The sequence below is a fragment of the Tetrao urogallus genome (assembly GCF_951394365.1).
Source record: "Tetrao urogallus genome assembly, chromosome: 7".
Classification (NCBI taxonomy): domain Eukaryota; kingdom Metazoa; phylum Chordata; class Aves; order Galliformes; family Phasianidae; genus Tetrao; species Tetrao urogallus.
This window is the reverse complement of record NC_136820.1, coordinates 45302656-45591013: the sequence shown is the minus strand read 5'-3', so window position 1 is coordinate 45591013 and position 288358 is coordinate 45302656. Positions and strand designations below refer to the sequence as shown.

Genomic DNA, 288358 nt, shown 5'->3' with positions numbered 1-288358 from the left:
GCAAACACTCATTAATTAATCTTTGCTTTGGGGATGCTGTACACCAGCCTCTTACACAGTGCACCAAAAGCCGCTCCCCAGGCATGGAGCCACTCTTAGTGGGATGGGCTGAGGGCTGCCCATGGAGATGGAAACTGCTCCCCCAGGAAAAGTTCAGCTCTGTACATCCAGAAGGTACTCAAAGCTGTTCCTAGGGGAGACATAATAGCAAAACCTTGCAGGAATAGACGATACAGACTGGAGAAGGAGAAATGATAGGGATGCCCTTGGTCCCCAACACTTGTGCTGGTCCAGCTTGGCAGCCATCTAATGATGGTTGGTGCCACCTAATAATGGTTGGTGCCTTTCTTGGGTCAGCCCAAATCCCATGTGCTCATGACCTGCATTCCTCACAGCTTGCCTGAGGATGGGAGTGAGGAAGGATGGAAAGGTGGTGGTGGAGACAACTGGTGGACCTGGTGACATCCATAGGACCCACTTCAGGGGTGCAGCACAGCACTGCCCCACAGCTTCCCTACGTTCAAACTTGCGCCCTGGTGGGAGTTTCTCTCTGGTTTGTATTTTGGAGGTGAATGGAGGTAGGATTTTGAGTCTCATTCAGCAGTGTGTGTATCTCTGCCTGGAAGAAATGCATCTTTTCTCAGCTTTTCACTGTCTTGCTCTGAAATCTCCACTCCCATCCCTCTGCAGAGCTCAGTAACAGCTTGCTTCATCTTCCTACTGTCAGCACTCTGCTTTGACCCTTTAATCAGGGGACTTGGCTTTTATCTGGAAGACATATGCCTTAGGTGTCTTGTATAAGGTGCCACACAAAGCAAATTCAGCCAGGCCTGCCAATAACACATCATCTAACCAGATGGGGATAAACAGACTTGAATTCATTTACTCCGTTTTCTCCGCTCAGTATTAGCAAGCACCAGAGAAAAGGCTGTTACAGGCTCTGTGTAACATCTCTGGGTACTGGGATTTTGTTCTTTGCATTTGAGGAGAGCTCAGGTCAGACTTATAGCTTCTTTCTAACAGACATGGTTGGCATTAATAAAGCGAGATGCTTTTTGCTACTTCATCCCTATGACATTGTAGGTACCAAAAATGAATGGTGTCAAGGAGGGTTTTTTTTTTTTTTTTATTTCAGAGAAATCTCAGATGTGCTTTTTTTTTTTTTTTTTTTTTTTTTTTTTTTTTTGTGCAATTCAGATAAAACAAGACCCCCTAGGTGAAGATAAATGGCTCATGTTGAATCTTCAATGGAGAAGTGACCAAGCTCATTTTTTTTTTTTCCTTTGGTGACCTCAGCAAGATTGATATCTAGATCTCATCAGCTGAAGTGAAAGAGTTATTATTACAGAGCCTGGAGCAGAGCTGACATATCTGCAATGAATGAAGCAGTTTCTGGCTTAGGGAATTCAAATAACCAGGCCAGGGACACACTGTATATGGAAAGAGCAGAGATACCAGCATTCAGACCCACGACACAGGTCTCAGTCAAAAGATCAGAGAAACACATCTGAGGAGAACAGATTTTTTTCCAAAAGTGTTAATTGGAATTTTTGGTATTGTCATCATTCTCTCTCTTTTCTTTCAGTACTTTTTAAAGCCACTAATATTCTCTAGGTTTCCTCCAGCAAAGTTAACCATTTTTCTCCATGGGAAATTTAAAGAGAATATTCTTAAAACATTCTTGCAAAGATTGATGACGCTCAGAAAAGACAAAGATGGAGATAGTTGCTTGAGTGCTAGAGGAGGTATGTCCCACTGAACAAGGCCAACTTATTCCCTGGGTTATGCTCTCTGCCTTGGGCACACTAGGTATACAACTGTAAGACACGGCCATGGAGGCAGGCTACTACAATTATAAGACATGGGCATGCTCTGAAACCCCCCAATAGGAGCATCTCTAAGGGGTGGGTGGCAAGGCTTTGTCTTCATTATTGGGAACAGGTGATCCAGAAAGTGGCATCCACCCCCACATTGTCCTGGAATTTGCACAAAGGACAATCATGAGAAGCTTGTATTTTAAATAAAGCGAAGAGTGTGCCCATTTGCTGATTGGGATTACAGGCACACACAGATTAAGACCCTGATCAGATACCCACTGAAGTGAACGAGGGGAAAAAAATTGCTACCAGCGTCAGCAAGCATATGGCACTCCCAGATTCAAGGTCAGATGGATAACATGCGACATGGCTGATATCTCACACCCCAGGTGAATGCATTAACCCTGCTTGGAAATAGTCACATTTGCTCACGTACATTAGCCTGAATTTAGGAAGAAGCAGGTCTGTGATCACGCTGCCTGTCAGCTTCAACACAAATTGACAGAGTGAAAGAGATCTCAAAGACCGTGAAACTTGAGGAGCTTAATTAAAATCAACATCTGGGCAAATTAAAGGCGAGAGACTGAAATGAGTGCCTCTGCAAAGACGCAGGCAGCACCTTGCTGCTGAACATCTGCCTCTGCCCCCTGGGGCTCTGCAAGGACCAGGATATCCAGCAGGGACAGCACCATCCACATCCTTCATCCCTGCTCACAAAGCTGCTGTTCCCCAGATGAGCAAATAAATGCATTTGTGTATGAAGAACTGGGATCCTGTTTAAGGACATACATACGTGTGTTGGGAAAATGATGTGTAAAAATGAAATTGAATCCCCCCCCCCCCCCCCAAGAAAAAAAAAAGCCAACTAGGGCACTCTTCTCCTTTACAGACTTCTTGTTTTTCATTTTGTTATTGTGCACGCAGGGCTCTCAGTTCAATCAGACTGTCCACAATGGTCTTTTTTGAGATGTACCACCGCATAGCTCAGCCCTGGGCCTCCTTAATCTGATACAGCAGGGTGGTGAAAATAGGCAAGGACAGATGTTCAAATGCTTCTGCTTTGGCAACAAGAGGAGCAAATGTAGTGAAGAGGTCAAGGGCCAGGAGAAGAGAAACGGAAGAAAGGCCACAGCTTTCAGTAAAGAAAAGTACCACAGCTCAGAAACTGCATGGAAGCAAAATAATGAAGTCAAGGACCTCACATGCTTCTGCTGCAGCTGGAAAACACTTAAGCCTGAAAGTCGGATTTAGATCTGTCACAATAACACTATGCATTTCAGATTGATTGAATTATAACTCACAGGTGCTCCCCGCTCTGTGCATTTCATCTTTCTTCCCTCCACAACAGGCTTTAAACTCCTGCTCACAGACAGATGAAAAAGATTGCTTCCTTGCATTCTCCTTAACACCGCTAGGTCTCCATCGCGTTCATAAACAACTATTTTAGCGTGTAGCGCTCTGCAGAGGAAATCCAACCACCGTCAGTGCTGGCTGTTTTGATGGACTGAGTAAACATGATATTTTGGTGACAGGTAATTTTCATACTCAACTGATTAATTCCAGAACACAGGAACAATGGGCTTTTTCAGCTGCTGAATAATGCATGTATGGCATTGCAACTGGTAAGCAGCAGGGTTCCCGGTTAGCGATAGAAATTCACACACCCATGCTATTTTAATAAGCTATCACTGGTAAAGAAGTCTATTTACGTTATTCATCTCCAACATTTGCACAAACATGTCAACTGGGGAAGTGTGTGGGGGGAGGTAGGAGGGAAAAATGAGGTCATATTCATATACACTTTCTTAGATGTTTGATTTATGTAAGATTTAAATTAAGCAAAAAGCTTGCTTCCACAGGAAAGAAATCATCATCACCAACACCTGGAACCTGGAATATATGAACACAATGAAAATGGACAGTAGCAGAGAAAAACAACAGGACAAGAGCACTCATAGGAAGCTAGGCTCCTATAGAGTTTGAGGAGCCAAAGCCATTCCGGGTTTCAGTCACTTAGCTTGTTGCTGGCTCTGGTCCCTATTAACCCTTATTTAGGCTCAGTGGAGATCTTATCATTCTCTACAACTTCCAGAAAGGAGCTTGTGGTGAGGTGGGGTTCAACCTCTGCTCCCTGGTAATAGTAACAGTATGAGAGGTAATGGCTCCAGGTTGCATCAGGGGAGGTTCAGGCTGGATATTAGGAAAAAGTTATGCTCAGAAAGAGTGTTAATGCAGTGGCACAGGCTGCCCAGGGATGTGGTGGAATCACCATCCCTAGAGGAGTTCCAGAACTGTGGAGATGTGGCCAGTGGGTATGGTGGGAATGGGCTAATGGTTGGACTAGATGGTCTTAGTGGTCTTTTCAAACCTTAATGATTCTATGAACTCATTCTCAACCCTTTGGAACCATTTGAACAGTGTCTTTCCTCATCACTGTTTCCCATGAACAAACCATGAGCTCCCAGAGGAACCAGAATTCACAGGTTTCCCAGCTCCACTTTTGCACTGTATTTGAATTTGGGTTGAGGGTCACCAGGATGGAGCTCAGGGCCACTCCTTGGGTTGTGAATGCATAGACATCGAAAGGAAGGAATAGACTCTTGACTGTGGGATCGAGCAACAGACTCGCTCTTAAGCTTTGCTGTGCTTTGAGATAGATGATTCTTTAACTGTCACTAGAGACCTACTCAATGCTGAACATCTGTAGAAGTCTACTTTCCCAGACTCTAATTAATATTGATCAAAGGAGCGATTCATTTGCAAAGGTAGAAGCGCCTAGTATTGTTAGAGGCTCTGGGGTATCCTGCAAGGTTTCCAGCTGACACTCCAGAGGGGTGCAGGTTTCCCATAGGGTAGCGTTTGCCAGTCCCAAGGGGTATCTTGGATACTCAAGGGTATTAAAGACGACACCAGATGCCTATGTTTAGACAGCTACACCACACCCTTGACCTCATTGACTATAATGGGAGCTTGGACAGCTGGACATCTAAATTTGTGTGCCTTAGTCTGCAAGCTGAATACTTCCCCCAAAAAGGTCAGTCTCCACATTTTTGCTGTAACGGGTCACTATAAGCCAGATTTTCAAGAAAGCAGCTCCTATTTTGGCATCCGCACAACTGCCAAACTTTCTAGTGTGATCAAAGGTGAGGCTGAGTCCCTCTGAAGAGAAGGAGGCTTGAGTAGGTCAGGTTGATCTACTGCACTATAGAACCATAGAATTATTAAGGCAGGAAAAGACCACTAAGATCACCTATCTGGCACCACTCCCACTAAGCCATGACCCTCAGTGCCACCATCTCCTCATGTTCCAGCTTCATGTTCCAGCTTCTCAGTTCAAAAAATGAAAGTAAAAGGGAGTCAGAAGACATATTTACAAACCTGAAAATCCTAAACACGGGAATTCAATGTGTGCGCAAAGGACCTCTGCACGTGCAGCAGAGGAGACACAACCACAAACGGTTCCACGTTCCTCCAGGCAATAGCACTGATAGAGATGTGCTAACTGCTCCTTTTCCGTGTCTCTGTGTCTTTTACTCATATCTTTATGACATAAAATTATTTTGAAGTGAAAAACAGACTGGTCTGCCCTAACCAGTTAATCTCATACACAGCTTCTGCTTTCCTTTACTTTTCCAGTTGGGATCTAGTTGATGGTGCAGTTTTATCCCTTATGATCTCACGCTCAACTTTTCATCCATGTGGTAAGTTTTGCAGTCAGAATACTCCCTATCCCAAATTTCCTCCTCCTTAGCTGCCTGGGAGGTTTCCCTCACCCTTTTCAGAGCACTTCTAAGAAATGATGGGAATAGATTTTCCTCTCTTTCAGAGAGCAGTATTGTTTCCCAAAAGAGCATAAAAATGGTATATACATATTTTTCAGGACACGACTATTACACATCCATCCAATGACTTATATCATTATGCTAGAAGCTTTGAGCTTTATTTTCTTCTTTCTCTCTCTCTTTTTTTTTTTTTTTTTTTTTTTGGCTTTGTAAATAGAAAAATATCCCCAAATCTTTGCTGTGGGACACCCTGGTGCGTATTAAGGTATGTGGGGGTGCCCAGCTATGGGAGGAAGGAGGTGGAGCCCCAACATCACATTGTGCAATGTATTATTTCAGCCTCTCTGGAGGCTAGTAATTGCATGTGTCTAAAGAACTTTAAGGTAACCCGCGTCCAGGGTAATGGCTGCATAAGGAGACCAACTGGCAGAACACATTGAACCAATTTTCTTCCAACCTCCCCTAAGTTTTTCTTTAAAAGCCTTTCCCCTCAGTCTGGAGAGAAGCACGAGGAATTTGCCTGAGCTTTTCTGGGAAACCAGGGGAGGAGGAGGAGAAGCTGTGATGGTTACAAACCTCTTTTCCCCGTTGTGGTTGTCTTTTCTCCCTCAGCCCAATTGTAATTAAACTTACTGTTGCACCCACTGTGCTAGACACTAATGGGAAACTGCAAATAGACATTCTTACACTTCAGGGACTATATGCCAAAAAGATAAGAGCAGAGAGTATTATTCTCCTGTTTGTGCAACTGTGGTAGGCAATGGGGATTTATAAAAAGTTATTTGCCAACACTTTCAGCCAGCTTTTTAGTGTCTGTGGGAAGCAGGGCGTTTACCCCTCTCAAACAAAGTCGTAAAGGAGCTGATTTTGTCAGGACTCATTCTGGTTGTTTGCTGTGAGACACCACAGATGTGTGGTTTTCTGCACTTTGGTTTCTAATACTCAAACCTAAGTCAACCTGGCTCAACTTTTCTGACTGTTGAGTACCCACACAGTCTATAATGTAATTCCCCCCCATAGTGCCTCACAGAACACTGCTCTGCAGTGCTGTGAAGGAGCAAAGGGAGGTGAAGGAGAACAGAAAAGAAAGTTATTTTGAGCACAAAGCCTCTAGGCAGATGTAGCTTGTGGAACTATCACATTCGGCCCGAGTTACTGGAGCAAATCAATACTAATTATTTTAAGGCTGTGGCCTTATGCTGGGGCTGCTCGGAGTACTCACAGTGATTTTTTTTTTTCTTTGCTTCTTTTGTAAATTGGCAGAATGAGCCACTACCGCAGCGTGCAGAGCAGGGATGCTGCAAGGCAAGGAGATGTCCAACCCACTGCCCTCAAGCAAGCATAGCCAGCTTGCTGGTGCTGATGGAAGATGGATTTTCTGTTCTGAGAGAATCCCCCAAATTCCCCTTCCTCATAGGCAGGACTATGTTTAGGCTCCTTACTTTGGAAGAAAAGGAGAAAACAAACAGCTGTTTGTGGTATTTCCATTTACACTTAAGATTGAATTTAAAACAATGAGTTTCCTTAAGCTCTCACCCCAGAGGTTGCCCATAACAAATCTGATAGCTCTCTTGTGATGAAGGCTGATGCTTCAGACCCCAGTACTGTCCAACACAGCATCCACGAGGTTTGCTACTCACCCATACTTGGCCAGAGAACACCACAAAACTAGTCCACAATGTCCATCCCCCTGTATTTTTCCTAACTTCCAAGAGCTTCTGTATCCCTTCTGCTGTCTGAGATCTTCAAGCAAGAGAAGCTCAGAAAAAGCAAGTGCTTTGCAAGTCAGTTCCTGTAAGGGTTCTTCCTTATGCAATATGAGGGAATGCAGGCTACAATCCCGGCACCCCACTTAGGAAATCACAAGTATAGTGTAGCTGGCTTTGATGCATGACATAGGTCTGGGAAGGGCAAGGGTAACCAGTAGGTCAACCATAAAAATCAGTGCAATGATATCCAGCTACCATTTAGTTTCTCCATTTTGCAGGAGGAGTTATAATGCTTTTCTCTTACAAAGACTCTTCCCAGCATTGATTTTATTTTTCTTGATTTAGTGGACGGAACAGGAAACATAAAATATTATTTCATTTCATTCAAAATGAAATATTTCTTTCATTGTCTGTTCTGGTTGTTTTTATTCTATTTTATTCTTACGGGCTTTTTTTTTTTTTTTAAAAAAAAAAAATTACTTTCCCATACAAAATTCTGATTCAAAATGTAAAGTCTTAGTTTTTCAAAGAGCAAGATGCAAGACTGCAGTCTTTCCAAATGCATTTTTCTTTCATACTTCAGGGTTGGAAAACCTTGAAAATATGGCATGATTTCACCAAGTCTCAGGTTAACCAAAAACGACTTGTTTATGGCAAGTGAACTACTGTCTGAGAGCTTGCTTCACTGAGCTCCGTTCTCTACCAACCCTTTTTGTCTTTTTAGATTTGAAATTTTTCAGGGAAGGGACTGACTTCCCGTTTGCACAGGGGAGAGCACTTTGAAGATAAAAAATTGTTAGAGCAGTGCTAAGTATTGTGTAGCCTCGGAAGAATGTGTTATCAGCTTACAAAGCCACTTTGAAAAGTAGCGTACACTCAAAGGCACTGACATCTATCTGTAAAAAGAGGAAAAAAAAAAAGTGTAGGTGGGATTTACTGTCTTCTGTATAACTTTCTCCTAGACCTTGACTGCACGAAACATACTGCAAGTCAGACAGTTTTTTGCAGTAATAACTGCTCTTGCTGGAACTTGTTTTGAGAATTTAGTGGAAGCAAAGGGATGACAAAGCTTCCTACACTCAGATCCAAAAGGCCTCCTCAGGTCACAGCAGATTAGCCCAGACTCTACAGAAGCATTCTCTGCCCAGAGTTTGTGAATGCCTGATCTCCAAAGGTGCTCAAGGCCAGGTTGGGGCCCTAAGTAGCCTAAACTGGGGCTTGATCCAGCAGCCGGCAATCCTGCCCATGGCAGTAGGTTGGAACCAGGTATCTTTGAGGTCTCTTCCAACTTAAGCCATTGTATAATCAATGAATGCACAGATGTTATAGCCAGGAAATAAACCACAGAGTTCGGCAATTATTATACCAAAAACAGAATAGAGAGAATGCTTACCCATATCCTGGGCTCAGTGTGAAACTTGAGAGGAGATCTCCAAAAGAGATCTTTCCCTACTGGCAGTCAGCCCTTAAATGGGTCTAGGAGAGCCTTGCCTTCACCTGTGCTCCCAGGGCTGACTCATTGCTCTTCTCAGGTGATCAATCAGAGGTTCAGGCTGTGATTCAGCAGTTCTCATACAGCCATTCTATCATGGAGCTCATCAAGTTGTATCAGCTACTGCTGATTTTTGGGAAAGTCCAACTCTTCTCAGAACTGATATTCCTGAGAGCATTTTGGGGGGCTTTTCCAGTGGATATCAGTACAGCAAACTGAATTATCAGCACAAACAGCTTCAGAGCTGGACACAAACCGAACTGAATCAGCTCCAACTGTGCTGTATTGTTTTTCTAAGAAAAGATCTTCCTACTTCTCCCTTTCTGGCTGGACCACCTTTTTAAAAACTCCACGAATGACTGGTATTTCAAAATCAGCAAAATATAAAGCTTATTGCTGACATTCCCAGTCTTCTCCATGCCCCTATACCATGTCCTGGAGCTTGAGTGGTTGAGCGAGGTCCTACTGCTCCTCTTCAGGGCTCATCGGCCCAACTAAAATAGAGGTCCCTTATACAGCCATTGCAAAACACCTCCACTCTTCATTGTTCTTGCCCTACTCCTTAGAAAGCCTGCCATCCTAAGAAGTCAAGTGAATACCTTCCCTATGCACACACATTTTTTGCTTCTCCTCATTTCTATGTGAGGATCACAAACACCCTTTCTCTTCACCACATCACTAGTTTGATAGGAGCCCAATACATTGGAGACCCTGTAAAGATGACTTTCTTAACAGAACTAAAAATAAGCCTGCAAATCTATGCTGAAGCTCTAGCACAGGCGAGAGCATGGAACATCACCTTTGAAACAGCAGATACACCTCAGTATCTCCACTGCATGGAGCCCTGTGACCCTTGGTGAACCTGGTAGCCTCCCATCTCCAAAAAGGATCCATGCACCTAGAGGAACATGGGGGAATTAGCTGTAAAACAATAACAACCCTCCTGAATCATAAATTCTTGACAAAGCACCATGCCGAGCACCTATTATTGTAATTATTAGCAGTATTTTAGCTCCATAGCTTCACATTCTGGAGCAAGAAAAGAGCTGAATGTGAGTCTGTGGAATAGCTCATCAAATGGAGTTTCTGAAGACTACTTCATCTGTACTTTTTTGGTCTCAGCAAAAAAGGCTGATGTGGCGCTGAGGGACAGGGTTAGAGGGCATGGTGGTGACGGGTTGATGGTTGGACTAGAAAAATTTACTAGTCTTTTCCAACCTTAATGACTCTCAGATGACACACCTTCCACCAAAGACCTGCTGTCTGTTTCCTGTGCCTGGAGCAGTAACTTTGACTAATCCTTGTTCAGATTTAACTCCTGACTTGTACAGACAGGAGAGGCCTTTGCAGTCTCCCAGGATCACTCCCTTCTCCTTATTGCTCAGTGGGAGCTTTCAGAGCCATCAGTATGCACCTAATGACATGAGGTTTTCAGAATATTGCTGCCCACAGATGCCAGCTGAACTCCCAGCTGCTCTTTGAATCACCTTTTGCACTTAAAGCTTTCTGTTATTCTTCCCAGCAACATGCAATGTACATGGAATGCTTCCCAGTTGAAAACCCCAAACACCTTACAGAAGGTCAGCAGCAGAACATCATTCTACCATGGGGAAAATGCAGCACAGAGAGCATGGAAGCCTCAACTAGTGTCACCAGACTCCCAGTTCAATGTAAGCAGCTGTCAGCCATAACATTTCCCTTTCTTTCAAGCCACACATACTGCTGCCTCAGAAGGTGACTGTAAGATTCAAGGATACCACGGGATGTCCCTATGCTACAGAAGATGTTTTCAGGATGTCTGAAATATTCTCTGGGGTATATGGCACAGATAAGTTTTTATTTCTGTTTGCTCAAATCCTATTGCTGCACCACACTGACTCCATGTGGTACTGGGGAAGGGAAGGGAATCCAGGTGAAGGAGGGATGGCTGTGATGGACAGAGCTCAGAGGGAAAAGTCCATGAACAGCAATGTTCACATCAGACATTCCTTTACTCAGAGCACATGCTCATGGCATTCGCCGAACATGTCCAACTACAAGTATTTGGATATTGAGCTACTGGAAGACAAAAGCTGTTCTGTAGAATTCACTCCAGCTCATACTGGGAGGGAGTTATGACCCTTGAAAGTGATTTGGAAAGTTAATTCCAGCTTGGATTTTCTTTAATTGTTTGGTTTATTTTCCCTTACTTATTTGTGTATGTGTGTGTAGTTACTGTTTATGCAATCACAGCTTGTGTGTTTTCATCCCAAATAACTTTTGCAACCAATGGGCACTACCCACCAACTACAAAAGAGATGAAGGGTTCCCAAACCAAAGTGGTTTCTCTGTATTTCTTAAAAATAGGCAGCCAGGTAGCTGGGAGAGCACCAAGCAGAAGGAAGAGCAGAGACCCCCAGCCAGTGTTAGACATGAGAGAGGCCAAACAGAGACACACACAGATATACATACAAACAGATGCCTCTTTCAATGCCCTAAGTGTTGAAAAACCCTGACTTTGTCCCTGTGCCAGAGAATCCAAAGAGCAGGCACAAACCCTGGAAATGAGGCTGCTTTGATCCCACTGGAACTGAATCACTGATCTCCTGAGGAATTTGCCCTCCTGAGGCTGCAACAAAGAAGTCAGATGAATGCGAGGAGCAGGACAGCAGCAGCTACCTCCATCTTCCTGCCCACATTCCCCTCTGCAACTCCCCATTCCATTTGCCTGCTGTGCCCACACTGTAAGCACTGCTTTACTTAACCCATGACTGCACTCTGAGGACTAAATCAGACAGCCTGGGGGGAACCCCTGCAATCATAGAATCATGGAATCATCTGAGTTGGAAGGGGCCCTTAGCGGTCATCTGGTCCAACTCCCCTGCAATGAGCAGGGACGCCCACAGCTCCATCAGGTGCTCAGAGCCCCATCCAGTCTAATCTTGAATTTCTTCAGGAATATCCACCACCTCTATGGGTAACCTGTGCCAGTGCCTCACCACACTCACTGTAAAAACTTTTTCCTTATATCCATTCAAATGACAGAGCCTTCCCACAGGGACACCTCAAGTTAAGCTAATAACATCCCTCGGAGATGCTAACAAAGCATATCCTGCTAGAGGATAATCCCAAGGGCTGCTAGGGATCACAAATCCATGACTTTGTATGGCCAGGTGGAGTTCAAAGCCCTTGCCTGAAGCCCTGTGCTTGTCCCTAATACATCCTGTACCCCAAAGCATCCTGAGTTGGAGGTAAGCCAGAATAAGACCAGCCACCACACACTTCTACCACAGATCTACTGAGATGAGAGAGTGTGTTAAGGAGGCTTAAGCCCTCATTTTTTCCCTTATTTTCACCGTTGCATGCTCCTATGCTTTAGCAACAGACCCACAGACACAGTACATCCCCATTTCACACTGGGGTTGCACCCACCCCTGCCTGAGCTGCAGGAATGCACAGAGACCAAAGACCTGGAAGTTTACTGTAGCTCCTTCCAGCCTCTGAGCTGGAAGCTCAAAACAGGGCTGTGTTCCCAACATTTTATCTGTAAAACACCAGCAACTTGCAAAGCACCAAGCAGAGTGATAAGTGAGACCTGCTTTTCGCACAATTATTTTGTGGCAGCCCTAGAAAGCCAGCCAGGTTCTGGTCCATTATTCTGGGTGCTGTGGAAATCTGCAGTTTCTTACATGGAAACCTGAAGCTGGTGGTTTATGCAACTCCATCCTCACCACTCTGCAGGCCAACATCTATCCAGCCAGTGGCTGCTACTGCTCCAAGATTATAACTTGCATTTTGGAAAGGCATTTCTGACATTTTGGCTACTACAGAATAATGCTCACTTGCTCCTGGGAGCATTCTGTGCTCAAGGAGGATGAAATTCATCTCCTCCCATCACACCCAGTTTCTCTTGCATGCTTTTTTTTCCTTCCCTTCCTGATTCATTTATAATCAACTAAGAAAAATGTCAGAGGTTTGCAAGAAAAGCAACGGCCTGGCCAATGCAAAAGTCAACCCTTTAATTTAAAGCATTTGAGGGGGGACAATTCAGAGAAGCTGTTCAGCTAATGCACAAACAGTTTGTAATTACAGGAGCGGGCTGGGAAAACAGGACCTACCTAGGGAATATTCTTATTAAATAAAGCAGAATTCTGTCACCTTCTTAATCATGAAATATTGATGAAACTGTAAGCAGCCCCTCTGAGGTTTTAGCCTTTGCCCTCTCCTTGTGTGTGTGTGTGTCCACAGAAAGTCAAAAGGAGGGAGAGAAACCCTCAAAGCCGCACCATGGAGGTGCAGAATACAAACCATGCTGCTCTGTGCCAGTGGATTTTGCTGAGGTTGCATGGGCATATGGATTGGAGAAATAAAAATTCTACACTAGCCAGAACCAGAAACCTGTTTCAGCTTGACTGTGAATAATGGAGGGGTGATTAAATAGGAACAAATTGAAAAGGACACATTAAAGGGAGGACAGCCACATAAGTCAGCAGAGAAAATGTCAAGCCCTGATCTTCTTCCACACCTCGAGCCACTCCAAGGCTCAAGTGTTGGAAGTGGTAGGGGTTACTGGACTTCAAATATCCTGGGGTGTTGAACCTTCCTCTGGCCCTATAATGCTGTGTTGGTGGCTCTAGTGCCTGTTCTGGGGTCAAAGAACATAGAATCACTTGAGTTGGAAGAGACCTTTAAAAGTCATTTGGTCCAACTCTCCTGCGATGAATGGGGACACCTACAGTGTACAGCTACAGGTTGCTCAGAGCCCCATCAAGCCCAACCCTGGATGTCTCTAAGGACAGGGCATCCACCGTACCTGTGGAAATATCTGGCAACAGGGAAACAAGCACTGAGACCCATCACCATAAAGCAAAGGCTAACCAAGGCAGACAGAAGTTTGAATACCTGGAGCGCAGAGTGCCCATGACGTCCTCTGGGAAGTTTAGGAGTCCCTGAGAAAACAACACCCAAGACACTCCAGCTGGATGCACTCAATATTTGCAACTGTGTTTGGATATTGCAGCCAAGGTGTCTGGCCACACTCATAGACAGCTGGAGACGGGGCAAGAGCCCTGATACACAGCAGACAGAAATGTGCTGAGCAGCAAGATCCAGGGACTAAGAATAATGTAATCAAGAAGCTCAGGGAAGAAAAATCATAAATTTTCATCCCTTCACGCTTCTCCCTGCAGTGGGAAGGGACAGAAACACTTTTCAAACAAATGCTCCTCCCTGCTTCTGTGACTCAGCAACGCGGTCCTACCCATGATAAATAAATAAAGAACAAATGGGAGATGCCCAGAAGAAGGACATTGGAAACTTGAAGAAACAAGAGAGCAGTGCATCACCAGTAGTCACCTGGGTAGAGAAAGACTAGCGAATGAGCTAGAAAAAGAGACCCGGGCCAGGCTGGCTAGAAAGCAGCAGAACAACTAAAGCATGGAAGGAGAATGAAGGACAAAAATGGGGAGGCTGCAATAGCTTAGAGAGATAGATACACGTCAAGCAGCAGGGGAGCCTTCCCTCTGCCCACTGTGGTAATGGGGTCTTTGTTCTGCTCCTTTCATCTTCTCACATCCCAGTGCATAAGGGCAGCAGCATCAATCATGCATTGGTCCCAGTGGATGGCAGGACCCAGTTGATTTGCTTCCCCTGATGGCTGGCTCTGAAAGGACACGCTCTCATTACCGTTCCTTTCCAGGTCCCAGTAATTTACTCCAGATTTGGCTGCTGCAAACCCTCCAACATGCACTGGTACCATTACTTTGTTTCAACTGCTAGAGAAAGCTGTGGGGGAAATAAACAGATTTCTAATAAAAAAAAAAAGAAAACACACTCAACATCCCCAAACTTGAAAACTTGCTGCTGAAACATAAATCTGGAGACATGGCCACGGACGATTTTAGTGCTGCTCCAAATTCCAGTCATGCCTGACACAGTCCCACAGCTGTCCAATTGTCAGGCATGGTACTTTGTGTTCCTGATCAGTCCTAAAAGGGCCTCCCATCCAGATATGGCTAAGCACCCTCGGATGGCTGCCTTTGGGGCCTAGGAGAAGGCAGCCCTATCTCTGGCCAAGGTGTGGGTTGGCCTCTTCTGCCAGGCAAGAGTGGTAGAATGAGAGGTAACGGTCCCAGGTTGCACCCGGTTCAGGTTGGATAGTAGGAACAATTTATTCTCAGAAAGAGTGGTGATGCAGTGGCACAGGCTGCCCAGGGAGGTGGTGGAATCACCATCCCTGGAGGCGATCAACAATTGTGGAGTTGTGGCACTGAGGGAGACACACAGGCGTGTACCTGTGGGATGGGGCTCTGGTGTTCAGGAGAGAGCATGTCCCAATTTCAGTGCAGGGTGCATTAGATAAGAGCCTGCCAGCCCATGCTTCCAAAGACAGCTATCAGCCGAACTGCTAATTTGGGAATGTCTGATCTTCGCCTCCAAGCTTTGGTGTTTTACTTTTCATTAGCTCTCTTCTCCTGGAAACTACTACATATCTGTACCACTGCATCTTCAGAGCAAGAAACACAAAGGATTTCATACACCCCAGTCAGTGTTTCTAGAAATTCCCAGTTCTCTTTTCTAGGAAAATCTTCTGGCTGTGTTCATTGCTAATGTATGTAATACATTTTCCAGATCCTTTCCATCTTCCACCCCTCTTTACTGGAGATGTGCTCCAACACGAGAACAAACTAAGATGAAGCAGAGGAAACACTGGTACTCATCAGGTTGACAGCAGATATTTGTTTTGAAATCAGAGTGAAGACCTCTGCACAGACATCAGTATATTCCTCTGCTCTGAAAAACTTCAGCTTTACTTTTAATAAACATAGCATCCTATAGATGCCACCATTCTCTAGAAGTAAAATCCCTACTTTCATTTAAAAAAAAAAAAAGATGATATAGTAGCATGATATTAATCAAAATATGGTTCTGGTTTCATCTCCAATTCTATGACAAGGTGCAGGGCAGCTATGACAAGGACTGGTGCTGCCTAAGGGATGGGGAGTCCTAGGACAAGGGCTGCATGATACGGCATCGCACAGGGAGCAACAGCACCTTAAACACAGTTCTGAAGTCATCACTTCCAGATACAGTTTTTCAGTTGTCACTACTGAGCCTTTTTCCTCTTTATCTCTGTCTGCTTATTCCTGGCTCCAGTACAGCTCACCTGAATAGTTCCAGTTTGGAACAAGGCTCTCCAACCTCTGCTAGGATTTAAACTAGCCCAGTAATCAGAAAAAGCAACAAGGAGCAGGTCTTATAGCACGAAGCTCTGCAAAAGCATGAGATAAGAGACAGTGTCTGCCCCAAGGAGCTCACTAGCTTTGTACATGAAACAGCAGATGAGATAGCAGGGAAAGGAAGACACTGATTGAACATGGCATAGTGCTGCAGGTTGAGTGTCTGAATGCCACATCATGAGTATGTTTCTACAGCACTGCACAGACTTGTATTTCTACCTTAATGCTCTAAACCCTTCTGAGGTTAAGCTCACCCAATTTAAGAATACAAATAACCCCAAAAAAGAAAACCATTCTGGAAGCCTCCTCTCCTTGGGAAGCCAATGACAGCATGATGACGTTGCTCTAAATTCACCTCCAGGCAAAGTAGGCTTAGTCACTGCTGTGAAATTGTTGCCTTCCTTCCTGCCTTTCCTGCCTGATCCCCATTTGACACTTTTCACCGTGACAGTCATCAGCCTGTGTATAACATAATCAAAAGGCTGCCTCTGGCTTCAAGCCGGTCCAGAAATAAATGTTCAGAGCAACCTACATTAAAATGCAGCCCCTGTCCTGTACTTCTTCCTATGTAACTTTCTGTTCCTTTCCTCCTCTACATGCCTTTGAGTTTAGAGTGGGTTTTTTTGTTTATGTTTGCTTTTTTTTTTTCTTACTATCACATTATCCAATGTTGCAATTGTAAAACCACATTATAAAAGCAGCCAATATTGAACTAATTTTATCACTGGGCTAGTAATAAAGTTTAACACCAACTATAATATTGTTGTACAACAGAAATATTGCAACAGAACAGTAATATCCTGTTAAATTCATTTTCCATCCAACACCATAAGATCTGTTGAAAGATGCTAAGGGTGAAGTATTTGTAGATATTTTGTTTTGCTTTAGTTTTGTAAAGCACCATAAATGTTTAAATTTCATATAGAAAAAACCACCACACATTTGGCAGCAATTGTTCTGGTGAAACACCTAATGCCTTCATTGTCTGAAAAGCAATGGATGACCAGTACATACTCTGTAAAGCAATACCATAGAATCATAGAATCATTTGAGTTGGAAGGGACCCTTAAAGGCCATCTGATCCAACTCCCTGATATGACACCTACAGCTCCATCGGGTGTTCAGACCCCCATCCAGCCTGACCTTGTATATCTCCAAGGATGGAGCATCCACCACATCTCTGTGCAACCTGTGCCAGTGCTTCACCACTGTTACTGTAAAAAAAAAAAAAAAAATCCTGATATCCAGTCTTATCTTGGAGAGAGATAAAATGGGAAAGGTTTTTTAAAGAAGCTGCAGAAAATAAGAGAACCAAAGGAAAAAGTTCCAGGTGCTATGAAAAAAAAAAAAAAAGAGATTTCAAGAAGATTTTCAGAGATTGGTGGAAGGATTTCACACAGCCATTTTCCAACAGCAGCTGGAGATCATGACGGTCTGTGAGCCACCCAAAAAAATATGAACCAACTTGAAGTTTAATAGCAAGTGGAAAGCAGGAAGGCGCTGGGATAGCTGAACTGGTGAAAGTTTGCAGGTGAACTTTGGGAAGGAGGTGCAGGATTAATCAATCGCCTTGAGCAAAATGTGAAAAGAGTCAAGATCGATGGGCGATGATCAGCCAGAGTTTCTGGAGATCTGCTTTGATTTCTGCTGGGAACAACAGCAAGGTGATTTCCTGCCATCTTGCATCTTGAAGCCCTCTGGAATGCAATGACAAGAGGACATGAAAGGCACCTTCCTGAACTGCCATAGGTTTATGCATATTCTGCAAATGTGGAAATGACTTACAAAGGAGACAAAATTAGAAATAAGCAAGTCCACTTAAAATACCATCAAACTACTGTCTACTAGAAATAAATAGCTTCATTTTCATTCCTCTTTCCCCAAATTTACTTTTCTATAAAGGTAATTCTTTACTTACACTACTCCATATTTGCAACAATTTAAGAAAGACCTTTTACATTACCCCCTTAGAATGCAATGTATCCTTTCTGAGAATTTTGATCATATCTATAAAAGATAAAATCAATCCAGCTTGAAGAATGGCTGTGTGTTATCCCATAGTGCAGCTCAAGGGAGGTTTGAGAAAGGAGAATGAGGATGTGAAGCCAAGGCACAGATTTTAGGGCCAGAAGAAACTGATGAAATAAGCTCAGTTGATTTACTAAGGACACAGATTTCCAGAAAGGTTCCAAATTAAACCCCTTGAGATGACACAGGACATCTGTGGTAGAGCTGGAAAGCGAACCCAAACATGTATGTCCTACTGAAGGTGATCTGCAAGACCACAGTTCAGCTCTTTTAGGCAGAAGCAAGCTAGCATTTCCTTTACATCTCACATACATCGAGGTACCATTTGCTTCTCCTGGATCTCACATCACTGTGACCTGGGACTGTGCCCTCAAGCAGGCAGAGGAGCAAATCAGAGAGTGCAAATTGCTTTAAAACTTGTGAAGGTGGATAATGAAAAATGGAGACAAAAGCAGTTCTCTGTGAGAAGATACTGAGAGTAACATTTCCTGAAAACATAATTATCCCTCCTGTTGGCATAACCTATTCTTTCATGTCTTTCATGTCTTTACTGAACTCTGATATTCAGTGCAAGAAAAGACTCAAAGACATTATCTAGATTATTAAATCCAGGCTGTGTTCCTCTGAACTATTTATTTGTATGGTTCCATACTGTCCTACCACCGAACAAGCAAATGCTTTAAAAAAAGTTAAAAAATAAATAAATGTATTTCTCTTGTCTTTACTTACTGGAAGGAAGTTTCAAAGTTAGACAACTGACAGTAGTTCCTCGACCTCCCCCAGCTGTAAACCCACGTGCTTCTGCTTCACATTTTGCAAACCTTCTTTTCTGTTTGCTGTCTTGCTTTCCTCCGACTGTAGCTTTGAATAGATGGTACCTTCACCTGAGCGTCTCACCAGTTCTGTTCTAAACAGCCTAAGAGTCCTTGAAAAGTCAAACCAACCTTGCTTTTAACAGATTGTGTACTCAAGAAGGGCCTTAAGAAATGCAAAGGACTGAACTGTTAGCCCTTATTCTGCAGAAGGTCTTGGCTTTCTCACTGTCTCTGTGTACATTCACAGAGCAGAGCTATCCAGAGCCCATATGGATGCTGCACTGAGTTTTTCTGCAGGGAGAATCTAGAACTTAATTTATCGTACATGTTTACCAAGCTGTCTTTGGGGACATTCATAATGATTCTGTTTTTATCTGGCAACAAAAGAGGACAAAGGTGCAGTGATGTGAAGAAAGATACATTAGCTTTCAGGAGACAGGTAACATATCTTGCTAACATGCTCTATTCCATTTCCCCCCAATAGCTCGGAGCAGTGTTTTCCATTTAAAAATATCCTATCACCTCTGACAGATGGATTAAAGCTAAAAAACATCAATATTTTGGGAAAGTGGTACCTGCTAGCAAGGTAGATATAGGTTTGTCATTCAAGAGGTTTTATATTTCCTATGAAGTCCTTTTCCTGGAAAGCAACAACTATTTATTTTAAACTTTATCTACCGCTAAAGGCTTTTCTTTTTCTTTTTTCTTTTTTATCTTTTGTTTTTGTTTGCCTTGTTTTGATTTTTTCAGCAGACACCTCATCTGTCAGTGACGAGGAAGAGTGGAAGTGGTTTTTCCTTGTCTGTCCTGAAAGGTGATGGTTAACAAACTGCTGTTGCACCTCCTCAGAATGGGTTACCAGAAGGTTGCTGCAAAGGATTAGGTGGCAAAAAGGACCAGCGCCCTCCCAGAAGCAGATTTAAAGGGTTTTGATAACTGAACTTTTCTTTCTGTCACAAGAAAGACTGAATCAGTCATGTTCATATTCCTCATCATACTTCTGATGGGCTGTTCTGCTTATCTGGCATTTCAACTCAGATGCATCCCACCTAATAGTAGGCAGAGACGCCGAAGTTAGGGCTGTCATTATCTGGGTGCCAGCTACAGTCACTGAGAAGAGACAGACACCTCAGGAGAGGGATTCACATCTGAAGAGGGTGAATCATGCTCTCAAGATGCCAGCAATTCTCCATTCCTCAAGATGCTGCTGGCACAAACAGCAGTAAGTCAGTACAATGAGGCTTCTAATTCAGGAGCCTTGGTAAAATGCCTGAAGTTTGATGGGTGAATCTAGACTGGTGAATCTCCCTCTCACCATATTTGCAGCTTAATGGAAAGAAAGATATCAAAGATATTCACCCCTTCACCACACAAGACTCTTGTGAAGGGAGACGAGCAGCCAAATAAAGGAAAAGAGGAATAAATTAAAAAGAAACTTGAAGCTTTCTAAGGCGAAGTGTTGAATTCTATCCTGCTATTGCTTTCTGGCTTTGTGAGCTGAGTTGCACGGCTTCTTGTCTATGCCACCTCCACAGCCAGAAGGCTCCTCAAATACAGCATTTGGTTCTGGCCCAAAGCTCAGGAGGGAGAGTAGCTGAGGATTTGCACATGGTTTCCATCTGCTTCCCAACTAGTCTTCCCCAATATCTGGTGTAGCTAAATGGCCGCTGTCCTGGGCCAGTGACTTTGGCCCAAAGACTTGAGGTGGTTGGATGAAAAAATATCAGCTCTCTCAGTGCAGTTCCAGATGAGAATTTCCCTCCTGGAGACTTTGATGTACAATATTTCCTCTTCAGAAGGATAAAGTGAGAAGAGTTAAAGGACCTGAAACATTTTAGGAGTCCAAACAGTGATAGGAGATAAAAAAGCAGGCTCAAATTGGGAAACCCAGCACTGAACAGCTTAGCAACATGATCTTATTTGAAGACTCCATTTCCAGGATGTTCTTGTAGCTGTATGCACTGTTATTCCTACAGTCTATATAAGTTAACAGTGCAATGTGATCCCTCAGCTCCTTCCATCCTATTCCCAACTTCAGCCCCATTCTATGACAGTGTGTCTTGAAGAGAGTCACACTAGCTGCTATCTGTACTCAAGGAAGGTGCATTTACAGAAGGCATTCGTACCTCTGAAGATTTAAATCACACAGTGGGGAGTCCTGCTATTTTTCATAAAGAAACCCCAAAGCAACTGCATTGTAGTGGGACAAGAAAGGCCGTAAGGTTGATGCTCTGATGACATACTCCATGTTTTGGGTCATAGACATGGCACAAGGTTAGTACTGAGGGCAAAATCTTTGTTTCCCATCTCCTCTTACCCATCACTTGAGAATCTCAAAGTGATGGATTGGAAAACAAAATCCCAGCTGAATATGGAAGTACAGATAGGAGCCAAAAGACTCAGTACTCAGTGCTCAGAATAGTATGAGGTGGTACTCCATGGCCCTCATTACTACAGAATGGGCTTCAAAATGGCCCAAACCTGTGGGTGACTATAATTACCAGTTTTGCTTGACAGCAAGAAACCTGGGGAAACATGAATTCGCAGGGAGGTTGTGCACCACCTACTCCCATTTATGAGTGCTCCTATGAGTAATTCCAGTGAAGTCAAGGAGGCTACATGTGCTAATAGTGCTGTATCTCCTGGAAAGCAAAGTTCATAGACTGTCCCTGAGAATTATTTCAAGCCTCTGAAAGGTCTTCTGCAAATCACTCAATCATTTCTCTGCTCTCAGACACGCACACTGGAAGTTTTGCCCTGTACCTAATGGCTTCCCACTAATGTTTCCATGAATTAAAAATAATGTGCTCATTGCACTGTGTCTTGTCTCTGCACACATGTGTAATAGCAAGACACTACAGTCACCATAATGCACAGTTTGCTAGACACACTCTAATAAGATCTGATAGTTTCAGTACCTTTTTGGTTGCCATTTTTCACCTGAGTGACACGCTTATCCGTTTTGGTATATAAACTTCTACAAGGTCATGTAGAATGTTGTGTTTTACCATGATTGATAGCACAGTGCAAAGAAGTGTGACTGATCCATGCAATCCTGCCTCAAACCATTTTTCTCCAGATCTCCAAGGGTTAGAATCTCTCGTAAAAAAAAAAGGAAAGAAAAACAAACATCAACCAGCCAACCAAAAAAAAAAAAAAAAACAACCACCAGCCCAATCCAAAAGTCTAGAGCAGTCAAAACTGAAGTACCCATCATGCCTGTTAATAACTTGCAAAAGTTTTTACTGCAAGATTTGGAATGTGACAGTAAAATTCTGCAACACGCAGAGGTGTGGGAGGAATAGAAATTACACTTAGAGTTTGAGTCTGGAAATTTGTGCCTGAACAGGGAAAAGCAAGGGATGTGTTTAATCAACAGGCTCAAGCACTCTCTTCTTATAAGAGAGAACAAGACGGCACTTAAACTTAATAACTCCTTACAAAAAAACAAGTGAAGAACACAGATTGGACGTCAGCACTGCTCAGAAGGCAGAAGAAAGACAAAATGGAGTTAGAATTAGCATGTCCTTTGCGCACACACATGCACCATGCACTGCAGAGTGATTTGTTTAGTGATTTTCCTATCTGCACTCCCAGCTGGATGCCTGGTATCTTATCTCTGCATCCTGCAGTGCATCCTTTTATAAATCACATGTTTGATTCACCACGGGGGTTAGCAACTTCATCTGACAGTAGGGTCCTCTGGTGGGAGCGGTTGGATGGTCCTCAAACTCTTAGCAACACAGCAACAGTGAAATGGGTAAGAGGAAAGAGGCTGAACATCTAAAAAGAGGAAATCTTTGCTAAAAAGACTTTAGAGAACAAGGAACAGCAATTGAGCAATCGTGCTGTCTGATCAGCAGCCTTTTGCCCTCAGTAGAAGAGATCAAGCGAGAAATGTTGGTCTTGTGTCCTACCATGCCAGGGCAAGACCCACAGCGAAACACCCAATTGGATTTTATTTTAAAGATGAGCAAAAGGGAAAGGATAATGAGGAATTAGAAAGTTCTCCCCCTCCATCTGGACATCAGGATGGGATTGGACTCTTCCAAGAGACAAGCCACCAGCCCCCTTTCTGGGGCTCTCCCCAACCTTGGCGACCGGGACTCAGACTTTTTGCCCAATTCCCAGACATCGGTGTTGTTTTCTATTAAAAGTTTATCTGCTTGTCCTGTCGTGGCTCCCAGGCAGTGCCAAATTCTTTCCTAAGCTGATACTTGCTGATATCAGTGGCTGTCCTCTGTGGGTGTGGAGGAAGGAAGTCACTGACGGACTAAGATTTCAGGGCAGAGGTGTCAGCCCACCTCCATGAAATGGAGATCAGTTCCAGGTTAATCAGAAGACAGAGATCAACTCTTTGGTCATTGTAAAACTTCTGCAGCTTCAAGGAGTTTCCAGAAATGTTCATACCCTACTCACACAGACAAAGATCTTGTATGTCCCCTGCTAGCACTAGTTCCCTGTACTGGCCTAGCAAAGCTTGGAGGATTGGTTAAAGTTGAGCTTCCAGTAGCTGAAGCAGAAATAGCGTTGAAAATAAAGATTTTAGAAGGTGATCTGTAGATAGCATCTCTCTTATTTTGCCATCAGAAATATTGGCATTCAAATGATGCTATCCATAGCATGTACGTTCTGGAAGTGCTCCCAACACAGGTAGAACTGGAGCTTAAAGAACACAAGAACAAGACTGATCATCATGCACAACCCAGTGGCATTAGGCCAAAAAGAGCATTCCAACCTTCCTGTGACAAAAATTCACATCTTGTGATTCAACTAGAACTCTTCTTCTCAAAGGCATCCAAATCTTGATTAATGTGGTTAATTAGCTTCACTGCAAATGCGACTGCTTTCCTCTTTGACTGATTTTGTCCTAACTGTTAATTTCAGGCTTCTTGCACAAAGAGGGACTTTCCAGGAAACATGCCTTTCAATGAGGATACAGCATTTTAACAAAGGAAAGATGAATTTCCCCTCTGCCTCTCAACAGGGAGAAATGAGGTTCTGACTACTGTAGTGTCACTCAGTGAAATGACAGGTTAAGGATAAGTGTGCATGATTGCAGGCTGCAAGATGGTAAAGTATATGCAAACCCCTTTCAAATGCCAGAGCGCGTATTACTGTCTTTTCATCCAGGGAAAAAAAAAAAAAAAAGAGTAATCTTTTTTTGCTATGTGGAAGATAGAAATACTCACTTTGGGCACTATATTCTAATCTCACACTGCTTTAAACTTACTTCCCTAGGTATCTTACCAAACTGGAAGACCCCAGGACCCAGATCTGTGTTTGTTAAACCGAGCTCAATTTTACTGCTTGGAATCCCTGAAGTTTTGTGAAGTGGTAGCATGAGCAACTTGTGTCTTCAGATTGACGTGCCTGTGCTCACCCTCCTAATCCTGTGCAAAGACGGAAGGTTAATTAAGCCTGTGTTTGATTTATAAATGTTATCCCTTCTGCAGAGCAGAGTGCAACTCCAGCTAAAAGGCAATACTGTGCTGATTTGACTTCTACTGGCAGTTCCCTACATGCAGTCGTTTGTGGATATAAATAATGTTTTAGAGCAGGGAGTGGTTCTGGTGAAAACTAAGCCCAACTTTCGAGCAAATCGTGAAAAAGAGTAAATTGACTCATGCCGTGATTTCTAGGAAGCTGAAGCAATTAATTCTTTCCCAGGAAAAAAATATGGGCCAAAATATAAAATTTCAGTGTCCCACAGTGACAGCAAAATTTATGAGTATGGCATAAAAGACGGCAGAATTCTCCACTTGTATATGAGAACAACGGTTTCTTTTAGGCCAGTGGAAATCTGGACTAGCTCCACTTGGACCACTGAATTTTCTATGGATTTACCCCAGGGCAAATGAGAACAGAACACAGTCCTTCATCCTTCCAGGTTTCCTTTTTCAGTCCTTTCCATTCCTTTCCAAAGAAGCATCAGTGTCAGACTTCAAAAAGGTAAAATCAGTGCAGCTCCAAGGTACGACCTATTCATCATCTCCAGTATCTGTGGAAGTAAATATTTGTGCTCCTGATGGTATTCCTCTTTTGGGGTAGGCTCCTTTGAAGAGCAAGCACCTTCCAACTCTGCTCTTATAATGTTACCTTCTCCTTGGCAAAAATCATACCTAATCCTGAACAATCACACATATTTGCAATAGGATAATAAAGAATGTGAAGCCATATAAAGCTAAGTCGTTGTAGGAGAATTCCGTTCAGACAGAGAAACATCCTTGAGAAAATGTACCCCATTTCTGAGTGAAGATGGGTATCACTGAAAAGACACCTCATCCATAACAACGAACAAATGAACAAACAAACTAAAACAGGCCTGGTTTCACAGCGCAACACTCAAAAAAGCAACACCACTATTTCCTCTTCTGCTAGCATCACTACTACTGTCAGCTAGTCATGAATCTATAAGAGAAAAAGCTGTTTGTAGTTCCATATATGATAAAGGTAATCAAAGCAGCCTGGAAGGTTTGCGGGGCCAGGACCATGTCTCTGTTCTGCAGCTCTCCTGCAGTAGGATGGGCCCAACATGAGGCTGTAGGATGACCACATTGTTTTGCCACAGTGCTGATGGTATTTCTGGATGCTTCCAGGAAATAACAGCAATATCACAGAGACCAGGGAATCTCCCAGAGATGACTATAATTTGTTACCTGGGTTAATAATAGGAAGGTTATAAAGTCATGAAGAGCTTAATTTTCTTCCTGCTTGAACTGTTGTCACTGCATGTATGCCTGATAGAACAAGAGACAATGGTCTTAAGTTGCTCCAAGGAAGGTTCAGGCTGGATATTAGGAAAATTTCTTAAAAGGAGTATTAATGCACTGGCACAAACTGCCCAGGGAGTCATTGTCCCTGGAGATGTTCAAGACCCACAGAGATGTGGCACTGGGGGACGTTGTCAGCGGGCATGGTGAGATGGGTTGAAGGTTGGACTAGATGTTCTTAGTGGTCTTTTCCAGCCTTCATAATTCTATGATTCTATGATTCTATTCAGCGGAGCACTTACAAGCTTAATTTAAACATGAGCAGAAGTGCCACCAACGTATCGCCTCTTCCGCAAAGAGAAGCCCTGAGGCTGCCTGAGAAGCCAGACAGGGCTCACAGAGAGCCTGCAGGTGCCTGCACGACATTTGCCAAAGGGTGTTGGGCTGAAGGAGGTGTTTCAGAGCTGGATCCCAAGCAGAGCCAAGTGTGAGGGAGGAAGCCAGGGAAGTAAACCCAGACCTGGCTGACACACTTTGCACCCATAAAGGGAACCTTAGTTAGATTCATGTTACCAAGCTAGCTCAGCTGCAGCTCAAAATTAGGTCTAATGTTTGCTCTACTTCCCTGCAGGTAATATCCCCGCAGCAGTGGTTTATGCTACTGTAGGAAAAGTATTTTAAACACTTTAATGGCCTGCATTATACCCATCCTTTCCTTCAGTGGGTGCAAATAATTGCTGGTGCAATTTTGTACCCCTAGTTATTTGCAGTTATGGTGCGTGTCACTGACGTGTCTAACTAGCTGATAAGATACGTGGGTGCGATCAGATGCTGTAATTAGAAGTTTAAATGACACGAACTGCACCCACACATAACTGCAAGTGCAAAATTGCATCTGTAACATCTTAGAAGCAACAAAGAGAGGAAGGACTTGGAAATTTGTCCTTGCAAATGTTAATTTGCATGGCAATAAGCTTGAGCCTATTTGGCAAATACACTTTCATTACACAGGATTTAAACCAATTGATTCTAAACAACCTGAGAGTGTTCAGACACTTAGCATTAGACACAGCATCTTGAAAAATTATGCTAGTCTGTTCAAGTAGGGCAAAGAAGTTTTCCCTTCAGTTAGGTAGCATGTAATTCATGTCCCTGTTATTGCCTTTGCTGTGGCAAAAGTAAGCAAAAGTCTTCGCTTGCGATGACAGGTTTTTATAACAATTTCTCAAGGCTGTAGCACAGCGTAAGTGCATTTCGTATTTCATGATAAGCAAATGGCATGCAACAAATAAGAAGGCTTTTGCTCTGGAGTTTCTCTTGGCACCATAATCATATAATATACGGTCATATATTCCAGCCTAATGCAAGGCAGAAATTATAATCCGACACCTTTTTGTAGACATTATCCAAAACTTTGGGAAACTTAAAAGAGTGTTCCACCATTTTACTGGGAAGAACTGATGTATTTTGAGGTTAAATAAGAATCACTAGTGTTTCTCTTATTTTTCTTCTCTCACTTGAGGCCCCATGGCCCCACGTTTAAACACCCTGTGCACTGTGGTCCGTGTAGCATAACTGGAAATGTTTCCTCAAACTGCTAATTCTCCCTCTTTTCTGTCCAGGCAAGGCTGAGGGAGGAATAGAACTAAATCAAACAGAACAAGCTAAAGAAACGTGTAACAGAAGAAAGGGTAGAAGAATAAAATAAAAATGTTGAAAGAGGGGGAGATCACATCCTTTCATCCTTGTGGCTGTGTTTGGGTTCGACAGCTAGGCATTTCCCTTTGTGAGAAAATCATGGCAGTGCAATGCACTGCAAGCCCTGGTGCAATCCACTGCTGCAGATTTGCAACACTCAGCCTGCTGAAGGCAGGAAAGCAGCTTTCTAGCAAGGAACATTTTAGCCCTTGAGAGCAACCAAGAAAAATTGCGGATGTTCCATCCCTGGAGGTGCTCAAGGTTGGGTTGGATGGGGCTCTGGACAGACTGATCTGGTAGGAGGCAGCCGGCCCATGGAAGGGGGTTGGAATTGGATGGGTTTTAAGGTCCCTTCCAACCTAAGCCTTTCTATGATTCTATGATTCCGGGAAGATGCAGTGATGACTAGCCTTGGTACTCCCCAGTCTCTCCAGAGCCACATAGCCCGTCAGTCAACCTGTGCCTGTTTCTGCAGATGGGATATTTCTGCACCCAAGTCTCTAAGGAGTTTCACAGCCACTGGAGGTGCCCATCCTGGGTTCACATTTTCTCTTCTCCAGACTCCATGAAGTGCCAGCTCTGGAACTGGCACCTCCTGTGCATTTTGAAGCAGCTCAGAGGCAGTGGCTTCCCACTGCATCCAGCCCCACTCCTCATCTCCTGCCTCTACTTCAAACACATCACAGCTGACCCTAGAAGAAACCAGCCAAAATCCCAGCTACCCCAGAAGCAGTCCCAGGAGAGCATGACTCGCTAATGGCAAACAGCTGCAGTCATTAGTGTTATCTCGGGGGATCTGGGCTTTAACAGTGAAGGTCCCAGGTTCAGATACTGTTGACAGTCCATAAGATTAATGCTAACAATCTTGCCTAGCAAAATACTGCAGGGATCACCTTCTCTGAGGCCTCAGGTGCTTGGGAGAACAGGCAGCCGATGATGTATGAGACGCTGTGTTGTCCTTTTGGCTGGATAAACAGAATTATGCCCTAGTGGCTTTAAAACTTTTTTTCCCCTACTTTTTCATCCTTTTTTGGATGTCTTGTACTATGGCTGTTCATAGACTGATGGTTTCATATCATCCAAACTGAATGTCCATTCTCAACTGGGAGCATGGGGTTTTGCTATGACCCGGGTCTTGTTATTGAACCTGTGGAGGTGTTGGCCATATCATCCAAACCATCCCACTCAGGTCCCCATGCCCACTGGGGGGATGCAAATAGGGATTACAAAAGAGCAGGTTCCTGGATCAACCTGGGATTAGTGTGTGAAGAGCACATGGCTGCAGCCTTTGACTTCTAAAATTCAGATCAAGGGAGAATATGTGCTACTGACGGTTATTTAAAAGGGGAGCAAGATGATCTCCCTAAAGGAAAGGGACTGAGTTGAAAACAGCTAGATAACATCAGCTGAGTTTTTCACATCATCTGCAGGGAACTCTTAGCCCAGCTTTTAATGGACATCTGGATGCACTGTGCTGCTTTGAGAGCACCGACTTTCACCTCCATCCTCGGGGACATGGAAGAGGGCAGTGGAACCACCTACGATAGGTAAGATTCAGATGTGATAATAAGGAGGCCACTGCAGCCATAAATAATCTGCTTTCCACTGTCTCCACAGCCCACATGGTGTGAAAAGCTGGACAAGGATTTGCAAATGAATTGAGCCCAAGAGTAATTACACGTTCCTGCAGATTACTTGGTGCCGTAATTGCACTTAGTATTTACCATGTGACCTAAGCCAGAAATAATCATGTATTTACTTTATATTTATATTGTAACGTGCCATGTACTGTAATTATACTGCCACTCCATGGTACTTAACACATCATCGAATGTTCCACAATTATCGTGTTAGTAAATAGCACTTACTGAGATTTGTGGCCTATAATTTCAGGCATTACCTGCTAAAGATTTAGTGCAGTGATTTAAAAAAAAAAAAAAAAAAATCTGTTTCATGACAATGTCATCTCATATTAAAAAAAAACAAAAACATAAATTCCTACCACTTAGAAATTAGTTTTCAAAAATTCCTAATTTGAAAATACAAAGGAAAAGCTAGATTTGGAATTAGGATTTTGCAGTAAAGCAATAGGCGATTCCATAATGAATTTTTTGAATTCTGCTACTCAAGGTTGTAGAAGGTGAAAAGTTCCAAGCTTTTTCAAGTGATTAAATGAAGATACTAAATCTAACTTGAGGCTCTTACAGAAAAAAAAAATGCTTTGGAAGAAATTAATATTCGCTCAACTTCTCATTTAATTCTGATTAAATATTCAAGCGGCTAAAATCAGAATTTTTACCTTAGATTTTCTGAATGGACTTATGCTTAAACATACACTGGCTTCAAAAGTACTCCACTTGATTTCAGTAGAGTCACTCATGTGACTAAAGCGAAGTGTGTGCTTAAGTGCTTAGCTGGTCCAAAGCCAAGGTTTAAGTATGGAAGTCTTAAACTGTTGGTCAAAGTAAACTCATTTAAGCAGGAAAGATTTAGAATATTCTCAAATTTTCATGATGATCCCCTCAACAGGACTTTACGTACTATAACACAGGTGGATGCCTTAATTCTCCCAAAATTCATTCAGCAGCCCAGATTTGCAGCTCAGGACAATAATCACACTAGGAATGTTACAAAACCAGAAGGAAACCATCCCCAGGCTTCCCTTCCTTGCTGATATTTTATTTCTTGGTTTGATCCAGAGCTCCACTGAAAGGGATGTAATGTGGTGACCCAAGCCTAGAATTAGGAATACCTTTTTAACCTCCTCTGATTTAAGAGCACAGACAAGCTAGAACACTTAAATCAATGGACAAAATCCAGGTTGCACACATAGGCAGCAGTTCTGCTGTTGAAGTCTACATAGCCCAGTTTTCTCCCTCAAAACCCAATCGCTTACTTTGGCCTTGATCTGCCCAATACATACAAATGAGCTTAACTTTAAACACCGATAGTATCATTTACCTCATTAACTAGAGCTGGATGAATAATTCATACAGCATAATTTATCCAACGATTCTCACTTCTTTTTGTGTTTGTGAATTGTCTGCAAATAGATTCTTGATTGGACTCTTCATCTAAAATTATTTGCAGGTTTCTTTGGTGAATCACAATCAGTCTGCAGATCATTTGAGCAGCACACAGCGAGCAGTCACAGTTTGGAGCTCACGCTGTGTGGGTTCGCTGTAGGAGCGTCAAGGTAACGCTCCCATTCTCTCACTGGAAAATCTTATGTAACAAACCAACAGCAGTATGAATTTTGAAGCGCACACATGAGCGTAAAACGTGGAAATTCACACCCTTGCTGAGTGTTGTTGTCAAATTCAGAACCTTCCTTCAGTGAACGGTCAAACAGTATTACAGAGAAGCAAATACCAAAGCGGCGTGTAGCAGATCTGAGGGCTTGGAAACATGAGCAAAGTTACTGGAGGGCACCAAATTTCAACCTGATAGCTGATCTGCGATAGCTGTTCCTGAGAATGCTCTCAGGCTGAGGCAACCTGAATTAACTGAGCATCTCCTCAGCAGGGGCCAGATCAGCAGATCAATCCATGCTTGCTGCAGGTGAGGAATTCCCAAATTAATGTAGAATGGCAATCCCAGATTGACTTGGTCATTTACCCAAGGCTGGAATTTTTCTTCCACCTACCTACCCTATTTACTCTGGAGAGGGCATCTCACCCTGGTAAAGTATCTTCTGCAAAAACAGTGCAGTTGCTTGCAAAGCGTTCAGATCCAGTGCATGCATGGAAGCTGGTGGGGCAGTAGCTGGTGGGGCTAGAAGTTTCAGCAAGCTTTCCCCCTGAATACTGTACTTGTCCCTATAAGCAGAGACAAGAAGCCAATCTGCTTTCAGCTACCGTAGCTCCCGCTCCTACTTTGCATGTGAGCAACCTGAATTTGGTGAGAGAATCAGCAGAAAATTCCTCTTGGACCCCCACCTTGTTCTGCAGAGCTCCCTATGCAATTTCTTCAAAGCCATTGACCCTATCACAATTTAGGGGCTTGCTTGCTATAAACCATGCACTCACGTGCTTTGCCGAGTGGGTTCAGCTTACTAGATTAGGACTTTTGTTCTACACTGGGAAATTTTGTCTGATTAAATCATTACTGTAAAATAACATAATAACCCTTCAAAAACAGAAGCATGCAAGCCTGAAACCAACGCGATGCAGCCCAGGGCCACATTCAATATGTAAAGATTAATACAATTTGGGAGAAAAAAATCTCTTATAAAACAGTCCCCAAGGTGGTCAGAGGCAGAGTAGACTTTCAAGTACATCATTTTGCAGAGAATGAGGCAGCGATGAATATGCAGAAGAGGATTGGAGCTGTCGGGTGCATTTAGATGAAGCCATGTGACCAGTTGCCCCTCTGACCCCTCGTATAAGACTTAGAAGGGAAAAGGCTAGTTTTAAGCACTGACACAGAATACAAAGCAATCATGTCTATCGCTGCTTCATGTTCTGCTGAGCAAAAAGGTGGGTTTTGCAGGAGGAAGATCACAAAAGCAGGGAGGATCTCCCAGGCTCAGCATTTGTTCAAACACGAAGAAAATGTAAAAGAAATTTTTAATGAGTACTGGGCTATTTATTGCTCCAAAGAGACGATGGGAGAGCAGAATATTTTTTTAGCTTTTCAGAAGAATAGATGCTGTGATTATCATCAGCCAAGATAACGGATTCAGTGTTCCATCTTTGCCATGCCTGTCAATTTTGGCACAATGGTTTGCTATGAAAAGCGCAAATAGGAAAAGATGGCAGTGAGTAACTTCTATAACGTTAGGGCTGGTGAGCTCCAGCGGAGATGTGATATGTTTTTTTCATACCTGAGGAAATATTTGCTCTTGGCAGGCACATCATTAGCTTTATTCCATAAAGCTGTAGGAATTGAGAATTACAGGAGTAGCACAGGAACTTATTCTGCATTGATCTGCACAAGAAGGATGCAGAGCTGTTGGAGCGGGTCCAGAGGAGGCCACAAGGATGATCAAAGGGCTGGAGCACCTCTTCCGTGAAGAAAGGTTGAGGGAGTTGGGCTTGTTTAGCTTAGAGAAGAGAAGGCTCTGGAGAGACCTCGCTGCTGCCTAACAATACTTGAAGGGAACTTATAAACAGGAGGGAGATCAACCTTTTACATAATAGTGAAAGGACAAGGCAGAACAGCTTTAAACTAAAAGAGGAGAAATTTAGGTTAGATGCTAGAAAGAAATTATTTACTCAGAGGGAGGTGAGGCACTGGCACAGGCTGCCCAGAGAGCTGTGGGTGCCCCATCCCTGGAGGATGCATGGGGCTCTGGGCAGCCTGAGCTGGTGGGAGGCAGCCAGCACATGGCAGGGGGTTGGAGGTGGGTGATTTTTAAGGTCCCTTCCAACATTAGCCATTCTGTGATCCTATATTGAACCACCCTCAGTTTTTAAGAAAAGTGTCTTGGAACTAGACATAGAACCAGCACTGAGCTTTTCCAGGGAACAAATTATCTTCTGTGCTCTGGTCTGAGCTGGCAGACATATTTAAAAGACAAGGGATGTACAAGTACTGTGCTGTGGAGTCCTGTACAAGCAAGATACCTTGGATATAGGCTCCAACTCATGAAGGAATATCTGAAAACTTAGACACAGTGATCCAGATTGTGATCACCAGTTAGACCCACATGCTCTCTGGTACCAAGTTCTACTCACCCTCAAGACATGGATTTGAATTTGACCCCTCCACTTGCAGAGGGATTTATTCACATGGAACTAGAGAAACCCACATCCTAACGAGATTTTTGATATAATTTCATTCACATTACAATACCAGCAAAATTCCCCGTTTTCTAAGCCTGCATGCAAACATAACCATGAATTAAAACCTGAATACAGGACCAAGAGTGCCACAGCAACCCCCATTCAGTATAAGAAAGAGAGGGACAAACTCTTTAGCAGGCTCTGTTATAAAAGGACAAGGGAAAATGATTTCAAACTGAAAGAGGGAAGACTTAGACTGGATATAAGAAAAGAAGTTTTTACTGAGGCACTAGAACATGTTGCCCAGAGATGTGGTGGGTGCCCTGTCCCTGCAGACATTCAGGGTCAGGCTGGATGGGGCTCTAAGCACTTGATGGAGTTGTGGGCATTCCCATTCATTACAGGAGGGTTGGACTAGATGGTTTTTAAGGGTCCTTTCCAACTCAAACATTTCTATGATTCTATGATAATCCTTGGCACTTACAGCAACTCCTTCAGTCTCACCCTTGCTGGAGAAGCCACCAGAGGGGATGAGCATCACACAGCACTCAGTGGGGCATATTTCTTGCCAATGAGCTTGGGGCATTCTGAGACACTTGTTCTCTCCCTTAAATTATTTTCCTGCAGCAAAACAGTCTGATGTAATGAACTTTTTACACGAGCCATGAGCTTAGAGCTTTTGCTGCTATGCATGTGCCATTGATTAGAGTGGCTGCAGATGGTTTTATTTTAGATAATCAAGCTTGCTGGGGTTTGCCAGCATCAGAACAAAAGCATAGTTTCCCCACTTACTAACCAAATTTGCAGCCAAGACACTTGAATTGATCTCAATTCTGATGGATGGTGAGAAAGTGGGAAGGGGGGGAACAGCAGTTTTCCCATATACCTCAAGCCAGGTGGGTCATACCTCTGCACACCACACTTCACCTCCATATTAGACAAATTATACTCCATTTTGCTCCTAAACAGGCAAAAACAACCACAAAAAAATGTTTTCCTTTAACAATTCCCATGCTGCCCATCTACATTGTATCAATATACCAAGCGGCAGAAAACAAAGCAGAAAACAACAGCTACACACAAACACAAAAGCCTCCAGAGCTGGAATTCTTCCTGTGAGATGTCCCCTCTGAAGTCTCCAATTTATTTGACTTTTGGAGGAGTCTCTGACACAAGCAGGATAATGATGGTGTTTAAGAGCAGATGGAAACACCCCACTCTTTGCTCCTTGCACGTGCAAAGGGATGGATGGGAGCAGTGGGAGAAAAAATACCCAGCTGGGACTGGATAACCACTACCTTTTGCTCAGCCCTGTGCTGAATATCCCATCAGAGCCTCAGAAATGCATTTGCTTCCCAAAGTGGTGCTGGCATAGACAACAAGAAGGCTTGCTGTTGCAAGTGGTCATTATGTGGCCTTTAAAACTACACACTGTACCTATAGAACAAGAGTGAGAAGAAAAAAAAAACAAACAACAACAACAACAAACCAAAACACACACACAAAAACCCAGAAAAATGGAAAGAAAAAAGAAAAGAATGCAAGAGATAAATCAATAAAAGGCATTTTGCAGCTGGGGTGACATAGACAAAGTGCATTCAGAACCACAGACACTTGACTTCGGGTCTGAGGGGAGAGGGTTGTTTTATTCTGTGCTTTGCCTCTTAATATTTTTCAGATTAGCAGTTTGCAATTCTCTGCTGGGCTGTAAGGTTTGGGAGGCACTGCCTGCTGGAACGTTTTGATCAGTGTAAGCTGGGGCATTTCCAACAGACAGGTTTATTAACTGATTTACTGACCACATGAATTTTGCGTAGTTGAAACAATTTAGCTGGTCTCTTTCTCTCCACTTTCCCCACACCTCCTGATTATTAATCATTAGGGAACTTTTTTACTTTTGCATGAAAACATTCCCCAGACAGTGCTGCATTGCCTCTAGTCACACACAACATGACAGATCCACTGCTTTGCCAGAATTTTCCTTCTGCAGCAAAACATGGTACAAAGCAAGAGGGGATTCTCCTCTACATGGGAGACGCTTTGAAAAGATGTAATGTTTTCAAATGCACTTTCTGGACATACTGAAGATAATTGCTTATAGAATCATAGAATCATAGAAACACCAAGGTTGGAAAAGACCTAAGAGATCATCCAGTCCAACCGTTCACCTATTCCCAATAGCTCCCACTAAACCATGTCCCTCAACACAACATCCAGCCTTATAGGCACTGCTATCTCAGAGAATTTTGGAGCTCTCCTTGGAGCTCTCCTTGAAGGCTCCTTGGAGAACTTCTCCTTGGAGAACTTGAGGGACTGTCTGGACATGATCCTGGGCACCCTACTCCAGGAGTCCCTGCTGGAGCAGGAGTTGGATTAGATGGACCCACACATCCTTCCAACCTCAACCAGATTCTGTGAATTGCTGCTTTGGCTCAAGAGACAGAGCCACTGACGGTCCTACTGTGGACTCCTTTAGAGGAACTGGAGCTGGAGAAGGAGGTGTCAAATACAGTCAAGAGAGAATTCACCCTTCAGTTCAACAGAAAATTATGCAAGGTGTTTGACCACCACTTTTCTTTCTTTTTTTTTCTTGGTTTTTGAATAACGTGTAACATGAAGCATGAAAACAGCACAATGTGAAAAGATTACCCAATCCAAACTTCTCCCTATTATATGGACTTAATTTGCCAGCTCAAGAGAAAAATAGCTTCTATAAAGAACATTATCCATGTTCAATGATAAATTTACTTATTTGAAGATCTTGCTTTATGTTCTTTGCACTGGAGCTAGTTAAAAAAAGAAGATGAAGAAGAAAGCAAGGCTCTGAAAGAAATATTTTGAAAGGAAACCTTTCAACATTTGAGCAAGAAGGCTTCAAAAACTTGCATCTGTTCTCCAGCAAGTCAAACCACGGATATTTTTTTCCTCAGTATTTTGATTTTTTGATGGAGCAGTAACATTTTCAAGTTTGGAATATTTCTTTTTCTATTACTTGTTCTTGTGCAAAGAACATAAAGCACTGCTTGTTGGAGGACAAAATTTTCTTGGTAGAAAACGTGTACCCATGGACTTGAAGGAATTTCACCCAAGCTCACAAACATAAATATCCTCATGAGGCCCTGGTAATGATGGAATATACTACAAATTATATGCAGAAACCAAGGCAAAGTAAAGAAAAACCAGTCCCTTAATGTCCCACAGTGAGATTTTGTTGGCAGAACATCATTCATGTTGTCCAGATCATGTTGTCCAGAGGAGTCTTTGTGCTTCAGCTCTAGACTCACCTCTTCCCAGAGTCAGGAGGATACACAGAGGAGGTCCTACAAGCACAGCACACTCTGCACCTTTACTTTTCCCTATAATTCACCAAATAACTCCAGAGTTGAGATAACAGAGGTAGTGAAGTCAGTTTTCCCACAAGCTTAACACATATAGAGGGATTCTCTCGTCTCCCCAGAGCCTTTCTCCATGGAAGGCATTAAAAGGATGTCCCTCTGTACTGTCTATTTTAATGAAACTGGTAGGACTGAGATATCTGTGAGACCTATGTCAAATTAGATTGAAATAGGCCAGCAGTCTTAGAAGGTAGCAAGGAAATACTTACAGAGACACAGAGATCATGTAATTCTTATCTCCTGAGGAAAATAGGCTGCAAATACATACCCTGCCTTTTCTGAACACACATATACATGTTGACAGATCAATGATGAGTTATTTTATGGCTATATTTTTGTTTCTGTATGCAGAAACAAGCATCCTAAAATACATCAACATCCAGTGTCCTGATGGTCTACCAGAAGAAAACTGTTCTCAAGGTATTTTTGGCCTCACTAGAGGCAGAAATATGAAGGCTGCATATTGAAGGTCTGCTTTTGCAGTATTGGCAGCCTAAGTTTGCAAACAGAGACAGGATCTCCAGGCCAAACATTAAGGCAACTCTTGGTTTTCATGGCATAGCCAATCACCTTGCTGTGGAATTATTTTTCCCAAATCAGTTTCTACACGTTTAACTCTTGGCACAGATCTTTCAGGAAGAAAAAAAAAAATAAAAATGGACCTCACTAAATCACAAGACAAAGACCTCTTTCAGAGGCTTGTTAGAAGAATAGGACCTGTATGTAAAGTGATATCCTCATTGTGAGTATGTAAGGGGATCTCCTCTGCAGTCAAACAGGGACGGCTTTCCTCTTAAAGGGGCTTTCTTAGAAGTGGTAAAAGACTTTTGCCAATCATTGAGCCATTCAAATCCAACTCAGGAGATCAACACTTGTCAGAGCCTGACAGCGATCCAGTTACCTTCTTTGCAAATCGACCGAGAGGTTTTCAGCCGTGCTCCTGCTGAACAGACAATCCCATTAACCAAGGCTCCCATCCCCGATTTAATGGCAGAGTCCTCCATCTGAGCAGCGAGGAGCAGCTTATTCCCTCTTCCCTTCACGTTGCTAAGCCCAGGACAGAGCTAAGACACATCAGCAGCCTGCGTTTGTGTTGCTTCTGTACATGCTGTACCTGTTCTGTAGATAAAAAAGGAACTTCAATTTCCAGCGCTGTCAATGCAGTGACTTTTAATCAGTAAATTCCCTTTCTAAGACAGGCAGAAATAAAAAAAAAAAAAAAAAAAAAAAAAAAAAAAGCCCTCATCTGAAAAAAATATCAAATGCATTTTCAGCCAGAAGACATAAATATAACCAGAAAGCCATTTGGAAATGCTTTCATCTGACAACTGACATGCTTAGATCATCTGCAGCCCACCCTGCGCTTTTCTCACTAGAGAAATTAAACACTAGGAGAGCTGCTCCTGCTTTGAATACTTCACTTAAATATTTTCTGGCACAGACTCTCCCAAAGGCAGCAGCAGCAGTCTTGTTGCTTGGGACAGGCAAATCTTCCTCTTCTTTTCATGAGAAACAACACACTAAGTACCGTGAGACAGGTAGAAACGGGGTTTTGGAGAAATTCTTTTCTCATGCAAAACTTCTTGCTGGAGAGGTGTTGGCTCTCATTTCCAGAGTGGTGATCTTGGCTCCTTCCTCACTGGTGCATTTGCACTGATTCATTTTGGATCAGTGGCTGAATTTTGGGGTGCCTGATTCTCTTTGGATCTCCAGTACTCTCCAAACCCCAGTTTATGCGTGCATTCAGGAAGCATTTCCTTCCAGTGAGACAAAACAGCTCAGAGACCTGCCGTGCTCTGTAGAGGTCCTGCACCTCATGCTGTGAAGATCATCGTGCAGCCAGTGCTCAGTGATACCCACATCTCCCCTCTCAGCAGAGGTTAATTTATGATGGCATCTGATCCTGAACAAAGCCCCACTCTCCAAGGGGACGGCAGTGACCACGCAGTAATATTCACAGCAGTGGCTCTAGGGACCGTTCTGGCTTTGCATTCAAGGTGTAAACAAACACACTCAAGCAGAACTGCAGCTCTGTGGTAAGAGGGTTCACCCATCCACTTCTTACCTCACGCCCTTGTGCAGGGCATAAGAAGTTGGTGGAGTCACTGTTCTTGGAGGTTTCCAAGAAGAGGGTAGATGTGGCACTGAGTGACATGGGTCGGTGGTACGGTGATGATGACTAGATGACCTTACTGCTCTTTCCAACCTTAGTGATTCTATGATTCCAAGCTGGTGAGTTGCCATTCTCAGTGACTTCTAGAAAAACTGAATGGTAGCAGGTGGCTCCAGCTGAGTGGGCCTAAATCCCCAAATTCTCATTTTCTAGGTTTTTCAGAGGACAATTTCACAGCCATGGATGGCATGATACAATGCTGAGTCATATTTACATCACAGCCGATGGAGGCATGTATGGAGCTTTACTCCATATCTGTGCAAATCCACGTGATGTCCAAATGCGTGCAAAGGTCTTTCTTTAGAGAGTTTTCTGAAGTGTGGATGAGCTTATAGAATCAAAGAGTAATAGAATAGTTAAGGTTGGAAAAGACCTCGAAGATCACCAAGTCTAACCATCAACCCATTGCCATCATCCTCACCACATCCTTCAATGCCACAGTTCTTGAACACCTCCAGGGACAGTGACTCCACTACCTCCCTGAGCAGCCTTTTCCTGTACATTACTGCTCTTTCTGAGAAGAACTTTTCCTAATTTCCAACCTGATATTGCCTTCTTATGCAGACTGCAGGGCTCTTTAGAGCCCTGGATTTTGCAGAGCAGAGAAAGAATGGGTACTCTGCTGGCAGTTGCTGCCCCTGGGTTCTTTCCACAGCCCCTCCAGAGAGCAGAACAACTTTCCTGCAGCAGAAGAACCTGCTGGAGAAACAGTCCTAACTAACAGGGCTGCAAATTAGCAGTCCTCCATGCATATATCTCCCAGGATTGAAACATTTGTTGAAAGTTGGACCCCAGCCAGAAACAAGCATTTGGTGAGTGCCTAAATTAAGTTAACATTTGCAGCCATGATAGACTTGGTCTAAAACACTAGGACACAATCAGTCGATTGAGTTATAGCATCTTAAACTGGCAAGGTAACTAATTGCTTCTTGTTGTGAGTTAAGCACAGTAGCTTATGTCTCAGTGAAAAAGGGGCAAGCTAAACTGCATCTCTTGTAACAGAAGCAGGCAAAGTATATACACAAGAATAGCTGCAACGTCTGAGTAGGAATTAGATAAGCTCACTGCCACTTCCTATGTTCCTGTGTGCTGTATTCCTATGTTTACTATGCAGATCCACATCATCCTTTCATTTAGAAGTGGTTATATTTCACTGGCATGTGCCTTGGTGCAGATGGAGCACCATTTTGAAAATAAATATATATCCTTAACAACAGCATAGCTTGGGTCACATCTCTACCACTCAATAAACCCAGATCTAGAGTGGCTAGTCCTGCTTCAGAAGCACTCTGGCCACAGAACACAAGTACAACCCTAATAAGAAAAACACCACCATCCACCAAAAAACACCCCACAGCCAAACCCAGATCCAAAGCAACCTCAAGTATTCAAGGAAATTATCTAGTCCTGGAAGACTTTGCACCAGATGAGAGTTGTTTGTCCATACTCTTCTATCCAGGTTAGGGTCTCTGTCCTCTTCTGGTCAGCAGATGGGCACTGTGAACACCAGATTGCAAACGCTGGCTAATTTATTGAAATGCAATTGTGTGCCCAAGTCACATCCAGCTACTTCAGAGCAACATAACTGCCTCGGTACTGCAAAAGCCACACCATTTTTTCTATGCAATGAAAATAGACATTTTCTACTAATAGACATTAGTAGACATATCAGGTGCAATTTAAATTTCTAAGTATTCATGGCCATCTAAAATGTCTTAGTTTATCTTTTATGGACTATGCTGCCTCTGTGGAGGCACAGGGATGTGGGTCTCATCTGGCTGGCCGAAGAGGACATCTCTATTACCCAAAGGCACTTCAAGCAGCACAAAAAATTACTTAAATCTTGTACTTAGAGTCAAACACACAGCAAAGAGGGCAATATCACTGGGGAAGCCATAAACACAGCAGTCAGACATTCACATCAGCAGAGTAGAATAGTAGCGTTCCTGCTATTACCTATACACTGAATATATCGTACTGTATTACATGCACCAAGATCCCTTCATTTAGTTTACTGTCACTACCCTATTCTACTTTGTTTGGTGGAGTTTTCCCCCTCCTCCCAGACTATTCCTTCAATGACACCATGTCACTTGCCAGACACAAAGAAGAAAGGAAACATATGGTATGGTCAAAAGCCTTAAGTCTGAAATTCACCTACCAGCTCCATCATAAGCAACTAAGTTATCTCATAATGCCAAGTTCTGTGGCTTTCTATGAGGACAGCAAGCCAACCTCTGGCAAATTGAGGATAACTGCGAGCCACACCAGAAGATGGAGTTACACCAAAGATGTGTTGCTTGCTGTATGGGTACACAGGGGTTAGAAAAATGGCAGTGAAGTGAAGGCTGTAGTTCACACAAGAAGGTTTCACAGCTCATGATGCCAATTCAACTGCAAAACCTCCCGGTGCTTAAATGGTGAAGTTCACACTTCCTCCCTGGAGGGGACAGAAGGTAATAGTACTCAGCTGTGCCTATGACTATGCCAAATACCATTTGCTCATCTGAGATGAGCACAGATGGTCATATTTCTCTCTGTTTATTTTTGCTGAATGGCCTTTTCAGCCTGCCTAGTCTATGACCTTCTCCTGAAAATGAGTAGACTCATTTTTGCAGGAAGCCTGGGTTTCAGCTTTCTTCAGGAGGCTCTACTGGTATCAGCTGTGAGGACACAGGTGGATGATGTAGTCTTTGTGATTTCAGCTCATCCCTTGCAGAAATGGAATAGCAGGAGCAGAGAAGACATCCAGATACACACGTGAAGAGTATCTGACTTGCTGCTTCTCAAGTATAGGTTATTTAGACTGTAACTAACAGGAGCCATAAATTATTGCAGTATACCTTAATACCTGTCACTTTCAATCTTCAGAGTAAAACTGCAGTTTAATACAAAAAGATCTTCTAATCACTACATTTAAATACAAAGGGGAGTAAATCACTAAACAATATTTTAACATGTCAAAGGTGATAAAAAAGGGAATGAGTAATAATGAAACAGCACCTGCCATCCTGGCCACTGATGAGAAGGGAGATCTGTGGGTGTGGTGCTCTCTGAGGAGCTTTGAAAGTGAAGGGCAGGGAGTTGGTGGAGTCTAAGCATGATGAAAACTCAGTTCTGCCAGGCCCAGCAATATCACAGAATCATAGGGGTTGGAAGGGACCTCTGGAGATCACTGAGTCTGCATCTCACACTGCTTGGTGACTCGATATTTAAAGCCTCATCTCTTGCAATCACAGAAACAGGTACAAAGTTTAGAGGGCAGCCCATCTGCTCCAAATAGCTCTGTAAGCAGAAACTGCCTATGGAGCAGGGATATGCCTGTGAAGGCCATAGCCCTTGGGCAGAGATCTGAGTTCACAGGACAGAGGTGCTTTAACCCAGGGCACGGGAGGAGCTTTAATGCAGGGAGAAGACAAGATCTGGTCTCCTTTTAATTTCTGGTTTATCTAATAAGCTGCTGACTTTGGTGTGTCAAGGGCAGTAATGAAAAGCATGCCTGCTGCATCTATTATGGAAGAGTTTGAGACACTTTACCCTTTGTGCTGGGTCATTCATAAATCCATAACAAGAGGAACAGTGGATCAGTATTCACATACTGCACAAAGTAGGGAAAATAAGGAGTAAGAACCATCCCTTTCCTCAAAAAAATAGAATGGTTTAAAAAGAAACAAGAAAAGCAGTATCGCTTCCCTTTTTGAAGAAAGCAGAAAGAGGAACAGAAGGTAGATATCTGTGATCTCTGTGAGGCAAGAATTCCTGCATTGATTGTTGTGCTTGTCCATGGAGACAGCAAACCTGAAAGGATTGCCTATGCAACCACAGAAGTTGTTCCCTAGAGCCTGCGTCAGTCCTACAGGACATGGCTGGATGAACTGTCCATGCACACAGCATACAAATGCAAGGTGGCAATCATTAAAAGCATAGACAAACCCAATCAACTGCTCAAAGTGATTATCAGAGGTCTGTGTAAGAGCCACAGCGTGAAATTATTCTCCCTGAGCTCCAACAGCCTCCAAAACCACTCCAGTTCAGCAGGACTTCAGAAAGCATAGCACTGTATGGGATCTGACCCACCACCTACCAGCACAAGCAGTTATATTTTGCACCACTTTAAAGACTCCTTCTTGATCCCTAACTCCCTGCTTGGAGAAATGAGATGCTGTTTGGAGGCAAAACCTACCTGCTGTATAAACAACGACTCTCTGAGGAGCTAGCAATGGAGTAATCAACTGCAAGACACAAGAGTGATAACAAAGTCATTGTGCTGACCTGTATCTAGCTTTCCTTCTGTGCTGCTTGTCAAACTTCTGCCTCTCTTGCTCAGGTCTGGAAGACATACCAGAGCAAACCAATACTTGATAGGATTTGCTGAAGCCAACTGCAACCAAAACAATTTTTTTTCCTCATGTGCTTGTCCCAGCAATACTACAGTGCTCCTGCTGGGACAACCAAGAGGATGGTCCCTAGCCATGCTGTCTCACTCTTTGTGGCTGGTTTAAACTGACAGGCAATCTCAGATCTCCTCTTGGAGTGTGTTAGTAAAGCAAAGTCCTATCAGCTCCAAGACAGTCTGAACTTCAGAAACACAACCTTTAGCACTTTGTTCTGTAGGACAAAGATGCTCAGGTAACACCCTGGTGGGACCTGTAGCATGATAACAGAGGACCAGAATAGTCCTGTTTCCCTCTCTGAGTGTACACTAGTACATTGCAAGGGCATCTTGAGGCCAAGTTCATGCCAGATGATTTTGTTTGGACAGTATGGGCCCTATTACCCATCTGTTCCAGCCTGCCAACAGTTTCAGCTCTAGCGAGTCATCAGTTGCTCAGATGTCTGCTTCCAGAGGTGCCTGAAGCTCTGGTTTTTCAACTAACCCCTTAGGGTCAGATGGCAGTAAAGCAAACACTTTCTACTTAACTGAGCCATGGGAATTTCCTAACCTCAAAAACCGTTACTCCTAGAAAAGCACAGAAAGAAACCAATTATGAAAAATGAATAGCTTTTGAGAACCATTTTCCTTCCTTGCAGCCCCACTTGTTCTAGGAGAACCTGTCCCTTTACAGGAGCTCAGGAGGGGTTTAATGCAGCGCTGCATTAAACTCTGGTTCCCCAGCAGGAGAAAGACATGGAGCCTGCTGAAGCAGGTCCAGAGAAGGACACAAGAACGGTCAGAGGGCTAGACCACCTCTGCTATGGAAATAGTCTGAAAGTTAGTGTTGTTCAGCCTGGAGAAGCTTGAGAGAGATTTCACTGTGGACTTCAAGTACCTAAAAAGGGGTAATGTATTTTATTTTCAAGAAGGTAGATTTAGATTAGATATAAGGAACAAATTCTTCGTTATGAGGTTGAGACCTCCCTCAAGGTGCTCAAAGCCAAGTTGGATGTGGCCCTGAGCAGCCTGATCAGGTGGGAGGTGTCCCTGCCCATGGCAAAGAGTTGAAACTGGATGGGCTTTTAGGTCCCTTCCAACCCAAACCATTCTTTGACTCTGTGATTCTAAACCCTTTGCAAAGATTTAATGGAATGACATCTAGTCATTTCTTCAGCTGTTTCAGATCACCACTATGATTAGTGGTTTTGCAGACAGGACTCTTTTCCTGATTTGTGATTAACAGGATAGAGTTAACCAACCAGTAGCACTTTTCCTTCAGCACTACCTCAACCTCAATTACTTCAGTCTCTGCTGATGTACCTCAACCTCAATTTATAGTCAAGTATTACATTTTTTCATTAATATGAAAACTGGTACTGCTGATGAATATTTAAGCCAATTCCCTGCAAGGTTAAATTACAGAATTGTAGGAATCACAGAATTGTAGGGGTTGGAAGGGACCTCCAGAGATCATCGAGTGCAACCCCCATTCCACACCAAATGCACTTAGAATCATGGTTTGCACTGTTCATGGCCAGTATTCTATACCTAACTTTTAAAAAAATTCATTTTAATCCAATGCACTGAGTATCATGCAACATCTCTTCGCCATGTGACACACACCTGCGGAGAGGTTTTCTCTAAAACACAGATTTGCTCTATTGGGAGCACTCTGAACTCACTGTGGCCAACTGTGGGATCTCCACATTTTCACATGGAGAGGAGACTGCCTGGAGCTCCTGTGTTGCTCAGTGACCACAATGTCATTTTGGTAGCTAACATAGCTTACACTCTTGCTCACCGATAATTAACAAGCATTCCACTGTTACACCATGGCAGTCAAGGTTGTGCATCGTTACAAAGCGTTCTTACTTGGTGCACAAGCCGAGGTGTAGAGCAGAGGAAACTGGGATGGTTTAACTATTTGAGGTGCCTTCCATAGTCCTCAAAGTAAAGGTAAAAGCACTGTATGGTGCTGGTGAGTGATACAGGTGGCTTTCTCACAAGCAGATGAACAGTTTTAGATTAACAAAGCAGAAATTGCCACTCTTTTTAATGGGCCGCTCAAGGAAAACAAAACCACTGCTCTCTTCTGCCACTAGCCTTCTCTCAAATCCCATCTCAGCTGGATGGCAGAACTGGACAGAAAGCTATCGCCCACTATCTGGTAAGCCTCACAAATATTAACCCTATATAAATAAGTAAGGGCTTGGCTTCACAGAGACTGATTATTGGAAATAGAGATAAAACTGCTCATTCTACAAGTCCTCGCTTAAGAAAAAATAGATGGGTAAGAGAATTTAAACAAGATTAATGGATGTTGTCACAACCTTCTCTAATGACAAACAAGTCTGTCAGGGCAGGTCTCTAGCCCAGATCATTCACAGTGTAGCTTAGGTTTGAGCTAGGAAAACAAATGCTCAGCTATCACAGTACTGTGGTACTTGCATTCGAGTCCCTGTAAACGTCAATGATTTAGGCACAAGGAGACATTCCAAGTGGTTTTATCATCAGCAGCCAAGCTAACTGTGCTTCTGCAGGATGCTGCACAATCACCATAACCTGCTCCATGCTCCTTCCCTGCCAAAGAAGGAAATACATGGAAGGAAGAGTTCTCCTCTTACCCAGCCATTTCCAAACACAAGCAGCAGATCCTGTATCAATAGGCTGGAAGCAGGCTTAGCAAGCATTCCCTTGTGCTCGCTCCATTGGCTCAGCAGGCAAGGAGATAGCAGGCATCTACTTTCACAGCTTGTTTCTACTTTGGGGGAAAAAAAACCCATCCATACATGCCAAGTAATTTCATCAAACAAGATGGCTTCTGCCATCTTGTTGAGCTCTTTGCTGATTCCCACAAAGAGGAAGGAAGTTAAAGAAGGATAAGAAGTGGCTGTAGTGGAGGAAAAAAAAAAAAAAAAAAAAAAAAAGGTCCATGACTTCCCAGATGAAAAAAATAAATGGTGACACTTTCCCAAGCTCTCCATGTTGTTGCTGACTATTCCAGCATATTGTGCACCTGTTCCTGGGTAAACCAGAGAAGATAGGCCTGGAAGGGATGCTGGCTTACCCCTGCCTGAAGACAGGATTGGTTGCACTCATTTTTGTAAGCATCTAGATAAATTACATTCTTTAGTAACAGTATCAACACAAATAGCATGAAGCTACAACACTACTACCGGGTTGAGGAGTGACCCATTTTCCCTATTTCCCCAAAGCTATCTGTAGGTTGCCTTCAGACTCAGCTAAGTATCACTATACAATTCCTGTCTGGAAAAGTACAACAGTGACTTTTTTGCTGTTTATTTCAAGTGTAAAATCAGATTCTGTTGTTTTCAACAGCCACCAAAAAGAAGGTCCAGACTCATGAAACTACATCTGTGCAGAGGTCATGAACAGTTGGGCACCTTTCTGCTTGTAACACAGCTGAAATGCCTTCACTCAAGTGCTCCTCCCAGAAGACCTGTAAATGTTTTGAGACAATTACCTGGAAGTCATCAGCCCATCTTTTTCCACCTACAATGTCCAGCAGAGTTATTTGGGCACAGAGAGGAGCAGAGATGAAAGCCGTGAAGAGAACATAACATACTCTTGTCTGAGAGATAGCAAGGGTATTGGCAAATCTACCTTAGGTGTAAATCTACAGTAATTTTTAAGAGAGGCTCTGGTTTTGCACTATTAGATACAAGACAACACATGGTTTACGAACCTACTATTGTGTCTACTCCCAGGAAATACCAGGTTAAAAATCCCCTAAATACTCCAAACCCACAGGAAAATTTGTGTATGATTTGTTTGGTGGTTGCTGCCAAATTCCCCTACTGAAGGACAGAGATTTCACTAGATCCAGAACAGCCTTCCTAATACTACATTTACAACAGGTACATTTACATTTACAGGGTGCATTCTTTAACTGTTTGTTTCTGTGCCACTGTTGAATGTGAATGGACTATATTAAGGGTTATATGTACGAGTGCAAATGGGCTGGCTTAAACAGAGCGATACTAATTAAATAATTGTACATCAAATTGAGTCTCGTTTCGTGACATGTCTAGCTGTGTTAAGTATCCTTCTGTATAAATAATTATCATCTTTCATTCCAAAAACATTAATAATTGACCTTTATTGCTCAGTCTTAAAATATTTACCAGGACATGTTACACACTGCCTCCAGTCTTACTTTTGAATTTGTCACACTAAGGTACAAGACTTTGGCTGCACAAACCCACAAAGCTTGAGATCCCAAAGGGTTTTACCTCCCAGGTGGGACTGATCACCTTCCCAGAAGTGTTCACAATCAAGTGGCCAGCAGCGGGTAGGTAGAAAGAACCATCTCACACAACCCTTTTCAGCAAAAGACCATTTACAGACTGGCTAAAACCAAAAGATTGTAATATTCAGCCTGCCGTCCAGGTGCAAGTTTCATATTAGGGTACTCTGCAGTGACACTAAGCAAAAGCAGCATCTTCTGACTCTGTTGTTATCTGGAATATAAGGCAAGATACACTAAATACATGCACAACTTGGTATGGAAATGTCTGGGCTCTTTCCAAGTCAGTCTAAGCTAATCATAGCCAGACTTCATATGCAGATAAGTTCATCAGGTATTTTTTAAACAACAAAAAAATACAACACAGCTCATTTTACATTGCCTGATTGTGTTTGTACTCTGAGAGAGAAACGATCGTGTCATATACATAAACATGATTTCATAAATGCTTCTTAATCTTGGACTATTTTTCTCTGTCTGGAGAGGTAATCAGTTACTTAGATCAGTTCTGTTACAGGTCAGAACCCTGGACACCATCATGATACTAGGTCATATTTAGGTAGCCTTTAAGAGCTGATACATATTATTGATCATCTAATCCAATCAGGACAGAACTTCTTTCTCCTATCTTCAGGCAGCTAAAAATTGCATATCTGATATCAGCCTGCAGCCCAGCTTTCTCTCCTGTATGCCTATGCAGCTCCAGCGGATTGACAGCCAAAACTTAGCATCTAAGCTGTAGGTGTTGTCCCCATAGCCACCTTCAATTTTAACTGCAGAGAAGTCTGGTTAGATGTTTAGGCTAGGTTAACCCTAACTTTCATAAAACTACATGATGGCTGAAGCTTACACATGGACATGAAGCACGGACGTGGGCATGATGACTAGGTTGTTTCACTGGGGCTGGCTGCCCAACTGATGTACCTGCAGGACAGCAATGCACTCAACCGCAAGGGAAAAGTTTGGAGCCAGCAGCTGCAAACAGTGGAGGTAATGAGGACACCAAGTTTGAGAATCCTATCTTAAAGCTGCCTCAGATTACTGTATCTGCATTTTGGGTGTCCTCCACTGCTGCTAAAAATTATGCAAGAGATTTGCCTTTCAAGACACTGAAGATGAGATTAACCTCCCCTACAGCTCCTGCTGCAACCCATGAAACAGTGAGCCATTCCCAAAGGTGAAAAACAGCACAGGAAAAGCACTGTATTTTTTCACTCCAAAACCCACAGGCCAGGCTGGGAAGCTCTTACCTTCAGTCACAGCCATGGTCAGCAGGATTCACCTTCAGAAGGCTGATTTTTCTCAGTGCTGGGCTCCCATTGGGAATGTGGCTGCTCAGCACCTCCAGAACACAGGCTCTCAAATGCTAACACATAAAGCACAACCTAAAAAAAACTGTCAGAGCACCAAGCAGCTCTCCCCTGGGCCTGCCCTGATGTCTGTTACCATTATAACTCAAGGCTTTGCTTCAGCATTTATCTGACAGAAAGAGACCATTACCCCGACAAAATAGTTTCCTACTCCATTGACATTATCACTTTATTGAGCTTTATATTAAGTATTTTGAAATATTTACCAGGAGGGATAGATATTATTGTATTTTTTAACTAAACAGTGTGGAAGGTACAGGGGAAAAGGATATGTCTGCTGGTGTAAAAAAACAGGTCTGGGGTATAGCCTGCTCTGCTGTACCCCTCCCAGGTGTCCCCTGGGCACACTGGTTAACTTCTCTTGACCTGCTTTACCACTTTCATGCTGGGATGGTGTATTTTCCCCTGGGTCTTGGTGTCCAGTGGTGAACTGTTCCATCTCCCCATCACTTCTGCTACCATAGAGGTTAAGACAGAGGAGCAAGTACTAGAGACATTTCAGCTTAGTTGATAATATTTATACAATAACGTAGTAACAGCCACTCATAAAACAGCCCTTGCCCCATAAAATTTACAATGTAAAGCAGACATACAAATGGGATGAAACAGCAGTAATGTTGGAAACACATGGTTTAGGGAAGCAGTTGACCAAGGCCATCAAGCCACACATGGGCAGAGTTGAGAACTGGACCCAAACAGGAATTTGCCACCTCTGTCTGGCACCCTGCAGAAAACTAGCCTCTCCAGCTGTTTTCCAGGAACAGTTATCTGTCCTTTGACTGTGATGCTTCTGGATCCAATATGAGCTTCATCTCACAGACAGCCACTATCAAGCAGAAGGGACTGGCTTTCTCCAGGATATCCAAGGGCAACATCCATGGCGATTCCAGTCAGCTGAGTGCAGACAATAGCCACACTTATCTGAAATGCTGCAACACTGGCAGCTATAATGCACACGAAGTTAATCACTGGCATATTTGTAGACTGCCAAGTATATAATAGCGCCATAATGAATGTGTATGGCTGGGCCTATAAAAACTTTCCTTTTTATACTCAGGCATTTTAATTGACACAGAAATACATTTTAAAAGAGAAAGCAGGCTTGATGAGGTCAGCTTAAATTCCTTGGTATAATTACCAAGTCCATTGAACGCAAATCTGAAATCATTTATGTTAAGTTAATAACTTATGCCTTTAGTTTATAAGCACCACATTACATTTCAGGCAGCTCAGATCTTGGCTTTGCTAAAGTGGCTTGGCCTTTAATAAATTCCTCCCCACGTTTTTCATGTTATCATTCCTTTACAGTCATGGTTTTCAAATGGCAGTGCAGGTACAGTGTGTTTAAATCACCATAAATTAGAATATTTCTTTTTTTTTTTTTTTTTCTTTCTGGCTGTAGCACCTTTATTGTAAGTCATCTACTTCTCCTTCAGCCACAAAAGTTATTACAGGCACAGGTCGGAAATGAAAAATACACCACGTGCCGTCTGCGAATGTCCCACACCAGACCCCTCTTGGAGCAGGATCACTTTCAGAGTTTTTCAAAGCATTTCAATCCAAAGTATTTTTATCAGCTCGGTTAAAATGACCTTCACATTTACCACCTCCATAGCTGGACAGACTTGTGTTTTATATAGCCCTGCATCATGGTGGCATTCAATCCACTCACGGGTACTCAAGGTGGCTCAGACTTCCCTGCATCAGACAGGAGGGTTATTAACCTGATGGAGCTGTTAGGTGCCCTTGTTCATTGTGGGGGATTTGGACTAGATGGCCTTTAAGAGTCTCTTCCAACTCAAACGATTCTATGATTAAAGCTTGTAAGAGGAAAAAAAATATCCATCACCCTAGCCCAGGATGGCATTAATGACTAGGCCACATTTGCTAAAAGCTTGGTTACCCCTCCTATGATGGGTAAAGCCTCCCACTGCCTTCTGCAGTTAAACTGGAGTGGAGATAACAAACAGCAAGGAGTTTGTTGGAAACTCTGTATAAAAAGCTTCATTTCTGCTAAGCAACATGGGGTGAGGCTGTTAGAGGTGATGGCACTTACATTCAGAAAAATTGCTTAACAAAAGCACCTTGTGCGCAGGTGGCTTTGAGTTTGCCACTGGATAAAGCAGGAGTTTGTGTATTCACAGAATGGGACACTGAGGAGAAGCATCACCAAGGACCATACTGGGATGCAGTATAGTGAGAAGTGCTTTGGGCAGCTTCCCCCTGTCCCCTCCTGCCCAGCTTCCATCATCCTGTGTGAGCTCATCTCTCCCATGGATGTCAAAGAACTCCCATACACGGCAGTAAGATAAGCAGCAAATAATGCTGGGAGGAATGTGCTGAGCCAGCTGGTCCTTTGCACCCCGTAGGATGCACAGACCAAAGAGGCGTCTGCCACACATGTCACGCAGATGAAGCCAACTTTGCATTCAACAACTGCACCAAACAAAAGATAAAAGCAGTTTCAGCATAATAGATCATTCAAAAGAGCTCCAAATCCATGCTTCCACCCCTCCCTTTGTACCCTCTCTCCAGGTTGCTTAGCAAAAGCTGATTTTTATTTCCAATTAAAGGATTTCAGAGAAGCTTTTATTTATTATTTATTATTATTATTGTGTGACCACTTTGAATCACACTGCTTCATTCTGGTTCTTTAATCTAATTAAAAAAAAAAAAACTGCAGCACACACATTTCCTTCCTGAGAAACACTCTTGGTTTGTTGTTTAATGTTTTGCATAGTTACACTCAGGGCTTTGGTGCATTTTTAACTGGCTTCAGATTCAAGACTGCACTCCATCTCCACCAGCTAACAGGAGAGAGGCAGAAGCACAAAATCTCCTCTCACCAAGTCCCTGGGATCTGCTTTTGTCAGAGAGATAGTGATATCACAAAGGAGCCTACAGAGCCCTGTCATGTTTAATGTGCACAGGCTGACACTAAGACAGCAGCTTGAAATGCAGAGAAACACAAGTACAGTAATTGCAGCATCTCGCAGTGGCACTCACAACGCCTGACTGCCAGCCAAGAGGAATTTCCCAGGAGGATGTACAGTGAAACCTCCTTCTAGTGGGGCCAGAAACAGTGATGCTTTGTTACCAAGCAGTAACGAAGAAAATGCTTTTAATTCCATGCAATGTGAATCCTCAGATCCTAGCTCAGGTTTTGTGCTGTTTACAGAAAGGATGAAATGAGCAGCACTTGTGGTGTGCAATGGAGATTCTGTATCCAGAAAGGGTATTTTTTTTTTTTCAGAAGACACCAACACTCGAGTCGTACCAAGTGACTACTGAGGGCTTGGTTCTTCCATCTAATCATTGCATTTGAAATTCCAGTGGTGCTCTCATGTGGTCTATAGAGGCACACACAGGGCTTGCTGTGCTTATATAGTGTATTTTTTAAGCAAAGAGTCTACAAAAAATTTGTTAACTCAGTTCCACAGCTATGCAGGTGGATGAAGTAACCTGAAAAGCACTATTTTCAAAAGTTTGGGGACCAAAGGCATCTATGTCTGGTAAGAGCAGTGCACAAACAGAAAGGCAATATGCTCTCTGTTCCTAGAGCAGCCCTTAGGGTGCCCAACAAGAGAAAGGAGCAAAGAAGAATACTAAGAAATAACAAAGAAAGGACAGTGAGTAATCCTTTGCACAGGGCAAACCTACCACTTAGGTGCATTGAATCATAGAATCATTAAGGTTGGAAAATATCACTAAGATCATTTAGTCCAACAGTCAACCCGTTACCACCATGCCCACTAAACCATGGAGGACTTTGTCCTCAATGCTTAAGAGACGTTCAGTGAGGAAGAGTGCTGCCGTGATAAAGATGTGTGGGGTGAAGTCCCATGGATGAGATTTTTGGGCACAGGGCTCAGAGTCTATGACCACCTCCATCCCATTTTCGAAGAGATATTAAGGTAGCGGGCTTGGGCTTCAATGGCATAAAAAAAATAAAAATATTTTCAGAAATGTTTTGGGTATCAAACTGCACCTAGGAGTGCTAAATACCTCAAAAAATGTCACCCCCTGTAGTATAAGCCAGAGTGCCAAGAACGAGGATAAGTCATGGAATAAACCAGGATACAGGGATCAGATACAGGAAAAAGCAGCCACATCATGAGTTGCCACATCGGGTTGCACAGAGAAGCTTGGATGCCCCATTCCTGGAATTGCTCAAGGTCAGGTTGGACAGGGCCCTGAGCAGCCTGACCAGGTGGGTGACAACCAGCCCATGGCAGGGGGTTAGAACTAGATGATCTTTAAGGTCCCTTCCAGCATAAGCCATTCTATGGTTCTGTGATCCTATGAGGTGTGAGCTCATGCCTATGCTTTCATCCCACAGCAAATACAGAGCACTTTGGACTGGCTCAGTTCTCAGCAAAAGAGAGCCTGACACCACCTCTGCCTCAGGAGAAATTGGCCACAATTGTCAGGAGAGAATGGAAACCCTCTGAAACTGAGAAGTGAAAACACAGAATTTGCCACAGCTGGAGACATTCTTTAAGGAAAAAAAAAAAAAAAAAAAAAAAAAAAAAAGAAGAAATAAATCAACTTTTCCTATTTCTGCATTTTTCTTCTGTGATCAGAAGGGAGTGGGATGAATACATTGCAGCAGATTACACTGCCATTATTTCAGGACCCATCAGAAATATTGCGATTTTCCAGAAGAATTGTTATCTCAAAATTGGAGCCTAATTTGGCATACTCAGAGGTTTCTGCAGATCAGATAAGATTCAAGTAAACATTTGAATCTTGTCAAGTACAATTTAAATACAAAGAAGAGTCTTCCTCAGCATTTTGAAACTCTATTTCATAATCTGGAGAGTCCTACCAAGCCCAGGCTTCATTTCTTTAGAAATTCAATTCCAGAGGTACACTTACAGACAGCAAGAATTCTGACAAGATATAATTCATACCAAGAATTTTCACTTTCAATTCCTTTAAAGTTCAAATTTAAGTTTTATTACAGCTCACTGTGTGAAATCTTCCAAGATCCCAAAAATGCACGTGTTAACAGTTATTCTTAAATGCCAGAAGGCATCATTACAATGGTCCTTTCCTTTGACCTTTTCTATAACCCATGCCAGATGAACACCTTTGACTCCAACACCTCAAAGCAACATCCACTTACAAAGTCATTCATTTGCTCTCAAACATATGGAGTTATTTCTCCACCAGCTGCCTAAAAACATGCAAAGACAGAAGGTATGGAAGAAGCAAGGTGTTGGGGATGCCAGCTTCTGAGCAAGCTATCCAGGATCAGGCCAATGATTTAAAGCTATCATCACAGTGTCCATGAAATTGCAGTGGTTTAAGTTCTTAAAGACAGTATCCCAGGCTTGGCTTTTTACTGTTCATTTTACAATTCTGTTTATAACTTATATGACACAATCAAATAGAAAACTCATGAGATGGTAGCTGACAATGACCTCAACGTTGGTGTTCAAGGTGAAGCTGTCACAAAAAAGAACATGCAGATATGTTTTTTCCCCCTCTATTCAGTTCTCTTCTGCAGATGGGCTTCAGGTTTTTTTATTTGTTTGGTTTTTTTTTAAACCAACATTAACTTGCAAAGGACAATAGGAAATAGTCCTTGTTGAATTTTGTTGTGCGTCTCTAAGAACTGCTGCCCCAAGTGTCCACCCTGCTGCTGCCCAGTGAAGATGCCCCCTCCACATCTGCCTTCTGGTTCACACACCAGCATTTTAACCCAAATCCACTTTCACAGAGCAGGAGAGACATGGTGACATCTGAAATTGCAGCTACAAGGTTTGTCAGAGACCAAGCGTCAGCAATTCACATTTCACAGTGCCACTTTCATGTAGTTGAATGGGGTTGTCTCCATTTCACAGGTTTAGATTGGATATCAGGAAAAACTTTACAGAAAGGGTGGTTAAGTACTGGGATAGGCTCCCCAGGGACGTGGTTGAGTCACCATCCCTGGATGTGTTTGAAAACCATTTGGATGTGGTGCTCAGGGACATGATTCAGCAGAGGGTTGTTAGAGTTACAGTCATGTGGGTGGGTTGCGGTTGGACTCGATGATCTTTAGGGTCTTTTCCAACATGAGAAATTCTATGGTTCTGTGACCACACTGAAACTCGTACAGTGACCATCCCCGTGCTCCATTCATGATCTCATGACAACACAAGTAGAAAACCCAATCTCCACTAAAGCTGCTGCTGTAGATAAGAGTCCTAAGCATTCATACATATTCACTGATCTGTTGTAAGCCATACAGCCAGCAAAAGATATATCAAATTCCTATCTTATAGGATATAAGTTATAGGAATTATCTTTGCTTGCTTTTTATAACAAATAGAGCTATATAGAAGTTCTACAAGGAATGCAGGAAAATCCTGCTCTGTGTTCTTAATGCTTGAAATAATATCCATTTTATTTTCATAAAATAAAATCATAGAATCACAGGATCATTAATGTTGGCAAAGACCATTAAAATCCGCATGTCCAAGTGTCAGCCCACCCCCACCATGCTCACTGACCACATCCCTCAGTGCCACATCTGCACAGCTCTGGAACACTTCCAGGAATGGTGACCACCACCTCCCCAGGCAGCCCATGCCACTGCATCACCGCTCTTTCTGAGAAGACACTTTCCCTAATCAGAAGTGAACCCAAAGTCCACGCTGGCTCACCACCATTCAGACGCTGCTCAGTAAGGTGGACTCGTGGCTGCTCCTTTCCCATCGCACTCATTTCCTATATGCCATTTCCAGGATTAGCAGCCTGTGAACCATGCCAGTCAGAAGCAGGGTAACAACAAAGAGGGTAAAGCATGCTGACATTTTCTCAGCTGCTTAGTGTAAGCAAACAAACAAAATACAAAGGGAAGAAAACAGTCTTGGCACAGATGGGCTATTTTGCATGTTGCTTTCCACACATAGAGCAATTTAATCTTGAGTCAGCACAAGTTAGCAAAGGAATGACAGGTTGTTACAATTACAAGCTGCTTTGGAAGTATTACTATCAGTGCTGCTGCTATTTATGTTTAGTATTGTTATTGATGCTATTAACACTGCTTGTACAAGCGTTTAATGTTACTGTACTGATGCAAATAACATCTGGATTAACAGTTGAGAGAACGACATGATGCGAAACAGATTGATGGCTGAAGGAGCATTTACTGGGTCACACTTCTGGGTTACATTCCTGCAGATGTTGTGCATTCATACTCCAGAAGTCAACAGGAGGCTTTTCTAAATAAGCACCCCAGGATCTGGCTTGTGAAAGAGGACTTGATGCTGTGACTTATTTCTTCCTGTCTCAGCAAGGACGCGTATGTTACAGGATCACAGTGGCAGAACTGACCACAGAAACTCTACATTGCAGTCCTTCTAAATTAGCCACAAGGAAACATTATCTGAGAATTCAAACCAGACCTCACTTGGCATCTTGTTTGTATTATTTGTGGTCTCTGGCTTAACACCACAAGCCACCCTTTGCCCCAAACAGCTTTAATCACAGCCATACATAACGGCTCAGCCAAGACATGAACCTCAGAGTACTGAACATTGCCTGTACTTAGAGGAAAAGCTGACACATGCTCCAGGGTCAGCAAAAGTCTAAAGAGATGACAGAAAAAGAAAAAAAACAAAAACCTGCAATCTAGATTCTCCACATAACAAAACCCTGTGGGACTTGGACAAATGATTGTTTAAACAGTGTTTGCACTGCAATAAACTTTTTGCATGTCATTGCCTCAGATGTGTGAAGGCTTCAAGCTACGGCAGGGGAGATTCAGGCTGGACATGAGGAAGTATTACTTTTCAGAAAGGGTGGTCAGGCACTGGAACAGACTGCCAAGGGAGGTGGTGGAGTCACCGAGCCTGGGGGTGTTCAAGGAAAGGCTGGATGTTGTGCTGAGGGACATGGTTTAGTGGGAGCTATTGGGAATAGGTGAACGGTTGGACTGGATGATCTCTTAGGTCTTTTCCAACCTTGGTGATTCTATGATTCTAAGGAACATCCAATCTGGATTAGAAACATAGAATCATAAAATTGTTTGAGTTTGAAGGGACCCTTGAATATCATAGTAGTCCAACCCCCTTGCAACCAACAGGGATACCCACATCTCCATCTGAGCTCCATCAGGTGCTCAGAATCCCATCCAGCCTGACCTTGAGTGTCTCCAAGTATGAGGCACCCATCACATCTCCGAGCCTTCCGCTCCTGCCCCAGGAGGATGCAGATCTCCATAAAGTCCTGCACTGCAAATACAGATCATAAAACCATGATAGTAGCTGTACTCGGGCAACTGATTTCAAGGACTCAATGCTCCACATTTAAGGATCATTGTATTCTCCATTGAGGTGCCTGAGGCACATCAACACATTCATTTTAGTCCAGAGCAGCAAAGCCCCTCAACAGATCTTGCTCACACTACTTTGGTACAGGCTCAAAGCAGTTGAAGGGGGATTCCTTCTCAAGTGAAGAAGAACTACAGAAGAAATTCTTTGGGAGCACATCTGGTAAAGTCTGACTGCAAATAAATCTTTAGAAGTGATTCTGGGGTAAAAATCCACGAACATAGTGGAGGTTAGTGGAAGAAATCATCTTTCACAGCTCTGCTCCTCTGCCACTGGGCTGCTCAGTACACAGGGAGTGTTTATGGTGCTTGTAAAGACAACTAGAGCCATTGATAGCAGAAAGTAAAGAAAACAGCACTGAACTGTACTGTTGCCAGGTGAGTACAACTCTGGTTTAGAGCCAAATTTTGTTTCTGCCCTGCAGTACGACCTGCTGACAGGACATAAACATTTTCCTAATGCACACCCCCTGGCCCAGGTTACATGCACAAACAGGCATGCTACTACCTTCATTTAGAGACTGACCAAACTTAGATGTCCCATGAAGATCACGCACAAGGCTGCCTTGCCCCATCCCAAGTCACCCAAGCACCCTTCATCCAAGCATAGCACACAGGAGCTCATCCTACTCATTAAAAATTAAAAGTGAAGCCCTCCTTCCTGTCTAGGAACTGAGACTTCAGAGAAAACCTCTTCCACATGCTGTGCTTTACATTAATATCCCTTACATTAACACGTAGATGAGGTTCATCCCAACTGGGCATGACAACAGTCCACTATTTTGTTTCCCATGGGTTCTCATAGTGTCTGTGAGGGACAAGAAGAGATAGAAATGGCCTCACTTAGCCAATATTTAAATTAGATTTTTAAAAGAAAAGTGAAAAATTGAGACTACTACAATGTAATGCAAAAAAAACAAAACAAAACAAAAAACAACACACAGAACACATCTGCTGAATCCAACTCGCTCTTCAAGCAGGTTTGCTCTGATTGCAACAGATAAAAAAGGCTCTTGAAAAATGGCATTATAATAAATTGGGGTTTGTAATAATGGATTTAAATTTCTTTGTTCCTTTGGTTTATAAATGGGAGCTGCAGTCCCAGGTAAATCCTCTGTGGTCATAGAAAGCCTACGGGAGATTGTAAAGAACCCAGCTATTTGAAGTTTAGGTGCATAACCTGATACCCAGGGCCAAGTTTTGTGACACTTCTGATCACTTTAAGTGCCCCCTCCTTTACTTATGGAGCATTTATCCTAGTTATGTTTCTAAGGAATGGAAAACTCCACCAGAGAAACTTTCTCAAGCAATCAACATTAAAAGTTAAGCATCATAACTTCATGCAGAACTGTCCCCATGATCCAAAAGCACATGCTTAACCCTTTGGTACTCTATTGAACATTGATTATATTCACCTCAGCAGCAAAAGGTAAAAAACAATTTCCAGCTAAGGTTGCCCAACCTTTATGATATTTTACATCTGTCATTGAAATACATGGATTGACCCATTTAATTTTACGTTATGGGTTTTCAATAGCTATCATCACCAGATTGGGTGACCACCTCATCAGAATTAGCCATTAGAGAGAGAAAGTTGCTTCCTACAATATGAAACCCACAGGCAACAAAAAAGCCACTTTACACATTTGGGGAAAAAAAAAAAAGCAAGGCCATTTTTAACTTCTCAGGTTTTTAAACCTGTAGCATCATTAGGCAGATTTTACTGGTATCACAGAACAGTATATTCTTGGCCTGGAAAGCAATGAGAGATGAACTATATGGTTTTAAATAGTCACAAAGCAGGTTTTAAAGCAGCCTAGTGAAACACCTAGCCCAGCTTATTGCCCCCCACAGCAGCTTTGCAGAAAAGCAATCAGCCTGAAGTGGTTCATGTATACAAAAACTAATTCAGCACGTACCACCTTGTCCATTGCTGGTGTCCCAGCATGCAAACCACCCCGCATGGACACCTCATCCAGAAGCAGCATAACTAAGTTTCTTTAAGATTTGGTATCTCACTTGTATTTTAAGTGACTCTTTGTTGATGTTGTTGTTTTTCTGCTTTCAAGTAATTTCCTCTTGTTCTTGTAGCTGCTTATTCTGTTGAAGGACACTGAGCCTTGTGGGAAGTGAGAGCATGCCAACAGATTACCCTATGGAGTATCTGGCAATGGCAGATACTTGAGGAATGGGCTGATACCAGAGCACACCTGGCATCACTTCAGGAGTATCTTAACATGAAGCAGTTGCTACGCAAGGGATAAAGTCCATATATGTGAAATATGTACACATGCTCAAGGGTCAGAAGCACCCTAGAGAACAAAAAGAACAAACATTTCCCTTGATAGCGTGGTCAAGGAAGCCTTGGTGAGAACTTTGGAAGGGCTGTGCACTCAGCATGCTGACTTACAAGGACAATCTTTGTCACTGAATTGCATAGGGAAGGACTAAGAGAAGAGAATCGTATAAGAATTTACCTTGGATGATGGCCCTCCTGCAAAACAGAGGCTTCAAAAGAAAAATCTGATAATTCTTCTACCTCAGTCCAGTTCTCTGCAGTGGCTTTATTTTGTGGCACACAAAGAAAGAGCTCCCAATTTCAGCAATGCCATTATGTGCCACACTTACAATGACATAACTCATGAGACTACGCTGGTTTACTCAGTCCTATGGAAAAAACAGTAAAAATCCTCCAATATGTTAGCATTTGTCCCATTTATAGAACGCATTCAATGAGTAGATTTTACTCTTTAACGCAACTCAGCTCACATTATTCCCTGAGCAAACAAGTTCATCCTACACCCATGTCAGCAAATACTCTGAAATCTGAGTGAAGTGGGTCACAGCTTACATATGAGTAGTTCATATTCCAGGTGATGCACATATGGAAACTCAAATAACTGCATTAATAGATATCGCTTCCACTTCTTAATCTTTTTTTCTTTAAACACCCATGGGCAAGGACAAAGAAGGAAGTGGAAAGGCTATTTTATATCCTTTATTCCACTGATGTCTAGAAACAAAGATCTTCTGACATAGCATATTTCAATGTCCTTTGTTTAACCTTCCCCCTTGAAAGATCAGAACACAGAGTCTTTGTTTTCTGGTGCTTTGTAGGCTAACCTACAGGTTATGCTTTGATAAATATCCAATGAACTAAGGAAACATCAATGCTTTTCCTTAAGATGCATAGTTGCTATTTTGTCTGACATCTAATATTCTTGTTAGACATTATCTTAAGCATTTAGGAGGCCTTTCTGCCTCTGAAGCCCTGTTTGCTGTAAGAACAGCTTGCTGAAGTAACCAGTGTTGGTATTTTATCAGTTTTCCCCAGTTAAGACCTCATCAGGTCCTTTGGAATTCACACTCTTGACTCCGGTCTCAGGAGCAGAGGCAGCGAGTTTCATCTTTACAAAACAATCACGTCCCTGGGGCTTGACACACACTTTAAAGCAAAAACAGAAACCCAGTAGGAGTGATGTTGCAGTGCTCTGGAAGCAAGAGGCTGATAGTAAATGACTATCTTGGCATAACACAAATAAGCTCATGGCAAAGTTCCTGTCACAGCCATGTCCATGTGTATTATTCCTGATACACCACAGAATATATGCATTCCTCCAGCCTATTTCAGAAATTCCACCTTGTTGAGTTCGTTGACAGTTATGGACCCCATACTCCCAGGTCAGGACAGATCCCACCAGGGCTCCCTCCCAGGGAGGACATGCTGTAATATAGACTGGAAAAGCAGAACCATTACCATCATCAGTGATGACATATGAAAGACTGGAATAGAAAGTGGCAGAAAAAAAACTCACGCGGTAACATAGGAGCAGAGGAAGTTGCTGCTGTTAGGGCAGCTTGCTCTGCACTGTGCCCTGCTTCAGAGCTTCACTGCTTTGAGATGTTAGGTCTAATTCTCTCCCAGATTACGAAGTGCCCTAAGTGCTTTCCCTCTCAAGAGCTGTCCCTTGAGTGACCTCTCCTTTCTGAGGTTGCTTCACTACCTCACAAGGTCAGTTGAATTTGGATTCTTTCAATGCAGCTTCACACAAAACTCAGGAAAGCCCCCATCAGCCCCTGAGTGGCTGGGATGAAAACTTTGGGAAACAGCCACATCTTCCTCTTCTCTCTATCAGTACAAACTTGCCTTGAACTGACCTGCCTCTCATGAGAGAGGACAGAACCTTGTACTAGCAGCAACAGAGAAGCAAATGACCTGTAAACCTCCAAGATGGCATACGGTCCATTTCTAGAAGGAATTAACATTCCTTGTTACATATTAGTTATTGGATTGGTTATCACATATTGGTATTAGATAAACCCTTAAGAATCTGTTTGCTTGGTTTTGCCATCGGGTTACCATTAAAGTTTGTCAGTTTAATCAACCCAGGCTGCTTGTATCACTGCCCCACATTGCCCAGGTCTGACTTTGGTCATTATTTGATCAGAGTAAGGACTACCTGCTGGAGAACACAGCAGGTCCAGGGGGCTGGTTTTATACTCTGTTTTGTTACCAAGAAATAATGCACTCATCTCTCCTCTCTGCCCAGCCATCAGCTTCCTCTCCTTTATCAACAACAACTACAGGGCTCACCTGAACATTTCCATCTAGATCAGAAAGAGAGGTTGCCCCTTCACATGGTGGCACACTTAGCAACACCAGCACAAGGGAGGAAAATAGAAGATACAGGCCCAGGATGGTTAAAGACAGAAGATGGCTCTTTCAAGCATTCAATTTCGACTGCTCAGCAAACAGTACCTTCAAAGATGCTGCACTCTGACAGGGCTTTTCTTTCACACAAGATGTAAAAACAGAAGCCCTGACCTCTTGTGGTCATTAAAGCCTACAGAAACAGCAAATTGCAATTTCCCTATTTCTTTAATCTTCTGCCCAATCATTTTCTGCTATAAATGGTAACACTAATAGTGGGGTATGCTGGATGCCCATCAGTCATATCCTGTTGGGATCACAAAAATCTCAATTATTAGCATTTTGCCAAGCAATCTGAAAACCTTACCCAGAAGACAGGATGGAAAAGTAAAGTATTGCTCAGTATAATGTATGACCCACATGAACTTCTCTCCACAGATGTTAGTGAGCATACTTCTGCTAGGGCCACATCATCATTTTCAATTTCAGGATTGTTTTATAGACACCTAACAAACCATGTAAGTAATTCATAGCACGTTTGGGACAAGTTAAAGAAGAAATTACGTTTAAAAGATTCATACCTGCTTTGAGATGCCTGGGGCTGGAACTGAATGAAGTACACTCTCTTGGTTTATTGTAAAGGGTGAATGATGAATTTCTGCTTTAATGCTAAGGGACTCGTTGGGACAAAGTACAAAACTGCAATGCTGGAGTGTTAGGCTAATACACAATGAGGAGCCACTGTAATTTTGGGGATTAGGGATTAAGAAAATGCTTGAACTGGAGCGCTGTTGTAGAGTGTGATGCCAGAAGGTGTAAGCATCTGCACCACTGCAAGTGAGTGAGTCCAAGGATTTTGTGATGGCTAAATGCACCAGAGTCTGCCTTCACACTACACACAAGAAATGCACAGCTAAAATAGCACAGAGTATCATCTGGAGCATCTTCCTGAGCCTCCTGCAGCCAGAGCAGTCTCCTTAGGGCAAGCTCCCATCACAGGCTATTGCTGAGATAATTATTACTTGTGACAAAGTGGAAAACTGTACTTTGTCCCTTCAGGGAGGTGGAATGTGCTATAATGGGCAAAGCAAACATGCTGCACGTACAGGAGCACTTTGCATCAGTGCAGTGCACACACACTGCCTCTTCTCATCACCCCATGGCACTGGAAGGGCTGAAACCCCCAAAGAGCAACTCCAAACAGAATCAAGCAGGTTTCACCTCTGCAAATGTGTTTCCTGCAATGAGACTTGTCTCATGGGCATTGAGTCTGCAGGTCGCTTAAGACTCAGACTCTTAAGAAAATTGAACTGGCCAAACTGGGAATCTACCACAGGATTTGTTAGCATTTCCCCTCCTGGTTTCAGCTGCACTTTGTCTTTCGAGTGGGTGTTTGTACAGCACCAACCACAAAGGGCCCTGAGCCAGGATGAGCCTCCCTTACACTCCAGGAGCAGAATAATATTAAAAAACACAAAACACAGTGACGCATACTGAAACTCTGCAAGAGCTGGAAACATCCCCAGTAGCACATTTCATCACAAAGCTACTAGATAACATATACACATTTTGGAATCATCTAATTTTTGTGTTCCTTGTTAAGTGCATTTCCTTTTGAGCACTTTTTCCTTCATAAGAACACAGAGCACATTTATAACCAAATCTCATTTCAGCTGTTCTTCTCTGAGAACAGCTGAATGTGCTATTAGTCAGCATTCTGTCACCAACCACATAGTGAGGGACCAGGACATGGGCAGAGGTGGAGGAAACAGGGGCCCACAGCCACCCACTTGCACTTCCACATAGTGAAAGTCTTCTCCACCCCGAGCTGCTTGTTTTTCTGCACATTTGGACCATCCAGGTTCCCCATGCTACTTGCAGGCCATGCTGGATCCAGGTGATATCATTTAATGTTTGCCCCTTGCAAATATGCCAGCATTATTAGCAGATAATACAAGGTCATTCCTTGAAGGTGGGCCCTGACACTGGATAAACAGGTCCCTTCCTAGGGAAACTACAACAGATCTTCTCAAAGCTCTGCACACAAAAAGTACACTCCTGTGGGGTTTGTTTTTCCTGATCTCTGATAGTATTTGACCAACGCAAGCCCCCTTCCCCCCTCCCCCCCATCATTTCCCAAAGAAGTTCACCATGGTGAATCACTGCAGATAAATATTAAAAGCAAAGTGACCCCTCAGAGCTCTTCAACAAGCTTTATGCATTTGTGAAGGCCACATGGCAGCCCATGAAGTTACCACAACAATCCAAAGGAGCCTTCATTAACACAAGTCACATCTCTGCATTAGTTACTCCAACAAGGCAGGTCATGCAATGAGCTTCCACTTGCAAGTTTATCACAGCATGGCACAAGACTGGGCCATGGGCAACCATGGAATACATTTCATGCCCCACCAGCTGCTCCTGCAGAAGAAGAGACCTCATGGTGGCCTACAGGTCCTCACAGTGGAGCAGAAGGTCAAGTGTGAGGTCCCATCTGGAGTACTGCTCCCAGCTCAAGAAAGGTGTGAAGCTGCTGGAGCAGGTCCAGGGGAGGCAACAAAGATTCTCAGAGGACTCTCTCACAGGGAAGGGCTGGGGGAGCTGACCTCAATCAGTCTGGAGAAGGCTCTGGGGAGACATCATTGCAGTCTTCCAGTATTTGAGGGGACCAACTTCTTACACAATCTGATAATGACAGGACAAAGGGCAATAGCCTAAAACTAAAGAGGTAAACATCCCATCTGTGAGGCAGAACAGAAGAGCCATCCCGCACGTGCCTTGCCTGCTCAGCTGATAGCTGCAACATTCTGACAGTGACAGAAGGGCAGAGCAAAAGCATCTCAGCTACTGCTCTGCAACGCAGGGCTCTTGCTGGGCACTCTCTTTCTGAAACATATGATGCTCTAATGACACCACCTCGGGTTGACAAGCAGCTTAAGAGCTGGCTCTACCCTCTGGACACCTGGCACATTATGCCATACTACAAGCAGCATGTGTTGGCATGGGAAAAAGCCATTATCGCTCTGGACAGCCACCAGTTCCAATTGTTAATCCATCCAGCTTCTTCACCTGCCCTATTGCTATTAATATCAGAAGAGAAAGGAAAAAATCCAGGGGGAGGAATTGACTTAGCCATTGAAGCATGTTATTAGATTACTGATTCAAACCTCAGATGATGAGCCACAATAGGATAGTGTAAAATAACATTGAATTAAACCAACGAAAGCTCAGCACTGCCTAATCATTATAGAATTACGATACCAAACCCTCAATCAGCCCATTCTTTCTTTTTTAAGACTTAAAGATCAAAATCTATCATAACACATAGGAGAAGCCCTACATCCTACATGCAAGTTTGGACATTGCAACTGAGGAGCTGAGTAAGTCAGGAGTGGGTCTGGTGTGCCACATGCTACCAGAAGGACCTGGCTACAACAGAGTTTGTCCCCAGGGAAGCTCTCCTCATGTGTAGCTATAGAAGATCTTGTCCCTTACAGAGCTCTCCTCACAGCTCCCACAGCTGAAACAGTATTTCTTTTTCATTTATGAAGGCTTGTCTTATCACCATTGTCCTTATTCTCACAGGCTTAGTTTAGCGTTCAATTAGATGGCATAAAAAAGCTTTCTAGAAGGGTTTGAAATCTAGACCAGAGTCAGAGGAGCTGCTAAAAACTTCCTCCATTAATATGTAGAAGGACCACAAGCTTCAGTTATCTTATACATCAACACCTAGTGTTCCTCAAGGAAGGCAGATAAGTCTTCTATTTCCAAAAGCAACCAATGCTCCAACACCACACTGCTTTATCTGCAGAGAATTGGCTCCTGCAGGATTTCAGAGCCACTAAAAAGACAGTGAGGAAAAGCCACCAGACCCAACTAGACAAAGGAAGAAGAGCAGAAGGAAGGAGGACTTACACTATCATCCTGATGAGCCAGAGCTGCAGGGCCCTAGGACAGCTTCGCATCTTAACAACACAGTTTTCCCTCGTCTTCTTCAGCAAACCACCAAGGTCTGCTGTCAAGTCACCAAGAGACATCACACACCAAAGTGATAAAGAACAAAAGCTACACAATCATGAACAGCTTTTAAACTAAGAATTCAATAGCCCAGACCCCCAGCTTTTATACTTAATCCCACCTGTGCACTGAGAAAACTGCCCTGAGCATCCATTCACAGCAGCCATAAAGCAAACCTTCTTATGCCATCAAAGCCACCTGTGCTTGTGCAGCCATCCACAGAATTGAGAACACCTGGTATCAAACCCTACCCAGGACCAAAGCACAGGAGGAATGAGTGCTGCAATCACCAGCACGCAGGCAAACCACAAGCTATTAGGAGTCTAAAATAAAATTCTACCACATACTGTGTAAAAATAAATAAAACAAAGCCCTTCTCTAATTAAATAGATGATGAAGAGGAAAGCTAACAAGCAGTGCAGCTGGGAACCCTTTGAAATAATTAGATCTACCTACTTGGCTCTAAAGTTTTGGGTTTTTTTTTTTGTTTTTTTGTTTTTTTTTTTGTTTTTGTTTTTTTTTACTATCAGGAACATCAAGAAGGGTGTCAGCAAGAGACCTTCTCATTTCTTAGGGGAACAGCACTGAAGGATTTAAAATCTATTGAGAGTAGCCCGGGATTCTTTAAGTTCACTGGAGCCAAAGTAATTCACCCTGAATGCAGGCCCTGAAGGTGACTGTGGAGCTTAGAATAAGGATGTCAACATGGTGCTTTCATCATTTGCTAGTGGAGCTGCTACTGCACATGGAGCTTCCCTTGACCATTTAATTAATAAAGGGACCCACGCAGCTGGAATTAATGTGAATTTTCAAAGCATCAAAAAGTCCAGCAAAGGATCAAGCTGATATTTTCATTTATATATATTAGCTTATTCTTGGGCATTGTTGTTCTCCTCATTCACATGATACGGCAGCCTCTTACTCACACATACACCCTTACATATTTCCTTTCATTTTACCTCCACGGTGCTTCTGTGGGATGGGGACTATCACCAATTAACACTAACAATGGGAGCTGGAAGGGAATTTTAGCAAGCACAGCAGGGTTTTTTTTCTCCCCAAAATCTTTGAGGAAAGGGATTACTTCCCTGCCCCCCTGACAAAAAAAAGTGCTGAGCTCCGTGCCAATGTGTTTCTCTGATCTTTTCTTCTTGGCTTTTCTCTGTCTCTTCCATTTTTTTTAATTTTTTTTTTTTTAATTTCATTTAAAACCAAGCAGTACCAAGGAGGAACGTTCAAAAACATATTCACTGTAGTGCATTGGGCAGAGCTAGTTTCAGCGGTGTCTGGTCAATACATTCTCTCCACTCCTCAGCATTCCATGGTGTCCTGTAAATTGTCCCATGAGAATCCAGCTTTCATTACTACTTGCAGTCTATGTAAACACTGCCTTTCCTCTTCTCCCTCTGCCAAGGGACAAAGGTCTCAATTAATATAATAACAAGATAATATTTGATAATACCTTGTTCTATTTATACACTCAAAGTTGCTGTTTCACTCCTGTAATTCTCAAGCAAGATGAGACTTCTGGTTAGAACTGTCTGCAAACAGGAGTGATAAGGATTTTGAATTGACACAGATGGTCTAATCAAACATTAGACCTTGGGCTCAGTGCACACACCAGTGGATGACATTTTCTACTTTCTGTGTTCAAGAGAACAAAATAGATAATCAAATTGTCTCTTCTAGCCTTGAATCCTACTGATCCTTGTTACTAAAGGTTCATCTACTATCCTGGTTTTCATGTTTAAGCTCTGTAGATAAACATCATTGAAGCCACAGCGGATCACTATTCCAGATGCTGAGGAAGTATGTGCTTTAATGATCCATGCATCTTTTACTTAGGTGGCAAAATAAATAGAAAATTCTTCATGTGAAGTCCCTTAAACTAGGGAATGCAAAGTCTTTTAAATTCATCTCTTCTCTTATTCTCAATTAAGCACTCACTGAAGCCATCGCAAAGATTCCTTGTGATGGCCTCAGTGGGTATTTAATACAGCTTTAAAGTGCAAGAAGCTGGTTCCCAACCAATGCCTTATCAAGCAACTGCCCTTTGGATGAGAAGTAAAACAGACTGTAAGCAATTATGAGCGCAGCAAAACAGATATTTTCTCAAGATGAGGAAAGCTATCTTTAGTGTGCTCACCAGTCTGTTTGCGTTTAATTTCTCTTGGCTTCTCAGGTTCAGTTTCATTTCTCCTCCTCTAAAGCCATGAGCCAAATCCCTACTTTGAGGATATGCCATGTAAGTGCCGCAATCTGTGTGTTCACCAGTGTTGCTATGTTCCACCATGGAGGAGTAAAATCATAGCTCATCACCCTTGTTCAATAGGCTCACCTGGGGTGTTATCCTAAACATCAGAATAGTGGGAGTGTTAAAAGAAGGAAATGTTTCTTGGGCAAGTTGTTGACACAAAGAGCTCTAACATGAATTCTGGGAGACTTAGGAAAAAATCTGATATCTGAGGCGAGCGTGATAGCTTCTATCTCTGAGTGGCAAAGGGAGGAATTAACCATCAATAAAATGTCAGGAATCAAGAAGATCACAGATCAACGCTGAATTGTTGTGAACTCTCAGCTGTATCTAAAAATGCATATGAGCCCTGAAGTATTGATCCCAAGTCCTGCTTCCACCAGAGCAGTCCCAGTACAAATGAGGTGCCCAAGGCTCCTGAGACCTAGAAGACAGGAGATGAGCAATTCGATACAGGATCCAGAGCAAACAGCCTGTGGAACATCCAGAAAACAGTGGGCATCTGACCTCTTATCTTTCAGTGTACTGCATATCTTACATTATCTTACACTGTACTGCATAAAGGTGCCTATCTTGAAACCATACCCATAAATTCCTCTACAAAAACCAAGGAGGAGTCACTCCTTTTCCCAAATTCTTCATTGACAGAAAGGAGAAAGGGGTTCCAAGTTACTAGAGTGAGTAGTAGTGTTGTGAGAGATCTGCTGCTGCGTATAGAGATATGAACACATTTTCTTGTCTTGCTAGGGGCTGTCCTAAGAACCAAACCATGGGCTCTTTGGGAAGTCTCCATCTCATCTTCTCATCCTCTTCTACCTTACAGAAAGGAGTGACTTGCTGGTTACCACATTTTCCTGTGGAGGAAGAGGAGGGAATCTCTGTTTCTAGGGCTGTCTCTACTTGGTATTAAAAATGACCAGAAGAAATTGCATGATTAATTCCTGGAGTGATGTCTGCACATCCACAGGAAGCGTGGTGCTGGACGTGCCCTACTTCTAAGGGATTACTGGTGATGAGAAGCTTGGGAAAGGAAGAGGGGGGTCTAGGTTTAATGACTTTCTCTGCCTTGAGGTATTCAGATCTAAGTCTCCCACCTCCCAGGAGAGACTGTGCGTGCCACCATTTATTAGAGACTTAGGGGTGAACATATCTGATCAGCTGGGGTAGCTCATTGAAATACAAACACAAATTCTTTGAAGCAGATCAGAAAAGTCAAAGAGCAAAAATTGCACAAGAGTAGACTTAAGATGTTTAATCTACCAACTTCAGTAGATAAAGATGCACTGGGTGTTCTCAAAATATGGCTTTTTGATGAAGCAATTCCTCTCCTTCAGAGACAGCACTCAACAAGTGAAGACTGAAGTACTTCATGGTACAGGAGGGAGCAGATTTCTCCTCTTAGATCAGGCATTAAACTGTCCCCAGCTTCTCATTCCTGCTACTTCTCCTATCTCTTTGAAGATCTTCTTACATAGGCCATTTTCAGGCCAGAGCCACCACTGAACTGAAGCCCAATTTAAATCTTCAGTCATTAATTCTTTCCCTGGCAACCAGTGGAGAGCATGGAGGTCCCTCTATTGGGGCTTATTAACCCCAGGGAATATTTTCAGGGCAGAAACTGAGGTGGGAATGAAGTTCAGCACTACAGGACCAGGCTGGGATGCAAATCCCTGAACTTCCCAAATGGAGGCATCCAAATCTCTGACTTGCATAATGCAGCTCCCCTGTGCCCTGACCAGTAAATACCTTGCAGCTCTTTGGTTGCCTCCCCAAGAAGTCTTACTGAAGTGGAAACTCAAGGAAGTTTTTGGTAAAGCAGTACTCAGTTGATTGCCCCTGCACTGTCTTTTAATAGAATCCCAGTGTCTCTCTGAGTCTCTGTTAAATATTTTGACAGTAGCTGTTCCTCTGTATAGCCTGACAAATATTTCACACTTTTTGCATACCTTTTGGTTGGAAGAAATCCCAGCTTTGTTGACACTGACTTCAGTCAACTTCAGAAGGCCTCTTAACTCTGCTTTTGGGCTTGTCAACACACAGTGGACTGAGATGCACTGTCAGCAGGCAGCTCCTTCTAGAAAACATTATTCAAATCCAAATAGTCTCCTAGGCATTTTTTTAACTTCACATTGTGCAAGTTGCATGCTTGTCAGAAATAGAAAATCTGGTTTAGTACTTCATTGTTAACATTTAAAGAAGATAAACCCTCCATTTCTTCCCTCTTCAGACCCAGAAATATCACATCCTGATCATTCAAATGCTTTCCACACAGCAGTTGTAGATCCCAGCCTAACTTGATGCTACTGAATAACAACCATATTCAAAGACAGATGACCACACCAGCACTCTGAGATTATTTATAATTAGAAAAAATAATTTCATAAGAACTAATTTTTAACTTCTTTTACTTAAAAGATCAGGTGCTATTATTGTTCTTTTCCACATGGAAATCTTACGCTTCTCTTTATGCCTGAGGTCTCCAGTAACAAAACAACACCTCTAGTTTAACATGGATATCAATATACTCGGTTCTGTTTAATCAATTCACTCCCAGGGTTCTCAACCTAGATCTCTTTAAAAATACTCTACCACTTTCAAAACAACAAAACGCCACAGGAAGCAGCCCTAGTGCATCCTTCAACTATCTTCCACTATCAGACTTTTCTAAAATTTCCTCTCAGAAAGACTGGTAATGCACTGGAACAGGCTGTCCAGGGACATGGTGGAATCACCATCGCTGGAGGTGTTCAAGAACCATGGAGATGTGGCATGGAGGGACATCGTCAGTGGGCATCACAGGGATAGGTTGATGGTTATACTAGCTGGTCTTCAAGGTCTTTTCCAACCTTAATGATTCTGTGATTGTATGATTTATAATGACCAGTGATTTATAATGACTGTAGTTCTATAGAAATTATAATTATTTACCTGTATTAAAAAGAGCCTAGAAAGCTGAAGAAAATTTAGAGCTCCATGATACGAGGCTTTGTACTGACAGAAAATTTTTGGGTTTTGAAGAGGTTGTGCTCCAAACAGCTCAGGCATAGAGCTTAAAGAAATCAAGAATAAAACCTTGCTTGTCCCACCATGGCACTTGTTGCATTGCCAGAGCTCAGGATGGATATAGGGAATGAAGGTCATTACTGAAAGGCACATACTTACCTATTGATTCATCTAACTCTACTTTGAATTAACAGAATCCAAGTGCAACTGGGCTGGTGAATGGCATGTTGGTAGAGAAAACGTACCAAACTCCAGTCTATGAAAAATCCAATTCATCACTAAATGTAGAGGTGAAAAAAAGAGAAAAAAGCTCATACAAACATGCCATAACTTTGTCTATCTGTCCAATTTCTGTCATCCAGCAGCTTAGGCTTCTCTAAGCTAAAGTTAGAGCATGAAATGTCATGTCAAATAGCCACCAGTGATGTTTTACTTCATAAGTCCGTTCAGTCCTATTTAAATATACTCACAATAATTTGGTCTCTGCAGCGTCCAATGACAATGAGTTCACAGTTTCATGTATGTCACCTGGTAAATTCATTGGGTCAATGTAAGTTTGGATTTAATTTTTCCCTCTTCTTTTCCATTCCCGATTTTGATGCCTTCTAACTAATTCCTTCACTGTCACCTGTTTTCCAAACTGAAAAGGCATGACCCACCAGCCTGACTGATCCCACCAACTCTTCACTGTGATGGGGAACAGGGCACAAATGAAGTTTCTCCCTCAAAATGAGTCAATGCCACTTCACCAGTAGCTTCAGTTGATGGCTTTAGCTCTGTGTTCACAAAGGGAAGATGGAGGTCATGGGAAGAAATGCCAACCAGACTGAGAGAACAGGCAAAAAAAGAGTTAAACAAAATACAGAGCTCTGAATACTATGTCTGCTTTAGATGCAAAAGCCTTCCAAGTTATTCAGTGAAAGAAAAAAAGAAAGGGGGGAAAAAAAAGTATTTTTAAAAAATAAATATTGCTTGCCTTTAATGTAGGAAACCAAAGCTTTGACTTTTTGTTGATCATGAATAAACAGAAAATGGGACATCAACTTGCAGAGTGTTTTGAAATTTCCTAATTATTTTTCATTAAGCAAAGTCTGGAATAAGCTGCTATGGTTTTCCCCCATTCTTCAACATTCTTTATGCCAGTTTCACTTTTGAACTCCTATTTCCCAGCCATTTCAAAAGATATCTGAAGATCAAGTGGCTGAAATTGAAAATGAAAGGGAAACAATAAAGGAAAGAAGGGGCAAATGGAGAAAAAAGAAGGGGCAAAAAGCTTGAAAAGGATTTCTCCAAAATGCAGAAGACAACTGGTCTTTTCAGTGCTCACTGGAAATGTCCCTGCCAGGCTGTGACTGCAGCTCCCATAGCCATGCTTGGGCAGCTCTCCCCTTTTTCCCTTTGTCTGCAACCCATCAGACTCAAAGTACCATAGGAAAATGACTCACATTGCTCTGTCTGTAGATTTGGGCCATAACCACTCCTAAGTCTCTTCAGAGGCCAGAAAAAAAGCTTCTTTCCGTAATGGTAGAATCCTCCAAAGTAAATGCCAGATGCTAGAACAATAGGCAAAAGTCCAAATAGAAAAGATTACACTAACTAAAAGAAGTTTTCTCATGAAGAGATGGAGACTATTAAATAGAAAAATTATTAGCTGGGCAAATCAAACCACACTGCTATGCTGAGTGTACTGCAGTATGCCACTAAGAGATGCAGAAGTATGGTTAAGTTTCCCGATAATACGACAGCAAGGGCACAGTATAAACTGTGATTAATTTGCTGCACAATGTCAGAAAAGATCAGTCACTTCAGAAAATTCTGATTTCTGCTTCTTGCCCTGGGTTGGGAAAAGCATCTCGTGTGTAAGCTGTCCCTGTCCTAACAGCTCCCAGATTTCCAGTTCATTTCAGCAAGACTGTGGGACTCCGGATCCAGGCTCAAAGTCTCTTCATGGTTCTTCACACTCCATAGACCTCTCTGCCTGCAAGGAAAGAATGCTATTGGAAATGTGCAATTTGTTATCTTCTCACAAGAATGCAGCTCCCCTAGCTCTTAGAGACCTGTACTGAAATAGATTTTTTGCTCCAGTAGGCTACATTATCCTTTTTTTTTCCCCGTGATTTTGTTTGCCTTGCCAACAACATGGCTTTTCATCTTCATTGGACATGTTTTAGTGGGTAATGGTGGTGGTAGGTGGACTGTTGGTCTAGATGATCTTACAGGTCTTTTCCAACCTTAATGATTCTATGACTCTATGAATTACTTAATATTCAGAGTGCACTGATGAGAACTCTTCATTTCAGGGCATTTCCTCTCTGATTTGGAGCCAGGGATGTCCTGACGTAGTCAATAAAGGTTTGGGTACTGAAAACAAACTGTTAGAAAATGGAGTGCAAGGGAAAACTTCGGGATTGCTGGGAACTTGAGAGTGATGTGAAAATTCTCCAGCAGCATCTTCAGAGCCCAGGCACATAGCAACAATGTGCTGCCTACGTGTACCCAAGTCAGACACCATTCAGAACAGCCCAGTTGGAATGTTAGAGCTGTGCAAATACTGGGAGCATTTGTAAAATATGAATGTTTTTCCCAGGATGGGAAACAAAGCCATTGAAATACTAAGGAAATTTTTTACAAGCTTCAGTCCTGGATAACGGAGACAAGGATGATGATTAAGAGACAAGTTACTCTGCTATGATTCACTGATCAGAGGAGAGGGCTGGGAACCAAGGTTTTCCATTAATTCTTTTATTTACCTTTAAACAAATCCCTGATGGGATTCCTGTTCTTCACAGACATCACATACCCACATCTCCTCCTGACATCAATTCAAGCTGCAGATGTTCAGCATCTCCACCATATGGACCTTTGGTCTCTCTGGACATCAAATTAGCCAGTGCCAAAATAGGGTTAATGTTACTGACCTTCTTCAGTAGATTTTGCACTTCTGTTTGCAGAGCAATTTGAGGTCCTCACAAGGGCTGCTCCACATGTGCCAAATCTTGCAGCGATCCTCCTAAACTAACCCTGTGACAGTAATAGTGCAGAGAGCACTGCCAGGCCCGGAGCCGAAAGAGGAAATGTGTGCATCAGACAGCCTGGAGGGTGGGTTTGTAATACAGTCAGATTTTTTTTCCTGGCGTTATTTTATCACCAAATCAATAGAGGACCCCTTTCAAAATTACACTGACAGAAGCACAGTCCTTTGCTCTGCCTGTGTGCACTCACTGTACGGGAGGAGCCTGTATTCTCCAAAGAGGGTGACAGAATCCAGCTGAACACAGATTTGATATGGGCCACAAAATGGCACCTCTAATGTATTCTAAAACCAACAGCAAAAAATTTCTGTGGGGCACAATAAGTGTGTGTGGAGAAATATCAGCAGCCAAATGCAAGCACACAATGCCCAGAAATGATGCAGGGGACAGAGCTAGGAATTGTATGAGCCCTCTGGGAGAAAGGATGCAGATGGGGGAGGGCAGGGGGACAGACAAGAAGAAGTTTTAGACGATTGCTTTCTGTTGGCCTAAGTAGTAATAAAAACAAATTGGGCAAGCTCCTGAGAATTGCTCTCGGATAATCAATCACGGATAACAGAATTAGGCAGAGGTACTAAGCAAATGGCATGATGTTAATTCAAGCTGCATTTTTAACAGGCTTGGGTGAATAACTCCCAGCAAAGTAATTCCTAGATGAAGTGTAAACAGTCGTTGCTTTTTCAGTTGTTTTTTTATTTTGTTTGTTTGTTTTTGGACCTTTCTTTGCCCTCTGACCAAATGCAGAATACAGTCATCTCTAAAATTATTTATTATTTAGAATTCTGCACTGTATGCATTCTGTCGCATATTTACAGAACCCCTGACTGGCTGAGGACAGCAGGAGCTCTGGGTGCATCTGGTCCCACCCTGCCCCACCAGGGACACTCAGAGCAAAGTGCCCAGCCCCACATCCTGGCAGCTCCTGAACATCTCCAAGGAGGAGAGCCTACAGCCTCTGGGTCCCTGTGTGAGGGTGCATCACCCACACTGCACTGCAGTGCTGCCTGGTGTTCAGGGGAACCTCCTGTCCTACAGTTTGTGTCCACTGCCACTTGTCCATCATCACTGTGGCCCATCATTGGGGCCACATTCTCTCCAGTATGTCCATGTCTATCTTGTACTGAAAGACCCAAAACAGGACATAGCACTCCAGACAGACTTACTGGTGCTGAGTAGAGGGGAAAGAACACCTCCCTTGATCTGCTGGTGATACCATGCCTAAGCAGCTAAGAATACTCTTAGCCTTCTTACTGGCAAGGGCACATGACTGACTTCATAATCAACTTGTGAACCTCCAGTTCCTTCTATGCAGAGCTACTTTCCAGCTTGTGCCTGGAGTAGTTCCTGTCCAGGACTTCACATTTCTCCTCATTGAACTCTATGAGATTTTTGTCAGCCTTCCTCCCCAGCTTGTCCAAGTCCCTCTGGATGATCGTACAGCTCACCAGTCAATCAGCCATTTATGTCAGCTTCATGTCATCTGCTAATTTACTAGGGTGCACTCTATCATATTATCCAGATCATTCAACAATGAAGGTGGAGACTTCTCCATGCACTGCCACGTTTTGTCCATACAGATCCACTCCAAGTCTCATTTTGCATGTATACAGTGCTTACTCTGTGGCATCCTCCTCTTGCTAAGCTTCTAGCAGTGCTCCTGCACCAGGACTGCATGTAAAAGTGGCTGTACACATTTTAATGTTGCTCCTCCCCAGCTGGAGAAAGTCCTATCTTGAAATTAGGTTTCCACTGGGAATGAAAATAGTCACTCTGAATATTCAGTGTTTCTTTGTATCTCACAGCTTCCACTAGCATTCCTTTATTTAATTTGTTTGATAGACTATCCAGAGGAAACTAATACGTGACACGAAGACAAGAAGAGCTACAGAAAAGTGCTGAAATCTAGGCACTTATTCAGTGACATTATCCACATGATTTGCCTGGCTCTACTATTTAAAGCTTGAGTCAAAGGGGAAGGTTTGTTTTCAAAAACAGAGACTTGCACATGTATGAACTGTGCTTCCTCTCCTCAGAAGCTCTGTCTGGATCAGACTGGTTCGGCAATCTGCATAGAAATAGAGAGCTGCAATACTGCACTTGCAAAGAAGCAAATTTAGCTGTTACAAGCACAGCCAACTCAATTCCCCCGCTTCAATGGCAGTCCTACCTGTCTATTAGAGACGTGTAGGTGCTTCTAAGCCTAACAGCCTCTTATCAAAATCTTAAAAAAGAAGAAAAAGAAGAAGAGGAAGAAGAAGGAAAAGGAAAAAAGGAAAACCTGCTTTTGGATGCGCTGACATGTGGAGAGCATCTCCATTGAATTTACTATTATGAGTGGGATATGGTAGTTTCTGCAGATTATTGGCACCATTAAATGACACATGATTAACACTGCATACCCTTTCTTCAGAGAAGAACCAAACAGAGAGTCTGAGCTTCAAGTTATCTGTTCTTCCTGCTTGGCTTGTTATAGAAATTCCCTTTTAAGACTGAAATAGTCAAATCAAAGTAGTTTTGCTGTGAAGAATGTGTGTGCTGACAAAAAAATAGGTTCCCTCTATGGTGTGTATGTAAATACAAGATCTTTAGCCTAACCTTCTGGTCCCAACTTTTGTATATACCTTGTAGTCGCTCAGAATGGGCACTCTTTTCTGAGTATTAACTGGAGTGGCTGAAGTAGGCCTGGGGCTGATTATTATAATTTGGTCCACAGATGGGTTGAGAAACCCTGTGCAGGGCTGTGCAGTGCAACTTCAACAGCCCTTCCTGCTGCCTAGCTAGAAAATCTGTTTCAAAGGGGCTCCATGAATTGTAGGGTACAGTCAATTAACTTGAATATTAATTATCTATAATGAATGTACCCTTCTTCAGGGCTTGAAAAGAAGCAAATTACTTGGAGAGGGACTAATTAAGATGATGTAATCTTGACCATGAAGAATAATTCCTTCCTAGTGACAGAAATGATCTAATTGAAGTATCTCATTAATTAATGTCTCATGAAATTGACTGATAAAATGCCTCTATGAATGCCTCCTGAACTCGAGGCCAGCAGTGCTTTGTAGCACATACACTCCCGCTCCAGACCCTATCGCTGACAATATAATTAGGCCTTAGAAGCACACTGTGCTCAGAAGGATTTATAACTCTGCAGTGTGGATAATCTACAAATGCAAAGTTAAGACAATGCAGCTTGCCTCTGCAAGAATCCTGAAGTCAATGAGCGAAACCATAAATCAGGTATAATCCAATGGATGACAAGCAAATTCCCCCTCCCGCCAGCTTTGTCAGCCTGCACTGAGAGGAAACCCACAAAGTGCCGACAACCCTACATCAGGTGCTGGCAGCCCCAAATGGCTCATAACTGCCATATGTCCATGTGCTCTTTGTATTATTTCCTAGGTAAATAGGGTCAGATTCCAGGGGTCTAATTTTCCCTTTTCCACTACATTACTGCATCTATGGATTTTACTTAATGATGCTATAAACTCCCAAAGAGTAAGGGGCAGTAGGAAGATTCTTTCCCAGCTGTGAAGAAGGTCTTACTGGGGAGACAGCTGTGTGTGACAAGGAAGTCTTTAATAAGAAGATTTCAGTGGAGAGGCCAAGACTCATGACCTAGCTTAATGTCTTACTGCAAATGAAAGTTGTTCTTGAAGAGTGGGATTCTTGTAATTTGGAATCGCAGGAGATGTTTGAAGTGTTTATCCCTGCAGGTGAGAGATTTAGAATCACAGAATCATTAAGCTTGGAAAAGACCACTAAGCTCATCTATTCCAACCATCAACCCACCCCACCATGCCCACTGACCGTGTTTCTCAGTGCCACATCTCCATGGTTCTTGAACACCTCCAAGGACAGTAACTTCACCACCTCTCCAGGCAGCCCGTTCCACTGCATTACCATTCTTTCTGAAATTTTTCCTAATATCCAATCTGAACCTACCCTGGGGTTCATCGCTGGGACCTCACTGTGAAGGCATCCTCAGACCTGCAAGAGGCCATGGCTTTACCTGTGCCTCACAGTGGTACAAAAGACCCCGTGGTCCGTGCTGTGGTTGGCCCTGATGCACTGAAGTGCACCCACACCCCTTGGCTGCCAAGTGCCATTGGAGCACAGCGTGCTTGGAGCCTTCAGAAACAGAAGCAGGAAAAGATCCCTGAAGTGCTGTTGGCTTTCAGGTGTGCAGAGTGTGGAAGCATCATGTGATGAGTGCTATAAAATCACAGGAAGGGCAGGCAGATTCAAGGGAGATTATCAGATCTTCTCTGGCGTGGCTGGACTTTTAACCTCGCTTGCTTCACATTAACTTACCATAAAGTGAAAATAATAACCAGAGCTCCAAGACAGCATTTTTTGACAACCGGTAAATAGGCTAAAAATTCATTTTCATCAGCCTGGATTTATGTGCAAATTTGGGCTTCTTATTCATGCAGTCTCCATAGTCTCTGCAGCTCAGGCAGGCATTTCTCAGCTTATCATGTTGGAGTTGGCCTGTTCTTATCAGTGAACCTGCTGATAGGTATCCAGGGCAGCCACTTCAAGAGGTGGTCTACCCAAACCCACCCCTGCTCCCATAAGTGTTTAATTGCATAGAGTGGAATGGTGCCAAAGAGATGCAGGTTTTCTCAGGCTGAAGCAGTGGATAAACTTAAATCTTCAGCATCCTCTGCAAGTCTTCTGAAATGCCTACTGTTTAGGAAATCTGCTAGTCTTCGAGCTCTTTATTTCCTATGACCAAACAAAATCCTTTCCTCCACGTTGGAGGGAGCATTTCAAGGCATATAAAATAACATCTGGGGCTCTTTATTTTGGCCAGATAACATGAATAAAAACATGATTTAGTTTAAACCAAAAGGTATATATTTTATAAAATTGGAAAAGATAATGCATTATTTGAAAGCTTAGGTAATAGCATTCTTCCAATTTTATCTGTTCTGCACTCTGAGTCTTGAGCAAGGCCCTCTAAAACTGATTGAGGCTCCTAGGTTCCCGTGAAATACGATGAACAGTAATAAATAGTCTGTGGATGGTATAAAGGGAAATTTGAATCTCAGAGCTAACAATGATCAATTTACTACATGCCTGCGGGAGCTAAAAATCATATAAGGAAAACACAGAAACACGGCAGCTGGGCAAGGAAACGAGATGAAACTAGGCCAGTTCGAGGATGCAATACTGTTATTTGTTTATGTCTTTTCTGTTAAAATGAATTAAATGCCCACAGCTGATAAAAGGTTCGTCTACCAGTGCCAGAACTCTCGAGTATCTTATATTATTCCAGCACTAATTACATTTCATAAAGCTACCAAATATACCATAACTAACATTTATTGGCCAATGAAATGTTGCTGTAAGTTAATAATTACAGATATATGTAGACAATAAAAAGTGGAACATCGGCCTGGATGCAAGATGGGAAATTAAATGGAGGTCCTTGAACATTCCCTCTAGCTGCTTCCACTCTAGCAGAAACTCCCGTAAGCCCAGAAGTAGGAGGATTTCCTATCTTGCTGTCAGCACATACACTAGGCTGTTTTCAGCGTGCGCTACACTATGCACAGAATAAACTTCCCTTCCCTGCAACCTCGGCTTATCCCTGCCACCTCTGCAGGTTACCTGTTGGTGGACTGCTGCTTTGGGGCAGGTTAGGATGGAAAGAAGCCTGGCTGAAGCAGAGCTGCAATTCATCCTGGGAACACACTGCTAAAGGTTTTGCCACTGGCCAAAGCAGCCTTCAGCAGTCTCTAGAAATAAAAGTCAGGAGGTCACATCCTCTCTGGTATTTCTCCAGGACAAGGATGAATCTGCTTCCAAACCACATCCAGATAGAATTCCAGGAGTCAATGGCTGATTATTATTACTCATTTTCTTTACTCAGCTGACCTGAGGAAAGATTGGTTACACCAAAAGCAGAGGGAGGAATCAGCCCCCTTCTAAGTCTTTTTGCCTATTGGCTGACAGGTACCATCTTCACTCCCACTGATCCCCGTGTAGCCAGCAACCAGATACTCCACTGTTTTTTTCACCCTGCAGTGCTTAGAGCTTTGTATGAGCTGGCCTGCCTGGGTACAGATTCTCCCTCTAAGGCTCTTACTTATGTAATGAGATTTAGAAAGACTTAAAAGAGCAGTAAGGAGATGAGGAAGGTCAAAAATGCCATTGACTATAAATAAATACTCTGTCACGCTGGAGTCACAGCACCACCACGGTTCAGACATACCTTCATCTGCCTGAAGGGATTGTGTTGAGCAGGCTGTCACTCCTCATAGACACATACCTGTGGGTAGAAGGGAAGCCTGGGAGAAGACAGAGCAATCTGTGGGGTACTGATACCATAGGATGATGCTTTCCTGAGCAGGAGCTCTTGGGAATCTCTGAGTAGGAAACCAGGCTTGATTGTCATCATGATTCCTGTGGTCTTTAATGTTTTGGTTAGAGTAGATACACACTCCTGTCACCTACTGTCTGTACAGCATTAGCAAACCCCACTGAAAGACAGCATGGCCTGATCTCTCAGCACTCTTGAACAAATAAATATGTTGGTCAATGATTTATATTTCATAGAATCTTAGAATCACAGAATGGCCTGGGTTGAAAAGGACCACAATGCTCATCTAGTTTCAACCCCCTGCTGTGTGCAGGGTCACCAACCAGCAGACCAGGCTGCCCAGAGCCACATCCAGCCTGGCCTTGAATGCCTGCAGGGATGGGGCATCCACAGCCTCCTTGGGCAACCTGTGCCAGTGCCTCACCACCCTCTGTGTGAAAAACTTCCTCCTAATATCTAACCTAAACCTCCCCTGTCTCAGTTTTAAACCATTCCCCCTTGTCCTATCATTATCCACTCTCGTAAACAGTCGTTATTTCTCTTCACTTATATCACAGATAGATTCACACCTGCTCTGTGGGCAGCTCTGTTATCCACAGCTCACGTCCCTTCTCCAAAGACACAGGGAAGCCATGCACAATGAAGAAGGTCCCCTTCCTTTTTCACATCCTACCCCATTACTGTTGAATTTTCAGAGGCTTCCAGCAGAGCACACAGGGGACATCTGAATTCATAGAATCATTAAGGTCGAAAAGACAACCAAGATCATCTAGCCCAGCCATCAACACCTCTCTAAACCATGTCACTCAGTGTCACATCTACCCTTTTTTTAAAAAACCTTCAGGGATGGTGATTCCATCACCTCCCTAGGTAGCCTGTTCCAATGCCTCAGATGTTGTGTTGGATACCTCCAGCTCCTGAAGTGACAAGATTTCCCGTCTTAAAGACTGTTCCATGGCCTGAGAAATGCAAAAGTACAAAGTGTGACCTAATATTCAAACTAAGCTTCCCACCCCCTCAATTTTATCCCATTACTCCTAATTAATCCCCTTTACAGCAACTGCTCTTTCTTCCTGGCATATATAATTGCTGATTGTTGCCAAGGGGCTAATTCCCTTCCACATACGGTAGGTGTAAATCTGTTCTATAGGAGTGTCAGAGCATTGGGCAGTTTAAGTTTTGTCTTACTTAATTTCACGGGGAAAAGACTGCAAAACTAGAAGTTGCCCTATTAGCAGTGAAAGAACAAACAAGCCCTGGATGGGGCACTGGCATCATGGTGTAATATAGAAGGCAACTCCCATCTAGTTATAAACATGGCACCACTTTGGTATACCGGCATTTTTTCCTTCCAGACCCTTCACAGTACGCTGACCCCTACTATTTGCAGGTCGTTTCAGTCCCATAAATGATGAAACAAGATGTTGGGCATTGGGGAATATCCTCGTGTGGATGTAAGCACATAACTCCCATTAACGTGAAGGGGAGTTACGCACATGCATTGAGCTAAGGATGTGCTCTCCAGTCTGCAGAGCACACTTGACAAGTCTGAGTAATCTGTGGTTGATTTTAGTTTTCTCCCCAGAGCTCTTGATGAAGGGAGATGCATGAGAAAGCTGGTGTACAAGGCATTAGCATCAAGACACAAGTGAAAGAGCGCTCAATGGGATTATTAGTGCTTACACAGCACAAGTAATGGATGGTGTCCTATAGGAATACTTTACATTCAGGAGTCATCATCCTGCCCTTCCTTTTCAGTGTAAATCAGGAGTGGTGGCTAAAACAAAAGAGAACAAAAATTAGAGGAAAGGATTTTTTCCTTTTCCTTTTAGCAGTTGGGAAATTCTGTTTATCTCTCCCACCTTCATTTAACTCATAGGTAAATTGCTGTATGTGTTGGCCACGTGCTCCACACACTCATACTGTCTTCTGTTGAGAAATCCCCATTTCCTTGCTTCCAATTTGTACTACGCAATGCTCAGGCAGGATCTGGTCATCACTTACATGGAGAAGAAACCCACATAGCAAAGAGGGAGAGAATCACTGGAGGTGAATGCTCACCAGTGTGGGATGGGCAATGGCAGCAGAGAATGATTGATGTGTTGAGCCTACACTGGGACTCTCAGGAAAATTAATTCATTTTCTATTCACACTTTAAGTTAATTTGGATTATTTAATCCACATTAGGCTCCTTTATGCACACTCTTATTCAGAATTAGTGTGTCCCTAATTCAGTTTACAACATAAATTAAGCTCAGCCAAATTAATGCTATGTTATACTTGAATGAGGGTCTGTGAAGAGATTTAATGTGGTTTAATTATCCACTTTGCATATCAAAAAAATGCATAAAATATCACATTAATTTACAAAAACAGGAGCAGGAGGGACAGGAAGCTAAATGTCTTACTCCTGCAATATGGCACTGGATGACAACCCAACTCCTTCTTCTTTAGCTGAGGGGATCGGGGTTTTGGGGAGGTGGACAGAACAGTATCTTCTTGATGCATCTCTTTGCAATTTGCACAGCAGGTGTTGAGGACCCAGAAGGAAGAAAACAGCTAAGGAAGAATGACATAGCTAAAAAAAGTCTTAAAGCCTTTGGAAGGGCCCGTCTGCATCTCCTGAAGGGTGTTGGTAATCACAGGGAACTGGAAAATGGCCAACGTGGGGGGGAAGGAAAAGAAAGAGTGGAAAAGCAATTTAATTTCAATTTCTATAAAAACACTGACACAACAAAGCTGTTTGTAAACATTTCAGAGATAGCCAGGAACGCTAAGCAACACTCAGTTTGGATTTTTTTTTAGGCTAAATCATTTCTAAACCAATCTGATGCTTTTATTTGGCAGTCTGAATAGGAAAAGAGCAATAGAGATTGTACCTCAACTGCAGCAACTTGTATCTTCTCCTAACAAGGTGAGACACTCTAGGTGAGAGTGCTATTGAGCTACACCAAAATATATATACATATATCCAGGAAAAAGTGCATATTTGTGGGGCAGTAATGAGTAGCTCACTTGCAAGAAAGAGGTGGATATCAGGAAAAAAATCTTCAAGGGTCTGACTGAGATGTCACACTATGCAATATTTTCCTGTGACAGCATAACCTTTATGTTTACATATTCACACACATCACTACAGAGGGAGTGGCTATTGGCACCACAGGTAACATGGGGCTAGAGACCAAAATTGTCCTGGCAAATTATATATGTGGTCTGGAAGAGTAGGATAAGTGAGCTTTGTCCTTACGGATATCAAGATCAGAGAGGAACAACAACTGCACCACTCCAAACTAGGAGCAACAGACTGGGTGGCAGCTCTGAAGAGGACTTGAAGGTTGGAGGGAATGTGCAGCTAGATGTGAATCAACAATGTTATGCTGAGAACAGCAAACACCATGCTGAGGCAGGCAAAGAGCACCATCGTATTTAAGATGTGTGAAGAAAGCCTTCTGCTCCATTTACGGCTGTTAAAGGCTTTACTGGAGAACTTTTCCCTGATTTGGCCACTATATGTCAGAAGTTATATTAATGGGAAAGAGAGTAGAGGAGATCAAAATAAATAAACAAACAAAATCCATATGATTTGTGTAGACGAGAGCAAGGAAAACCTGACAAAAAGTAGCACCATGGATGGTTGGGCTGGATGGTCTTAGTGGTCTTCCCAACTTCAATGATTCTATGACTCACTGTAATTTCAAACACGTAAGAAGCAGCTGGAGATGATCTTCTTCTGATGACCGTAGGGGCATGAAATGAAAACATGCCACAGATTGAACTAGGGGGATTTTATTTCAGTTAAGAGTAAAACTCTCCTATTCAGCACATGCTATGGTTGTTGGTAGAATAATCATCACTGGAGGATTTTAAGAACAAAACAGTGAGATTTTTGCTTGACTTGATGGGACAGTCATTGAGAGGCAGAACAGATGACCCTACAGTCTTTGTAAATCAGAGGTCTTTTGGTTTTGCCCTGATTTCTGGCAGGGCAATGTGATTTTGGCCAGATCATTGCATTTCTATACATAAATGTGTTCAAATATGTAAATATACAGAAAGAAAATATTCAGCTCTTTTCAGGAAAAGCAATAATAGTAACAATGCAGCTAGAAAAATCTGCCTGATTATAGAACTGCTGGGATGATGTCGACTTCTGAAAACAGAGGCCAATCTGCCCATCTATAGATGGAGATGACATAAACCAAGGTCCTCAAACTACTTTTGTATATCTGCAGTAATCATAAAAGGACAACTCTGCAACGTAAACAATTGCCAGGTTCTAGTCACAAAGCTTCATTTCCTGGGAGACTGAACAAATACGGTTCCTAAAAAAATTTTACCCTTTTCAGCAAAGCAGAAAGAATTTAAAGATTGTAGGAGCACACAGAAGTAACCTCATGTCAGCATCACTTCAGCACTGAACCCACAACCAGCTGCTTCTTACTCAAAGGACAAAAACAAAAATGTGTGTAAACACAATGAAAGGAGGATTGTTTATGTGCTACCCCCAAATCAGCAACCATGAACTCTGGCTGTTTTTGCTCATCATCCATTAAGGGAAATGGCTATAGGTCATCTATGTGATTACCTAACACTCAGGAGAAGCAATAAAGCTCAGCTGGAGGTGTCACACGGCAGAAAAAAGTAAAGCAAGCCCAACTCTTGGTTTTGTTTTTCACTACATTACTTCAGTTAACATAGTGCACTGTTAACATTAACTCCTGGCCATATATTGCTTTATAGATAGACAATCGATAGCGTGACTGAAATATGATTTTGTTAAAACGTCTAGGGGGCTGTATGCATTTAGCTTTCACACTATTTTCAGAAAATGAACATCAATATAAAAATAATGAGCCTCATAAAATAAAGCCTAGTTCATGTGGCTGAGCTGGCTTTTAAGAAAGGGGGCAGAGATTTATATTAAAGGCATCACAAAGGAAACAGCTTAGAACAACATTCAGCATCTCTTTCAACCCCAATCGAAGGACGTTCAAGGCCAGCACTGAAACACAGCTTGCCTTTGCTCACTAGGGCATGCACTGGGATGGCAGCACTTGGCAGGAGTTCTTGGACACGCCAGCAAGAGGAAACTGCAGGAGGGCCTTTGACATGAATACAAAATCACCTCATATTTGGAGACCATCATCATAAGCCACAGGGTGCATTTTTGTAGTCGAGATGCTTCTGCTTACAGAAGAACTCAAGACATTAAGCACAGTCCACCCTGGTGACTGTAGGGCCACCAAAGAGGAGAGTAAAAGACAAAGGACTGGAAGGGTACTGGTAGGGAATGCCCTGCTCCCCCTCAGTGAACCAGAGCCTTCACACTGATGCATTATCATCTGCTGTTTTTGTCCAGGCTTCCCTGGAATGAAAATATTGGGGGTAGGATTGGGACTGTAATGGGAAAAATAGGCAAATCCCATCTCTTTGACAGCCAAGTGATGTAACATGAAATTTCACATGCTGCACCTCAAAAATGAATGTAGATGTGGGAGTGCCACATGTCTGTGCTAAATAATGCAAGACAGAAGCTATACATCAAAGTCAAGAGGAATTAGGACATGTACATTAAAATGATGCCCTCCCCTTCCCATCCCTGTATTCAGCAGGATTTCCCAGTACTGCATTTTTTTTGAACCCTCTGAATCACTTTGCAGTGAGTGAAGAGGTGACAACGCTTCAGAAAGTAATGTTGAAAGGGAAGCCTGTAAGAGAGCTGGATGGCAGCAACCTGGATCGAAGCTGATGGAGGACGGTTCACTTGAGGACCAGATCCCTTTTAACTCAGCTAAAGCAATTCTTCCTCACCCCTCCAGTATTTTCACTAAGCGTCTTCATTCAGGAGTGAAGGTACCAAATCTCCTGACCAAACTGTAAACAATCTGCTCATGGCTTTCCCTTCCTACTCTGGGGATCTTACAGAGGCTGGGATGTCCCCAGGGAAAAGATGATCAAGTTTAAAGCTTAGCTTTGACATTTTCAAGCTATACCTAATAGTGCTATAGTGTGGTGGTCATTAATGCTGGCAGAACAGCAGGAAGCATCACAAGAAACTGCTCAGGATTAAATCTAAACAGGTATCAGCCCATCAGTGTTCCTCTTACTCTGAAAACTAGGATTAAACGTACACACATCAACAAAAAGCAAAAGATGCTTTAAATCAGACGAGCTTGAAACAATCTGATTATGTCTCATATATTGCTGAACTTCACCTGAGTTTGGATTTCTTTTTTGTGCGTCTCTGAGATGAATTTCTGAAAACTCCCATTTTGTTTCCAACCCAATAAAACATGAAGCGTTGTTCTGAAAAACCAACTAAACGCTCTGAGTTACCAATTAGGGATGTGCATAGATGGTACAACTTGCCACCCCAGTCAGGCAGGAGGAGATGATTAAAACCCATTTCTTTCTGCAGGTGCTGTACAGTACCAGCTGGCTCCTGCTTGCCTCAGGGAAAGTCCTTTCATCTATCACATGTTGTGTTACGGGTGGATTATGTCATATCAAATCCAATTACCTCATGTCATGTCAGTTCTGACATAATGCAACAGAACATACTTGTGAGGTGCAGATCAATGTAGCAGGATGCATCAGCAATGTTTAAAAGATGCAGCATTACCTGCACCTGTGGGCTGGCTTTGGGCACTAAATTGTCCTTTAGCAGCTATTTTATCTTTGTCCTTGGCAAGAGCAAACTCCTACCTCACTGCCCACGTCTCAGCAATCTTTGCATAGATTCAGATGTTGTTCTGCAATCGTATTCTTCATTTTGATATAAGATGCAGGTAAGCCAGTCTAACATTGACCAGCCAAAGTTCCAAGTCAACAGATCAACCTCCAGATGATGTGTTAGAAGACATGGACAGGGCTCAATTGTAGTACACAAGAGGTTGACCTACATAGCCTGTGGAATGGTCCTGCCTCGAGAACAAAGAGAACCTGGATGGAGAGAAAGAATCAGGACTGGATAATCAAACATCTCCAAATCCATTCTGAGAAGCCTTAGCAGCAGAAGTCCCACTACAGAACAGTCAGTTCATTGTACAGCACAGACACAGCAGAAACAGGTGCTGATGTAGTGACAGAGGAAGGCAGCAGAAAAGTTAGCAAAAGCTGAAGCAAGCACAGGAACCCAGACATGCACATTTCCTAATAGCAGCACGTGCTACAACTCAGAGCCCAGCTGAGTATGGGAGGCTGGGCTGATTGTTTAATATTTGTTTACATGTTTCCTTTCTTTTCTTCCACTTGTCTCAGAAAGGCAAGCTCCCAGGGAAGGAATTTAATCACTATCCTGTCTTATTTAAGAGTGTGGCTGAGAGCAACTCCTGAGAGGATGACAGGACTGCTATCCTTCCCTGCTGTGAGCAGAGGGAATGGCTTCCCTTTAATCCTCAGTCCCGCTACTCTGTAATGTGTTCTCTGCCAGCTGCACAGTGACTGAACATGAGGCATTGCCTCTCTCTTCTTGCACCTCTTCCTGCTCAAAACTTACCTTCTTTTTTTTTTTTTTTTTTTTAAAACCAGATCTGAAGTCAGACACTCTCTATGCCCTTTCCCCTCCCCACAAAAAGGTGTTAACTGAGCAGGACTGTACAGACCTCAACCTGGTTCCAGTAAGATCTGATTCAACACACATCCTCCACTTTTCCTGTTACCTCTTGGAGCTGGGTCCAGGTATATGTTCCTTATTGCTTCCAAGCTGGCAGGAGTCTCTAGATCCTGGAGCTACATAGGGTGTTTATGATCTTTATGGTAATAACTAAGGAATCAGCTGTGTGGTAGGAGAGTAATGCTCAAGGCAGGAGTAGGCTAGAAAGAGGCATGCACCATTTTGGAATAATCACAGGAAACATTATCCCCCGTTCCTTTGTCATTTTCTTTCAAAGGACTTTAGCACACCAGAACTGTGGGCATTCTGTTTTGTTCCAGGACCAGACCCAACCTGCTATGTCCGTCCCATTGCCCTTGTCAACAATTCCCATAAAAGTAATTGAAATTTCTGAAGGTTGCTCTCCTGATGTAGGGAGCTGAGGGCAGTGCCCACAAGTGGGACAATCCATGGTTTGCCATGGAGATTCTCCCTCCCAAGCCAGCAAACTTTTCCATGCCTTGCATGTCTTACACATCTTATAAATCCCCTGGGGCAGGAGATACAACTTTGTGTCTTTATGCAGTATGTAGCACAACACGGCCCCATCTCTCCTCATTTATTTTGTGATGTGAATATTAAGTAACAGTGTTATCATCTTTTATTGATAACAGAACCAGGGTGATGAGGATTTGGGCACAGGATGAGCAATGCGTGCTGCACGAATTTCATTACATCCCTGATATTTCAATCAATCTACAAATTGCCAGCTGGAGAAATGTGATCATACAGAAAAATTGGATCCTTACCAAAGAGATCAAGTCTCCTTCCTATATCACATATACCTTATAAACTCATGTCCTGTTCCGGCTGTTTTACAACCTCCACACAGTGAACTTCAGGCTCCCACCAAGGACTCAGCTCTGTTACCAAACACCGTCCTCTAAGTCAATGCCACTGAGTAAAATCTGACTAGACAGAAGAAAAGCCATGCAGTGACGCCACCATGCAAATGTTGATTACGAGGATATCTCCCATGGGTAGAACAAAAGCACCTGAAGTTTCTGCTGCCTCAAAATGCCTTATGACATATATCAGGTCCTACTCACCACGCACAGTCACTTTATAGTCACTTTAGCTGCACATGGGGGAACTCCTAAAGAGGAAGAACGAGCATGAGACTATGCCTGAAATAATTAGGGCACTTCATACTGGTTAATGATCCTTTCAATTATTCTACAAGATACCTGTCTGTCATCACAGTCTACACAGAGACACAAGGAAATAGTCTTAATATAGAGATTCACAAGACTTGACATCCCATAAGTCACGTCCTCTTTGCCATACAACGGACTTTTGCAGCTTTGGTAGCAGGCTGCCAAATCAAAGGCATTTATGGGAGGTGATGATGATGGAGGTGGAGAACGTGAGAAGTTGATGCAGGCTGCAGCAGATCTAGGGATAATAGTGAGAATACAGTAAAATCCAGAAGATATACAGATTTGGCCTGATATCCCAAACTCGTCTGACCTTGTTAATCTTCTGCATTTCCACTATCACTTATGATAAAAGGGAGCCATGAATTAGATGGAATAGTTTTACATACCTTTCAGAAGCAAAAGTTACTGTAATTTACGGAGTCTTTTTTTTTCCTAGTTGAACATTGAGCAGTGAGACTATGGAGCTTTGACAGGTTCCATATAACATTAAAGCAAACAGTGAGATAATAGAAATCACATTTAACTGCCAATGAAGAAGAGAAAAGCCCAGCAGTTCTTATCTCAGCTTTATTAGTCCCTGTGCAATGCTGTTAGCTTTTACTGTTGTTGACGCACCAAATAATATCCAGTTCCATAATTTGTGCTGCATTACTTATCACACAGATGGGAACATGAGAGGAATCTAGGTGCATCGGAAGAGCAAAAATTAGAACAATTGGAGAGAGAACATCACAGCACAGAAGTTATTCCCCTGCATTAGAGCTACACTCCTATGAAGAAAATTCTAGAGCTGTATCACAACACCCTTCCTGGGCAAGAAGCCTTCAAGGTCCTTCATTCAACATGCCCTACAAAATATATGAAAAATACGTATAAAAAAAGAAATGAAATGCCCTTCATAAAGCACTAGATGAAAGCACTATCCCATAGCTGAACCATTGGAAGTGTGCTAAATAGTTCTTCTGAGAAATGGGTCTTGTTGGGTTGGCCCCAGCAACTCCCTAACATGCTTTTGGAACATGCTGGAACCCAAAGCTGTTGAATGGCCCAACACAAACCTGACCATGCTGTTCTGGTCAAAGGTAAAAATGAACCATGGATGGGTAAAAAGAAAGGCACAAAAAGTCTGAAACCACAAGATGACTTTGTCTTCTCTCACTACAACAAAAGTACCACTACAGCAACTGGAAAAAACCTGGAGCCCTCCCGTAACAAAATCAGTCAAACCCAGCACATCAGAGTGATCAGCACATTACTGAGAATAAAAGTCAGACACAGAGAGCTCTGAACAACACTACTCACATTGTGGAAAACACAATCCTGCCCAGCTAAGACTGGGCTAGCACCTCTCCGGAAGATCTCCTTTAACCACCAAAGCAACTGGCTTAGTTCAAACAGCAATCTTGCTGATTGTCTCCTGAGGTGTCCCAGCTGATGGACTCATTTCCATTTAGATGCCAGAGCAGCAAAGCATCTGTAAGCTTCATAATCTTGATCATCTTCAGCCCAGGGAACCAGAGACAATTGTGTTTCCATTCAAGCAAGAAAAAATACTTGAAAAGTCAACATGTGTAAAAACACCTAACTCTTTAAGATCCCAGCTGATGGCAGCTGTCATGTTTCAAACATGATCACTCTGTGTTTATGAGTGAGAGGTTGAAAGGTATATTTTTTGATTTAGGAACAACTGGAAGTGCTTAAGCATTGAAACAAACACCTTCTAATTCTGTACATACAGAAGATAGAACAGGAGACAGAGACTGAGAAGGGACTCGCTTAAAGCCACGGTCATCTCAAGAAGCTCCAATACCTTTCAGTGACAGCAGGGGGTTGGAAAGAGATGATCTTTAAGGTTCCCTCCAACCCTAGGATTCAATGAAATCACTATATTACAGCTATATGATATCAATAAATATATTCCTGCTACTTGTAAGAAGATACAAAGCAGCTGTGGGATTGCATCTCATGACACATCACACCAGCCATTATAACTAAGGTGACTAAAGTTGCTCGAAGTTTAATAAGGCCAGAGCCTCCCAGCTAACTATGGATCCTTCCACACAGTGCCCTCAGCTAAACACAGCGAATGAGCTAAACAGTTATGAATGAGAACTAGAGGAGCTATAAGTCTAGCAGCAAAAGTGCAAACTAGGGACAAAGTTTGAACCCTGAACATGCTCTTTCACTATGGGGTCTTATTATCCACCTGGCTCTCCCTTAACTATAGATGCAAAAGATGCAAAAAAGATACAAAAACCCAACCATTTCTGCTGGATTTTGAGACTTGATGCCCCAAAGCAGGATCATGGTTATCAAAGAGTACAGTGCAAGTCATTATATATATCAGACTATACCCTAGTCTGTCATCTTGGGGAGCTATTACAGACTGCCAGAGAAACTCTTAGAAGCCCAAAGAGTCAATCTGCACAGCATCTACATTTTTGGTAGCTGTATAATCAAGGGATATACAGATGTTATAATTAGGAAGTACACCACAGAGTTTGGCTAAGCAGGTTATTACACAAAATAAATAAAACAATTTAAAAAATACCTTGTCCTGAGCTTACTGTAAAACTCCAAAGGAGGGATCTCCAGAAAGAGATCTTTTCCTTCTGCTAGTCAGCTCTTAAATAGGTCTAGGAGAGGTGCAGCCAGACTCCACCTCTTCCAGCAGCACAGGTGAATTGCCTTCACCTGTGCTCCCATGGCTGACTCATTGCTTGCCTCAGGTGATCAATCAGAGGTTCAGGCCATGATTCAGCAGTTCCCATACAGTAGCAAACAAGAGGTCTGATTTGCAAAGCAGTAGAGCTGTCTCAGTTCTCATTACTGTTCAAGGTCTTTGCTGCCTGAATGCTCAAATGGCTGATTTCTGTCTCCAGGTTCACAGTGTTGGCTGTTCAGTTTCAGAAGTTCGTTTTCAGTAGAGTGGGCTGCATCAACAAAAGGCAGCTTTTCCGTGTCTCAGCATCTATTTGTTCCACCACTACAGCTGGGCCAGAGTGCAACTTGTCATTTAGCGTTGTGCCAGGGCATTTAGATCAGTTACCTCCAGGTTAGCAGGAGTGTACCAGCTCCATATCGATCCTTTGTCAAATATCGTGCACACGGATCCGAGGCTGGTTAAGAACCATTTCCTCTAAAAGTCAATATTTATTCATTAACAACCTTTTAGCTGGTTAATTGAAAGTGACAGGATGCATTTTTTTTGCCTAACAGATTGCATTTTACTGAGTAATTTCTAATTTACGGTAAATATGATTGGAAATAAAAGTTCATTTCTGGTATCAGTTTAAAAACGGTTTGTGCTTACAACAATTGTACCACAGGGAACTGCTAGGCTCTGATTGACTTGTCTGTCTGTGCGTGTGTGCGTGTTTTCTGAATTGCAGTAACTTAGCCGAGTTTGTCTCCTAATTCTGAGTATCACAGCAAAGGGACCTTGCAGAGAAGGTGACGGTAAATTGTGTTAAAGACTGATTATTCTGCTATTTCACCTTCTGGCTCTTTTTAAAGTAGGATTAGATGTTTTATTCTTCTCCCTCCCTCTAGCATTGCTTATACGTTTGAAAACCTAAGCACCCAGGGGTTAATATGCTCCAGATAATAGTATAACAGATTTAAAAAACAAGTCAGACGCAGAGAGCTCTGAACAACACTACTCACATTGTGGAAACACTTATAAATGGGCACAAGAAGGAATAATAGGTGCAAAGAGATTTTATTGCCTCAGTAACAAAAGCACTCAGCTTGTTAGCATGCTGAGCTCCTGCCTTCCCCTCGGCTCCTCTCACTCTTACAGGTGAAGAGCACGATCCCTTCTGCTTGAAATGTGGATTATGGAGCAGATGAGAGACGGAAGCTTCCCCAGCTGTACTCCTGGCTCAGCCAGGGTGTGGGAGCTGCTCTGAAGGGTGACACCATAAAGGCGGCCCTATTTTATTGTTGCCCACCAAGACAACAATACCCAAGCACCCAACGTGCTCATAAATAAATAGGTACAGCATGGTCTCCCTTCCTCCACCCAGTTCTGAATGTCAAGTGGAGTATTTCTCATTTATGCATCAAAGAGAATTGAAGTGTCCGGAGCTCTCACTCAGGAACAAAACCCTCAGAGGAAACTGGCACCAGACCTGAGCCTGCTTGCTGCCCAGCCCAATTAGGGGCTAGGCAGGGTGCAGCCCCTCTACCCTAATTTCAATATCCGAAAGTCAGACGTCTGAGACCTGCTCAGACCTCAGCCTCTTTTATAGCCAATGGGGAGATGGGAAGTGATCTCATCGTAAAATAAGCGTCTGGGAGAGGTCAGAAGAACTGCCCTCTAGAAAGGGCCATTTTTCTCCGCTGAGAAAACGTAAATGGATCCTGCAGCGATTGTTCCACTGAACATAAAAGAAATGTGTAATCACCGTGCTTTAAACTTAAGCACCTCTAAACTTCTCTATTGAAAGCATATCTAAAGCAGAGTGAATGACTCCCATTTTTAATTGATCATTTATCCCGCTGAAATCCTTTGAACCTGACCATAAATTCCTTAGCCGGCAGCCCTACAAGGCTGAGCTGCAGGGGTAGGTGCTGTCCCCAGCTGATCCAGGGAGTGGATGCACCTCTGATTGCAGGTAGTTAGCAAATCAGCACAACAAGATTAAACATTCCACTGAGCCTTTCCTCAGAGCCATGCTTTGGGATATTCATAGGAATGGATAATGAACTATGTAGACACCCAAGTACAATATTTAAATGCCAGGCAGAATTGTTTTGCAGTTTAATTAGCAACTCCTTCATGGGTGGGAGGTAGGGCGTAATGTAATTGCAGTAGCCTTAACATATCAACAGAGATTGTTCAGGAATTGTGTTTTGGCCATTTTACCCATGCTAAGATAGAAAGCATAGGCATACCGAGCGATGAGGGGGATGGTCCTTGCTCCTGCTTTCTGTCCAGGTTTGTAGGAGCTCCCTTTCTTCCAAGGGGGAGAACCACAGGTAGAAGTTTGTGCTGCACAGATTTTCCCCATTTATACCCATAGCCATAATATGACCATTAATATCAGCTGTGTACCATAACTAGCATTCTCCACAGAGCTGTCCTAAAACAAGGTAACATTTATCAAGCAGTTTCTTCTTTCTTTATCCATTTCCTACTAGGTTTCAACAGAAGGCTCTGTGACTTTTTGAGGATTTTTTTCAATAAGCAAAACTTCAAAATTCAAGATTTTTTGGACCAGTGCTTGAGATTCCCTCATTAATTTTTATTAAAAAAAAAAATAAAAATCTTTTCATTCAAGGCGTTTACCTACTCATTCAGTCTCTTTCAGCAGCAGAAATGAAAAATATTCAGCCCTTCAACTATAACCCATGTGCAATCACAGTTGAGCTGATGTCATGTTCACCCTTCATCTGAAACAAATGCTCCTTTCTTGGTATTTTGGAGCCTTACAGCCACATTTGGAGGCAGAGGGAGATGAAGTACCAGAATGTCATACCTTCAGCACAGCTCTCTCACGAAATTCAGCAGTGGGAAGGAACTTATCAGTGGTGTTTATCCAAAAATTGTCACGGACAGTGCACAGAAATGTCCCTTCCAGGCAGCAAAGGGACATATGTCAGGTTTGGGGCATGAGAATTAGTGTCTTAGCACTGTGTTTGTTGTGTGAAACCTGGAAATGGGCAAAGAAATCCTTTTTCATCCCAGGCATCCCACCCTCTCAATTCAGTGTAAGACTAGTTGATGAAATAACTGGGACAGAAATAGGAATAAATATGCATGCCCTATAACCAAGTTATAAGTAGGTTTCCAAGACACTTGCATCAGTAATGAGAGGCTTCATTTCAGCATTTTGCTTCCTGAACAGTCCCCCTGAAATTCCCATAATGCTCACAGTACAAGGTCCTACATGGACTAATAACCTCATTCAAGGACATTGATAGCTTAAATATCTCATCTAGTATCTTTTAGGGATCGGGAGACAAGAAATGCCATCCTTCCAGTATGACACAATGGGGAGGAGAGCATTATGTTAAAGCAGCACGTTGGACTCAGTGGAGAGCAGTATCACTGCCAAGTATCACAGCTCAGCCAGGAGACAGACCACTTTTGTTTTAAATCTCTCTTGCTATACTTCCTTTGGGATGATGCAATTCTCAAAGCAAATTAACATACATAGGAATCTCCATTGCACTGGAATATGTCATCAGAAATAACTTTTTTTAATAGTGTTCTACCAGGGCTATGACAGAGTTAGCAAGTCATCTGAATACAGAAGTGTTGCTACCCTGCAGAACCTTCAGCAGTGCCAGAAACCCAGACTCCATGAACAGTCTTGAGTCTTCATTGTTCTTTAAACGTCCTCAAAACAAAAGTAAAAAAAAAAGAAAGAGCATTAAAAAAAAAAGTATTGATTGCAAGCAAATTTGAACTGAACTCTTATTTTTCCCCTGCTTACATTGGTTCTGCAGTACATTTATAGCACAGGAAGGATTTAAGTCCATGGCCTTTAAAGAGGTTTGAAGATGTGATTTTTTGTTCCTGGAAATCCCTACCTTTCCTCTATTCCACTGTTACAGAAAAAAAACACAGATAATCCTCTGCTTAGGGCTCTGCTGTGGTATTCAGCAGACCTGAGTTCAGTTCTCACACTGCTACACATGTTCTGGGACACCTTTGGCAAGCCATCTCGACTGCCTCTTAAGAGCTGCTTTCAACAGAAGAATCTCTCTGAAGACCTGAGCTGCAGCCAATGCCTCAGTTTCTCATATCCCAATGATTTCATAGAATCATTGAATCATAGAATGGCTTGAATTGGAAGGGTCCTCAAAGATCATCGAGTTCCGACCCTCTGCTATGGGTAGGGTTACCAATCACTACATCAGACACTAGATCAGGGTTCCCAAGGCCCCATCCAATCTGGCCTCGAACACCTCTTGGGTTAGGTCATCCACAACTTATCTGGGCAGCTTGTGCCGGGGCCTCACCAGCTTCAACTTCCTGTGGCGGCAAAAAGTATAATTACATCACAGCGGGGAGAAAACAAAGGGGAAAGAATTATGGTGCTCAGTAGAAATCTCAGCGGTCAGGTGAGAAGTAACCTAATGGAGATTCTAGTGGCTGATATAGACTTTGAAAGCATCAGCATGAAGAAAAAAGTAGACGTGAGTTGTCAGCTCATGCTTCTGGTTTGTGCCTAATAGACTCTCTCCAGAGTTTTCTTAAACAGGACAAACTACTTCCCAGCAAGCAGCCAAAGTGGTTGTTTTTCCTCCTGATATTGATTACTCTCGCTAGAGTTAGGAGAGGAGTCATCGTATCCAAAAGAAATTAGATGGAAGTGGGAATGTGTTGGCAACAGAGCTATAAGAAATTAGGAAAATCTGCCTGGGGAAATACATCGGCTTGTATTTGTTCTTAGAAAGGTCATCAAGATTAGGAGTCTTGGGAGAGCTTCGTTAAAGTCAGTAGAAACACATTACAAGCAGTGAAATTAATTTAGGCAGCAAGAAATCAAACATGCATTCAAGACAGTTAAGAAGGCACCAAGGGGGAGATGTTGGCATGATGTACCCTGGATGCAGGGGTGTAAGAAATGAAGGTCAGAAAGATCCCCATCACGTGGAATAACGGGGTGCACCCTCATTGAGGATCAGCAGCCAAAGGAGCACAGCCCTTACTGATAGTTTGGATCAGGTGTGCATCGCTAGATTGGACATCAAGGATCAAGAGCAGCTGCAAACTGATCTTGCTAAGACGTGAAGCAGTATTTGTGGGGACAAATCTCTCTCCCAGAGTGGATTGTTTGGAAGCAGAGCTGCAGCAAGCTGGTCAGGATATGAGTCTTACAAAGGGCAACTCACTGACGAGCAGACACAGTGAAATCTCCTTTGCTGGAGATGTTCTGGCTGGATATTAGGAAAAGTTTCTTCTCCAAAAGAGTAGAAATGTCATGGCACAGGAAGGTGGTGGAGTCATCATTCCTGGCGGTGTTCAAGAACTGTGGAGGTGTGGCCCTGAGGGACATCTTCAGTGGGCACGGCGCGGTGGGTTGGACTTGGTGATCTCAGTGGTCCTTTCCAACCTTAATGATTCTATGATTCTGTGACAACACACAGAATCTCACAACCCACAGAAGGGTCTTAAATAAAGTTCTTGCACAACCAAGCCAAGTGTTTTACATATATTATTGCTTAGTTGACAGGAGTTGGTACCCACATATCATTTTCTTATTTTGGAGCATCGGTAGCTCAAGAAACTCATCCTTCCAAAGTTTCACTGATGGATATCTGTTCTGGGAATAGTGTGCTTTTGAAAGATGGGTGTTTTCTGAGTGGAAATTTCTTTGGAAGATTCCCACTCATTATAATAATGGAGAAGAAACTGCAATTTTATTGCATAGATCCAATGTGTCTCTTCAAAGAGAACCTGTGAAGATTCTCCAAAGTTTTCAGTGCACAAAGTGATCCAGGAGTGAAACTCTAGATCAGTGCCCCACTGTGCATTATTAAGGCCCCATTTCAGCTGGATTTCAGCTTTGCTGCCTAAGCCTATGGCAGCTTCATTGTCCTTAGTGGAGCTTAGAGCAGTGAAACACAAGAATAAAAATCAACCTGTTCCTGAGTCTTTGATTTGCTCCTAACCATTTCCTTATGGGACTATCAGTTATAAATAGAATTTTCCTACCAGGAAATAACAAAAAGACCTCTTCTCCCTAAGCAGGGCAGGATGAGACTTTCTGCTCATCCTAGGGCAGGAGCAGGGTGGCACGGGGTGACTGACACCAGTCAAGCTGTGAGCCATGGCCCCGTGATGCTCTAACAAAAGGTATAGGTCCCCTCTTTTCCTGTTTGTGATTTCTAGCACTACCTAAAATGAGCTTGACACCAAAAAGGCGTGAGACAGCACGTCAGAATGGAATCTAATTTAGAACAATTTGGGTCTGTTTTCTGCATAATCAGAAATAAAATAAAATAAAATAAAATAAAATAAAATAAAATAAAATAAAATAAAATAATAAAATAAAATAAAATAAGAAGAGGGGCTGATCTTGGCTTCTTAGAGTTTACAATTACTATAAATCCCCTCACCCATTTCATTACAGGGAAAGCACTAGCATCTCAGTGCCCTCTCCACCACTCAGTGGGATTACAAAGCTCTGCCTCTTTGCCTTTCGAGATTCACAGTGCCAGAAATGAACAGTGGCACAACATGGTGAAGGTCTCCACGTGCATCACAGACTCGATGGCTTCTTCTAAACAGATGCCAACTCTCCATGTGGATAACTCAGTTACCTCTTCAGATGCTTTTTGTACATCTTCACCACCCATATGCATGGAAAATGATGCCTGTAGCATGCACGGTTAGGAAAAGCACTAAAACCCTTTCTTTCCAGGGGATCTACAAGGGGCCAGGGGCTCTGCCCTCTGCTTTGCAGGGCACCCTGAAACTCAAGCTGTGCAGTGCTGGGAGGGATGTTTTCCTGCACAGTTTCTCCTTGCAAAGCAGCTGCATTGTTACAGGGTGATAAGGGAGAAGAAAACACAGATACCTTTGTTTTGAAAAAAGAACAAACAAGAAAAAAATGTTTTCAAAAGTAAATTCTGTCATGAAAATGGAACATAATTAATGACCCTTTATATGGCACTGAATGTGGAAAGTAAAAGAGCACCCTCTGATCTCCAGACTTTTGTGTTTATTTCTCTATTTTGCTCTTGCTGGGGAACAAGGGTTGAGATTCCCAACAAGCAGGCCCTCTCACAATAGCAGGTAATTAGTCAAGGGGCCCGAAGGGATCGAATCTTGTCAAGGGAAACTCATTTATGCAGTCAGGTGATTAAGCCACATGATTGCAGCCAAACACCACAGTGGCCTATTGAGACACAGCAGCACACTTGTCACATGCCCTCCGTGGCACTGGGAAATTGCTATTTTCAGACATCCCACAAAGCATCAGGAAGTGCAGAAAATGAGTTTGGGTACCCAAATGGGCAGCTGGGATAGAGGTGGGATGGGGGACCCTGCCTGCTGCAGATGCTGCCTGGGAGGGGGACAGGGCTCGTGCAGCGATGGTGATGCTGTCATGCTTCTCAGAGCACTCACCATAACACATCTCGCCTTATGAGCCCTTTCCCTGGGAGGATAGCTGATCTGTTTATAAATATTACCTATAAATAAACCTCTCACTACCCCACATGAGCTACCCGAGTGCTATAATTAGGGCTGTGATGAATCCACATTGTTACAGATGCACTGGACAGCGAATATCAGGCCTTAAATTTCTGATGATGCCAAATGTGAGCTTGGCAGATCAGACACCCTATGCCATTTGTTGAAAATAAATGCCTTATTTATGTTGCCCTGGCTGTAATATCTATCCCCCAGGCTGCTATTATAACTAACACGAGTTTTCTCGGATAGCTGAGCAGGAGACAAAGATCTTCAGGGAGGCAAGAATGTCAAGGGAGAGGCAGGATTAGGAGTGTGCTTTACTCAGACAATTATTTTCAAAGCCTGTGATGTTTAGCCCTTTATTATCTTCCCAAGAGTAGCACAGTTTCTCTCTGCTCCTAGACACTGAGGTACGACCATCTGCTTTTGCAGCACGATTCCCTGTATGCAGAAAGAAGTTCTCTGGAAGTGGAAGGATATTCTGCTGTTCACAGTTGCAGATATAATGCTCACTGGCCCACAATGTTTCACCAGTGCACTCCTGATGGTTCATCTCCGCCATCTGTGTCCAGGTTATCCCAGCACGGGTACATCCAGAATTGGTTGACCCAAGCTCTGTTGTGGAAGGCTCTGGCAGTGGGAGAGGAGCAAGGACCCTAAGCCCCATCCATGCAGGCTGGATGAAGGCAACCCCAAGCTGCTACCAAAAGACCATGGAGATGTTGGATTCAAGCCACCAACTGCACGTGGCAAAGAACAAAGCCAGAAGAGTCAGGAGTACTGGTATGGTTTGCAGCTGCCCACAGGTCCAAGCATCATTTCACAATGCAGACACCTGCCTTCAGCTTTGCCCTGGGGCAGAAATTAGGGTGGATCTGAATATTTTCTAGCAGGCACCCTGAGCGTTTACCTGCTGACATCAGGAGCCAAAGCTGCAGCATCAAATGGGGAGTGAGAATTCGTGATGCAGGCACCTTCCCACTGTGTGCTAAGGAGACATTCCTCTGAGGTAATTTAAAACTCAAGGCTGATTATTCATTGCTTTGGGAACCATCCCAATTAAAACAGTCTATCTGAAGCTAAGCCTTGAGCTTAAAGCCTTTCCATCTGGGACCATGACATGAGTTCTTCCTTGCAAACACAGGTCCCTGTGAAGCATTCCTGGCCAGGGAAAAGTACTGCTTATACAGTCATAAAGATGGTGAAAGCCAGGGTTGAAGTTGCCTGTGCCTTTGTGTCTGCAAAACATCTAACTGCATGCATAAGCACCTTGTTTGCGCAGGCAAATATGGATTTAGCATGCACAGCCTGGCTCCGTGAAGTAATTTTACAGTCAGTATGTACGTGCCAACCTCTGAAGATTTGTCCTCAAACATCCTTTGGATTCCAGAGTTTATCCATTCAGGAGTCAAAGCAACTTCTGCATTCACACTTGTCATGAAGAGCCTTCCTGGTAGAAATTAGGCAGGATAAATGTTGTCCTTTTCTTTTCATTTGGCTGGGCTTGGGAAACCTTAGAACTGGAAATGCTGCATACAGCTCCACACAGCCCTTTGGGCACTGGGATAAAATGTTGCTCTGACACACAGGCAGGCCCAGCAGCTTTTGGGAGCTGAGCTAAAGTCCTACTCACCAGCCTGAGGCTCTGCCGCCAGCCTGAGGTATGCAGGTATTCAGTGAGACATGCAAAAACATAGGGGAATGAGAGCCACAGGGAACAGCAGGTCAAGCTGAGGGCATGGGGAAAGCTTTCTCCATCACTCATCTTTAATACCCCTTGTCATGCATGTGCATCTCCTCACTGCTGTGACAAGTCCCCAGAGACCAAGAGAGGTCAGGGCATCAGGTGAGTATTTAAGGTAAACCTATCTTATGTTTTCTTGACTCTTCTGTCCTCTATAATCTCCCTGCTCCTTCCCACAACTTTCCCTACTCTGTCACCATCCTCCATCCCATGGAGCTCACCTGAAATGCTGTAGGATACATTTCTTCACCTCTGTCCCTACTTTCCCACCCACCTCAAAGATTCAGTGATCAAGAACTCCAAACGCAGCTCAACCCACCCTTGCATCAATCACTGCCAGGCCAAAGGAGGCTTTTGGGTAACCAAAGCCCAGCTCTGGAAACCAATGCTTTAACCACCTACTTCTGTGCAAGGAGACAGTGGTCTTCAACATATTATTCAATTATTCAACAGATTATTCAAAGACAGCCATTCAAAAATACCCCCCATATAGATCTATAGATCCACATAGGACAGCAGTCCTCTCAACTGCTGGAGCCGACGCACTCTGGTCTTGAAGCATCTGGAGATGGTTTGATCTCCAAAAAGGTGCGGAACACCTCTCCTGAGACATGGCTTCTAACAGCCCATCCTAAAATTCACATTGCCCCACAATCACTGCCCCTTGTGGACGACATTTTCCATAACTCTTCTTGAATCAACCACACCATTTGCAGCAAATGATCCAGTTCTGGATGAAACCAGCACATTTTTCTCCTTCCCTTGAAGATCATACAGCCCGTGTTCAAACTGCGGCTGGTGGGAGTTTTTGTGTTTAAAAATACATGTCCCCATCCTCTCTCGCGTACATGCATGGCTTGTGCATGACGATCATTTATTAAAACTCCTCACTCGGAGGCGAGCGGCTGCTGCAGGCGAATCACTGCAGGAGAACTGTGATGGAGGAGGTGAGCGCGTTCCCACACCGTTGTTGGAGGGGCTTTGCCAAGCCAAGCATTGCAGGTGGGCTTTTTCTCTTCGTTGAGCCCTCATTTCTTGGAGCTGCATGGGAGAAACCTCACAGGGCCCCCATCGTGGTCCCAATATTCTTCTTTCTAATTGCCCTCTTGTTTGCCTGTATTATTCTGCCTCTTAGTTAATAAAAGGTTCTGATGCGGTTAAACACTGAACACAGCCAGTACTACTGACTATGGTGATACATTTTTATTATTTCTTTTGTACAGCACTTCATTACAGGGGTTCATATTATACTAGGAATCTGTTTTAAACACGCTCTGGGGTCTCTTCTTCCTATTCACTGCATCCCATTAATGCATCCTGAAAGGGATTCTCACATACACACACTTTCTGCGGTTGCTATTTTCTGCCCTTTCTTGCCTTTACCAATCTGCATCTCTCCATCCTGCCGGGGGATTAGAGCCATTGTTGCTATTTAAAACAGCTTCTCTTTGGTCTGTGCTCTGAAGGTTGGATGCTGGCCCATCGCTTTCCCACCTGCTTGGATGGTCTCTGCTTGGGACTGAAATCCCTCATTATGTCCTTCACTTCAATGACGCAGATCTGCCAGGGAATCGGGGCCATACACAATGGGCAATCCGTGTGCTCCTGCCTCTGCAAGTGTCGAATCAGGGCAGCCTTTGAAGTGATCCAGTTGGCCCTCTGAAACTGAGAAATGATGTCTCTGTCTTTACCATTGTACAGAGAGTGGGCTTGAGTGCTGTTCTGTCCTGCAGTATCGGTCCTGAAGCACACAGGTACAAACGGTTGCGACTCCATCACATGAACCACCTCTCCGCTGCCAGCTGTGCTCAGCTTGGTGCAAACTCAGGGATGGGGTAAGAAAAGAGCAAACGAGGAAAAATTAGAATCACAGAATTACAGGATTTTTTGAGTTGGAAGGGACTCTCAAGGGTCATCTATTCCAACCTCCCTGCAATGAACACGGACACCAACAGCTCCATCAGAAACCCATCCAGCCTGACCTTGAATGTCTCCAAGGATGGAGTATCCACCACATCTTTGAGAAACCTGTGCCAGTGCCTCACCATTCTTAATAAGCCTTCATATATCAATATGCATCTTTTATATACATATACATGTGTATGTGTGTACATATTTATGTATATGTATATTATGTGTGGGGAGGAAGCCAGCCTCTGCAGCTCCACTGGCTGCAGTTCCTTTCCTATCCGGCTGCCTCCAGCCTGCACACAGAGCAGATGCAAATTGAAGATCAAGAAATCAAGAAGTTGCCTCATCTTTATGCCACCTGAACATTAAGATGACAAGGCAATCTCTGACTGCAAGACTAAAGCAGCTTTCCATCCTCTTAGTGCTGCTGGAGCAATTTAAGAGACAGATCTAGGTGCTTGGGTCCAGCCCATTATGTTCAGTGGAGCTGCATCCATTTGCAGCCGTGCTACATCTGACTCCTGTGAAATGCCTCGACATGGGGAATAAATGAGTTTCTATAGGTCTCGGAGTTGTACGCAAATGCACAATGATCTCAGATCCATCTGCTCCCCAAGGCCTGAAAGTAAAATCTGCTTCCAATCTTATGTTTTATGCTTATTGCTGTCATGCTGTTTATACACCCGAATGCTGCACATTCTCGTTTTGTTTAACATAAACAACAACTATGCACCGTCTGCTGAAACTTTGTCAACTGCCTTTTCCTTCTGTCTCGATAATGAAAAGACACAATCTAGCAAATGCATCTTATTCTAACTGTTTGCTTCCAGACATAATACATCAAGCCCGAACGTAAGAGGCGAGGGGAAAAAATTAGATGTATTTGGTTTTGGTAGATGTAACTCGGCTCGGCTTCATGAAATTCAGTAGAAAACACTGAGCAAGCAACAGCCAACAACCAAAACCAGTGCTGTATCCTTTTTAATGCCATCCCAGAAGTTTCCAGTGTGCCAAGCCAAGGTGGTCCACTCTTGGATTTATACCTCATGAACAGACATTGTATTCATGGGGATGACATTCACTTTTAAGATGCTAAAGCAAGACCTATGCATAGGACTGCCTTCCCCCCCTCTGCAGCATTGAACTTTCTGCCTGTGAACTGCATGACCTTGTCCACTATAGAAATACAGGGCACTATGAACCTTTTTGGTATTGGATGCTTGAAAATGTGAATGCACACAGCTATCGTGACCCATGGTACATCCACTGCAGTGGCCAACACCTATAGGGGAGCAGAAGCTATTGTTCTTCTCATGGGGTCTCCATTATATCCAAGTGTGCCATGCATTCAGCTCCTCGTAATAAGGCTTAGCTGTGGCAATTCCCCTCCTAAAGTGAATTTTCTCCTAAATGAATGCTCTTCTGGGCACGGCCAGGGTTTGAGAAGTGATGTGCAGGAGAGAAACTATCTGACTGTCATTTTCTCCTGGACACCAGAAATGCAAGAATGTCACTCCTGTCCAAAGAAAATGTCATTGCTGTTCCCTCAACAAAATGACATCAAGTTCGTCAGCTGAGGCTGCAGAATTTGTAAGGAGAACAACAGAAAATACAGAAAAAGAGGGAAAGGAGGAGAGACATTGATAAACTGACTTTAAAATCACTATGCGCATTACTGTTATAAAACATATGTATCATCTTTGCTTCTGTTGTACTAACTGTGCCAAATTCAGGGGAAGGGGGGAAATCCACATGAAAGATCAGCAAAGCTCCATCCAAGAATACAGAGCCTGACAACTTTTAGTTAGTTGGGTTTTTTTTTCCTCTTTCTCAACTCAAATATCAGTGCAGTTGCAACAGAACCAGTTGCCTAGAATGATTTCTACCCTAAATTCACAAAAGGAGATGGGTTTATGCAGATTGCTTTCTTTCCTGCAGGACTTCATAGAATCATAGAACGGTCTGGGTTGAAAAGGAGCATAATGCTCATCTAGTTCCAACCCTTCTGCTGTGTGCAGGGTCACCAACCAGCAGACCAGGCTGCCCAGAGCCACATCCAGCCTGGCCTTGAATGCCTCCAGGGATGGGGCATCCACAGCCTCCTTGGGCAACCTGTTCCAGTGTGTCACTCTGCTACCAACTACTATCCCTTAGGTCTCAGGTTCCCCTCGGCTCAAGCCAACCAGTCCCACTATGCTGTATGTGCAAGCACTAGCTCTCCTCGCCCAAAATTCAGAGCATTCCTATGATATTCACCTAAAGCACATATGGTCACTCCCCAGTAATTGAGCATGAACAAAATGCACATCTCCACTGAGGCAGCATAAGAGCAAACTCTGTGCCTCACTGCAGCATCCCCCATACCAGAGCTGTGTGGGGATGTGGCCTTCCAGTGCACTGCACAAACTGCTGTCTTTGGCTTCCAAAAACCTCCAGGCAGATTGCAGCAGAATTCACAACATCCTCATTGGGCAAAAACAAACAGCAATGGGCTTTCACAATGTTTTGCAAATATAGAAACTCTAAGGAATGATGAGGAAAGCCAGAGCATAAGGTGTCATCGTAATAACAGTTATTGTTATTGATAACTACTAAATAATTGGTTAAAAAACAAAGCATTGCACATAGCTCTAGTCTGAGTTGTTTGATCATCCCATTTCTATTTTTGAATACAGAAAAGCTTGTTTCGCTATTACGGCTTCTGAAGCAATCCAAGACATATGCAGGGATGCCACACACAGAAAATAAAACACACACACACACATCCACCACCACAGACAGCGCGACATTTTCCGAAACTAAAAAAAAAAAGTAGAAGAACCGTGAGTTTATCCTGAATGTGGGCGAGTTCTCATTTCACTGAGACAACTTTCTGGTGAAGACGGCTAAATAACCAGCTGGGAAGTTAAAGCCAGTAAAAATCAGCTCCCTGGAGTATTTCTGTTGCCTAGGGTTTTACATAAAGCACTGTCTAGTGGCTGGCAATCCTGCCCATGGCAGGAGGCTGGAAATGGATGATCTTGGAGGTCACTTCCAAGCCATTCTATGATTCTGTAACTCATCCATGCCATTCACTGCGCAGGTACAGCTCTACAAGTTACAAGTTTAACGCTGGGTTGGGCATCTCAATAACAAGAGCAGCAAGAGCAGTAACAACAAGGAGCTAAACAGCTCAAGCAGCTCGGAGAGGATGTAGATCCCATGGCTGGGAGGGTTGTGGGGAGATGAAGAAGACAACATGAAGGTTCTGTGGGACACTGCCACTCTGAGTAAACTATTCCAGAACAGTAAGGCTTTTAGCATGTACCCTAAAGCAGAAAGGAGCAGTGAGATTATAGGATGGGCATTAGGCTGACTTGATGGATCAGCTGGAAATCCAGCTTTCCACCTTCTGCAAGAAAAGCGTACCATTTCAAAAGAGAAATGTTCTTAAATGAGAAATGTAGGTGAAAACCAGGACCCCAACTCTCACTTCTTCCCTTCTATTTCTAGGTTGGTGTGATAATTGATCCTTATTTGGGTTAAACCCGTGCCTGCTGGGGCCACTGCGGAAGCTCAGCAGCCACTGGAACACAGCTTTGGTTCAGGGCAGGTTGCTGGAAGGTGTCCTGCTGGCCTTGTCACCACAGGTGTTGAGCATGCACGTTCCCCACACTCTATGTCACCAGCTCTAAATTAGGAAACTATGAGGTCAGTTCCATGAGAAGGCTGAAAACAAAGCAGCAGCAGAGGAGCTGATGTTATCACAGAAGCCCTTGTTGAGGGCTGTGTTTGTTGGCAGGAACGCCGTTGCGTTGCTCATGTCTGGAAGTGTCAGGAGTGACAACATTTCTGGAACAAAAAGCCATCCTGAGCCAACGTGCAGAAGAAAGGAGCTGCAGGTCACAGGCTGGCTGTGATCCACCTGCAGAAGACCTCAACTCAACTCCAGAACCCACAGAGCAGAGCACTGGCTGCAATATCAGGTCTCTTAAAGATAAAATAAATGTATCTGGGGGACTGATGCCCTGAGACAAAGCAGATGTGAGATGCAAAAGCCCAGCTCATTCTTGCCCTGGTTTTGCTGCAGAGCAAGGTGAGCAGGTGAGTGCAGAGGAAGGGTGGGAATGCAACACAGGAGCCCTGCTGCAGTGAGCAGGGTGTCTGCTAGCGGGGGTGAAGCAGTTGCTGAAAACTCCCCTGTGCTTGTGACATTTTGTCACCATGAATATTTAATTAGGCCAAAGCGTGCCTGGCAGTTTGCAGACACTTCCTCTGTGCCATGGGGCTGCATGAAGCCTCCATCAAGACAGAGGAAACGTGCAAATGAATCCACCACTCCAGGCCACTGTTCACCCTGCAGGTTCCCCCTGCCACCTATAGGAAGCTAAACCCATGCCCACTCACTTGACTACTTTACTAATAGCTCTGTGACAAGCTCTGATGCAGAAACCCCTGTTTTGGCTGAAAAAAAGGATGGAGGTGCCCATTTCAGGTGATCAAACAGCAGTATTTCCAGCAGTCGTGATCCAAAGCCAGTTCTGCCTCCAGGACATAAGTGCCAGTTTTTCACATCCATCAGCAGGATCTGCCCTTTTCAAGGAATTGCACCCAGCCCTGTGCCTCCCACAGCAGATCTGACACTGGGGTGAGCAAACAGGATATGCCTGCAGCCAGAAAAACCAGCACCAGGTAGGCTGAACCAGTGCCCAAGGATAGCCAGCAGCCCACAGCTTGAGGGTGGCAGGTTTCTGCTGAGACTTGAATGAATTACAGAATCATAGAATCAGAAAGGTTGGCAAAGACCTTTAAGATCTTCTAGTCCAACTGTCAACCCATCCCACCACTTCCACTGACCACGTCCCTCCCTATGCCACATCTCCACAGTTCTTGAGCATCTCTAGGAACAGTGACTCCACCACCTCCCTGGGCATCCTGTTCCAATACACACTGCCCAGGCTTTCTCAGGAATTCACCCATAGCAAATCCTTCTCTGGTATCAGAGATGAAGGGAAGCATCTTCCTCGGTGAAACAAATATATTAAAAAATAGCCTTGATCTCTTACTCTCGGGCTCACATCTTTCCCATGAGCACATAAACCTCAATCATCCTGACATTTTCATTGATTCCAATGAAAGGACAAATTAAAAGCTGATCATTAATTCACAGGCTCCCTCTGCCCTTCTCCCACATAGGAACATTGGTTTATTTATGTCAAATATTCACTTGGCTCTCTGTCGCCAGCTGTGCCATTATGCCCCAGAAATTTAAGAAAACTCTGAATTGTGAGGGCTTATCTGGACTACAACAGATCCTTGCCCACTGGAGGTTTCCCCTGAAGCACCCCAACATAACCAACCTTAGGATCCTTGGATTCCAGCTTTCCTGCTCTAACCCATTGAAATTTAATTATTTTTCAGTGGATGAACCATTGGTTTGCATTCACCCTGTGCAAATCATGTGTCATCCAAAATTAGGGAAGCAAAACCAGGCTGTATCACGTGCTGATATGCATCCACAGGGGAGGGCAAGGAGTGTGAGCGGTAGCTGACAGCCCTGAGTTTGCTGGGCACAAAGCAGAGGATGATGAGGGCTCATGGCCATACAGTTCCTCATCGGGAGCGGATGGGCAGTGCTGAGCTCTGCTCTCTGGGGACAGCAAGCTTGGGTTTTCTAAGCAGAAAACACGGTGTGTGTTTAACACCCCAGAGCTACAGCAGGAGGAGGTCAAATAACTTGGACAAAGTCACAGAAGAAGTCAGAAGAGAAACGAAGAGAGGCCACGGTCCATCTGAGGCCTCCCAGCCCTGTGCATTAACCACAGTCGTCCTTTTCCTTACATCTCATTTTATCCTCTAAATGCTGGAAGCTGTTTAGTGTCTCTTTTTCTTTCTTTTTTTTCTTTCTTCTTTTTTCTTTTTTTTTTTTTTTTTTTTTCCTGTTCAAATATTTTACTAGCTGCACTGAAAAAAGGCTACAAACAGTGGGGGAGAATCTCTCATGGCCAGAATACAATGAAGCACATAAGTGCGAGGGATTGCTCTTTACAATGCTTGAATCAAAGATAAACATGAAAAGAGCCACATCCTTAGAGCATAAAACAGAGGAAGGCACCATTCCCGAGGGGAACAGTAATGCCTTTAACAAATAAACCACCAAAAAGGTCATAGCAATGTGGGAAGGGTATTTTTTCATCCTGCAACCTACCTGAATTTCAAATCCTGGCAATTTGCTAGCAAACAGCTCTGGAAAGCAGCATTGAGATGCGGGATGTGCTGCATACAAAACCCATCTTCCAACAACCCCAAAGTGTTCTGTGGTCTTTCACTGAGGAAACTTCACGCATCCCTGCTGCTGGCTGGAAAGCTTTTGTCCTTAATCCAGTATCAGGCCTATAATGAGCTGATAGAACGCTCCTGGGCAGTCAGGAATATGGCATGCTTCGTGAAATCCTCCTGAGTTGCAGGCTATCATATCTCAGGGAAGAAGGCAAACTCATTCCCAAAACTAAGAGCTTACTCGGATGCCTCCTGAGTGCCTCTGAAGGGCAGATGGGAGCAGCATTTTTGTTTTCTTTAGGAAATAAAGCACTTAGAGTACTCAAGATCCCTAAAACAGCAGTGTAGCAGTCACCTCCAGCCCTTGGGTTGGGGTCAAGATGCTCTCCAACAGCTCAGCTCTAGGAGTGCATTGGTGACTGCTGCCAAAGCTATGAGAGGCTGAGGACTTTGCTTCACTTCAGTTTTCCACCCAAGTTATCCAAGCTGGCATGTGTGAAAACATAAGCAAGCATGAATTGCCTATCATGGCACATCTTCAAAACAAACCATTTCCTCTTCTGTCCTCCTGCAAGGAAGAAGTAGAGCATTTCACACAACTCTGATAAACACATGCATCCTCCCCAAATTCAGGAGCATGTATTTGGTCATGGGAGAAAAACTGGTGTCATAGAGGTTAAACCCTAGGGGAGACAGAAGGGGAACATCAGGGATGAAAACATCAGGGCATGCTTGGAGTCCACCACATTTCTTGTCAGCCACCTGAGTGAACTGTTTCAGTGTCCAGGGGAGACGGAGGGCTGCTGAATATGCATCACACCACAAGGAGAGCTGCCCATCACCAGCAGTCCCATAGAAACAGTGACAGGGGCTCTGCCACTCTCTGCTGTAGATGTGGAATTATTCTACAGTTACATCAAGAGTGCAGTTCTGCATCCACCCTGCAGCATGGTCTATGCACTTGGGCTCTGTTGCTGCTATCAGTAATTTTATTCAACAAATAATGAAAATATAGAGGAATCAGATAGGAAGGGAGGGACGGCTGCCAGGACGGATGTTGGGACATGCTGAGCCACAGCAGGCAGTGCAGTCGGTGGGAAGGAAGGTGTTCTTTCAAGGGGAAAAAAAAAAAAAAGATCAGAGAGGAAGCAATCATGAGAAATAAAAGGGGAAGGAAAAGAAGCAAGGAGCGGCTCCTTTCACTGGTATTCCCCAAGCACCTGGAGGCAACTGAAAAGCTGGGTGGAAGAGGGTGGTGTTGTCTTTCAGTGACGAATCCTTTGAGGGAGAAAATCAAATTGATGTATTTCCCAGGGAGAACAGGAGCCCATCACCGGCACCAGAGGAATTCACTTGTAGGAGGCCTAAGCGAAGAAAACACTTTTATATTTTACTCAATTTGAAGACTTATTTTTTTCCAGAGAAAGGGGGGAGATCCCATCGTTGAGTTACATCACTGCTCTCCCTGAATCTCGTGAAAATCTTCTGCTGATATTCACGAGTGTGGGAATGGGTCGGGGGTATGGCCTGGTCCAGGAGAGCTCCCCTTGCTCAGTACCACCCAGACAGGGTTGGGTTCCCCAGAGGATCCCTGTGCTTTGAGTTTCAGAGAAGGCTCAGCTTGCATGGTTTTCTTTTCTGGGGCAATTTGATGCCTTTTTGTACAGATGGGACCTTTTTGTCTTGCAACTGAGCCAGAGCAGCCTTCATTATTAATGTATTCTTGGCCACTTTGGCACTTTCTCAGAGCTCCATCCTCGTGTTTGCTATGATTTGCTGTTGATATTTCCTCTGATATGTTATGGCCAAGGTGAATTAAGCTCAGGTTTCACCAAGGCATATAACACAGATACTTCAGACAAGAAGAAGAAAACACCTGTATGTTTTCACGTGCCTCAAACTCCAGCTTTTAAAATACAAGACAGACAGGATAAGGTCAGCTTTAGCAGTCACTGGCACGATTGAAGAACAGCTCAATTTCCACCTGCTGCCAATGGAAAGCTGCTTCTGAACCCCTCTCTTGCAGCACAGATGAGCAACACAACAAAGCTGAACCTGAGTCAATAAGTGGCCCATAGGCCCAGGTTCAACATGTGCTCAGGAAGGGTTAAAGAGTGCTTTGGTTTCACAGCAGACTGATGTAAGCCTTTGGAAATGGCTGCAGAGATTACCTCAGCCAGGCCACCAGACCACTTGTCCCTTCCACCATGCTTCTTTACCCTCGAGAGAGGTAGAAAGTATCAGTCACAGAATCAGAGAATCACAGAATCACAGAATGACTTGGGTTGGAGGGGTCCTTAAAGATCATCTAATTTCAATCCCCATGGGCAGGTTGGCCAACCACTAGATTTAATTAATAAAAAAAAAAAAAAAAAAAAAAAAAAAGAACTATATTCTATATTTATGACAAATTGGTGGCTTCTGTGGCTCAATGGGCCAAGCACAGGCAACAATTTTTCCAGGTTAAATCACAAAGCTACTACCACAAAGCTGGTAAGCTCTCCGCACCCTACAACTACACCCTACAAGTGCTCTGCTGAGTGTTCCTGATGAGAAAAAAAAATGTCCTTTTGCTATTTCCATGTGGATACATCCCACTGGGAGCAGGGAACAACTGGATCAGAAATTTTCAGACTCTGGCTGAAATTCAGTAGCGCTGGAACACAACAATGGCATAGAATCATAGAAATCATAGAATAATAAAGGGTGGAAAAGTCCAACCATCAACCCATCCCACAGTGCTGATCATATCCCTCAGAGCCACATCTCCATGGTTCTGGAACACCTCCAGGGACGGTGACCCCACCACCTCCCTGGGCAGCCTGTGCCACTGCAGCACCACTCTTTTGGAACAAAGTTTTTCCTGGTATCCAATCTGAACATCCCCGGGAACAACTTGAGGCCATTCCTCCTCATCCTATCATCAGTGTTTGCAAAGAGCACTGGGGAGCTCAGCCACAGCACACACAGCCACCCACTCTCAAGGATGTGCAGCATTACAAGCAAAGCAGCCCTCAGAAATGCAGCAAAGGGCTGCTGGAGGGCTCCTGTTTGCACTCCTCCAGGCAGCCACGTTCCCAAGCAAGCACAGGGCTCGGGGAGAAGAAAGGATTTTGCACGGTTCATGTGTCAGACACAGCCCAGAAAGGTCAATCGGTTTTGCAGCGGGAGCCAAAGGAGAGGGAAAACTGTAGCTGATTTGGAGGAAAGGGGGAAGGGGAGAAAGAATCTGTGAGCACGCCAAGAGCTCTGTAAACAAATTTCTCTGCAACGTTGCAGATGAAAGAGCAGCGCTCGGTGAGCGGGCTCCAGCCCCTGGGCATAAATCAGAAGCCGCTCTCAAACCAAGGAAGTCACACTGGTGTGGACAGGAGGAGATCACCCCCTCCTGCTCTGGACAGTAGCGCTGGGTCCCCGACACGCTTCCCTCATCCAAACAGGCGGCTCACTTGAGTGGCTGCGGTTGGAAGGAGCGGTAGCCCCGATGCTACCCCTGCCTGGTTTAGGGCAAGCATCGAAGCACATTCGCCTGCGGGAGGGAAGGTTTCGCCTCTCACTTCTGCTGCTGCCTCCCGGCCTCGCTGAGCATCCCTGCGTGTCCAGCAGCGCGCAGGCACCCACTCAACCCGCGAAGGCAAAGGGCGGCTTTCCTACAAGGAGATGAGCACTGACAACGAGCGCGGCTCGCTGACAGCATGCTGAGCCACGAGCCACTTTTTACACCCTCTTACAATAAATATGAGCTGGAGGGGGGCTGCGCTTTTCCCACTCTCCCGCCAGCAAGGCCTCTCATTGTTTACTCTCCCCCAGCAGTCCAGGCGCTCTTGTTAATGTGCTGTGATTGAGTGCTTTGGAGAGGATGGGTTTGGGGTTAGCTCCCGGCTCCCTTCGGAGAGCTGTTTACTCTTCAGTGATGCCTATGGCCCGCTGAAGACAGCGCTCCTCCACCCCTGCTGGGTCCATCTGCTTTGTCTGCCTGTTTTCCTGCTGCCACCGGCAGGCAGCTGGCCTGCGCGTTTCAGCCAGCGCTGCAAACCCCTGGAGGAAAAAAATAAAATTAACCCCGTCAGGAAGGGGGCTGGGAAGGATGGGGAGGAAGGAGAGAGAGGGGTGGTCACAAAGGACGGGGCCCAGCTGATGGCCGCAGTGCTGCTGGCACCATGTTGGGGGTTGGATGGGTTTTTTTGAGTCACCCATCCCATCCCCCAAGAGCCAAGTGCAGCAGTACGGCTCTCCACCGCGACATGGGGCTGCTCTGTTCCCCCCCTATGCTGCAACCCCAGCTGTGCCTCCGTCATTGCCCTGCCAGAATGTTGCACTTTGGTGGCAGCCAGCAGTTGCTGGAAATCTGCACGTGGCCTGAGAAATAAGGTTTATGGACAGTCAGGACCACAGCTGGCACACGTGGAATTTTAGTGGAACTTTTGGAATGGGTCCAGAGTATGGAGAACATCTCCTGTGAAGACAGGCTGAGGGAGCTGGGGTTGTTCAGCCCAGAGAAGAGAAGGCTGTTGGGAGACTTAACTGCAACTTGCCAGTACAGGAAGGGAACTTATGAACAGAAGAGGGACTGACTTTTTATGCAGTCTGGCAGTGACGGGACAAGGGGGAACAGTTTTATACTAAAAGAGGGGAGATCTACTTCAGACATTAGGAGGAAATTCATTACTTAGAGTGGTGAGGTGCTGACACAGTCTTCTGAGAGAGCTGTGGATTCCCCATCTCTGGAAGTGCTCAAAGCCAGGTTAGATGGGGCCCTGAGCAGGCTGAGCTGGTGGGAGGCAGCCCAACCCATAGCAGAAGCTTGGAAATAGATGATCTTTGATGTCCCTTCCAACTCAAGACATTCTATGACTCTATGATTCTACGTCTGAGGCCACATCCAGCAGAACACAGATTCCCTGACCAATGCCTTCTGAAATCTCTGCATATCCTCCTACAAATCAGACCCTTTGCGATTCAAAGTGTCAATAAAAAATGAAAATTGTAAGTGTGCTAAAGCTCCATCCAGGGCACTGTCCTTGCCCATATCACAGCCACATCTTGGATCCACTTTGTGTCAATGGGCAGGAATAGCCATTCAGGTGAGATATTAGGAGACAGTCCTTCTCAGAAAGAGAGGCGATGCATTGGCACAGCTGCCCAGGGAGGTGGTGGAATCACCATCCGTGGAGGTGTTCACACACTACGGAGATGTGGCACTGAGGAACACAGTTTAGTGGGCATGGTGAGGATTGGTTGACAGTTGGACTTGGGGATCTTAGTGGACTTTTCCACCCTTCATGATTCTGTGGTTCTTTGATTCACGTGCTGGGTGCATGCAGGCTGATGCAAGCGCATTGCAACCACACACCCACCGTGCAGACACAGCAACTGTATGCATGAAGGTATGCAATGCCAATGCTTCCCATGCACCTCTACACCCTTCAGAACTCACGGCGATGAAATTATTCCCATGGTGTTTATCGTAGAATCATGGAATCATTAAGATTGGAAAACACCACTAAGACCATCAAGTCCAACCACCAACTCATCACCCTCATGCCCTCTAAACCCCCGTGCCCTTCATTTCCTCTGAAGCCTCCAGTTTGGAGCACTGAGAGTGGCTGGGAAGAAGGACATTTCTGCTTTGCCTTTGTCTGCATCTGAGATCTGTAGGCATAAACACGATCTGTGCTCCTTCACACACAGCACTCCTAGATAATGGGAAAAATAAGTGGAACCACGAGTTAGCTACAGTTGTCAAACCAATATTATATGCTGGGGAAAGCAGCAAGTATCGCTAATCTCCAGGGAAGACAGAAAGCCTTTGTGCACACAAACTCCTGTGGATAAATGGGTGCATAGGATCAAGCATCCCCCAGGGACCTCAGCCTCTGAGCATATTTTCTTCCCCCTCACACCACCCACAAAGCCCATCATCTCATGCCAGCCCTGGAAGAGCAGCGGGTGATCATCAGCAGAGACTGATGCCTCCATATCCTACGTGTGCACTGCTGCCCACAGCAGCCAAAGCCCACTGCAAACCATGTCCTGTGCCCTCTGCAGTTTGATGAGTGAGCTGCACCTCCTGAGTGGCACTCTGTCTGCATGAGCTGCTCTCTAGGTATATACTGCTCCTGCTGACATTAAAGGGAGATGCTTTGGTGCCTTCAACACAAAACAGAACCTCCTCATTTTCTGAGGCCCAATCCAGGCTGTATTTGCAGTGGCCATAGTATCTGTAAATTGTGGATGTTCTGCCTCTGGTCTTGAACTATTAGAGACACTATTTTCTTAGTTCACTTCTTCTCTCTTTTTCCAAATAAATGGCTTTGCTGGTGCCAACTCCATACTGCTGCCCATTAGAAAGAGCTGCAGGAGAGGAATGCTGAAGGTATTCACTTCCCATTCCCAAAGCCTTTTACTCTAGAGAAAAGGGAAGAAAATACCACCTGCTACCTGTTGGCAACTGATTTCCCACCAGGAAAATCTGGTTGTCCAACAATTGGCCTGATAGCCTAGCGAGATGGTTTCCAGCAGCAGTGTGCATGCACTGCACACCCTGCTCACAGCAGCACCAGGCTGCCTGCAGAGATAGTGACAACAAAAATCCCTGATTTACCCTAAGTCTCTGCTAGCAGGATCCTCTGTGCTCAGGGAGCTCAGCTACACCTGTGTGGAGGGGAACAGAACACCTCAAGAGTGGAAGCACCTCTTCTCAGGTGGGAATCATTCCAGAACAGTTGCTATGTTGTGCACGTTAGAACCCCAAAAGCCTCATGGTAGCCTATGTTACAATGCTGTTTCACACTCAGAAATGGATTGTGTCGAATTATGATTTTATATTTTTTTATAAGGCAAGGGTTGTGAGGAGACGGACTGGAAGAGGGATAACAGAAGACCTCTGGGTGTTGAAGCTCAGTTTCCTGCCCCTGTTCCTTCTTCTAAGGCACAGCATTGTAAAAAAAGATGCAACCTCTGTCCAAATTTCGGAGACAAGGAAACTGATCTGATTTTGCTCATTTTTTTGGTATTTGGATGAAAGTGAACAAGCTTTTCAGCAGTCTGACAACAGAAGCTTGGCAATGTCACCATGAAGCATGAGAAAAACCATGAGTCAGTTTTTGAAATTGTGAGATTGGCTAAAAAATATAAGACTTTTTTTTTTCTTGTTATTCATGCATCTATTTAGAAACAATACGCATTCTTTGTGTTCAGCTCTGGTTCTCTGAAATGTCAGGGTCTGGGCTTTTAAGGAAATTTATCTTTTTCAGCCAGAAGGAATAAGATCTCATCAGTGATTCGTGTGTGGTTGCATGCTGCAGAGCTGGGGTTCAGGGTGGGGGAAGGAACACAGACTTTTATGGGACTTGCTGTCAGTTGAACAAGCTCCCTGATCCACACCATGTGGCTAATGGTTGGACTAGATGATCTTAGTGGTCCTTTCCAATCTTAATGATTCTTTGATTCTATTTGTCCACAGCTTGTATTGGGCAAGGTTATCCCCATGCACACCATGAATTTCCACCAAAGTTTGCCAGGTCTGGGCATTGGGACATACAGAGATGTGGTGTCGCAGTAGAGCTCATGAGGATTCCTGCATGGAGATGCTGCTTTTAGGTTTGAGGTCTGCATCTCAGCAGTCTCATAAATTTGGTGCTAAAGCCCTTCTGCTGCTTCAGCAGGGCTGAGAGTCCTCACAATGAAATGCAATGTGCTGTGATAAAAATAAAGCCAAAACATTTCTCTGCCCAGGAGCACCTCAGTGTAGTTGTGATGTGTGGCAGCCAATGCATGCCGCAGTCAACAAGGACCAGAGTCAGGCCCTTCCTCAAAGAAATGGGAACTTTTCCCTAAGTCTTGCAGTAAGCAAAATAAATTTAAAAAATCACTTTGCTCTTTGTATTAAAAACAAAACATAAACTGTGTATGAAGCATTCAGCCATGGAAAGATGTTTATGTGGCTCTTGGGATCCTTTTCATCAGAATTCACATGAAAAGCCCTCTCACTGCTTTACATGTCAGCATTAACTCCTCCAAAGCTATAGCATCAGATGTGGGAAACTGCTGACAAAGCCCCCGCTGCTGGCAAACCCTGAGCAGCTGCAAGGGGCCAGAGATTGCTTGCTAAAACTGCAGAAATGGACACGAGTGAAGGAGGAAAGAACAACAGCATCATAGAAACATTAAGGATGGAAAAGCCTACTCAGATCACCAAGATCCAATCATCAACCCACCCCACCATGCCCACTGACCACATCCCTCAGTGCCACATCTCCACAGTTCTGGAGCATCTCCAGGGGACAGTGACCACCTGGGCAGCTGTGCCACTGCATCACCACTCTCATGGAGAATAAATTTTCCTTCATGTCCAACCTGAACAACAGTCATTGACACGTGAGTGCAGTCAGGAACATGCCATGTGAAAGATAGCTAAAACCTGAAGGTTTTCTGCAAATGTACCTTCACAGGCATTTCTGCTCCTGATTATCCACTGTGCTGGTCTTCCAATAGCATCGAAATTGCAAAGCTAATTGCACTGTAAAAGTAACGGCCTATGAAATTTTTAATGGAGCAGATTGCACTTAGACTTTTTTCCTCTGTGGTTCAATATACTTCAATATCTCTTCCCTCTTGCAGCGTTTGATTCAGGCTTACAGTGGATTTACACAATTGCCTTCCTCAGCACCATGAAGGCTGAGCTGCAGGATGGCACTGGTCCATTTTCCACCTGAACCCAGGCAGCTGAAGCTGGACAATCCAATGTTTTGAGGAGCACCAAAAAATGCATACTCACCCCAAATCACTGATGCACAGATACATGGAACAATCATTTGGCTCCAGTCACTCGGTCACTGAGTTTTGGTACCCCTCTGGCATGGTGTAGCACAGGGAATGCATGGTGGCTGGGCTTCTACTGCTCCTCCAGGGAAAATACAACTGAGAAAAGGGAAAAGCAGAAGAAAATGTGGAGCGTGTGTGAAGGATACCAACAAGTCAAAGGCAAAGTCAAGCAGCAGTCAAGGTAGGGTGAGGGGAGGTCTTAAAAGTCACATGGAGCACTGATGGGTGGGAGCATACGAATAGCAACCAGTTCTGCACCAAGCACAGCACTCAGAGCTACACAAAGACAATGAACATGGCCAACAGAGGAGAAGGAAAAGAAGGTGGTGATGTATTGGAGCTCTGTGTTTGGGGTGAGGAGAGCCAAGAAGCATGGTGCTCAACAGATGTTTCTTGTAGGATATCAAAATGAAACATCCTCTCAGCTCTTTCATATCAATATCGTGGAATTCCTATTCTCTCTGAGATAACACAGTGGTCCATTTTCCATGTTGCCTCCAGGAATTCCTGGGAGATGAATTCCAGCTCATCTAGCCTTCATATCAGCAGAGAGGCTGTGAGATGCCTACAGACCACAGCTCCACAGGGCTAAATCCCATCAGAAGCGATGGAACCTCCATGGTGCTGTGTGTCTTAAAAGCACAAAGAGCAAATAGAAGAAATGGGGAAATGCCCACACTCCAAAATTAACTGGCACTCTAAGGTGTATATAATCCACCTCAAAGATGATCAGTTATGGTCTGAACTGAAAAAATCATCGGCAGAGGAAGAACAACCAGTGCTCCCATGGTAGTGCTGCCCGCTTTCACAACTGCAGAGAGCATCCATTGTGAAAGCACCGGTGTGAAGCTTGTGCTGCTAGCACACACAAACACATGCATGATTTAGATATATTCTAATAGACAGCTCTGGCCCATGACTTTCCTGCAGTTCAAAATTAAAAGGGAGAGACGAGCCATACACCTCTGGTTAGACTCTTGGCTGGCTCAGCACAGAGGCAGCCTGCAGTTAATCAGCCTTCTTTCTCCACTAACTGTCACTGCAAACAAAGGAATTAGCAGAAGGTCTGTAGGGAGCATTGAGATAATTTGGCTGGCTGAAGAAAAGAGAAAGAAAAGAAAAGCAAAACAGAATTACTGAGAAATTTACTTGCACTGACCTCTCCATAAATATTTAGATATAATCATCATTACCTCGGAGTAAATTAAGTTATAAACAGTCTCCACAATTGCACATGATGAATGCGTATCGGCATGAGAGAGCACTTTATTGCAAGTTAATGTGGAAACAGAGCACCTCAATCAATCAGGATGCAGAAATGCTGTTGTCTGATGATATCAGCCTATCTCACCCTATTCATATCAAGCACTGCACGCTCACCCACCCGGCCCCCCTACCCTTAGTCTTCTTATATTAGCAAATATGTATCCAACTGTGGTAAACGTAAGAGTATGTACATGGAGGTAGAATAATGAGAGAATATGTGTCCTCGAGCATGTTGGTATTATTTATACTAAAGGAACATCTGCAGCAACCAAAGACATGCCCCATGTGCTGAGCACTGCTCAAAAACCCATCCATTTGGATAGGATCCACCTGATGACATGGATGTCCACAACAGGACTACAGCCGAGCTGACCACCGTCAGCATCTTTCACAGCCAGCAGAGAAAAATCGGCACTTTCTGAGCTGAACTTTCCAGACCTATTTTAGACGTGGAGTGGAAGCAGAGATGAATCATGCCCTGGACTCCTTCAGCTGCCTTGGCTCAATCCCTGCAGTCCGTTCGGGAGCCCTGGGTGACTGCTGCTGAAATCAGCATCTACCCTGCGGATGCCAATTTGATGAGACGAGTCACATCCGCTCCAATCGAGAGGCACAGAAAAAAAAAGACAACCGCATGGCAAGCAAAAGAGAATCATCTCTGAACTGCATTTCTCGACTTTAAACCCACGCAGCCTCCCAGGGCTGATGGTTTCCCCAAGAGGTTTTCAGAGCTCAGCCACTGAGGGGGAAACCAGGTGGGAGACGTGTTGTGGAGGCATGGGCTGCTCACACCTCGCCTACCCTTTCACTTCGGTTTTAGAACTGAGATTTCAGAGCTTTGCCTTTCCTTCCAGCCACTCATCTCCTGGATTTCACCTCTATCTCCTTCCCACCTCAACGTTGGGCAGTTCCATGTACATGGCAGGTAAGCTCTGCAATGACACTGCTTGGTAAATCATAGAATCACAGAATGGCTTGAGTTGTAAAGAACCTCAAAGATCATCTAGCTCCAAACTCCTTGCTATGGGCAAAGACTTCAGAGGAAATAATGGGCACAGGGGTTTAGAGGGTATGAGGGTGATGAGTTCCACTTATTTTTCCCATTATCTAGGAGTGCTGTGTGTGAAGGAGCATAGATCGTGTTTATGCCTACAGATCTCAGATGCAGACAAAGGCAAAGCAGAAATGTCCTTCTTCCCAGCCACTCTCAGTGCTCCAAGCTGGAGGCTTCAGAGGAAATGAAGGGCACGGGGGTTTAGAGGGCATGAGGGTGATGAGTTGGTGGTTGGACTTGATGGTCTTAGTGGTGTTTTCCAATCTTAATGATTCCATGATTCTATGATAAACACCATGGGAATAATTTCATCGCCGTGAGTTCTGAAGGGTGTAGAGGTGCATGGGAAGCATTGGCATTGCATACCTTCATGCATACAGTTGCTGTGTCTGCATGGTGGGTGTGTGGTTGCAATGCGCTTGCATCAGCCTGCATGCACCCAGCATGTGAATCAAAGAACCACAGAATCATGAAGGGTGGAAAAGTCCACTAAGATCCCCAAGTCCAACTGTCAACCAATCCTCACCATGCCCACTAAACTGTGTTCCTCAGTGCCACATCTCCGTAGTGTGTGAACACCTCCACGGATGGTGATTCCACCACCTCCCTGGGTAGCTGTGCCAGTGCATCTTTCTGAGAAGAAATGTTTCTAACACCTCCAGTGATGTGCCCCATCCACCGTTTCTCTTGGCAATCCTCTGAATTAAAACAGGATTTAGGGGTTGCACACTTCACAAGCCTACCAATCACCCTCACTTTACTATCACCGCCATCCACAGCACCCAAAACTTAGAGACTTTACCCACACGAGGCTAATAAGGGATGTCCATGCTGCAAAGTATGAAGGAATGTGGTACAATAAGACAAATGATGATGGAAGCATTTCTAAAAAAAGGAGCATGATCAGAGATTTTATTATGGCTCATGACTTCAGCAAGATAGTGAACCTTGCAAGAGAAAAAGAGATTTCTAAATGGAGGGCATATATGGGCCTAAATTTCTTAAGGAAGTCCCTGAAATAAGCCTTAATGCTACAGAGAGCTGGGCTTCTGTCAACTCAAGAGATCTGCGCATCATGCTGTGCTTATGTTCTTAGGATAAAATGTCTTTATCTAGTCTGTCACTTCAGGGGTTTTTCTTATGGAGAAAACTTTATTTGAATTTCCCATTAAAAACAAGACCAGTTCATGTGATGCTCAGCTTGAATTTACCACTGGAAAACAACAACAACAGACTCAACAGATGAAAAGTGCCAGACAGAGAAAACAATTAACACACAAACAAAGTGGGCTGTGAAGAGCCTTCTTGCAAGCACGTATATATAGCAAAAGGTGAAAGAGAGGCAGTGTAGTACTGATAAGTCTTTACCCTGGTGAAATAAAAATATTTCTCTTCCTAGCTTCCTTGGATATAGCCCAAATAGAATAAAGTAAAACTTAGCTGGCATCTGCCTCATTCCCCAAGCTGTGGGACCTTTCAAAAAGAGGCATCATGAATGACTTTGCCACTCTTCCTCTGGCCCTACTGCCTTCTTCTAACAGAACCTTATCTTCAGTCAGTGCCATCCCCCAGTGCTACAACACTCACCCTTAATCCAGTAATTACCGAGCCTAGTAAATTATTGCAGTTAAGCCCCTTCCCAGCTGCAGCCCAGGACAGCCTCTGCAGCCAGACCAGTGGAGCACCAAAGCTCATTTTGTTGACCCGTGTCTCCTCCCACTGAGCCTTGGTCTGACAGTAAAGAAAGAAATCACTAAATCTTCAGACACAAGGCAAAGATTTTTACAGATACCAAAAATCCATTGGTGGGCTCAGATCAAGGGCTTTTTAATTGAGTGAGCAACGTTAATTAGTAAATCTACTGACTTCTAAATACCACGAGACCTAGGGCTACAGATTTCCATTGCGAGAGGACAATGCACTTTTCAAGCTCTGGAGAGCATTTTTCCCTTGGCTGTTCTGCCCTTAAATACCAAGAAGTTTTGCAGCTAAGTGTGGAGGCATTTGGACGGGGCGGTGACAAACAGACATCACTTCTCCTCAGCTGAGGGAAACACTCAAAGGAGTCTTCAGAGATGTTTGTCTTTGGCAGGCGAAGAAGTATGGAAAAAAAAACACAAGGTGTTTCTCGAAAACAGAAAGATCAAAGGTAAAAGCATTTGGGCAGATAAAATGGCTGCAAAGATTATTACTTCTTAACATATAAATTACTCAAATCGCTCCCATCTGTCTGCCTCCACCACCATATGAAAAGGGAGACCAAAGGCTTAGCTCCCAATACATTAAATCCTAATAAATCCACTCGTGTTTTAAGTTGTAATACATGAAACACTTTTCCTGGAAAAACCGTCTGCAGACCAGCAGCAGAGGCTTTACAACATGTTTGTTATGGAATCAGGATAAAAAGCAGGGATCAAACTGCAGCAGCTCAGCAACGAAGGATTGCTGCAAATGTAGAAACTAAAACTGTAGTAACAGGAACTTGAAGACAGGAGGAAGAAGCTTAGCAAAAGGAACGGCCTTGCTGGGACAACACAGCAGAGTTTATGGCCCCAATCTTTATTAGCTGAGGAAGTCAGTGCAGGCTTCTGGGGGGAAAAATAGGAAAAGAAATAAAAAGGAGTTTAAGATCATTTTAATGGTTTGAGGCCAGATTCATAGCAGACCTGAGCTGTGTCTGGGGATCTCACCTCTATTTTTAACATTCCTTTAAGTTTTCCCATGAAATGATGTCCAGGAGGCTGACAAACACCGTATTTCTCCTGCCCTGCCAGCCCCCCGGAGGCACCCAGCAAATCTTCAAACCATTCTCCTCTTCCACAGGTCCTGACCCAATTTTGGAGCTGTCAGCAGCCCTTTCCCCAGCAGATCACCCAAAATAAGGACTTCAGCCACCGTGTCACAAACATGCACCACCCAGACAGCTGGGAAGAATATTAGGGACAGGTTTTATCACCCAGAGAGAGCTGCAGTGCACCCACCATGCAGGAAGCAAGGTCCAGCTTCCACATTTTGCCCACATCTTTAAGGAAAGGCATAGTACGAGTATCTGGATAGGCACTAATATGGTGATGTGGATAGATGGGGGACATATCTCAGCATAAGCCTGGATGATAAAGGGGAGAGCTCATTGTGGCCTTCCAATATATAAAGGGAGCTAATAGGCAGGAAGAAAATCAACATTTTACACAGGTAGACAGTGATAGGACAAGGAAGAATGTTTTTAAACTAAAAGAGGGGAGATAGGTGAGATGTCAGGGGACATTTTTCAGTGAGAAGGTGGTGAGGCACTTGCAATGCTGCTTAGAGAAGCTGTGGGTGCCCCATCCCTGCAGGTGCTCAAGGCAGGTTGGATGGTGGGCAGCCTGGTGTAATACCAGATCTGGAGGTTGGTGGCTCTGCCTGTGGCAGGGGTGTTGGAACTTGATGATCCTTGAGGTCCCTCCCAGCCTAAGCCGTTCTATGATTCTATGATGGCAGCCCAAGAATTTTTGATGACCTGAACATCTTTGCATTTCACTTCAAATACCAGAAGCAGAACCAGGAACTTGACAAGATGCTCGCTCATATTTCTGTGCATTGCTTCAGCCCATTACACCACTGGTCCCTGCAAGTCAGCAATTACAGAGTCCAGCAAACAACACGACAGCCCCAGGGTGACACTTGTCCCACATGCAGCTTCTTATGGGCAGAAAGCCATTTCTGGTCGGTGAACACAAGCTCAAAGTGGAGTCAAGATATCCCCTAAGTCATGGGCAGCCTCCAATGGCATGGTGGCTCTTCATCAAGACACAAAGACATTATTTTATCGAAATTCATTTTACAGGTTTTGTTTTTTTGACAAGAAGAACAAACACTGGCAGAGCAAAAGGTTCTTATGGCATCTTTAGCATAATTTCGAGTTAAAACACAGAAGCAGCATTTCCTGTGTCTGCTCGCTGCTTCAAATCTTACCTGACATCCTGCATCATGTATGAGACATCTGCACTACACGCTGGTGGAACAAATCTGTCAGCAGAACGAACGTGAGGGGACAAATCCATCCCTGTTGCAACAGCAGCAGCATTACCCCAGGGGAGCGCTTTTGGCCTGCTGGAGTCAAATGGGATTCAGAGCAAGTAGGTCCCTCTATGCAACTTGGAAGACAAATGAATGACTAAAATAGCATTAGTGGGAGTGGGAGCGCCTGTGCAGTGTGCTGAGATACAGTGGCTGAGCAGGGGCTGTGACAGTCACACTGCCTTTGGATGCAAATTACCACCAATCGGTTATGCTCTATACAAATCCGTCCCCCAGTTTGAAAAAAAGGAAAAAAAAAAATCTTAAAACCTGTCTTGTGTTATGCCTTCAGGGCAAATTTGCTTTTGTGAGCATGAATAATTCATGCGTGTTCATTTATTATTAATTAATATTCCATGAACATGCATGGTTTATTCACCCAAACAAAGCACTGCACCCCACACGCTTTCCCTACAGCCTGACATCAGCTAATCTCTGCAATCAGGCTGACCAAGCCATTGGATCAAATTGTTTTTCTCCTCTTTCTCTCCAGAAGGTACCAAGAACTTTTAGACCCTTCTTGCTGGTCACTGACTTTCTCTATTCCCGGGGCTGGGATGCAGCAATTCCACTCTCCTGGGCTTAAACATCAGAGAGAAGTTGAAAATGTGGTTGCAAGAAGGAATCACGATGAGGAGTTGGACTTTCTGTGTGCTGTGCCAGGCGCTTCCATTCTGGGGAGCAATGCAAGGCTCCCCACCAAGAGTTGCTCCCCAGTTGTTGGGGAAACCTATGCAATATCCTCAAATGCATTGACTCCAGCCTCTGTCCATGCCACAGATGGACATATTTTGCTTCTCAGTGTGCATTCTTGGAAGAGCCCACATTCAGTGGGTTAGCTCCCACTCCTGGATCTGCCCCCAGCGCATGAGCAATGCCTGCACAGCCAGCAAAAATCACAAACCTGTTTTCATAGGCCAGTCTCATGCAAGGTGGTCTGTTGTGATAGGACACAGGGAAATGATTTCAAACTAAAAGAAGGGAGATTTAGACTGGATATAAGGAGGACATGTAAGGAGGATGGTGAGACACTGGCACAGGTTGCCCAGAGAGGGGGTGGGTGCCCTGTCCCTGGAGGCACTCCAGGTCAGGTTGGATGAGGCTCTGAGCACCTGATGGAGCCATAAGTGTCCATTTTCGTAGCAGGGGTGTTGGACCAGATGACAGGCCTCTTCCTACCCCACACAAGTTGCTGTTCTGCTTTTGAATCTTTAACCGGAAGGAGCAGCCTCATCACAGGCCAATCCTAGATGCTCTGTTCATGTCTTGGGTCTCCAAACACCCACCTTGCTTGCATCCTCTGTGCTACAGATGTAGAGATGCAAGACCAAGAGCTAGATTTTCTTTGTTTGGGCTGAAACATTGCCATCTCTTTATATGGTCATAAATGAGTCCTGATTTCAAGCACAGGAATGCTGAGAGGAGATAGTAGAAAGCTTCCTGTGTGCTAGACACTGGAACAGCTTCAAATCAAGGGTGAGCTGAAGAAAACAGAGGAGACACGGTTTTGGCATTCAGTCAGGGCTGAAGTACAGCACACAGAGAGGTGGAAAGGAAAGAGTCATAGAATAACCCAAGTTAACCTTGAAGGGAGCATATAAAGAGGAAGGGGAACAGCTGTTTATGAGGGTGGATAGTGATAAGACAAGGGGGAATGGTATTAAACTGACACGGGAGGTTTAGGTTAGCTATTAGGAGGAAGTTTTCACACAGAGGGTGGTGACTGGAACAGGCACTGGCACAGGTTGCCCAAGGAGGTTGTGGATGCCCCATCCCTGGAGGCATTCAAGGCCAGGCTGGATATGGCTCTGGGCAGCCTGGTCTGCTGGTTGGCAACTCTGCACACAGCAGGGGGGTGAAACCGGATGAGCATTGTGGTCCTTTTCAACCCAGGCCATTGTACGATGACTCTGTGATTGAGTTAGAAGGAACCCATAGCGATCAGTGAGCCCAACCCATGCAGGACCACCCAAAAATCAGACCATATGACTAAGAGGGTTGACCAAACCTTCCTTGGGTTCCCACGGCTCAGGGTGGTGCCCTGGGTAGCCCAACGCCTTCTGGCACAGAGCCTTTCCCTGTTATCCAACCGGAGCATTCCTTACATAAGCTGTTCCCACGGCTCTCAGCCCAATGGGGTCCCACGTGCTTTGGTACTCCACAGGTGCATATGGAGGAAGAGAGAATGAAAGATGACAATGATCTGTGTAGTATGAATGCTGAGTGCCAATCACAGGTGTAGAACCAGATATCCTTATCTTGGAGAGCCAGCAGAGGGATGGGAGATGGTCTCCAGAGTGGACGTGAATTGCTCTGTTTCTCTTGTTTCTCTGTAATGGCTTAAACCAAAAGCCTGGGTCCAAATTCCCCCAGCCACCACATGTTTCACAACAAAACCTGGGCACCCTCCCATTGCTTGAAATTGTTTTACAAATAGAGATAAGTTCTGTAATGCTGAGAGTTACAGACAATTTAACATGCAGGGGCTGCTCTGGGAAAACTTAAAATTGTCATAATTCATCCTCCCCTTCCCCCGGTCCAGAAATGAAAGATTAAACCTTGGAAGATTTATTAAACTGACATTTTAATAGAATTTTTAGACTTTCCCTGTTAATAGTTTAAATATAATTGAATTCTATGAAAGGGAGGAATATGGGATAGAGTCGGTGTCCCCCAACAACAGGAGCATTTAAAACACTGGGGTATATAGCTAATGCATAATTTAGTCTTATTTGCATGGCCCTTAGAACTGGGAGTAAGGAAAACACAAATCTAATTAACTGAGTGAAAGAAATGCCTCCACCAGCAAACTCCATCACAAGCTCCACTACCACACACCCACCCTCCCCAAGTCACAAACACGAAACAGATGGCAAGAAGGAGAAAAAAATAAAAGACATCACACGTCAGCTCTTGGAGAGGAACAGGGGGGAGAAGAGAGAGAAAGCAGAAGGGACAGGATGGATACTGTACTACTTGACGATGCAGCAATTAACTTGCTGAGGGTGGAATAATTCTTGTAGTGCCTCTCCTGTCGGAGCTCTCCCAACTTAGCAAAGGAGATGTATTGCATGCAGTGGAGAGCAAACCAGTTTTCATAAATCCCAGCAGGACTCAGTTTCACTTTATGAGATTCATGTGAAAAATTGAAAATTCAGGTTTTTCCAAATGCATCTGTAATCAGCAGCCTGAGCTCCGGGTCCCCGGAGGTAACTGATCGCAGACAGCACAAAGTAGGGTTTCACAATCTCACTCAGCTTCTACACTGCATTTTTAAAGGTTAGACATTATTTCCTGATCAATACGAGGAGCAGCAGGCTATCCCCTACCCCCACTCTCAGAACTGTCTTACATGATTAACTAAGACATGGCTTTGTCCTAGAATTACTTCAGATCACAACTTGGGGCTGTCAGATGCAAAGTCCCTCCAGATGCCCCTCCAGTACCTTCTTCCCTGTGCAGAAATAAGCCCACCATGTCCAAATTCTGACATTTACATTGTGTTATAGCCTCATGCTGTTTTTCCCCTCCAATTAGTAATGTCTCTAAAGTAGGGCTGCTAAGCCTTGATGGCAGCACCAAGGAACATGTGCTACGAGAGTACTGCTGAGTACCTATCACTCAGTTTGGAGATACTGAGTGCACTGAGATTCCCAATAAGGTCAAGCTCCAGCATGGTGCTCTCCCACCCTCACAGGACTGAATCCACACTCTTGAAATGGGGCTCAGATCATCACCTCGCAGCCTTTGAAAGTTGCCACTGCTCAATGACCTACACTGCAAAGTCAGCCTCCATATATCTTGCTTCAGACATGAGCATGGATCATATGTTGTGCTCCCACCTTGTTCCAGCACCCAGCAGAGCATCCCCACAGCAGAGCTGCAAGGAGTTGAATCATATGGATCACTCCCTGTGTCCATTTCAGCTAACATTTGGATCAAACAACACAATCACAGAATTGTAGAGGTTGGAAGGGACCTCTGGAGATCATCTATACCAACTCCCAGCTGAAGCAGGTTCCCCACAGTAGGTCACACATGAGGCTTTCTGCTTCAGTCCCCAGGGTGCATACACATGCATGCACATCCAGAGACACAGATTTTACATTTTGCAGTCTAAAGGAAAAGCCCGAATTTGAAGCTTCCCCACGTCTAACAGGTCTGGTTGGATGATACAGAAACAAGTCGTTCAAAATGATTCTTCATGCTTGAGTATCCCTCCTTTAACACTGTTTTTGTTGGGTTCCTCTGTGCCATTGCCATTACAAATTTCATTGACATCCAGACAACTCCCCAGACAACTCTAAAAACAAACTGGGTTTGTTCCAACCATCAAGATTTCCAGCAGAGTTAAAAAAAACAACAACAACACAACAACAGGCCCCTCAACAGACTTTAGGGATCAAAATCTTTCCAGTTTCCTCCAAAGATGCATACTCAGCTGCTGTTTGCTTTCCATTCATAAAATCATAGAATGGATTAGGTTGGAGGGAACCTCAAAGACCATCCAGTTCCAACCCCCTGTCACGGGCAGAGCTGCACCCCACCAGCTCAGGCTGCCCAGGGCCCCATCCAACCTGGCCTTGAGTACCTCTAGGGATGGGACACCCAAAAAGTTCTCTGGGCAGCCTGTTCATGTGATAGGTGATGGCTGCTCTTATTGTGAAGATCTAATGCAGTTTGACATGGTTTAGGTTGACAGAGAGAAGGAGACAAGCTGGTCAATCAATCAGATTTAGGAGTGTTGGCTATGCTGTTTTCTCCCTTACTATTTTTTCCCCTGTGGTAACACTCCTGAGTCTTTGAAGGCTTCAGCTGCTAACTGGAGGAGAGCCCTGGACCACAGGCAGCATTCTGGAGAGGTTTTGGAAACAATTAGGCAGACACATTAGCATGCTCTCGTGGTCTCATACTTTTACTGGCTCTTTTCGGGGCTCATGTATTCCACTGAAATCAAACACAAGAATTCCCCCAAGGAATCCTTGTCAGATATGAAGTGTCTGGCCTACATGACACACTCTTTTCAGGTACTGCAACAGGTACAGGAAGGCTGACAATGGTTTTTAGTGTTGTATCAATTCATTATCAAAGGGAAATCAATGAATATCCACTTCTACTGAGTTAGAGTCTCCTGACGGTTAACAAGTGTGAATAAAATGTTACTCAAATTAGTGGCTGAGATCGGAATGCCAGAACGAAACTTGAATATGAAGCAGGTCATTAATATGACACATTTTAACATCTTTTGATTGTGTGTAACACCATGTTTATAAGGAAAATAACTGTTAAGATTCACTGAAAAGAACAAAATCACAGAATATCCTGAGTTGGAAGCATCCCGTAAGGATCACTGAGTTCAACTCCTGGCTCCACAGAGGACCACCCAAAAAATCAGGCCATATATCTGAGAAAGCTGTCCGAATGTTTCTTGAACTCCAGCAGCTCAGGGCTGTGCCTGCTGCCCTGGGGACACTCTTCATGTCCCTGATATGCAACCTGAAGACACACCTGCATTCCCACATGCACCCTTCTGAGCTCCTCGCCTCTCTCCATGTTCAAAACCAGAATGATTCTGGAAAAGCAAGCAGGCCCCTACTCCTGTTTAGGAAATGGTATTTGTAGCCTAAATTTCTATTTGTTCACCTGTTCAGCACAGCTATGTGTGTGCCTCGCTGGCTGCACAGAGATTCTCATAAAATATGAATACTTCTTCCAGATACAGCTGTTTCTTAACTTGCATTTACAGTATGAACATTATTGGTTTCTATTATTATTTGTAAGTCTACAGTGTGAGAAGCCCATCTCTAATGCTTATGAAGTGGCAGCTTCTCTTGCCAAGAGCAGACAGACAAGAGGACACTGCAGGATGAAGTGGAACAAATACCAAGAGACACGTAAACCAGACAAACGAGATTTTCTGTGAGCTGTGCAGGCAGCCTAAGTGTTTAAAAACAACTTTAAATTGGGATTGAATTCATGCTTTGCAGGCTTGGCAGTGTAAGGTACAGTTAGCATCTTATCCTGGTGGTGTAACACTGTCTGGTTTCCTTCTCATGGGGTTAGGGATTTTTTTATGTTGAAGAACAAGTGATGAGAGCCAGCAGGTAAAACAGGAAAAACGCAGTTTCTTTGAAGGCAATCTCTGGTATTCACAGAAGTCCCCAAAGGGTCCCCAATACATCACACGAAAGGAGTGGCAAGTTGATAGTTGAAGGGAATGCCGGTCTTTAAAAATGAAAAATGATCACTGTGACACAAAAACAGTGTCAGAGGAACAGAAATGTTTCTTTGTGAGAAGCAGGCGTTTGGATACACAGAGGTACCCACATCCTGCAAATCCCCTGCGGCAGCTCAAGCCCCCCCAGGAGGGGTAGGGCTGGGTAGGAAATGGTTATCATTTCAGGACATTTCAAAAGCTGGTTCTGCAAAGCTGTAACCTCATGGTCTTGCAGACATTCAGTGGGGAGAGAGAACAAGGAAGAAGAGGAGAGAAAGGAACGAAAGCTCTTTTCTACCTTCTCCCTGCTCAATGGTTATTGAGATACCCATATGATGTGAGAAAGGTGCAAGAGGAGAAGAATCGATCTACTGTAAGCATGCAGAATAGTGCGTTTCAATCTACAGTAGTGATGCAACTTCAGTTTCTCTTTTCTGAGGTGACCACTCAACTCATCCCCGCTTCAGGTATTTTAGGTAGGGATATTTCTCCCTGGCCAGAAATTCCACCACCCAACATAGTTTCCACAAACTTCCTACCATCTTTCCATACATTTCTACACAAGCTCTGAACAGAACAACCCAGGAGCTCTCATCCAAGAGAGGATCCTTCCTTAGGAGAAAATAAAAAGGGGATTGTTCTCCTATCATTCACATCCATCAGTGGATTTTCCTTTTTCAAAAGGAAAAAGAAAAGCAAATCAAGTCTCTTGTCAACAAACAATAAAAGCTGGCACAAGAGGCTCATCCAAGCCATAGTCTAGAGGTTTGGTCAGAATATGAGGAAAGCAAAACACAACAATCATTTCAACTTAAGGCACGTATCCAAGGAAGCACGAATAGGGTGAGCTCTGCAAAAGAAGGCAGGGATGTGGTTCTTCCAAAAAGGCAGGATGACAGGAACACTCTATAAAATTTAAAGGAAGAGAAAGGAAAAAAAAAAAAAAAGGCTTTTTGGTGTTTTCCCATCCAGGCTCTGTGCAGGGTCTACCCTTCCCTCTTAGGTGTGATACCCCAGTCACTGCCTGATGTAGGAGTTTTGGTTGAATATTTCACAGCTGAAAAGACATGTCAAAGCCTTCTTATCTCACTCGGGTCAGGATCACAAAATACACCCCAAACAGCATATTTGGGTAAACCAGAGCAACCCAGAGGGCAGAAGAATAGTGATGTAAGTACTCAAGTTGTAGAGTTCTCCAAACAGAGAAGGAATCAGGTTGTAGAGATTCCGCTCAGGTACTGGGGTAGTAATTTCAAACCCCTCATTCCAGATCACACCTTCTTCTATAAACAAGAGGCAAGAGAAGACAGCAACAAAGCTTTTCCATCTAAGGCACATCACAATCCAAGTTGGAAAAAGGAGTAAGTCATGGTGAGGTAACAAAACCTGGAATTAATGCAGCTTAGCTGTGGCTCAGGGTTTGGAGGTGCCCAGAGATAGGGCTACAAACCACGAGTCACCTAATTCCTTGGAAGAGAACCCAAACTCAAATATTTCTCATTCATCGTCCGTCAGCAGTCAGCTCAGCAGCTTCATTCCCAGCCTGCAAACTACAGTGGTGGCCCTTCTACACTTATTTTCCCATCACAATTAACCACCTCTGATTAGTTCAATTACAGGGTGCAAGCAATTATTCACTGATGGGCCTCCTCAGTCTTTAATGGCTGTTCCCACAAGATCAAACAGGTGAAGGCCAAAAGAAGAAAGCAGAAAAACTAAACATTTGGGAGATGGGGAGAAAAAAAAAAAAGAGAGAGAGAGAGAAATCCCTGAACAGATCCAGGTCCTCTGAGACTCAGAGTAGAAAACTGCCCAGCTATTTACTATGCCTATTTCCAGCATACATGGAAATTTCCCATCCAGCCCTTTTTCCTGCAGAATTTCGTGATGTGAAATGTTTCCACAGTACCAACACAAGACAAGATGCATTTGTACATTCTTGTTTCAACGCTGCCATGCCTCTTATTTGAGCAAAATCCAAAACATTAAATCAAGGCTGGGAAATTCTGTGCAGAGGGTGAATTTTGGAGCCTAGGCCTCCAAGTGGAAGGATTATCTTTGCAGCTGGATGAAGACCTCCAACAATGGGAGGGATTAGGAGAGAATGGAAATGCTAAAAAGGGACAGCTTTAACTGATGAAGAACACACTTCTTTTGTGGATCTCAGAAACAAAATCCTTAGGAGGATGCTGTACATACTGTAATGGACACTTATGTTTTCTGTTTCAATCCTGCTAACAAAATGGAATAGAAAATAAAGTGTTAAAGATGTTCATATAAATGATCTTGATATGCACAAAAGTTCTACAGTATATGGAGAAAAAAAGTACATAGCAGCATATTCAATACTTCAAGCATTCTGCTCCTATCACTATTTAATTTTATGGAATTTTCCCAAAGAGAAGAGTGTCCAAATAACATCTTGATTCGCAGATGTGTCTTTTTATACCTCTGGTGGGGTTTTCAGGTGGCTGTTGAGATCAGCTGAGGTGTGAGCAGCATCTTTACCTCTGACTTGAGTCAGTCTTCTCAGAACACACTTGTCCATGGGAGCCATGAACAAAACAGTTTCATCTTTGTGATGCAGGAATTTATTTTCCAAGGGAACCACGTCCAGCACTGTGCCACTTGTGACAAGGAAGGTTGGACATGGGATGGGTTTCTTAAGGAGATGGGCAAAAAACGTGGTCCCCTTTGGACAAGATGCCTGAGCATGGCCCTTGTCCTTGGGGATGGATGTCACACTTGGGTATCTGTGTGGGGAGCAATGATTGCCACTCAAAGCCAACAAATGCAAACAGGATCATCCACATGCTACAGACAGGAGAAACACCAGTTCCAACTTTAGTGCTCTAACTGCATTCCCTGCTTGAAAGGATGGCGAGTGGTCAGAAGAGCTCACACCTGGAAAACAGCATCACACAGCCCCTTGTGCTCCTTGAGAAAAAAACAATGGAAAGGGAGAGGGTACAGCTCAAGCTAAATTGTCCCATAAAACATTTTACTACAACACACCGATTAACATTTGACTCTGCTGTAGAACCTGAACAATGCTAAGGGTTGAAAAATGCCTGTCTGAAAAGGCGATGCTAAACAAAGCAGTCACACAGAGAGCTCTTGCAGAGGCAGAGGGGCCCCTATACAGCCCCAGCACCCAGCCCATGGCTGCTTTCATGTTCATGCTAGCTACCCATGCTGAAAAGGCACAGGAAAGGTGTTTCATTTCAAAGTAAAATGTTTCTGTAGGAAGTGAGCACTGCAGAAAAGTGGGGTACGTGATGGTGTTCTGTTCCTACAGGAATGATGAGAGCCCTTTGCTCTTGTAAATCAGAGAATTCCTGACATCTTGCTTCTGCCTTCAAAGCTCTGTCCACCCATGCATGAACCCAGGGGATCCCTCTTATCGTGATCACATGGGGAAGAACATGGGGACCAGGGAAGCGGCCAGGCAGGCACATCCCAGCACTCAGCCAGTCGCTAACTCTCCATTTCTGTACGTACACTCAACTTTGGAATCACAGAACGGTTGAGATCAGAAGTCAGCTCTGGGTCCATCTCTCTAACCTCTGCTCCAATGGGGTCATTCGGAGCAAGGTGCCCAGACCCACGTCCAGGCAGACCCACATCTCTGGAAATCTCCAAGGAGCAAACTCCACCACCTCTTCAGGCAGCTTGATGTATTTACATAACTTACGCTGTACTTACATAACCTTTCCAACTTTTCTGCTTGCTGTTCGTGATCACAACTGCCAGAGCCTCTCCTTCTGAAAAGGTTTAGATGGGCCTCAAGAGCAATGACATATAGCTGATCCCTGCCTCCAACATTTGAAGAACTAGGAAAATACTAGGAAAAACCTATTCTTTGAAAGAGCTGCACTGCACTGGCACAGGGAGGTGGTGTTACTGTCCCTGGAGGTATTTGAGAAGCATGGAGATGTGGCACTGAGGGATGTGGTTAGTGGGCATGGTGGGGATGGGCTGGTGGTTGGACTTGGTGATCTTAGTTCCAACCTTAAAGGTTTTGTGATTCTAGGTGCTGACGTGCTGCCATCTCACTCACCTTCTGAAGTACAGCAGGTTCAGGTGTGCCCAGCTCAAAGAACAGGGCTGACATCCAGGAGCAGAAAGCCATGGCTTGAGGAAGGTGGGAACAGGAATTTCTTAGAGTGGCTGCCATTGGAAAATCAGCATTGCTGAGGAGCCTTCTGTGTGAGAAAACATCAGAGCAACTTTTTAGCGGGAGGGCAAAGATTAATGAAGGTCAGTTTCTCATTACATCTCTTGAGGATGTTGGTTTTTTTCCACCCACAAGCAGAAATTCTGGCTCTACCACATTCACAATGAGATGCCTCTTCCAAAGAATCCCTTTCACCCCACCAGGCAGGTAGCAACACTACAGTGGTCAAAGCTGACCTGCAACTCCAGGTCCACCAACAGGAACCACCAGCAGACATTGGCAGGTCAAGCAGCACTGTGGGGGCTGTTTCCAGGGCTGTGTGCCTGCTAAGCAGGAAGGAGAAGCGACCAAGGGAAGCCCTACTCTTTCCCTGCACCAGCCCCAAAGTTGCAGCATGAATATCCACACTGATCTGGAGTGTTTAATATCAAATGAAGAGGGAATTAAGGTGCTTGCGTCTGTGACTGCTTTTACACGTTAACTTTTGACAGGATGAAAACATAACTCGCTGTTTTTGCCTTTATAAGCAATACTTGGCTTTTTCTATTCCTGAGCTTGTCTACTGTGCAGCTTATTTCTTTTGCTGATAAATATTTATGCTCCGTGATTTTGATTTATAAGAAGGGCTTAAATATTGTAAAGCTGGATATAACCAGCGTAAAATAACATAAAACAAAGCACCAGAATCCAGCAGACTTAAAAGGCATGGCTCCAGCGGCAGCCAAATTTTGCCCCAGAAATGACCTCTTCCCCTCAAGAAGTGGCACAAATTGGCAGCTTCCCTCTCTGCATTACAATTGAAATTCCAAAACTGTATGTATCAAACAGGAAAGGTGTTTGCCGTATTGCCAAGGTTACTAGAGTGAAAACATTGCAAATGGCATTTGCATGATTGTACTTTCAAATCCTAACTTGTAGCAACAGTGCATTTTAAATGAAGGTGATTTATAACTCCAACCAGAACACTAATCATATTTTGGAGTAATAGGATTTATTTGTTGGTTGTGTTCTTTAAGCTCAGAGACAACAAGCTATGTTCATGAAAAGGGATGTGGCTGAGCTTAAGCCCTACCCCAACAACATTTTGAAAGGATTAGAAAATAAACACAAATGTACTCTATTTTCAGCACGCAGTTCAGAGCCTAGGAAGTCTTTAATTCTTCTCTGCTATGAGAACATCCTACATTGCTAAGCAAGTTCAGATAATTTCCATTTTAAATGAAAAATTCAGATTAGTACAAAAAAGAAGTCGTCGTCTGGGGATCAAGAATGGATGTTTCACAGCACCCAGCTGTTCTTCAGCTCTGAAATTCCTTATCCACAGCACACTGGGCACATCACGAAGCAACGTTCAGTCCGCTACCAAGACTAGGATTTACAGCCCAATATCTTAAAGCTGGAAGCAGTTGCCATGTATTCTATGACATCACAGAATTACAGAATCATAGAATGGCTTGGCTTAGAGGGGACCTTAAGGGCCATCCAGTTACAGCCCCCACCATGGGCTGGCTGCCCCCCACAGCTCAAGCTGCCCATAGCCCCATCCAGCCTGGCCCTGAGCACCTCCAGGGATGGGGCGCACACAGCTCTCTGGGCAGCAGCGCCAGGGCCTCACTGCTCTCTGAGTAAAGAATTTCCCCTTATTTCCCCTTAACATCTAACCTAAATTTCCCCTTTTAGTTTAAAGCCATTCCTCCTTGTCCTATCACTATTGTTCTGTATAAAAATTCAGTCCATCTCCTGCTTATAAGCTCCCCTCAAGTACTAGAAGGCCACGATGAGATCTCCCCAGGGCCTTCTCCTCCAGATCCTTTATTTCTGGGACTGGCCATTAAGTCCCAGGGCACCTAACTTGGAGTCATGCAGTATTTATGGGGAGAAACAGCTCATTTAGGCCACAATTTAGGAGATGCACTAAATCCCACGGCCCATATCTGGACATGAAATGAGCTTGACTTCAATCTCCATGCACACCTGACTCAAAGAAAGAAAGGTGTTCCACAAGGGACTGAGCATTATTAGAAATAGTCCCAACGAATTCCTTTTTGTTGGTGGTGGTGGTTTTCCTTTTTTCACAAAGAACATTTCTGGACATAACGCTGTAAAAAATACACATTCAAGCCACCTTCAGGATGTGTTTTAGTGTAACTATTCTCAGTGGTGGGCTGTTAAGTTAACCTGGTTGACATGGAAAACCAAGAGTGATCACATGGCTGTTACTGCTGCCCAACTGAAGAGATGTTAAACTTTATCAGAGTGTTGGGAATGTCATAAAACACACACTAACCTGGTCACCTGAACTGCATGGTCACACACCTTCTGGAAATTGAGTTTGGGCTCATTAATGTGGTGTCAAACACCTAAGAACAGCACCCAAAATCTCAAGTTGTGCTTGGAAATTTTGGCCTTGAGCAAGTTCATGCACACGCTGTGTTTATACAGTGTACACATATTTGTGTGTGCGTGTCTGTATGTATATAATTTCACATGCACATTTACATACATCTTTAAATGAAAAAATTAATCTAAAATATGTCACCCGGCAATCTGTCAAATAAAACTCATATAATAAATATGTCACTTTATTTAACAACTGATGCTGAAGAGAGCTAGGCAGGAGGAAAGAAATCAAGACAAGGTTTAGTAAAAACACTGAGGAAGGCAGAAATTAAAGCAATCAATCACATTCTCGTGGAACGTCTACGCCACTCGAAATAATATTTTATTGTCTGCTATTGATTGGATGCCACCGAACAAAATTGCAAACAATGAATCTGATGTTATAAACAAGAATCACAATAAGAATAACTTATTTCAAAGCCTCGGCCGCACAACAGTTTGCACTCTGCAGAGCCAAGCACGGAGAGCTGGACTTCTGCTTGTTCTGCCATAGCCTCGGAAAATGTCACTCTTCATGAACAACTGCAGTGCCTGCCAAAAATAAGGCACACTCCCCTTTTGCTCTCCTCTGTATTTTAAATGTGAGCTTCCAAACTTTGGTAGGGTTGGAGGGAAGGATAAAAACGCAAGAGAGAAGATGCAAGAGATTGTTTTTTTCCAATGGTTTCTTAATTATAGTTCCTTCAGAGAAGTTGCCCTAGACCCTGCCAGGATGGTAACAGTAGTGCCCATGGGCAGATCCATGGACATTGGTGAATTTGCTGTTGCATGGTTTGGGCTCAGAAAGCACAACTATTACCTCCAGTAGGAACAACTAAGGAGGAAAGGATGCAAGTGACTGAAAGACAGCATAGCAAGTGGTTGGCAATGGCTCACTCCCAAATATGTAAGCTTGCTTCAGATCTGGGTCTGGCCAACGTTTTCATAGAAGTGTGGACTGAGGATATGATTTTGAGGGGTGGAGAATGTCCTTGTGACCTCCATTGTAGGCTCCAGTCTAACAGGGGTGTGAGTGCTCAAGAGGGGAATTCAGACATAATCTGAAAAGCAATGATCTGAGGGAAGCAAGGAGAATGTCCAGAGAGGAAGAGGACGGCACATCTCCTGCCTTTGGGAGGACAGCAATAACAAGATCAAGAGCCAGCAATGGGAGCAACATCCCTGTGAAGTCCCCTCCTGCAGGGTACTGATGGGAAAGGGGACAAGAGAGGCACATAAGCCCACGAAGGCATGGGGGGTAACCCCCAATGGAACACTGGGGATCAGAGGGAGGGCTGGAGGCGGCTGGCATCATCATCTGGGAGCCATGTCCAAGATGAGGGATGCTTCCTGTACACAGAACAACGAACTGCCTACAATCAACCCAATTTGCTCTTTGTGCACCACCAACTCTCAAGGCAGCACCTCTGGCCCAAGCGCACCGTGCAGAAGATACCGCAACCGATTTCGGGCAACGAAAAGAGGACGGGACGAGCCGGCAAGGACGCTCGGAGCCCAAAACCTCCAAGCCTGGGCAGGGGCTTGTGTGCTGCTGCAAGCGCAGCGAGCGGGCACCCTCTAGCGAGATGCACTGAGAAGCGCTGCTTCCCCCGCACCCACCGCCCTGCCCGGCGCTTCTCCACGCAGCACAGCCTGTGGGTGCCCACAGCTCAGCCCCATTCAATTGCCACCCGCTGCTCCCCAGCAGCGACAGCCTCCCACAGTATTTCCCTTTTTACAGCTTGGCTCGCGAGGCATGGGAAGTTTCTTTCCTTCCTGATCACCTTCACCGTCTTCCAGTGAACTTTTGGGTGATGCATGCTGTGTCCTCTGCCTCAGCACTGCTGTGTAAATGGTGAAGAGGCTCCCATGCATTTTTCAGGCTGACATTTCATACTGAGATGTGGTGGATGTCCCATCCCTGGAGCCATTGGAGTCAGGCTGGATGAGGCTCTGAGCACCTGATGGAGATGTGGGTGACCCCCATTGCACAGAGTGGAAATCGATGGCCTTCAGGGGTCCCTTCCAACTCAACTGGAAGGGTAAATATTGATTCTATGATTCTGTGACACTGATGCTGAGGAGTCAGCACAGAGCCAAGCAGGAGATGAGATCCTCTGACCCAGAGACCATATTCCCCTCCCCAGAACCTTGACTGCAAACATTACACAACAAAATCTCCTTCTTTTCCACATCTTCACAAACAAATTTGGTTTGGGGTCAGCTCATGCAGCCTTGGGATTATGGGTGGCAGCCTGATCACCAGTGCCAGGGAAGGTGCAGATGACTGCCGCCTCTGCAAGCCCTCAGGGACAGAATAGAGCCAAGCCATGATGATGTTAAATGTTGCTCCTGGTACTGCAAACATTAATGTGAGAGTTCCTGTCAGACCTGGGGAGCTGGCACCTAACCAAGCTTTGAAGGACATCCCTCCTCATCCCACCATCACTGGTGGTTTTGATGGAGGTTCCTATCATCCGCAGGTAAATAGGACAAGATGTAATGACTTTAAATTGTGCTAGGGGAGGTTCAGGTTGGATATTAGGAAAAAGTAAGTCTCAGAAAGAGTGGTGAGGCACTGGAACTATTCCAGAGAGGTGGTAGAATCACCATCCCTGGAGTGCTTCAAGAACCATGGAGATGTGAGGGCATGGTGGGGGGGGTTGGGGTTGGACTTGATGATCATAATGGTCTTTTCCAACCTTAATAATTCTACATTCTATGAAATTGTTTTTCCGTGCTCAGGGCAAGCCTGTCACCCCCTAATCCACTTTCTTCATCTCTTCTTCCACATTCTTTCTTGTCCCATCAGTCCAAAACCAAAGGACTGTTGAGCAGGAGACAAACCCCTGCATCTCCTGCATTACCTCTGAGCCCCCATTGCCTCCTCCAGGTCCTGTGCTCCCTTGCCCCAGCCAGATGCTTCCCATGAAAACCAGCTGACAGCAACACAAGTCAAGGGACTGGCTCAGCTCTGATTAAAGCTGGATCCAATTTTACAAAACCCAACTCACAAGCAAGTTCATCTCCTGTAAATAAACATAAAACCTGGCATGTTTGCCTGGTTCCTGAAACAAAAGGACTTTTGCTATACGGATTACAACACAAAAACGAGGATAGAGACAGGATCTATGCACACTTCTGAGGGCAGAGCAGTTAGCAAATCCCCTTAATGACCTTTCAGATGCCTTTTGCCTATCATGCTGATTGCACAGCCATTTTTTGGTGGTGGACATGTGTTCATGGAAGAGTCAGCTGAGTCCGTCAACGTGACAGATTGTTCTCAATTTATGCACGTATCCTGAAAAGTGCCATTATTGCCACTTAAAGATGCAAGAGTCCTCTTTAAAATCGACTCATATTTTCATAGATTCACCTCAATGGATTAACTGAATTGAGTGGAAAAGAGAAAAGTGAACAAGCAATGGCACATGTCTGTGTTCGTGCCATTAGGGAAAAAAGTGAACGCATTATTTCTTGGCTTCAAACAAACAGTGAATCAGAAGCAGGTTTTTTCTAAATATCCCCACTCCTCTTTTTCTCCATGGCTGTTTAACCATTGCTTACTTCCACCCAAACCCGCTGCTGAATGTACTCACATCAATGCGGTCAACAAAGCACCTGCTTAACTCAAAGCAGATAACTAAGGCATTCAGGGAAAATCACCCATCTGCCTCACCTGTTTTCTCTGAATAGGGGTCCTCCATCGTTTTAAAAGCTGTATTTCTTTGAGCATAAAGTACTGCAGCAGCAAAAATCAATGCACTGTGCTCCATCAGTGTGCATCTGTCACTCAGCTCCCGACACGACACTGGAAAGGAAGAAACACACAGAGAGAACACTCACCCTGTCCCCTTCCTTTAACAACAGCCAAGAGTAAAAGGATGCATAATTTAGTGGAATGGCTTTATTTGTGCATCGGGTTATATTAAACGTCAGCTAAGGTTATGTTCTTGTCTTCAGTTGCTGCTGGGTGTTGCTTCAAAGTCATTCTGAGTCACTGCTCTCCATCTTTATCTGCTGATGGGCCCCCAGGTAGCGATGGGAACATAACTTCCCCTGACACAGATAACCTCCAATAAAGGAACGACTTCCCTTTTGACGTGCTGATTACAATAAACAGGGGGATGTTGGAGGCTTGAAGAAGGGGCCCATAGCACTTGAAAAGCAAAGATAATGGGTCACATCCTGCTCTGCTTCTGCGGCAGCAGGTTCACTCCAAGCTATTTGCAAAGCAGCAAGGAACTCGTGAGACTGCAGCTAGGGCTATCGATGGAAATGCAAATCTTTACCTACAGCACCTTATTCTGCAGCAAATGAACAGCAGCCTGGGAACAACCAGAAGGCTGTAGTGTAGCAACACCCCAGTCCTGGAGTCCAGGAGGATGAAGCACCATCTAAGCCCAGAAAATAACCCCAGGGTCTGACTTCACTTAGATTTTCCATTAATTGTGTCAATGTTGACTTTACAGAAATTCCTCCAGGTTTCTGTGAGCCTGAATAAGGTGTGAATCAGAGCCCAAGCATTCAGTAAATCAGCCTCAGCCAGAGATAGGATGAGAGGTAACGGCCTCAAGTTGTGCCAGGGGAGGTTCAGGTTGGATATTAGGAAACATTTCTTCTCAGAAGGAGTAGTAATGCTGCCCAGGAGGTGGTGGAGTCACTGTCCCTGGAAGTGTTCCAGAACCATGAAGACGTGGCACTGAAGAACATGATTTAGTGGCCAATATTGGTGGTGGGTGGATGGTTGGACTAGATGATCTCAGTGGTCTTTTCCAACCTCAGTGATTCTGTGATTCTATGATTCTATGAAAAGGAATGGGCTGTGCCCAGAGGGATGCAGGCTGGCACTTGGCAAGGCCAAGAGAAGTTTCCTCTGGAAGAGAGCTTTTGTTTCAGCCTGATACAAGGCTTGCCAGAGCCAGTAATTCTTTTCATTCTGTTCAACGAGCTTTGGGTCGGGTTGTTTATAGTGAATTCAGCTTTGGCTGCCCAAAGCAATAGTTCAGGAGATTATCTTGCTCAGAAATCAGGTGGGAGGTTTTCAGAAAAATCCTACCCTGGTCTTCCAAAGCACCCTGCTGTGGAAACGACCACCAGTTGCACTGGTTCCAGTAGCTAGCTGCAATGGGATCACACAGCCAAGGGCTTCCCTGGCTCAGAAGGACCATTAATGCTCCCCACCTCGACCCCTCAACAGGGTCTGCACTCACTGTCACACACACACTTTCTGCCCAGCACCAAACATTGTCATTTACATCCATAAAAAGCTGAATTCAGCACTCTTTCCATAAAACGGATCATGAACCCTTACCACCACTTGCCTCTCCTTGGAATAATAAATTATGAGGACAAATGGCAGAATCATTATCAGTTTCAATATCCAGTCATAAATAGTCTTGTAAGAACACTGAAATGATGGTGTTTTATTGCGTTAGATATCACTTGCCATTAATTACAGCATGAAACTTTTGTACTTTGATGAAAAGCATTTTAGCCAGCTCTGTTATAAATTTAAAACAGCTTTAAAACAAAAGTCACTTCAAGTTGTGTGTTTTTTTTTTCCCCTCTATAGATCTGGACACAAAATAGCATTTTTAGGCTTGGAAAGTCAAAAAAGCCAGGTTTGTAAAAAGCTATTTCATTATGTACAAATTTGGCTTTAGCACTGACAGCAAACTAAGGGTACCAAAGACTGTTATGTACTGCAAAATCATTGGCAGCTGGATTTCACTGCTACAGGTACTTCATAGTAGGCTTGGTTTGGTTGGGTTTCGCTGTAATGATCAAGTGCTGTTGTGAATCAGTGCACTGTGGTTTACATTTCTCCTCCCTTCTCTTGCTGTAACTCTCAGGACAGAAACACAGGTGATTTCAGAGCAAGTCTGAAGCTAACAGGAGCTGGTGGGTTCAGCTCCTTGCAAACTTGGAACCCACAAGATCTCACCGACTGAAGTTTAACTTCAGTCTAACTTCAGTGTGACAAACCACAGAAGTGAAGCTAACATCTACATTTGCAAACATTTGTGGAATCAGACTTCAAACGTCCTCTGACACATAGGATTTCCACTCGTGCAATTTAAGGTGTTGCTGCTGTGGAACAGGTTATCGACTCATGGCATTGATCCCATTTTGTGTTCATTTGCAGAAGGGATTATTCCATTCCATTTTGGGCATGGCGATCTTACAGACATTGCTAACAAATCCCACGGAGACCAGGATCTTGAGCCTCTGCTCAGCTGAACAGCAGGACATCTAATAATCCAGCAGGTTTGCTCACATGAATGTTCAGTGTCAAATCCAGACACACAGCACCAGCTCTGCTGGCTCCCACAGGTTTTTACATAGACCTGGAGAAGACATTTTGTTTTTATTTCCCATCCTTCCAGGAGGGATTAAGTGCACTCAGAATTTAAGTAAGGCTTATGAGACCACACAGAGCAAAGTTTGGCTTTTGTCCTACCAAAGGCATTTATTCCACCCAGGAAGATGGCAAAATCATCCACTTTCTTGGAGGTACACTGGCAGTCAGCTGAACCTTAAGCCAGAAAAGTTTAGGACTCAAATTGCCATTATAGTCAATGGAGACCTGGTCCCTATATTCAGTGGTTCCTTCTTGTCCTCGGAAATGGCTCCCAGGAAGATTTGCTCTGTAACTTTTGTGGAGACAGAGAAGGAGCTGAACAGTCTGCAGTTCCCTTGGATCTCCTTTTCATTTGAGGATGAGAGTAACATTTACCTCTTTCCAGTCAATAGGGACTTTCTACTGTCATCACAGCCATTCAAAGATGATAGAATAGCCTCAGAATGATATCAGCCAGCTTCCTCAGCACACTCACACATTTCCACCTGGCCCCACACACCTGTGTATGCCCATTTTGCTTTACTAGGCTCTAAACTGATCTTCTTCTACTATGGGTAGGACTTGTTTTCCCCACACATTACTTAGACAGAAAGAGGCTTGAGAGCAGACCTTGCTAATGAAGACAAAAGCAAAGAGCACCACGCTCTTTCCATGCTTCTTTTTTTACTAGGTTGGTCAACTAATTCAGCAGCACACCAATATATGCCAATCTGTGTTTTCCTTCTTCTAATGACTTACCTACAGAAATCCTTATTCTTAGCCTTCACTCTCTCAACAGCTCCACCTCACTTCTGGCTTTTCTAATTCCATCTGAGATCTGAGGACAAGTGACATTTCCCAGGGCTGATGAGTACCTGTAAAAATAGATGTCATTAGAGCAACATAACTGTTGCTTGAAATGGTGACCGTTTGCTTTTCGACACAAAAATGAGAAATTTAAGAAAAGCAGTCTAATTGCTCATTTAAGGCAGCCTGCTCTTTCCCTTCTGCTTAGCCTCGTTTGACAATCTGAGAGTTTAGCTCCCAGTGCTCTTGCTTAAAATATAACAGATGGCCTCTAATAAGTAAATTGAAAAGTGCAAATAAGGTTAAAACAATTTTTCTTTATTGAATATCATTAACTTCAAGGCTGTCCACTTTAAAATGCTAATTAAACCTCACTTCCTTTTGCAGGATTCTAGTGAAGAAAAATTGCCGGGGGGCAAATTCCTCTTGCTTGTAGAGGACTAGCCCAGCAAACTGATAGCAAATGGAGCTATTACGTGTCCCAGTGTTAAGAAGTAGAGCTGGAACTTTTCAATTTATTTGTCCCTACCATACTCGTTGCTTCCTACAAATCAAACACAGTTAAGGAGGAAATTCAAAAGAGGTCAAGTGTGAAACTCTGCTCTGGCCACGTGGCAAACAACAGTTTCTCTCAAGGTCAGTACTCAATGCAGCTTTCTCAGTGAGCAGAGGATTTCTGACATGGTGCTACAGCCCTGCCACACGTCATGCTGCAAGTACGTGGCTCGATGTTCCTGGCACCGCACGCAGGGGACAGGAGGTCCTTCAGCACCTCCACCTCCCTCCTAATTTCCTGTTTAAATTTACTCCTGTTCAGTGTGTATCATTTGCTTGCGTGCCAACACTGTCCTTTGGCTTGAGCAGCTCTCCTCCTGCTCTTTACCCCCCGCCTGAAGGATTTATACCGAGCAATGGTATCACTTCTCAGCTTCCACTTGCTAGGCAAACAAAGCCAAGCTTTTAGTCTCCTCTCCTAGGACAGCATTTCTATTCCCCTCACTGACGTATCAGCCCTCTTTCCTCATCTGTGCCAGTTTAAATTCTGTCTTGACAACAAGAGAGGATGTTTGCAAATGTCCTACCTGATGGGGCTCACCAGTGCCTCACAGAAAGCAATGTTCCTGTCTCCACTGGAAAGGCATAAAGAGAAGTTCAAGGACAACACTGACCATGCCATGGCCACGACATATTTATGGTCTCAGCCTCATCATGACTGCCCCATGCTGAACTAAGCAGCTTCTTGGACACCAGCCTTGGCATGATGGCACATCATGGGGAATTCTGGCTGCCACCACTGCCTGATGGGTTTGACCAAATGCCCAATACATCCTCAGTAGGCTGAAGGAGGCTCAGGGGGGGAGCAGTTCCCATATTTCCTGGGGGCCTGGAACACTTTAGAAAGAAAAGGTGCTTCATGCCAGAAAAGGGGAGCTTGAGTATTGGGTCTCCTCCCTAAGCAGCTCCCAAGTCTCAGTGTATTCTCCCTCTCCCTCTAAATGCACCATTCTCATTCATCTGAGAAATTTAATTTATTTCTTCATTTAAAGATTCAGAGTGTAAACTGCAAAACACAGACTTTGATATATAAAACACAGAACTAGATGTAAATTACCAAGCCAGTCTCAGCTCAGTGATTTCTCATCTAGACAATCTGACTCAGCATCAGCATACAGGCATCCATCCCTTTTGCTCAAAACACTCACGCTATGAACAATCCAACACTGCTTATCTAGTGACTGAGTTACTGCAATGTTTTTGGACCAAGAGGAATGGGAAAGAGTTTTATGACATTTCTTCTAGCCTTTAATGTAAGCCCTTACACCAGTGCTATCTCTTCCCTTTTGCTATGGAAAGCCCCTGAACAATGGAAGCTGACTCCTGAAGGCAGAGGAAGCTGTTAGCAGCAGTTATTTAATCAGTGCATTTAAGAATCATGCCAAAACCACACACAGTACAGATCAAAGTGGAAAACCTACATTCCACTGGGCTAATAGCAAAACAAGCCTTTGTGGAAAGACCTTGGGGAGAGAGTCTTCCACACTGCAAATATGGTGAGAAGGAATCAAATAAAACACCACGGATATGTCTCCTGAGCCAAGAGTTACTCAGAGGAAAAAAATAATCTAAGGGAAATCTTGAAATGTAGTTTATTTGCTTATTCACTCACACAACTGTCTGATTGAGTTGTAGATGTCCCTGTACATTGCAGAAGAGCTGGACAGATGATCTTTAAATGTCCCTTCCAACTCAAACAATTCTGTGATGACTAAAACGCGTGCTGGATTAGCTACATTCAAAGTCTTCTTTTTCCCTCTGCTGGAGTAGGGATTTCTTCTAAGAAACAAAAGCAGGTACCACAATAATTCTGCTGAGAAACTGAAAACGGGGAAAACGTATCGCTGCCTTCTAATGTTACCTTTCTTGATCAAAAGGGTATTTCTGCTGTAAGCAAGTGTCCTCAAGTTGAGTCATCTAGGGTAGGAATCTAACAAAACACCAGGATTGACAGGAGAATGTCCCATCCTAACAAAGCTATGGCAGAGGTGTGAAGAGATGTTCTCAGGTGGCATAAGCTGTGACACCAAAGGGTGTAACAATCCTTTACCTCTCACTTGTTTGCTCTAATGTGTTTTATATTAAGATAAAAGCCCTCAGCTATAAAATAGCTCGTTTTCTGCTCTGTTTCTCTAACCCTACTTTTCTACAACATGGTTTAGATTATTTTCAAGGAGAATTCCATCTTCCGATACATCAGTACTGCAACAGAACTGAGGTTTCATGAGGGAGTGCACACATGTCAGTCAGAGAGTAAATATCGTCTCCCAACAGCAAGTTGAACAGGTCTTTGTTTTCTTGTGCAATGCTTGCCTAAGTCTTAAGGGAACTGCCTTTCTCTATAGCAGAGAACTGAGCTCAGATGCATAATACAAATGCCTGAAAGAGTCCAGCCTGAAGAAATAAACACAAGCAAGGGCATGCAACAAAAGGACTAAAAGCAGAAATACAACAAAGCTCCTGACCCACGTCTTCTGGATATCTCCATGGAGGTGCATGAGGAGTCCTGTCTGAAGGGAGCAGGAGAGGTCAATCACATGGATTTGATAGAAAAAACAGAGCTGTGCTGGAACAAGAAAAATTTCTAGTTGTGCAACGGCCACTGGGGACAACTCTTCCCTCCAAAGTTGAAATCAGGTTTCAATGAAGTCTTCAAGAGTTTTGGCACAATGTGAAAAATTGACTTTTTCTGTTCTCCTCTCTGTACAATTGCCCTTCTACTCAGCAGGGAGAAAGCTCACTCAGGAGATAACTCACCTGCTCTGTTGCAGACAACTGCCACACGATAAGATGAACAGCAGCCAAGAACTCCTTTTCTTTGTGTTCCTTAGTTCGTATCGTAGGAGACAGATTTCTACACTGGTCGAATGAATCCCACACTGAAGGTAACGAAGGACTTCTAATTGATTGGATACTGAGTAAAAGAAAGGATAACCAGATGGGTACATTGCAGAGTACTAAGACACAGCGTACTCAATAAAAGCAGAGTTGATAGCAGCATCTAAACAAAGAAAAATAGAAAAAATACCTGTCATCCAAAGAAAGGTCTTAGAGCAAGAAAAACATATGCAGTCATTACCCTCAGTTGTTCTAAAGGGCAGGGCGAAGCATCAAGAGATGAGGAAAACTAGTCAAAACCTGAAACGAGAGATCACAGCAGAATCCATGTGCAACAGAAAGTGCTCCTTCATCCTTACTCTTTAGGTTCTGTTCTTCAAGAACACTTTGAGAAATCACTGTGTTCCCACAATGGCCGAGACATCCTCAGGGGGCTGTGATCACCGCAGCAGTATCCTTCTGTTTGTCAAAACCAACTCTAAGAAGCAACAGGGGAAAGGACAAACAAATGAAAAGTCTTGGGGTCAAATTTCAGCAGGAGATACACTCACTCTTTAAGTATCGTGTATGGGAAGTTCTTGGCATCCCACAGAAGTGGAAACAGCCAACCAGGTGAACTTTGTGAAAGAAAAGGTCGTACCTGCTTCCAAGATAAGAAGAAGAGTTGCAGAGAAAAAGTTGTAAAAATCTTACATTCTCATAGTGCAAGCTTTGAAGGCTGAAAGCTAAGCCACTTGACCAGGCTAACCAAAGAGCCTGGATCTGAGCTGTAATCAAAGCACAGAGCGAGCAGGGGCTGGAGCTGTGCTGAACATCCACGTTAAATTGTTAAAGATGTCAAAGATGTTAAAGGTGTCAAAATGTCATATTCGCACCCTTCAGAGCCATGCTCAGAAAAAAGCTGGTTGCCTAAGTATTTAATCCCAAATTCTTTCTGCCTGATACATCATGTTTTAATTGCACAAGCCTGCACAAAAGGAACATAAAGTAACAACAAGATCAGATTCTTTGGCGGAGGTTTATACGTGCATGTGTTTTATGTTTTATGCGTGAACTGTACAAAAATTTCCAGCTATGTAGGATCAGGACTACAGTCTCTTCTAGTGAAGTGCCTAAGGAAACATTCCAGGTGGGACAGTGATACAGTGATCCCCTGGTGGCTGAGGGAATGGCTACCCAGCTGTGAATCATCCTCGGTCATACTGTTAACTGCCGGCCAATTTCAACCCAAAGATCTCAACAAAATCCAAATCCAAATGGCTAGATGAAAAAAACGTCAGTGGCTGAGATAAGGAAAAATCAAAAGTTGTAGTTCTCTATAGCAATTATGCTTTTCTTCCCCACCTGCTAACCTGAATACAGAAGGTTGGGGATGACAGCAATGGAAATACGAACAGAACAAATTTTGCATTGGCTTTTTGCAGGTTTAGATACATTCACTGTGCTGCTGTGATCTGTAGTGGCAGCCACAACTCCAAAGGAAAAGAAAGCTGAAAAAACAACAAAAAAGGTCCCACTGGGATCACACACCGTGGTGTTCAGTTCAATTACTTATTAAAGCACTGTCAGAGCGTGGACTTTTTTAGTACATTACTTATTCACTCAGAGCTCCAGCTCCCTCAGACTGATCCCATAAGAAAAAACAAACATCTTTTCCTGTTTGTTCCCCGCTGTAACACAAAAGACTTTAAAGACTTCAGGCTGCAAAGAAAACTGTTTGTCTTTGGGTCCTGGAATACCAAGAGCTCATAGGTGAGTCTGTGCAACTGACTGACTGGCGAGGGCACGGGGCCATGAGCTAAGGATGCTGCCTGGGTTTTGCCACATAGTTCCATGACTCATATGCCACCTCAAGTGGCTTTGCTGGTGTAAGATGGGAGCTGTGGATCAGTTCAGCAGTGAACAATTTCCTTGTAACAATCAAGTTTTTTTTTTTTTCCAGGAGACAAGATCAATTTTCCATACAGGTTCCAGTACATTAGTTCAGACTGGGAATAGCTCAGCAGGTCTTCAAATACAGAAAACGACCTTTCCTCTGAACAAAGTGGGGACACTTTGCTGCTAGACTTGGAGTACAGCAAGGTCCTAATGAGGAAAGAGGGAATCAACCTTTATCTAGTGGAGGTAGAGGATATTGGCTTGCCTTCAGATTTGTTAGCTAGGATTTTAATTAGCACCGTAACGTCTTTACTCCAAACAGCCAGAACAACATCGCTAGACAAACCAGCAAAACAAAGCAAAACAACCCAAAAACACTTCGGGAAAAAAATACTTTTGGAAACCAAATCGCACCAGAGCCTTCCATCATTGGGGTCTTCTTTAAAGAGATGTGCACACAGTTCCTTGGCAGGCTAACGGGCATCCTTAGATATTACAAAAAGAAAAGAGTGGTAGAACTCTTATAGCAGCATCTTCTCAAAAGACTTTTCTAGAGGGAGATTTATGGAGCCTTATTCTGTCTGACACTAGTCAGTGAACATGTGCAACTTTGGTGAGCCAGGGAAAAAAAGAGCTTGTCTATAAATTCTCATACTCCAGACAACATTCCTCAGAGGCCAGCCCTAATAAACCCATCACCACAACAATACTATAACTCAGTGGTGCTCAGCTCCTGGCCTTTCAGGGTCTGGCATCTGCATCTTTTCAAGGGACTCCTGCAGTAAGCAGAGAGTGCATCAGCTACCGTGAGGAAACAGCAGTTAATGTTAACATGGGACACATCTGACAGCCCCATCCCAGCCCAACATGACTTAACATGTCAGGAAATGGACACATGTGGCCACTGTGCAATGCAGCCTTGAACACAAAGAGCTCAGGCCCAGAGAACTGCTAAATCACATGGACTGTACACCATTAACAACACTGTCAAGAGCCAATAATCTATAAAAAACAATCCTTAAAAAAAAGCCCCTGTGTCTTACAGTCCTGTGATGGGGAACATGAGCCTTAAGTTTCTTCAACTAACTGGGAGTCGAGCTGAATGTCCCAATTCAAGGGCAAAGCCATAGTGCCACATGACGTATCAGTCTTCTCACTCCAGTGAGCCAACTGAAGAAACTGTTGTCAAAACTGAGCAAACATCTCTGAACCTTTTCACGCTCAGGTTTAACCCTGATGACAAACTGGTCACCAGGCATGGTTAATGACTACTGATGACAAACCAGTAGGCATTGCTTAACTCGCATTAGCACGTTTTTCATAACCTATTTACAGCTTTGCTCAATGACAAAGCAACTGCTGAAGGTGGACGCCTGTGAGAAGTGTTATATGCTTTAGCACTGTACCTTAGGACCCAGAAATAATAAGCACATAAAAGAGATGTGTATTTACAATGCCACCTGTTAAAGGAATTGCTTAAAAGAAACTCGCTTCAGAAACTCGAAAGGTAATTCTTCACCTTGCTGAGTAATCTTGCCAATATCAAAAGAAGCTAGAATTACTGAGTCATGAACAGGAATGGCACCATTAGTGCTCACAGTGAGGCGCTTCAATAGAAAGGGGAGCAAAGAAAGAATGTGCCCACCGTCTACCACACACGGGGCAAATCATTGCCAGGAGGTACCACTCACTGCAGCAATGCAGCAGGGACACAGAGCACTCCTGAACTGCTGTAACGTGAAGAGCAGGAGCCTGAGTCACCTGCCTCCAGCAGGGACATAGCCCAATTCTCAAGTCATAGAGTCATAAAGGTTGGAAAGACCACTAAGAGCACTAAGTTCAACTGTCACCCCAACACCACCACCACCATTAAACCACGTCACTCAGTGCTACATTTACCCTCCAGGGATGGTGACTCCACCACCTCGCTGGTCAGCCTGTTCCAACACCTCACAGTACTCCACAAACAGATCCTCTACTCCCTATAACACCCTGATGTATTCCCAGAGCACACTACAACTTCCACAAGAACTGAAGAAAGGCTTCAGAAAGTCTTTCATTAACACACTTTATTCATAGAAGAAATTTTATCCTAAGGGAAAAATACTGGCACTGTAAAATAGTGCCATAAGCTGTTCCCACTTGCACAGGGTGATGCAAGTTTTTCACTTAAATTCTGTGACTTCCATACATCCCTGCAGGAAGGAGTCCGGGGCTGTATTTTTTTCTAGGACTTTCCTTAGGACTGAGGAGTAGCATCAGGACAAGACAGCCACCAGTTCTGCTCAGCATCCCCAAGAAAGAAATGATATATTGGTGGTATAAAGAAAAACAGCGACCTTCATGCCCTATTAGGAAGAGAGTCCTATTTCTGCACTCACACTCAGCATGAAACAAACAACTTTATGGCCATGACTCCTGAAGGAGGAAAAGAAAGCAGCATAACCCCAAACAAGCATGCAGATGGAATGGACTCTTTATGAAACTGAATGAAAATGTGAAAACATGTAAAAACTTTCCACATTTGACCCTTATTTTCATCTTTTCAAAGCTAAAATCAAATAAAACACTGAGCAACCAGACCTGCATCTCACAGGGTAAATTCAATGTACTGCCTTTGCAGTTTCCACAATTTATAAAATCCAACATCATGCTTTATCCCACAGCAGATTTTCCATAACATCATGAAACAAGAATTTCCCTTCTGTGAGGATCCCAGTGAATGTTCAAAGACTTCCATCAGATGGACATGAATATGCTCATGCTTTCTGTTGGCGTTATGTAAGCAAAGAGGAGATAAATTATAGATGTGCAGAAAGATAATTTTGAAATACACTGGGAAAAGAGGTCATGGAATGAAGATATTATACTAGGTGGGTATGTAGAGAGCCCACAGCACTGAACATGTGGAATCAAAGCTCATATACAATGGACTTCATGCGCTCATCCAGATATTCCTAATCAGCAAGTACCATGTGAAAAGTATGGAAAAAACCTGAAGTCACAAACACACAGAACAATGATTTTTTTTTTAATTAGGTTTTCAATCATAGTGCAACTTTTTCCATCAACATACTGAAACTCAGCCATTTAACAATGATTTGTCTACAAAGAGGAACAAAGTGATTTAAAGAACTCCACTAAATTCTGAGCAAATCTCTTCTGATCTCTTTGGGAGTCCACTCTGCAGCCAACTCATAAATTTTGTTTGCTTGTTATTTTGTGTGACAAGAGGAGGTTGGGTTGTAGATCACCTTCTGTTCAAGCTCCGCATATCTTTTCAAGAGTGGACGATAGAGCTAAAAGGGAAAAAAGAAACAAATGTCTAGATTGAAAAATTAGATTTTTAAATCACGCTGCAGTTAAAAATATCTTCAGAGCTGAAAAAGTAGCATTGTCACAGGCAACTGCAGGTTTGAGGTTTCTTTTCCAATTTGCTCAAGAAATGCTGCAGTATCTTCCACCTTCAAATGTCACTGCCTTTTTCACCATCTCCTTTACAGCCTAATTTTATGACACACACAAGTTGTTCTTACTGTGATTGTATTCTTGCTATAAGCACAAGTCATTGCTTCCAGAGGAAGCAGCTCTGCTAAAGTCACCTCTCCAAGTCAGCCATGCCCCCTCAGTAATAGCAGTCCTAACCACCCAGGCAGAACTCCTGTCCTTGCCTCCCTCTGCTACCTCAGGACGGATCACTGCCTCTGTTCCCTCCTCCTCTGCCTTGCTGATGAGCCCCCACCACAGTGCAATGCCACTGTCAGAAAGGCCAATAACAGACCAGGGCGTTCTGAAATACACGTCCCATGCCTCTCATAAGCCCATATCTCCTTTAGCTTATCTCCCTTGCACTTTTCTACCCCATAATCCTTCCCACCTATGATGTGCTCCATGCCCTGGCTCCTCACACTGTATACCCAGGGACAAACAAAGACTCAGTTTATTTCCACAACAACATGGAGCATCTGAGCAGCTTTTTCCTATTTCCTCATCTAGAATCCACCAGGGATTTTTAGATCAGTTGTTACAGCCATGAAAAGCAGAATCAAGATTGAAATGTACTCAAAACTCCAGACTGAAACATGCCCTATGCTTCTGGACATGGGCAAGATCCATGCTGGAATTTGCTACATTCACTACATCACTCTTTTTTTCTTCCCTTTTTTCTTCTGTTTCAAATTCGTCACAGGACATATCTTAGAAGATGAACTACTTTGTATGTGACCAGCTTACACAGAAGAAATCCCAAATGAAGTCTAGCCCTACTGCAGGCTGCAATCTAAAACTGTACCTCTTCCAGATCTGGGAGATACACCTTCCTCCTTACCCCTACGTCTAATTTTAATTGTCCATCCAATAAAATAAGAAATTGATGCCATGCCAGGATAGCTTCACTCATTTGTTGGCACTAGCACAAAGAGGGGACAGCCAGGAGCCAGCGTGGAGCTAGTACAGCCTCGAGCAGTCCTTAGGAGGATGCCATAAGGTCATATCCCTGCTGCAATGAATCCTATGGGCCGCCAAGTCTAGTCTACAAGCCCCCTGCACTGATGTTATTCATAATAAGGGCAGTCTCGCTCCTGGCTCCAGGTTCAGTGAGGTTATAAAGCCATAATGAATCATATCCAGTAAACTGAATTACGGCTTTCATCAATAAGGGAGATCCAGCATTTAAATGCATTTTCTCCTTTTCCAGATAAGAGCCACAGCCAACAACTGTGTATGCATGAAAAAAAATCAGGAGGGAAATGTTTCAAGTGCAAATGCAGGAAGAGGAGATGCTGTTCTTGTGCATTTTATGTATAGTCCTCAAGTGGCCTCAGTATCTGTACCTGTCATTTCAGAATCATAGAATCATTAAGGTTGGAGAAGACCTCTACAACCATCTAGTCCAAATGTCCACCTACCACAAATATTCCCAATATTTTCTTGGTTAGAAGAAAAATCTACCAAGTGTTTGCACAATTTTCTTATCTAGGGAATACAGAATTAACATGCTTTGTTCTTGTGCTTCAGGTGATGGTGAAACATTCAGTTCTTGTTTCCCCCTTCCAAAAGGAAAGCTTCAGTCTGAACAGCAAAATCTGGACTTAATGCTTTGTTCCCACTTCCCCTATAGCAGGTGAGTGGCTTATGGGTACATCCTGCAGAACAAACCTGTTCTGACTGACTCCTCCCTTTCACCAACAAGATGTTGCAGCAGTTGAAGTACATTTCTTCAACAGATTAAGCATATCAAGGGGAAGATAAGAAATATCTACACTAAGCAGTAACAGACACTGTTCACTAGCCAAGGCCTCATCAGGACCCTGTTCTCAATCAATTTTGCAGTGATTAACAGTCTTACACCTGTCATGCAGAAACAGAGAAAACCTACTCAGTGATACTCTGTATCACACTAACTCCATGATCTTGGGAAAACATTTAACATAGAACCACAGAATCGTTAAGGTTGGAAAAGATCTCTAAGACCATTCGGTCCAACCTCAACTCACCTCCACCATGCCCACTGACCACATCCCTCAGTGCCACATCTCTATGGTTCCAAGGACGCTGACTCCACCACCTCCCTGGGCAGCCTGTGCCACTGCAGCACCACTCTTTCTGAGAAGTTTTTCCTAAAATTCAACCTGAATGTCTCCTGACACAACTTGAGGCCATTCCCTCACGTCCTATCACTGTTACCTGGGAGGAGAAGCCTACCCCCCAGCTTGCTATAATCTCCTTTCAGGCAGTTGTGCAGAGTGATAAGCTTTCCCCTGAGCCTCCTCTTCTCCAGACTGAACAATCCCAACAAACTTATCCATGCCCCAGCTCCTCTTCTCTACAGAGCAATGATACCAAGGTCCATGGAGACTCACACAGATTACTGAGTTAGCAAATAAAAATCACTACTATTATTAAGTGCCACATGGCTCAGCATACCATTTCTAACTGACTACATGGGGGCCTTGGGTGTTCAGTGAAGTGTATACACATATTCTTTCCATGTTCCCAAAGAATATTCTTGCTCCCATTTCTGCTAAATATGCACATCAGAGTAAACAAAGTACCAAGCAGGCAACCACCACTATGCTGGGAGGATCGGTATGTCAAACAAAAATGGCTCTTTTATTCACTGAAGCATTAATAATCAAGCTTTGCTATTTCTTACTTTGCTATTCTGTAAATCTGAAAAACCCTAAGCACTTCTCAACAAAGATTCAGCACAGCAGAGCTGCATTGGTAAGTGTGCTCAGCTCCTGAGAAAGGCGGCTCCTTATTACTTACCCAGCAGTGCTCTTACAGAATACACAACAGCACATTCACTAGAAGGCTGGGAAGTATTATTGTTAATACATCACACTAAATTAAAATGTGTCAAAATAAATGAACAGCCACGTTTACTGATAACAATCCCTTTTCCTGTTTATTGGACGTAAGCACTTAGCTCGCTAATTGACAAAATTCAGGCATTTGCAGTAACCTTCCCAGCCATTAGTGTAAATGAATGCTGCGTTTTGTACCACCTGAAAACAATGCAAACAAACCACAACAACAAAAATTCAAGACCACTGCTTGTACTCTGCTCTTTTGGGGGTAGCACAGTTCAGAGGGCTAACACAAACTTTTAAATTCCTCTTCATTAGGGAATTTGGCTGTGACACCATCATGGCTGGTTAGCACAGCAGTGCTTCACGCCTTTCATACGCAGCGCTTTTCATAGCAGTTTTACAGCAGCTGAAGTCTGGGGCCAAAGCAGCACAGCTCCCAGGAAACACACAGAGAAAACCCAAGCGCTTTATGGAGAACCTGGCCTGAATGCACACAGCTGTGTTTGTGAAAGATCTTTCTCCACATCTGCTGCAGCTGAATCGCCCCTGCAGAACCTCAGCAGCTCCTCCTAAGCCATTCCAGGAGCTTTTTTCCTGAGGCAATTATATAGATTTATTTTTCTAATTGAGGTCCAAAGGGAATAAAGAACTCTCAGTGATGCATAAAAACTCAAGAACATAAATTCCCTCTCTGTCATAGCCTCAAACCTAATATATCAGACCATGATATTTAGCAGGAGTAATTACATGTATCACAACATGAACCTTATTATTGTCCATAATTTAATTGTCCTTGCTATATTATGGCCTTTTCTCCCGCTTATGTCTATAGCCAACTCTGCAGCATTAGCAGTATTCTGATGGCTTCATTTACAAATGCTGAACTTCACTCCTGGGACAACTTGGACACGCTCCGACAATCCCACAGATAAATAAGAAAGAAGAAATGACACAGATTACATTATAACTGAGAATAACTTGACTCGCCTTGCCTGGAAAAACTCTGCAGATAAATGTTACCTTGCTCTTTAATCTAAATCAAGTGTGTCATCCTCATATTTTATCTCACCATACTACTAGCCTATGAACTCAACAGGGCTGTTACCACTTCTTCATACTATTATACTATTCTTTATGCCTACAACAACAGGACTTTGTCCCTCCTGTTCTCTATGAGTAAAGCCAGCTACAAATGATTACTGCAAGTGACAATCCCACAGATCCTTCTGTCTCCTGCAATGCTGTGTTAGCCAATGATTGGAGCAAATCAAAATTTACAAATTACAAAGATGATGCTGATGATTATCTAATTTTAATCTACCCAAGTACATTTAATCTACTCTGCATAGATTAAAATTAATCAGTCCCTTGCAAACACTTGCTACTTTAGACAGGTTCCTTTTTTTTTTTTCCTTTAAACTAAATTCAAATTACTTCGGAGACATGCTTAAGAAATTGAGAGATACAGATATTTTATTATAAAATCATCACAGTAGTTCACCTTTTTTAACTCAAAAAGGATATGTTTAGGGCAGAAAGAACATGGCAGCGTCCAGAAATACCCTGAAGACGACTGCAAGGAACCATACCCCAACTGTCCCTTCATTTCTTTCACATATTCATTCTGTAAGCATATCTGAAACATTTTAATAGGCTGAAACTTATCGGTTACCCAAGTCACTTCAATCAAACTTTCATCAATACCTATTATCATATTTCCATACTTGTATTATTATGATCTGCACTGCACTAAATTAGCAACTTAAACCAATTTCAGAAAACATCCCACCCCCAAATATCTAATTCAACAAAAATATCATTATTTTAAATCAATAAAAAGGTCGCTGTAACTTTCCTGGGTAACAGGGTCGCTTCTATGAACCCACATGCTTACAAAGCACATCTCCAAAGTCAAGAAAACCTGTTAGGCCCACATTTTTCCTTCTCGAATGAATGCAGAATTGATACTTCTCAATAGGGTCAATAGAACCATAGAATCATGGAACTGTTAAGGGAAAGACCTCTAAGATCATCTAGTCCAACCATCAGCCCATCCCCACCATGCCCACTGATCTATGTCCCTCAGTGCCCTCAATACAGGGCAATCAAAGATTATATATCCAGAGGTAGTAAATCGTGTCATGCCTTCTCCCTGCAAAACCCTACAATAGAAAGTGTTACAAGAAATCTAACACTATGTTATAGGTATATGTTTTGTATAAACACAAGTGACCAACCCCACATAATCATTTTCCCTCTCCTGCTTTTTTGCTTAATTAAACAACAAGCCAACCATCTCCGTTTAACAGATTGCTAGAATAGAGCTGAATTCTAATGCCATAATAATGGATCCTTTCTGTCTGTTAGCATATATTTACTGCTCTGTAATCTTCTGGTCATTTCTGTCATGCTTAGTATTTCTGATTAATCTTTTTCCTTGGGGGATGAAAAGACACCAGAGAGGTTAGAAGACTTTAGCTTTTGTTATTCTGAAAATATGAAAAAAAGACAAAGAAATTCATCAGTTTAACCCACAGATGAGTGACTTCAACTAGTCTGCTTGAGTCATGACCAACAGTTATCACCACAGTGGTTACCACCAGAAGACCTTCTGATCCGTGTGGGTGTCTACGTAATTATGAATAAGCTCAGGGTTCAGGAGCCTCCATAGGCTACAAACATACTGTGAAATCATGTTCAGCTGAAGTGTCAGCCACAGAAAGGGATTTGTTCTCCTTTGGATGGTCATTTGTAGGCAGGATGGTCTGCTATAACAGAGTCATACTTTTGCCACACAACTTGCAACTTACAGGACTTCAGTTTCCTCTAACCACTAACTCATCACACATCACAAGCTCTACATTTCCCATCTTGTGACTTCATTTTACCTGGCTGTCAGCTTAATTGAACCTGAAGAATTGTTTTTTGTGCCCTGCCCTCCCTTTTTGAAATCAAACTCATTATCACAAATAATCATTTGGCAATCGAAGAAACATTTCTTGCAAGTTGTGTTCCTGGAAAGTTCTGCTGTGTGCCCAGGCCTTGGCATCAAAGAGGAGGCTACATCAAACTGTTGCATCTGACCTTTGTCTATAGGAGGTTTTCCTCCTTCCAAGGGTGTAGCACATGTTGCCTCCAATCTACACCAAGAAGAAAGGACAAAACTAGACCAGATCGTTGTGTTATGACCTGTTTTTTCTCCACTCTGCCAAGATTTAACTCTAGCTGTCCAGAAAATGTAGGGAAGTGGTCCAGGCAATTTCATATTGGTTAGCCAGATTCTTTCAGAAGAGCTCCTCAGTGAGACAGAACCTAACCTCAGGATGACTTTGAAGTTTATAAAAAGAACCGTCATTTAGGTGAAAGCCTCTAAACTCAACAGAATGAAATTGGACGGACAGGGAGCTGCAGCTCTGTAAGAAACAGAATCAAACTGACTCATCACATTATGAATTTTTACTGCACTGTTCGTGCTAACACACTGTATTACTGACAGGCCCCTCTGGCTCTCTGCAGTTTCACAGCCATGAAACTAGCCAGGGAATCCACCATCAACTGTAAAATTATAAGACAGGAAGAAAAAAAATTGTGTGGAATACGTAATTGCAAGAAGCAGCTCTTAATGGAATGAAGCTGGCAAGCTAAGCTGAAGCACAGGAACAGTTATTCCTTCGCATGCTGTTCAGCCGCTGCCTTCTCTATCATTCACTTCTATCTACTGGGGCAATAATTCTCTGCTGTACATCATTTAAAACCAATAAAAAGATGTGCTATGAGAGCCAGGTCTAACCAAGTGGAAAAGGAGAAGAAAAGTATCGAGAGGGAGATAATTAACTCTTTTAGCTTCCAGGCCGTTTTATGCAGACAGTAAAATAGGAAGAGGCAAACGAATTCCCCACTGTTTTTTCCGGCTAGGCTTGCTGGCCCCTGCAGGGGCACAAGGTGCTTGCTGCTCTTGCAAGTCCTCTGTGAATGACAGCTGTATCCCCTGCCCTTGAGCCTTATAGCTGAAGCAGCACTGGGGGTCACCAGCAGGTCTCAGAGCACTCTGCACCTCCACCAAAGCAGCCTGTCAGCTCTCCAGCAGTGAGCATTTTGGGGGTATGAGGCAGCAACATGAGGCTGGATCAGACACCAGGGAGCTACTCCTGAAGCCCCCACAGGAGCCTCCAGCTGCAACAGATGCGACACAGGCCATTGCTGTTAATTATCTTTCAGAACGAGGGGGGAAAGTTGAGTAAATGAGATCAGATCAATCAAGTTTAAATTATTCAATGTCTTAATATTTCTGAAGGGGACTTCTATTCGATTACTGAGCTCCTCCATCTCAGTTAATAATTAAATAATATGCTGGCAGGCACAATGCAGCATGATCATTTCTATTATTACTCACGATGATATCTGGTGCTGCAGTACATATGTAGCTGGGAGTTAGTAGTTTTGGCAGATCATTAATTTCCCAGTTTAAATAAAAGCTTTAAAACCTTGTTGCCTGTAGTTAGGGCATAACCAAACATCACAAGCAGTGATGTGTGTAAGGCTGTCTAGATACACAGCTGAAGATGGAGGTAGACTCACCTTTGCTTCTCTAAACTCATATTCTCCAGGAATTCTGCAATGTTGCATTTTTAAATTTATTAGCTGACATTACATTGCAAAAGCTGTTGTAAATTAAGGTGTCTGACATTCGGTAGTGAGAGGTATGAGGCAGCACTGTAAGGCCCAAGACAAGTCCTTTGTGGGCAGGAATACAGGCAGAAATGGTGTCATTAGCAACAATGATCACTTGTCTTGCTTAATGTACGTGGCCCAAAAAAGCACAAGTTTCACCTTCAGATTAGCTGAAATTCTCAGGATGAGCAAAATACCAAAGACCTGTGAGTACTCAATTCTCCAAGCTGGCATGCTTTCAGCTGTTCCAACTGAGAAATACAAGAAAAGACACAGGACTGCTGCCGCTGTTAAAGATCTGGAAAGCACTATCATCATGCCTTTCTCAAAACTGCAGCCTGCAAGCAAGTAAAGGCTGTTTTGTCAATTACTATCACTTGCAACCTGATGTGTATCCAAATTCAACCTGTTTAGGAAGTCGTTTTTGCTCTCCAATCACACCCAGTTAAGGAAAGAAAAAAAGCATTCTCTCAGACATAGAGAGGGCGATCATGCAGATTACTACATCATTACACCTGCCATCTCCCTAAATTAAATCAACTTTCACAATAAGAATTAAGAATTGTGCAACAAAATATTACTTAGATTAATCCATTTCACTAGAAAAATTAGTTTACTACTACATTTTGAAGCAGACAGAAAACGAAAAGAAAAACGACATTCCCAAGCTTGCTCACCTCCTCAGCCCCAGCAGTTGGTGTAACAGCCAATCTGGGCTCTGGTGCTAATTTCACAACATCAGCCAAGGGCACATTTGTCTCAGCTACAAGTCCTGCAACGAGAATCACAATCCTGATCAATGCAAAAAGCAAGATGAGGGATGTGCCTTGACTCCCTGGCAAATTAATACCTTATATTGATCTTCCTCAGTCAGGTCAGCATTCAGGATTGAAGGATAAATGGCAAAAAATCTTACATTCCAGTGCACCAGCCTGGGAAGTGCGGATGCTGTGATTGAGTTTTTGCCAATCACTCAATACATACCCTGGAGAATAGGCAGGCAGCAGAAATGCTATTCAACAATATCAGTAATTATTTATGGTTACAACAGTATAGTAAACAGCAGTGGAAATATGTGGAAGCAAGAGATTCAAGGACAAAATGTGACTAAACTAAAAAGGAAGTGAAAAGAGTGTCAAGAAAGCATGCTGCAAATCATTACACACATTGATATATAAGGAAGCAGAATAACAAGAGTCCTACTACCACAGCATGTTGCTTTGCAAGTGGATCACACCCTTTTAGGAGTTCCTTGTTACAACTGTAAGTACCCCAGGTGAACTGTGGAAAACCCTACTTGTACCCAGATGTACACTCTAATGCTATTAAAGAGCCACTGCCATCAATATTTCATTTATATTAGGAAGTCTTTGCTCATACTAAATTCCTTTCCCTGGCCAAAAGTGAGTCATCTGAACACATCAATCAAAATTGCCATTTAGAAACACACAAGGCATACCCCCAGGGCTTGACTGGCAGAGCACCTGAGCTCAGGAGTCCCTGTGACAGCACAGCATCTGAAATCCTCCCTCAAATGCTCTGTCAACCAAGCCTCAAGATTCCACATGCCAAACTGGCAGAGCGATTTTATATCTTCCATACATATGAAATCACTGAAAAAAAACTATAATGATGGCTCTACATTCCACTTGTATTCAGGGGCAAAAAGTTTGCTTGTAGCATTATGCACTGGAAAGCTTTTGATGACTGCTGAAGCAGTAGGCAAAGTTTGAGCACAGAGTTTGGAGATTTAGCCTCCAAGGTGCAAAAATAGTCCCATTATGGCTTAAACACACTGATAACATTAGTGTACTGCTTACACTGCCCTGCCATGCTTTGCCTGACAGAATCCCTGTGACTTGTCTGGAAATAAAACAGAGAGCAAGTTGTGTGTGTTAAACATACTGACTCAAACTTTTGGCTGTGCTTCTTTCAAATGCAAGAGAGCGTGTAGTCTTCAGATGCTATAATGTGACAGCAGAACTTGCTTCTAAAATTACAACTTGGCTGATTTTTCCTGATGACTGATGTTTTCTCTTCCATGCATGTGCAATGGTGTGGATCTCACATGAATCTTTACAGGAGCTATCCATTTCTGGTTTATTGGGCACGGTGGTGGTGATGGGCTGATGGTTGGACTAGATGATTTCAGTGGTCTTTTCCAATCTTAGTGATTCTATGAGGAAAGGCCAAATCCTAAAGCTTCTAATCAGAAAAACAGTTGGCCTAAACAATGACTTCAGAATTTGATCCCCACTCCTTCACTTGTTTAGCAATAATGTATTAGAAACTTACTTTAAAAAAATACTTTATTAGAATGTCCTGTCTGAGATTGAACTCTTAAATGGCTGAGGGCCTAACCTAAACATAGCACTGCACACATTAATAAATCCAAGTTCATTAACACTTTAAATCTGGGTCTTGGACTGTTGCGTCACACTGAGTGATACGGTACAATGAATGGAATGACTGGGTAACCTAAAAGCATCCCAGAATTTATGCTTTGACAAGACAGTGCACACAGCTCGAGTGTGAAGCCCAGCATGCTTGTATACTGTATGTCTTGACATTTAAAAGCTGGAAGATATATAAGGTTTAGAAACATTTACTTGGCCAGCAGTATTCCTGGACTTGTTGTCTCTGTTGTCTTGGAACCTCTTTGCTAGGATGGATCTTTAGTTTGTTAAACCACTTCAGCCACTCAGATGGCAACACAACACATAAAGCTCCTAGACTCTAACCTGCCAATCTCAGCAGCTTCCAGGCCTTATCCCCTGGTTGAGAAGCAGCTTGATCCAAGAGTATTAAAGCAACTTCCCCCTTGCTTTGACCTCAGTAACTTTCCAGTCAGATTGATCCAGTTTTATTCCCCTCTCATTTTCAATAGCATTAATCCCGAGTATCAACCAACTGAAATTAAACATCTAGACCACTCACAAGTATCTCCTCACAGTCTTACCATGAATCGCTCTGTAAGCACTTCCTAAGCAAGCAGAGTTGGCGGTATCAATAGTGTACACTGGAGCATTGAACACATCAGACAGGACCTGGGAAGTATCAGAGCATCAGTTATGCACGTTCATGAAATACAGAGGATAAACAATCCCTATTACTGCACAGGAAAACAGACAGATAATACACACTCCAACAGAGCATTTGGGTATCCATGGAAAAAAGTACCAGAGGCAACACTGAGTCTCCTGAACTTGTGACACAATGGAGTGCTGGTAAATCTGACCTAGAGATGCAACTACAGCCAGGAGATTAAGTCCTACTTCTCCTCAGATCTCTTTTCTAGAGGATTCTAATTTCAAGCATCATCTCCCTCATGAGCCCACACAGTCTGCCCATGCTAAAGGCCTGCATCAGGGATATCCATTTGGAAACCTGCAACTGATGCCTTTTTTCCTCCATCACTTGTACGGCTGACTCATGCAGAAAGGAAGGAGAGAGGAACCAGCCATGGCTCCCCAGTTCTCAACTTTGATAGCATAAAAGCTACAGTTTGCTAAACCAGTTGTCTTTGCTTCCAGCACTCCCATTATATTAGGGTTAGCAGAAGAATGAAGCATGACCTGATCTCACAGGCTTTACAAATACCAGGAGTTTTCCTGCATTTGAGTAATCCTTAGCTATGAAGACAAAGCAAGGCTGTGTGTTCTCAGCTTGGTTTGGCAGTACAAAGAAAATAACACAGGAAAAGAATCTGCTTTGATATTTGACAGATACTAAGTTATTCCACCATGCACCATTCCACCCACTGCACTGAAATCTACACCAGCATCTCGCATTTACTGAGTGTATGCACTCTTACTAACAATGTAGTTTTAAGAAAATAGATACTGTGGAGGGAAAATGAAGACAAATTTGGACAGGGACACAGAATATTCAAGAACGCTTTACTGAAAATATTATCAATTTATTCCTTCCAAATTAAACAGATATTTTGGTTTAATCTCCCCAAGGACTGTAGGTGTCCCTCAGGTCACACAAGAATCATGCAGAAATTCAGATTTAAATTGCAATATATTGTATTACTTTTTCCAAAGTGTATCACCTGATTTACATCAGTATATAAGAATTTAAAATAAGGTTACAGTGTCCATAAACACAAATCAATCAGATTTGTGACCAGCAAAACCCCATCCAGGGATTCACAACCCCTCTGGTCATAGAATAGAATCACAGAATCACTGAGGTTGGAAAAGATCTCTAAGATCACCCAGTCCAATCATCTACCTATCACCAATAGTTCCCACTAAACCATGCCTCCCAATACAATGTCAGAATGTTTCTTGAACATCTACAGGGTTCATGACTCTACCACCTCCCTCTACAGCCCAGTCCAGTACCTGACCACTCTTTCAGAGAAGTATTTCCTAACATCCAACCTGAATCTCCCCTGGCACAAATTGAGGCCATTCCCTATAGTCCTATTGCCAGTTACATGGGAGAAGGCCAGCTCCCACCCCACCATAACCTCCCTTCAGTCAGTTGTAGAGTGCAATAAGGTCACCCCTCAGCCTCCTCTTCTCCAGACTAAACAATCCCAGCTCCATCAGCTGCTGCTCATGAGGACTCTGCTCCTACACCCCAAAATACTGGCTAGGCCTGATCCCCCTGCTGTCCTGCATATGTGGTGTGATATCCCTCAAGATGGGACCCAGGGTTCATCATGGGCCCCATGGCTCCATAGAAGATGACTAAGGAATTCAATTCACATGCTACAATAAAAAAGATACGCAACATTTTTAAAGGATTTTGTCTCTTTCTCTGAAAGTTTGAGAGATATCTGCAAATAAAAATCTTAGATAATCACGAATTTGGGTTATTTGAAACAAAAGCCATTTAGTTACTAATTAGATTCCAATAAAAGCCTCGTCTTACACACTTTTTATGCTCTCTTCTGTTAATACTGCAGTGTCAGTATTGCCTAACTTTTGTTAGTAAGCAAGAACTGAGCAAACAGTGAGCTTCACTGTTAGGGGACAAATGGAAAATTAACCACAGTATCCATTAAAAAGCCCTCTGGAAATTAGGTCACAGAGTGCTAGGTTCAAATATCCATCCTGTCCTGTATGGTTTCACCACATTCCCCATCTGTTTGTTCGTCTCTTCATCTCAGATAGGTATTCCTTGCCTTATGCTTGAATTTTAAATTCCCTTGAACAACAGAGGTCTTTTGTGTTGCACCTCTCTGGAGTCTTACAGAATGCAGCTCTATTCAGTAATGCTAATAAGCACTGTAATCGTACAAATAATAACTACCTTTTGTGTGACATGATCATGAAATTAAAATTATTAAAAGTTCATATACTCAGTACATTACCTGAAACCACGATCTCTCTCACAGGTAATTTTCAAAGAAACTGTTAAAGATTTTACTGTTACAAATATTTCACTATGTTTCATGTGGTCATTAATCAGGCCCACATATGTTATAAAAAGCTTCCCAGAACAGTGGAGAAAACTGCTCTGCTATAGCTGTAGATTTTTTTTTAAGCACATTTTCCTAAGTTGCCTTTTTTGCTATGTAAAATACAGGAGTTACTGAATGTTGATTAATTAAATGATACTCTTTTGTAACCCTGGAACAAATTATCCAAAATTGACCACGATAAGGGTGGAAGCCGTTATTCTTCATGCAACTGATATGGTTTCTGAGGTTTAGATTAAATTAAAAAGGAGGATCCAATTAACCAGTGATTGAATTAAGTGGACGAAACTGTATTGATCATATTATTTTAAGACACTTCTAATGAGTTTTAAAAGCAGCTCTATTACTACATTTGAAGAGCAAGCACCTCAGGAATCACTCTCATGACCACAAATTTTCAGCTATTTTAAATTACAGGTTACAAAAACATTCTGTTCTCAGCCTTCATTCCACAGCAAGGAGACCCTCCTAATATCTAAATACTGCTTTAAAAGAAAATATCTATTAATTCAATCCCTTTCTTAACATACTCTTAGTACGTTAAGAAATAGTAGAACTATTTCTGTGGGGACCAATATTTTAAGCCATTAACATACCAGTTAATTTTCCAACATCTGCTTCTTGAGCAAAATAACCAAAGCAGATGAAGTGACATCTACAAGCAAAACATTCCAAATCTGTCCTTTGTGTCCCAATGAGCTCTACATCCCATGGCTCTACAAACACACATTTTAGATGACTTAGGAGAAAGCAAGGTCTTTGCTTTTCAATCTCCATTGATTCCAACTCATGTTTTGTAGAACAGATCACATTCACTTTGTACAACTGTGCTCACCAAAGAATATGAGATGTAGCTGAGGCTGGCCTCAAGAGTTTCTATTACTAATGGAAATGGATTGGCATCCAGAGAACACAATTTACCTTGTGCTGACTAACTGCTGAGCTTTGTGGTGTAGATGCCCATCCCCAAGCTCACTGAACCTCTAGCCAAAGAGAAGCTTGTTGATGCACTCAGTGGAGTAAACCCAGGATATTCTTGGGACAAAGGATCTTAACCAGTGTTACCTGTACAGCAACAGCAGCAGATGAGGAAGATGGGAAGAGGGAGGAGAGACTACACAGAAGTAGTAGAAGCTCTCTAAAGGAGCTCTACTGATACGTGACACAATGCCAATCAGAAATACATGTTCAAAAACACCAGGGACAGGGTTTAGAATGGTTCTTCTTCGGTGGATTTAATTGTTTGAGTGTCCAGAACTAGGGTAATCCCTCTCCAGTTTCAGTCTGAAGTCCAGTGCTGACTTTAATGACAAAAACTATAAACATCTCAGGTATCTTATCAAGTCTCTTCTTGGTTTCTTTGCTAATTGATTTGACATAAGCAACAAGAGCTGGAAATCGCCAGTGTTTCAGATACACATCCATAAAACTAGTGAAGTGTAAATATATATATATACACATATATAAAATAAATTTAAAGTTCAATACAAAGTTAGCATTGGTCTCCACAATAAACCTGAGGAAAAATCCTAATGACCTGAAGCAGTTTCACAATCCCATATCCACACCTTCCCACACAGTTACATTGATTTGGATTCTGTATACCGAAATAAAAATGTAGATATAATCAGCTACTTTAATTTTCTGCTTACCTGCAGTATTTTTTTATTATGGGAAGCTCCACCTGTAGCCAAAATCCTTGTTTTGGGCACTGCAATGCAAAAGAACACACAGATCAGACTGAAAGCGTATATTGTCCAGATCTGCACTACTGAACCAAGCAATGAGAATGAGGAGGGCAAGTCAGATGGTCTGGGCTCTCTCCCTGTTTCTCTAATTTACCACATGTAAAAAGTGAGTACTGTCCACCAAGACTCATTAGAACATTTCCTTAAAAGAGGCAGTATAGGTTTTGCCCATCTATTATTATTATAGCGCTATCAAGTCTGGGAGATTTGCAAAAGAGATATTCAATAAAAAGGCAGAGTGTTATTATACAACAGCTCTGGTTTGAGGTCAGATTGGTTTGGCTCACAGCTGTATATATAAAAGCTGACAGGTAACCTTTAAAACCAGCAATATTTTCCAAACTTATCTCCTCACGACGTTCACAATCAGAGTTCACTGAAACCTGAGCATCCCTACATGCTTGAATGACAAGGAAGCGTGTCAGAAGGTAATTAGAGATGGTCTAAATCAATTCAGCAAAATAAAAAATTACATAAATCTCTATCCAATTAAAAATCATAGATCTGGGGGCAGTGGGAAAAAAAAATCACCCTACACATTCTTTAGTCTTTATAAGAAAGCTACCCTTCCTCACTGTGTTCCTGACTTTCTGTCCAGTGCTTCATTATTTATCTGTGTACATGCTCCTCTGGAGCATGACATCCAACAAGCCATACATCTATCCACAGCCACAACTCAGCAAGGTATTACAAGCTTCAGTAGTTCAAGTATCTCACTGAAATTCTTTAAAGATTTAAAATTAAATGAATGCATAAATACTTCAATATCTTATATTTTAAAAATAAATCTACACACTTAATTACCCTAATCTATCATAATAATAGCAGCACAGTAATATGATCTATCACACTAACACCATTCTGTACATCCTCCTGAAAAGGGAATTTTACTGCCGTATTATTTTGTTCCTTTAACCTCATTTTTAACAAAAGCTAAAAAAATATCTTACATCACGCAAAGCAAACTCAGTCAATTTATACCGAGGCCCTGAACAACTTGTTGTCATTTGTCCTTAATGGCAAAATCCCTGAAGACAGAATCAGAAACAGAGAAGATGCAACTCACAAAAGGCTCCTCATGACATTTCTTGACCCAAAGTGAGGTTCTCAGGTGGAGTCTAAGACCCAGCTACAGCACTGCACAGAGGACCCTATCTTGCTGATAAATTTAATTTTATTTTCCTCTTTGGAGGATATTCAGCGATGCACAAATTGGGTTTTAAAAGCCATTAGGATCTCTGTCAATGTCAGTAAACAAATAAAACAAACAGCAGAGTGATTCCTCAGGGAAAACAAGTTTCAATTATAGCGACGCAGAATGACAGATCCCTGCCAAGATTATCACAACAATGTAATAGCACAGAAACCAGTGAAAAATAACTAGCAAGCCTCTGTTCCTAGAAACCAAGCTGAACTCTAAATGATTTGCCTAGTAGTTGCAATTCTGTCTTGCTAAGCCTTGCTGCGAATATAAATTCTTGCAGAAGTATCATATCCAGCATGAAAACACATTTCAAAAACAGCCAGCAGGACGGAATTAGAAACAAGTATGTTTGCTACACTTCACAGGAATTGAAAGCAAGGAACAAGCCATGCTTACTACCCCCTGCCTCTGGAGAGGGGCTTAATAAGCTGCTGGGCTGTCACCATCAGGAGAGAACGGTGCACAGGGCAGAAGGGCCAAAGGCAGGCTGGAATCAAGGGCTGGACAGGAGTCCTCTGCCCATCAATAGGTTGGAAGACTCAGGTTTTGCTTTTATTATATATCTGTGCCATCACTGTAACTTGGAACATTTCAATATAAATGAGTTACCATAAGAAAAGCAGGGGTAACATCACAGCGCATCTATGAGTCCTTATTTACCCTGCCTTTAGGTGAAGAAGGTACCTAACAAGAGGGGAAGTAGAGTTAAATCTAAAGGTGTTTAACACCCCTATCTTAATCCTGACTAATTCTTCTGTAGCTAAACACTAGAGAATTATTTCAGAGTACAGTGAACCTAGTTGACAAAAGAAACTGATGCAGATTGTGCTGTGAAGTTTCAACCCTTGGTTGGATATCTCAAGTTCTAAATTGAACCAACTGTTGTGTACAAACACATACAGATGCAAGGAAAAGAAAAGAAGGCATGTCCTATACACGAAGGGTAAAATCATTAATTTTCCTTAACTAGGATTGTTTGCTTCACTGCAACACATCCCAGTGGGTACCAGCTTCATGAACCTTAGCCATTGCTATCTGACAAGAGAACCTGACCCACTGTACTGGTGGGAGTGGTCCATCCAGACGTGAGGAAGAGTGACCTCAGTGCTCAGCATTCCCAGCAGCAGCTCCACATATGGCCGGAGCAGGGACAACAGCTTTCTTGATTGAGTTTCAACCGCTTACTACAAACAAGGAGCCAGGTCCCAAAAGAACCGATCTGAATTAGCAGAATTTCACGTTTCTCTCTTATTTCAAATTCTCCTCCTGAGAGTGCGGGAAATGCATCAATCACTGATTTCAGGGATTGCCTTTTTAATGCCAATATTGTGTGCTTTGCTGAACGGTGGACATTTGCTCTAAGATGTGTAATTGGATACATCTTATAAATAAATAAAGCCCATCATTTATGGATACGGGGGCATTAACAAAGACATCATTCATCCATCACTAGCGGTGTTCTCAGCCAGCTGTGGGTGAATCTGTCAGGAGCTACCATCTATATCCCCTACAGCAGTGCACAGAAAGAACTTAAATACAGTGTTACTAAAAAAAAAAACACCAACTGTAGCAAACATAAATCAGGAATTCAATTCTCTGACAGTTGAGAGAATCAGTTTAAACATCTTTTAATTAAAAGCTCCTTGCTTAGTACCTAACCAACCCGTTTATTTCCTTCCTGTTTGAAATTTGATGATTTTTTAGAGAGCCAATACAGGATTTTAACCCTGTGTAGAAAGCATTTACAGCTGCTCGTGGCATGGCATTGTCCTGCAGTACGCACCACTTCCGCAGCTGTATTATCTGCTGTGCAATACTGTGGCTGATTTAATTAAATTCAGTTAGAACAGTAATTGCTATGGCTGGGGGAGAGCAGCAGGGAGAAGAACAGTAAAGAAGTTCACTTACATAGCAAAATAGTAGAATCACAGAACAGTTTGGTAGGAAGAGACCTCAAAGATCATCTAGTTCCAGTCCCCTACCCCAGGCTGGGTCAAATCATCAGGTTGTCCATGGTCCCATCCAACCTGGCATTGAGCACCTGAAGGGATGGGGCATAGATGGGAGTACAAGGTACTTCCCCAAATAAGACTGAGAAGCCAGCCCACAGCCAGTTTTTGTTACTGTTCCCACAACAAGCCCCACTATCTCCTTTAGAGATCCAACAGGAAGAACTGGATGATGTTCAAGTTCATCTCTTGGCTCTTGTTTTCAGTCAAGATATTGCTTTCACCGAAAAGCATAAGGGGGAAAAAATCTGTCACTGGGAAGACAGAGAAATTAGTTATTTGTATTATAGATATTTCAGTGAAAGAAAGACTGCAGTCCTACATGTCTGTATATCAACAAACATACAACCGATGCCTTTCCAGAAAAGCAAGCAGTTCAAGTAGAGTAAGATACAAAGTGATGGATGGACTGGAACAAAAATTTTAGAAAGCAAAAACTCAAAGAACCCAGATGGACTTAGCAAGTGAAATGGGAATCAGCAAGTAAGACAGGCAGTCTCTCCTGAGCAACCCACTATTCCCTGTAGTGGCCTTGGCACATAACTGTATCTATTCAGAAAAAATAATCACATAAGCAAACTCACTTCAATCGGAAGGCTAGTGCTGACGAGCAGCAGCACCAAGGAGGCTGGAGGCAAAAATTCACTCCCCTGTTCTAACAGGAATGGGAGCAGATCAGACTGCAAACAGGTCCAGATGTTAACATCAATGGGAAAACTGCTGGCCTTAAGGCTTTTGGGTTTGGCTGTATTTCAGCTGGGCAGTAGGAATGTACCTGCATCAGTCCTGACTTTTGCTAGTGCGTGCATAAAGTCAGGAAGAAGAACCTGAAGATGGAAACTCTTCAACTGTTCCATCTAAATTTCCATTGCTGTGCACAGCCCTGATTTGTACCCCAAACTCCAGGCACTTGCTGACATTCAAAACTCCTAAAACACATTTCCAAGGCTTCATCCAAACAACTTTATAATGTCTTTCTCATCACAAATGAATCCATAAATAAAACAGAACAATGGAACATGCATTCAAAAAGCATCTGATTACGCACATGAACCCACGCCAGCTATAAGCATGATTGCAAATAACTGCAATTTACAATTTGTAAGCAACAAGAAAAGTGTCAGCCCCTCCGTTATTTCTCTGATTAACTCCAAACACTATAATTTAAAAAAAAAAATTATTTTCTAGCTTTTCATTCAAGAAAAAAAAACCAAAGCAAGAATACATCATTATTTTGCCTCATTTATGAAACAAATGTTCCAAAATTTTCCTCCTTACATATTAACTCTTCAAAAACTCATGCTAATTATTCTTTTGCTAATACAGTAAAAGTAAGCACCTGCTACAGTAGAAAGCTTTTCCTATCTGTATCTTTGAAAAAGGAAAATTTGCAAGCTTCTTCTGTGCCCCTTCTGTGACTTTGAGGACGGGGTGAAAGCCACTTGCTTCTGCGCCTCATTACACTACGCTACTCCTGACACTTTCCAGGAGAAAAAAAGACTGCCACCAACAGCTGCAGCACAATAGACATTATCTACCTGATTGAGGTAAGAGCAACGTAAACCCAAACTCTTTTGTTTGGTTGGTTTTTTAATTGCTTTTTTTTGTTTGTTTTAATTTACAGGCCAATGCAACTGCCTGAGTGAATAAACTACAAGCTGGAAGCCAAAAAATAGAACAAATCCAGCCATCTTTACAGTACTAAAAAGAAGACAGTAATTCATAAGAGCTATTCAAAACCCATTTTTTAAAAGACCTTACTTTCACTTCAAAGTGTCAGTTAATTTATTACAGAGAGAAGCAAGCCATATTTGCCATATAGGCTGATACTTCCTTACATACAAGCAAAAAAGTTTTCATATTTCATAACGGCCTTTAATTTCATTAGGGGTTTCAATTGCTCAAACTTCTGTCATAAATTTTCCAGACACGGAATTTATTTTTAGTTTTTTAAATGCACTGTCTGGGGAAGAAAAACAACTTGTAAGGATAAAATTGATCATCTGCCTGTAAGGCTACAGCTCTTATCAAACCTGCTCTAACTCAACAGGGGGAAAAAAGCCAAGATTTCCTTTGCAACAATGACAAATATGGCTAATATTCTCAACATTCATGCTACTTACATAGATAAAGTCCTACAATGATGTAGGGGAGAACAGGCATGATTCTTCTTGCTCACTCTTCTGCGAGGCAAGAATAATACCACTGAAATGAGTAGATGTGCACACACCTAAATAAAACTGAGTAGAAACGGTACCCATAGCCAAGACCCAAATGCAACTGCTAGTCTAGGTCACCTTATGTTCTCAAGTGACAGTGTTGACTTCTGATAGCAGAGCTCATTCTTCATGAGGATACCACATTTAGCTTTTCTAAGCACTTCAGTAAAGACAACCTTTGCATTTCACAACCGGAGCTTAAAGAGACCAAATCACCGACTCTGAAACTCCTTCTAACCTAGCTCACACCAGCTATGAAAGTGCAAATAGCACTGACTCAAAGTCTTTATCTTTTCAATGGCTTTTCAAGAAAATAAACATAGAAAAATGTGTACATAAATTCTGTTTTAACATTTTGCTGTACCATGTTACTGCAGATTACCCACAAAAAACACACAGTCGAAGACATACTATAGGAAACAAACCAAAAAGTTAAGACACAACTCCACTGACAATTCAACTTCATTGACTTCAGCAGCATTATGCAGCAATGAAAACTTTGGCTCATGAATGTTAAAGACTTATTTGGGAACAAGCTGATCAATAGTCATAACAGTAGCATGTACATTGACAAGCTCACAACAAGACCTCTGGAATATTTGCATTTCTTGTAGAAATACTGCAGAGCTGCAATCGCTTATCAATTTGCTGTGATTCTTTCTTTTTTTTTTTTTTTTTTTTTTTTTTGAGCCATGGATCTCTATCTGACAGACTATTTTGATGAAGCCTGGGCTAAATTCCAACAGTAACATATAAAAAAAATCCACAACTCAGCAATAGAGTTTACAGGAACGGGTGGAAAAAAAGGCAGATTTAGATCTGAAGTCTTCATGGATACAGACTGAATAGTTTGGAAAAATCTTTTTGTGAATGCTTTGAAGGAAAGAGGGAAGGCTAACAAGAAGAAACACTTATAATTTATTCGGTCAAATCTGAAAATGTACTTGAGGAAAAGTCTTCCCCTGAAGACAGTATTACTTGAAGTCATCCTTGCTATCTCTCTGACTTGCATAAATCCTTGGTTCTGAATTCATTCCTTATAGAAAAAATAAGTTACCATGAGCTAGCGAGATGGGAATGAGCATAATCAGAGAGCCTGAGCACCTTTCCTACAAAGAAAGATGGAGAAAGCTGGGCTTGTTCAGCCTGAAGAAGAGAAGGCTTCAGGGAAACTCACTGCAGTCTTTCAGTATACAAAGGGAGCTGACATACGGGAGGGAGAACAACTTTTTACAGGGTCTCATAGCAATAGGACAAGGGAGAATGGTTTCAAACTAAAAGAGGGAATTTAGATTAGATGTTAGGTGGAAATTCTTTTCTCAGAGGACGGTGAGGAACTGCAACATGAAAGCTGGAACCAATGTGACAAATTAACCGATTCTCAAAAAATGTTCTGAAGTAGAACTTAGAGGAGAGACAAACTGGACAGCTGAAATCCAGCCATTACATCTACCTGTTACAAAACCCACCTACAGAGAGCTCCAAAAATGTTGAAGTCCAGAACAGATCATCTGCTTGAAAGAGGCCGCACAATTTTAACACAATTATCCCACAGTTCAACCCAACACTATTTGTTGAAGACAATAATCTGAAGAGGACGGAGATTTTCATATGAAAGACTTGAAGTGACAGAGACTTATTGTGATTATTGACTGTTTTCATATTCAATGACCTTCAAAGTTAAATATTTGCAATTTTCCCATGATTTAGGTTTTTATTTTTAACTTCTTTTTGGTTGATCTTTGTGACTTCAGGCTTCTAATTAAAAGATTACCATAGAATTGGGTTTCCTCTTTGTGTCTTGGCAATTACAGACTACAATTAAGCTGCATCTTATCTTTCTTTTTGATAAGTTATTAAGTTCTGCTACTCATTAAAAGGTTTATTCCCAAGACCACAAATCGCCGATGCTTAGAGCCACTGGTACACTACCAGTAACTTACAGAAGTGTCTTCACCACTAAAAGAACTATCAAAAAGGAGAAGAGTCAGTAAGAGGATTAAAAACATTTACCCTAGAATTATATGATGCTGCATGTAGTCAGTTTGTCTGTCCCAATACTTAGCAGGAAGGTGTCTGTATATGAAACTGGTTGTGCAGAGAGGTTGTAGAGTGTCTTCCTTGGAGATCACCAAAAACCACCTGGACGTGGGACTGGGCACTCTGCTCTGGGTTGGCCTGGTGGAGTAGATTTGGAGCAGATGAACCTCAGAGGTCCTTTCCAGCCACAGAATGGGTTGGAAGGGACCTTTAAGGACCACAGAGTTCCAACCTTAGCCATTCTGTGAACAACTATTAATTCATCACAGATAACTTTTTGTCAGAAGTCGTCCAGGTTTATTAGGAGAATATGTAGACTTCAAAGGTGTGCAGCTCTGGAACACACACTATGCAGAGTCCTGAGGAGGTCAGGTGTCCCATGTTCCCCATTTGAGGAAGCCCTGGTGTTGGGAGAGCTCATCACTAAACCATTCATCAGTGCCCACAGGAAAACTGGAAATGCAAATTTGTAAGTTTGCTTTTCTCAGTTCCCTGAATTGGAGCAGAGACAGTTAGCCAAAGTCAGAAATATGCAGGATAATCCCAGAAATTGGTTAAATAAATAAAGGAATCACTATCTTAGGCATTTTCTACTAACTAAAAACACTTATTTTGTTCACTGTGCTCTCTTGCTGGCGCTGCAGCACAGCTCAGCATTTCCTCAAAACATTTTGACACTTGAGAAATCCATGCTTGAACCTGAGCAAAATATACACACCCTATGCCTACCCAACTCTGATGTGGGTAATCACCACGTGGCATTACAGACCATGAAGCAGTGTGTAGCACTTGCTGCTGAGTTACTCAGAAACACAAAAACATCACCGTTTCATTTTTAAGAACTATTTACTCACATACAGCAATATTCAGCCTTGCAAATCTTCTAAAAGTAATAAAAAATTACACTGGCAAATCAGCAGATGACACCACCCATCGAAGGTTAAAATGGGAAAAGCAAAGAAGGAGATAAATGAGCTGCCCAAGGTCGCACAAAATCAGGAGAACAACCAAGAATAGAACAAAGGCCCCTTCATTACTTAGATCACAAATGCATTCGATTCTGCATTAGTTAATCTGCACAGTCTGTGCATCAGTAGAAAGACATGTCCACAGGAGAAAATATAACAATAATCAGCTGCAAGTTCAGCATTACCTAAAGCCACAGAACATAATTAAAAAGTATGGGTGCACCGATCTGACCTTGAATGCTGCTTGAGGAAAGAGAGGAAAGAATACCCTACCAAGTGTTTTGTCTCTAGAGAAACCCAAAGCACCGCAAACTTTGGGAAAAAACATCTTCAGATACAGATTTGCAAACCAGATCTCAAATCTGCTTTGTGTCTTTCCATGTTATCAAGAAACATTAGTAAAGGACTACAGACAACAGGAAAGAGTCAAGGTCCAAGCATTATCAAGTCATTTTAGTGTTTTATTCACAAGATTTTTCAAAAGAGGTATTAAATTTTTGGTCCTTGTGAATGTTGTCCTATAAGACTTCTGCATTTAGTGCTGGTGAAGAACTTTTCTTCTTTTCTCAATATACATGTACATAAGCTACAGGTTTTAAAGTACTTTCAAAGAATAAAACCAGCTGATAGGAAGAGTGCACCTGCTGTCATAGAACCACAGAACAGCTTGGGTTGGAAGGGACCTCAAGGATCATCAAGCTTCAACCCCCCTGCCACATGAAGGGCCACCACCCTCCATATCTGATACTTGACCAGGCCTGGTGTTCTAAGAAGACCAGAAAACCTGTTTGATTTTGTTTGCTCAGAAAAGTTACATACACCAAGAAGGGAAGCAAACAGAGTGAGCTGGAAAAGCTCTTTCTTCTCCCTAAAAAACAGAAAAAAGTACAGCACTGATCCTCCACGTGTGACTCTGGTGGGTCCCTCCACTGCCCTGAGCCTCCTCCCCCCTGCACCAACTGCATGCAGCACCGGAGCCTCTTGTACCAGCTGAGGCTCTGAGCACTGCTAAACTCCTCCGTTATTAACAAACCTCCCGCTTTCCGAGTGGATTATCTACAAATGAATTTTGTGACCTCTGGCAGACCGCGACTAAAGAGAGAATGGAGTTTTTTCTCCTTTAACTAAGAAAATAAAGGCTCTATAAAGATGAATTGAGAGAAGCAATTAATATTTCCTAATAAAAGTCATGCTGAATGTGAGAACTGCTACGTTGCTCGGTGCTTCTGAGCAGAAAGGTTCCAGGTAGCTGTTCATTCAGGGCTGGGCTCATGTAAATCGGGCTCTGTTGCCAAGCAACAATAGGTGCTAAGGAATGAAATACAGGCTGCAGAAACCTAATAGCCTGGAGAGAACAAGAACTACAATCTGAGATTTATGGCAGATATAAAGGGAAAAGAGTCGTTCTCCCACACACAAAGAACGCAGATACTTTATTATAAATGTCCTTAGCATGTTTTTCTAAGGCATGATTAAGTAATAAAATCCCCGCTCCACCCCAAATCAAACAGGTAATTATTTTTTTAATGTTTTCTGCATTATGCTTCCTAGAAAAAGATCTCAAGAAATTAGCAACCGAGACAAAAGATAAATTTAATGCAAAGAGCTCTTTTGCCTAAGAATAATGTCAGCTATACAGACCGTGCTGCAAATGCCAGTCAGCTCTCCACTTCACTTTATGTTTTTGTACCATGCTCATTAACATTGCAACTGATCATCAGAAATTCTCTTTAAGCTTATTAAGATTTTAAAATATTTTTAGCAAGTTAATTAGAATACATTAACAGAGCTCATCTGTGTTCACCCATCATGCATATTTTATTTTATTCAGGCAAATTGTTTTTAAATGAAATATTAGATCCAGGGAGGGTACACTGTTGGGTACTGAACAATACAACTCCTTTGTGCTACGTTTCATTCCCAAACACCCTACAAACTTCATACTGCTGGACAGGAGGGAAATTTTCTGATGGCAAATTGCTGGGTATTCTTAGTGCCTTTCTTATCCACTCCCTGGAAGCTGAGGGTGGCTACAAAGACCTGATGGGTCCTTGTGGTGCTGAGCATCATGTTCCTGCACTGCTCCCTGGGTTCAATGTAAATTAAAGCCATCAGTGGGACTTCTATGGGAACCAGTGGCACTACAGTGGGAACCAAAGGAACAGACGAGGTACTGCTATGGGGACCGAAGGAGTCCCTTCAACCCCTCTCACTCTGTGGTTCAACTGCTCCCACAGGATTCACAGCTTTCTTCTTTTCCTTATGAGTGTCTGAAGATGTTATTTTACCTTAAGGAGCTCAGGCATGACGTGGCACAGGTTCCTAACAGGCAAAGGTGCACTTGGATTGGGCAGAATAGCAAGGAAAGCTCACCAAGAACAAGCCTGAAATACATTTTGCTTAGCTAGAGTTATAAATTCTTTCCTTTAAGATGCACTAAATGTCACCAAATTCAATCACATAAAATTAAATAACATTTTATGAGGAAAAGGGAAACAGCAAAACCTACCTTGGGGTATTTTGGGCATGCCACTTCCAGAATTTTATTCCAGTGAAATAAAATCCATCACCAGACATTGAAAAGTAACTATAATAATACTCTAATAAGGCATTCCTGAAGACCAACTATTCATTCACTCAAGCCAATCAGATATGACATGGTATATTTCAAATTGTTCCTTCAGACTCCATCTAGCCCCAAACCTTTCTTTCTAAGGATGGATGGAGATTCACACTGATTTTACCACTAATTCTACGCGGTTACTTTGAGAAGTCTGCTTATATAAAAGGATGAACAAAGTTTGCCAGCCTCACACTCAGTTCAGATTCTACACTCTCACTGCATCTCAATTAATCTAACACAGACTGCAGAGCTGGCATATTTGATTCAGACAGCAAAGAAAACATCCTTTAAAAAGCAACAGGTCTGAAGCTTTTGACGAGCGATCACAGAATTCCTATCAAAACACACACTGCAATCTCAGCCACCACACATTTCAAGATCTGCATCATTAACACTGATTTGAAGGATGCCAATAATCTCTTTCACAATCTATAAAAGTTATTTATCTCCATGACACTTGCTTCTTTTAACCAATGATTGTTGTTCAGCTGTGTTTTACTCCTGTTACCTCCCCTGAGATGTTAACCTCTCCAATTCCACCAGCTGCTCTGTTACAAACCACCCCCCTACTCATCACGCTTCCTCCCACTGAGGAGCCCCAAAACTGGATGTGCTTCTTCCAGTGCTTGGCTGAACATATGAACCACACAAGCACAGGGGAATTTTAATCACAGCTGGGCAATCCTATGGCAAGCTCTTCAAATGCCACAATAACCGCATCAGTGGGTAGAGTCCCTATCAAAACATCCCTATCAATTGCACCAGATAAAGCTACCCTGTCATAACCTTTTCCACTTATTTATGCATTCATTAATCAACTCAAACACCAGCACATGCTCCAGCCTACCCTTTCTCCTCAAGCTTGCCTGGGCAGAAGTTTCGCTTTATAAAGGAATTTTCTGCCTTAGCCAGAAGAGAGATCTCACCTCCCTGCTGCAGAGCTGGTAGCAATGCTGCCAACAACCCATGGGCTGACATTAACACAAACTGTGTTGGTTTATTTTGTAACATTTAAACAGAAATATGTCCTGTCCTAGGAAAAGCATCTACCTAGAAATCAATGTGTGTTTCTAACAACATCCTAATTGCAAGAGAGTAAAGAGTAAATGAGCAATGAAGGCAAGCTGACATTTTAACGTCATTTGGAGTGACCAAAGACACTGAAATATGTTTACAATTAAAAGTATTCTCACAAAAAAGTACAACAAAATGCAATTTAACAAAGCATATATTCCCAACTGTTGTGAGCATGCACTGCTCCTAGAATGGAAATCACGGCTCGGCTACCCAGGCCAGCACAACACCAGCAAATCCCTATAATAATCCTCCTAGAGCTGCATCTCTAGTGCAGCCACACTCAAGCATACCAACCTCAAGAATTTAATGAGAACCTGAAATTCTCCAGTGCTTACAGAAACTTTCCTGTTAACCCAGCCATGCCCAGAACACTCTGACTGCATTACACACCCCAACTGCTGCTGACTCTCCTCCTCTAGAGAAGTCCCAGCCACCTCTATTGAAGAGCTGCAAAACTCCTGGCTGTGCACAGAGAATTCATGACCAATTCTTTATGTTTTCTTGTGCCAGAAATGCTCCGCTGCCATCTAAGTATGCAATTTAACTATGCAAAAAGAAGCTGCTCAGCTCTTCCACTGAGTGACAAAAAGCCAAGGAAATGCTTCCCCAGTCTGGGTTACCTGAGATAGTTCATCACATACAGCTGAATACGGCATATCCTGAGTTCTATTCAATTCAACCCTTACACAAACAGCAGTCAAGAAAAAAAAATGGACAAGATCTTTTCCCCAATTCCTCACCTTTAACAGGTTAAGTGGCAATAAAGGGTGCAGTGAATTTCCAAGGGCATGTACCTGTTTAATTATTCATCAGAAAATTGACTCAGGCACCACAGTATTAAACACTAAAATATTCAAACAAAGTAAATTAAGGGCAAAAGCAACAAAAAAGGAAAAAGAGTGGTTGTGGTGAGAGAAACACTTGGACACCCACTTGAATCTCCATAGGGAGATATTTCAGGAGGTATATAGGGAGGTATTTCAGTACCTCTATATATGTTGCTCCAAAAGTAATGCCTCCTATTTATATTCAGGGAAACTACAACAGAGCCAAGAGAACAAGAGCACTATTAAGATGAAGCAAATCTGCAGCTACAAAACACTGTTTTTCAATATAGGCACAAACATTAGCTATTCATTTTCACCAATAATGAACAAGAAACCCCATGCCACGCTTGTAAACTTCAGCACCAGTGGGGGTATCACTGTCTCACACCTGCTATCACAGCATCACTGCAAGGACAACGTTGCCCACAAAGTCTGTCTTTCATTGGCCCAAATTGATGGAGGATGCCAAATACAGACAATACAATGGGTGCAGTGGGACAATCCAGCCAAGACTGATGTGCTCCACAGTCCTGGATTGAGCTGCTCTTCGCTTCATGGAGTGACAGCTGTAGAAGGCCATCCAGAACGTGGCTCATCTTTAACATCACCGTCTCCGCTGCTGAAACACACCACACCACCCACCGTCTCACTGTGCTCACATCCCCTGTTTGATCTCTATAAAGGTTCAGCAAGCATCAGTGAGTGTCAATGGGAGCCATTTTTTCCTGCCTGCCTGGAATAATTCAATTCCACACCTTTTTCAGACTGCCCCTCTGCTGCCATATGCCACATGGCAACAAAATGTAATGGAACGCTGTCAGGAAGGTTCAGCCTCTACTGCCATCCCATCAACATCCACCTCTGACATCGTGGGCCAACATCATAAAATAGGAAACGTTACTTTTGGAGCAGCCCTCATACTTCTGTGAACAAAGAAAAGGTAGTAAAGTAACAAAGCAATTATTATCTATTCCTTTCAGTACTCCGACTGGGATCTTGAAACAACCTAACCGTGCCCAGAGCACCCTACCAGTGTTATTTTCACCTACGTACACAAAGAAATTCCTGAAAAAGGAAGTTTACATCTTTGTGGACAATCAAATTTGACTGCAGGGAAAACACTTGTTTAAATGAAAAAGAATGAAAAGGCGGGGAATGTGACCCATGAATGACTCTTGTTTATTGTAAATTACGGGCCTGAAATATCTCATTAAAATAATAACAGGTTAACTGAAAGATACTGTAACACAAATTCTAGTTATTTCCCCATAAAACATGAATATCACATTAAAATAAAGAGCATCAGATTTTAGTTTGGACCAAAACAAAAACCTTTCCAATCAAGACATCTAGTGGATTGAATGCCTCTCGTAAGCAGGTGTCACTGTGTTATATTTTCATCCCAACTGCTGAGAATAAGCTAGAAGAAAATGACAAAGTAAATTGAACAAGAAAGTGTCTGATCTTGATGAATAATTCAATGAAGCAATGCAACAAATACTGATTTTTTCTGGTCAAGGCAGTTTACAACTGTCCTTTACTTAGAAAAATGACCTTCTCATTGTAATTACACTTTTGACTTTGGGTACTGAATCACAGTCTCTGCAACACTTAAATTCCAGTTCCTCTTTCTGATGCTGATCTCAAAGCACTCTAATCCTACTACGTATCTAATCTTTCTTCAACAAAATAATGTCTCGGTTGCTCCAAAAGTAATGCCTCCCATTACGTCTACGGAAACTACAACAGCTGCAAAGAGCACAATAATACTGTTTGACAGAGGAAATTCTCAGCTACTAAACACTGTTTTTCAACACACCATTAGCCATGCATCTTTGCCAGAGATGAACAAGAGCCCGCATGCCACGTTCACAACAACCTGCACCAGCAGAGGTGACTCACTGATCAACAGTGATCACTTCCACCACTGCTGGAATGCACCACCCATCACCTCACTCCTCACATCCACTTTGTGTCAGCCTCTTTGGGCCTAACACCAGCACTCACCTCACATCGTGGTGCAACATAATAAAACTTTCTGAGCAGCCCTACTGAAGGTCTTCAACTATGATAGCAGACACCCTGGTCATTGCTCTTTGATAATTTTGCACACTTCTCTTGTGTCTTAAGAAGCATGAGGGTATCTTTTAATAGTACCCATATAGTTACAGCCTGCAAAGAGACTCGAGCCATGGTAACTGCAGCAGGAGGTACTAATCAAGGCAGGAACAATGTCATCTGTCGGGGACAAGGCAGCTCAGTGGACACCTGAATTTTTCTTACTGCAACAGTCAGAACTTGAAAGCTAAGGATTTTATGATCCACACTGAGGATTATTTGAAGTCTAACAGAAGTACATTTTATCTACTTTTCTGTCTGTTAAAAAGTATTACAGTTGATCTAGTGGGAAAGCAGGATTCAGGGCTGTTGCACTGTATTTCTGCCTTATACCACCACCATCACTGACATCTTGCATTAGATTGGGCAACCTTTCTCCTCCCTTATATGTGTATAAACAAGCAGTCTGAACACTAAATCTACTGGAAATATGATTTTTAAAAGTAGCTACATATCAGCAGACTATCCATACAGCCACATCACAGAATTTACTTGGGAAAGAGAAGGGCTGAGCTGGCTGCCAACCTGTTTCCAGAAGTACGGCTTTTATTCCTGACAATTAGAAAAATACAAAGAAAAATTCACCTGTCAGCAACAGAAGAACTCCATCAGTGGAAAGGAGGACACAGCTGGATGATCTAATGATCAGAGATCCAGGGAAATCCTACTTAGAGCTGTGGTGCAATACAGGGTATTCAGGTACTTGTGTAATTCATAGCTGGCCTGTCAGTATTAGAGCTGTACACTACAAGATCATAATTCACAAAAAGCTCTTTTTGTCTTTTCTCATCTATTTCTCACAAGTTGTGCTCTTTTTCTCCATGTGCAATCCCATTACAACCAAAATATATAAGAAGAAATCCAGTTTACAGTAGATTGCTGATCCAGATGGAACAACAATGAATAAAGAAAAAAAGAAACCAACAAATGAACTCCACCAAACTCTGTGATAGAAGATACAGCGAGTTGGACTGGCTTAAATGCAAGTAAGGGCACAGGCACTCGGGTGCATACTTTCTGTCCTCTGCAATATATCAGTATCTGCTGCTCATGAACACTCCGATTACATTAGGCCAGTTGGCAGCACTTCTTAACACCCAACAATCTAATAAAAATATATTTTTTCTCTCTGCTAGACAAATCTGCCCACCTTCAACCTCTGCTACCCATAAAACACACAATTTATTCAAGTACCTTTACTCAGAGTATAATTAACCTTTTCAATGTACAAAAGCTTCTGTGCCTCTTAAATGAACAAAGAGCTATTAATGAACAAAAATACTTTCCTGATCAAATGCTTAATACTGGTTCTGGGAATACAGAGTATAATATTACCACACATACACTGTATATTATACAGCATACAGTTCACGTATCTCCTTCCAAAATATATCTTCTTTCCTAAATATAACCATATTACACTGATTTTTATACACCATAAAGATACTTCAGTCAGATCACTGTAGATACACACTGATAATAAAAAACTGCACAACACAGTCATGAAAAAGAAAAACTCTATTTGCCCTAGTTTTAAGCCAAGGGATGACTTGTAAGAGGAGAGCAAGATGAATTTGATTTTATTAATTTCAAGGTTAAACTGCAAGGAACCTTAACATCACACACATGGACATAAGTTTTCAGCACACGGTCTGTGAGCCCTTGGCAGGCCATAAGGTAAGAAAAACAGGTCTGTTGTCTAGGAGACTTGAATTTTCCACATAAGAGGACCAATGCTATACTGAAAAATTTATGGAACTCACAAATGTTAAGTCTGAAGAGCAGTGACCAAGAGGAAAGAAGGTATGCGAGTTGTTCTCATCTTCCTTCCCCCAGTGCTAATTTCTTACAGGGATGAAAGATCAGAATCAGACTGGAATGCTCACATTCCCCAGTGCCCCACATCTTGTTCATGTTGTGCACTTTCCATCACAGCAAATGCTTGCTTTAGTTCTGTAATTTTAGCTGCACTTTAAATCAAAAGATGCACTGAATTTTGCAGTAGTACAACTGTTGATCACACTCTGTTTGGTAACAGAAGTCCTGTCAGATATTTAGGCTTAGTTACCAAAAACCACCTTCAGGGAGTACAAACATTTCCCCTCTGGCATCCTGTCAGTCACAGCAAATCTGTAAATAAACTGTCAAACTCCATTCCAATCATTCCTGAATCTGCAAGGGAAAAAGTAGTAAAATTGGTGCAGCTGGTTGTAGTCCCTGTAGAGCAGGGCTGATTTCACAGCTTTAATATGGTTCACTACTTCACAGCAAGTCCGATCTGATATACAGCATGAAGAAATGAGTGACACCTTTGCTAATCATTTTCTTAAACTTATCACATGTGGAGGTAATAATGGATGCAATGACTTTTCAAGGGCACGGACTGGTTAATTTTTCAACAGCAAACTGATTCAAGTTCTGCAAAATTAAAAATCCACTAAGACACATTGTAAAGGTATCCAAATTATGGAGAATCACAAGAAGGAGGAAAAACAGTCATGGGAAAGAGCATTAGACTCTCTTTTTATATCAGCAAATGGAAAGTAGGAATACAACAGCTGCAAACAAACCTAACTAGAGACACTGGCTATAGCAAAGACTGATTAAATAAAATGGGAAACTATCCATTATTACCTAGAACATATTGACACCCTTGTTTCATAATTCATAACTCATGAAGTAGTTCTGAAAGATCTGGTCAACAATTTTTCTGTAAGGTTGTTGTTGTTTTTTTGTTGTTGGATCATGACAGCTAATCAAAACATTTTTTCAGGGCCAGAACAGAAAAGGAATAACAAGAGAAAGAGAAGGAAAAGAATATGTAAAAATTATCACCCCACTGCCTATGGACTCACCTAGGATGTAAATCACCTAGCGTCGAGATGAAAAAGATCCTGAACCAGGGTCTGCTTTATTCTACATATTCTCCTTCCCCATCAAGTTGTACAAAGTCATATAGTCTCTCTGGACCACTGAATATTTCATAAGAAGTAGAATAGCCCCAAGCAGAAGACAGACTGACTCTAACCCCAAAAGCAAAGGCACTGGCTTGATTTATGTCAAATCTAGGTTCAAGACACAGTCCTGCTATCAGTCAGAAAAGGGATTTCAGTTGCTGTATCCAGAAGGAGATGCATCTTTCATGATTCTTCCCCAAAGCTCCCTGAAGTGCAATTTTAATTATGAGATAGTTTCAAAACAAATTCTGAAAGCACATAATTTCGTGTGAAATAAAAATATGGGTATTTGAGTGCACACACTTCCTCATTCCCCATGTTTCAGGGACAGGCAAGCAAAACTTCTCATGGCAACAGCTGAATACAATAGAGAAAAGGATTAGGGTGAGTTGCTAAGGTCAGTATAAGTGCAATGAGTATGAAGACAAAAAACTCACCCCCTTAATTAAGGTTCACATATATTCAGATTTCTGCTGAAAAGCTGGAAAGTTGACTGGCTGGAAGGAGTATACAATGCATCATGATTTACCATATGTGCCCTGGCTTCCTGTGCACTACGTGTGTCTGACATATCATAGACATGCCCACCAGGCTTACCTGCTGCTATGTCCTTTCATTATTTTCCATAAGAAACAATGAAAACACTACTCCACATCTTCTCTTCTACCACACTGTAGCAGAAACAATTCCTGCCCTCAAGGTTGGACATTAGGAAAAATTTCTTCTCTAAAAGAGTGGTCGGCCTCTGGAATGGGCTGTCCTGGGAGGTGGTGGTTCACCATCCCTAGAGGTGTTCAATTTAGATGTTTTAGTGGTAAGAGGCTTAGTGGTAAGATATTGGTGGCTGGGGGATAGTTGGACTAGATGATCCAAGAGGTCTTCTCCAACCTCAGTGATTACAAGAACCACCAGATTGGTTTCTTTTCTGTTTGTGTATCCAAGTATCTCACCTATGGCACAAACAAACCATCAGGAACCTGAAAACATGAGCAACTCTGGACTAGAGCCTTGAACTTCTTGGTATGCAGAGTCCGTAGCAAGTTAGAGAATTAACTACAAAAAAAAAAATCTCCATAATATTAGACATAAATCTTATTTCCCCCCCAAAAAACCAAAATAGCTTATAAACCCAATCTGATAACAACCAATTCATCCTCAGAGCACCCTTAACAGATAGGAATTATCATTCTCTGTATTTCAGAGGTGAGAATCTGAGATAGAATAAAGCTGTTCACCTAGATGAATTGGAACTGTATGCCAAGTCTCCAGAGCATGAAAGCATCTCCTAAATCACATCACCTGTTCATTACGAACCATAGTCAATGCTTCGCTTTAAAATCAATGAGACATCAAAATCCAGCCTGTACACTTCTTCCCATCCAAAAAAAGCAACACTGCTTCAACTTCCAATAAGAAACAAAATGGTTTATTGGATTGTCCTTCCAGTATAAGAAAAAATTTACTTTGCGTACAGCAATTTCAGCCCTAAAAGTCTGCAGTGAAATACAATGCTCTGGCAGTAAGCACAGCAAAGCACAACTCGTGACATGACATGAACCCAAAGATAACAGCTGACAGAAAGGGGACTTTGGTAAAATAATGCAATTATCCCAACGGGAGTTGCTCCAGGGCACCTGTGTTAACTCCCCTGCCAAAACAACATTTTCTACTCTTTAACTGCTACAAATGATACGAAAGCCTATGATGAAAGAAAGTCCACAAGGCTACACCTGCAAAGTGAAGTATTTTTAAGAAAAATACTCCAGATATAGAGATGGAAGCAATTAAAAACAACAAAAAAAAATGTGTACTGCTGTCTTTGTTTTCACCCAAGCTGAACTTCCCCTGCAATTGAATTGCTGGCTCACTGGGCAGCTGGCTGATATCCCAAGCCACGAACAGGAAGAGCTTGTCTGGGAAATCAGCACAAACCTCAGGCTTGTTTGTTTGGAAATGAGCCCACATAAACACTTGCCCACACATACAGACCACAGTCTACAGCATATTGAGACAAAGTATTTGGATCTGGTGATGAAGAATTGAAGTTCTGGATGCCCTCTTCATCTCAGTCTTGCAAAGATGGTGGAGCAAACACTCCCAGAAACCACTTCCCAACACGATGGATAAAAAGGTCTGTGGGATTAGTAAGTACACCTTCTCAGATGAGGTGACAGCAATGAATGTTGTTTATCTTGGACTGTCTTCCACAGTATCCTCAGTGACAAACTGACACAGTACGTATTAGTTAAGTGGTCAGTGAAGTGGACTGAAAAGAGGTTGACCTGCTGGCCTCAAAGGCTGTGGTGCCCAGCACGAAGTCCAACCAGAAGTATTACACTCACTAGAGGTGTGTCCCAGGGGTCAGCACTGGGAGACTGATAATGTTCAATACTCACCACCCCAGGTGACAGGACAGAGTGCATCCTCAGTAAGTTTGCAGACCATACAAACCTGGAAGGGGTTGATAAGCAAGAGGAGCGTGCTGCTGTCAGAGGGACTTCAATGGGCTGAAGCAGTGGGTCAGCAGGAACCTCATGAAGTTCAACAAATGCAAAAACAAAGTCCTGCACTTAGGGAGGAACAACCCCATGCACCAGTACAGGCTGAGAGCCAACTGACTGGAAACTGTCACCAATTGGAAAGCTGCTTGGCTGAAGATGACCTGAGGACAGAGGTGTCCAAGAAGTTAAATATGGTCCAGATGTGTCCTTGCAGCAAAGAAGGCCAAGAACATCCTGGATTACATTAAGAAGTGTTATCAGCATGTCAAGAGAGCACTGCACAGCACAGATGAGACACTTGGAATGCTGGGTCCAGTCCTGGGGAAGGGCACAAGAGAGACATGGACATACTGGGCAAGTCCAGCAAAGCGCCATGAAGACCACTAAGGGTCTGGAACATCTGACATATGAGGAAAGGCTGGGAGGGCTGGCAGCATTCAGCCTGGGGAAGAGAAGGTTCTTGGGGAATCTTGTCCATCGCATCAGTACTTCTGGAGGATGGGAGATGGCACACGTCAAGACAACAAAGCCAGATTCTTCTCAGTGCTGCCTAGTGATAGGACAAATGGCAGTGGCCACAAATCGAAAAACAAGAAATTCCTTTTAAAGATGTAAAGTGTTTTTATGACAGGTAAATAAACTCTTGAGAACATGATAATTCTCTGTAGAGTGGAAGCTTGTGAAGATAGTCATCTCACTTTGTAGGAACCTAGCTCCAATTAAGACATCTAATTTCAATGGTAACTAGATGAGACTCGTGCATCTTTGCAACTTGTAAACATCTAGTCATAAAGATTTAAACAAACAACTGATCTGCCTAAAGCTTCAGATCTCGATATTGGCTAATTTGTAATTATAGAATTGAAATAATTTTCTATTCCCTACTAGACTCTCCATCCTTTTTAAGTTCCCCAAATAACATTTCATCAGAAAACAGCACATCCTAGCAAGCAAAATAGTGCGTTTCTTCAGAAAGGCAAAGAAGGAGAGAATACATAGCCAGGACATGACTAAATTAATTTTGAAAACCCCCTGAATTTAAAGTTCCTGGTATTTAACACTCTGATAACTGCGGGGAGGTGTCCATACCCTTGTAAGGAAGAAAGAAAAGGAAGCACTGGGCCACTGCTGAGAAACAGACAGACGGACAGATTTACTTGACATGCTCCCTGGAAGCCCTGCAGGCTTCATCAGCGGTGCTTGTAAGGCCTTTGAAGTGTAGCTGTTGCACAGCTTGTAAGTCCCTTCCTCTGGAGCTACCAACGTTGTGGTGTTATAAGCTACTTAAGCTCCTTACTCCAGATCTGAGAAAACAGCTTGACGCACTTACAAGCTTCACTCCCTCTTATTCTGAAGATTTTAAGCTGCTTAGCTTACCGTCTTCAACTTCCAAATTCCTACAACCAAATCCGACCCAGGCACCATGCATCCACCGTTATCAGCCCGATCCTCCTCTTTGCTCAGGATTCCGACTCTCTTACACCATCTCAACAGTAGAACCAAATGTACTTTTATCAACTTTGCCCTAAAGAAGTCACAGCCAATATGCGAATGGCTACTGTTCAGCAACTGTCACTTTGCATTTCCAGTATCCACAGCTTTACTGTAAACCAATCAGGCTTTCTATCCTAACAAAGCCTTCTGTTGAGGAAGTCTATTAAATATTTGTGTTACGAGTTTCAAAAAATCTGCACAGGCATAACTTTGTTCTCATAAATGCGAGCTTTTACTGTTAATTTTAGATTCAGTAGGCTCTGCAGAAGCTGTGGAAGAAAGACTGCCTATAAAGCAAAGATGAGTTTCATCTAAATCAAGCTGGTAGCAGACTACTGGCATTTACAGTTAATAATGTTACAGGAGAACCTTTAAACTAAGAAGTGCAGTAAAGGCTGGCACGGATGGACATGACACATTTTCTAAGCCTGAAATCATTATAACTTTGTATCCATAAATAAAAGATAGGACAGATATTAATAAATCTGAATATGAAACTACAAAAAGAAATTCCATTTTAAGCGGCACTATGCAGATACTAGAAATCAGAAAAATAAAACAGAAAACCTTTAAGTATCTAGTTTTCAATGAGGATATGGACAGAGGCAGCACAGTAGTGAAAGGCATACAATCATTACAATGGCATAAGATAAAAGAACAAGTCATACTGCAATTTATATTGCAAAGATACAGAAAATCACAGAAGTTGAAGCGCTGCCATACATTAATGAAAATTTGAAGTCAGAGCAGACCAACAATTGTACTAACTTGTAACACAATCACAGAGAGACTACAGTTATTCCCTTATGAGTTAGGACAAACATCACATTCAGATACACATGGTATATATGCTTTACACTATGGTACATGTGTTATATATGCTACAACTACTCAAAAATCTAAAAGAAAAAGAGCAACTCTTGACCAGTCTCATCTTAAGCAAAAAACACACAGGTTCAGAAAGTTGCTACTGATGAACACTGCAATAGCTAGTGCAAAGCATTTAGACAATTTGGTCTAGAAGAGCCAATGATTCAAAATAAGCAAATAAATAAAATAAAAATCCACAATAGGATTATAATATTTCAGTGGAGTAACACAAGAAGGAGAAAGCATATTAAAAATAAAGGCAGCAGCCAAAAGCTTAAAATGCTCATAAATCAACACAGTCTTTTCAAAAATAATATATGAGGAAGCTTTTAATTTGAGATGCTGGAGGACCTGTCCCAGATTGAGATGTCAACAAAGGAGGCATAAGAACAAATCAATTAAATGCATAAGGAGAAACAGATAAGACCTGATGATATCCATGTAAAAGCTGCATAGGAATCAAGTGTAAAAATGTTAAAATGCTACCTGTAGAAATAGAACCTATTACTTAAACCCTAGTACCTTAGTAGCAAAGGCATCTGCTGATGGCAAGCATGATGGCAGTTATTAAAATGTTCTCCAGGTTGGATCCGCGTGCTTTCAATAATGGAAATCTATACTGTGTAAAACCTGAATCATTAGGCACTTAAATGAAGGTGATGTAAAGGAGATTTGGGGTCTGTAATGGAAAGCCCTGCCAAACCAAATACATGGACACCCAACAGCCTCTTGAGTAAAACCTTTGAGCAAAGAGTGGCAAATTGTAACAATGTCATCAAAAATTAGACCAATAGCCTAAAATTTAAAAAGCAAGTCCAACACTCACGTTTTTATAGGAGGATTAAAACTAACAGAAAACAGTATTGTGCCTTCTCTTAAATGCAAGATTAGCCTCTGTTTGAATAATTTGTGCAACTGCTAGCCCTAATATCTCAAAAAGAACGTAATAAAAATGGAAACTATAGAGATAGGGGCAACAAAGTGGACTGAAGGCATGGGACAGGTTCCAGAAAGACATGAGTAAACCTTGACTACAACTCTTCAGTTAAGAAAAGAAATGGTTAAAGGGATCCCGGAGGGAAGCCAGAAGAGCAAAGCATTTAAGGAGACAAATAGGGAATAGCTATTCATTGTTTCTCATGGTAGAAAGTTATGGAGAAGCAATTGCAATTACCAACAAAAAATTGGGACTTCTCACACAATGCACAGCTCAACTGAAGTTCTCAGTGCTACAGGATACCATGGCTGCCAGAAATCCACGTGTTTTTAAAAAGCAATTAGAGAAGTTCATGGGAAAAAGTATGTCAACAACCATTAAATGAAAAACCTCAGGTTCAGGAAGCTGCTGAGCTGAAGAGGGGTGGAAGCTGGGAGGATACAATAGCTGTTGAAGCCTTCCTCACCTGTTAGAGATTGCCACTGCCAGAGGACTCCAGCTTTGCTGTTCTTTCGGCCTGACCCACAATAGCCTTTCTTAGTCTTCACCAACAGCAGCAAAACCATTTCAGCGTCGAGCACTTGAGTTTCCCCTCAGATTTCTGCCACTTTGGAATGAAAGTCTGAAAATCAGTTCAAATCAGAGCTGGTCCAAAGTCACTCTCAATGGGGAAAATAAAGTTGGCACATTTTTCCTTTCCCCATCGCAGAGCACATGAAAGTACTTTACATTGAGTGTTTAAAAACTCCAACATCAAGCCAAAAAGTAAGGCTGACTCAAATCCTACAAAAGATATTTGACTGCACCATGCCTAAATTTCAAAGTATAAACATTTTCCCCATGAACATTTTTGTTTTAAAAGCTATGAGAAAGCAAACCTGACAACCTTTACTATATTTATCATAATTTTGGAGATTGCAACAGCCTTGGCCTTTTTTTTCACATCCTAATGCAATTTTAGATTCATCTTCTCTGTCTAACTAGAGTTATCAAATGCCACACAGCACGTAAACTATATTTTGATTACTGAGAAAACATCTCTTTGCAAAACATTATTTAGGCACGTGTTTAGATGTCACTGACCTCATAGGTACCAAAGCACTTCCTTGTATTAGGTGTTTCTAACCCAGACAGCACCAAGAGTCAATGTGAACTGAAAGCCTGTACTTCAGCCCAGAGACTTTCAGTCCATAATATCCTACTCAAAGGGCAGCTGGTCAAGATGCAGCTTCACCTTTTTCCACCATCACAAAGGACATAACACAATAAAGCTAAGAGAGAAAGCATTCTCTATTTGTCAGAAGTAATTAAGCATGTCACTGACTTTCTGTAAAACTCAGGAGCCATCTGGGAAAAGAGCACTATGTTTCCTCATCCATCTGAGTGACAAGGTCAGAGCATCCCTCACTTTCTTGGTTGCATCTCCATCACTGACTCTGTTCATCATGCTGTAAATTAATCTGTAAAAATTTGGATAGAGTACCTACAGTAATTAGCTCTATCTGTCCAAATGAGGCAAAATGAGATGGGGTGGCAGCTGAGGGCTCCAATCGGCTCATGGATGCTGAATGACAGAACTAGGTCAATACACCAACTTGATTCAGAAAGAGAACAACATAAAATTAGCCTTTTGTCTAGCTACACTTGAGACAGCATTTCAAGACCATCAGTTAGCAGGTGGCCAGCACTGAAATGCTTTATACTTTCATTCCTCTCTGGGAAAATCTAGGTTTGTATATCCAACTGGAAACACTCATCTACTGTAATTGTACATTGTCTCACATTCTCCTGTCGTGCAGCTCAGCAAAGAACACCTCAAAAGTCTCCCTTAGGTTAGATGCTGGGAGGAAATTCTTTGCACAGAAAATGGTGAAGCAGTAGAACAGGTTGCCCAGGTAAGCTTCTCCATCCCTGGAGGCATTCAAAGCCAGGTTGGACGAGACCTTGAGCAGCCTGATCCCGTGTGTGGCAACCCTGCCCATGGCAGGGGGTTGGAACCAGATGGGTTTTTAAGTGTCTTCTAAAGTAAGCCATTCTATGATTCCCCGATGCCTCCTCTTCTCCAGGCTAACTAACCTCACCTTCACCATCTTCTCTGCTCAGGGAAGCTCTCTCTAGCTCTCAACCACTTTAGCAGTCCTATGCTGCACTTGCTACAGTTTATTGATGCTTTTCTTGGATTAAGTGTCCCAAAAGCAAGTGCAGTACTCCAAATGTAATCTAACACACTCAATAAAAAAATGTTAATCACCTTCAACAAGCTGGCTGTAATGCTGTTTACAATCCACAAGCCACCAACCTTCATTGATACAAAGACACATTGCTGGCTCATTTTTGCCTAGACTGTCCAGGTTCCTTTCAGCAGTTTCCCCAGGGCCTCTTATCAATGCAGGGAGTTCACGTGCCCCAAGTGCAAGATCCCTCATTTTTCTGTTAAATTTGCTGAGGCTCCTGACAAACAATCCCTCTGTTTAACACGCAACTTACATGATTTATTCAAGTCACAAGCATGAGCTTCTCATCATCATATCAGAAGATAATCCTAGAGGTAGAGCTGAATGTGTAAAACAGGATTTAGTGTAGATAGGATGAAGCAGCGCGATGCACAGCTCGCCTCTTTGGCCTTTTCTCTTTATATCATTAAGACCTTCCTCAACATTCAGATTCACAGCGACTCGCACACTGGAGGTTCTACACAAATAGGTCTCGTTTCTGAGAAACCTGGCCCAAACTACATGCCTTTGTTTCAGGGATTCGGGCAAGGAATTACAGAGCAGGCACTGGGTCAAAAATGACACGATTCAGTTTTCTTGGTGGCTTCTGTTGTTTTCATTTGGATATATTTTTTTTTGTTCGGTGTTGTTGGGTTTTTTTGAGCCTAGAAGTCATGCATTGGTAAGTTCAAGGAAAGAGTTGCAACTCATCCGAGGTTACTTGTATTTAAATTGGTATATGGATATGAACCAAGTATATGTCCCAAGGTAAAATAATTTCTGCTTCAGAATGGCAGGACACACACGTAGCACAAAAAAAACACCTCAGAAGCTTTAAAAAAATAACCCTCTCACTTAAAATAAAATAAACACTCCTAAACAACTTCCCCAAGGTTATTTATTAAAATTATTACTATCATTCACAAACTTATGCATTTTCCTTTGAGTCTTTGTCAGTACCTATACACTACACAACTGCATTGCTTGTCTTCTGGAACCACTTGTGATTTCCATACGTAAGTGGCACTGTAAAGTCAGGAAGAGGTTAATGTATAGTCATACAAAATGCATTTGGCAAGAAAGAGGCAGAAACACTGCATTTCAACTGAAGAATATGACTTTCAGCACACGACCAGGCTAGAACATCAGCTTTTTTTTTTTAGGCAACAAAGGAAGCACACAACTAGATGTTCCTTATCTGGGCAAACCAAGCATTATAATTACAAGAAAACAGAAAGGAATAAGGGTATCATTTCTCAGCGCAGAGTGGGATTTGGTAAAGGATGAATTAGTGTCCTCTAGGAATCTGCATATGCCTTCTTTCCCTCAGTTACAAAAGAATTATAAACATGCCGGGAAGGAAACAGTTATTCCATCCTGTTCTGTAGCTGAACCATGAATCAAGATCCGAGGTATCAATTTACCCTCAGGAATCTTTTGTTGCACAAGTTAATTTACCTTTCCTCCTATGTAAACCTGGTGTCACCTTACTGTTTAATATTGAAAGTTATTGACAAAGGAAACGCTGATTCATGAAATAGAGATTTTGTTCTAATGTATTCATGTGAAAACAAATGAGCCTGTGCCACTGCATGGTTCTTCTTCTTGCTCACATTTCATTTCAGCCCTGTCAGAATTTCCAATAGGGTGAGTGAATCCTGAACAAATTCTGCAGCGAGTTCTCAGTCATGGGCCAATGAATTGGATTTTAAAGAAAAACTTCATCCTTAGTGCACTACGAACTGCCCTTGGAGTGTAAAAGGACACTAACTCAGAGTGTAGCAAAGCTCTCTCTGAAATTGGAGGGCAGTGTGGATAGAACAGGCTGCCCAGTGCAGTGAGCACAGCGCTGAGTGCCAGAGCTCATGGAGCACTGGGACAATGCTCTCAGACCCAGGGCATGATTCTTGGGAGCTCCTCTGTGAAGCCAGGGGTTGGACTCAAGGATCCCTGTGAATCCCTTCCAGCTCAGGATATTCTGTGGTTTTGTGACACGGCACATCCTGCTCTATATTTGCTGCATCAAAATCCTGATGGAGATTTATATTCTAATGCAGCACTATTTATCTTCACTATTCGTACACCTGTAGCAGCTTGACTGCCCAGGCTGCCCCCCTGAAACCAATCAGCTCCTGCAATATGGTGTTATATGGGCAGAGGATTGTTCTGGAAGTCTGGTTATCCCCTAATGGCAAGACAACACAAGTTTGAAAGAAGCATCTGAAAATGCCTGTGTAAAAGCATATTCAAAAATCTTTCACAAGAGAAGGCCTAGCAGTGCCAGCCTCAAAACCACAGCACATCTCCCATCAGGCAAAGATCATCATAAACCAGAAACTGCTCATCCACTGCAAGCAGGCACTCAGCATCGCCCTCTCCAAGGATCCCAGCAGGATATATTCAGTGTTACAGGCTGAACTGTGCCCCAGCTCTGCAACATGGCACTGCCACGTGTGCTTGGCTTACCCGCAGCTGCAGCAGGTCAGCTCACAAGCCTACCCTTACTCACAGTGTCCCACAAGGGACTGCCACAGAGCATATGGAAGAGCATGGAGAACAACCTGGAATAATCTAGTTCTGGTAGTAGAAGATACACTTCAATTATTTTGGACGTTTTAATCCTACAGGGAGATAAATCACCTGAAACCTGCATTCTCCTCACTAGCTACTAGTATTTTAAGTTAGCATTACAGAAGCCGCTGAGCATTTATTCAGGTGAACTCATGTATGTAATGGAGTTGCCTTAAGCAACTCTCCCCTGCTTCTGAGCCTCCTGTGACTACGCTGCCTAAAGTTCACTTTTATCCTTGTCTGATGATCACAGCTGGGCAGGAGTTGTAAAACTTCAGACTAGAAGGCCTTGCAGCCTCCACCAGACACTGCTGGCAGGCCAAACAAAGAGAAAAAGCAGCAAGAGGTTTATTGTAGCACTGGTATTTTCCTAGCTCTTATTGAGCAAAGCTTTTAATCTGATGTATTACATTTAATGAAGAGTCAGGAACTTGCACTGCAAGTAACAGATCAGATATAATTGGAATTTGTTCCACACCACTGGCCTCCATATATCAATAAAAACAATAACCACATTGGATTTTAGGCTCACTTCATTTGCATTTCTTAATTTAGTGTTTAACTAATTTAACAGTAGTAACGATTTAATTCAAATTAAAACCTAAGGAAAATAAAACAATTTTTAAAAGCCATTAAAGATTTCATCAAGTTCCATCTAAATTAATATTAACTTTCTTAGCGTTTTCTATAAATGCGTTTTTCTTCTTGCCACTGAAACAAACATGAAGTTTCCTATCTGCAGTCAAGCTTTAGACAAACCCTGTTAGATTTATTGGTATTATTTTAAGTAATTAATTAATATACATTAGAGTCACTCAGAAGAAAAGCACAAAAAAGGCAGGAAAATGGATGAAGTTGTTTTTCAAAACACAGCATTCAGCTCAGTAATTGTTCTTTGATCTTTTACGTGGAGCTCTTAGGTATACACCATCCATTAGATCACATTTCCCACACATTTGTGAATTACTCCTAAGCATCAAACACACAGGAGTTACTGAAGCCACGCTGGTTTTGCAAGACATCTTTCTGCATCTCCACATGTAGCAGTCATTTGCACATGAGTGGCTTTTCAGACAAAAGAAATCATTTCTTACTAAAAGGTTTCAGTTCCTTACATCTCCAATTCTGCCTCCCAGCCTCTAGGTGATGCAGAAAAGTTATTTCTATAATACAGGTGCTACTACTATAGGTAGATATAGCACATAAATATAAGCTTTCCTGTTTTAACCAGTAGAATATAATCATCTTCTGTCCTCAACATATTTTTGCTCTTGCAGCCTCCAGGAACCCTCAGCTGATTCTACTGGGCACGTACCAATGATCTACTAGGAAGGATGTATGGAGAAGGTAGGTACAAAACTTAAACTGAGGTCTCTTTAAACTGGAGCTGCTCACTCTATCAGATTAGTCCCTTGGTTAAAGCAGAAACAAATAGTTAAACATTCAAGCCTTCAAAGAGCTTCCTAATTTCCAAACATAGAGAAGAGTTAGAAGTTAGAGTCCTGCACGCCTTATTTCCCATGAGTAACCACTATTCACACAAATGGCAACACTGAAATCAACAGGAATGTTCCAGCAGTGATGTTCACACGTAACAGCTTAGCTAACATTTAAAATTTGCACCGAACTGCACTGCAGCTCATAGCAGCAACAGTAGTTGAAAGAATTTATGAATACCTTTAATTTATGAAGGTTAAAACAAAAATGAGAAGCCATTGGGTCCTGAGCACTGCCAATTTATTTAAAAACCACACTTCTACCTTTGCAAGTAGATATTCCAGCAGTTTTTTATTCTAATGTGCAAAGCTTCAAAAACAATGGCTTCAGATACTCACCTGCATTTCAGGTACCAGGCTTTTGCATTCAAAGACAAAATTCAGTCTGTAGTACAAAGCTTTTTATCATTTATCACTCTGAGGCCTAAGTGTTCACTTACAGGTAAACTTAAGACATCTAAGTGGAAGTGCACTTAATTTGAAGAGATTACTCAAGTAGCTCTCCACTTGTACACTTGTATTACTGTTATAATTAGAACTACTTCAAAACAACAAAAAGTTCAATTTTGACCACAATAAACACAGAGGAAAAAGATCAAAAGCACCTCAGCTGAAGAGGGTGAATGCTTACAAAAAAAAAAAAAAAAAAAAGAAATCCTTTAAAATCCTTCTAGCTCTGTGACCAATGACCACCTTCATTCCAATGCTACTTAGAGGGCTGCAACTACACAGAGTAATGTATGATTTTATTTCCTGCTATTTTTAATGCTTTAAGTAGCCATTGAGAAGAGTGAAACACATTACTGATTTCTAACAATGCTGAGTGCCCTCCAGCTTTCCATAATTACCACTTCCTGAGATGCAAGCATGCAAATTGCTACGTACAGATAAATATTGACATTTACCTGTTAGCTAACAGATGCTAATATTGAAGAGGGAAAGAACCGAGTAGCCCTATGCTGTAAAAAAATGAGGAGGAAAGCAGAGAGATGTGGTAGAATAGAGTCTTCAGAGCCTTCCTCCAGCACATGAATACCTCTTTGTAGCAACACTGAAGAGCAGACCATTGGGTACACAGCATGCAGTCCTGTGAAGAGCAAGTCTAAGAGCTATAGGTTTCATGGAGAGGGAAACACCACCTTCTCAACCTGCCTAGAAACCAAACTGTATGCTGTTTTCAGCCACACTTTCTCCCTGTCCACTGATCAAAGCTCTAGGCCTCAGCACACTAACTTTGGCTTGTGTTTTTAGTCAAGCAAACACATGCTGTCCGTTTTGCATGAAGTAAAACGAGTACAGGGCCTAGTATGAGCAAAATATGATCCTAAATCTTCTACCAATAAACCCCATACTGAGCCGTAACAAAAGTCTGCTAAATACAGAACACAAGAAGCCCCTGAAGAAAGGTACTGTCAATGACAGTGTATTTAGATAAGTACACCGAAACTTTGGCTACCAAATTTAGTCTAACAAAATCTAATGTTCAGCTCAGTTCCTTTGCTGTCCAAAATACTGCTGACATTTGATACTACATGAGCATGCATTGTTTAGTTTTGCTACCTTCGGTGATTTCGGTGCCTCGTAAGATGAAAGAACTACGTCTCTGCATACAAAGCAGCTTCCAGTGAAGCTTTCCAGATGGAGCATTCAGCTCAGTTCAATTCCTATGCTGCTGTTTCTTTCACTTAGTGTTACTGCAAAAACTGAAGTACAAAAGCATGCGGATTTATATTTTAGTATGGTGCTAGCTGATTCCTACAATCCAGAGGTAGTTGAACTTTCATCTGCCAAAACTTCTGGAAATTACACATCTCAAAAGAATCAACAACATTCCAAAACAATCAGATAAGCACACCCAGAGATGTGGTGTAATAGCAAGAAGTTAGTGAAGTCATACTTCACTAACATTTCAGATTAAGGTTAACAGGTACAATTAAATGCAGGAGTTATCTCCTAAAAATACCTATTTCATTGCAAGGCACTATCAAATACAAAACCATCACAAATCCACCCTCTCTTTACATATATACTTCTATTTTTATTTCAAATTTCTAGATCATATCGATAAATTTCTGAAAGCTTATTAAGCCTCAAGTATTGTCAGATGGAAAAGAAATACTTTAAAACCAACAGCAGTGGTTGAGAAGTGGTCATTTTTAAACTCACTCTCTCCTTGAGTAGGAACTGATGCATAATGCTTGGTAGGTACTCCTGAGTTTAGTTTTAGTTTCAAATCTGTTTAATGCTGTACAACCATTTTAAGTGCAGTAGGATAATATTGTAGGATAATAATAGGATATTTTAAGGATAGAACAATTTTTTTTTCCATGTTATTTTACCTATTCTTTAGATTTTCCAGGTAGGAAGAACATAGCACTGTTGAGCTGAAGAACAAAGAGAAATGATATCACTGTCCGGAAGCTGGGATTAGGAATTTCATGCAACCTAGTACATTCAACACTGTGGATCCTCTAATCTCACACCTTTCCACCCATCCAATCCTTCTACTTTGAGTCAGTCCAGTTACTGATCCCAAACCTCAGTCTCCACATGCAAGCTAAAAACTGTTCTGCTGTTACTTTTAAAAAGTTCTTTCTTTGACATGAGTAAGTGCTGCACTCGAAGCCTATTTTAATGAACTTCCCATCCTTTGCCATCTTTACACTTGGACTAAACTGACACAGTGAAAGCCCTGGGGCTGAGATGTGTCGTTTTATGTGTGCTATGCATCCCTCTGCCTGTGCATAGATTAGATGCAACATATACAGGCTAAAAATGTTGTAATTGAAAGGTGGAAAAAGAAAACCTTTCAAATGCATTTTTAGGAACCACAGGCCAGAAATAAGGAAGAAAAGCTGCCCAAATTCCTTCCTATAGAGAATTAGTTACCCAGTAAGCTACAAAATTCCATTGTCCAAAGAAACATGAACTTGTTTTTACTTACACAAGAAATGCAAAGGTTGTGCTGCTTTTTTCTTGAGATCATTTCAGTAAGCACTGAGTAGCTGCCATCCAGAAATCAAAGTCTGGATGGAACTAAAGCTTTAGACAGCCAAAGCAGTTTTGAAAGCAGGTTAAACCTGTCTTACCTATCTTACACAACAAACAATCTCACAGCTAAAAAATCACAGTACAGGCAAATAGAGCAGGTAGGGAAAGAATTTATCTAGTAGAACCCCTGTTAACACTGAAACACTCAAGTGTGGGTTGATGCAACTGAAAGCAGTGAGACATTTAGTGTTCAGAGCTGATGCATCATGTGAGCTGTGCTATGGAAGCCGAATCACCTTAAACCAGAAAAAAAAATGAGACAGCTGGAGGGTCTATGGAATCTTGGGAGAGCTGATTAGAGTTCACTAACAGGCCTGTCACACTTGAGCAAGAAAAATGAAAATCCAGAAAGACCGAGATTTAAAGAGGAAGAGAGTTTTAAAATAATAAATATCCAATATATGACTAAGCATTAACTAAGGTAAGTGTAGGATTTTACAAGCAGCAGCATCATCAAAACTATTGGTATAAACATATATCCAGCTATATGTATGCACATGTACAAATCAGCTAAGCTTCCTAAGAATGGCATCTTCTACAGATTCACATTTTTGAGACACAAATGGATGATTCTAATCCTTCAAGTTAACTCTTCAATAACATAAGCAATCCCTTTACTAAAAAACAAAACGGGTACTTTTAGAGGGAAAATTTATTTATTTTCATTATCTTGTTCTTAAAACTGTCAGCACTAATAGATCCACTACACCTTTGTCAAATGCTGCACTGTTTGATTTCAATCTCTATTAACAATCTGCACCTTGCTCATCATTTGATGTTTGTCTACCTCCAACTTCTAGTTACTGAACCATAATAATACTGCCTATAAGAGAGTCCTATACAATCAGTTTTCCTTTTCCCAAGAAGGTACTTACAGACTGCAATCATGTCATTCCTTTGCTAATATAAAGAGATTTCAAACTATACATCAGTTTCAAAAAGAAGCGATAGAAGGAGATTTATCAGATAACCCAACTGATCACTAAATCCCTGGCTTCCAGAGATCCATAAGCTCTAACAAAACCAGGCAACTGACAGCCTGTTTTTCTGAGCACTGCTTGAATAGCACATCTACAGTTATAAACAGTCTCTCCTAACACAGGGCACAGGAATTGAACCATTTAAATAGTTGGTCTTTTGCTGACCAAACGTTAAAAGTGATTGTTCAAACAATGGCAACGTTTTATCATTGTGTCAAGAAAGAAAGACAGATAGCACCCCTTCCAACCTTTTTATTAACTCTTGAGATTTTCCTATCTTCACTGTGTTTCCTGTGTATGTATAACAACAATAAAACAAAATAAAAGCAAGACAATAGCCACCGCATGAAAAAGCCGAGAGCACGTAAGCAGCTTCCTTATAGCACATTAGGTCATTTCCTTCAGAGACATTTCATCCACTCCTTTTAAAAACCAGTTATACTAATACTGTACTCTCCTGAGCCAAGTAATAATAAAAAGGCCCTCTTGCAAAATACTTGGTCAGGGAATTGGTAACGAGTTAACCAACCTTCCACTCCAGACCACTGGCTTAAAACCAAGCCTTGCTTGATCGTGCCTAAAAGGCTCTGCTACGTGATGCAAGTCTGATGATCTGTGGGAAATAAAAGGGGCTGCTATTCTTGGCAAGGTCATGCCCATCTCACACTGGCACTCTTATCAGTCTGAAGTTTCATCAGAAAATACAAATATCCTCTACAGCAGAATCACTGACTTATCTGGGAGGAAGATCCTGCCTTTGATGAATACGAAAGTACTTCAAGACAACACTTCTCCCTCACAACATCCAGGCTAAAGATGCAGTGGCATGGGTATTTTGTGTTCTGTTTGTCCCACATATTTCACAGTTTTTCTGCATGTTCCAATCCAAGCATTACCACCACTTACCATTGCTTTAAACTTTATCCTCCTCTTATTTTTCCAACCGTTTTCACTCACTTTCTGGAGCAAAAAAGCTCTAACAACGCCATCACCCTCATGCTGCCGAAACACCACCAGCACTCTTAGCAGCAAACAGCAAGAGACAAGCATAAAGCCAGCACAACATTTTAGTATTGATTTCTCTAGGAAATTTAAATCCCGCAGGGCATAAACACCAATTTAATCTGTATGCAACTACAAAATGGCTTCGCTCCTTGTTTCAGGCAAAACATTGCTACAACTCGAGTAGAAACATACTCAGTTGTGAGGACAGACAGACTGAACAAGCACTTCAAAGCTGCCAATAATTAGCAACAGAGTTGGAGGCTACAATTGTAGAATCCAGGCAAAGACAATCACCAGCCTAACACAAAGCTATTGCTGAGTGCCTCAACCAGTGGCATCTCACCTTGCCAAACTGGAAAGCAAGCTACCATCAAGACGACCACCGCTGTGCTGCAAAGTGACAGCCTCACACCTCACCTTCAGGCTGCCTTGCCTCCACATGACAACATGAACAATGAAACAACAGCTCCACGTACTAATTGCTGTTTTCTGAGCTGCCCTCGCTCCACCAGGCTGCTTTCCCTGCAGACAAAGAGCCACATGTGATCGCTACCCTCAACCAGCAGCAATGAGCACCTGATGAAAACACCTCCTGAAAAAACAGAAAGGCAAACTCCTTGTTGCTACATTTATGTAATCTTAGGCTGAGTTCTTTAAAGTGAAAACACCTGTTTTCTAATTACTGAAAACTCAGGCCCAGCGTGCTCTGAAATTTCCTTGTTTTCCTAGCCAAGCACTTATACTGCTGTTTTGTTGTATATTGAATGAGAAAGATGCATTTTCACACTTGACACACCAGTAACATATGGCACTTAAGGAAAAAAAAAAAAAAAGGCTCCTTAGCACAGTGCAAAAAACACAGACATGTCTGTGTCACCCCAGCCAATATATAAGCATCAAGTAGTGTCAGCAGAATTCAGGGCACCAGCATTGTTTGCAAGTGATGGATTTATGTACGTAACAAACTGTAAATTACTTAATAAACACAGATGCAGGATTTTATGGACAGTGCGTTTGCTTGCAAAACTTGGCACCTTCTATCCATCTCCCCCTGCTGATGACAGTTGGGTGGCAGAATCAGATTGCTGAAGGTATAAAAATGTAATACAATCAGCACAGTGGGCAGCTACAGTGTTAAGAAGCCACTAGCAGGTAAAACAATGTGAATGCTGAGCCCTGTACAAAAGCTAACAGCTTCAAGACAACCCCCTACTCCAGATAATTATCCTACCTGCAAGGCAGGGTTCATTAATTGCTGCTGCAGCTTCACAGCTCTAGCATATCTGACCTCATATCTACATACAGACTGCTCAGATTGCCATCAACATACCAGCACATCATTTAAATATCTGTTGTTTGTACGTGTAACCAATGCCAGAACCCCAACTTTTCTACTGTTTTCCTTCAGCATACATCACATACACCTCTGTAGTATTTACTTCACTGACTGGTGACCAGGGGAGAAGATTTTCTCCCAACAATCATTAGTTTTGCAGGTGTTCACCAGAACAAGTTCACTGGGTGCAAGCAAGGACAACCATAATGTTCTCCAGCCCAGTGTCAATACGAATTTTCAGGAGTCAGGAGTAGAATCAACACTGACATGATCATCAAGATTATTAAAGTATGTCAGTGGCTCAGAGTGATCTGCCGCTGTAGTTTTATAGCTGCTGTGATCACCTGTGTCACTGAGCTGCATTGTCATCTCTCTGTGAAGTTGCCATGGTTTTAACTAAAGAAACGTGTACGTTCCTTATTACGAAAGGTTCCCAAAACAGCCAACAATCACAGCTATATGATCAGCATCTGAACTCCAGTTGTGAGCTTGGCTTTCAAAAGAGGATGGCTGCAAGCAGAAAAAGGATGTGACAAAACAGATGTTTATGATACAATCAAAATCCAGGAAAATAAAAGCATAACAGCAAACCTTCAACTTATCTGCATGGATCTCTGAATGAGAGGATGTAAACAACAGGCACAGACCAAACTTCACTTGTTTGCTTCTAGATCACAACACTCTATCCAACCCTCAAGCAAAACAGGATACAGGGTGTTACTGAATGATTTCCCCTGAAATCTGATTGAGAAAGATTAGAGCAATTGGAGCACAGTGACACACACTTTTAAACCCCTCAAATCACAACCAATGTAAGGTCTAACTTTTCTCTCAAAGATCATCCGGCGACTCTGCCATTTTCAGCAGGCAGAAGCACACATCCCAGCCTCAAGGGAAAAAAATCATGAGACAGAATCCCCTGCCCTCTACTGGCACACATGCTGCACTGAAGCCTGCATACACACACAGTAGCTGAAGAGCTGTTTTAAGGCTTAATATACTATTCTTCATAGTTTGTGAAAGATCTTCAATGCATTGGACATGTCAAACTTGCTGAATAATCTCATATGTAAAACTATACTTCAGCATCATTGCACCTCTTCCTGCAGAGCTAGGTAGAATGAGAAGCTTTAAAGTACTTCTACTAGCAAGATAATACATTCATTAACTGAAAATAAATTCTAAGAAATTATCTAACATACGTAATGTTTGCAGAACTCTGAAAGACGAAAGTATTTTCTACAAAATTCTCTTCCCCTAAAAAGCCATTTTCTGGCATACCTGCAAGCTTTCACGATTACAGTCAGCCAAAGTGCATTTGGCCCAGGAGTGGAGAAGCAGGTTCACAACTCTGCAAAAATGACTTTGCGGCACCTTGATGCCAGGTGTAGAAATCCTCAGCCAGATTTCTGGCTCATATGCTCATTTGAGATGGTGCCATGTAAACCTCAGGATGACTTCAGAAAGTGCTTGTTGTGACTGACCGTATCACTTCCATCTTCTGTTGCAGATAGATTTAGAAGTGCCATCACTTAACCTTCTGGATTTTGCAAGTAGTTATTACTCACAGTAAGTATTCTCTTACTGATGTAAACAACAGATTTACACTGCTGTAATTGCATTTGTGAATGCAATTCTTGATTCCTGAAAGTAAATTCCCCATGTAGAATAGGCCTAAAAAGAATTGAATAAGCACAAGGATCCTGACTGCATCTTTCATACAAAAAGTAAATGAGGTTTAATCACATTAAAGCCAAAAAAAGCAGCCTGAAAAGCAGCACAGCTTCAACTATGAAACAAGAGAAAGCCTGATAGTATCAGAGTAACTCCCACAGAGCTCATCCATACCCTGAAACACGTTCAGAACACACCCTGTTTTCAGAGCTGTCACACAACAAATGCAGATGCAAGCTTGCCATCACCACACAAACAACAGAAGATGACATTTAAATAATACCACTAAGGAAAAGTAGGAGATGCATACAGCCTACACTATGTACAGCAGTTCTTTCTCAAAGCAATTCATCTGTTAGTTACCAAATAGCTAGACCCTCGGGATGAAACAAAGCAAAAGCATACAAGGTTCCAAGGAATCTACAGGAAAACAATCTCCTTTTTGCTGTAGATCCTACAGCACTAAAATTATTTAAAAAAAAAAAAAGGTATGTGTGCTTTTAAAGCTTATGAAATCCTACAACGAGTGAGGTTTTCATCTGCCCTACTTAGCCTCAACACACTGTAGAGACATTGTAGAGACAATTTCTACCCACTCATTCCTGCGTCAGAGTTGTCTGACATCCTAAATAGTTCTTCTCCGACTCTGTATTTGTCTGAACCCTGACATTCGTGAAGTACAAATGTATCCTCTTCAACCACGAGCTTCCTAGCTGCATAAGCCCATCATACTGCAGAGCCACACCTACAAACAGAGTAGAAATTGGTATTTTAAACACAATCTATTTGAATCTCTGTTTGCATAAATAACCTCCACAATTAAATACTGTTTCAAGTACAGAAGAAAAACAAAGTCACAACAGTATCCCTCGTGATTGTGGACAAGAGCACAGAGGTTGGCGAAAATAAAAGGCTTGTAAAGAAAGCGCTCAGGATTTGTTTTGAAGTGTATCAATAACCAACATTTTATTCAGCAAAGTCATTATTTTAGAAAACTCTCAAGAAGAGTTGAAAAGTGTTTTTAAGATGCCACTGGATGATGTACTGGCAGAAAAGAAATAAAACAAAACAGCTTCTCAAATTTCCTGTATTTTTCCCCTTGAATTACACAGGCAGTAGTGATTCTGCTCCCACCTCTATATGTAAAATACCAGCTGATTTTACTGCACTAAAAATTCTGGAGTGCAAGATCTTTTCCTTTCTATATCACAAGACAGGAAAATGACTTCTGTTTCATTAGCAGAAAACTCTGGAGATAAGTGAGCATCTTATGGCAGGTCCAGAAACTGAACATAGATTTCAGATTTTCTGAGTTACAGCCTGGTGCCTTAGGCAGAAGCCTAGTCTTTTTTTCACTTAACAAAGCTATCAAAGTCCAAGCTCTTATTTAAAAATTGACAATGCAGCTTGGTAACAAATAGCAAGAATACTTGCAAAGAAGTAATCGAAGTTTAATCGTTGCTGCTTCTGAAGTTAACATCTGCAAAAGCTTGTCCCCAGCAAACTGTCAAAAATGTTTCCAGCAGGCTCATTCAGAAGTCATACCAGTTTCTGTATGTACGATTCACAATACTGACATTACTGCCAGAGCTCCCATCTTTGCGTTTGAACTGTATTACCATTAGTTCTGCAGCACTGTCAGCATACTTACTGACTTTATACCCCAGCTTTTCAGCATGAATCCTCTTGGCCATGAACTGCCCTTCAATCAAGGCTCGTATTTCCACCTCCTTTGGAAAGTTCAAAACCTGTATCAAAAGAATGAATGCATTAAGTTAACCAGCATCTTACACAGTATACAACGCCAGGCTGGTGACAGGTTAAAAGCACAAGACAGATTTACAGTTCATTATCCTTGTCTTCACTCTGAAGTCAGCTTTCAGCTAGGCCAGTCCTCTATTCGTATGCATAAGACACGTAAAGACTCAAAAATGCAACCCGTAACCTTGGAACTGCTGGCAAATCCATCAGTCCTGAAATCAATGCAGAACGGAAAGAGGACTAGTGTGAGTTGTAAACTATTAGTATTTCTCAACACCAAAGGCTGCTTAAGGATCAATACCTCAAAAATTGAAAAATTAAAGTATATAAAATTCAAACGCTTCAAGCAATGCCAGAGAGTTTAAATCTATGTATTTCTGTCTGCACAGAAGTGAAACAAGCTTTTCGTTAGTTGTTACAAGTAGCATCTTTCAGTCCTCTGTTAACCAGATGAAAGCTAGCAGAAGTGGGAAAACATTGAACTAAAAAAAAGAACGTTTCACAAAAAAAGTTGACTTTTTCCATGTACTACAACCAGTGCCTACAAACTTGTGAAACAGCAAGAAGCAACTAAGCGCTCATTTAAACAGTAGGCACTTGGAACTTGGAAGCGAGCATCTCAGACAAGAGATAACAGCAAACATTTCAAGCTTTGGCAGCACACCTTCAAGGTTTTAGGCAATAACTAGATTATCACTACCTTTTGGTTGTCGCTGTTGAATCTGTGAATCCCAACTGCTTCAGGAGTGATTTCCATCACGTCGAAGTAGAAACCTGCATCAGTTAACATTCAAGAGTGTCATGTTTTCTCCTAGCTCAAAGCTGTAATCTTATTTCAGCACAGAGCTGAAATAATAAATACAAATCATTATGTTTAGAAAGACATTTGATATACCATACAGCTTGTTTCTTAACTAATTTCAGTCCAGATTTAATAAGTTTAATTACTTTTGGCTTTACAAAAAAAGAGGCTGGCTCTAGGCCTCTAACACTTCATTAGAAATCTAAGCAATATTACAAAAGATAAGTCTACCAAAAACTTCCCATCCACCAGATCATGTACATATGCAAGTAGCAGAGTACTAAGATAATATATAATAGAAATAGTTTCAGTAAATTATTTGCAAAGTTGAAAGAAAAAAATGAAAAAGAGAGGTTTGTAAGAAGTGTGTAGGAATAGCAGAACATTTCATGCACTGGATTAGATTTCATGAATTTATGAGAGAGCATCAGATGTTTTAAGTCACAAAGCAGAACTGGTCTCTGAATATTATTAATGAGATCTAAGGAAACGCAGTAATGCTTTGCAGACACTTAGAGGAAAAAGTGTGAAAAAGATTCCCTTTGCGCTGATGGCAACTTGGTCAGAAAAGATACTCAGGAAAGGAGACAAAAAAAAAAAACCAAAACAAAACAGGAATTGGAAAGCTGATCAGAGCAGCTAGGAAACTAAGCACAGACTGCAAGGCTCAGGTCTTCAGAATGAGGATATGCTGCCCTAGGAGACCAATAAGCATTAGCCCCCAAGAAAACTTCACCCTAGCAGCTGCCTCTGCTCATCTCCACATCTCCAAAGCCTCCAAAGGCATCATCTTGCTCAGTGCGCAGGGAACAAGGGATAAAAGAAAGGAAGCCATACCAGGCTCTTCTCCACTCTGCTTTGTTCAGGAAATCAGAGATTCCTATATTTTTACATGTTTACAATATCTCCAAATAACCCAGAAGTCACGCAAGGTTATCAGTTATCAAAACTGAAGGATAGGTTTCACAGAACACCCACTTTTATAGAGGACTGAGTTACCCAAGTGACTATATCGTAACACAAGTTTTAAATTCTAGGCAGTGTCCTGCTATCCCTGATATCAACAACAAGGTTTTCATCAACTTCCATTTTTCTTTCACTATTGTCTGACTTTTGGAATAACTTCCTCCTATCAACTGACCTGATTCATCTAGTGGCAAGAAATGCCTGATCACTTTAACACTCCCCAGAGACTGGATTTGACAGGACATAACATGAATTCACAGAATGGCCAGGGTTGGAAGGGACCTCAAGGATCACGAAGCTCCAACCCCCTGCCACAGGCAGGGCCACCAACCTCCACATTCAATACCAGACCAGGCTGCCCAGGGCCCCATCCAACCTGGCCTTGAACACCTCCAGGGACGGGGCATCCACAGCCTCTCTGGGCAGCTGTTCCAGCACCTCACCACTCTCTCTGTAAAGAACTTCCCCCTGACATCCAACCTAAATCTCCCCTCCCTCAACTTAAAACCATTTCCCCTTGTCCTGCTGTTATCTACCCTTTCCAAGAGTTGATTCCTCCTGTTTGTAGGCTCTCTTTAGGTACTGAAAGGCTGCCATGAGGTCACCCCGCAGCCTTCTTTTCTCCAGGCTGAACAAGCCCAGCTCCCTCAGCCTGTCCTCATAGGGGAGGTGCTCCAGTCCCCTGATCATCGTCGTGGCTCTCCTCTGGACCCTCTCCAACAGCTCCCTGTCTTTTTCATACTGGGATTCTGAACATGAAATCAGTGCTAACCTCACTTTGTCAAGAAACTGCATCTTAAATTCACTTTCCTAAAGATTGAAGTCTTCCATAGCTTAATAACCCTACAGTGTTTTTTAAAATTAATTTGACTCAGATCTAACATGATTGCAATGATTTCAAATACAACAGTCAAATATTAATCTTGATTATACAAACGCTCATCTTTCAATACCTTGAAAATGTTAAATTTTCAAAAATAAAATAATGTAAAAATTCAAATACATGAGTTTGTTAATATTTTTAAACTGTTTTGATTATTTCCTTTCATTCACTTAGCCTAATGTTGGGCAAAAACAGGGATGAAGTGGCCTTTACAACACATGTAGGGGAAAATGCAGGACATTGGGTAAGATTTGATATTACTGCTTTATTCACATGCACAGAGCAAGATTCTAGAGAAATGTTAAGAGATCAGAATAATTGAAGACTGAGGAAAAAAAAGCATGGGGCTATTTAAACCACATGGCTTGAGACCTCAGCAAAAAACAAATCTCCTTCAGAAATTACTCATTTTAAACAATCTGCAGTTAACTCGTTTTCAGTGGCCGAAAGAGATCCATAAATATCTTTTTCTTATTTTTAGTCAATATTGAAGAAGAATATCGTAATGACACTCAGCCTGCCAGAGTATTTCTGAGCACGCCTTAAAACTTTCCCTTGCACAGCTCAACGTAATTCTTAGTCCTTTCCATGACTCAAGTAAAAAGTAGGCACAACTCCTACTAAGTCATGTCTTTAATCAACCTCAGGAAATCCCAGCCCTGCTGAGGCTCGTACCCAAGTTCCCATTGTTTCCAGCAGCAGTAGATGATAAGGCTTTGGAGAATTCATCCCAGGAGCCTGAAGCACACTCATTTCGGATCCTCTCTCTCATCAGAGAGCCGTTCTTAAAACTGAAACACATAAACATACCATATGCGTTTTCCAAACCATTTGGCTCTAGATTTTTAAAGCAAACTGCTGTTTTATGTAATATTGCTGCTTATTACATCAATTGAAGACAGCTGGGCAATCAAAACTATACTATCCTCTCTTCATTATGGAAACAGATGGAGAAGCAAGAAACTGGGTAAGAGAGAAAACTATTACAAGACATGTTGATGAACACAGTGCAGAGATGCTCTTCTACATCTCTCCAATGAGTTGGCTTACATCAGGCCAGCAGATCACTCCATACTCAGTCTAGCTCTGAACAGCTACCACATCTCAGAGCACCAAGGACAGGAGTTGCAACCCAAAGCCTGGCTTATCATTGTTTCCTGGAGCCCAAAGCACTGAAGAACACACATCAGCTCTGCTCATGCTGGCTGTAGAGCAGGACTTGGGGAGCTGTGTTTTTGTACTGAGAAATGGTCTGAATGGTGAGGAAGCTGACTTCCTGTCAGAAGCACTCTGTCATAGTAAGAAAAGGCTAGCTGTGAGATGACTGTAAGGAGGAAAAGCATCTCTTCACTGCATTACATCATTTATGATTTCAGGAGTGTTGTACTGGTATGGAGCCGGCTTGGGTCCAGTAAGACTTATGAGGCCTTGCTCCATGCCAGTATTGGCAAAGGAAGTCAAAACAGGGAAAAATTAGGAAAAGAATTGAAACTTAAGTACGAAGCTTCAAAAATAGCCAAACTGTTGAGAAATCATATTATGAAAATCAGTAACTTGCAATCAACATCAACGTTCTAAACTCAACTTCACAACCCTGCTCCCACTGTCATCTACAGCATCCCATTCTTATTCAGATAAAGGCATCACAATTAAAAGGCAGATGTGAGCTCTGCTGAAGCACCTACAGTTTGATTTTGTGATATCAAAAAAAGAAAAAACAAAAAGAACAAGAGGTAATCTCAAAATCCAGAGGGGACAGGTTGCTTTAACCAGGAAGGCCATCAAATCTCCACTTCAGAAAATGCCATTTATACCCCAGCTAATTTGTAATAATTGAAACAACGTTACTACTATGACATAAGAATCAGCCCAAGCTGGGGGAATCAAAATTTCTTTAAGAGGACTGTATCTGTACACTCACAACTAATGGGTCCATTACACCTTTCTAAAGTTCTTCCCAAGCAATAGCCCCATTCACTCCCACCAATAAATTCTGTGCTGTGCTCTGTGCAATCCCGAGGATTTTGACTTCAAATGTATCTGTAAAATACTTGTATCTATAAATATTTGCCTCTGACTTGTATGTTTTTTCCCTGAACACAGGGACAAGGTAGCTTCAGGTCCTCTTTCCACCTGCTTGCTTGGATAACAGCCAAACCATTCCCAGATCACAGCAGCCAAAAGCCACCATGAGGTTCATTCTCTCAGCTCAGTTTCTTGAGATCTCAGTATTTTCCACATGCGCAGCCTAATCTGTCCCTGAACAGCACTGATTATACTCCTCCATGAAAAGAAACCTTTCACCTGCCCCTTTATGTTCCCTCTGGGCCACTAGACTAGCACAGAAGTTGTACAGTCTGGTCAAGCTTCCGGCATTCCAGATTATTACATTTCAAAAGGCCATTATTCCTATACCTTAAATATACTATGTTAGATTCATAGTGAACTGGCTCTATGAATATAGAAAAATAATTTTGTCTTTTTATTGCCATGAAAATCCATCCATCATAACTCTGCAGTTGCAGTTACCCGCGCTAAACAATGAGAATGCTCTAACACTGATGCAAATGTTTCAGCAATAGATTGCCTGAGACCATACAGAATGCTGAATGTTCTATTCGTGATCATTTTGCAAAAGGAATAAAACACTAACACAGACAAATATGCTATTGATCCCAAACGTACCAAAAAAAAAAAAGATATTACCATAAAAGTGCCATGTATGTTTGAGAATCAACTGGATTGCAGAGGATATGACCTTCTAAGGCTGGAGTTGGCTCCTGGATCCACAGAAACAATGTGTCACTTGTGCCAAGGCTAATCTGGAGGAGAAAAAAAGAAGTAATTGAGGCGTTATCACAACGTGCATGGAAAGCAATACAGAAATTAAATTAAAACCATTTGTTATCACCACTAATTGTTTTTAAATTACACATTAAGTCAATTGGATTCATACTGAAGCTAGCTCTGACTTTCAGGTTGTCACATCAGTGAAATACATAGTAGACAGAGACTTGGGCCTTAGTGACTGGAGCGTTAGTTAAAAATAGTTACACACTTTGCTTAAAATCTTTCAGACAGCTTGCACATTGATAGAAATAAAACAAGCATGAAGCCAATAAACAGAAAATCAACACTGGCAGATTAATTTGACTGATAACCTACAGCTACTGCCCTTGTTACTGTTCCACATTTCATACACTCTACTTATTCAGGGACATGAACAGTTTTCAGAAATACTTACTGCAATATCTCCTTCTTGAAGCCTCATCCCTGCCAACGATGCTGAAACCAGAAGTCAGATAAAAAGTTACTTGTGTGACTCAATTATAGCATACCGCATGAGACGTCACAGTACATTGAATTCACCATCTCAAAGCAGAATATAAATGGCAAGTATACTTGTGACAGCCTTGGCCTGTACAGCGTAAGAGTTTGGGTGATGGAGTTATTTTTGACACTGAATCAAAAACATTCAAGGCCAAGAGCTACAGAGCTGCAGGATTCTCTAAAGTTTTGTATGTTCAAGTTTTAAATACTGTGGAGCCTTATTTAAAGCACAAAGGCTTCCACTTACAGACTACTCATGTATCTATTGGACTAAACTGAATTTTAATCTCAAGAAAAATCAATTCAATTTTCAAGACATTCATCTCCCATACTGCTCATGGGAAACATTCCAGGATGAATCCTATATCTCAATCCAAACCTGGACACACTCCTGTAATACAGTAAGCACTTTCACAGTCCTGAGAAACAGATGGCTTTGCTCTGTCTGCACTTAAACAGTTTTGAGGATTACAAAACCTGACCCTAAATTAACATCTTCCCTTATATTGGGATCTACCACTCTGCAAAAGGACAGCTCCAACTCTTAAAGAACAGCTGTAACATCTATCTCCCTCTCTTTGACTCAAAAGATACAACAGCAGGCTTTGAATTCACATTTCCTAAGTCAAAAATGGAAGCAATTCATTCTCAGAATTGGCTGTTAGGCGGAGACAAACAAAAACTGAAGTTATCAGGAGGCAAATGAAGTCACCTCCAAATAATAGGCTAAGTGGAAGTCATTTGCAGTACTCTGCTTATCCAAGATGTCTATATCTAAGAATAATCAGTGAGGGATGGCTGTCAGAAAAAGCTATTAATGCTGATAAACGTGATATCCTTTCACTGTATAAAGAAGCATCTGAGAATTAATAGTATTGATCTAGAATTTCAGTACACGCATAAACATATTCACTGAATCTTATACACTTAATCATCTCACCTGGATTGTCTCCTGTAAAGGCTACTATTTTACAGTCTGGGCTAAACTCATAACGCTGAACATAATATGGAGAAATGGATCCCTAAGGAAAGAAAGAAATAAAGAGCAAGGAAAAAAAGCTCAAAATTGGAAAATAATCTCACAGAGTACAACACAGTGCTGTAACATAGTCCCAAAAACCCATAGAGCAGTTGAAAAATTGCTGTATATTTAAGGCATAAATATTTTCCTGATTTTGAACGCAATTTTTTTGTCAGAGAATCTCAGAAACACACGCAGATTAGATTTTGAAATAGATCAAGTAAGTAGTAGCACTTTAGCCCTGGTTCACTCTCATGTTACTCACATCCAATAACAAACATATCCACCTACTCTGCACACATGCGTGGAATACACAGAAACTAAAAATCCAATGCGAACACAACATTAATACACATCACAGTATTAAACATTGGAACATGAGGGGTCTGGAGCACAAGTTACGAGGAGCAGCTAAGGGACCTGGGATTGCCTAGTGTGGAGAAGAGAAGGCTCAGGGGAGACCTCATTGCTCTCTACAACTACCTGAAGGGAGGCTGGCCAAGGTGGGGGGGTTGGCCTCTGTGATAAGAGGCAGGAATAGAGGGAATGGCCTCAAGTTGCACCAGGGAGATTCAGGCTGGACATTAGGAAATGATGGAGGTGTTCAAAAAATATTTAGATGTACTGAGGGACATGGTTTGGTGAGAAATACTGGTAATAGGTGGATGGTTGGACTGGATGATCTTGGAGGTCTTTTCCAACCTCAGCAATTCTATGATTCTAATATGACACCTGTTATTCTACGGGCCAAGAAATGCACTTTTTTTTTTAAGCCACAGCTGATAGCCACAGAGGAAAAAAATAAGAGAACACAACAACTACCCTTACAAAAGTACAAGGACTTTTCAATGTTTTCTCTCCATTAGGAAAGATTAGCATAGAATCACAAGTCAGCCACGTTAACAGACTGACTAAAGATGAATCAGTGACAGATATCTATACTGTTTCACATGTGCACCATCTAAAGCAATAGCTCTTTTCTTTTTTCTGTTAGATACTAAGACTAAATTGATCTACTTGAAGAGATGTGAGCCTTGATTTGATTTCGTCATTATGCTACATGAATTGAGGAGCTCTAAACATCCCCAGTTATTCACAAAGATTAACTCATTAATTCTACAATTTAAAACAAGGCTCCTGCTAAGTAATGCAAATGTTGAGTCCTGTTTCTGCAGCAATAAAAGCCACACACAGTTCTGCAGTAGCCAGCTGACTAGAGGACATACATGGGGAGTGGGAAGGGGAAACCCCAACAATTCTCATCACTGGAGCATCTGCCAAATTGTTGGTCTTCATAGCACAGAGCATGCTAGAATCCAGGGTGATCCACAGTGAAAGCTATGACAGATACCTGCTACCAGTTTCCAAAAGCGTCCTCTTCTGCTTCTTCTACAGAATACCTGGAAGTATTAAATCAACCAACATCGCTCTGAGGGTAATTGTGCACATAGACACACACTCAAATATACTCCAAGAAAGAACCATCAGCAGAACTCTCAACAAAAAGCTCTAATTTTTTCCAGTGAGAAATATTTTGCCATTCTTTGTTGTTTGTGTGGGTTTGGTTTGCTGGTGGTTCTTATTTGTTTGCTCATTTAAACTCCTCTAGACAGGCACGTACCAGAACTGAATGGGATGGCACAGGGTTTCCCAGTATCTCCACTAACCCTGGTGCACAAGCATCAAGGCAGGATGCCGACCACACCTTTTCCCAAATTTGCAGCAGATTCATACCAGAACCTGAAAGATACAGATCAAAACAAGAAGCACAGATCATTAAACACAAAACTTGGGTAAAGAAAACAGCACTACATCACAAAATTCCACCTCGTTACAGGCAGCAGAGTTTACAAAAAAACATTTTATATTCAAATAGAATGGTCTCAACCCTTCTAAGTACAATCGATACTGATGATTCTACCTAACTGCCTTTCATCTGCAAGGCTGCAGAAAATACTTCTCTGATGCACACTGCAACAGAAAAATCAGTTATTTTCAAATAAAGAAAAAAGAAAACATATCTCCCCACTGACTCCTCCTCAATCCTTCAGCTTTATAGAAATACTTCACTACTGTCTAGATGCAGCAGTGGCACCTGAAGGCAAGTTGTCCTCATCTGAGACCTAACAATGAAGAAATTCTATCCTAGGCAGCTTGGCTATGCACTACTATCTTTGAGCATCAAACCAGCACCTACATCCACTGCCCACATTGACTCATCTTCCTCCATAGCAGTGCTTCCTTCTTCAAAGACAATGAAATAAAAATACCAGTTGCAAAAACAAAAACAAAAAAAACACCCCAGCTTAGAATCATAGAATCACTGAGGTTGGAAAAGACCACTAAGATCATCAAGCCCAACCACCAGGCCATCACCACCATGACCACTAAGCCACATCCCTCAGTGCCACATCTCCATCTCCATCTTGAAAACCTGCAGGTATGGCAATTCTACCACTTTCCTGGGTACATCATTTTCTGTTTCACCTCTCATTGCCTTTTTCTCCTCACTATTTTATTTGCATTGTCCCAGTTTATAAAGTTAACTGAAGCAGTGATCAAATCTAAGCAACCTACTAAGCACTCCACATCCCTTGCTTATATTTCTAGGATGTCTTTAATTGCACATTTCATTAGACTTGAAAAATCTGTAAGCACTACTGGTTAATGCTGCTCAGGGACATATTAGTCTTACACTGGATTAACAACATTTTCATTTTGAAGACTGTCTAGCCTGTGACTTATTTATCTCAGAAACACAACCACGTTCTCAGCCGAGCACTGGAATACCTGAAGTTTACTTCAATTCAATACATCTTGAAACTGTGAAAAAACACAAAGGCAGTGAAGTTGACCCAGCAGGCACTGTCTGTGGAATAAGATGACACTCACAGTGCTGGGACACAGAGGAAGAGGAGGTTTGTAACCAAATTTCAGCCAGCATATCACAAGGCTCTTACTCTGAACAAATCCACAAGTCTGCCATACTCCCTCTGCATACCCCACTGCTGGTTAATCATGCACAAAAAAGCTGACGTTATCAATTCCCAGCAGCCTTTTTCCACAGATTAAAGACATTTATTTATAAAATATCTATTCATACAGCTCAATCCTAAGCATCACCAACAAGGTCTGGACTTAGTGCTTTGCACTGCACAAGCACCTGAATAAACCAAGCCAAACAGCAGGAAATTTGAACCATACTTAGTAACATTTAAAATAGAATTAAATTTGTTAAATTCAATTCATCTAATTTCACGCAAATTAAACACACTTAAATTATGCACCAGTTAGTTTCCTTCTCCACTGTTAGAGTCGTTACCACCAAGAGAAGGAAAGATGATGACTCAGACCAGCTTTTCTCACTTCTCTTAAATCTAGCCATCCCTCCTGCCTAGGAAACCTGAGTCCAGCATCACCATCTGCTCTTCCAGGGGATGAAGGGAGTGAGCAGCCTCTTCCCAGGCCTCCCAGGCATAATAGGGCTGCCTAGGAAGAATTAAGCAAAGCTAGAAAGTTTCCTTGAAAATCTCCTAACCAGCGATCAAGGAAGTCTTTAAATAAATAGGAACTTTATTAGAGAAAGGGTAGCTGTTGTTTCCTCAGGGTTTAAATCCTTCACCCCCATACCCTGCAAGCATAGGGAAACACTCAACCAGTATCTTCCAATGCAGTTTTTGAAGATATAAGGAGTGCTTCCAATCTTTCCTCCATAAAATAGAGAAAACACTAACATTTATGACTGAAAAGGTCTAAGCTAATATATAAACTGAAACAGCACTTCAGTTTTATTGACTGGTAGACACAGTCACACAGAGACTCTGTTATGCCCTGATAAAAGATAGACAAACTAATTTACCTCACTCTCAAAAACTCATTTAAAAGATGTGAAACAATTACTTGATAAGAACAACCTGCCTATTGGCCCAGATCATCCTATCCAGCTACACACACCTGAAAGAGAAACCAGAGAGCTGGATGCTCCCTGGAACTGCTTGCTCCTTCAATTACACGTGGAGCAACACAACGAGCACCTAACTCAAGCACCTCTGGTTATGATCTATGCCACTTCTAGAAATAAAAGTGAGTAAAAAATGGCTTAAGAACATCATTGTAAGTTTAACATAAAAATAAGTAATAAAACTAAAAACAAGGAAGAAAAAACAACAAAGTGCAACCCTTCAACTTGCCACTCCAGATGTCACCCCATCAGTAATGAGGAAGGTCCACAGTCTGGTAAGAATGGAGGAAAGGTTCAACACAGAAGTGAGCAGAATTCAGTATCCCACCACAAGCATCACTGACTTAACATGAAGTGTTCAGAAGCACAACCAGGACTTGCTAACATTTACTGCTTATATAAAATTACAAGGTTGGAAAAAAATCATCACAAAGACCAAAAGAAACCGACTAACTGGCTTCATTAATCAACAACCCAAAGATCAGTATTTGCATATATTTATAAACAGGTAAGTGCATTTGTGTTACAGCGCTCCAGATTGCCTTCTCAAGAGCCCAAATCATAAGCAGCGTAACTCTGCTGACACCAACAGCCTACATCAAGAGTAAGTTCAACTTACTGTGCTTGCTTCTGAACAGGCTTCAGCTCTAAGCATCCTAATTTGGTAGAACAACAGAAGCAAGTATGCTAAACTATAATTTGCCTAAGGCTCCTATAAAAGCATTTCAAAAGATAAAGCTTCTCTAGGTCAAGAGCTGAGTAGCTGCTCTTTAAGGTATCTTCTAAAAGAAACAACACCTGAAACAACACCTAACAACACCACTTCATTCATATGTCCCAAATGTATCTTACTTTTACCTTCCACACCATATAAATAAAAATTATTCTTCGTTCCACCAGAATGTAACTTGATTTCTTTCAAATCAATCAGGCAAGGTGCTCAGCCATTCATAAGGAGCCCATAAAGTTCATCTGAACTTTGTGAGATTGGATCTTTAAGAAGAAAAATTCCTAGAACTGACTAGCACATTCCCTACAACAACATGAAAATCTGAAGAGAGAATTGTGCAGAACTAAGCAATTTGACAAGGTTTTTTAAAGGCAATATGACCTGAAGTCACACCTACAGAAATGAAGATTAAGTCTATTACATGAACATTATTGAGACGTGTTTCAAACTACAACACACAGGTGCAACATAAAAGATCGAGGGAATTGCAAGAAATCGTATGTGACAAGCAAGGAAGTTTTACAGATGGATCCAAATAACTGCTGCAATTATATTTTAGTACTGAAATTAGAATTCTCTCTCATTACATTAACAGAAGATAAGAATGTACAAGACCAAATACAGCTTACATCACCAAAAAGTCTTCTGTGCTGTAAAGAGAACTGTAACACCCTGCTTAGTTCCCTTATCTTTTTTCACAGAGATTTAATAATCTTACATGCTCTGAACAGTAGATAACATTGATTCAAGCTACGTAAATATCCAGAGGTACAACAGAGGCTCTCCTTAGAGCTGTTCAAAAAAATGCAACACATGTTCTATGAAAATCTTCTAATGAAGCAACGTATTCCTTTGTCAGAAAAAAGCATCCTGAAGCTCTCAGTCTCTGTTTGAAACACAGGACACAGAGGTACCTTTGTGGAGATCGCTGAGTGGCTGAAATGCTCAGTACTTGGGCCTACTGAGGAGCAAAGTAGCAATTCTGTGGGCAATAATACACATGCACAAATTTAGCTATGAAAATACACAGCTAACAGAACAAGACAAGATGACAGATGCAGTAATCACACAATTGCTTCAAAATAAGAATGGATTGTCTTGCAATTTTTAAGGTCTCAAATATAAATGGGATATCTGGTATTGAATAAGTTGACCGTTAGCTAAAATTGAGCTGTCCTGCTATTTCTATGAGCTTTGATGGAACAACAGAAGGGAAAAAATGAGCTGGTCTTCACATATGGGTGTCACCTACAGCTCTATAATGCAAAATTTCCTTAGAGAATCTTTTTATCTAACCTTTCAGCTCTGAAGAATATCTTCTCTTATTTTCAGAGACGGAATCAAAAATGCTATTTAGAAATAATAGCGCAGCTCCCAGGAAGGAGGCATTGCTTGTAACTGTCATTTAAAATTGCCATTGAAAAGCTGGATAACTGAGATAACACACAACAGAAAGGAGACACACTGGCCTAGTCACTTTGCTCTTTGTTATGATGAATAGAGCAATACAGAAGGTTACATTATGTTTTTTTCAAATAGAGCTTGGGGTTTTTTTTGGGGGGGAGGGTGGCTTGATTTTGCTTTTCCTCTGGTTCACTCCAAAAGAATATCCCTGTTAGTTCCAGTTAGATGGTGGGTAAAGAGTGACAGAAATAATCACAGTATATATCTTGCTTGCGTCCTGCACAACTCAAAGCCAAAAACCAAAACCAAAGCAAAATCCAAAGAAGTATCAGAAGTTGAGCTGACATCATCATCTAGAGTAGCAACAAACTGAAAGGATAACAGGCAGAAATTGGAACACAGGAAGTTCCATACTAATGTGAGAAAGAACTTCTTAAATGTCATAGTGACAGAGCACTGGAACAGGCTGCCTAGAGAAGTTGTAGAGTCTCCTTCTCTGGAGATATTGAAGGCCTGCCTGGATGCCTACCAGTGCAACCTGCAGGGAACCTGCTTTACCAGAGGGCTTGGACTCGATCTCTAGAGGTAGACTCACCTATAGGGGTTGGTAGGTGAGTAATTTAGCTTAAAAACTAATACACTTGTCATTATAGCTTAAAGACCAAAAACAAATGGCAGAAACCTCATCCCACTTTTACATCAGATAGGAAGAGAGACAAACTTTGCCTTGCTAAATTGTCACTACCAGAAAACCCCATACATACTTACCATCACTGTAATCAATGGGTGCATAAGCTCCTAGGAAAAGGGAAGCTGCAAAACTGCTAACTAAAGAGATCCTCTGAAAGAAAAAAAACAGTGAGATAGTGATTCTCATCAGTACTGACTTCAAAGAAAGAAAATAACTTAAGTAATTGGAAGCAGCAGATGTTAATGGATGCTTAATGTTAGGGAGAATACACTTAAAAGTACACCTCCAAGGATTATTCAGTTCTATATTCCTGCTGAAGCAACATGGCAGACATCAGTTTAAAGGTAACCCTATGATAAAAGCTGTTAATAGTTTTGCATTCTGAAACATGCAAAATACACCGAGTATATTAGCATATCTATGTTATCATGAATTAATTCACAACTGAGGTATATTCTAGATCTCACTTCAAGGAAAAACATAAGAAAAAACAACAACTGGATGATCGGGGAAACAGCCACACACACTGGTCAACCTGGAGTGCAGGTCTGCAAGGCAAGGCTCTGACAGCACCTCCATCTGAACTCTTACCATGCCAGCAGAGATGACAGATCTCCTAGGATTTACTTCCAGGAATTGGTAATCTGAACTAAATCAGCATCCGCTGCTCTCCCTCAGGTTATGTTCCAACAGCGCATTAGATGCTGCAGGGCTTCTAGCACCAGCTCTAAAATGCCCTGGTCACATAACACAAAACACTGATGCAACATGAACTCACCCCCATTTCAAGTCTGCTAGAGGAACTACGAAGTTAATCAGCTACTGCTGAGCTTTCGGTAGGATCAAGTATTATCTGCCCCCAGAAACTGGCATAAAAGCTAACAAATTCCTTATTGTGCTCTCTAATTCAATAGAGTTACAATTGTCACCCAACAACTAATCAGAATCAAATCTCTATGAGCCAGCAGTGACAGGGTTTTGTTATTAATGACCATGAAACCACTGCTTCGCATGGCATTCAGAGATGTACTATAGCCAGAGTTCAAAAATGTACTTATAATGGCCAGGACACTTAATGATGCACTTGCTCTTCATGCATCTCTCCCCAGGAATATATCACATTGTGCTTAGATAACAAAGGCCTACCTTCTGCGGTGCCCCAATGGGCACAAGCTGCCTGAAATGGAAGGAAAAGGATGAAGTTAAACTGTGAATCAGCTAGTTTATCAAGCTGACCTAGAGGAGGAAAGGTATCCACCTTCCACATGCTGCTGAAACTATCAAGCTGCTAAGTGTTTCTTGTGGGTTCCTAAGAGCACAGACATTTGTGCTAGAACATAGCTTCTTGCACATCCTTTGCTGCCAAAAAGGTGGCATCGGTGCCACCAGCCTTTTGCCTTAGCTTAGTCTGAGCAGTTCTAGTTCCCAGGAACTCACCCCCCACTCTGCCCCTGCCATTAATGCATCTTTCTCCAAACTTATTCCTAAGCTTACCATCAACTTGCATTAATCCCGTTTCATTCCAGCCTTTACCAGCATAAAAAATTATATAATGAAACAAAAAGGAAAAAAAAAATAGGCAGCAAAATTTGCAATTCACTTCCCCACAAAATTAAACATTTCATGCAGGAATAAGATTTTTAAAAGTTATGATCAATGCTAACAAGAACTGCAGTAATGTAAAAGTACAAGCAGTCTGACTTCATAGGTCAAGATGTATGGCATTCTCAACTCACAGGACAGGAACTTCTCCCTTGTTTATATCACATCTGCATGGAAGTTTCACCTTTCAATAGTTTCAAACCATTTTAGTCACAGCTAGATGCAGACTTAACAAATTGAGGTAAAGGAATTTATATAGATTTCTAAAAATTAAAAAAAAAAAAAAAAAAAAAAAAACAGGAGGAAACTAAACAATGTGTTTCATTCGTAACAACAAAAGTTGTTTCCTGCAAGGGAAAAATTTCTGAAGAAACATCTAGAATTGACTGCAGTTGGTTCCTATGCATATCTGCATGGCTGCCAGCTTTGTATGGCAGAACAACCACACTTCTGTATGCATACAGCCAGTTGTCACTATTAAAATTTCATCTGTGTGCTTAGCTGCCCTCTCATATTTGACCTGTTATATATACCAGCCTATTGGCACTCAAATAAAAGCCTGTAATAAAACTTACTCCACAAAAGCTAGGATCCAGTGGAGCCCACTGTGTTACACCAGCATTCAGGAATTGATGCCCGATTTGTGTTTATCTAATGACTAACAAATCCACAAAAAGCAAAATAAAGAAAAAGTCACAGAATTTTATCTTAAAGCAAGCACAAAAGTAAAAATACTTTTAGGGGAGAAAAAAAAAAAAAGGCGACATCACAAAATTCCACTTAAAAAGATTTTCAACTGTGATTTCCAATAAGTACAAGTTGAAGTTGAGCCAACCTCAGTTTGTGCGTAGACCTCGGGATTCTGGTTGTAAATCTTTGCTATCTGGTTTCCTGTAAAACGCTGAGAAAGAAATGCAAATGCTTAGAAACACAAACCTTAAATGGAGTCAATAATCATTAACTCTGTGTAATGAGTTCAGTACATTGCACTTTGGATATTTAATTTGTCTGATGCATGATGAAAGTCAGTGCACAGCAGGCAATCTGCACTAAACAGGCTATAACACATGGTCTCATTATGAGAATTTTGCTCACCTTTAAAAAAAATCTGAGAAAAAAAAACATTACTATACATAATTTACATTTCAGAAATGACGGTTCAGTGGAATGAATCACTCTTATTACATGCTCAGGAACTAACACTATTGAAATGCTGCCTTCACCTTCTTAAAAAGGTTTAGGCTATCCAACCTGCGTGCCTCTCTGTGAGGAAGGTAAGTGGGAACAGGCAGGAAGTTTTATACTTAAAGAAGCAACATCAGTACAAGATATTAACAGTTTTGAGAAGAACTATTTTTCCTTCATGTATTATATCAAATAACTAAAAGCCCCATAATACTGATCTTCCAAAACCTTAACCTTTAGTAAGTTAAAAATAAACCGTTAGTAGTATATAAAATCTGATTTCAAACACCGGCTATAAACCTTTCATGATTCAAAACCAGAATGAGAATTCTGGGAGGTTAGAGCCTTACTTTACTGAACTAACAGCGAGAGCAGACAGGTGCAAAGATGCCTGCAGGGCAGCCCCACTCCCACTCCATAACTCTTTGTCATGGTTGTAAGAGAGGGAAGTGCTGGGAAGATGAGATGAGTGACAGAGCACTCCCTGATAGAGTCCCAAACTTCTGAAGCTCACTTTTCTTAGGTTAACACAGCTGCTTGTTAGCCTTCATGGAACATCAAAAGGGCAATCTAAATTACAGAAGTAGCCTAGAGCAGTGATCCCAAAACACTGAGTCATTAACCCCAAGTAAATCTGTAACACAAAGTGAATTGTGATCCCAATGGAAACCTGGCTGCACAGGAGCTCCCAGCAGAGAGCTGGACCCTGAGACCGTAAGTATGGACACTGAACACCACATCTGGGGAACCACAGGCCAAGAGCAACAGCTTAATCCAACTTACTCCTGCACTGCTTCTTGAAGTAAAATTTCTAGTGTTTTGCCTAATTTTACTTGAGAATTTCCACAGAATAGGATTTCCACGTCTTTCTTTGTGAGCTTACTGTAAAGCATAATATCACTGGAGTTTCTTTAGAAACACTGAATAAAACTGCCTCTTTTATAATTAACGGCTGATCATTATCTGCTGTGATGTGACAGAGTTGGTTTTGGTCACAAGACTGCTGAGGACTTTCTTGTCATGCTTCTTACCTCATAGGCTCGAGAACCAGTGATATTTGCTAAGTGCTGTGCTCCTCCCACAGCATTCTCCAGAGCGCTGCACTGCGAAGCTGTGCTAGAATCCATCCAGATGGGGCTGTTACTGACAGCAAAACAAGCCTGGAACAAACAGTATTCTATAAGAATAACACCTCATCTCTAAGAAGTCCCTACTGAAACAATAACAACACAGCAGACAGAGGAGTCAGCTCACAGGTCAGTTCTCTGATGTCCTTTCAGTAACTAAAGGAAAACAGTATTGGTCAGTATGTCAGCCAGTGGTGGAAAGCCTAACCCAAATGTCACACCTGAGGGAAGCAGCAGGCTTTATCTGCTGGTACATCACACATACCCTGCAGCTGAACATACTGCAGCAACGTATCTGTACATTCCTTTGGAGGCCAAAGCCCCAGGATGTTTTATACAAGCTCAGACTCACTTTGACAAGCTTCTTCCCTCAACACTTAGATGATCTTTCTAGAGCTCTTCTAACAGATTTCTCTTCACTGACTGGCATAATAATTAAGCAAAACAATGAGGCTTACCACATCACCAGATAGCATTTTCATTCCCTTTCCAAGATTTCTACATGAGGTATCTCCAAAATTAATCATTTAATAGATCAGCTTATACAAATGCCTCTCCGTCAGTATTCGATTGTTGTTACTGATCTGAGATTCACAGAATACCCCAAGTTGAAAGAAACTCACATGGGTCATCGAGTCCACCTCCCAGCTCCACACAGACCAAGCAAAACCCAAACCTGTATCTGAGAGCAGCGTCCAAAGGCTCCTTGAGCTCTGGCAGCTCAAGGTTGTGCCCACTGCTCTGAGCGAAGAACATTTTCCTGACACAAGCCCTTCCCTCTCATGGCAGGCCGTGTTGAGCCTGATTCACCCCAGGACACGGCTGCACATTGAACTACAGATAGGACTTCCAAAGGAAAGCTGTTTTCTCCCTATTTTTCAAATACTAATTTGTCAAGTCTACGTGCAAAACACATCAAACCCCTGCCTCCAAAAAAGTACTCAGGTTCAACAAAGTATTTGGTAGGAGATTCTGTCCACTTTATCATTTCAGAGCTAAGTGTAAATTTTTATTTTTTTTTAATATTTTCCAATGAAAACTCAAGCACTGCGGGGAAACTCTGGTGCAATAATATTCTTCACCATTTTTTCTTTTAATATGGGTTAAAAAACCTACAATATTTACAGGTTGTTTACAAAAATGTTATGTTTAAAGAACAAACAGGCTCTAGCTCTGACATTAAAAGATTCTGGGATGCCTACTGGCACCAATAAGCTTTTAAAACACTATATACTTTCACTCAAGAGAACAGGAAATGCCAGGAGCTCTGGAGCTGAAGGAATAACCAGTACATTTCACTTTACACTGCAGGAAAATGCAACCAGAGAAAACACTTGCAGGGAAAAAAAAAAAAAAAAAAAAAAGCAATGCATGAAGACCAGGCAAAGGACAGTGCAGCTCTCCTTTCAAAGTTCTTGTGTGAACATTACCTTCAGTGACTGATGTAAAGGCAGCTCAGGTGATGCATTCTTTAAGATTTGGTTGCTTCCTTTCTTCCAATATACACTTCCATGTTGCTGTAAGAAGTGCAAAAATACAAGTTGGAGATAGCCTCCCAGGATATGAACTTTGCAGCTTGATCTGAATTTGAAGCTCTTAGGGACAGAGAACTCCCTCCAAACTACAAGAAAGAAAATGTACCTTCTCAAACCCAAGTGCCTCATATTAAAGGTCTATTTGAGACTGAGCAAACCAGAAAACATAGGAGTTGAGACAAATATGACCTTAAACTACAGCAACTTTTAGTGGAAGCTGTTATCACACTACTAACCCATGCCATTAGCTGTTTCTTTGAGGGCTCTTCCAGCTGTAGCAAGAGCTGCACAGACAATTTGTTCCTGGCTCTACCTGCACAGACCCCAGGTCCCGCAGTCGCGTGCCCATCCCAGCCACTGCTAACCAACTGCATAATACTGAATAAGCTGCTTAACCTCCAACTCTCAGAAGCCTTTCTAATGTCAGACAACTCTAGCTGTTCATATTTAGATCACCCAAAGCTAACTATAAGGCACCATTCAGTGTTCCACTAATGATGAACCTCACAGGCCCACAATTATTGACCCACGTTATGATCCAGATGGTATCAACGTTTCTGTTCCAGTTCTGCTGACAACTGAGACCAACTGGCACGCTGGTACGCCTCTGCTATCTGATTGGCAATACAGAGACAAGATTCTTAAGAGAAAAGGAAGAATGGCAATGTGAGTTGGAAAGTGGCAGTTAAAGGAAATCTATTCTACCTGAAAGAATCTGAATGTAGCAACCCCAAGTTATAGAAGCATAGTGGTTTTAATTCGAAGAAAGAAGTTGAAGCAAAGGGAACACTGGCAGTTTGGAAAACCAATTCCTACTTCTGCTTGAGAGAGCTGCACTTTCCTTCCAGTCTCTAACTTCTATTCCACTAAGGAATTCCTAACAAAGCCTTGATGCAGGTTATTATTTTCAGACACTTTGTTCCAGCAAATAATACATGGAGATCAAAGCAACAATTTAGATTAATTAGCCCCAGATCTACTTAATGAATAACCTAGCTCTCATGTGTCAGAATTAGCTATGACTTTACTGGTTTCCTCACTTTGAATACAATTTTAAAATCTGCGAAAGGTGCAAAAGCTTCCTTGTTTCACTACCAAAGTATTAGGAGACAAGCAAATTAACTAATTATCATGATGGGTTTATAAATCTGAAAAAAATAAACTAAAAATGGCAGAACAAATCATGGCAAAGGCAGAATATTTGTCCTCTATGACAAGATGAATATTTGTCCTCTTGACTGCATCAAAGGCAAATCTCTGTCCTAATCAATAAAAACCGTGCTCAACAAGACTTTATTATGCCTTCAGCAACCTCAGCTAATCATTTTCTTTTTTCTACCCTGTTTCTACAAGCACCTAGATATGCACAAAGTTATCCCAGCCACTTCAGATCTGCGTACATAATTTAAACAACAGGAAGCCAGCTATTTATGCACTGTACAGTGCACTTGTTTAGATCAGTAAGTCTACCCTCCACTCCCATTACCTTCTGTAGATTGCTCCATATGTTTCAGGTTTTAGGCTCCCTTGAGTAACACATCTTTTAATGGCTGCTTAATATGGAAGATTTGATATTACTTGATGTCTTTAAGATCTACCATAATACAGAATGGTTTTAAACTGAGACAGGGAAGGTTTAGGTTAGATCTTAGGAGGAAGTTTTTCACACAGAAGGTGGTGAGGCACTGGAACAGGTTGCCCAAGGAGGCTGTGGATGCCCCATCCCTGGAGGCATTCAAGGCCAGGCTGGATGTGGCTCTGGGCAGCCTGGTCTGCTGGTTGGTGACCCTGCACATAACAGGGGGGTGAAAGTAGATGAGCACTGTGGTCCTTTTCAACCCAGGCCATTCTGTGATCCTATGATATAATTATTAAAAGGAAGTATATGACTAGATAGTATGCCTTCATTAGAGTTTACGTTAAGAGTGATTTCTCTTTTTATGAACTAACCTGGCCAGCACCAGACAAAGCTCTGACTTGAGAGAAGTTAAATCCTGAAGACTTCATCTTTTCCAAAATCATATCCAGAGCCTACAAGAACAAACAGAATCAAGAACGACAGTAACGAGATACCAAATTATGCATACTCACAGGCCTTGGGATTAAAGAGTAAACTCATGTCATCACTTGTAAGAGTTCATTGGCAGGTAATGAAAAATTAGCTAATGACAAATTAGCTAATGACTATGGATTTCAAGAAGCCGCATACATTAATTTACTAAGTAAGAGTCCATAAAAGGAAAGTTGAATCACAAAGAGGAAAAAAAAAATATTTAAACTAGCTGAATCACAAAGAACCATTCTTTGAAATCTAAATAAAAGGAAGATTTAATAAATTCCAATTCATTTAAAAGCAACTATTAAGAGAGCCAGATACAAAACACAATTAACTTTTTCCGTTCTTAGTTTTGGAGATCTATGACATTTTTAATGGTGTGCAACCTACAAGTCATCCTACAGGATGCTAAAAGGCAACCTCATTATCACCAACTCCAGCATCTGCTGAAAGTACATTTTTGCACTGAAGTGCCTAGGTTACTTTCGCTCTATTTTACTAAAATTTAAAACCAAAAAAATCAATCTGTCTTTATTTAAGCTGATTCAGATCTGCATTTCTCAGACTTTCTTGATAGATGGACCACCATAATGCTTCAAAATTTCCCAAGAAACCATTATCATATACTAATTTAATAAATAAACTGTTTATTATGTTTCTACAGACCACCTGCAACCAATTTACCAAATCTTCTTGTATTATCAGACAGAACTGCTGTTGATCACCAACTGGGAATTCTGTGACCTTTTAAATGTCTTTAACTATTCAAATCACAACAGCACCATGCGAGAGCAAGAGTTGCAGAAACTGCTTTCAAAACAGCAGACAATGTTATCTGTATTTCAAAATAAATGCCAGTCAAGATGACTGGGAATTACTAAATAAATTGCTCTTCAACCACTTGCCATTTGAGACACGAATCAGTTAGCAAAGTTCATTCTAAAAAGACAGTGCAACCTGGATGCTGCACAACCACAGTAAAGCTAGGCAAAGCTTCTTATAACAGAAAGGAAGCTGAACCACATACTACAAATACTCCCAGAGGGCTGACATAACAGCTCATCCATACCTTGACCCACATTAGCACAGGAGAAGTGACTGTCAGTCGGTCACTGTGAACGTGGGCTCCACCTTGAGTCCTAAAAATGGAAAAATAGTATTTTCTTCATAAATTCAGTACATTTTTACCCATCAAGCAAAGTTTTTCAAGTATTTTAACGACTAAAGAGAGCTTGCAGTGTTGTTTGGGGGTTTTTCTTTTTTTGTTAGGAGCAAAGAAAAGATTAGAGTTTGAAAGCTGAAAAAGGTCAGCTCTTAGGAAACAGCATTAGAGAGAGACCCAATGCTAAAGCAAATAAATTGCAAGGAAGGACTTTGGTCCTGGTGTAAGATCTGTGATAGACTCTAGTGCTGATGCTGCTCATTGGCTCCACACAAGTAACAGTTATCTTTAAGTTTCCTAACTGTCACCATTAGTGACTTAAATCTAGAAGATGAAACTCCGTTTTTTGCTGTAAGCAAATGTACTTTACTGACACTTATGACCATAGCGGATGGAATTTGTAAATTCTCATCTATAAATCAGAATTTATACATTCTAATGTGCCATTGGGAGCCACTGAATCTGTCTTCAAAAGCCTTTTAGAAGTTCCTCTCATGCAATTTATTCACTGTTATCACAGCATTCCATCCTGACACAGAGGCAGTGCTTACTTCTGTGTCCAAAAAGAAACAGCCACCTGTTAACAGCAAAAGTCCCAGATGAGAAAATACACATTGGTTAGTTTACACATAATGCCTTAGGGTGAGAGGGTCTTTTTATTTCCTCTTTCTCCTCTTGGGAATTCTTGCCATATTTACATATCAAGCAAGGTAAGGGCACAAACTTCACTTGTGAAGTACAAAACACAAATGCAGCATAACTGCTTCCATACCTCTACACATACCAACGAGAGCAAAGCAGGCAACAGACCTGTCTCAATAGTCAAAGTTCTAAACGAGATTATCCAAGTAAAATACAAAAAAAAACTTACTTAAATTCTGGAAGGTCTTTATCAAAATTAACATTATCCTCATAAATGACTCTCAGATGTTCATCAATAGCAATGACTTTCAGCTAGAAGAAATAAAACAGGATGTTAACAAAAACCGTCCAGCAACATAATTAGATAGCACTGGTAATTCATTTATAGTAACTCAATTCTCACAGATAAAAAGGGAAAGAAGATCACCCCAATCCATACAAATGACTGTAAGTACGGACACAATTTTACATGAAACAAGTCATTGTGTGAATTTACAGCATGTCAGTTACCCAGCAATGTGTGTATTTGATTGCATTTTCCCTTACACTTTCTCTCTCTCTTTAATTACACTAGAATAAGATGCAAGCTAAAAGAAAAAACAGTAAACGAGATACACCATTCCCAGCTTGCACCACAGTAACCAATCCATCCAAGGAATACAGTATCTTAGGTTAAACACGTTGTATTTTCTGTGTGTTTTTCTTAATAGCCTCATCTTCAGTGATAGGGCTGGAGCACGTCCCCTATGAAGACATGCTGGGGGAGCTGGGCTTGTTCAGCCTAGAGGCTGTGGGGTGACCTCACTGCAGCCTTTCAGTACCTAAAAGGAGCCTATAAGCAGGAGTGGAGTCAACTCCTCTAAAGAGCAGGTAACGGCAGGACAAGGGGAAGTGCTTTTAAGTTGAAGGAGGGAAAATTTAGGTTGGATATCAGGGAGATCTTTACCATGAGAGCAGAGAGGTGCTGGAGCAGGCTGTCCAGAAAGGAGGATAAGGATGCCCCATCCCTGGAAGTGTTCAAGGCCAGGTTGGATGGGGCCCTGGGATAGCGTTAAATATGTAGGTTGGTGACCCTCCCTCTGTTTGGGGGGTTAGAGATTCATAATCCTTGAGATCCCTTCTAACCCAAGCCATTCTGTGATCCCTTGATTCTGCAATATTATCCAAGAACTTTGCAGACCTTTAAAACACTTTGGGGATCTTCCCTTAGCCCTAAACAGGGAGTAAGCTGATCTCCACCAGGCAAAGCTCAGAAGACATTACACAGCTGCGCACTTAGCTTCTGCAGCCAATGCAAAGCAACATCCCAATCTCAAGTCCATCAGGCTGAGCTTTCTTGCAAGCACTGGCTAGGAGGTACCAGAGAGTTTCCCACTCTAGCTTTTGTCAAGTTTAACTAGTGATGAAGAAAAACATTAACAGCCTCAAATAAAAAGCAAGAATGTAGTTCATGTCCTGCATTTTAACAAAGGAAAGAACGCAAGCTGCTGCTAAATGAACAGACTGAAAAAAAACTACAAAGATCGTCATCTCAAAGAGCCGTATTCAAGTAACAAAGCCATCGCATTTGGGGGTGGGTTATTTAATTTTAGCCATATTAACGTAGGGCCTCATTTATGCACTACCACCACTCATTACCAAGTTGGTGCACTGTGCTAGCTTTAACATGGCTCTGACCAGCTGCAGCTTAATTGGCTTTCTGCTTGCTATGTTCTCCCTTAAAAATAATCAATTTAATACGAGTAACCTGCATATGCCTCTTCAGCACAGCCATAATGAAGTGACTTACTTGCATCCCTGCTAGTTAAACAAATTTGGGCAGTGTGGTTGACACCAGACTATGCTGACAATTCCAAAACTGAGGAATTCCAGAATTCCCAGCAATTGTAAAACCCTCAGCATTAGAGCGCACAGTTCTACCAACGCTGATTTGGCCACCTGGGCCAAAGGACAAGAGGCAGAGGAATGCAGCCCGGTTCGGACGTGCACCTTCAGACAAACAGCAGCAGCACATCGCTAGAAGAGGTGGCCCAACAACCTTACGCAGGCAGATGGAGGCGTGCAGAAGGCTGGGCGGATATACAGCAGCTTGCGCTCTACAGCAGCCAGCAAGAGGCAGTGTTCCCGACTCGGGAAGAGGAAGCGCCGAATTCCCGGGGAGCAGCACGGCACGGCCCGTTAAGCGCGAGCAGCCGGCTCCAGCCCGCAGGAAGCAGCGGCGGAGCCACGTAAGGAAGGAGAGGAGGGAAGGGAAGGAGGAAACCTGCGGTACCTGCTGCGTGCTGAAATCCCATCCCAAGAAGCAGGGGGCGGCCATGTCGAACCCCGCCGGGCAGGGAAGCGGCGGCCTTAAGCCCGGCCTTCCCCCGGAACAGAGCTCCGCACCGCAGCGGCTGCTTAAAGGTGAACCCGAGTTAATGAGTGTTCGGCTGCGGCTGGGCGAGCAGCGTCAGGTTCTGTGAGTCTGCAATCAGGGAAGGTCCAGCTGGACAAAGCTGAAGCACCGATCTGTCTGAAAGCGAAGGCGTGTCGAATGGTCACCCGGTTTGTAGTAACGCTTCTTTAAATCACAGGATTGCAGCGGTTGGTGCTGCTGAGATTCCTCTGTCCACGAAGAGATCGGGCTGGGTGGATCTTACTGCATGTTTCCTATAAATAAGGACAGATATGGAATTGGTAGGCTTGAAACGCTCCCGTTTTCAATGTACAGTTGCTCACAAAAAAATAAATAAAAATAAAAAATTGAAGTCACAGAATCACACACAGGCCTGTGTTGAAAAGGACCACAGTGATCATCCCGTTTCAACCCTCCTGCTATGTGCAGGGCCACCAACCACCAGACCAGGCTGCCCAGGAAGTCAGCCCTAAAGAAAGCCACAGGAATGATGAATCGCTTTGGAAAGAGACAGCTGTGCAACTTTCAAAAGAAGGTGTCAGTACTGAAAAAGGAAGCTTTTTCAGGAAAAGTACTGAAAAAGGATTAATAAATTACATAAAGCAGTCTTACATCGTGAGAATGTAAGAATCAATTCCGTCCTTCAGCAATGAGATCATCCAGCGGTCAGACTGCTGTGTGAAATGCTTGCCTTTAAACAGCACAGAAAAGTTATAGGATTGGGATAACAGCCCTAGTGTTATCAGATCTTAAATTATTGTGGAAGAATGCATAAGGATTCCACAAGGACAGAATGGGAAAGTTAATTATGCTACTTTTACTGTTAGGTCTTTCTAATGAAAATCAGGATGTTCTCAGAACCTCATTCTGTCTTTCTTACACCTCATCCCAACAGGTCAGCATTCTCCCAGATTTAATTGCTTCTGTATGGAAAATTGACATTGCAGCTTTTCTTTCTGTGTTAAGGCTTATGCTGGCGGTCATTGCCATAACCTCTAAAATCGTTTCTTGAAAGCAAACAAGGATTAGAGCTGTGTTGTTATCAGTGAAGTTGCATTCATGTGCCACTGATGTTTTGGTACTGACGAGTCCAAAATTTCCAGAGAGCATGGACAAAATGTCACCATCACAGATTAACAGTTTGAGGCACAGCAAAGATTAATCACTCACAGCACGTATATACAGTAAAGGGAAAAGTGGGCTTTTTCCATTTTCCTATCAACCAGCTTCTGCAGTTTTGCACAGACCTGCTATAACAAAGGAGCAATACTGCTATGCTTTAGGCCTCTAGCTGTTCTGGTAAATTTTAACTACTCAGCTAACTAATGATATTGATTTCCCCCCCAACCTAACTACTGTGCTTCAGTATCATCCTGTCATCTGAAAGGTGCCAGAAAACTAGGGAACAGCGAGACCAGACCTTTGTTTGATACTAATTAGCATTACCATACTGACTGTAGTCCTGATGGATGTGGGCTACATAATTGAATGGTAGGTGAAAGTATTTACACCTTCATAGGAGAAGTCCACAAGCTGCTTCAACGCTACCCATCCTTTTGCTTCCAGCAGATTTGGGGCCTCTACCTACTTAAGTAGCTAGACAGCCAAATATTCTCCATCCCAAACAAGTACTTCATATTGGTACATCAGCAAAGGTTGGCTCAGCACAAACAAGACAGCATTACACGTAGTGCATGTACACAGCTGATATCCCTACAACTAAGGCAGTCCATGTTAGACCTAGCATTGTTAGGCTTGGTGGCACAACTGTGCTTTTTCCCATAAGAAATCTTGTGGGTCTTTAATTAACCTCAGAAACATCAAAGTGTGCTACGTTGGGTCAGATGAATTTCTGCCTATTTGCCAGCCAGTCTCACAGTCATATGCAATGCTGCTAATTAAGTGGGAGAATGTTTACAGTTCTAAGTTCTATGTAACGTAACAATAATACTCCACCTTAAGGAAAAAAAAAAAACAACCTCAGTGTGGGCACTAGAGCTGCTTTCTGGAAAGATACCTGAACAACAATAATTCTCTAAAGGTCATCCCTTTTCTACTTAGCACCACCCGTATTCTGTTATCAGAATTTTCAGCAATGTTCAACCAAGTGCTGATAATTCAAAATACCACAGTATCATAAATTAAAATACAAAGTTGCTGTTCTTTGTAATGAGATGAACCTGTAACATCAAAAATGTTTTCCCTTCTGTAAATACGCACTTATCCACTAAAGTACTTTATGCTAACAATTGTTAGCAGACACTGTAGAGAACCTCAGCTTTCACGCTGCAAGAATAAATACTTATTGTTTAAAAGTAATGTATCAGGACTGTTGTTATCCACTAATTTTAGTGATTGCACTGTGAATGAGCAAAAGTTTATAAGACAAAGATCCAGCAGAAGCCCCTTGCACGAGTTCCACTACAGGAAGCCCAAACCAGTTGTTACATTGGGACTGAAGACATACCTTATTTAGGTGTAGAAATTATCTGCAGCCTTATTGCAGGATTTAGTTCTTGGCACGTGTATACTCAAATTCCCAGGTGTTGGACTGCACTAACTAACTAAGGGCCATTAAGAGGCCACCCCTCATGAAGAACTGGCACAGGGTTTCAGATAATAGCCTATGAAAGCACAGGAACAGTGGGTACTTGCAAAGAATTTAAATGATGGCTTCGCTGCCCAATCTGTTGGTTATACTGTCAGTTTCATGTGTATTGGTCAGGTCAGAGCCTGCACTAAATCATGTACATAAAATCCTCCAATTTCATTTCTACTAATTTCAATAGAAATCTATTGAAACCTCTCCACTTCAGTAGGCGCTGAATCAGGCACTGTGGAATTGCTTCTGGGTTTATATACTCTAGTTTTACAGATGTCATTTCACTGACTTCAGTTATGTTACTAGTGATTATGAAGTGCAGAACAAATTCCTCATGAGATCCCTGCATGGAAGTGAAGGATGTTTCTGACTGGCAAATCATTTTTTTAGGACACTTCCCTCCTCTGTACAGATTTCAAGTCCACATTCACTCCGCAATAGTGGTAGCACTCAACCATCCTCTCTGGAGGACTGTCTTAACCACAGTCATTTGCGAGGCTTATTCAGTCTTACCCACCTGGCAGATTCCCTTCAAGAGGAATACTGAAGTGGCTTGTGTCCTAAAGCCCAAAAGCAAGATGTTGTCATCCTGATAAAACTTTTCATTAACAACAGATTAACCAGTTCTTTCGTGCTGTATCTGATTCTTATCACTCTTACAGATAAGTACATTTTATTGATTAAAAACAATCAAGGGTAAATTAATTCCTACTCAAACAATGCCTTAAGTGGAAAAAAAATAAGAGCCAAGCCTTGCACTTTTTAGCACTATCCAGCAAGAAGGAAAAATTATTTTACAATCAAGAATAAATCAAATTAATGTAGTTTACAAGTGAAAAAAAAAATCAAGGCAGAAAATTTATATAGCTTATCCAATCATTTTTAGATCTTATTTGAACTTGGAACGTCTCCTTGAGTTCCTCCATGCAAGTGTTTTTTGTCTGTTGCAAGAACAAATAAATGTAAGTGGCTGGAGCCATTGTAACTCCATGGGCAGGAAACACTGAGAAACAGCTCATATAGAAAATATACTTACAGAGCAGTACCATAAAGATGAGCTCTGTTTATCAGTAACTGGAATTTAAGACATTCAAAAATCAAGGAAACTGCAGTGAATTTCCAAAATCCTCTCAAGGCCTATTTGTGAAGGCAATTTACTTCCCTCTCGTCCACTTCTCATGGACAGTTTTATAACGTTAATATCATAGAATGATAAAATCGTATGAGTTGGAAGGGAGTCTTAAAGACCATATGGTCCAATTCCCCTGCAGCGAATAAGGACACCCACAGCAGCATAAGGTGCTCAGAGCCCCATCCAGCCTGACCTTGGCTATCTCCAAGACTAAAACCACCATTTTGTTTGTCATTCTGATTTAAGAAACCCTGTAACTAAGAAGAAAGGGAAACAGGAAGGAAAGATGGCAGGGTTCATTTGTGTACAATGTCTAAAAAGTAAATAACTTCACTTAATTCTTTGACTTGCCTCTGCACATTGTCACTCACAAGAGGGCATCTGAGGAGTTCTCAGTGGGCAACCAAAACAAAACCACAAAATGAAGAGCAAATCCTGACCTTACGTTTTGGATGCTGACTGTTCAAACAGAGAGAGACATTCCAGTCCTACTCATGCAGACAACCAACAGAGTAAAGACAGCTAACAGTGCAAAGCTTGGCATTTTAAATTACTTTCCATAGCAGTTAACGTTCCAAAGGAAAGTTAATTAATCCTCAGCACCAACAGAGTGAAGACAGAAGAACAGAGGTTTTAAATGCTGCTTATGCCGGGCACAAAAAAAAATACCCCACATGCAGGACATCTGCTGCATTTAACCCCTCACCATCAGCACAGTTTAATTTAATGTAGGTGAATCCATCTGAGCCAGGCTCTGATTCACTTGATTGAGCTCTAGGAGTCCCTGTTCACTGCAGGGGAGTTGGACCAGATAACCTTTAAAGGTCTCTTTCAACTCAAATGATTCTGTGATTCTATGAATCCAGTGATTTTGACCCTACTGCCTTTATCACCCACAAAAAGCAACCAAAAACCAAAAGCCACAGTGATTGTGCAAAGGAATGGCATAGCACCAAGGTTTCAACACATGCAAAACCAGATATGAGAAGCAAAAGGTCAGCAGATAAAAGAAACATCTCAAGACCATTCTGAAATCTTGCACCATGGGCTTCTTCATGCCACTCTCATGGATGTGCAGAGAACACCAAAAAATGATCTTACATCACTAGAGAGTGCTGTGCTCTGACTACTTAACCAGTCCCTAACTGCAGTGTGCCTGAAAGCTGTGCTCTGAGTAACAGAAAGATATGCGCTCTTGTAAAAAACCTCATTAAAAAGTAAATGATTACTATTGATTCTGCTAATATTGTCTGGAGCACCAATAAGGGCAGCTACCCTGTTTCCATGTTTCTTATTTGTTACTAAATTTTCTAACAATCTAATAGTTTCCAACAATTCAAACTATGTGTAAGTAATACATACATGTCTATAGAAAGCTACAGAAGGGGGATTATCATAGAATTACAGAATCACAGAATGGCCTGGGTTGAAAAGGACCACAATGCTCATCCAGTTCCAACCCCCTGCTGTGTGCAGGTCACCAACCAGCAGACCAGGCTGCCCAGAGCCACATCCAGCCTGGCCTTGAATGCCTGCAGGGATGGGGCATCCACAGCCTCCTTGGGCAACCTGTGCCAGTGCCTCACCACCCTCTGTGTGAAAAACTTCCTCCTAAAATAAAAAACCTAATAAAACCTAAACCTCCCCTGTCTTAGTTTAAAACCATTCCTCATTGTCCTATCATTATCCACCCTCGTAATCATCTAGATTAAATCTAGATATCTGTATTCTGTCTTTGTACCCCTCACAAACAGGCCACGTGCCTGTAATTCCCCACATGAGCAATGTGAATAACCATATACGCCTCCAGCCCCAGGTGTGCCATAAAACCCAGGGCTGCAGGAATTGCATTCAGTCGTAGTTAACTGTTCTGAGCATTTTTTTTTAATTATCTTTAAATCAACAGTGATTCCTACAAGATCCTTCAAACATTTTTAGAATAAAAAATGATTTACTACTTACAAATTAATTAGTATGTGATAAAATTAGTTGCATCTTTTTAAATGAGATTTTGCAACCAAGGTCAAGGGCAGTACGCATCTACATCAAGTTCTGAAAACCATTGCTTTTGGACTGTAATATACTCACAAATTTATTTTGCTTCAAGGAAATGAAAAATTGCTTCCATTGTGTGATGGATGGACAGACTTAAGAGAAAATATAGCACTTCAGACTTCAGTGGATAATGAAATTAAAATCAGTCATAGATGATTTTAAGAGTTTGTTCAATTAAAGACAAGGCTATTTTTTAATTAATTTTCTTTCAGAAACCTAATCATGACACTGAGTTTTCAGTACTGTTAAGAAATGCACGTAGCAATGCTAAAAAGCGGCTTGGCTGCTCGTATTCCTCAGAAACACGCAAAGGAAATTTGGGCCTCTGATGTTTTAGGACTAAGCCTACAGTCACATCACTCCAATAGTGCCATCTGCTGCATATTTTAAAAGCACACAGCGGTCTGCAGATCTGAGTACCTCCATTTAAAGAGTGAGTGATGACTGGCTTAAACACAAATCATCATTTCCATTTTGTATGTATCAAAGACAGATTTTTTTTTTTTCCTTTTACCTAAACAGGCTGGAGTACAAAGGAAGGTGTTCCACTGCAGTATAAGAACAGAAGCCTCAGGTAAGCAATTTGCAAGCTTATGTCAGTGGTGTAACAAAAATTAGTTGCATCAGCTCACTATACATCAAAACCACAACCCCATTTTCTCTGTGATCCCCAGGATATTGGATCTGCACCTCATTTTATGAATCACATCCTGACTGCAACTTATTCACAAACCACACGTATGTATGTGTATATACACGCCTTGATAGCAAGCAAAGTAAGCAGAGCCAAATGCATGCATGCACACAAACACACTCCACCTGAGGCAGAATCAGGATGCCATGCTCACAGCCGTTCCCTGTAAAGGAAACAAATCCAGTGTGTAAGGGACGGGCTGAGCAACACAAAAGCTAATCCTGTTCCTGGTTCCCCTGACCTGTTGTACCACCTGCACTCACTCTATTTCACTGGGCAGCTCTTTTCTTTCGTTCTGTTTTTGTTATTTACCCATGCAACTGTCTGGAAAGAGGCTGCCTTGTATAGCGCACGTGCAACTGAGCGTGATGGCCTTCCATGAGCCTGAGGCAATGCTACAGCACGAGTGATCAAAAATGATAACACTTCCTGATCAGATAAAAACTCCTACTTTCAATGCCCTTCTAATGGGAAGAGAGGTGGACATCTTTTAAGACAAAGTGTACATTCACGTTAAGGGATGGGATCACGGTAATTCTGTCTGCAGCACACACTCAGGGTGTACAAGTCACTTTCTCAGGAGGTCAGAGAGCCACACAGTGTGACTGGAATTTTAAGAAGGTTGGGGAACTTTTATGGCCATTAATAATGTTTGTATTGAATACCAGCTCAAGCTGCAATGAGATTAATTAAATCTCCTGCCCCAATGCAGATACCCACTGCCTGAAGGTCCAAAGGAGGACTCCATGTGCCAACAACTCAGAACAGCAGAAAAACAAGGCAGCCTTCTGCAGAGCACTAGTGTTTGTCACTACTGAAGGCAGAATATCAAAGCAGATACTCCAAAGCCATAGCACATCAGAACAACTCTTAACACAACACATGCTTTTTCAGGGCTCAGGAGGGAGAAGATGACTTGACAAATAGTCAGCATCTGATCGACTGTTGTGCTTACTTTTCTTTCTGGTAGGGCAGAATGGGACTGCAGCTGAGCTGGGGAACATGATTTGCAAGACACATGCATAATAGAAAGGCAAAAGCAATTAAGTGAATAAGTGAATTAAAGCAGATTTACACCTGTGAGCCAATTGAGCCTTACCAGAACCGTATGCATGTAACTCTGTAGCAAGACTTGTCACCGGAGTACACACAACTTCCAAACAGATTACTAAGATCTGCATGTTTTTGAACCTGATTCAGTAAATCATTTAGAACGCAAATGAGAGCATAATTTCTCCCAGTAAGTGGAAAAATACAGCATGCAGGCATTCCTTCCACACACTGCCCTTTCACACTATTTCTGTGCAATGCTTCTCACTGCAAGGAACCGAGCAGATGAACAATTAGATTGACACTGAACAGTGTTTCAGGCACACAACTCTCTTGGATCCTTGTAATAGCATCAAAAGGACCTGTTTCAGGGACAGAAATGTGCAGCTTATCATTCAGACACTCTCATACTTTAACTCGTAGAAGAAAAAGATGTGTTTGGGTTGGTTTTCTTTTTAATCTTTCCCTCACTGTTACATAAAGCTCTGTTTTGACTTTGCACCCAGGAATATCTTTACCAAGGTTATAAAGGTTGTCAGTTCAGTCTTCACCCTACTGCCCAAGAGGCTCCAATAAGAATGACACTGGGTGAAAGTCAAGGAAGGAGAATGGGAAGGAAAAGACAAAAAAAAAAACTGAAAAGAAACCTGAAGATTTCCCTGATGGAATTACTGTCTTGGTCAGGTCACCATGACAGCACCCCTTTAAGAGTTAGCCTTGCTACATAAACCAGTATTATCCAGCCCTTTGAGCACCTGACCGTGTTCAATGAGGTTTTGAATTTCACTGTTTTTTTTGGCAAAGCCTCATGTGTTCACAACCTTAAGTCAACATTAAATCCAATCATAAATCCTGCTATCACCATGAAATCTGTATGCAGGAGCTCAAAGTGTGCTGCAGGAGAACAAGCTGCTTGAAATCCACAGCTTCAGAACGGACACTTCTGAAAGAAGTAACCCAACTTAGAAAAGAGAATTATTTCATCATTTAGGAAGATTTCAGATACTTTGATGTGCTTTTTTTGCCAACACAATGAAGGAAATGTCCTGCTTCTGCACGACTTTTTCTTCCTTGTGGGAACAGATGGTAAAGGCTTACAAATGCACGACTGGTATTTTTTCAGTGACTCATACCTCAGAGCTACGAGATTCAGATCATCATAAGCAGCCAACCAAGATGGATGTAAGCTTACTTGAGGAGCAGTATGACCACATAAAACAGAAGCAAAAGCTGCAATCACACATTATTGTATTTAAAACAGGTATGCCTGGATTTATAGGAAACGATGTAAATGTAGATGCAAAAACTTTCTATACTGAATAACTTCTATCTTTGTTCTTTTAATGCTTGGCTTCAAGAGAGGGACAAAGTGTCTACTTTTCTGTCAGTTTAGGGTTTTTATTCATTTCACTAACAGGCAGTCTTTTGGCTCTATCAGTAAGTTTCACAGCGGAAAAACATCAATTTGAAATAGATGAATGCATTTGATTAAAGGTTTTACAGGTTTTAAGTTAGGAAAGTAAAATTCTTAACCTTGCTGTTTATTCTTACAGGAGCCATATACTTCACGTCTATCATCAATCTATTTGTGAAATGTACTTTGTCAAATTCTTCCATCAGAACAATCAGTCGTGGATCTTCTGTCTCTTTTTCTCTTCTTTATCTATGTAAAGAAATGCATCCTACAAGACTATAGGAGGCAAAACCAAATATCAAGCAAAAGTTGGGCATCTGCTTAGAAAATAACTTCTACTAAGTAACAGTGGGTATCTAAGATATAATCTTGGAACAAAAGGTCCCTTTCTGAAAACATTTTCATTGCACAGTGCTTGGAAAATAGAAGAAGTGACAGTGTATCAATCATCTTTCTGCTATGCCAGACAGCTTTTATAAAACAAACATTCAACTGTTTTGAAGTTTTCAGTTAAACTACTGCTTGCAATATTGCACCGACATATTTCCAGTTACTTTCTAAGTTAAAGTGATACTGAGAATACTAAATCAATTAATGAAATTGTCTTTGAATGCAATACCAATATGCAAAACGTGCTTAATTCACCTCTGGTGTTAGTAGTTAGCTGAACAAATAGAGAACTTAGGCTATCTTGTTCTTTACATTTTTCTCTACGTTTTTCAGCAGTTCTGGATTTTGGCTGTATCTGACTAGGAGGGTCATTGAAACAATAGACAGAACACCTTATTATGAACCAGAAAATATACTAGCCTCCTCAATATCATTTCACCCAAATGGCTAGAAATTCTAATGTTAAACAAACAAGCAAAAAAGCCTATTTAAGGAAGAAAGGGATGTGAATGTGCGAGCTTATTTAATCAGGTATGGAAAGACAACTAACTTGAAGGCAAAGGAACAATATTAGCCAGTTAAAGAAAGGAAGCAGAGGTCTGTATTCTAATGAAATTCAGATGAAACTTCAAATGTAATACACATAATCAGAGCAATTTTTTTTTCTTTTTGGCCAGGACACTAATTGAAGATTAAAGAAAAGACAAAGTAGGACCATACAGCTCTAAGAATTTAAAAATTTAGTAGGGCTGGAAGTTGATATACATGTTGTCATATGCATGCACATAGCCCAAAACATTAACAAAAACACAGAACCTATGGCAATGAACTTCTGCCTTTAATCACCTTGTGTGGAAGGGGTTAATGTTGCTGTGAGAAACTGCTGAGTTCTCAGCACCACTAAAGCTAACCTTAAACATTCATGTGGTTTGGAAGTTGGAAAAACCTATTACGTAGCTCAGCACTTAGAAGCTGTTACGTGCATCAGTTTCCAAGAGGATGTCAGGATGCAATAACCACCACTATAATGAGATAGCATTGCTACACTCCTTAAGTTACAAGCCTGAGCTATCCAGAAATTCCAGCTCATTCCACAAAGCAGTGTGCACTGCTTTTCTGTACTGACAGTTATCATTTCCTTGTACTGCTACCGTACTCAGAGGGTAAAATTGTTGCTGAAGGGCAACGACAGCAATAAGACTACAGATGCACACAAACCTCCAAGGTCAGAGACATGACATTCCATGGTAGAAGGATGCCTTCATTCCTTCCATGGTCCCAAAAATTCCTGCAAAAAATTCTAACTGGGAAAACCTTGAATTGCTTCCTGCAGATAGGCCATCTGTCTTTCCATGGTGCCACAGTGGTTTTGAGCATTGCAGGTTTACAGCACTGCAGTTGGAATGGTGATTTCAAGATTCCATAAGGACTTCCAGCTCTGCATCTCATTATCTGCCTGGTTTGCCAGAGCAATTGAATTGTAAACCTTTAAACAGAATTTCAGACTCTTTAACTTTTCTAGGTTTTTGACTGGTGAGCTACTAAATGATAAGTCACCTTAAAACAGCTTGCCTCTGGTTTGCCCCCAATACACACAGCCACATTCATATTTCTGCCAGTTCCTGATTCTTTGAGAAAAGGGATGACAAGATTTGAAGATCTCCAGGTAGGGGATAACACGATAGTGTGTTTATTGTTCATTGGCTAACAAGAAGAAAAGCAGTATTTACTTTAGGAATTAAAATAGCATTCAGAGCATGCAGTAACAATGGAATAAACACTGGACCTCTGACTGCAGAAATCTCTTCCAAGACTTCAAAGATCAACTTCTGTTAATTCAGAATCTATGATGACAGCATATGAAAAAGGCCAAATGGTAGACAACCTTACTGCAAGGCTATTATGTGCAATTCAAAAGACCTGTCTTTTCTAAAAGAAAAAAAAGCTTGATCTTAATCAAGCTTTCTTCAGAAGTTCAGGGAGTGCTGAATGTGCATTAGCTCAACAGAGCATGGCTCAGGGCTCCAACATTTCTATTACAGCTCACTGCTCAACTTTGTGTGTCGCACTTGTAGCCAAGGAATCAAATCAAACCTGAACTGAAAACCAGTTTGGATTATTTGACTTGGACTGATGCATTACACTGAACTCTCTGATCAGCTCAAACCAGACTGTAATTCTTCTGAAGACCAGTTCAGATGATTCGAGATAAAACCTGATGTTGCCTATAAACACGAGTTCATCTAAAAGTGCAGAGATATCTACAAGAATATGCAAAGCTGCACCCCTGAGAGTCTCTCAGTTCCTCCTTTCTCTTGTCTTTTCTCTCACACGTGAAGAACAAACCCTCCTTTGTAGCCTGGTGCTGTTGTGCTGACCATTGCTGTGCAAATGGACTTTCCTAGAAGAAGACTGACCATAAGACTGGCCATAACTTTGATTCTCACTGTTTCATGATACAAAATTGTGCGTTCTCATCTCTAAGAATGGCTTCACACTAGGAAATTCTTCTAGTATATTTCACTGTATAGACATATGCACAGACACATGCTCTAAGCTTAGCGTGTGTTTTTGTCTCCTCTCTCCTGATAACACTGCACAAAAGCAGAAGATGCACACGACTCTTGCTTCCCAGCTCTTATCAGATCAACCTTCTGTGGCCAACTGAGGGGCAGAGAAAATTCTATGATACTGTACAGGTGTTGTTGCTTTAGTAGTGGGAGCCAAAGACAGCAGCAAAAGCCTCTCCTTAACTCAAGCCCCATTGTACAGGTTCATTTACTGCCAGTAAATCAGCTGCATCTGATATCTTCAGATCGTTTCTCATAACAGTGATATGAATGACTGTTAAAAGGATTTTTGCATTAGCTTCTTTTTTATGGCAACATCCTACTCCAATTAGTTTCAGTTCAAATTCAAGGTTAGAATTCTCTTAAGTGGCTATTCAGATTTTGTGTTTCAAAATATAATCAACTCTCTATGTCTGTTCTTTTTCACATCAATATGCTTCATCATTTGTATGAAAAAAATTCAGTTCCCTTAACTCAACCCCATAAATAAGGTCAGCATTCTGCACAAGCTCCACTTTAAGCAATATTTATAGTAACTAAAGTGCATTTAATTAGTGCTTACAATGTCAACAGTACTGTTTGTTTATCTTTAGTACAATGGCTCAGATTCTATTCATTTTCAAGGCACAGAAGGCCAGTCATGTTCAGTAATTTAATAGCTGCTACATCTAATTAAGGTAGCATTAGCATTTCTATTTCTAATATCCTATGCATTTCCAGCAGTAACTTTCATAACACATTAGAAATTAAGCCACAGAGATGGGAAAAAATAATTAAGTAATAAATACAAGCCTATACATTAATGATTCTGCGTTGGGAAAAAGAGGAAAGAAATTCAGAATATTTTGGGGTTGTGAATACAAGCTTCAAACAGTATCATCTTGAACATCTGTGTCTCAAATCACAGTACCAATCGACACATTAAGCAGGCCCCTGTTCACCTTAAGAATTTTTGCTTACAAGCAGTTAATTACTGAAAGTCAATTCTCAATCTGTGTTGTTAATGAGTCTTAGAGTAGCGCTTAGATCAATATTGACTTGATAAATTTCCATTATCGTTGAACTGACTCTGTGGTAGCATTCATGTCTTCAAACTGCAAAACTGAGTGAGGAATACTTCTCTGTAATCTGGTATCAAAAGAGTTTGAACTACTCTTGGTCACAGATGGAAGGAGTACAGGCAGTTCTTCAGCTGAAGCAGACCCTTAATTTCTGCCACCCTACTCAAGTGCATATATGTGTTTCTCTTACAGGTGAGCATGAATCCGTTCTCCCAGAATCAATGGTCAATGCTGTTTTAATTAATAAAAAAGTTAAAAATTCAAAGTCATTTACGGAACGTGTCCCTGTCAGAAAGGTCAGGCTGGAGGTAACCAGCAATGGCACTGCACACGACAGCTCACCCTGGCGTACTCACCTGGGAATTCACCGCCTGGCACAAACTCCCTGTAAGAAAGCTCCCTGGGATCTTTCCCACTGCAGGAATGAATCGTGCAGTTTTGACAATCAGAGACTGGTTTCCAAAGAAAATGGCACACTGCAACACAAGGAATTAGAAGAAGCGAGTGAATTATCTGTGCTCAGTTCAACATTGAGCAGTTTCAGCAAAGAGAGTGGCAGCACCATCTCAGGAACTTGCCAAAAGCCTGCTCTGAAGTCAGACACTTCAGCAGTCGGGACGCATCAGCACATTTCCTCTACAAAATATATGCCAGCTTGTCACAAGTTAGACTTTTATCCTTTCCCTAACAAAAAAGCACCCAGAATTTCAGAAGCAGCAAGGAGGCTTGGATTATATGTCTCACAGTGAAGACACTCAGCAGTAAATAAAGTTCAGTCAAAAATTTGAGTAAAACTTAAAGCAGCAAAATAGCATTCCTAGTTACTGTGATCAACCTGCTGAAGGTCTCCTATTAGCCAAGGAAGATCTTCACAAAATAAATTGTTGCTGTACAATCTAAAGAGAGTTGTAAGGAAAATGTTGGACTGAAACAGAAGCTCACTTTTGTTATTCTAGATACTGGAGCGATTTTTCTGGGCTGTTTCCCCTCTATTTTCAGATTACTTATTTAGGAAAAAGACTGCATCATAACAACATTTGAAATATCTGAGAGCTATAGCAAACATTAGCAAAACTGCTGATGAAACGACAAGGCTGAACTTCAGTATGGTAGGATTTGACTAGAAAATTAAAAAAATGAGCAATGAAACAGTACGAAGGTGATTCATACACTTAATATGATTCCATAAAAGCCTCTTCTCAAAGAAAAAGATATTCATTATAATTTTTAATGTATTTTTAAAAGCAATTAATAAAATCTTTGCTCATATCTGTTGTTGTTTTGATGGGACACAGTAAATGGTACATTTTTCTTATATATAAATCCTGTAAAAATACATTGTTGACTCCCTTCTACACACTTCTATAGACACAGCTTAACCTCACATGATTGGCCTCAGCACAAACATCCAGCTTATCCAGATCCTTCTGTAGGGCCTTTCTACCCTCAGGCAAAGCAATGCTTCCTCCCAGCTTGGTGTCATCTGCAAACTTACTGAGTGTGCGCTCAATCTCCCTGTCCAGATCATCAGTAAAGATATTAAACAGGGCCAGCCCCAGCATTGCTGCCTGGAGAACACCGCTCCTGACCACTCCATTCACCACCATTCTCTGGACGTGGCCATAAGAGCCAATTCTTTCACAGGAGATTCACAGTGTTAGCGTTGAATCACAGAATGGTTTGGGTTGGAAGGGACCTTAAAGCCCACTCAGTTCCATGGGCAGGGACACCTCTCACCAGACCAGGAGCCCAAAGCCCCATCCAGCCCTGCACGGATGGGGCATCCACAGCTTCTCTGGGCCTCACCACCCTCTGAATAAAGAATGTCTTCTCTTTGTCCAATCTACTTTCTTTTTGTTTAAAACCATTACCTGCCCTTGTCCTATCTTTAAACAGCTTGGTAAAGAGTCCACAGCCAGTTTTTTTTTTGCAAATCTCCTTTGAAAGGCAACAATAATTTCACCCCGGAGCCTTTTCCAGACTGAACATGAACACACTGAACTGCTCCCTCAGTCTTCCTTCATAACAGAGGTCCTCCAGCCCTTTGATCAGCTTTGTGGTCTCCCCTCCACCTGCTCAGGGCTCCAAGTCGAATGCAGTGCTCCAGGTAGGAATATCATGTTACCATGGCACAGTATTTTGTAAGACCACAGAAAAGGAAAAACCACCATGGAATACAATGCTATTCTACTCCTCCTTGCCAAGTGCCATCTCCTCTGTGCCACTCAAAGTAGTTCCTAAATTCCATACTGCCACACAGTGATCCAGCCAGCACCAATAGACTGGCAGGCACTTCTCTTCTGTAAGTAACCATCCATAATCACAGAATCACAGAATGGCCAGGGTTGGAAGGGACCTCAAGGATCATGAAGCTCCAACCCCCTGCCACAAGCAGGGCCACCAACCTCCACATTCAATACCAGACCAGGCTGCCCAGGGCCCCATCCAACCAGGCCTTGAACACCTCCAGGGACGGGGCATCCACAGCCTCTCTGGGCAGCTGTTCCAGCACCTCACCACTCTCTCTGTAAAGAATTTCCCCCTGACATCCAACCTAAATCTTCCCTTCCTCTACTTAAAACCATTTAAAACCATTTCACTTGATCACTTGTTGTGATTTTTCAATGTTTTCCTTTCCTTTTTTTTTTTAAATGTTTTCAATTAATTGATTCCTATTTCTGGGTAGGCATGAAAAATTAATAAGCAATCACAACTAACTTATAAAAACAAACAGAACTTAAAACAACAACAAAAGAAATAAAATACAAACCAAAACCAAAAACGCAGTACTAAGAGTACTAAAAAAAAAACTGAAAAAAAGATAAATTACAATTATGGATAATAGGTAAAGGCATAATAGGGATAAAATACCAGATAACAACCAGCTATATGAAACAAGAAAGTACCTGGAGAGAAATATCAAAGGACAATGAGTTTTTTGAACTCTGTGGTGCACATTAGCTTTCTGTTTTCCTGTCATGCTGATTACAGAGTTTATTGATTTGTACTCCAGCCTTTCATTATACCGGAGTGTTGTTTTTGTTGTATCTACAAGTCTGGAGACCATAACAGAATCACATCAAGATAAAGGAACAACTGAAATTAAAAAAAAAGTCACATTGGCAAGGAGCCACTATAAAAACTATTAAAAATTAAATTCAGGATCACTTTGACAAGATAGTTGCAATGAAACACTTGAAAACATTTCAGTGAATGCAACTTACATTTTTAAATCAGTATCACAGAAATTCTAAAATCTTATCTACCTTCTCTGTACACCCATTTGACTAAATTAGTGATATTATTTTCTGCAAATACTTCTAAATTGATTTTAAAGTGCTTTGAATTAGTTATCTTAACTAAACACAGACTTGAATACCTTGATTTAAAAGTCAGTGAAAGTTTATACACATACTAAATAGCTAAATCTTTGCAGGCACTTTCATAGAACCACTCTGTCCTTTCCTGAGGCTTCTCTAGCATGCTAGTGTGCTTTGTATGACGAGCTTAATCAGGAAGGGCGTTTTGCCTTTGGAAAAGTCCTTTAGTTTAAATCCCAAGGACGTAAGAGAAGGAACATTTCAGTACATTTTCATTTGTTAATGGAGTATTGTTAGTTATGAGAAAAGTGGCTGAACCTGCATTTCAAGAGATTAAAATATTATACAGGTGCATTGCCTGAAAATTATTATTTTTTCCCTAAAGCAGCCTTAGTAAAAGAAATGAAAAAGGGAACAACTTCATGAGAAAAATGGAAAACTTCAAATATTATGAAGTCACAGTTCTCAAACTTACCTGATTTTCAAAGCATTTTGCTGTTTGCTGTTCATGTTTGGAACTTATGGGGAGTAACTGTCATCACTGGATTACTGTAGCTTTAGCAAAGCTTCAAGCACAGAATTCAAGAGTATCAGAAAAGTAAACTGAGTAACAATAACCTTATTTTAACAGTGGGCAAATGTGACTGATTTATGCACACAGGTGAGTTCGGAATCCTGAAATTCTAGTTCAGAGTTTGTGAGCAAGATACACAATACCTGCGGGGCCACCTAACTGCCTAAGGAATATGCTTTACATGATGACTGACCTGCAGGGCCATCTAGTCCAAAATAAACAACATCCTTGGACAATGCTTTCCCTCACAGTATCAGGGCAATTTGAACAAAAGTTTAGTCAGGCATTGGAACAGGCTGCATGGTGGTGAGGTCATCATTCCTGGAAGTGTTCAAGAAAGGTGTCCAGAAATGTGGTGCTGAGGGACATGGTTCACTGGGCATGGTGGCAATGGGTTGAAAGTTAGACTAGATGATTTCAGAGGTCTTTTCCAACATTGATGATACCATAAAAATCCTTAGCTGCCTGGACAGTTTTGGGAGTTCATGGGACCTTTGGGGGTCCTACATACAAATATAACATCAAGTGTCTACTTTGAGCAGCCTACTTAGTCTCACCCCATTCCCAGCAGTGGGCCATTATGGGCACTGGAGCAGAAGGCATAATATATATTGTAAGGGAAATGGGGCTAAAACATCTGAGTCTGGGAGGTCTGTACCTTGCCCTGAAAGGCGGTTGTACCAAAGGTGGGCATCGGCCTCTTCCCCCAGGTAATAGCAGTAAGATGAAAAGCAATGGCCCGAAGCTGCACTGGGGGAGATTCAGGTTGGATTTTATGAAAAAAATTAATCTCAGAAAGACAGGTGATGAAGTGGCACAGGGTGGTGGAGTCACCATCCCTGGAGATGTTCCGGAACTGTGGAGATGTGGCACTGAGGGACAGGGTCAATGGGCTTGCTGGGACAGGTAGAGACTGGACCTTAGTGGTCTTTTCCAACCTTAATGATTCTGTGAGCTATCTCCACGTACAGTACCACACGTAATAGTTTTCCAGCCCAGCCTCTGACTTCAGGTTAATTTTGACACCCTTACAACAAACACAAACTTGTTCTCTAACCCCAGGCCCACACAGACACGCTTACCCTGCACACAGCAACCATCACACCCGGCTCTTCCCCGGCACCTCTCAGCCCTTGGAAAGGCCCCCCAGCACTGACAGGAACCTCTGCCCCTTTTGCTTCACAAGCAGAAAGGTTGCGGGTGAAAGGGTCTGACAGGTGAAAGGATAAAAAGGAGAAGCAGGTACCTAAGCACCAGCACTTCTCAAGGTGCAAAACAGGCAAACGAAGAGCAGAAGGCACAGCATGCCACCGAGCGACCAAACACCGCGCACGAACACACACAAGTGAGGGCAAAGCCCTAAAATGGCGGGCGGGGCTTAGCTTCACCACGTGACCTCCCACTTCCCGTCTCAGCGCAGGAATCTCCCGGAAGCCGGAAGCCGGCAGCAGCAAAGGGCGTTACAGAACCCCGCCCCATATAACTGCCCTCCCTAAGGGGAGCGGTGCGCCTCGCTCTTTCTACGGGCCGCTGCCAGCGGGTGAGCTGCTGCCCAGCTGCCCCTCAGAGCGGGCTCTGGGTCCGTGGTGGGCTGGGACAGCTGTTGGTAGGGCTTGCTGTCCCCCTCAGCCTGAGCGCCGAGGCCCGTGTTCAAGCGCAGGGCTCAGGTGGGTGCCTCCCCTCACGCTGAGGTACAGTACGGCCTCCCCGGGCCTCGCCCTTCTGTCAGCGTGGTGCTTTGGAGGCACCCAGCAGTGACAGCGCTGGGAATCGCCCCCTGCGGCACGGGGGTGGGGGTGTCGGTGCTGTCAGGGCAGGGGTGAGCCGGGTGCGTGCTGAGGGCGGCCCAGGGCTGCTGCTGGGTGCCCGTTCTGCTGCTTAGCTTCTCTATCGCCTCTGGAGCTGTCAGTGAGCATTAAATCGGTGCTGTAGGGAGCCTTGCTTATGTTCTTTATCCAGTCTGTTTTATTACTAGGCTGCTCAGAATCCTTCCCTCAGCGATTTGGCTTTCAAACCTGCATTTGTTTTTCTGAGCCCAGCTGGTTCAAGTGACATCTGTGTGGCAAAAGCTCAGTCTGGTGTTCAGAGCAGCCCTTGGTAAATCCCCACTGGTTGTTTTGAGTTTTTGGAGAGCCCCTTTAAGCTCAGTGAAAGTGAAACCATCTCAGGGATGCTTGTGGGATTGTCACTCGTAAGTTCTTTTTAAGGATTCTCTTGCCATTTACTTAAGGTGAAATGGTAATTCATTATGAATGTTAAAGTTTTTTAACAGCTATATCTGTGTTGTTATTTGTGGAAAGGAAAATGTTCTTTTTATGGAGGCTTGATAAGGGTAAGTTTAATTGGAGACTTTGGTGTTGCTTCCTGGTTCTATAGATGAGCAGATTTACAAAACTGTGAAGTACCAATCTGATAAGAAGGTGAATGACCAGCTTCCAAGTGTCACCTGTATAATTTGTGGACTTAAAGTGTCTAGATGCCTTAAAATAAAGGATATTCTTTTGTTTCTGAAGTTATCGTTAAGTGGAAATATAGTGATGGTTTGGTTGTTCAGCACATCCTGAAAATTGCAAAAAAAATGACTGTATTTCAGCCTGGAGAAAAGAAGGCTGCAAGGTGACCTCATTGCTGCCTTTCAGTACCTAAAGGGAGCCTACAAACAGGAGGGGAGTCAGCTCTTTGAAAGGGTAGATAACTGCAGGACAAGGGGAAATGGTTTTAAGTTGAGGGAGGGGAGATTAGGTTGGATGTCAGGGGAGTTTCTTTACCATGAGAATGGTGAGGTGCTGGAACAGCTGCCCAGAGAGGTTGTGGATGTCTTATCCCTGGAGGTGTTCAAGACCAGGTGGGATGGGGCCCTGAGCAGCCTGGGCTGGTATTGAATGGGGATATTGGCAGCCCTGCCTGTGGAGTGGAGGGGTTGGGGGTTGAGGGGGGAAGGGTTGGAGCTTCATGATCCTTGAGGTCCCTTCCAACCCAGGTCATTCTGTGGTTCTGTGATATGGGATTTATGTGATGTGTTTTGGGAAAAAAAAAATGGGAAAACTGCACTTTAATACCATTTTTTGGAAACTGGATATGTTTGTTCCTTTCTGCTTGCAAATGCATGTTTTGTTTTGGCCCTGAAGTAATAACAGCATCTCAGTAAGAAGAATGTGTGTTTTCTCACCTGGTTTGATCAGACACTATGTGAACTACAGGAAACAAACTGGAAGGGTTTTTGAAGCACCTGCTGCTCAGCTGTCCTGGCCTTTTGCTAGAAGAGTCTTTATGGCATTCAGAGGTTCTTTGTATCTCACCAAAACTGCAGTTGAGTTTTAAGATTAACTGATATGTTTAACTGACTCTTTTTTTTTTTACCTACATTTTTTTGCTCATTAAGTGTGCCCTTCTGAACAAGGAACAGCCTTTGAATCTGGACACAAGGGCAGTGATTTCTGATTCTTCTCTTTTTTCCCCCATTTTCTTGAGAGCTCTGTGCTGATAAACAAGAACAAGAAAAAATGAACCCACTCTTGAAGAAAAGTGACAGTTTCATCAGTTTTCAATGCCAGCAACATAAATGTCTTTCTATATAAATTAACAGACATCTCCCATATGATTCCTGGTGTACAAGAGCCAAGTCATAAGTAAATAGATTTTCTTTGTGGAGTGTGTGTGGTTTTTTTTGTTTTTTTTTTTTTTTCTTCCAAGATCACCTCATCCTCCTTTCCTTACCCTCTCTCTGCCTTCTCTATTCCTTGTTATAGAATCATAGAGGTTGGAATAGGTCCCTAAGGTCATTCAGTCCAATCAACCACATATCACCAATATTTCCCACCAAACCACATCCCTCAGTACGACATCTAAACATTTCTTGAACACCATTTTTTTTAATGGACTTTTTTTCATGGAAATGCTGATTTACTCAGAGGTAACTGCTTTTTCTCAACTGAATGTAACTTGTGATGAGTTCAGCCTAAATTATCACCTGTGAGCCAGGGAATTGCTCTGTTCAGCACACTGCCAACTTTTCCCTAGTGATGGGTGCTTCATTGCCTGCTGCAGATCTACAGTGCACATCACATTGAATCTCAGTCTCTGTACTTTATGTTGCTTGTGCTCTTTGTGCTTTTTCTGCAGTGGGAGTGGGAAGAACGTATCGTGGACTATGAAAAGTGACAAGCTGCTATTTCATCACTGCGATAGCAGGGTTTTACAGTACCTTTTCATGATAGTATTAAATGTGGCTTCTTGCCAAATGATTGAGATCTGAGAGGGGAGGCATGGATCTTGGCACTGATTTCATTTGCTGGAGGGATGAGGACATTGTGTTATGGTCTTCTCATGGGGAAGTTTGTGGGACTGAGATGTTTCTTGACATCTCTTTTCTGTTTCCAAAAGAGTCATAACTTGTGTTCAACCAGTGGCTGGTGGAGAAAAGCAGGAGGGCAGAGGCATAGCACAGACAAGTTTTGCAGAGGGATTGGAATGAGCAGCACTTTCCAGGGCAGGAAAGAATAGTTTTGTCATGGATTTTGAAGAATCAATGTGTTCTGCAATTGTAGCTTATATGAGAGGTTAGGAAGAGATTTCCTGCCACAAAATACTAAATTGGGGGGGGTTCCTGAATTGTCTATGTTCCAATTTTTGATAGTAGTTTTGTTGTTAGGTTCCCTTCCCCACCAAAATGTGTTTCATACTCAATGGTATTTTTTGCTTGTTTGCTTTTCTTTAAAAGAATGGCACAAAAGAAGTATTTGATAGCAAAGCTGACAAGTTGCTTAAGAGAAGACAAAATTCAGCTGTGGAAACCACCGTATACAAATGATAAAAAAGAAGCTGGTGAAGAGATGAAGGTAAATATTCCATCTGAGCTGGTGTCGTGTGTCCAGTCGTATTACTGGTGCATTTCGCCAGATTTTTCTTGCTGTTTTCTTAGGAGCTTGTCCAAAAATATGCATCCAAGCTGAAAATCAATCAGAATGATGCAGAGAATATGCTGGAAGAAATACGGTGTAAAGCAATTGAGCGTGGAACAGGAAATGAAAATTATAAAGTGACTGGGATTGCAAGACTTGATATACATCTGCCTCGGAGGAAAGTAAGCGATGTTGGAGAAAAGCTGGGAGAAGTAACTTTACTTTATGGCCTTCTGAGTTCTAGTTATACATCCAGTGCAAACGTGTTCTTCCTCAACTTCTTTGGGTGCTTTGCATGATGAATCTGTGTTTGATATTAAAAAAATAATAATGCTGGGGGTGGGGAGGGAGAAGAAGTTATGTAGATATAGTTTTAGTTCCTCAGATATATGGGAATATCATGAAGAGGGGATATAGTGTTGGGTGACTAGTAATTGTCTTCCTTGTAGGATTTAATGAGAAATGATCTTTCAATTAAGAAAAGTAAATTAGATTTGAGTCTGTCTAGTTCAATTTAATTTCTTCTGACTTAACTGTTCATGCTAGTAATAAAGAGCAGATATTTTTTCAGTTGTAAAATACCTAAAGTTGCATTAGCAAATGAATATCACTTTATTACCACAGCTCTTGTTTCAATGACATCTTTAATTTTTTAAGAAGTCCCCTTTCTTTTTAATTGCAATGACCAAATTGAATGCTCTGTCATCTTAAGTGGTGTATGGCTGATAATATAAAATAGTCCTCCTGTAGCTTTTAACCATGGCACGTGGCAGTGCTCTTACAGTGATTTATATTGTAACTGTTCTAGACCTGGCAGCTAACTAAACCTCCAGTGTCTGAACTTGGAAAGGTATGATTTTCTGTTATGATGGTACTCATCTATTTTAAGTGAGGTTCCAAACAATTTGCCCCTTACATCCAGGCTTCAGCCTTTAGTTTCCTGCATAAAACATACCACAGTAATGAAATTGGTGTCACTCTGATTGCTGTGCTGGATTCTAAGGCTGCATCTACCCTGCTCAGCTGAACTTTAGTTAGCTAAAGCCCACTGGCTGTTCCGCAGTCACAGCTGTTTGCATCCTCTGAAGCAGCTCTGCCCAGTCCACCCACTGTTCTGCCAAGCAATGGTCAGGCACAAGGTGAGGGACTGATCTCCATCAGTGGTTTGGATACAGCTGTGCTGTTTTGAAGGCTGAGAGGATTCAATTCTATGGATGTGAGCTGCTTTACAGGACAGAGAACAGCTCTTGGTTAGGTTCTTACTAGTACAGACAAAGCCAGTCTCTGGCAAACACAATTGCCGTCTTAGATCACTTTCTAGTTTTGGTTCTGCTGAGTGAGAGCAGCATCTTCCCCAGAGCTGTGCATCTTGATCTGCTCAGGTAAAGAATTTCTTTGCTTAGGGGCACTTAAAGGTTGCATTCATCTTTGCAGCAGCAGCAGTGAGTGGTGACTCTGGAAGAGGATAATATATTTCTGCTGAAGATGGTGATCTTCAGAGATAACCTGTACTTCAGAAGGTTTCTTTTTCCACTGAATGCTTGAAAAAACACAATCATAGTTGTTCTCTCTCCTGCAGTGAAAATTAATTAGCAGGGAATGTGACAGGCTAAAGGCAGCAGTTGTTAAGTATTTGCCATGCAGTTAAAACAAACAAATAGTCTGCTAATTCCTTTCTTCTATGCTGCTGGGCACGAGGGAATTAATTCATTTCAAATCCCAGTTTATCTAATCTGGGACCAGGCACAGTAATAGGAATTAATCATAACTTCACCAGTCACAGGTGAGTGGCATAATTACAGAGCAGAGTTAAGATTGGAAGCACATAATTAAATTAGTTTAAATTGTTTGGGTCTGAATTTGGATTTATCTAACTATCAATCTTGTGCAGTAGTAATGCTTATTTTTAGCAGTGGATAGCAGTGTGTGCTCCCTGCCTGGAAATTAATAGTGTGTATGCCAAGTAGTAACCCTGTTAACATGATTCTTATTTGAAAAAGAAACTGCAGTTGTTAGAAAGCAGTTAATTTAAAAAAATGCCCAAAGTGCTATGATACATTCTTTTCCTTTCTTCCTCCATTCTTCCATCCAATATAATCACTACAGAGCAGAAAAGTCCCACTGGAAACTAGCCTGTTCATCACTGGCAAGGAGCTCAGATCACAGTAAGTGTAATCACCTTTGGTTCTTGTCTTAGTACTGTGTGACAGTGTGGTATTCACAGAAATGCAGGCAGTGCACTATTGTTGGGTTCTCTTAAGTTTTCCTTACTGTTTGTTGTGTCTGAGTAGGCTGTACAGCATTCCTGGATAGGGCAGTTCTTCATTTAAAAAGCGGCAGCTCAACACAGGAAAAAGGAAAGTTAGTAGAGGAAATGACTCCTTTGTAAGTCATCAGCAAGTACCAGAGGAGGCAGCAGTGATCAACACTGTTTGTAGTGAGGCAGGTCCTCTAAATAGTGAACCAGCTTCTCTTTTGTGGTTTGGTGTGTTGTTTGTTTGTTTGTTTTTAACCCAACTAAAATCAGATTCTTTTCTGCCTATTTTGCTTTTCCCTTTCTGTATCCCATCTTTTTCCTGTATGGCATAGAAAGCTTTCTGATGATGTTATTTTAACTTTTAGCAGCCTTTCATAGCCAAATGTTAAGCCAGTTATTAACATAGTTGTTTTCAAGTTTTACCACTGTTCTATTAGAAATGCTGTTTGTCCTTGTAAGTTTGTATTCATAAATGCAATGATTTATTTCACAGGATAGCACAAGAGCATGCATTACAAGAAAATGCTATCAAAATAATCATAAATAAGAAGCAGCTCGACCTGGGTATGTATTTCTAGTCAAGTAAACTGTCTCCAGTTGAGTGTACTTCTGTGTTTGTTTTTCAGTTTATTGCTTCTCAGAAGCAAACTTGTTTGCAATTTTTTTTTTAATGTGAAAAATCTCCAAGGAATTGCAGTTCTATTTGCCAGTCTCTGCTCTAAGGTAAAGGTAATAAATAGTAATGATCAAAGTACTCAGAACTATTGATTATAGGAATCCCTTAATAAACGTTGAAAACCTATTTTCTGAAGTGTTGAAATACCCAGAATGGATTTTAACAAAAATAAATAAATTTCCCCAATCCACACTACATAGCTGCACGTCCAGAAATTTGTTTGTCATGTGTTACACATGCTAATTCCCACAATGTGTTTGAAACACTGAACAACAACTACTTTCTTTTTTTGTTGGTTACCTGAGCAGCTGACATATTTCTTCCCTTGGAATAAGTCAGAGCTACTTAGAGCCATGAAATTGATAAGAACTTGGATTTAATTTCCATTTCCTCTGTCCTGGTATTGTTGTGATGTGTGATTCTGGATGCCTTGTTTAACCCCACATTATTCTAGTTTTTGCCTGGAGATCAATTAATTGAAATAGAAACACTTGTGTTTCTTGAGTGCTTAGGGGAAAAACCCATACCAGTCATTTTAAAAGCATTTCTTAAATGCAAATGTGCTTCTGATTTGAGTTTCTGTGGAAGATGTCAGTAATTTACAGTGATCATGACTGAATACTTGCATCTGGTACTGATTGTAGTTCACCACTATAATGCAAGCAAGGTAAGGGGCTGTTGAGATTGTTGTTTTGTTTTTTTTTTCCAGTAGCACTCCAATGTAAAATGGTTTCTTCACAAATAAAGTGTGAGAAATGTGATCCTAATACTGTGTTTTGCAGGAAAAACCCTTGAAGATCAAGGTGTAACACACAATGCAAAAGTGATGGTACTTCAACTGGAACAGAGTGATGAGGAAACTAAAAGAAAAGTTCACGAAGAAGAACTTCAGCGCAAGAAAGAAAAAGACATCAGTGAGAAGATGCAAAGAACTAAGAAGGGTTTGGAAATCCTAGCAGAGAGAGGTAGGGCAGGGTTGGTGTGGGAGTGGGGAGCTGTGCATCTTGCAGATCATCTCTGTAGCATTTCAGCATGGAGAATGCCTGCACTGTCACTTCAGTTTATACTCTTGTAGTTTTCTGCCAACTTGAAAACTGAGTTGATTAAAACTTCCTTTTCTAATTATTACACAAGTGGAATGCTAGAAAATATTTTCCACTTGCTGAAGGATATAATATGAATCAATTATTATGTAATTGGCACTTGACAGCTAAGGGACTGACAACTCTGAGAGCAGGCTTTAAACTTATTGTTCATGTAAGCACAGTGGAATAATGTATGATAAGTCTTACACACTTTTTTGTAGTTTACCTCAGATATGACTACGTGTAACCATGGTTACATTGTGCAGAACAGCTCACTTGTCATTCTGATCTATAACGTGGTTGTTCTTTTCTCGTTGTGTTTGATGTCAGCTGCCTGCAACTGTGGATTAAGTCAAAGGGATATGGTCAATTTAACAGTAATCTTTCAAAATGAGATTAAGTGTGTCTGTGAATTGCACTGCTAGATGATGAACTTAAATCACTTCTCTATTTTACTGTTTTAAAAATCCACAAACAAGAAGCTGAAATTGAGTATGCAATGAATTCCTGCCAAATGCATAAATAGTATGTGAACAAAGCTGCTTTCAGCCTACTGTAATACCAGATTTTGAACAAATAAAGGAAGTGAGTCTTTTTATTGACTTAAGGGGTAATTTAGACCCCAGCCTTTGAATCCTGCATAGGGCCTCTTTAAGATACTACTAGCTGTCATTTATAGCAAAATGCCAGAGTATGACAGAGTCTTTATATAGTGTCCTCAAAGGCTCAAGGCTCTGTGTGAAGCAACATGAAATACAAGAAGAATCTACCAAACCTTCTGTTTCACCTGAGGAAAATTGCAGGGCAGAAGCTTTTAGCCTCTGTAAACTCCTTCTTAATTGTCTTTTGTTTGGAAGAAAAGCATCCTTTTTAAATCTAATTTAAGTGAAAACAAAAAATTAATAGAACAGTCAAACTTCAAAGACATTGGGAAAGGATAGAATCATAGAATCACTGAGGTTGGAAAAGACCTCCAAGGTCATCTTGTCCAACCATGCACTTACCACCGGTATGTCCCCACTAAACTGTGTCTTGAGCACCTCCAGGGATGGTGACTCCACTTCCCTGGGCAGCCTCTGCCAGTGCCTGACCACTCTCTTGAAGAAATTTTTCTGAATGCCCAGCCTGAATCTCCTCTGGAGATTCAAAAAAATGGGCCCTAAAGTGCTTTGTGCTTGGCCAGCTGAGGCTGGTGGTGGTAGGTCTGTCTAAAAACAGACTTCATGTAATAGAATCATAGAATAGCTTAGAGTAGAAGGGACCTTGAAGGTCATCCAGTTCAGCCCCTGCCATGGACAGGGCTGCTGGGGCCCCATCCTACCTGGCCTTGAGCAACTCCTGGGATGGGCATCTGCAGCCTGCCTGGGCAGCAGTGCCAGTGTATCCCCCCCTCCGAGTACAAAATTTCTTCCTATCATCTAAGCTAAATTTCCCCTTTCAGTTTAAAGCCATTCCCCCTTGTTCTATCACTCTCAGACCATGTAAAAAGTTGGTCCCCTTCCTGCTTGTAAGCTCCCGACAAGTTTTGGAAGGCTGCAATGCGATCTCCCCGGAGCTTTCTCTTTTCCAGGCTGAACGAGCCCAACCCCCTCAGCCTTTCTTCATGGGTGAGGTGCTCCAGCCCTTTTGTAATTCACGTTTTCTGTTGTTGTTTGCTTTGTTGTTTGACTGTATACTTAATGACATAATCTTATGGCAACAATGGTATTCTTTTAGGAGGTGGTACTTACAACTTGCTTTTTCTTATGTTTCAGAGGAGTACTTGGATGCAGATACTGCTCCATACCTAGATATAGCTAATCAGACTGGGAGGTCAATCGAGATTCCTCCTCAAGCCAAAAAAGTAGGTAAAATTTATCTTACTGAGCTAATAAGACACTTGACAAATCAGGCTTTAAGAAGCTATTTCAAATACAGCATTGAAATACACTAGGGCTTTCTGGGGATATACACTGGGTCAGCTAGATATTTGCTTAATAAAAATAATTTTGAAATGGAAATGAAGTATAACTCTGCAGTTGAGGTACTTTAGCCATCTGAAGACAGCCCCCTAACTGCTGATCTAATTGCAGGTTTAATCTTGCATAGGCTCCAGTGTTGTCAATGTCTTTTTTTTTTTTTTCTTCAGTTTGTTTTTAAGATGGGTTTTAACTTTGTTTCCTAGCACCTGAATTTTGATTGCTGTAGGGCCACATGAAATGAGCTTGTTCATTAGGCTCAGTCAACTTCAGCTGGAGGCAAAATGAGTCTTGCAAAGTCAGACTTCTAAAAAGTAGTTTTGAGATGTTCTGCACTGTGACCCATCTCAGATTTAAATTTGCTCCCTGTTCAAACCTCACATTCCCAACTGAAAGTCTTTGGCCAGGTGCATGCAGTCATTACAGTAGGAGTGACACACCTGATGTTGGCTGCTGAAGCAGAAGAATGGCTGTAACACTGTCTTTTAAGATGTTGGATTTTTTTGAAGTAAGAAATGTTTACAAATATAACAAAATAAAAATAGGAAAAAAAATACAGGGGAGGGGAAGCAACAACAAGCAGACCCCCAACATGTTAACTGCTGCTCTAGCATCTGCTGAGGCACACTGTTTTGTGACTCATCTGGAGTTTCTGGATGATTGGAAAAAATAGCCGTCCTTTCTCAGAATGCAGATTGTTCTGATGAGAGCTAAAGAGCCTAAAAGTTAAAGCATCAGATGTATGGAACTTGGGTGAGAAGAACTACTGCAGGTTGTGACTGTCATTATTGCAATTGCCATCCTGCAGGAACTAGAGAGTTTTCCTGCCACGATCAAGATGTAATTATCAGTTCTGAGGCTTTACAGGAAGTGAATCACAAGAGTTATACAAGATAGTTCTAATAGTGAAGCAAAACAAGCTTGGTACTGTTAGAATGTGTGGGACTTGCAAAATGCTTAGCTTGTTATCTCTGGTTACTGAGAATCAATCTGTGGTTTTAGTTTTAGAATAAATTTGGTGCTTCACTTCATGTGTCAGTAACATTTGTTGCTTTTTTTTCCTAGACAATATATTATTAAATGAGATAAAAATATCAAGCAGTGTGAAATGATGACTCTTACTGAACTGATACAACGGTATTTTTGTAGGAAGAACAAGGAGTCTAATGGATTACCTACATCATTATTTTTAGTCATAAAAGAGAGCTGAGGGGAGTACAGAAATGACTTGATATATTTTTTTCTAGGCACTTCTGTTGGCAATGGGTTATCACGAAAAGGGCAGAGCATTAATGAAAAAGAAGGAATATGAAATAGCTCTGCCATATTTGTTAGATGCTGATAAACATTTCTGGTAAGAACCTTTTGAAGTATTTATATCTGGCTTTCCTGTACTGTCAGCCAAATATAGGAACACCATTAGCCCTGGCTACGTGTGTAAATCAGGGCCTCTTTTGCCCAGGATTATTTCTCACCCTCTCTGCAGTTGGGAAATAGCAGGAGAAGCCTCTGACTTTTGGTGACAGGTGGTTTCGTGTAGAACAGCTGAAACAGATACAGCCACTGGGCCATTTAGTCTGTCTTATTACATAAACAGAAACAGTCATTAATGTACGAGGCTATAAATTGCTGTAGCTTGGGAGGCAGATGCACGTACTCTTTTGCAATCACTCCTGTAAGGAATAATTTCCGAAAAAGGTGGAGCAGAACACAGAGGTCAGTAACCATATTGGAGTTTCTGCTGGTAATCTAGTTTGCTGTCAGCAGTCAGAACCCTAAGGTGCTAATGTTGAGGAACCCCCTCCCCAAAGTAATGCCCCTTTCTACTTCTCATCTGCACTCACAAATAAGGAGACTCACGCATATTCTAATGTATTCACTTGCAATGAAGCAGATGATTGATCTCTGTGGTCTTAAAGGTTATAGAGTGCTTAATTCTACCCTGCTTTTATATGGATGCTGTCTTTAAATAGTTAAAAAAAAAAATAATAATTGTGGCTATCATAGTCTTTTGGGAAGAAGTGTTATCAAGAATGTCCTGTGTATTAATGAAAGTGATGGACATCAGTGTTTTCTTAAAGTTCCACTGGCTTCAGTTTGCTGCCTCAAATATGAAGCACATGCTTCCTCAATGAATTGAGTGTATGTAAGTGAGTGTATGCATTTGAGTACATATGAGTATGTGTACTCCTAGCCTGTTATTTTGTTAGTGTTAAAAGGCAAACAACCACTCCCCTAAAAAAGCCAAATGTTTTGTTTTCCCAGTGAGTGCAGCACGGAGCTGCTGAACACAGTTGATAACTATGCAGTCCTGCAGCTGGATATAGTGTGGTGCTACTTCCGCCTGGAACAGCTGGATTGCCTGGATGATGCAGAAAAAAAGCTGACCACAGCCCACAGGTGCTTCCAGAGGTGCTATGGGGAGAACCATGAAAGACTTATTGATATCAAGGTATGCTGGTTTTATTAAACTAGGGTGGTTTTGTTGTGGTGTTTTGGTTTTGTTTTTTTATTTTTCTTGCATTGATTCACTTACTGTTCAAATATTCCAAGGCTCTCTTCTAGTTTAAAGCTTTCTTGTGCTTCCTTGCTGGTTATGTCATTGTGTCATTGTGAAAGCAATGGGTTTGACAACAAGGTCACAGCAAATATGTTTATATGTGTAGATTTTGCTGTGGCACTTCATTTACATACTGAGCTTTGCATATTAGTGACTAAAATTTCATTAAAGATGTATAATGTTCTGTTGATAATGAATGGATATTCTAACATATGCTTACCCCCCTCTCCCCTTTGTTTAACAATCCTTTAGGGAAGCTATGGCCGTGAGAAGGTTTTATTTCTACGGCTTTACCTTCTTCAGGGAATAGGACACTATCACAGTGGCAGAGAAAAGGAGGCTGCTGAGTACATCCAGAAGGTGAGGCACCATTAGGGAGAGCTTTCAAGTTGTTTGCACTAGGAACTTACTGAAGGAAATATGCTCCTGTGTTTGGACTGTGCCTTCTACCTGTTCACTGCTTACTCAGGAAAATGGGGAGATTTTGTTTTCCATTTGTATGTTAGCAGCAGTGTTAGTGATGTCACGTTGTTCACTTTACACACAGGCATCTCATTTGTATGAAGAACTGTACATAGATCCAGAAAAGGTTTATCAACTGTCATTCCTGGGCTTTTCTGAACAGGAAGCTCGCCTTGCCCTGCGAGCGTGCCATGGGAATGTGGAGCATGCTGCCAACCTTATTACCAACAGGAGAGAGGTATGGGGCAGTAAAAGCATTAAACCAAGGATTCTATTTGTTGGGGTGTCCCTAAGATCATGTTTTGCATAACTAGTACACCATAATGCTAAATTAAGGACTTAAATTATCATGCTTTGGCACTGTTAGTGTGACTAACAGCTTGACATCTGCTGCCACAAGTTTGAAACCACAACTTAATAGAAGTGTTTGGACTCGGAAAATTCAAGAGGGGAGAAGGCTGTGTTGTACTGAAGTATAAGTAGCCGACAGTGTTGGCCATACTTGAAGTGCCTGAAATTACATTTGGTAAGTAGAGGTGGTATTTTAAGACTTCAGACAGTGAAATGTGGATAGAAAAGTCAAATGGCTGTGAGATCTTGTTGGCTACATGCCCAGCCCTGACTGTGTGTCCTTGGCAGGTCTTGGTCCACAGACCCATCTGCCAAGCTGGTTTATCGCTTACTACAAGGGCCTATAATAGCTGTGATAGTGTAGGATTAGATCTGCTGAGACTTCAGAACAGAAGCATGGTTGCAGTGCTTGCTCATGGGAATACAAATCACTTTAGTGATCACTGTCTGGCAGTGAAATCTGTATTTAAAATACTAAGTTCTTTTTCCTCAAGAAATCCAAGTTCAAAAGAAGTAAATCCAAGAAACTCCTCATGCACAGGGGAAGGTGGAAGCAATCCCATGCACAGTTAGCTTTGTAATGGCTGTATTCTTGCAGGAAAAGGCACAGATAAGGAGGGAGGAGAGAGCTAAAAGAAGGCAGCGACTGGAAGACATAAACACCTTGAAAAGTATGGGCTACTCAGAGCGAGCTGCTCAAGTAGCCCTTCATCATGCACAAGGAAACCTGGACCAAGCTTTTAAGGTAAGATTTCCAGAAGTAGTGCTTTCATACAAAAAAAAAAAAAAGTATTCTTTTAGAATTGCTGAGCAGATTCTTATTTTCTGCTTTCTGTATTGGTGAGTTTGTACCCTTCTTTTGAACTGTAATGACCAAACTTCTACTTCCTGACCTGGTGAATCAGACACTAAGATGGTTGAGGTTTTGCTTGTATGCACTTCTCCATATTGAGGACTAATGTAACTATGTTGCCCTGTTCTGATCCCTCTCCATTTTTACTATAGTTTATTCTGGACAATCCAGAGTTACTGTTGGAAAACGATGATGATGATTCTGCAGCCTCAGACCAGTTTCAGGTTTCCCAAGAAAGTATTGACCAAGTAAGTCAAATCTTTTTCTTTCTGGGGAGTTGGTAGCCTTGTTTCTGAATTACACCTTCAACCACGCTGGATCTTTCTTACGCAAAGCTGTGGAAATTGTCCCATGTGCTTCATATGCTGTCACATTTCCATCGTCTTGCATCTGCTCTTCACAGCGAAGTCACACTTGGGCTGAAGTGTAATTCCTCTCTACTTCCTGCCCTTCACACCAATGTGTGGTGCACAGGTTCTGAAGGAAGTACAGGCATTCTAGTGCTCTTACTCTAAAAAAGACATCAGAGAAGAAACGTATTCAAGTATTTAAACATATTGCAGTGCACTTGGGAAAGAGTTGACATCTGTCTTTCTCATCAGGGGCCATCTGAAAAGCTCTTCAGTAGCTAGTGTGGCTCGATAGTTTAATGTCAGGCAGGAAAACTGTATTGCATAGAAAAGATAAATAATAAATGCACGCTCCTGGAATGCTGGAGTGCTTTGAAGTTCCCTTTGAAAACTGAAGAGCTTGCCTGATGTTAAACAAGAGGCTCTTGATTTTGCTCAGCGTTCCCATTCCTGTAATAGGTCACTGCCCTGTTGTTAGCTATTCCAGTAAACCACACTCAGTGTCCTGGAATTCCTGGTATGCAACGCTTTCCTCTGTGCAAGGGGAATGACTGTCAGATTCCTGTCAGTCACTGATGCTGACTGAGCTTGAATTTCTTTATTTCTGCCCCTTGTAGCTGATGTACATGGGATTCAGCCAGGAGTCAGCAAAGCAAGCTTTAAAGGTCTTTAAAGGCAACATCCACTTAGCTTCCCAGACGCTGGCTCATTATGGGGGAGTTCTGCCAGATTCACTTCAGCTATCTCCAGAGGGGTCCAGTCTGTCAGAGGAATCAACTTCATCTAAAGACTCACCCACAGAGTCTGCAAGTAAGAAATGCTGCATGCAACAACTAAGAGAGAGCAGGAGGCTATTCTGCTTCTTGTACAAATGGATGATCTGATTTCTGCTTACACTGTTTGCAGAGGACTTTGAGTCAGGCCTCAGACTGATTTCCTTGGTACCGTAGTTACTGACAAGGCAGACATTAGCCCTGGGTAAGCTACAGCCCCTACAATCAGTCCTGGCCATTTATGATCTATAAGGGGTGTAGTGTCAGCTGAAGGCACACAAGACAGATGTAGCCCAGAAGGAAAGGATAACCTTCAGAGGCGTCCTGGGAGAAGCTGAAAGGAGTGGCTGCTGACTTAGCCATGCCTTTAGCATGCACGGCTGGAGGCCTTGGGTATCTCCATCATATCACTGAGGAGGAACACGCTGCCCTTTGTAGCCCACAGATAATTCTAGCTTTTCCCATCTAACTGAATTCGCTCATACTAATTAAGTCTAAAAATGAATCAGCCTCTCCCTGCCTGTACTCTCAGAGAGTCTTAAGACTCTCTGGCTTCCTGGACTTAGTGCTGAAAATCTTTGGCTTGTTAATGCCTGATTTTTTTTTTTTTTTTTAATTATTTTTTATTGCCATGAAGTTTTATTCCAAATGTGTGATACAGAAGCTGATCTGACCACATGCCCTTTATCTTGATAGAGCTGTAACTGATACTTGCATTAGCAAAGAGGAAACTCATGCTTTGTCTCGTATTAGCTGCCAGAGCTCAAGCAATCCCTGTTGTACAACTAAGGGCTTTCCTGCAGCTTTAAGTAGAGGGAAAATTGGCCATCCTGCAATAACTGGTAGAGCAATTTTAAAATAAGAGGTAGTTTGTAGTAATTGGCTCTTGCAGAGAAATTCATGCTGCTGAAAGAGGGAAAGTATAAACTTCTTTCAGCAATGAAACCACTGCTGACTTTATTTCTTTTCTAATTGAAGGTTCTTCTAGTTCACCAACAGATGAAGACATGGAGACTGATGCAGTCAATGAAATCCTGGAGGATATTCCTGAACATGAGGAGGATTATCTGGATTTAACACTGGAGGAGGAGGAACAGATCATTCATGAATACTTATCCTACATAGAAGTACCACAGCATTAAATCTCATTATCTTGACTTCAGTTACACATTTTTTCCCTTGACAAATTGAGTCTGGATTCTAAATGCATCTTCAGCTTATTTCTTACTAAACGCCTTGAAGTCAGTTAAGCTGTAGGTGAAATACATAATTCCTGCTTATTTATAAATCTGCTTAAAGCCTACATCTGTGGTACACTGTAATTTATTGTCCTAGCAGAAAGATAGAAACATTTATTTTCAGAAGAAAATTTAATAGAACTTAACTATATTTTTATTGTGAAAAAGTGATTCACTTAGTATACAGGCAAATAAGCATTTCTACATCACTTAAAGATGTGAACTTTGATGCAATCTGTGTAAAGGAGAGACCTGGCTAATGAGGTTAGAGAGGTATCCACCTACGTACTGCTTTTTTTCCATCTGGAAGATTGCTGAGAGTCATTGATGTGTCTGTTATGCATGGATTTATACTGCATTCTGCTTCTTGCTTCATGCAGATGTTACACAGGCAATAAAGATAACCATGTGCTGCTTCAGCTTTTAGTAAGAAGTCTTCTGTCCTTTGCTCTTAAAAAGCACTAGGAGCTGCCACATCCCATAGCGTTCTGGAGAAATACCTGCATGGAAATAGCCGGTGCAACATCCAGCTTCCTGCGACAAGAGACTCCTCTCTGCCTGGCATGTGAGTTTCACCCAGCGTTGTTTTTCCATTTGCATTCAATACCTTCAGGCTCACGGTAGAGGGAGCTCAAGCCCTACCTGCTGCAGGGCCGGGGGGAAGGCAGCAGGGAGCAGGGATCTTTGCTGCTGGTGGCCCTGACAGGAGCTGCTCTGGAATGAGCCGTGTATGCGGTGACCATTTCTTCTTACCCAGCATTTATCAGGGGAAATGAAGGCTTGCACTTCTGCAGTACTGGGAGAATACACAATACTGGAAGTAGGACTATGGCCTGCAAAGTGACTGCAATAATCCTAAAGCTAATAGTTGGTGAGTCTTGTAGTGGTTTTTACTCTGGCTACCTTAGCCTGGGGCAGCAAAAGACAGGGAATAATTATATATATATATCACTAATGAGTTACTTGCTGTTTATTTCACGCTTGTGTGTCAAGACAAGCACTACAAAAACAGGGCAGTTTTGTATTTTAGAAATATGTTGGTCAATGGGGATAAAGCTAGAACTGCAAACTTGAGGCAAAAAGAAACCCAGCAACTGCTCTATCCCCACTGTCTCTCTGCAGGAGAGCACAGAGCACTGAACAACAGGCAAACCAAAAAATAGCTAGACAATGGAAACAACCAGCCGAGCCAGAAGCTGTACATAGCTTTAACAAGGAATAGGTGGGACTGCAGTGGCATTACCTTGGGGTAGTGCATGAGCATGCACAGAAGGCAGCAGCTCTCTGCTTTGGCACAGTTTGCATAGCCAAGTGGCAGTGACAACTCAAAAAGTGAACTCCTCAGGGTTTGTAAAATTAGCATCTTGACATGCAAAGCTTATAGGAGAAGCTGTTCCTCTGTGATGTAATTCTGCCAGTACTGTCCCCAGGAACTGTGTGTGCAGTTTTAAGTGATCAGCAGGGTGGGAGGATTTGCTGAAGGATTTAGTTAATTTTGAACGTGCATTTGAAGATGCCGATATCTTTAGCGACAGGCGCAAACAGTAATGACTCATTAATTCCCCTCTATGAGCTCTGTGCCTCTGAAATCCATTTGCAAACTTCAGGTGCAGCTGCCCTGTGCTGAGCTCTCACATCTCACACACTGTGGGCTGTTAGTTCAAAGTTTTAACCCAGCAGTCTCCTATGCTGCCTGTAGCAACTCTTCCATCTCTGCTGCTGGCTTCCTACAGGCATTGCCATCATATGCAAAACACAGCAGTAGAGGAAAGGGGCACACAGAGCCAACACCAGCCCTGCCCCAGGGGCAGCCCCAGCAGCAAGGCAAAAAGTTCCCAAAGTGTGTATATTGTTTTTCCCTATTCCATTCATCCTCTGCTGCTATGCACCTGCAGGCAAATTCCCTCTACCTGATAAGTAGATAAAAGCAAGACAGGCAGTTGTAGATGCCACATGTTTATTGGTCCATTCTAAGAAAGAATTACAGCATTGCTATCTTGCTGTAGTACAGAATAAATAAAGCCATAAAAATAAAAACATGTGGTTAGATATTTTCATACTGGTTCTACAAAGGGTTATATCTGCAAATAGAAAAATAGAAGAACCTTCATTTACTCAGGGCTCAGTGGTTATCAGAAAGGGATGAACCTGGAAAAAGATGGGGAGAAATACTCTTGAATTCAACTGCTTAGCCATTGCTGCTAGCAAGCCAAGGCCAGGCATAACCACATAAGGAAGAGACAACACCTTCCCAGCAACTCTTCCCCTATAATTCACACCCACCCCCTGTGAAGCACAACTGGAACTCCCACATGGATACAAGGACCAGGCAGAACCGAGCACTGAGCCCAGGGGCATTGCGTAGCCACTATCCCAGATGTGGTGCCACAGCCTCCTTGCTCCTGCCATGCTCAGGCATTCAACCAAACTCAGGGCCTGTGAGAGGGCAGTGGGGATAGGCAGAAACAGTCCTTGTCAGATTCCAGCCAAGTACAAGTGTGCAACACCTCGATGCCAGGGAGAACTGAAAAAAAGCAGCTGTAAATGAAGTTCTTAATGACACAGCCACACTGCTGATACATCACCCCAACCACACTCAGTCCCTCCTGCCCCCAGTATGGCTCAGCTGAGTCACCCTGAGCAGCAACATGACTGGAGTCCATCTTACTGCCACAGAGAGCTTGGGCTCTTTAAACAGAGTTTCAAGCAAAGCCATCTCCCGTCTCTTTCCAAGTTCTGGCTTGCATGAAGACAGTGGTGCAGAAAACAGAAGGTTCAGCTTTGGTCACTCACAGACAGTCTGTTGTGGTCAGTCACATTAGTTCAACAGTCTCATGTTCCCCATTTTCTTGCTGTACCATACAGCCGACCTTATTGTTGAAGAGACGAGACAGACTTCCCTTCTGCGAGCTCCTGCCCTGGACACACCTCTCCTTCTTCAAACGCCGCTTATTTCTCTTGCATATTCCCCGGATGTCCCAGATCCTCAGTGTTCCATCGTGGGAGGCTGTGTACAGCAGCTCGTTGTGGATCTGGAACAACAGGGTCACACAATGCCAAGCTACAGCTCAGAACGTGCATAATCAAACTCCAGAATCAGAGCAAACACAGCTTGAATTGACACTTAGGACCTGATAGCACATACCAAAAGCTGCTATAAATTATCACAAAAGCTGCTCAAGTGCTATGAGACATTCCCAAGTCAGGCCTCATTTCTTAGCCATTTCACAGAGCCATAAAATATACACAGCAAGGGTTATTTATAATTTACTTCCACCAGAAAAGCAATGGGGAACTAATTCCTAACTGTCATAGCAGGCTGTAGCCAGGCATTTCTGTGCCAGTTTCAGACTCCTGGTTTTGAAGACAAAGACTGAGGCACCATCAAAATGTGAATCACTGAGCAGTGGATGGGGACAGGAATGCTCTCCTTACCACTTCACCTTCTCCCTTTTTAGCATTAAACATCAGTGCCCATTGAGTCAAGACAGTGAACGAGTCCTTTTTAAGGACCTGGATTAGTTTTCAGAAAAATGTTAACCCTGTAGCAGAGACTCTTCCATTTATCTGGTGGGAGGTACAGCAGACAGCAAGATAGAGCTTCTCTGGCATCGTTACAGCTACAGAAAAAATTGTATGCTGGAGGCAACACTTCATAGAGTAGTTTAAATAAAGGGTAGAACATGGTAATCAGCACTAGCACCTCACTAAGATTGGAAAGGACAGTAAACAGTTGCTAGACTCTCTGTGAAGGGATGCCATATCATGGGGACAGGGTTGAATGCTGTATTTGTTCTGTTTGGATAAGGAAGAAACTTGCACTCTGCACAAAGCACTGCAAATCCCTGCATTGTGAAGCCTCCTGCTGGAAGGGCTCTCTGAGTCCATCCCCTGCCCCTACATGTCTCTGTCATTGCATTTCTTATGAATGCTTCTCTAACCTGACATGAAAAGCCTCCCCTCACTGACACAGGACTGCCTCTGGGGGTTCATTCTGTGGCTTTGCTTACCCTTCTCAGTGGGGATACTTGCATCTATTACATTTCATCTTATCCCACAACAGCACTCAACTGCTGCACGGTTCCCATGAAACACAAGAGAGCGAGCACAAGTGACAAATTCCCCACCTGGATGCAATTGATGATGAACTTGTGTCCTCGGAAGATCTTCTGCAGGACACCACTCCTGGAATTGAAGGCTCGTGCGCAGGCATCACCACTCCCAGTAAACACTGCAAGGCAAGCACACAGCTCAGCACGCAGCCTGACAGGAGCAGCCACAAAAGAACAGCTCATGCCAAGTCAGAAACACGCCAAGAATGGTCTTAAACTGAGACAGGAGAGGTTTAGGTTGGATATTAGGAGGAAGTTTTTCACTCAGAGGGTGGTGAGGCACTGGAACAGGTTGCCCAAGGAGGCTGTGGATGCATTCAAGGCATGTAGCAGGGGGGTTAAAACTAGATGAGCACTGTGATCCTTTTCAACCCAGGCCATTCTATGACTCTCCCCTATGATTCTATGATTTAGGCCATACCTTTGCAGTGTTCCCCCAAAGGGGAACAGCCGTGTTCTTTAAGGGTTAGAAACTGCTTCCAGGAACACCCACTTTCTTTCACGTGCCTCAAATTCCTCAAGTTTATCTACAGATAAAAATGTCGGAACAGCACAAAGCATTCACTGCTTCGTATTCACTGCTCTCTGCACTTCATGTCTTTGCAGAAAGACAGCTACAAAACTGCAGTGCCTGAAGACAACAGATCCCTCATCCTTTGGGAGAAACAGGGCACTGGATTCCTGAACAGATGTAAAGAAATGTACACAGTAGCAAATGGAGGGCTACAAGAAGAGACAAGAACAGGCTGCCTCCTGCTACCAGCTTCCCAACCCAAGTTAAAGAGCAGGAGGCTAGCTGCCTCCTGGGTACACCTTTAAGGAACACCTGGATATGGACAAACCAGACTCATTTTATATGGGCCTGCATGCACTCTGTGGCCAACACAATTCTGAAAAAGCACTCATCCCATTCTGCAGAACAGTACCAGTAACACAAAGCACAGCACAGTCTTTTCCAGTTAACAGAAGTACCTTCCTATATTACACGCATGCAGAGAATAAGCAATTAAGAGCTGCTTTCACCACGCTGCTGTCAGTTCATTCCAGCTATCAGGATTTTGCTCTTGACAGACATCTCCTCCACCTTTTGAACTGTCACTCCAGATTTAGGAAGCCCCCCTGCAGCCCTGAGTTGTAAGGGAGAGCTGCTGACATAACCCAGATTCAGCATTTAGATTATATAGACACCTCTCTGAAGCAAACAAGCAAATATGTCAGCAATTCTTTTATTTTTTATTTTTTTTTTTACTTAAATTTCACAGCATCTTGGGAGAGTGGGCTGGTTTGGAACATTCCCTTGGAGATTTGGAACAGGAAAAAAAAAAATATATATATATATATATACTAAATGAGCATTGTGGTCCTTTTCAACCCAGGCCGTTCTGATGATTCTATGACCAACATGTAACACCAAATGAATGGTTGCTATTGGGGCCTTACCATCTCTTGTGGTAGATGATGGGTATAATGGTGATAAATGGCTGACAAATGTGAGATAATACGCATTAGAAAGATACAAAACCAAACATTGTCATCAAGCAAGATGACATAAATATATTAAATATATATAAATATATTAAATATAAACTAAATTAAATGACCACGTATATATAGTAGGAGAGAAATAACCATGATAAGACCATTAAGTAAATGGAACTGAGAACAGCTGGAACATTCCCCATGCTTGTAATTACACACACATACTGAGCAAGGCCAACAGAAACACATTCTGATCATTTGATGGCAATAGAATCAGAATATATCTAAATTATGTTCAGACACATCCCTAGCATTCTTCCATGACACGTATCTTTAAGTGCAATAAATTCTCCTTGTTTGACACACTTAGCATTTTTGCTTTAGATTGAAAAGTGAGATCTTAAATAACACCATGAGCACTTCTATCACACTATCAGGATGTTGCAGATCTGACTAAATGCAGTAATACTAAATGCATTTTAAGAAAGAGAACTATGAAAAAGTAATGCATCTGCATGGCAGAGACATTGCAGAGGGATGAAGGGGAGGGAAATGGCGTCAAATAATGAAACTTCTGTTTGAGCCTAACCTTCTTCACAGTGACTTTAGAGACTCTGGTCAAGCCTGTACAAATAGCCTGAAAAGAAGCTCTGAGCATCTCATTAATGAAGGACGCAGCCTGCTGTCTGCTCAGCACAGATTCCTCACTGGATCAGGCCAGCATTCGCTTAGCGCAGTCATCTTGCTTGGTGACAATGTTTGGTTTTATATCTTTCTAATGCGTATTATCTCACATTTGTCAGCCATTTATCACCATCATACCCATCATCTACCACAAGAGATGGTAAGGCCCCAATAGCAACCATTCATTTGGTGTTACATGTTGGTCATAGAATCATCAGAACAGCGTGGGTTGAAAAGGACCACAGTGCTCATCCAGTTCCAACCCCCTGCTATGTACAGGGTCACCAACCAGCAGACCAGCCTGGCCTTGAATGCCTGCAGGGATGGGGCATCCACAGCCTCCTTGGGCAACCTGTTCCAGTGCCTCACCACCCAGCCAAAAGTACAGAAACTGAGATCAGAAAAGCGCTGCAGCTTTCTAGATTAGTTTAAGACTATCCACCCCAGTTACCCAGAGGAGAGAAATACTTGGTTGGGAAGTGAATGAAGGCACATCGAGTCTAACAATAGTGTCAGAATGAGACAGAGATGATGCACTGAGAGGTTTGGACTGACTAAAGCAGAGATGCAGCCTTGCAACCCAAATGTGGAAGAGCAGAGATTGACATGCAGAAGGAAAGCCAGCCAAGAGAGGGATTTAAAGAGCAGTTCCTTGGCTGAAATATGTTATGTCAACAAGAGAAAGCTATGCAAAGATAACTCTATTAATAGGAGTATTGACAGCAGTGAAGCTGAGTCCCAAGCTTTTGTAAGTAATGCTCAGCCGCAGCAGAAAGGTGATTTTGGGAACAACTAGATGCAGAAAGACATAAAAAAGGAAAAGAATTTGTGCAAAATGAGTCTTTGAGACAGTCAGTCCAAACAGAAACCCTGTTGGAAAGAGCAGCAAGGATTTGAGAAGTGATTCTGGTTTGGGACAGTCTGTTAACAGTACAGACAAAGCAGCAGAGGGTGGCACGGGGCAGCGTATCCAGCAGCAGCACTTGCTGTCAGCAAGAGCAGCAGGCTGACAGACATTAGGCTGGTGAGGCAAACAAAGCACAGAAAGCTCTGGATTTCAGCCACTTCCCCTCATAACATAAATAAAGCAAGTATTACAAAGCTAGAAGAAGGAGGTCAAAATGGAGGGAAGATCTGAGCTTCTCACACGGAACAGTGCAGCAAATTTGATACTGAACATAAAAAAAAAGCTGGAGCTGAATAAAGTGACACGTTTTCAAGCCTTGTAATTACAGCATTCTCTATTAACAATCTTCGATCAAAGACAAACATCCAAAAGGAGACTAGGGATTGCTGAACATAAGAAAGGCAACTCACAGATCCCAGCGTGGTATTTCAAAGTGCTAACGCTGTGTTTGTGAGCCTTGTACGTTTGGATTCGCTCCCCAGTGTCCACTAACCAGCACTTCACTGTCCTGTCCGCGCTTCCTGAATACAAGTGCCGATTCACCAGCTGAAGGGAAGAGGAAAAAAAAGCATTAGCAACAGTCTCTTAGCCATGTTGGTGTGAGCTCTGCACTGAGCTGACTCATCTGAAGTCGCAGTTTCTGTCTGAACGGCCTCAAAAAAGCCCAACAAGTGGTAGCTCTGCGAGGTACAGACTGGGTTTTAACCAGTGGTTGGCAACCCCCCCTGTGGCAGAGGGTTGGAACCTGATGATCCTTGAGGTCCCTTCCAACCCAAGCCATTCTGTGATTCTGTGATAAACAGAGTATTACTCTGCTTGAGGTCACTATGTGGAAACACTAGCTCTTCATCAATGGTAGAGGGGGGTTTTTCCTTTCCACACAGACACAGCGAAGAATTGCAAAGGGAATGATTGCAGAAGGGAAAGAGAGACAGGAAGAATGTAACAGACCTGTGTAGTACTATAAAACTTGCCAGGATACAGCAATAGACCATCTGAAGCGCACTGAGCCTGGCAGCTTTGCAGGGGAAACCCTCCACAGTGCAAAGAAATCCTGCATTCATGCTCATCTAGGGCAAGCAGTTATGGTCTCTGAGCAGGCACCATTCTGCACGGCTCTGTATACTTCTCCAAGCAGAGAGCTGGCCTGGCAGATGCCATCTGAAGGCAGTATGATGGTGTCAGCCAGTGAAGCACACACTCTCTCAGCAATCATGAGTCAAATGGACCTGGGTGTTGCTCTTGGGTCACTTTCAGGGGACACCTTGCACTATAAACCCCCAAACCCTCCTCCTGGCACTCTGTTTCTGTAAGCTTTAAATGTATTTTCCATTCTTTCCCATCCCCACTCCACTTTGAGAAGGTGTCATTTGTGAAAGGCATCATAAACGAGCAGAACTTGGCCCACGGGGCAGTTTTCACAGCTGAACGTCAAGAGGTTGTAAAACACATCAGCTGCTAAAAGTCAGCAGTACTTTGAAATGTCACATCCCATTACTTTTAAGCTGCATTAGCCATGGCATTAATACTACATCTCTTTGAGGAAAGAGAAGGAATGGCCAGCAGCACTAACGAAAAGCGAGAGCCGTAACAGTCAGCCTGAGGAAGGAAACCTGACCTTTCATTTCCGGGCTCAACTTGAATGGGCACGACAAACATTGTCACATGGCCCCTGCTCAATGCCAGAGTTGTTTTGAATTGAGAGCCTGCTGGGCTTTTCCTGGCCAAGTCATCACATTTCTGGTTCAGACATCTCACACCGACACACTGAGCGAAGAAGGGGAAAACATGGAGTTATAACCTCCTGCAGGTAGGTGCCACTCAGCATTACTGGAACATTAGGTTAAACTGCTTGAGTTCCACATCTAAGTGGGTGTGCAGATGCTGAAATGGAACAGAACAGCAGCACTTGCCTGGATTTTCTTCCTTGCTAGATTTAAAAATATGTTAAATGACCTGGGCTACACAGATAATTTATGCCATAGGAAGCATAAGAACCATAAAAGCTTTCAATGCATGGAGACCTGCAGAGTCAGCAGCGTGGCAGCTCTCTTCATTAAGCCCCAAGTCTCTGTGCCACCCATGCTGCCCTCTAATACACCTGTTTATTTCCCCTCCTCCCACTCCCCAGTTTAAGCAGGGGAGCAAAGGATTCTCAGCAATGCTTAGAAACAGAAACATGAGCATGTTAAACCATCTATTGGATGTCACAGACTAAGCTTGCAGCAAAGCCAATAGCAATCTGCTACGTGTTCAAACTGTCACACTGCCTCTCATTTCCACGGGATTTTTAAAATGCAGAACACAGAATAGCTATTAGCAGGGAAATCCAATGAAAGTCATCAGATCAAGTGGAAGTTGCAAATCAGATCTACCGCTGGTGGTACGATGCAGGCATTGCCTCATCTGAATTGCTGTAATTATCTACATCTAAAATAGCCCCTTACAGCCACTGAGGTCTGCCCCTAAAGGAGATGTCTGAAGATAATCACACCTTAAAAGTGGCTCTTTGTCCCTCAGACAAGGGTGGCTGTCTCAGCTGCAGCCATCGCTATCAGTTTTGATGAACTGCTTTTTGATCCTGCTTCATTTGATCAGATCTTAACAGATCTAGGTTACAGCTGCAACCTAAGCTACAGCACTTCAGATACCTGTTATTTAGTCACAATCATCGTCGTGACAGGCAGTGCCCCCAGCCCAAGCACCCGATGCGCAGGCACTCGCATTGTATGGCATAAAATAAAATATAAATAAATGCCTTCCCTGATTCACAGGTGGGGAACTGTGATACAGTGCATCTCAAGTCCCTGCTTAAAAAAAATGTCCTGAAATTTGCAGCACTGTAACTTCTGACTGCCAGGATCTCAGAGCACAGGATGCATTACATGCCTCAGGGAAGCTGTGATGAGTACCAGTGCACTGAGCCCAGGAGGGTATATGAAAACCAACAGGGATTCTTACTGACAAGAGCAAGACAGAGGCACCAATCCAATCCAACCCACGTCAAATCAGCAGTTTGACTCCACAGCTTTCTGCCAGCATTGGCATCCAAAAGATGCATTTACCTCCCAGTGCAGACACAGCAGGCCTGGCTCTCAACTCCCCAGGGCTGCACGCAGTGCACAAATACCCCCATGTTGGCTGGGCACAGCAGGTTGCCAAAGCCCCATCCAGCCTGGCCCTGAGCACCTCCAAGGAGGGGGCAGCCACAGCTCTGGGCAGAAGTGCCAGTGCCTCACCAGGAGGAACTTCTTTCTAATACTCAATCCAAACCTACCCTTTCTTAATTTAAAGCCATTTCTCTTCGTCCTATCACTAGGAAGCATCCACAGTTGCTGTTCCTTGGCTTAAATACCCCTGCTAACACATTAGGCTCAGCAGATCAGCTCCTAGGACAACTTCTTCACCAGAATGCAAGACCAAGCTTTACCTTTGGTGGGAGCAAGGCATCCCCAGTGCCGAGACCAGCACCCATTTTTGTGCATGGGCATTCAGATGCAGTCATTTTCAGCCAATACTTGTGTGCTTACAAACTCTCCATCCCTAACTACCAGGCCTTTTTTCCCCTTCCAAAGCTCCAAAACTCACACTCAATTCTCTAACCCCAGTCTTAATCTTATTATTTAACTTTCATATAATTTAGAAGGAAAATGGTGAAATTTCACCCAACAGATTTTCCAAATATACCCAAGCCTGTCAAATCCTGGTTTAAAAACCATCAGTAGAAACAGTTACATATTTTAATCTGCAAATGCCTGGAGAACTGGTGGTATTTCCAGAGCTGTATTTTCCTTGGCTGGCTCCTGAGTGCTTTGTTCACTTTGGATCACTGCCCAACAAAGTTCCTGACAAGGAAAAGCATGGCAATGCAAGGACACCTGGAGCAGGGCAGACAACAAACAACAGATCTGCAGCTTGGGAACTAATGAGCTGTGCGGATACTTCAAACCCGAGGAGCTTCAAAAGAATAAAGAAAGCTGATGACAATCAGATGCCCAGTTTTAAAGCCTCAGCCAGATGGGGGGGAAAGAAATCACCGCATTGATAGCTTTAATTCTGGACTATTCGTTTTTCTCATTGTGCTGAGGAACTTTGCTTTTTACCAGATGAAACACTGAGACATGAGAATGAGGCACATTTGTCTCAGTTCCTCCAGCAATGTACTCAAAAATGTACTATTCCACAACAAAGTTTGGTCAGACTGGCTTTTAACAGCCAAGTTACAGCACTAGGAAAACAAAAGTTGCAGACACTGAAGTAGTTACAAGTTTCACCATAAAAAAATTGCCTGTTTTATTTAACCCTGATGTTGGTCACAGCCCCTAGACGTGCCACAGTTCACATAAAGAAGCATAGCTAGCATTGGCTTCTCCTGACAGTCACAACCCTACTGCTCTGTGAGCTTGGCTGAGCTGAACACGTGCAGCAGCTTAAGACAATTTCCACCTGCACGAATGCCAAAAAAGCCAGCAAAAGAGTTGTGTAGCAGGTTATTCAACCTGCAGTTTATAGAAGTGGACTTTGCTCTCCAATTAACATTTGCTATAAGGCAATTTAACTTTCGTCCAAGGAGAGGCCACTGGTTCAGCAATCGGAACAGGCACGTCATCTTGCTGCAGATCACTGTGCTCAAGCAGGCTCTCAAGCAGGCAAGTTCCCATCAGCACACTTCCAATTGCCAGCTTTCTCTCTACAAGAGGTCAGTGCTCCTGCAACCTGTCAGCTGGGTCTTCTGTTCACAGCTGCTCCCAAGCTAGAAATCACCAACTTGGAGCAATCTCAAGTTACATCCATGCGAGCCTTCCGCTGAGTTAGACCTTCAGGATCCCATTCAAACCACAGTCATTTTAGCAAGCTAAATAACTCCCTGTGAGCAAGAAATTATTTTGTTTTTTGGTTTTGTTTTGTTTTTTTTTTATACTGAGAATCCATCTAGAGTGTGCTCTGGCTGCTAGAGAACATTTTTCAGCTTCTTCACTGCAGTGTAATGGCCCTAAAACACGCTCCTTTTCTAAAGGCGCTGAACAGGTTCAGATTTCCCCAACCCATCCTGTGATGAACGATGCAACAAACAAATTGCCCAAAAGTGCACACCATTTCATTGGTGCCATGAGAAAAAAATATCCTTCCCCACGATCACAATAGCTAAGTGGATAAATGGAGCTCAAGCAGCGGGTTTGCTCAAAGCATTCTTTTCTTCCAGCCAGCCTTAAAAGACAACGAAGGGGAATGTTCCCAACAAAGGATCTTTTGCAGGAAAACCAGAAGCAAGTCCTTGCCCACTCATGTTCATTTAAAACTCATTTTGCAGTTCTCATCCTTGTAAGAATGTTCGCTATAGAATCCAAGCTAAATACCAGACTGGATCATTTCTTTCTGCCAGCCTTTGGCAGCACAAGTTCGATAAATACTCGGTTTGAACAATCAGCAAAGGACAAAGCAATCCTTGTAAACAGTTTGCAAAACCACTTTGGAGACGTTTAGAATAACACACACTAGTAAATATTTGGGCCAGGGTTATTCAGCCTGGTGCAGGCAGTGGTGTTCAGGGGAATCATCGGTCTGATTACAAATTACAAACCTTGGTCTTTAGCTGGGCCTGAAATGCTTTAGCAGAAGAAATAGAATGAGCTGGTGTGATTACACTCAGCCCACCCTTGCTTTTTTCCCATTGCTTCCTGTAAAATCACATCATTGGCTCTTACACGAAGAGAGCACTCAGAGCAGCTGCTGGCCCTCGCTTGCCAATCTAGCAACGCAGTGCAGAAGAAGCATGGGAGAAGAGTTGTGGCTGCTGCACCAATGGTTACCTTGCCTGACAACGTGAGGGAAGGAGTAAAGGCTGCCAAGGCACCTCGCATGCAGAAAGTCTACTGGCAAAGCTTCTGTCAGCTGAATTGGGATGGTGGAAGGAGGAATGGCGTTACAAAAAGCAGGCACCTGCAGCTGTTGTGAGAGCAGGCCACACGCCGTGCTTCAGCCCTGGGACAGCAGGACACATCACACAGATCAGAACTGCTCACTCTCCTCACTGCTGTCTGTGATCACCAAGGACAGGGGAAAAGGGAAAGCAAAAGCCAAACAGTGTTCCTTGGCCTTCCGTGCCAGATTAGAGTATTCAGGCTCCTCTAATGTATGCTGGATGGCAACAGTACCTAGAAGATCTTGGAGCAAATGAGGAGCATTCCAAGTCAGAACATGACTGTGCCATCATCTCTTTGCTCTCCATTCACCAGCCATGCAGGAAGGGAAATCATGGGTGCATCTATGGATACCTACCCTGAAAGGATCTCCTAAGCTCCATTCACTGCTACAGAAATGCTATTGGTATTTACTGGAAAGTCATGGAAGCTGGCCAGACCAGCCCAGACCTTACCTGCAGCAGTTCAGAACATCCTGAGGCACTCCTGCTAATACAGTACATTTTAAAGCTGGGGAAGATACAGTCTTAATAGTCACACTTTTCGTGTCCTGTCTGGGAAAAGATACCACGTTGAACTCCAATTCTCAAATGTTCTGAAAGGCCAACCTCCCTTAGGAACCTTTATTTGCATACATACACTAGAAATTAGTACTTCTTTTTGTACCCCTTTAGTCTCTCCACATAAGCAGTACAGCAGCTGGTGAATGGTAACAACTACCTTTAAATGCTGGTACCAGCTCAGCTCCTCCAGGACAAAGGAGTAAAAATGTGGTGTAATTAGAAGCTCACTCTCATGCTCTGAAGAAACTGAGCTACTGCCAACAATTAAAGCTGTCTGCTGGCTACTGTTAGTGACTCACAACCACCTCCAAGTCCTCCCGGACACAGGGTTTGAAAAATACTACACTAAACTCACTGACACGGATTGCAACACTGCCACAAAGGAGCCCTGGGCAAAGAAGGCTCCAAAGGTTCCTGGAGAGAAAAAAAAAAAAAAAAAAAAAAAAAAAAAAAAAAAAAAATTATTAAAGTCAAAAGCAAAATAAAGGAACATAAAGCAAAAAAAATAAAAATAGAAAATAAAAATAAAGACAGCAACCAAGCAAACAAAAACCAGAACACAAGAAAACTGCACACACCTCAGCTCAGGAAGTTTCCTTTCTGTTGCAACATCTTTGTATGGATTCTTGTGATTGACCCCTTTCTAGAAGAACGAAAATACCATGTGGGCTGTGCTGAGAGGCAGCCAAGAGGAACAGAAGGGCTAGTGTTGAACCAATAAGGAAGAGCTAGGAATTAGGAAAGACTGACAGGCTAAAGCTATTCAACAGCATTACAGCAAGTGATTAAGCTGGGGTAAGTTTTAGGGCAGCGTGTACCCAGCTGGACTCCTCTAGCTTCAGCCATCAACTGATGACTGGAGAAGCAAATGGCTACCAGTTACTCACAGCTACGGGCTGAGGGTTTGGCCAGGATCATTGCCAGCACAGCCTTGGCAGCAGCAGACTTGTCTACTTTGAATTGTTCAGATTTTCCAAAGAGACATGTTGGTTTTGCTTTTCTTCTCTCCTACAAGAAGTTCTGTTTGTTTAAAACCATTGTTTAATGCTGTGCTCGCAAGGAGGGAAGCATTGCTCATTCTGGAGCATTCAAAGAGTGTAATTGAATTTCCCAGGCTTCTGGGAGAGGGTCAAGCCAGTTTTGTGTAACAATTTTAGCAAGAACCCAATTAAATTAAAGCAAGCTCTGTTGTTGCCAATCTGTGTTTTGAGAAAAGGTTACAATTAAACTGTAAGACATAGTGTGACACTAAGAACAACAACATATTTACTTGAGCATCCTCAAAATGCATTACCACAATCTGAGAATGTACCCAGGCAAGACAAACATTACTCCAGGGAAACACGACTTAGTTCTTTTTCCTTTCTAAAAGGGAAGGAAAATAGAATGCCTTCAGTACTATTGGGTCTTCAGCCTGCTAGTGTCAGCTGTAAGTATCTTCTTTAGAAACAGAGGCAACATTTATTAAACAGCTATTAAAAATACACACTGTAGCCTCTGCAAAGGAAGTTACATAAACAAGAATAGTGGGGAAAAAAAAATAAAACAAACACAACTTGTGTAAGTTAATACAACACATCTAATTAGAAGCACTTAGGTTTACTAACCTGAAATTAACTTACACAGCATCACACACCTTCTTTAAATATTCCATTAATATTGTCTGGTGAATGGACAAGTACTTATGCCATAGTTCCCTTTTGTCTTCATCTCCCCAAATCCATTCCCTCCCTTGCAATGTTAATAAACTTGGCAATGTTCACCAGAAAAATACCACAAACAGAAAAACAAGGTACAGTTCTTCAAGTCACATTAAATTTTTTCCCCTCTCCTTCACTGTTTCCCAATTCTCTCCCCCAGGCTCTGTTTCTCTTTTCCATTTTCCTTGCCTGTTCTCTCATTTGGCCGTCTCTTTCTCCCTTTCTTTCCTCATCTTACGTCTGTGTGTGTGTGGTTTTAACAGCAGGATTTCTTCCAGCTTTATGCTATCATCTCTTGTTCACAATTTTGTGTTGGATATCTGATTTACTCTGAATTTTACTCCTCCCATTTTAAGATACTCATCCCTATGTCAGCTCTGTTGCACCAACAGCTCAGGTTATTTCTCTTCAAAGTCTGGTGGGCCATCATGCACAATCCTACTCAGAAGAGCAGCACGCCAACACACCCCACACATAAACTTCAAGACCAAGGGGTACCTAAATAAATACTGAGCTAGAAGTTAGACCAGGACAGCCACTGGAATCCAAGAGGATACCATGACATATTTTAGAGAAAGGTCGTTCCGAGATCATAGGGCACAATTATTATGTTATTATATGAATGGTTAAGAATATCATTTACAACACATCTCAGAAGAGCATCTCTGAGTGAGTCAAAAGACAGTTGAGACTCACACAGATTAGAAGACAGATACCTCCTTAGAATGGCTCTTGGTTGCACCAGTGAAGATTTAGGTTGGAGTCAGGGAAAACTTCTTTACAGAAAGGTTTGTTAAGCACTGGAAAAGGCACCCCAGGGAGGCGGTTGAGCCACCATCCCTGGATGTGTTCGAAAGCCATTCAGATGTGCTGCCCAGGGACTTGATTTAGGGTTGTCAGAGTTAGGGTAGTTTGGTTGGGTCGCGGTTAGACTTGATCTTTGAGGTCTTTTCCAACTTGAGCAATCCTATGTTCTTACCTCTAGGCAAATTATTGATCCTTGGTGCTCTTTGAACACTTTCAGCTGCTCGCCAGTAACAATATTCCATGTTCGAATGGTATAGTCCGTGCTGCCAGAAAACAGCTCCCTCTTTGGTGCGTCAAGTATAAGGCATAAGACAGCCCCAGTGTGTCCCAGCAGAGTCTGGTAACAGCGCCCGCTGGACACCCACCAGACCTTTACAGTGCAGTCCGTGCTACCTGTCACCAGGAGGTCTCTGCTTACTCTCTCCTCCTCCTCCTCTTCCTCCTCCTCCTCCTCAAGGACGTCCTTGGAGGAATAGTGAGCTAGAGTCAGGACGCAGTTCCGATGGCCCCGGAATTCCTGGATTTGTTTCTCCTTGTCCACACTCCAGCAGCGGGCTGTCCTGTCATAGGAGCCACTAAAGAGATAGTCTTTGGCAACCAGGATCCTGCAAAAAAATAAAGAAAGAATTATACATTAACAGTACCATTCTTTTTACCTTTTATTTTTGTAATGATTTCAATGCTAAGCACACTGAAGCTAGAAACAGTAGCATGAACTCAACATACACACCTCTGATTCAGCCCCCCTGTTTAAAACACATTATTTATAACCACACTTTTTTCTTTTTCCCCCACACTAAACACATCTCTGTTTTACTTTTGAAAAGTAAGACTCTTTATTCAGGTACACCAGTGTGGATATTTTAGCACTGCAGCTTTGAGCACTGCAAAGGTACAGTGTAAATCATAGGAGATAATAAAATGGCCTGGATGGAAAAGGACCACAATGCTCATCTAGTTTCAACCCCCTGCTATGTGCAGGGTCGCCAACCACCACACCAGGCTGCCCAGATGCCTCCAGGGATGGGGCATCCACAGCCTCCTTGGGCAGCCTGTTCCACTGCGTGAAAAACTTTGTGAAAAACTTCCTCCTAATATCTAACCCTACTACAGAACTAAAAAGCAAATCAGAGACTATAGTTCAAGAATTCAGCTTGCTGGGCCTCCGTAATAATGAAGTGTAGCTGCACAAACACTTAAGAGATAACAGCACAGTCTCTGTGGACTGTGTTTCTAAACTGGAAACAGGGAACATCATAACCTATCTTCTTTATACACTGAGTTTGGCCCTCTGGAACCTTTCAAACTGGCAACAAAGACAGATGAATAGGGAACACATTTCCAACTTGCTGATTCAAGCAAAATCAGGCCAGTGCCAGAACACAGGCAGAGCCAGCCTTCCTAACTATTTACAGCATCCAGCTACACACCGTTTGTGCTCCGAGTTTGGTGATGAACAACAACAAAAAAATATTAAAATAAATCTTTGACTGATTGCTCCATTAAGTAAAGCCCTCCCAGCTATTAAGAGGCACTTCAAAAATCAACAAGCCAATCAGTTATGAACAATCAGATTAAGACAAACTTCGTTTGCACAAGGAGGAATTGTGATTCCAGAAACAGCCCTGACTTCACCCCCCTCAGTGACTCAAAGGTTTGACGTGATGTTTTTACATCCATTTATCAAAAGCATCTGTTATCAATTGAACAATTTCTTCTGGAATGTCATGGCTGGTGCTGGATTCAATTCCCCTGCCATGTGCCTTTCAGCCCTCTCCTATCTGCCGTCTATGGATATGTCAGCACTGTTGCTAGGAAAACCAATCATTACAGCACAGAACACGTGGAGCATGCACCCAAAGGCTTACACAACCCGTTTCGTTAGCGTAGTCACGGAAAATTGCAGCAAGATGACAACCTATGTGATAAGAGATTACAGGAACACCACGGAACTCCATGGAACCAACCTGTTCACAATGGATGTGTGCCCTCGGTAAATGGCCAGGCACTGGCCTGTCACCACGTCCCACTTTCGGATGGTATGATCTGCACTGCATGTGAAGGCAGCCTCGTTTTCTAAGTGGCAAAAGGTGATGTAACTCTCGTGTCCTAGGAACAAGAGCAGAAATAACAGCTCGAGCATCATGCCTGCAAGCAGGGAGGACTGGGTGAGCTCTTCAGCTGGACTAAGTGCACAGAAAACAGGCAGACTAATCTTAGATTTACAATCCCATTCTTCACACTGAAGGATTTGTGTAAAACAGCATTTTTATGACCAGGAGAAAATTCCACTTCATTGTCACACGGATTCAGTGGAAGAGTACAACAGTACTGCTTCTCTAGTCAGGCAGCTCAGCTGTATCAAAAGAAGATGAGCTGAACTATTGTCAGTATAACAACATCTGCACTACTGCAAAACTGGTAACAAGGGGAAGAAAAAAAAAAAGGTTTGTTAATCCATTTTGTATACAGAAATGTGTTTGCTTCCTTCTAAAGTCAGAAAAAAGGCTGCATTTCAATACAGCCCACTGACTGTCAGGACACAAACAGTCCTAAGCTGAAGCACGTAACTATGAAACAAGGAAGAGACGTGAACCTCACCAGCAAGCTTAGTTTCATTGTCCAAGCAGAATGAAATGCAAACAAAAAAAGCATAATTGGTAAAAAGTCAGCCAGCGTTTTCCCCATTGTGCCTAATAACATGAGTGAAAAGTTTTCGGGATATCAGTATACCTTTAGGAAATGACCCAGAAAGAAGGAGTAAGATTCATTTATACAGTCACCCATCAGGGTAACAGATGAGGCAGAACATTCTTACACTCCTTTGGATTTAGATATCTAGACTTAAAGATTTCAAGACCAAAACTGATCCTTCTGAAGTGTCCCAAGAGACTCTGGCTGAAGCCAGTAGGCCTGAATGTGATTTAAATGCTTGCATATAGAAAGGACAAATGTAATTAAAAAGAGAGAGAAACAGTGATGCTAGGAAAACAGAATGTTGTACAACAGAGATGTTAAAGTACTGAGGGAAAGCAGGCTGCCCAGTAAACCACTTATGTTCACTGACATCAAAAAAGTGATTTTATTGCAACTCTTATGATTGAAAACCCTTTCAGTGTTCAGCAAATCAGAATCCACGCTCCAAGCACACACGACCTTCATTTTTCTTTTAATTAAACTCATCAGATATAAAAAAAATAGGCTGTATGTAAACTCTACCCAGCCTCACACGTTTGTGACAACGTTTTTCAAAGCAGCTTATCTAGGGGCAGGTTTCAACCTCCAGCTTTTCTCTTGCAGCAGCATCCAACCCCACTCTTACAAGACCAAAACAGCACTTTGGTCACTGCAGTACAGCCTGTCAGAGTTTAACCATTGGTAACAGTTACACAGAGCTTGTCCAAATCCCTCATGGCAGGTAAGGTGCAGCTGATGGTCTGGTGATGGTCTGCCACCACACAAGTCTGCTGGTTATGCTGTGGTACAAGCTGGAAACTGTTCTAGGTAAGGGTTTATCATAATTACAGCTTTTCAGTGTGAATTTACACAAGAGTAGCATAAGAACATAAACATAATATACACAGAGTTCGCTGATGGATTGGTAGTTCACAAACCATTCAGCCAACCTTCTTTAAAGCTTTCCCCAAACACCAGCAGTTCATAAGCCACGTACTGAATACTGCCCAGCACACTTATCTTCCCAGTTTAAAGTTAATTGTTGCTTTGAGTGGATTTCTAATCCCTAAGCAAATGCAGCGAATCTTCCAGGAGACACAGGATGTGGGGGCACAGACAATACAAAGTAAATAAATAATAATAAAAAGACAAACTAACAAAAAAAATCCCAACAACGTTAATCTTTGAAAGAAGAGAGGATGAGAAATTCCAAATGTAAGAGTCGGGTGGTTGGTTTTCTGCGTTTTCTAAGAGAGAAAGAACACGAGTGAATGAGAATACAACCAATCTTTGGCCCCCAGCGTGGTTCCTGCACGGCTGTGCTTTCTGCAAAGCTTTTCTCTCAGGTATACAAACGTTAGCCTAAGGACATCAGATTCTGTTACAAATGCAAAACCAATTTAGAAGTCAAAACTCCAGCGCCTGACACATCCGTGTGTCAGAGCTCTGAGGAAAAGAGAAAAGGTTCTATTCAACAAGCTTTCCTCCCAGAGCTCAGGGCCAAGAGGTTCTGTGTAAAAACCACCTGGAAAGCGAGACGATTAACGGGACACAAGTAATGTGGAGAGCGAGAGAGGCGATAAGGAGGAGCTTAGGATGCCTACCCTGGAAGTGGCCGTGGCACTGGCTGTCGGCCGTGCTCCAGAGCCGCGCCGTGCCGTCCTCGCTGCCCGTCAGCAGTCGCTGCCCGTCGGGGCTGAGGCTCAGCCAGTTGATGCCTCCCTGGTGATCGGCGCACACTTTCACGGCCGAGCCGCCGTTCCCCATCGCCGGCGCTGCCCACGAAGGCTGCGGGTCAGCAGGTCGCCTCGCGGCCCCTCGCTCCGGGCCTCATCTCCCACCGACCGCCTTCAGCCACGCACCTCACAGAGGGAAAGGCGGCTGGGGGACACAGAGCAGGGGACGGGGTCTCGTTGAGTCATTGCGCCTCCTCGGCGGACACACCGCTTTTCTCAGTGGGGACGCGTGCGTGCTCCGGAGCGCTTCTTTCACCGCATAAAAGCCCTACGGCGGAAGACCGCGCGGCCTCCCGTCGCCTTCCATCGCACCGCCAGCACAAGGGCACGTCCGATCGCCAGGACGGCACCGAGCCCTCCCGGCCACCCGCCGCCCCGCACTGCGGC

The 288358-nt window shown here is 42.4% G+C and overlaps 4 protein-coding genes across 5 annotated transcripts; 2 read left to right on the top strand and 2 right to left on the bottom strand.

Annotated features, from left to right (window-relative positions):
- Positions 1-147650: 147650 nt before the first annotated feature.
- Positions 147651-232982, bottom strand: XYLB (xylulokinase; the record flags this gene model as incomplete). Of its 2 annotated transcripts, none has more annotated exons than XM_079538703.1 (19): positions 147651-147752; positions 161130-161224; positions 163412-163499; positions 167542-167600; positions 207459-207555; positions 208269-208342; positions 210895-211010; positions 212926-213041; positions 213464-213504; positions 214490-214571; positions 216192-216310; positions 221434-221506; positions 223794-223859; positions 225175-225303; positions 226701-226787; positions 228756-228836; positions 229931-230000; positions 230895-230977; positions 232938-232982. In XM_079538703.1, 19 exons carry the CDS (start codon positions 232980-232982, stop codon positions 147651-147653), a joined length of 1623 nt encoding a protein of 540 aa, XP_079394829.1. The 2 variants fall into 2 exon arrangements, with proteins under 2 accessions (XP_079394829.1, XP_079394830.1); XM_079538704.1 differs by lacking the exon at positions 147651-147752 and adding an exon at positions 152683-152766.
- Positions 232983-241625: 8643 nt separating this feature from the next.
- LOC306948811 (uncharacterized protein C9orf152) lies at positions 241626-246777 on the top strand (the record flags this gene model as incomplete). The annotated part of the gene is made up of 2 exons (XM_079538510.1): positions 241626-241854; positions 246221-246777. The coding sequence occupies 2 exons, from the start codon at positions 241626-241628 to the stop codon at positions 246775-246777; spliced, it is 786 nt and encodes a 261-aa protein (XP_079394636.1).
- Positions 246778-254643: 7866 nt separating this feature from the next.
- NUB1 (negative regulator of ubiquitin like proteins 1) lies at positions 254644-267290 on the top strand (the record flags this gene model as incomplete). Its single annotated transcript, XM_079538535.1, has 14 exons — positions 254644-254760; positions 254844-255005; positions 256930-256988; positions 257574-257644; positions 258539-258721; positions 260596-260684; positions 262047-262153; positions 263065-263251; positions 263612-263719; positions 263907-264059; positions 264771-264917; positions 265178-265273; positions 265993-266185; positions 267127-267290. The coding sequence occupies 14 exons, from the start codon at positions 254644-254646 to the stop codon at positions 267288-267290; spliced, it is 1836 nt and encodes a 611-aa protein (XP_079394661.1).
- A 2909-nt stretch (positions 267291-270199) lies between these two features.
- Positions 270200-288002, bottom strand: WDR86 (WD repeat domain 86; the record flags this gene model as incomplete). Its single annotated transcript, XM_079538382.1, has 6 exons — positions 270200-270418; positions 271514-271617; positions 274979-275114; positions 283732-284164; positions 285527-285668; positions 287840-288002. 6 exons carry the CDS (start codon positions 288000-288002, stop codon positions 270200-270202), a joined length of 1197 nt encoding a protein of 398 aa, XP_079394508.1.
- Between the last annotated feature and the right edge of the window lie 356 nt (positions 288003-288358).